This window comes from Cynocephalus volans, chromosome 1 (genome assembly GCF_027409185.1).
Source record: "Cynocephalus volans isolate mCynVol1 chromosome 1, mCynVol1.pri, whole genome shotgun sequence".
In the NCBI taxonomy this organism is placed as follows: domain Eukaryota; kingdom Metazoa; phylum Chordata; class Mammalia; order Dermoptera; family Cynocephalidae; genus Cynocephalus; species Cynocephalus volans.
In genome coordinates, this window is record NC_084460.1 from 238,901,507 (window position 1) to 239,189,864 (window position 288,358).

The window sequence follows — 288,358 nt, forward strand, 5'->3', positions numbered from 1 at the left end:
TGAAATGAAATGTAATAGACACCCAAAAGACAATACAAAAGATCAATGAAACAAAAAGTTTGTTTTTGAGAAGACAGACAAGCCATTAGTGAGGCTAAGTTAAGAAAGAAGGGAGAGGACCCAAATAACAAAAATCAGAGATGAAAAGGAGACATTACAGCCAATACTATAGAAATACAAAGAATCTTTAGATACTATTAAAAACAACTATGTACCAACAAATTTGAAAACCTGGAGAAAATGGATAAATTTCTGGACACATACAAACTACCAAGACTGAACCAAGAAGACATAGAAAACCTGAACAGACCTATAATAAGCAATGAGATTGAAGCAGTAATCAGCAGTCTTGCAACAAAGAAAAGCCCAGGACCAGATAGCTTTACTGCTGAATTCTACCAAACCTTTAAAGAGGAATTAATATGAAGTTTCTTCAAACTATTCCAAAAAATGGAAACAGAGGCCATTCTCCCAAACTCATTCTATGAGGCCAGAATCACCCTAATAACAAAACCAGTCAGATGCAACAAAAAAAGAAAACTACAGGCCAATATCTCTGATGAACAGAGACACAAAAATCTTCAACAAAGTATTGGTAACCAGAATACAGCAACACATCAAAAAAAATCATACACCATGATCAAATGGGATTCATTCCAGGGATGCAAGGATGGTTCAACATATACAAGTCAATAAATGTGATACAGTACATCAGCAGAATCAATGACAAAAACCACATGATTATCTCAATAGATGCAGAAAAAACATTTGACAAAATACAACATCCCTTCATGATAAAGACTCGCAGCAAATTAGGTATAGAAGGAAAATATCTCAACAACACAATAAAAGCCATAGATGACAAACCCACTGCCAATGTCATCCTGAATGGGGAAATGCTGAAAGATTTTCCCTTAAGAACAGGAACAAGACAAGGATTCCCACTCTCACCACTCCTATTTAACATAATATTGGAAGTACTAGCCAGAGCAATCAGGCAAGAGAAAGAAATAAAGGGCTTCCAGATTGGAAAAGACAAAGTCAAACTGTCCCTTTTTGCAGATGACATGATCCTATATATAGAAAAACCTAAAGACTTTACCAAAAAACTCTTAGAGCTGATAAATGATTTCAGTAAAGTTGCAGGATACAAAATCAACACCCAAAAATCAGTAGGGTTTTTATACTCCAATAACAAACTAACAGAAAAAGAAATCAAGAAAGCAAGCCCATTTACATTAGTCACCAAAAAAATAAAATACCTAGGAATCAATTTAACCAAGGAGGTGAAAGATCTCTACAATGAGAACTACAAATCACTGCTAAAAGAAATTAAAGAGAACACAAAAAGATGGGAAGACATTTCATGCTCTTGGATTAGAAGAATTAACATTGTGAAAATGTCTATAGTACCCAAAGTGATCTACAGATTCAATGCAATCCCCATCAAAATACCAATAACATTCTTCACAGAAAAAGAAAAAACAATTCTAACATTCATATGGAACAATGAAAGACCCCGAATAGCCAAAGCAATCTTGAGCAAAAAAATAAAGACAGAGGCATTACACTCCCTGACTTCAAATTATACTATAAAGCTATAATAATGAAAACAGCATGATACTGGCATAAAAACAGACACTCCAACCAAAGGAACAGAATAAAGAACCCAGAAATCAACCAACGTACTTACAACCAACTGATATTTGTCAAGGACAACAGGAGCATACATTGGAGAAATGATTGCCTCTTGAAAAGTGGTGGTGGAAAAACTGGACATCCATATGTAAGAGAATGAAACTAGACCTGTACCTCTCACCATATACCAAAATCAACTCAAAATGGATTAAAGACTAATATATAAGACTCAAAACTATAAAACTACTAAAAGAAAACATAGGGGAAATACTTCAGGAAGTAAGACTAGAGAAAGACTTTATGAATATGACCCCAAAAGCACAGGCAACAAAAGAGAAAATAAACAAATGGGATTATATCAAACTAAAAAGCTTCTACACAGCAAAAGAAACAGAGCAAAAAGACAACCTACAGAATGGGAGAAAATATTCACAAATTATGCATCTAACAAAGGATTAATATCCAGAATATACAAGGAACTCAAACAACTTAACAGTAAAAATCAAGTAATCCAATTAAAAAAATGGGCAAAGGAGCTGAATAGGCATTTCTCAAAAGAGGATGTACAAATGGCCAACAGACATGTGAAAAAATGCTCAACATCACTAATCATCAGAGAACTGCAAATCAAAACCACACTGAGATATCATCTCACGCCAGTTAGACTGGCCATTATCAAAAAGACAGAGAAAAACAACTGCTGGCAAGGATGTGGAGAAAGAGGAACCCTCCTACACTGTTGGTGGGACTGTAAATTATTGCAGCCACTATGGAAAACAGTATGGAGATTCCTCAGACAACTATAGATAGAACTGCCATGCAATCCAGCAATCCCACTACTGAGTACAGACCCAAAGAAATGGAAATCACTGAAGGAATACCTTCACTACCTTGTTTATCATAGCTCTATTCATAATCACCAAGAATTGGAACCAACCTAAATGTCCATCGACAGATGACTTGATAAAGAAAATGTAGTATATATACACAATGGAATACTACTCTGCTATAAAAAGGAATGAAATTCTGCCAGTTGCAGCAACATGGATGAACTTAGAGAAAATAACTTTAAATAAAATAAGCCAGGCATAGAAAGAGAAATATTGCATGTCCTCAATCATAAGTGGGAGTTGAAAAAAAAAATAAACAAAGAAAGAAGGAAAGAAAGATACAAAGATCACAATAATTCCTTGAACTTTCAAAAGGAGAGAATGGAACTGAGGCCACCAGAGGTGGGAAAGGGGACAGGATGGTTAGGGAGAAATTGGTAAAGGTCCACAAAAAATGTTTACATTGTGTAATGAATAATTATTATGCTTAAGGTTAAAGAAAAAACAATAAAAGGAAATGAAAACTGTCTCAACACAAGTACAGAAGTTTGTTTTGTTTTGTTTTTGCTTTTTGCCTAATGGCATATGTTGATGAAACAATACTAACAAAACAAATATGTAGACGTGCACAAGCCTTGACATACATCAACTATACTAACACAGGATGAGTGTGATGAGGCTTAGAGAAGTTCAGGGAAAACGAAAAATATAAGAAGGTTGGGAGAGTTCAGTGGATGAGCTTGCAATGTACTTGGCGGCCAGAGCACGTACTGAAATCTGTGGCCGGATGCATGGGAGGACATTGTCCAAAGAATGACAATAGTCTCATTGTTCTCCACCTGCCTTGAGCCACATCTGGACAGCCTTGTGCAATCCTGGGAACCACCTGGGAAGGGGCAGATGGTGAGCCAATATTGACAGAATTGAACAAAAAGCAACCAAATGGGAAGGTGTATAAGGAGCCATATGGGAATAGTTGAATAAAATAGGGATGTTTCATTTAAATATGACTTGAGGGAGGGTTGGGGATAATGACTGCTATTTGAAGAGAGCAGAACTGAAGCCAGCAGAAATAAGCTACAGGAAGGGAGCAGCAACTCAAAACAAGAAGAAACGCCTAACTTTTAGAATCACACTGGTAGCAGTCACTGAGTGCTTACTATGAGCCTCGTGCTTGACATGTGTGAACTCATTCAATCTTCACAGCAGTCTGTAAGGTAGGTACTATCATTATCCTCACTTTACAGATGAGGAGCTGACTGGCACCAAGTTTAAGTAACTTGTCCAAGGCCATAGTCTTGAGTATCAGGGTTGATTTAAATCCAGGAGATACAGCTCCAGAATCCACATTTTACCTGCCAGCCTACATTGCTATTCCATGGAATGGCATGCTCTGCTTCATTCCAAGGATTCAGTGGGTTGCTTTAGAGGGTTTTCTGCAATGGGTGGGAGGTCTAAGATCTCTGTGTGGTCTTTCCAAATGCTATGACAAACTAAATATGATTATTTTCCATGAAAATAATTGTTCACTTTAAAGGGTTCATTCATTCTTTCATTCAACAAATACACATTGTTCACTTATTATGGGCTAGGCCCTTTGCATAATGGTATTCACAGATGAAGTCATTCAAAAACCAACTTCTCTTGTGTATTTAAAATATGAGAAAACTTCGGATCCCTGTACAGGCCAACTGCCAAATAAATAAATTAATTTAATTAAATATGACAAAACTATTTTCTTTATCTCAAAAATAGATCTATGAAGGAAATAAAGCACATGTACCTTTCATCTTTACAATGCTGATTTGGCTTATTGTAAGTACCAGCTACATACTTCATCACAGTAGAGCTGCAGCAGTCTTTATAGAAACCAACCTCCGTGACCTATACCTGCACCAAAAATATGCTCCTGGATTTTCTTAGAAAAGCAGAAACTTATCAATCAATGCCCAGGGAAAATTTGCGCCATCTCTTTAGAAATCCCACGGTAGCCAAGTTTCCAAAGTGTCCTAGGAATAGAGCTGTTGTCTCTCCTGGGAGACTCAATACATATTTGTTACCTCTTCAAGATGTGGATCCAGAGAGTGTTATTTTCTGAAGAGTCAGAGAAGTCTTGAGTCACCTGAAGATCATTGCAGGAGGAATAAAAGACATCTTTATGTAACCAGCTTACATTTGTATCCAAAATAGGCACCAGGAATATTTAAGCATGACCAAAATGCTGCAATTATTTAATGACAAACCACATATAACAGGAAGCGTGGAGAGTTATTTTAGAGCTGACTGCAGTTTGAGGAAGTTGATTAGTGGAGTGAGACCTGCTCTTTTGTTTTAGAAAAATCATGTGATGGATGGGATTGGTTACGAACAACTAGGCTTCTTAGCAATTAACCTAGATAGGAAAGAGTTAGTTAAACAGAGTTCAATTGCTTTTCACAATAAAATCAAAGAAAATTTGAATTTTCCTCTTTTGTGTAGGAGAGCAAGGTTGTGGGAATACAGGAAAGAGTGATAGAGAAAGGTCTTAGTGGAGGAGTGACCTGGGTACAGTGACGTATTTGTTTGCTGGGACTGTCATAACAAAGTACCACAAAGGGAGTGGCTTAAACAACAGACATTTATTGTCTCACATTTCTAAAGGCTAGAAGTGCAGGATCAAGGTGTTGGCAAGATTGGATCCTCCAGAGAGCTGTGAGGGAAGGATCTATTCCAGGCTTCTCTCGTTGGCTTGTAGATGACTGTCTTCTCCCTGTGTGTCATCTTCTTATCTTCCCTCCTGTGCATGTCTGTCTCTGTGTCCAAATATCCCCTTCTTATAAGGACACCAGTCATACTGGATTAGGGCCCACCCTAATGACCTCATTTTAATTTGATTACCTCTAAAAAGATTTTATCTCCAAGGTGCCAAGAGTATATATTGAGGAAAGGACAGCTTCTTTTCAATAATTGGTGCTGGGAAAACTGGATATCCACATGCAGAAGATTGAAACTAGACCCCTATCTCTCAACATATACAAAAATCAACTCAACATAAATTAAATATCTAAATCTGAGACCCAAACTGTGAAACTACTAGAAGAAAACATAGGGAAATGCTACACGAAATGGGAGTGGGCAGTGATTTTTTTTAATGAGATCACAAAGGCACAGGCAACTAAAGCAAAAATACACAGATGGAACTACATCAAACTAATGTGTTTCTGCACAGCAAGGAACACTGTGAACAAAGTGAAGAGATAGATAACCTACAGAATCAGAGAAAGTGTCTTCAAACTACACAGACAAGGGTTTAATATCCAGAATATATAAGGAACTCAAAGAACTCAACCGCAAAAAACCAAATAACCCAATTTAAAAATGGGCAAACAACCTGAATAGACATTTTTCAAAAGAAGACATACAAATTGCCAACAAGAACATGAAGAAATGTTCAAAATCACTAATCATCAGGGAAATGAAAATTAAAACCACAATGAGAAAGCATCTCATTCCAGTTAGAATGGCTGATATCAACAAGACAATAAATAACAAATTCTGATGAGGATGCGGAGAAAAGAGAACTCTCCCACGTTGTCAGTAGAAATGTAAATTGGTAGAGCCATTGTGGAAAACAGTATGGATGTTCCTCCAAGAACTAAAAATAAATCTATCTTATAATCCAACTATTCCACTACTGGGTATATACCCAAAGGAAATGAAATCAATATATCAAGAAGACACCTGCACTCCCATGTTCATCACGATGCTCTTCACAACAGCCAAGAGATGCAATCAATCTAAATGCCCATCAATGGATAAATGGATTATAAATCTGTGGTATATATACACAATGGAATACTATTTAGCTATAAAAAGAAATGATATCCTATTATTGAAGCAAACTGGATGGAACTGGAAAGCATCATGTTAAGTGAAGTAAGTCAGGCACAGAAGAACAAATACTGCATGGTCTCACTTATATACGGAATCTAAAAAATAAAAATTGCTAGGGCCAGCCCATGGCTCACTTGTGAGAGCATGGTGCTGATAACACCAAGGTCACGGGTTCGGATCCTATATAGGGATGGCTGGTTAGCTCACTTGGGAGAGCATGGTGCTGACAACACCAAGTCAAGGGTTAAGATCCCCTTACCAGTCATTTTTTGAAAAAAAATAATAAATAAAATTGCTTCTCATAGAAGTAGAGAGCAGAATAATGGTTGCCAGTGGTTGGGAGGGGTGGGGAGGAGGGGGAAGAGAAGTGGTGAACTAACAGGCACAGAACTGTGCTGTCTACCCTAAGCAAATCATTGTGCAGTATATGCATGCACCGAAACAACACACTATACCCCACAAAAATAAATATAAATAAAATTGTGGGGGAGATCTTACCTCCAAATAAGTCACATTCTAAGGTACTAGGGGTTAGGACTCCAACATATCTTTTTTGGAGGGGTCTGGGACACAGGTTAACCCGGTAACAAATGGTGAAGAGAAAGATGGCTGAAGTAAATTCTCTGGGGAGGGATGGTAAGGACCTGTAAGAGTAGCAAGATTTAATTTTCAGTTTTAAAGTTCCGTTATTTTACTCCCCTTGACTACACCAAAGCTTCATTAACAAGTCTGCCACACGCGAACAACACTGAGGTTGGGTGCTTTGGAGAATGTGATCCTTTGTCTGAGGAAGCACTCTCAGCCTGCTTGTCCATCCTCAAAGCAAGCCTGGAAAGGGAATGCCTTTGAGGCACCCCCAGCCATTGCTGGGTGAGACAGTGGTGGGTAAATACCGCAGCTTCCTCACCCCCTGTTTACTGAGATAACTCTGAGATTCCTCACGATCTCCAGATTCCCAGAGGCAGCAAGCTCCAGCTGCCCACGGTGGCCACGACACACACTGACCTCAGCTCCCTCCCTCCTTTCCTCATTTCTCCACGCCCCGCTGATACTCCCCAGATCACCTCCAAGTAAACCACTTGTGACCAAACCCTAGACTGAGGGTTTGCTACTGGACAACCCTAAACTTGGACAAAGACCAAAAATCTGCACACTAAAACTGGAATCCAGGAGCTTTCTTAGCTTAGTATGGGAAAAAAAACCCTAACATACTTCATTAATGTCTGTTAATGTCTTTGATAACTCCTTGCCCAAGAGAGCAATACTGTAACAGAGTCTCCTGTTTCATTCACAAGCTTTCAGCATTAAATCTGAAAAGGTGGCGAACAACAAATAATTGTATTTTTGAGGTTCGATTTTACTTTGCCCTGCTGGCACCTTAAAACAGATGGTATCCATTCAGATGAAAATAAGATATAAAAGTGATTTTTATCAAGACTAAAATTCGATTTAGGTTTTGGTTTATTACGCATGCCTCAAATAACTGTGTGAGTTCCCTGTAAATAGGTTGTATATAAGACATAATTCATAGTTATTTGTGCTCTACCAATTACTTTGAAATTATAACTGGAGTCACCACAGAACCTCAATAATCATTGCTATGTAATTTGCAGTTTTCTGGATTGGGGAACTCTTTGGAAGCTGCAAGTAACTAACCAATTGTTCTTTGACAGTACAGTAATGACTGTTATTACTGGGGAGTTGAATGAAGCTCCTTTTTATGCCCTGAAGATTACTTGATAATTACCCTTGATGCCATCATTTAAAAAAAAAAGTTACCAACAGATAAACAGACAGCAAACTAAGTATATGAGTCTAACAGTCTGATAATGTGGGCCAATATTGTTGGCTGTGAAAATTAACACAATCTTCCACTGATTTTTATTTCTCTCATGGGAACACCTGCCTATAAAGTACACTTAATTAGATGGATTGCCTGGGCTCAGGAATGGTATCAGAACAAGTGAAATTAACAGGAAGATTTCTGAGATTTTATTTATTATATGAAAGTACAATAGGCTGCAAAGATGACTCAAATGAAGTCACTCTCTTCACCTTACTCAAAAGAAACCTGCTCACGGGCAACCAAAGGAAAAATAAACAAATGGGATTATATCAAACTAAAAAGCTTCTGCACAGCAAAAGAAACAATTAACAGAGTTAAAAGACAACCAACAGAGTGGGAGAAAATATTTGCAAAATATACATCTGACAAAGGATTAATATCCAGAATATATAAGGAACTCAAACAACTTTACAAGAAAAAAACAAGCAACCCAATTAAAAAATGAGCAAAAGAGCTAAGCAGGCATTTCTCTAAGGAAGATATACAAATGGCCAACAGACATATGAAAAAATGCTCAACATCACTCAGCATCCAGGAAATGCAAATCAAAACTACACTGAGATACCATCTAACCCCAGTTAGGATGGCTAAAATCCAAAAGACTCTGAACGATAAATGCTGGTGAGGTTGCGGAGAAAAAGGAACTCTCATCCATTGTTGGTGGGACTGCAAAATGGTGCAGCCTCTATGGAAAATGGTATGGAGGTTCCTCAAACAATTGCAGATAGATCTAACATATGACCCAGCTATCCCACTGTTGGGAATATACCCAGAGGAATGGAAATCATCAAGTCGAAGGTATACCTGTTCCCCAATGTTCATCGCAGCACTCTTTACAATAGCCAAGAGTTGGAACCAGCCCAAATGTCCATCATCAGATGAGTGGATACGGAATCTGTGGTATATCCACAAATACAATACTACTGTGCTATAAAAAGGAATGAAATACTACCATTTGCAACAACATGGGCGAACTTAGAGAAAATTATATTAAGTGAAACAAGTCAGACACAGAAAGAGAAATACCACATGTTCTCACTTATTGGTGGGAGCTAAAAATAAATAAATAAATTCACACGCACAAAAAAAAAAAAAATGGGGGGGGAAGAGGACACAACAACTACAATTCCTTGAAGTTGATACGACAAGCAAACAGAAAGGACATTGTTGGGTGGGAGGGAGGAGAGGGAGGAGGGAAGGAGGTTTCGGTGATGGGCTACAATAATCAACCACATTGTACATTGACAAAATAAAAATTTTTTTTTAATTTTAAAAAAAAACAAACCTGCTCTGTCCTCCCTTCAAAGCTCCTTGAATATGGAACCCAAGTCCACTTTCCACTTCCTGTCAATAACCTGACCCTGGATTAGAATTTATTACTACAGCTCACTTCTTAGAAAATCTTTATTTTCTAAAGATGAAGCCTATTGAAAGATTTCTTACATTTAAGTACTTAAAAGCAATTTCCTTTTTTTCCCTTTCAAACTATGCCAGAGTAGACATTTCTTCAGACATGATTTGTGCAGAGAAACATACTTCTTCAGAACTGACCCCAGGCTAAAGTGTTGGGCATTCCAAGTTTTCTTTCAGTCCCAGTAACCTCCTCAACCTGCCCTTTCTCTACTCACTTTCAGACATGCTGTGCACATCTGAGCACAGCCTGCTTTTACGATGGGATCTCATGGCAGTCCATGTGTTAACTTTTCCAGTGACAAGGGCTCTGTAAATTACCCCTGGGGAGTAATTTAAGATTAAATGACTTAAATTGGGGAGTAATTTAAGAATAAGATTTTCTCCCCATCTAAAAGCACCTCAGCCAGGGGGTGGGAGAAGGCATTTGGGGAGGACCAAGTAGCTTCTGAAATCTAATATGACAGGCCACACCTTGTCAAGTTACTTACCTTCCTGTAACTATGGGGGTAACCAGTGAAACTGCCCACCATCCCGACTTCCCTGCTAGAAGAATGAAGTCCCAGTTTGAAAACAGCCATAATTTTAGCATCAGAACTTAATCTTTGATGCCCTCATTTTCTGCAGCTGCTATTCCAAAATAAAAGCTTGTGCCTTTCACAGGTAAGTTGCCCTGGGAACCACATTAATACATTTGTTAAGATCTTTGTTCATGCTCTGTCTCACTGCTAGTATTAGGCTCCTATTTCTAATTTTATTTTATTTTACTTTTTATTTTTATTTTTTAATTATTTTGTAGGCGGCTAGCTGGTATGGAGAGCTGAACCCATGATCTTAGTGTTATAAGGCTGTGCTCTAACCGAGCTAACCAGCTAGCCCTACCTATTTCTAATTTTAATAAGACTTATACTAGCCAGCTCAATGAAACAAGCCCTTATGGTTTTATTCAACTGATTAACTCCAACTGTTTCAAGACTAAAGCATTTTATTTAACAGTCTCCAAAAGTACCCCATAAAATGCTTCATAAGTCCTTTCTTGGGGCCATTTTAATGAGCAAGACCTAGTACACTTTCAAAGTTCCCATGATCCAAGTCTCATTTACTCCTAGAAGACTCCAATTGATGGAAATACCACCTGTAGAAAATCCACTGCTTGGGTACCTTTTGCCTGTGTGGGGTGAAATGACAAACTGACCAGACTGATGGAAAGTCTGAAGCAGACATGTCCGGGTGCTCTCAGGAAACTTCCTTTCTCTCTCCCTTCCACAGAGGTGGGCCACTGGCAGCCGTGCTTATGTTACACATCACTGCTGCCCTGGCCACAGCCGACTGGACCTGAGGGGAGCAACTGACCAAAGTTGGGCCGATCTGATTTTCTGTCCCAGAAATTTGGAGTTGAGACTGAGAACTTAGTTTGTGTATGTTCTACAAGCTCAGGAGTAGGGAGCAGAGGTGAATGTCGCTGCCATATGGATAAGGGAAGCTAGAAAGCTAATGTGAAGAGAAAGAGAATGAAGTCAACAGGTGGCAAGGACCGGAGGTAAAAGGTAAAGTGTTCTGACTGCATCCCAGTCCCTGGGCCCAGCCCTCGCGGAGGCTCAGCTTCGTTTGTGCCTGCCCTCGAGTTCCATGAGCCCCCTGTGGCCTTATAACAAAGCCCTCAGTTCTGCCTAAACTGGCCTCTTCCCATGGCCTAGGTGATGCTTTAAACACGTATCCACAAATTCTTTGACATTCCTTCCTTCAAACGGTGAAAGCTAATTTCACTCCCCTTGAATGTGCGCCAGACTTAGTGACTTGCTTCTAACAATTAGAATGAGGTGGAATTGACAGTGTGTGACTTCCGAAGCCACATCATAAACGGTGTAGCCACTCCCTCTCGCTCTCTTGCACCTTACCCACTCTGGGGCAATCCAGTACCATGTGTTGAGGACACTCAAGCAGCCTGTAGAGAGGCCCGGGTTGAGAGGCACCAGGGCCCCTTGCCAGCCATGTCAGTGAGTCACCTTGGGAGTGGGTCCTCCAGACCCAGTCAAGCCTTCAGGTGACTGTAGCTCTGGCCAACACTTGACTAAAGCCTCATGAGACTCCAAGCCAGAACCATCCAGCTAAGATGCTCCCAAATTCCTGGCCCGCAAAAAATTTGAGTATAACAAATGTTTGTTGTTAAGCCACTAAATTTTGGGGTAATTCATTACATGGCAGCCATCAAGGCCCCCTTTCAGTCATCATTTCCAGCCCCTGCTCTCCTTAAACACTATGCTCAGACCACATTTTCCTCCTTATAGTCTTCACACAGGTATTCTCTCACCTGGAATCCTCTTCCCCCAAATAGCACCCCTTGTCTTTTAGGTCTCAGCTTAAATATCCATGTCTCAAAGAGAACTCACCCAACCACCCAATCTAAAACCTGCCTTCTTCTCCACCCACTGTTCTCTCATAGTATCCTTAGTGTTCCTATTCTTCATAGATTTTACTGTAACTTACAATTATATATTTATTTGGTTGGGGCTTTCCCATTTATACCTGTCTTTCCACTGTAAGTCCGGTGCCAAGCACATATTAGACTCTCAATAATATTTGTCAAATAAATATTGTAAATGAAATGGTTTCCATTAGTTATGACCTAAGAGTCGTAACTAATGGCCCAACACATAAACAAGGGGCCAGAAAACCCAGATTCTATTTCCTCATTTGCAGTAAACTGAATGCCCTTTTCAGAGTGTTTTTAGCTCATCATAGAAATTTGTAGGACAGGTAGATTGCTCACCTAATGAAGAGGACTCAAGTCCAGTGGTGAGGCTGTCAGAGACCAAACAGTTAAAGGACTGAGGTGAAATGGCCAGCCAGTGACAGAGAACCACAGGCACCAGCTCTCATGGGCCATTCCACCAGCTCTCTCTGTCGTCCCACAGGTTCAGAATACTTTGCTTTCTAGCCCTTTTCAGAACAGAAGGACTTACACTATGCATTAGTCCATTTCTGTTGCTTATTACAGAATACTTGAAATTGGCTAATTTATCGAGGAATGAAATTTATTTCTTACAAGTTTTGGAGGCTGGAAAGTCCATGGTCCAGGGGGCACATCTGATAAGGGCCTACTTCTGGGTGGTGACTCTCTACAGGGTCCCATGGCAATGCAGGGTATCACATGCTAAGAAAGTGGTGAGAGCTCTCTCATGCTCCTTGTAAAGCCACCAGCCCACACCCATGATAACGCATTACTCCATGAATGGGTTAATCCACTTACTAGAGCACAGTCCTCACAATCCAATCACCTCTCAAACACTCCACCTTTCAAATATCATGATCAGATTTCCCACCCTCTTAACACTGTTACAGTGGGGATCAGGTTTCCAACACATAAACTTTTGGGGGACACATTTGGCCCACAGCATCTCAGAAACCTAGAAAGATCTCATCGTCACTGCACCTGGTACAGCATTCCCAACTTCCTTTCTATGAGTGCTGGAAGCTCTTCAGTCTCCTGCTCTCCTCTTCTGTGACACTCAGGGAGCTCCCCACCCTCTCGTTCCAACCCCACCCTGCCCAGTTCAAACAGCTGCCCCCTTCCTGGAGGATGCAGTCTCTACCGTATTCTCAGACACTGTGTGGTACCCACAGCACTGCCCCCAACTCCCACCTCGAGTATGTAATGTACCTCTTAGGATATCTACAGCCTCGGTGACCCCCTTCCCAAGGGTCACCCAAAGTAAAGTGACTTTTCCTCACAACTCTCAGGACCTAAGCCTGGGGAGGACACAGACCAATGCTGGGAGTAGCTGTTACATGGGTGGAGCCCATGGCTTATGAGGCTGAGTAGATAGATACGCATGGCTCGCTCACACTCACCCTCTTTCCTTCTCCCTCTCTCTCCCCTTCCCAAGACCACTGGCCTCATCCTGTCTATGTCACTGTTTCTCTCTATGCAACTACCAGCTTGTTTGCTCACTTATATAAGGTCCACTCTGTGGTCCATTTCTATAGCACTATACACCTAAAAACGCACAGATCACTAGGATTTCTCTCTGTGTCCTCTATTTCTAATTCCCAAGACAGCTTCTAAGAAGTTCAGATCATCTTTTTAGGCCAAGCTATACCAATCAGAGGGCACTGGCTCACCTCTGCATGGAAGCCCCCAGGTCAGTGATCTGGGGCTATAACGGGCTGGGATTGGGGTCCACAGCAGACTGTAGCAGGAACTCTTCCAGAAGGCAGCAGGCTGGGCAAGCCTCCTGAAATGCCACTCTCCCACCAAGACCTGCTTCTAAGGAGGTTAAGTAGTCTGAGTGTCACACAACAACTTAAATATCTGCTCTAGCAAATCTTGGAGCTCAAGGAATTATCTCCAGAAAAATCTTGCTACTGGATAATATGTTACAATGCAGGCACACCACAGTGTGGTGGAGTGCAGTGTCCCTTACAGTGCCCTGTTCCTTCCATCCTCAGTGGTGGGCATATGATACAGGCTGAAGCAGTGATAGAACACTATCCCTCTGGCCTCAGTGATTGGTACAGAGAGAATGTATGTCTCTGCAGAACCTTTTAGTGTTTTCTGTGACAGGTGTGTCTTATTAAGCTAGCAAGCTGAGGCTATTGGGTCCCCATGGCATGAGAAAGGCTGCAGGCATCCTGAAGACAGGGAAGTCCTGCAGAACAGAGAGAGAGAGAGAGAGAGAGAGAGCAAGCGAGCAATGCTTAATAACATAGTTTGACCTACTAGATCCAACTATGCCCAAAGAAGCCAATAAATTCCTTTTTTTCTTAAACCATCTGAGTTTTCTGTCACATGCAACTAACAGAGTTCTAACTAATAATTCTATTTATTTTATAGATGAGGAGACTGGGAATCCAAGAGGTTAAGGCATTTGCCTAAGGCCACTCATCTAGTTAGTTATATGGCCAACTGGAAAGCAGGTTCTAAAAGAATATGATATGGACCATCTATTTTTGCTGGATCAGAGAAAAAGACCCTGTTGAAGGCTGTCTGGATGCTGATTCTGTCATTACCTCTCTCTTCCAGTTCTATGTTATCTGAAAATTTGATAAGCATCTCATAAATGTCCAAGGTGCTACTAGTATTCTTAGACAAAACAAAATTAAATCCCAAGCACAGAAATCTTCCTCTAGAATGACACTGACCCATTGACAATAGTCGTTTGAACAGCTGTTCAATTGCTTAATAACCTACCTCACTGTATGTAGTTGACCCCCTTCCTCCTCAGAGTAGCCTGTAGACCTGCAGTATTGGTAGCAGCTGGGAGCTTGTTAAACTGTACTCTCAGGCCCCACCCAAGACCTACAGAATAAGAACCTGCATTTTAACAAGATCACCAGGGGATTTACTGCACAATAAAGTTTGAGAAGCATTAGTTTCTCTCAACGTGTATATGTATGCCTTCTAAAATGTAATGAACTTATACACATATATATGTCCCTTATTGTTTTAGTCTATTTTGTGTTGCTATAACAGAAATACCTGAGACTGGATAATTTATAAGGAAAAGAGGTTTATTTGGCTTATGATTCTGGGACAGCTGCATCTGGCATGGGCCTCAGGCTGCTTCTACTCATGGCGGAAAGTGGCAGGCAGCCAGTGGGTACAAGCAGATCACATGGCAAGAGGAAGCAAGAGAGAGAGAGGGGAGGTGCCAAGGTCCTTTAAACAATCAGCTCTCATGGGAACTAATAGAGCAAGAACTCACTCACTACCCCTCCTCCCCCAGGGAGAGCATTAATCCATTCATGAGGGGTCCACCCCCATGATTCAATCAGTTTCCAACACTGCCACATTGGAGATCAAATTTTCACATGAGTTTTAGAGGGGACAACACATCCAAACTCCATCATTCTGCCCCTGGCACCCCAAAACTCATGTCACTCTCACATACAAAATACAATCATTCTATCCCAACAGTCCCAAAAGTCTGAGCTTGTTCCAGCACCAACTTAAAGGCCCAAAGTCCACAGTCTCCTCTGAGACCAAAAGCAAAAGTCCTTCCAGCTGTGAACCTGTAAAAGTCAGAACCAAATTTATCTAGTGCCAAGAAACAATGGTGGAACAGACATTGGGTACACGTTCCCATTCCAAAAGGGAGGAATAGGCCAAAAGAAAGGAGAAATAGGCCCTAAACAAGTCTGAAACCCAGCAGGGCAGACATTAAGTCTTAAAGATCCAAAATTACCTTTTTTGATTCCAAGTCCTGCATCCTGGGCACAATGGGGCATTTGTGCCCCCAAAGCATCAAGTAGCCTTTTTCCCACAGCCCTGCCAGGCACAGCCAAATGGGCCATGCTGGTGCCTGTGGCTTTTCCAGGCCTGTGTTGCACGTTACCAGTGGCCCCAAAGTTCTGGGGTCCTGGCAGCAGCCCTGCTGCATTGGCTATACTAGACATTTCCCTGGTGGTGGCTCTGACCCCACTTTCCTGCTCCGCATTGCTCTAGTAGATGTCCTCTGCAGTGGCTTCACCCCTGCGGCAGGTCTCTGCCTGGACCCCCAGGCTTTTCCGTACATCCTCTGGAATCTGGGTGGAGGCTGCCATGCCTCCACTGCTCTCACAGCCTGCCAGCCTGCAGACTTAACACAATGTGGACGCCACTGAGGTTTCAGGCCTCTACTCTCCAGGGCTACTGCACCAACCACACTTGGGGCCACTCCAGCTGGAGCAGCTGGGATGCAGGGAGCAGGATCCCAAGGGCAGCCACGACCCAGGTCTGTCCTCCAGGATAACTCAGTCCTTCTAGGCCTCAGAGCCTGTGATGGGTGGGGTACCCTTCCAGACTTCTGAAATGCCTGCAGGGCTTTCCTCTCATTTTCTCTGCTATTAGCATCTGGCTGCCTCACTGCCAAGATAATGTCTTTAGCAACCAGTTTATCTGGTTCACCCTTGCATTGTTCTCCAGCTTTCTGCTTCTTTCCTTCATGGCCAGGCTGCAAATTTTCCAAATCTTTACGCTCTGCTTCCCTTTTAAATTCTGGCTTTACATCATGATTTTGCTGCCATGAGTCAGAGTAAGCTCTTAAAAGCAACCATGCAGCTTCCTTAATGCTTTGCTGCTTAGAAATTTCTTTGGCCAAATGCTCTGGTTCACAACTCTTAAGTTCCAACTTCCACAAAGTCCAAGGGCATGGACACAATGCAGCCAGGTTCCTTGCTATGATGTAGCAAGGGTGATCTTTTGTCCAATTCTCAATAAGTTCCTCATTCCTATCGGAGACCTCATTATCCACATGGCCTTTACTGTCCACATTTCTATCAGCATTCTGCTCGCCACCACATAAGTCTCTAAGAAATTCCAAACTTTCCCTCATCTTCTTCTAAGTCCTCCAAATTCCTCCAACCTTTTCCCATTACCCAATACCAAAGCTGCATCCACATTTTCAGGTATCTGTTTAGCAACACCCCATTCCTTGGTACCAATTTTCTGTTTTAGTCTGTTTTGTGTTGCTATAACAGAAATACCTGAGACTGGGTAATTTATAAGGAAAAGAGGTTTATTTGGCTTATGATTCGGGGACAGCCTCATCTGGCACGGGCCTCAGGCTGCTTCTACTCATGGCGGAAAAGTGGCAGGCAGCTGGCGGGTACGAGCAGATCACAAGGCAAGAGGAAGCGAGAGAGAGAGAGAGGAGGTGCCAGGGTGCTTTAAATAATCAGCTCTCATGGGAACTAATAGAGCGAGAACTCACTCACTTCCCCTCCTCCCAGGGAGAGCATTAATCCATTCATAAGGGATCTGCCCCGTGACTCAATCAGTTTCCAACACTGTCACATTGGAGATCAAATTTCCACATGAGTTTTGGAAGGGACAACACATGCAAACTCCACCACTTATCTAAAAGTCAGACAACCCTGTTGAAACAGAGAATATGGCTCGTTTGTTTGATATGTCTTTTTCCTGCTGAATCTGTACAAATTCCTACTGATCACTGCTGATAAACCATAATTTTAATAAAAAGAAATATTGACTAGGCAAATTGCCAGAACTACAGATTAGGGAATCTTTTTATGACTTTCTGAAAACTGAGGGATTTTTTGCAATTATTTACCCATCTGAAGTCTTTTCAAAATCACCCCTAATATTCTTCCAACATGTTCTTCAGTTTCTTAAAGAGGATCAAAGGGGTTCAACACTGCCATTCACAAGTGTTCTCAGTACTCGAATTTATCCAGATCAGGTCACTGGAGCTAATTTAGAGCATCTAGGTCAGTGGATTTCAACCCTGGATGCACACTGGAATCTGGTGAGATGGCTTTAAAACTGGCAGGGCATGACTGCTCAACAGGTCAACTAAATCAGCATCTCTGGGGTGGAGCCCCAGCAAGGTATTGCTTTTTTAAGCACCTTAGATAATTCTAATGTTCCACCAAAGTTAAAAGCCACTGAACTGAGGGTTTGTGTGTGTGGTTTTTTAAATCTAATGCCCAGGACCTACATACTCAGAATCTGTTGCTGAGGCTCAAGTATCAATAGTTGTAAGTGCCCCTGACGGTGCTCAGGTGCAGCCGGGACAAGGAATCACTGAGCCAGAGCACTCGCACTCTTCTCCCCTACTGGAGCTCCAAGTTTTCTCATGCCAATACTTGTCTCATCTTTCATTTCCTGTCTGAAGGGAATTCTTAACAAAGAAATTCAACACAAAATACAAGTTCCTGATGCCTTTCAGAGAATCTAGTTTTACAGTTTTATTTTGGCATTTTTCTCTTTCTCAGTACAGTTTGAAATCTTCTTGATTTGACAAGCTTGTCCCTAGAAAAACACTGTCCAGTCCTCAAGAAACCTACCTTGTCTCTAGTGTTGGAGACCAGAACCCAAACACCATTCTTGGATATTTATATAGTCAGTGGAGTCGGCAATTTATAGTTGTTGGGCTGGGTCACAGACCCTTCAAACCTGTTCTGTGCAAACTGGGTTACAGACCCCTCATATGCAGGTCATGAGCTAGGTATTAGGGAAAAGATCCTGGGAGCCATTGGCAAGGGTGACATGCTTTACTCAGATGTGAGCTCAGTCCCCAGTGGATCAGAGCCCTTGTCTGTTATACTAGAGTCAGATAACCAAGGAACACATGGGCACACATGCACAATTAACATATTTAAAACAGACAGGCTGAGCCATGCTCAGCTGGATATGAGGTGAGGGAGCCTGACCAGTCTGTCTCCATTTTCCTCACAGTAGTCCACCACCTTAATGCAATATTCTTCCCAGATTTTTTTTTCCAAAAATCTGCAGAAGAGGTATGATTGACACCATTATGCAGATGAAGAAACTGAAACTCAGAAAAATTAAGTGACTTTCTCAAATCCATACAACCAGTAAGAGACAAAGCTAGGATTTGAATCTAGGTCCCTTTGGCTCTAAAATTCATACCCTTTCACTCAGTGCCTGAGTTTTTGGTTTTTTTTTTTTTTTTTAATTTGCTCCAGAAGACTTTTTTAAAATTAACATCCTAGGTGTATAAAGGATTATATTAGGTGTAGAGTAATTTGAATTCCCATCACAGACAGACAAGACTAGGCATAGGATATTTGTCCCTATGACCAAGGGCCCACAGACCTTTCAAACCCATTGTACAGACTGGGTCACAGACCCCTCACATGCCAGGCTGGGTCACCAGACCCCTCACGTGCCTGGCTAGGACACCAGACCACTCACATACAGGTCTATGAGCTAGGTAATTGGGAAAGATCCCAGGAGCCACTTCCAGATGACACAAGCTCAGTCCTCTGCTTCCTCAGCTTTCTTCAGCTTCCTTAGCAGCAGCAGTGGTGGCCTCCCTGTGGCCCCCCTCCTCCCCCTGTGGAATCTTGGGGGTGGGGGGCCGTGTGAATCACAGCCACTCATTCTTTATACTTAAGTCTGATAACCCAGGACACCTGGGTGTGAGTCAGACAACCCAGGACACCTGGGTGCACATGCACAATTACGTTAGACAATAACCAAGGAACACCTGGACGCATGTGCGTATTTATATCAAATGCTCAGCCAGACTCTGAACCCCCGAGGGACCCTGACTGTTTATCTTCACTTTCCCTACAGATGGCTAATTGTTCTCTGTTTCTAAGGATGACATGATATAAAATGGGTTTGAGTTATATTTCAGAAATTTTAATTAGATATAGGGAAGTCCTTTATAATGTTAAGTATGGGAAAAGGGCAGGTTGCCACTCCATCTGAGTCTTTACCAGTAAAGTCGGTACTTAAAGAAAAGCTGAAGGAAGAAGAATAACATTCTACTTCTTTAGGGATTTTATTTTATTTTATTTCACACTGGCAGTTCTGAGCAGTTAGAGATGCTTTAGATTGAGTTGGGGGAATCCTGGCCTAATACCAACTGTAAAGTAAGGAAAATCACAACTAAAGCCAAAATGTTTCATTATTTTACTTATAATAAATTTCCATTTGTATTGTCAGAGCTAGAGCTTAGACCCTTCTATGCCATTGTACAGACTAGGTCACCAGACCCCTCACACGCAGGTCCACACAAAGTAATTGCGAAAGATTCCAGGAACTGTTGGCAGACGACACGAGCTCAGTCCTCAGCTTCCTCAGCGGCAGCAGCTTACAGGTCCGGTAGCTTACAGGTCCTGTGGTGGCGGTGGCCTTGCAGAGCGTCCTGGGGGCACTAGCTGCAGCCTCCAGAAACAATAGTGACATCCAGGGGTGGGAGGCACCGTGGATCAGAGCCATTCATCCTTTATACTTAAGTCCATAACCCAGGACACCTGGGTGCACATGTGCACTTACACCTGGATGCACGTGCATATTTACATCAAATGCTCAGCAAGATTCTGAACATTGGAGGAGCCCTGACCATTTTCCTATATTTTCCCAAGGATTCTAAGATAATACCATTTATAATTACTTCAATACTATAACAAGGTGTCCACCAAGAAGGAGATATGAGGAAATATCTGCTTTTAATAGGTTAAAAAGCAAGAGAAATACATTCTGGATCATAGAAGGAAGCCATCTAAAGAAGGCGGATTGCCTCCCCGGCTAGCAAGGCTCTGCTACAACTTGTTTTAATGTCATTTCTGCTCTTCCTCCCTTCTGCCGCCTGGAATGGGTTGTGATGGTTGGAGCTCTCTCAGCTATCTTAGACCATGAGATGCCCTTGAGAATAGAAGCCACTTTGCTGAATATAGCAAATAGAAAATATAGCAGGCTAAGCTTCTGATGATGCAGAAAAGCTGCTATAACACCACACCTAGAGGGTCTACTTCCAGACAAGAAACTATTTTCAACTTAAGCCAGATATTATGCATTCTTCTTTTATATGTAGCCCAAACTAATCCAAACTAATACAATTAGGGTTCACCATTTAGGTAAGTTCCCCAGACATGTAACAACTTGAGTTCTCCTAGCCCAGGGTCCCCTGGAAAGCAAAGAGAAAAGATTAATTCAAGGAAAAAGTACAAAAGATCACTTCAGGAAAAAAAATTACAGCTGTCAAATCAGCTCAATAACTGAGGGTGTTATTGAGCTGAAAATATTCTTCCAACCAGCTCAAAGATGGGAAGATGACTCTGCCTGATCGGAAGAAGGTGATTTTAAATTTTATTGGGTTTAGGTCCAAGTCCCTGGAGGAAGCTTAAGGATGCTGGGAGTCATACTAAAGGTGAAAACTGGGTGGAGGGAAGGAGGGGAGGGAGGGCAGACTGTCTAAGGACTCATGTGCACACAGGCTAATTGTCTCTTATAGATGTAAAGACAGATCCCAAAACTGAACTAGTGAGGCTTTTCTCATGTCACCTCAAGAACTAACCTCATGGCAAGGACAGCACATATGAGTAAGAATCTCTAATTACTTTTTCCTTTTATTGATCTCAGCTGATCAATTAATTTGGTCCAACCTGCACTAAATGGAGACTGATCCAACTAGTCTCCTCCTCGCTGGGGGCTTGCTTAATGATACCTGGCATCTAGTTTATCAGCTTAGAGCCTTCCTTGTGAAAGATGTCATTGACACCCTGAAAAAGGGAGATCTTTATATAGCATAGAATTTTCTGGAGAGAATTTTACCTACCAAGTGGGAAAATACAGTTTCAGGCAGCCTGGCAGAACATTTTTCATGCTCTGAGAGTTTTCTTTCAGTTGCTCAGTAGGCTGTGGTCTAGGCCATTTTCAAGACCTACTGAGAGTCAGTGAATGGCTATGCCCACACAGCCCTCCTGGTAACATTTCTGTGCCTGGGCCCCCTTCGGTTCTTCAGAGTTACCACGTTGCTTTAGAAAGAATAATGAAGTTCTGAGCTGGGTTCAAATTCTGACTCTGGCCCAACTATGATGTGGCCTGGGATGATACTTTTGGGCAAGTCAGTCAACTTTACAGGGCTTCAGCCCACTTATTTGTAACATAGGGGTTCAGGTATCCTTAAGAAAGCTTTCAGCTTTAAAATACTATAATTCTGTGAGTTTTCTTACTTAAAATAGAAAAATGAAAACATCTATTTTTTATTGCCCATGACCAATTATTTTTTCCAGCTTTGTTAAGTCATAATTGACAAAACTGTATATATTTAAGGTTTACAACATGATGATTTGATTTACATATATATTGTGAAATAATTACCACATTTGAGATAGTTAACACACCCATCACCTTACACAGTTACTTCTGTGTGTGTGTGTGTGTGAGTGAGTGAGTGTGGTGAGAATATTTAAGATATATACTCTTAGCAAATTTCAAGTATACAATACAGTATATTAACAATGACAATTATTTTTAATTACTCAAGTAGCCCACCTACTTTTCCAAAAAATACAGAAAAGTATCAGCAGAAAGATTAAAATGTAAATCATCCATAATCTCACCACTATTAATGTTTTGTGTATATCCTATCAAAGCATAAACATGCTGGAAAACTTTTTACAAAAAAAAAAAAAATCACTCCCTATCAACTGTTTTATAGTCTTCTTTTTCACTGAACACAATATTCAAGACACTTTTGTGCCAAATATATACATATATACTGTGTTCATGTATGTGATGTATATATACATCATCATGTTTAATGATATATAGTATTCTATTATAAGAATGTACCACAAAATTTATTTAACCAAACCCCTGGTTTTTTTGATACTGTAAATATTGCTATACTAAACTTCCATGTATATACACCTTATCCGATTTCTTTGGTTTTCATGGGGAAATCCTAGAAGTAAAATTCCTAAATTTAACGGTATCCTCTTTTTAAGGATTTAATACATATTCCAAATTGTCCCCCAGTGAGTTGTATGAATTAACATTCTCCAAAGCAGTATGTAAGAGTACCCGCTGTGGGTTGATTGAATTGTGTCCCCCAAAGTTCATACATTAGAAGCTTAATTCCCACTGTAACTGTTAAGGGTGGGAAATCCTACCATGTTAATTGAAAGGTGGGGCATTGAAGAGGTGATTAGATTGTAGGACCATGCCATAGTGAATGTATTAATAATGGTGGTCAGGGGGGTGGTTCTGAGGGCTTTAACAGAAGAGCACGTGGGAGGTTAGCCTCTCTGTCTGCTCTGCCATTTTCTGCCATGTGAGACCCCTGCATTGCTGTAGAGCCACCACCAAAGAAGTCCCTCACCAGTCGTATTCCCTGTACTTTAGACTTGCCAGCCTCAGAAGCTGTAAGCAATAAATTTTGCTTTCTTATGGAATCACCTAGTTCCAGATATTTTGCAACAGGAATGGACTAATACAGTGCCTTTGGGATTTGTTCTTTTTATCAATTTTTTCTTGGAAATTTGTGTATTTTCCCTAGAAAACTGTCCATGTCCTATGTCCATTTTTCTGTTGGGACTGTCTCTGGGATCTCTAGTGTAGGGGTAGCTGCTGCCATCTTAAACATGACAGAGGAAACATGACAGGGGAAGGAGTGAAGAGGGAGGGAGTCCCCAAGAAGGCATCTAGTGGTACCTTGTGCAATCAGAACTCTGAAGCTGGCAGACAAGCCCATGTGCTCCCCACTTCTCCATCCTGCACCCCCTGTCCCTAGTAACCCACTCCAGAGGAAAGAGAGGAGAGGGACACAGAACCTTTGCCCCTAAAGATATGGGGGGAGATGACATAGCCCGCTACATGACTACCTACACCTTGGCTACCACAGTAAGGTCGGGCACGGGGAGATCCCAAGGAGCTGTCATTCTGAAAAAGTGAATAGTAGAAGACAGTGAGTAATGGCACAAGGTGAGGGCTGTCTCCAAAAATGTCCAGCTGCCCTACTGATATCCACTACACGTTTATGCTTTTAGTTATTTGATACATATTATTGAGTATTTACTATGAGCCAGAGACTGTGCTTGCCAAAATAAATAAATAAATACACTATAGTAAATTGTTACTTCTTAACTATTTGGTTTTTGTTTCTTCAAAAGGATTCCATTTTCAATGTTCAGTGTTCAAAAGACTAAGGGTATTTCATTTGAAATACTGCAGTTAAGCAGCATAGAGCTCTCAATGAAATAGGATCTGAATGAACAAAATGGAATAATTTTGCAAAGGATATGTTGTTTCTATAGAACCGTGAGATTAGACAGGACTTGGAGATGATACGGGTATTGCAATAAAGCCCTAAATGGCTTCTTTGGAGCCAAGGTAATTGATACAACCTTATTCCCAGCCAACTCACCACATGGGAATATGTTTTCACAAAAGGCAAATTCGCCATGAGTTTGTACTGAGTAGCAATGGTAGGAGTATTAGCACTGGTGGTGGAACATCTAACAGGGTGTACAGTGGTACATGCTATTACATTTTAATGCAAAAATCTCCAGACTATGGACATGAGAGAAATGGAAAGTTCTAAATATGACCCTGTGGCAGCTGCTCAGTAATTCACCACAGCTGACTTAGAGATTTCAAAATCAGTAGAGTTCAGCCCCTCTTCCTTGCCTGCTCCCAAATATCACTTTCTGGTGCCATCAAAAATCGATAGTTCAGTCATGTTCATTATCTCAAAGATTTGAGGTAGACAAGAAATAAGGCCCTCCTTCTTTATTACTTGCTCATTTTGTGGCTGGCTCTGTATTTGTGGGGCAGTGCTCACATTTCACCCCAGGCATACCGCTTGCCCAGCTGGTTTTTCCTTTCTGTGAGTTTTATTCCGTTGGGCCGGAGGCTAAATGCCACAGTTTGCTTTCAGACACGGAGGGGGGAAGGGGATTTCACAGTGTCTCTAGCAATCTTCCAAATAAATAATAGCCATTCAGGAACACAGACCTTTGTTTCGGCAGTTCAGGAGAATTCATTCTCAGTAGAGAAAACTCATTTGCTCAGGGCAGTGATTCAAGCTGCTAACTTCACAGAGACTATTGCCAGAGCCAAATTCTCCTCAGTTATGGAGGTCAGAGGTGAGGCACTGTGCTCACAGGGCAAAGTTCTTTTATTCATTCCCTTGACTTTCTGATTTCTTCTTTACAGCTGATTAACACTCAATGGCCATTTCTCTAAAAAAGAAAAATTCAATTTCTTGGTTTAATTAACTTCCCTAATGCAGTATTTACTACAGCCTGCCGGAATCCAGACAATGACTTGAGATTTCATAATACTTGATTCCAGTTCAAGATAATTCACTGCTGTAGCTCACTAAATTCAGATATTATCTCAGGGCTGTGTGGTCAGATTGAGGCCCAAATTAACCCTTGGATGGCACATGTGAAGATTCCTGAATGCTGAGTTAGTGTATCCATTGTAGGTGATTGCAGGGGTGCTGGAAAATTTCTGCCCTTAGTTTGACATTTTGTCTCCACAATTCATGGCCAAAGTCCTAAAGTCAGCCTTCCATCCCCTTCCAATCCCAGACTCACTGACAGCATTGGTTTTGTTATTGTTAATTTTAACAAACTGTGGGATACTTTTTTCTGCCTCATTCTTTGAACTGTCAGTAAACAAGTATTTATTGAGAATTCAGATAGCATGGTTGGTTTTATCCATTTACTAAGAATCTGTAGGTTTAGACAACTCTATGCATTTTTATTCTTTTATTATAGCTCTTCAGTGCTATATGGTAGAGGCAATACTGTATAACGGTTATGAGCATGAATGCTAAGCCAAATTGCCTGTGTTCAAATCTAGCTCTGACATTTAGCAGTTATGTAATCCTAGGCAAGTTCATTGATCACTCTGTGCCTCAGTCTCCTCATATGTAAAATAAAGATAATAACAGTATCTGCCTAAGTTAATTGTTAAGTAGTAAATAAGTTAACAAATGTAAAGCAGTTAGAACAGTACTTGGGCCCATAGTAAGCCCTCATAGTGAACATTTATTAGAGGATGTCACTACTGCAAGATATTTTTCATTGAGGGGTGAGGCTGCAAATTATCTACAACTAATTGTTGTCAACTATCATTCATCTGTTACCTGTTTTGTATGTAATGATGGGTGATAGAGCCACAAAGGAGAATCCTATATAAACTCTTCTCTCGAGTTGCTTGAGAATTTTGCACAGACATCACAATCACAGGATGAGTGCTGCATGAAGTCACCTCATAGCACCAGCCTGGCTGTGACTGAGTCGGGACCCCATATATCACAGGATAATACGAAGTGTCACAGTGCTCTGATATCCAACTGTTCATTTCCTTTAAGTCTTTCTAAGTTACTTCACTGCTGTCTGTGATCTCTGCTCCTGGAAAAAGCCCAGGACACAAGAAAGGAAATAATTCCCAATCTCCTTTACAGAGAACCCTGAAAAAGGTGTTACTGTATATCATGGACTGTAAGGTGCGTTTTTTTCACCTTTTTACTCCTTTGAAATTGGACGCAGTAAGAAAGCAGTGCCATTGCCTACGCATGTGCAAACGTGGTCAAAGCGGCTCCTCTGTCCCTGCAGTTATGTGCATCGTCCGGGGCACAGGATTTGACATTTTTCATCGTTAAAATGTCTTCAAAAAGATTACACTATGATTCAGGTTGAAATGAAAAGTTACTGTACACACAGAAAGGCACAGAAACCGAGCGATGCAATATATGATAAAAGAAAATATGTCTAGCCAGTCCAAAAGAGTTCCTTCATTAAACGTAAAACAAACGCACCGTGCCATAATGTAGTGGGCAGCATTTTTTTATTTCTTCATGGTACATAAAATAACGATTCATTTTACAATTAAAAGCTTTTTAGGTTTGATGAAATACGGCACATTTTAGAGAGCTAGCAACAATCAGGAGATCCTTAAATAGCTACCTTGAAATTTTTCCCAACATTCCAAATCTTCAGTTTGTGGCAGAGCCAAGTTCCACCTACACTCATACTTAATTAATTTTAAAACTCATCTCATTTTCTAAACCTAACTACATTTATTTTGAAGAAAGCAGTTATTCTTATAAAATGAAGGTCTTGATATGATAGTTGAATTATTTAAATATAAGTGAAAATGAATCCATTGCCATTAAAATGAAAAAACGTTCGATCGTTTACCACATACAATCGTCTCACCGTAGAATGCAGACATGCACAGGATCCCGTGGGAAATCCCACAGTTCAATGATGTTCTCCTCAGATCCAACACTTCCTCCCAGCCACTGAGGCAGATCCCAATCTGACATTTCCAGACTCTGTTTGCATTTGGTTTCAGGAAATTCCCACTGAAAAACTCTGCACAAACTGAACTCACGGAGTGCTGCTGCCAATTTAGTGTTCAACTCCTCCATACCCATAGTTCCCAAGTTTATTTTTGTTACTAAGTGATAGAAAGTTCAGTGTCCTATTCTGACTGTGATGACTGACTCTCTGGGGTTCCCAGACTTCAAGGGAACAGTCATGCCACAAATTCTTACCAACATTTTGACACAATAATTTTGGAACTTTGGAGGAAGGGTCTGATTTTAGCCTAGGGAAATCATTTTCAAGATGGATACTTGTCCTTCATTTCACTTTCAGTTTATAAACCCAGTCAGACATCTTCTTCGACTCAATCGAGTGTCACTTTGACATAGGGGCAGGATTCTTGTATCAACAAGAAGAGGAAATCCTATTTATCAGCTAGTGACACTTTCCCTATTTTGCACTTCTCACTAATTATGGCTGTTAAGTTTTCAGGGTCCTATCACAAACAGCAGCTCATTAACTTTAATTGTTTTTGAAATTCGTTTCTCCAATGCAGAGTGAAGCTGGCGGGTGCCAGAGGGTCATAGTTGCAGAAATTAATTAACAGATGAGTGGAAGCTCTTATTAGCTGATACTTTTTACGAGCTTTCTTTTTCCCATTTAACCAGTTCAGAATGGGTCTAAGTCCCTTCACACTGGAGGCAGGGGAAAGGTGAGAGTTTAGTGTCCGAGACACAACAAATCCAAGTCTCAGGCCCTGGCCAAGAGCAGAGTACTTGGCTGTGTTCTATCATTTTTCCAACTAAATCCCTATCAAATCCAGATTTAGAAAACCCACATATCAGTTGTTCCCAAATCACCTCCAGCAGTGTCTATGTTTAGTTCGTTCCAGATAGGAGTTGACATTTAAAAGCCTGACTAGCATCCTTCTGCATGGCAACCTATTAAAATTAGACTTCAATGGCTCATGGAAGCCCTCCATTCTGTGAAGATGCAGAACTTTGCTGGTCTTCTTTAAACACCAAACCAGATAGAATCTACTGCTGTAGATTCCACTATTACATCCATGTCTGTTCCAATTTCTCTTTTTAAAAATAACTTCCAAATGTGGAAAAGTAGTACTGTGCAACACTGCTAGAGGCAGCATAAATTGAGACAATCTTTCTTTTTTTCTTTTTGGTACAATCTTTCTTGAAAGCAAGATAGCCATAAGTATCAGACGTCGTAAAATCACCTACCATTTGACCAAGATTTCTACAACTATTTTGTCAAAGAAAATCATAAGAAATAGGGGCAAAGATTTATCAACAACAATATTCACCATAGCATTAGTTACAGTAGTGAAACGTTAAAAAAAAACCTAAACATCTCCAATTGGCAATTTGTTAAATAAAGTCTAGTATACCCACTTGAATGTTATACAGCCAGAAGAAATGATGTCATGGAATATTTGACATGGGAAAATATTTACCTTATATAGTGAAGTTAAGGAACCATATCACAAAACTATACACAGTTGTTCAATTTTCAATATGTCTATATATTTATAACAGTTATAAGTGGTAAAATTACATTAAATTTTTAATTTTATCCCTGTATATTTCTGTAGTTTTCAAATTTTCTGCACTGAACAACTACCACTCTTGTAATAAGAGAAATGTTAAATGTTTTAAAAAAGAAAGACAGAAAGCAAGCTCCTTGAGGCATATTACAATTGTAGAAACTCAAAGTTTATCAAAATCAAGCCCTTATTCTTCCTGAATAAGAAGGAAGAAGATTGATTTGTTAAAGGCTTGCCATGTGCTAAGCACTGGGCTGGGACCTTTTGATATGTTATTCTACTTAAACATCACAATTATTTATAAGGTAGATAGTGTTGTCCTTTTCCTTCTGCATGAAGATGCGAAGACTAAGAGAACTTAAGCAGCATCACTTATTTCAGTTCAAACAACTATTAAATGACAGAGTCAGAATTCAGGGTCAGATCACACGCATTTGTTCATTCATTGTTTCTTCATATATACGTACACACACACACACATAATTATGAGGATGATTAAGTAGTTCTGGCAAATGAAAAAACAGAGAATATAACAAACATAGAGAATCATATGAAAAATCTATATATTCAGCATCCAGCTTAAGAAATAAAATATTTCAGGTGTAGACGATGCTCCTGTGTACTTATACCAATTCCATTCTGTTCTCTTCCATCCAGAGGTAACCATTTTTTTGAATATGGGGTTTATTTTTCCTATGCAAGTTATTATTCCTTTGTACTCATAAACTATATTGAATCAGTCACTGTTCAGTCTGGAAAACAGAAATCACTCTATGTATTTCACACAAAAGGAAACAATACTGAGAATTGGTTACAAAGGTATAGAAAGGTCTGGAAAAGAAAATGGGATAATGGGGTTATATTCAATTTCATTCATTTGCCCTCCAGATCAATTCTCCAGCTTTCTTTGTGCTCAAAAAACTGAGCAGTACAGACCAGCTCAATGGACTCCCTTGACCTCTGGCTTCTGGTTAGTTTTGGCTGCTGGCAAGCATTGGCAAGAATGAGGAGAATGAGACAAGAGTATCTGTTCACTTGGCTTCTTCCCTGTTGAGCTGCTACAGTTGGCCCTGCCACTGCTGTAATAGCCACTCACACTACTGAAATGCTCACCTCAGTCACCTCCTATTGTTGCTGCTGCCACCATTGCTAGAAACACCACCAGGAACAGAAAGAAAAATGGCATCTTCCTTCGTTCTATTTTCTAATATCCTGCCAGTGCCTGGCATTGGCAAATCTAACCAGAAGTCAAGTGACAAGGGAGCCTATGGAATGTATGTAGTTCACAGGTTTCCAGCCCCTTGCAATACAGAAGAGTGTACAAAAAGCCTGGAGTGGGGTTGAGAGCCAGCAGCACATAACCAGCACGAGTGCCAACATGGTTTGCATTTGTAAAGCTTTCTATATACAGTACCATGCCATACATATCCTTGCTTTTTTATTTAACTTTACACTTTTGAGATCCGTCCATGTTGATACATGTGGCTCTCTTCTATCCATTTTAATTGCAATATTGTATTCAACAATGGTATTTCTGCAAGAGAACTAGTGAAGAGAGAAACATGGATGCTACCAGCATTGGAACAAAAGAGGTATAAAGATAATATATGGCAAACTACAAACAGTGGGTAAAATTGGATTAAGTGAAAATGTTTCTACCATGTCCTAAGCATTGTGCTTGACACAAAGGACAGAATATAGACTATGATCTACTCTCCAGTTGCTGATGCTTAGACGATTAGATATATGATTTTCATCACGGTGATAAGTTCTGTGCTGGAGGTATGACTAGGGTGCTGTGGAGGCACAGAACTTGTAAAAGACAGAGAAATTTCAGTTTTAGATATAGACCTAAAGTTTTCTAAACAAAATACTATGTTACAAATGAAATCCAGTGGTGTAGTGAAAAAATAACACTATGACCAAAAAAGGCTTATTTCAAGAAGGCAAAATGGTTCAACATTTTTTAAAAAATCTATGAACATAAGAAATTAAATGAGAAAAAATCATGGATTAAGTGGGAATATGTCAAAAATTTATTTGAAAAAATTCATCAGATTTTCCTAATGAAAACTTGAAGTAATGCAGGATTAGCAGGATACATGATAAAGACTAGTTAGCAAAAAACAAAAGCAAACATATTAAATAACGAATTATTAAATACAATTCCATTTAAATCAGGAGTAAGATACCACCAGTAATCATTTTGGTTTGGAAGTGTAGATAATACAGCAAGTTTTTTTTTAAAGGAAATAAAAAATAGGCATTGCAATAAGTATCAGAGTATGTACTATGATATTACTATTAAAATAAAAGAATGTCCATTATATATTATTAAATGAAAGGGGGGAAGCAAGTTGCAGAGTACAGTTTATAATGTGATCGTGTTTGGGGGAGGGAGAGGAGGAGAAGAAAACAAATGTATGCGTACATAGGTGTGTATTGGTCTGTATTTAGCTAGAGAAAGAAATGGAACTATACACAACACACTTTTAACATTAGTTATTTCAGAGGAATAGAATTAGATAATGAGGGTTGGTGGAAAATTTATCATTCTAATTATATATCTTTGTATTACTTACTGTTATTAAAAATGAGCATGTATCACTTTAAAACCTAAAAATCTAGTAAGGTATATAAAATTTTTAATCAGATGGAGGTAGTCACGGAAGGCTTCCTGGAGGTGGTGTTTGAATTCTATGTGAAAAATGAGCAGGAGTTCACTAAATAAAGAATCAGTAAGACAGGTATTTTCAGCAGGGGACAGTGAGAGCAAAGGCATAAGACTAGATGAAGCTTTCAGGAAATCAAAAAATCCTGAGGGCAGCTCAAGCAGAATGTGAGTTGTCTCCAGCATTGCTAAATTCTGGCACCTATGGGTTTATATGCAGGATGTCTGGTCCTAACAAAATAGTGATGAAATTCAGCACTGTGTTAGGGCTTTCGAGGCAGTAAATACACCCTTTCCATCCGCCTAGAGTTCAAAACCAAGTGAAGGATAGAACACAGAAGTTAGGCAGATGGAGACTTTTGTCATGCTGTTTCTATGCAATCGGAGGACATGGTTTAAATGTGCGGCCACAGTGGGATTCCTAATCCATCTTCATCCCAGAATTTAGCTTCTCCCCTCAGTCATGGGCAGAAAGCTGGACAGCTGCAGAGCTTGCCCAAGATGCTTACCACAGACTGGACACCAAACCTGAAAGCCTGGTCCCTGCAGGGTGGTTCGCCCAACAGGTAGAGCCCAGAAGGGCTTGAACTGTGTGTGCTCAGTTCCTTCGCTAGACTCACCAGTGAGATCAGTCACTCCCCTCCCTGGACAGAAGCTGAAAGTATCCTCCCTAACTTCTCTTTTCAGACAAGCATGTGGAAATTACGGAAACTTGAGGAGGATGAATGAGTGTTACTCCCAAAATTCTCCAGCTGTATGTTCTTACTCGATCCACTGGCTTGACATATAAGTGAATAGTCAGAACAGCCCATGGTTGTTCCAGTGGAGGCAGACATCCACAGTACTTTCAGATTTTAATTTATTTCCTCTGTCAACTTGGGAAGCATGAACCAGTGGATGCCAGGCCCACACCACTTACTGAGCACAGCAAAGGGAGGAGAGAGACCAGCTATTCATGAATTTCAATTTCTCCACATCCACGCTAATACTTTTTTTTATAATACCTAACATAGTCGGTGTGAGTGGTATTTTACTGTGGTTTTAATTAGCATTTCCCTAATGACTAATGATGTTGAGCATCTTTTCATGTACTTATTGGCCATTTGTATGTCTTCCTTGGTAAAACATCTATTCAAGTCTTTTATCCATTTTTTTATTGGGTTGTATGTCCTTTTGTTGTTGAGTTGTAGGAGTTGTTTATATATTCCGGATGTTAAAACCCTTATCAGATATATGATTTGAAAATATTTGCTCTAATAGGTTTCTTTTCACTTCCTTGATAAAGTCCTTTGATGCACAAAAGTTTTTAATTTTGGTAAATTCCGTTCTATTTTTTCCTTCGTTGCTGTACTTTTGGTGTCATTGCCAAATCCAAAGTCATGAAGGTTTCCCCCAAGTTTTTGTTTAAGAGTTTTATGGTTTGGGCTCTTATATTAAGGTTGTTAATCCAATTTGAGTTAATTTTCATGTATAGGGTGAGGTAGGGATCCAACTTCATTCTTTTGCATGTGGTTATCCAGTTGTCCCAGCACCATTTGTCGAAGAGACGATTCTTTTTCCCATTGAATGGACCTGGCATCCTTGTCAAAAATCATTTGGCCATAGATGTATGGGTTTATTTCTGGACTCCAAGTTCTATTTCATTGGTTTATATGTCTATCCTTATGTATCACATTGTTTTTAATACTGTAGCTTTCCAGTAAGTTTTTATCAGCACCACACTCTCCCGAGTGAGCACGGGCTGGCCCTAGTAAGTTTTTAAATGTGCTTTTCCATTTCTGCAAAAAGGGCTGTTGGAATTTTGATAGAGATTGTACTGAGCCTTTAGATTGCTTTGAGTAGCACTGCCAACAATAGTAGGTCTACCAATCTATGAGCATGGGATGTCTTTCACTGAATTAGGTCTCCTTTAATTTCTTTCATCAGCGTTTTGTAGTTTTCAGTATAGGTGTTTAAATTGCCTATTTAAATTGCCTTTTAAAAAATTCTGTGGAGATGCTTGACTTTTTTCAAATTTCTACTGAATATCTGATTTCATTTTCTATAGTATTTGTTGAATTCTTTGCCTCATCACCTTTAGAGATGGCCACCTTTTCCTTATTAATTTGATTTCACCATTCAAATCATTTGTTTTGTCATCTGTGGGTCTCATTTGTATTGAAGATATTTTCTCACATTCTGTGGCTTGCCGTTTCATTTTCATAACAATGGCTTTTCAAAGAGAAAAAGTTTTAAATTAGGTAAGTCCAAATTATTACACTTTTTGAGGACTATTTATAAATCTTTCTCAAACCCAAGGTGCTAAGATTTTCTCCTATGTTTTCTTCTTGCAGTTTTATAGATGTTGTTCTTACATTTGCGTAAGAAAAAGGTCTAGGACCCATTTAAAGTTAATTTTTTATATCACATGGGAAGAGTTAAGGTTTATAGCTCACATTTGGCTATCCAACTTTCCCAGCATAATTTGTAGGAAAAAAATTTTTTTCATCAAATTGCTTCAGCACTTTCATGGCATAGCTAGAAAGAAGGCACTAAGGTCACCCTGCCTAGTCTGACAACATTCCTGCAGATATTACCTTAAATGTTGAAAGGGAAGTCCCAGTTCCACTAAGATGGCACCAGTGTGCCCTACAGTGTCCTGATCAGCCTCGAGGAGGTAGGAGTCAAGATGATGGGGACACCGCCATTCTTTCCTACCAGCTAGCTCATTCTTTCCTTTCATCCATTCATCCTTTCATTCTTTTTCTTCCTTTCCTGTTCGCTCTATTCCCAACCTTGCCCTCATTTTCTCCCAGGTACTATGTGGCTGCACCATGAACATTTCCACATAGATGGTCAAGTTGTCCCTTTGCCCTACAATGATGTCATCAAGCAGGGCACCATGAAGAGATCTGTGGGGAGGAGCTTCCCCTCCCCAAGATATCCATCCAGTGGGGAGACCTCATTGTGGAGTTCAAAGTTCACTCCCAGACAAACAACAAACACAGAACAAAGCTGCTGTAAACATTTATGTATAGGTTTTTATATGGACATTTTGTATAGACATTTATTTTCTGTAAATATCTAGGAGTGAGTGAGATCACTGGATCACATAGGGGGCATTCAACTTCATAAGAAATGGCCAAACTGCTCTCCAATACGGGCTGCACCATTTTGCATTTCTTTTTTTATATTATTTATTTTGCTGGCCAGTACAGGGATCAAACCCTGGACCCCGGTGTTATATACCCACACTCTAACCTACTGAGCTAACTGGACAGCCCCACCATTTTGCATCTCTACCAGCAATGTTTGAGCATTCGAGGTGCTCTGCATTTTGCTAGTGCTTAATATCATCAGTTCTTTTTATTTGCCTACTCTAACAGGTGTGTAGTGGTATCTCATGGTAGTTTTAATTTTCATTTCCCTAGAGCTAATGATGTTAAGCATTTCCCCATGTCCTTATTATCTGTATATCTTTTTTATGTATCAAATGTCTGTTCAAGCCTTTTGTCAATATGCGAGTCCTTTATATACTGTCAATATATTTATTAGACATGTGTTTTGCAAATATTTCCTTCCAGTATGTGGCTCATCTTTTCATTTTGCTTTTAATAGCACCTCTTGTAGAGCCAAAATTTTAAACTCTGATGAAGCATTATATATCAATTTTTCTTTCACCATTTATGGGATTTTTGTGTGTGTGTGTGTGCATGTGCTACATAAAAATTTTTCCTATGTTTTCTTCTAGAAGTTTAAACACTTTAAGTTTTGCATTTAGGTACATTTTTCATTTTGAGTTAATTTTTGTATGTGATGTGAAGTACAGGTTGAGATTTCTTTCTTTTCTTTTTCATATGGATGCCCAACTTTCCAGCACCATTTGTTGAAAACACTATCCTTTCTTCATTGAATTGCCTGAGTACCTTTGTCAAAAATTGATTGACCTTATACATACATCTATCTATTCTGTTCCACTGATCTATGAGTCTGTTCTGCAGCCAATATCAATATGACTTGATTACTAAAGCTTTATAGTAAATGCCTTATGAGCCCCTCTTTATTTTTTTTTTTTAATTTTATTTTGTCGATATACATTGTAGCTGATTAATGCTCCCCATCACCAAAACCTCCCTCCCTTCTCCCTCCCCCCCTCCCCCCCAACAATGTCCTTTCTGTTTGTTTGTTGTATCAACTTCAAATAATTGTGGTTGTTATATCTTCTTCCCCCCCCCCCGGTTTGTGTGTGTGTGTGTGTATGTGTGTGTGTGAATTTATATATTAATTTTTAGCTCCCTCCAATAAGTGAGAACATGTGGTATTTCTCTTTCTGTGCCTGACTTGTTTCACTTAATATAATTCTCTCAAGGTCCATCCATGTTGTTGCAAATGGCAGTATTTCATTCGTTTTTATAGCTGAGTAGCATTCCATTGTGTAGATGTACCACATTTTCCGTATCCACTCATCCGATGATGGACATTTGGGCTGGTTCCAACTCTTGGCTATTGTAAAGAGTGCTGCGATGAACATTGGGGAACAGGTATACCTTCGACTTGATGATTTCCATTCCTCTGGGTATATTCCCAACAGTGGGATGGCTGGGTCGTATGGTAGATCTATTTGCAATTGTTTAAGGAACCTCCATACCATTTTCCATAGAGGCTGCACCATTTTGCAGTCCCACCAACAATGTATGAGAGTTCCTTTTTCTCCGCAGCCTCGCCAGCATTTATCGTTCATAGTCTTTTGGATTTTAGCCATCCTAACTGGGGTTAGATGGTATCTCAATGTGGTTTTGATTTGCATTTCCCGGATGCTGAGTGATGTTGAGCATTTTTTCATATGTCTGTTGGCCATTTGGATATCTTCCTTAGAGAAATGCCTACTTAGCTCTTTTGCCCATTTTTTAATTGGGTTGCTTGTTTTCTTCTTGTAAAGTTGTTTGAGTTCCTTATATATTCTGGATATTAATCCTTTGTCAGATGTATATTTTGCAAATATTTTCTCCCACTCTGTTGGTTGTCTTTTAACTCTTTTAATTGTTTCTTTTGCTGTGCAGAAGCTTTTTAGTTTGATATAATCCCATTTGTTTATTTTTCCTTTGGTTGCCCGTGCTTTTGGGGTCGTATTCATGAAGTCTGTGCCCAGTCCTATTTCCTGAAGTGTTTCCCCTATGTTTTCTTTAAGAAGTTTTATTGTCTCAGGGTGTATATTTAAATCCTTAATCCATTTTGAGTTGATTTTAGTATACGGTGAGAGGTATGGATCTAGTTTCATTCTCCTGCATATCGATATCCAGTTATCCCAGCACCACTTGCTGAAGAGGCAGTCCCTTCCCCAGTGAATAGGCTTGTTGCCTTTGTCAAAGATCAGATGGCAGTAAGTGTGTGGGTTGATTTCTGGATTCTCTATTCTATTCCATTGGTCAGTGTGTCTGTTTTTATGCCAGTACCATACTGTTTTGGTTATTATAGCTTTGTAGTATAGCTTAAAGTCAGGTAGTGTTATGCCTCCAGCTTTATTTTTTTTGCTGAGCATTGCTTTGGCTATTCGTGGTCTTTTATTGTTCCATATAAATGTCTGAATAGTTTTTTCCATTTCTGAGAAAAATGTCTTTGGAATTTTGATGGGGATTGCATTGAATTTGTATATCACTTTGGGTAGTATGGACATTTTCACTATGTTGATTCTTCCAATCCAAGAGCATGGAATATCTTTCCATCTTCTTGTATCCTCTCTAATTTCTCTCAGCAGTGGTTTGTAGTTCTCATTATAGAGATTTTTCACCTCCTTGGTTAACTCAATTCCTAAGTATTTTATTTTTTTGGTGGCTATTGTAAATGGGCAGGCTTTCTTGATTTCTCCTTCTGCATGTTCACTATTGGAGAAAAGAAATGCTACTGATTTTTGTGTGTTGATTTTGTATCCTGCTACTGTGCTGAAATCATTTATCAATTCCAACAGTTTTTTTGTAGAGGTTTTAGGCTGTTCGATAAATAGGATCATGTCATCTGCAAACAGGGACAGTTTGACTTCATCTTTTCCAATCTGGATGCCCTTTATTTCCTTCTCTTCTCTGATTGCTCTGGCTAGTACTTCCAACACTATGTTGAATAGGAGTGGTGAGAGTGGGCATCCTTGTCTAGTGCCTGTTCTTAAACGAAAAGCTTTCAGCTTTTCCCCATTCAGGATGATATTGGCTGTGGGTTTGTCATATATGGCTTTAATTATGTTGAGATACTTTCCCTCTATACCTAACTTATAGAGGGTCTTTGTCATGAATGAGTGCTGAACTTTATCAAATGCTTTTTCAGCATCTATAGAGATGATCATATGGTCCTTGTGTTTGAGTTTATTAATATGGTGTATCACATTTATTGATTTGCGTATGTTGAACCAACCTTGCATTCCTGGGATGAATCCCACTTGATCGTGATGAATAATTTTTCGTATGTGTTGCTGTATTCTGTTTGCTAGTATTTTAGTGAGGATTTTTGCATCTATATTCATCAAGGATATCGGCCTGTAGTTTTCTTTTTTGGTTATATCTTTACCTGGTTTTGGTATCAGGATGATGTTTGCTTCATAGAATGAGTTTGGGAGATTTGCGTCCGTTTCAATCTTTTGGAATAGTTTGTAAAGAATCGGTGTCAATTCCTCTTTGAATGTTTGGTAAAATTCTGCTGTGAATCCATCTGGTCCTGGGCTTTTCTTTGTTGGGAGCCTTCTGATAACAGCTTCAATCTCCTTTATTGTTATTGGTCTGTTCAAATTTTCTACGTCTTCAGGGTTCAGTTTTGGGAGCTTGTGTGTGTCCAGAAATTTATCCATTTCCTCCAGATTTTCAAATTTGTTGGCGTATAATTGTTTATGGTAGTCTCGAATGATTCCTTGTATTTCAGATGAATCAGTTGTAATATCGCCTTTTTCATTTCTAATTTTGGTTATTTGAGTCTTCTCTCTTCTTTTTTTTGTTAGCCATGCTAATGGTTTGTCAATTTTATTTATCTTTTCAAAAAACCAACTTTTTGATTCGTTGATCTTTTGAATTGTTTTTTGGTTTTCAATTTCATTCAGTTCTGCTCTGATCTTAATGATTTCTTTCCGTCTGCTAACTTTAGGATTGGATTGTTCTTGTTTTTCTAGTTCTTTAAGGTGAAGTGTTAGGTTGTTCAATGCCATCTTTCCATTCTTCTGAAGTGAGCATTTAATGCAATAAATTTTCCCCTCAATACTGCTTTTGCAGTATCCCACAGGTTTTGGTATGATGTATCATTGTTTTCATTAGTTTCAATAAACTTTTTGATTTCCTGCTTGATTTCTTCTTGGACCCATATGTCATTAAGTAGAATGCTGTTTAATTTCCATGTGTTTGTATAGTTTCCAGAGTTTTGTTTGTTATTAATTTCTAGTTTTAATCCATTGTGGTCTGAGAAGATACATGGGATAATTCCAATTTTTTTGAATTTATTGAGACTTGATTTGTGACCTAATATGTGACCTATCCTGGAGAATGATCCATGTGCTGCTGAGAAGAATGAATATTCTGAGGTTGTTGGGTGGAATGTTCTGTAGATATCTGCCAATTCCAATTGGTCTAGAGTCTTGTTTAGATCTTGTGTTTCTCTACTGATTCTTTGCCTAGATGATCTGTCTAATATTGACAGTGGAGTGTTCAGGTCCCCTGCTATTATGGTATTAGTGTCTATTTCCTTCTTTAGGTCTAATAGAGTTTGTTTTATAAATCTGGCTGCTCCAACATTGGGTGCGTACATATTTATGATTGTTATGTCTTCTTGATGGATCAGTCCTTTTATCATTAAGTAGTGTCCCTCATTGTCTCTTTTTATGGTTTTTAGTTTAAAGTCTATTTTGTCAGATATAAGAATAGCCACTCCAGCTCGTTTTTCTTTTCTGTTTGCATGGTAAATCTTTTTCCATCCTTTCACTCTTAGTCTGTGTGAATCTTTATGGGTGAGGTGGGTCTCTTGTAGGCAGCATATAGTTGGGTCCTGCTTTTTGATCCAGTCAGCCAGTCTGTGTCTTTTAATTGGGGAATTTAAGCCTTTAACATTAAGAGTTGTTATTGAAAGGTGTTGATTTATTCCTAGCATTTTATTGGTTGTTTGGTTGTCTTAGGTGTCTTTTGTTCCTTGCTTTCTGATTTACTGTTTGGTTTCTTTGTTTGTTGGTTCCTTAGGTTGTAGATAGTGTTTTTGTTAGCTTGTTTTCTCTTCATGAATGCCATTTTTATTGTACTAGCGGGTTTAGATTTTTCTTAGGTTTTTATGGCAGTGGTAGTTATTTTTCAGGAACCAAACCCAGTACTCCCTTGAGGATTTCTTGTAAGGGTGGTCTTGTGGTAGTGAACTCCCGCAGTTTTTGTTTGTCTGAGAAATATACTATTTGCCCCTCATTTCGGAAGGATAGCCTTGCAGGGTAGAGTATTCTTGGCTGGCAATCTTTGTCTTTTAGTATTTTGAAAATATCATCCCATTCCTTTCTAGCTTTTAGGGTTTGTGATGAAAAGTCTGATGTTAACCTGATTGGGGCTCCCTTATAGGTGATTTGACGCTTCTCTCTTGCAGCTATTAAGATTCTCTCTTTGTCTCTGAGTTTTGCCAATTTGACTATGACATGTCTTGGAGAACGCCTTTTTGGGTTGAATACGTTTGGAGATCGTTGAGCTTCCTGGATCTGAAGATCTGTGATTTTTCCTATACCTGGGAAGTTTTCTGCCACTATTTTGTTGAATATGTTTTCAATGGAATCTCCATTTTCCTCCCCTTCTGGAATACCCATGACTCGGATATTTGAGCGCTTGAGGTTGTCTGATATCTCTCTCAGATTTTCTTCCATGTCCTTGATTCTTTTTTCTTTCTTTTTGTCTGCTTGTGTTATTTCAAACAGCCCATCTTCAAGTTCAGAGGTTCTCTCTTCAACTTCGACAAGCCTGCTGGTTAAACTCTCCGTTGTGTTTTTTATTTCGCTGAATAACTTCTTCAGTTCAGCAAGTTCTGCTACATTTTTTTTCAGGACATTGATTTCCTTGTATATTTCCTCTTTCAGATCCTGTATACTTTTCCTCATTTCATCCTGATGTCTAGCTGAGTTTTCTTGTATCTCATTCAGTTTCCTTAGAATTATCACTCGAAATTCCTTGTCAGTTATTTCAAGGGCTTCTTGTTCTATAGGATCTAGAGTATGAGATTTATTAACTTTTGGTGGTGTACTTTCTTGATTTTTTGTATTTCCGGTGTCTTTTTTTTGGTGTTTATTCATTGTGGCAGGGGGTTTCACAGTCCACCGGTTTGAGACTAATGACTAACTAGGATGTTGCTGTGGTTGCCAATTTGGTATGGCTCCCTCCGTGACTGCTCAGTTGGCCTCTAGTGTCTTGTGTGTGTGGTTGCCTCGGGTCTTGGGCTTCTCCAGGGAGCCACCTTTCTGGTCAGCTTGTACTCTGCTGGGCTGGTGGATCACGTACCACAGGGTGTGTGATCTCTGTTGAGCTTTCACTTTCTGTACAGGACTTCTCCCCGTTCCGTGTGCTCTGGCCCAGGCTGTTAGATCGTGCAGTGGCGACCCCACCGGGTGTGTGGTTTCTGTCGAGTCTCCGCCTCCCTGGCCGCACGTCTCCCCACTCTGTGCACACTGTGCTGGGCTGGGGCGTGTCTTCTGCACCCCTCGTCTATCAGCTGGGCCTTCAAGACCCTGCTCAGCACCGCCTCGCCCAGGAAGTCTACCAGGTTTCTGCTAGGCACAGACGACCGGTCTCTCTGGGTGCCTTTGTAGCACTGTGTAGATCTTTCTCGGGTCTTGTTCACCTTTGTATCCCCCCGGTATAAACCGAGTCTAGTGCCCGCCTGCAGCCTGCTCTCCGGCAGGTTCAAGCGGACCTGGGAACTCTCCTACCACACTATTCCCAACCAGAAATTCGTTAGGCTTTTTTCCAAACTGGTGGTCGCAGAGATGGTATCTGCCTCCCAGTAACAGGAATTTTACCTGGGGCCGGAGTCCAGGGTGTGGTGGAGTGACAGTCGGCCCGCCCGTACTTCCTAGCCCTCCCAACACTGGTTGGGACGCCCCACACCCCCAGCCTCGCCAGAGAACCGCGGAGGGAGTGGGAGAGGAGGCCGGTCCGCAGGGTCCGGAAAGCCCCGTGCCAGGCCAAGCAAATGGGCTCAGTGATGGCCGAGCAGGGCGGAGCTGCCCGCACCTGGGAAAATGGAGGCAGCACCGGGGCAGTGAGTGGCCTGGTGGTGCAGGCGGGAGCCGCATGGGCATCCACCCCCCGAACAGAGCTGTGCCAGGGATCACTCACAGTGCTGTGCCAGGTCGGGCGCTCGCTCTGTCTCTGGTTTGTTGCCTTCCGTGTTCTCGGCGCTGCCGCCTCGGGCTGTTCAGTCGCGGCGCCGCTCGGGCGCTCCCAGGAATCTTCTTTAATGCCGGCCTGAAACCTCGAATCCTGAATAGGGCAGCTGGCCGCCTTCAGTGCGGCCCCAGCCTCCGGGATCCTGGCTGCATCCACAGCAGCCCTGGCGCCGTGTTCCCTGTTTCAAGACTCGCTTTTGCAGCTAAGAATCAGTTCTTTTCCTGCTCCACACTTCAAAGCTGTTGCCTGTAAATGAGGCAGCCTCTCCTGCCGGGGGGCAAAATGGCGTTGAGCCCCCACGACCGGCCAGCAGCAGCAGTCCTCCCTTAAGAGATGGCAAGAGGAAGGTCCACAAGTTTCCCGGCTGCCTGAGGCCCAGTGGCCACCTTTTCCACCTCAGCTACTCCGCGCCAGCCGCCGCCATCTTGAAACTCTGAGCCCCTCTTTAATCTCAGAGGTGAGAGTCAGTTAGTCTAACTCACCCCTGGTAATTTTATTCCCTTTGTCAGAGACTGGTTTAAGCATGAGCATATAATACAATCTTGACTAATAAAGCATAAGAAGTGCTCTGGATGGCTTTTAAGAAAGATTGCTTTGGTCTTAGAAAAAGACATAAAGCCAGAAACATACTCATTTTCCTTTTTCATATGTTGTTATATGACAATATAATGTTTGGAGCTACTGCAGCCGTCCTGTTTTCATGCATGAAAAGCTAACAGAAGCAGAGAGAAGCTCATCCACACTGTGCCCTGACATCACTGAGACTGTGAGTTACCAATTCTGAAATTTCTGTCTCTAAACTTCTTATTATGTGAAATAAAATTTCTTCAACTGACAAGTCACTTTTAGTTAGCTTATGTTGGTTGCAACTGAAAGCATTCCAATACAGCCCACATTGAAGGCAACACAAAGGACAACAGACTTTACTGAAAATACAAAAGAGACATGGAGGACAGGATTAAGAAAAGCCAGAAAAATGAAACAGAGATGAACAGAGATAAAGAGGATTAGAGAGAAAATTACAGATATAGAAAACAATCAAGGAATGTTAAACAGGCACACATTTAATGTCTCTAATGATGAGAACTAAAATAATGAATCTGAACATATATTTGAATATATAGGAGAAAAAATTTAAATACTACTGAGGAACACCAAATGAACATTAACCAAACGGAAAGTCATTTTCTGATCTAAGATAGAAAGACTCACATCATAAAGGTGTCAATTCTCCCTAATTAATTTATAAATTTGACAAGATCCCAATAAAAACATTAAGACTTCTTTAACTTTGGAAGGTTGATTTGTCTAGTTTGAGGGTCATCAGACTACAGCCTGGAGGCCAAGTCCAGCACATCCTATTTTCATAAAGTTTCACTGGTGCATAGCCACACCCACTCACTTACTTACTATTTCTTGCTGCTTCCACGATACAATGGCAGAGTGCAGTAACTGCACTTACGCACAGGCTGCAAAGCCTGAAGATATTTGCTATCTGGCCTTTTATAGGAAAAGTTTTCTGATCCGTTTCACATAGTAATGTAAGCACACAAGAACAGAAGGAAAATTCTGAAAAGGAAAAATAATAAAAAGTGACTACTGGTTCTACCAGCTATTGAAATATATTGTAAAACTATAGTAATTTATGAAATGTGACACTGGTTCATGAGTATACAATGCGACAAAATAGAAAGACCATATATGGAATTAAATATATATAGGAATTTAGTATTTGGTAAACATGATATTTCAAATCATATTTCTTCTGGGGAAAGTTAAATAATTCATTAAATAGTTTTACAACTACCAGGTAACCACTTGGAAAAAAATTAGTTTGAATCTATACTTACTCTTCATGTCAAAATAAATTACATCAAATGATTCTGACAAGATACACATTTGTTTCTTTAAGAGAGCAGGACTGAGTGGCTCAGCCACAGTGATGGGAGGGAAGCTTGTTTTTCACCGTTCACTCTTTTGTATCTGTTGGACCTTGTTCCAAATGTATAAATTACCTATCCAAAGATTAATAAATAAAATCTTCTCTTGAAAAATCAAATTTGGCAGTACTGGGCCCAAATTCTTGAACATTCTCATCAGGTGGAAATGAGCAATAATAGGTAGCCCATTTAGAAGGGGTTTGAGATCTCCAGTTCCTCATGGCCCCACTACTCCCACTTTCTTCATACTCAGCCCAATTCCTTCCCCCCATGGACATATGACTGTGTGACCCCGGTAACATTGGTAATATATTACCACTAATAATGCGTCAACATTTACAAATGGCATTTTATCCACACTAAAGCAAGTTCAAAGTTTTCCTGTAATAATATCACTCTGGTTAGAGCACAGCCTTATAACACCAAGGTCATGGCTTCAGATCCCCATACTGGCCAGCCACACACATGCAAAAATAATATCACTCTTACCCAGTTACATTTCAATACACTTTCTTAAGGAATGACTTGAGTCACAGTTGTCAAACTTGAATTTTGCATAATCCCTCACATACCTCCAGGTGTGTACCCTCCCAGTGAAAATCATTTGTCAACAGTGTCATGAAAGAAAAACAACATGCAACAGAGCTATCCCCATGGGGTATTTCCAGAAGTGAGTAATAACGTTATTTTCAAGTCCTTTGTAAGTCCCCAAAAGCCCCCTGACACATTGTGTCCTTTAGATAAGAGACCTTCGGCAACCACCTCTTAACATCACTGTACACATCATGCTTTAATGACATGACTGACGTCCTGTGATACAGATGTGTGGGTAAGGAGAAATACATTGCCTGAGTTGGCAAAATAGGCTCCTTTCTATCTCCCACAAACATATAGGAATTCCACCAACTTCTTCCATATTCTGAGGAAGTAATTAGGTACATCTCATGAGTTTCCATCTCTTCACAATATCAAGGGAAAATAGGAAGAGCCCATCAAACAAGTAAGGCGGGCATCAGAAGGTCACTGGTGTTCTTACTGCACTAATTACTGGCCCTACCAGTACCCTTTATCTTCAAAGGATCCACAGGTAATAATTAACCCAATCTCTCATTCCCTAAAATTAGGCACCTGCAAAGTTGCTAGAAGGACTCAGCTGCTAGGAGACAATTGAAAGAGGCAGACCTGAGAAGGCTGTGTTAAGCAGATTCTTTTATCTGCAAAAAACAGATAGGCAGACTACCTAGAGTAACAAAGGTGTTAGGTAAGTATATGTGGTTGTAGGGAAAATATAGGAAAATGGTCAGGGCCCCTCAGATGTTCAGAATCTTGCTGAGCATTTGATGTAAATATCCACGTATGCCCAGGTGTTCCTTCGTTATTATCTAATGTAACTGTATATGGGCACTCAGGTGTCCTGGGTTGTGGACCTAAGTATAAAGGACTAAACACTCTGACACACGATGTCCCTCAGAACGCTCTGGGAGACCACGAGGGCAGCTGCTCCTAGCTCTGAATAAAGCCTATTAATTTTTTACCCACGGCTCCCAGGATTTTTTCCTGTTACCTAGCTTGTGGACCGTCCTGTGAGGGGTTTGTGATCCAGTCTGTACAACGGGCTTGAAGGGTTTGTGAACCCTAAGCCCTAGCTTGACAGTGGTAATAAAGATGAAGGAAATGTCAAAGAAATGCAAGATTATCAGTACAATGTGGGCCTTGTTATTGAGTTTGTTTGATGGGAAGATCACACCCAGCTCTAGAGATTCTCTTTGACAAAGGTGCAAAGAGAATATAATGGAGAAAGGATAGTCTTTTCAACACATGGTGCCAGGACAATTGGATGTCCATATGTAAAATTAGGGCTTACAGACCCCTCGAGTCTGTTGCACAGATTGGGTTACAAAACCTCCACACGCAGGTCTGTGAGCTAGGTAAAAAATTTAAAAAAAAAAAAAAAAAAAAAAAAGGTTCTGGGAGCCGTAGGTATAGAAAAATGAATGGGTTTATTCGTTTATTCAGATCTAGAAGCAACTATCCTAGTGGCTTCTCTGAGGGTTCTGAGAAGCACCGTGGATCTGAGCTGTTAGTCTTTTATACTTCAGTCCACAACCCTGGACACCTGGCTGCCCATACGCAACTTACAGTAAGTAGTAATAAGGAACGACTGAGGATATTTACAGCAAATGCTCAGCAAGACTCTGAACATCCGAGGGGCCCTGACATTTTCCTATTTTTCCCAACACCATATGCAAAAGAATACAGATACCTCACACCTTATACAAAAATTAACAAAAAAATGGATCATAGACCTAATGGAAAATGTAAAACTATAAAACTTATAGGAGAAAATCTCCATGACCTTGGGTTTGGTGATAAGTTTTTAGATACAGTACCAAAAGCACAGTCCATAAAAAAAATTGATAATTGGGGGCTGAGCCCGTGGTGCACTCGGGAGAGTGCGGCGCTAGGAGTGCAGCGACGCTCCCGCTGCAGGTTCGGATCCTATACAGGAATGGCCGGTGCACTCACTGGCTGTGCCGGTCACGAAAAAGACAAAAAAAATTTTTTTTAAATAAAAAATTGATAATTGGACTTTATCAAAATTTTAAATTTTTGCTCTGTGATTGACATTGTTAAGAGAATGAAAAGACAAGGCAAATACAGGGAATAAATATTTTTAAGTCACATATATGGCAAGGATTCATATCCAGAACCCATAAAACAGTAAGACAGGGGAACAAGGTCATGAAAAAAGGTCTTGGCATGGTGCCACCATTTCTTCTGCCTTCAGTCTCTGCACCTGTCGCAGAGCTTCCATTGGCGCTATATTGGGACAGAGCATCCAGAGATTCACCAACCTCTGTGGTCCACTATGAAGAGTGCCCAAAGAAAAAATTTGCCATTTTCAGTGAAAACAAGTGACAGCTACTAATTATGACTTTGTACTTTGGATCTGGAGCTGCACCTTTTTTTTTTTTTTTAATAGGTAGACACCAACTGCTTAAGAAATAAGATAAGGATGGAGAGTTTGTTTTTGGCAGTTGGCTGGTCTGGGGATCAGAACCCTTGACCTTGGTGTTAAGAAATAAGGATGTTTTATTTAATCTATTTAACAGAAATGAGCATTTTAAGAGGTGCAATCTCTTTGAAAAATGGATGAAACTCTGGAACTCATATAGTATCATAGATTTGTTTGTAAATAAACTTATGACTTAAAAAAAAAAATCAATACAAAATAACCCAATTTTAAAATGGGCAATTCAGATCCCCATACTGGCCAACTGAAAAAAAAAAAAAGATAAAAGATAAAAATGCGGAAAGGATCTGAACAGACATTTCACCAAGGAAGATAATATGGCACATAAGCATATGAAAAGATGTTTAACAGCATTTATCATTAGGGCAATGCAAATTAAAACCACAATTAGATACCACTACACACATAACAAAATGGTTAAAATCTGAAACACTGTCAATACCAAATTCTGATGAGAGTAGGGAGTGAGAGGAACGCTCATTATTACTGGTGGGAATGCTAAACAGTACAGCCACTTTGGAAGATAGTTTGGCAGTTTCTTATAAAGTTAAACAGACTTAACCATACGACCCAGCAAATCTCCTCCTACATATTTACTCAAGTGAATTGAAAACTTACGTTCACACAAAATCCTACCCATTGTTTATAGCAGCTTTATCAATAATTGCCAAAAACTGGAAGCAACCATAATGTCCTTCAACAGGTGAATGGAAAAACAGACTATAGTACATCCATACAATGGAACATTATTCAGTAAGAAGAAGAAATGAACTATTGAGTCACATGACATGCATGAATCTTAAATGCATTTTGCTAAGTGAAAGAAATCAGACTGAAAAGGCCACATATTATGTAATTCTATACATGTGACATTCTGGAAAAGGCAAAACTATAAGGATGGAAGACAGTAGTGGTTGCTGGTGTTAAAGGAAAGGGAAGTGGTTTATTAGGGTATACACGGGAATTTATAGGGTGATAGAACTGTTCTTTATGGTGGGTGGGTTAGTGGACACATGCATTTGTAAAAACCCATAGAACTGTACATCACAAAGAGTGAATTTTAATGTGTACAAATTAAATCAACCAGATATCAGAGATCCCAGGATCACATGCAGACTGAGTTGAATCTAACTGTACTATACAGGTGAAGATGACCATAATATCTTCACTTTGCTCAAAGGGTTAGGGGATAAAAAAGGAGCTGACTTAAGTGACTTTAGAAGATGTTGTTTAGACTGGAAATGGGAAAGCTAAAGACAAAAGGAACTGTACATAAATACCATATTTGGTAAATCTGCTTCTCACTACATGTTAACAATTTTGAAAGATACATATATTAAGGTCATAGAAATAAATGGTAGATAATGGGAGCTAGTTTTTTCACTGCCAGAGAAAGAAGTTACAAATAAGCAAAGGGAAAAGGCTAGAATGAACCCTGTGGTACACAAGTAGAGTTGGAGAGAGTATGAACTCATGTTTAATTTGACATGTGTACTGATAGATACAGAGAAATTATAGATATGTGTGAATGTATGGATCAGTACATATATATATGTTTTCTAGCTCTGTCTCCTGAGAGGGCCTAGAAACAATGATGATCCGGCAGCAATGAGCACACCCAGTGCCCAGAACTTGGTTGCTAAATACCATTCTCCAATAAAAGAAATCAGGGCTTCTTGGAGAAATGTTCATTGTAGGGCTAGAACAGGAAAAATACAACACGAGCCTGGAGCATCTTGTAGTGCCAAAAAGTACAGAAGTCCTCAAAAAACTAAAGGATGATTATATAACAATATGAATATACTTAATACCAGTGAACTGTACACTTTAAAATTATTAAGATGGTAAATTTTATGATGTATATTGTATTAGTCCGTTTGCTGTCATTTATAATAGAATACCTGATGGTAAGTGAAAAGTAAAATAAGAAAAGTGAAATTTAAGAAAGTGAAAGAGAAATTTATTTCTTATAGTTTTGGAGTCTGGAAAGTCCAAGGTTGAGCACATCTGGTGAGAGCCTTCGTCTTGGTGGGAGCTCTCAGCAATTCCTAAGTCAGCACAAGTATCACATGGCAAGAGTGGCAAGAGTGCACTAAGTGCTTTTTTCCTCTTCTCTTAAAGCCACCAGTGTACTATTAATCCATTAACCCATTAATCCATGAGTGGATTAATTTATTTATGAGGGCATAGATCTCACAATCCAATCACCTCTGAAAGGCCCCAACTTTCAAATACCATAGTCAGATTCCCCGCCCCCCTTTTAATACTGTTACAATGGGGACCAGGTTTCAAGATGAGCTTTGAGAGAACATTCAAACTTCAGCGAGTATATTACCACGATTTACAGAATACAACCTGAAAAGTGCTCCCAGTGCACAAATCCAGCACAACTTAGGCAACAAAATATACCATTTTGCATTCCCACCAGCATTGAATAACACAGTATAAACCAAAGTACAAAATAAATACACATAAGCCCATACTGACATAAATAAATGAATTAATAAATAAATAAATGGGAGAGAAGGGGCAAAATTCCTTACAGAAGAATTCCAAATTATTTGTGTAGACAATTCCCCTCCAATAGGTGGAACTTAATTCTCTTCCCCACTAACACCCTCCCCAATCCCCCCGCCCCTTGAAGATGGCTAAACATAGTGACTTGTTTCCTTAGGGAAAGGGTAAAATAGTAACTTTACTATGAAGGCAGATGGTACCTTAAACAACTGATCAAGGTTAGCATCACTAGTAATAAGTCATGTTAATGGCACATACTCCTGATATAATGGGATGAGAAAAGCAACTCACTTCTATGGTATTCTTCCCCAAACGCATAACCCTAGTCTAATCATGAGAAAAACAGCAGACACGCCCAGATGGAGGTATATTCTCTAAAATACCTGAGCAGTGCTCTTTGAAACTGTCAGAGTCATGGAAAACAGGAAAGATCAAGACACCATCACAAACTACAGAAGACAATGGAGACATGACAACTAACTGTGATGCAGAATCCTGGATTGAATCCTGGAACAGAAAAAGAACATTAGTGGAAAAACCTGTGCTATTCGAATAAAGTTTAGAGTTTAGTTAATAGCATGTCAGTGTTGGTTTCTTGATTTTGACAAATGTACCATGATTTATGTAAGGTATTAACAATAGGAAAATCTGGTAAAGGCCATATGGAAACTCTCTGAACTATCTGCAACTTTTCTGTAAATCTAAAGTTATTCCAAAAGAAAAAGTTTGTTTGAAAGATAAATAAATGAAAAGTTTGACAATAAAGGTGATGGGAACATCAAATAATCACAAAAACGTCAGTATAATTTGGGCCCTGTGGACATGTTTATTGAGAGGGTCCCTTCAAACTCTAGAGATTCTCACAGATTATTTGCTCACAAAACAGCAGAGGTTTATGAAGCATTGACCCAGTGTGGTAATTCTCAAATTTTGTGTGTATCAGAACCATCTGAAAAGTTGTAAAGGGGATCCAGGCCCATTGCAGTAGACTAACATGTGGACTTCTGTAGTTTTACAATGTCCCCTGGTAATCCTAATACATACCCAAGCTTGAGAACCACTGCTCTAGTGCTTTCTATTAACACGACTACTAACATGATCATTCATTCATTCATTCAACAGTTATTTACTGAGTAATTATTCCATGCCAGCCCTTTGTGTACAGTAATAGACATACAGGCAAAGATCATGCCTCATGGAGTTGACATTCTAATACGCAAATAAATATACACTGACTGAGTCTCTCCTTATATTTCTCTGTTCCAATTCCCCAAAGACAACTGATTGGCCTAGCTAGTCACCACCATCCATTTCAGGGGGAAGAACTTTTCCTAAAAGGCCACCTCATAGATTATTCAGTGTGGGTGTTTGTTGCCTGCGGGTCATGGGTTCCTCTCCAGTCCAGTCAGCTGCAGCTATGGTTCCAGGGCAAATAACATGACTCCTCGTGTAGTTTGCTGCTTGAGCAAAACTAATTAAGTTAGGAAGGGGCCATAGATGTGGAAGGCCCCCCATCTAGTGTGGTTGTCATCCAAATACAGCAGGAACCAAACTTTTCCAGGGTAGTCTGGAGACAAAAAGATAAGACTAAACTAGCTGATATTGATTTAAAAATGACTCTTCCCTCCAGGATAGATCACATATTAGGTCACAAATCAAGTCTCAATAAATTCAAAAAAATTGGAATTATCCCATGTATCTTCTCAGACCACAATGGATTAAAACTAGAAATTAATAACAAACGAAACTCTGGAAACTATACAAACACATGGAAATTAAACAGCATTCTACTTAATGACATATGGGTCCAAGAAGAAATCAAGCAGGAAATCAAAAAATTTATTGAAACTAATGAAAACAATGATACATCATACCAAAACCTGTGGGATACTGCAAAAGCAGTATTGAAGGGGAAATTTATCACATTAAATGCTCACTTCAGAAGAATGGAAAGATGGCAAGTGAACAACCTAACACTTCACCTTAAAGAACTAGAAAAACAAGAACAATCCAAACCTAAAGTTAGCAGACAGAAAGAAATCATTAAGATCAGAGCAGAACTGAATGAAATTGAAAACCAAAAAACAATTCAAAAAATCAATGAATCAAAAAGTTGGTTTTTTGAAAAGATAAATAAAATTGACAAACCATTAGCATGGCTAACAAAAAAAAGAAGAGAGAAGACTCAAATAACAAAAATTAGAAATGAAAAAGGCGATATTACAACTGATTCATCTGAAATACAAGGAATCATTCGAGACTACTATAAACAACTATACGCCAACAAATTTGAAAATGTGAAGGAAATGGATAAATTTCTGGACACACACAAGCTCCCAAAACTGAACCGTGAAGACGTAGAAAATTTGAACAGACCAATAACAATAAAGGAGATTGAAGCTGTTATCAGAAGGCTCCCAACAAAGAAAAGCCCAGGACCAGATGGATTCACAGCAGAATTTTACCAAACATTCAAACAGGAATTGACACCGATTCTTTACAAACTATTCCAAAAGATTGAAACAGACGCAAATCTCCCAAACTCATTCTATGAAGCAAACATCATCCTGATACCAAAACCAGGTAAAGATATAACCAAAAAAGAAAACTACAGGCCGATATCCTTGATGAATATAGATGCAAAAATACTCACTAAAATACTAGCAAACAGAATACAGCAACACATATGAAAAATTATTCATCACGATCAAGTGGGATTCATCCCAGGGATGCAAGGTTGGTTCAACATACGCAAATCAATAAATGTGATACACCATATTAATAAACTCAAACACAAGGACCATATGATCATCTCTATAGATGCTGAAAAAGCATTTGATAAAGTTCAGCACTCATTCATGACAAAGACCCTCTATAAGTTAGGTATAGAGGGAAAGTATCTCAACATAATTAAAGCCATATATGACAAACCCACTGCCAATATCATCCTGAATGGGGAAAAGCTGAAAGCTTTTCGTTTAAGAACAGGAACTAGACAAGGATGCCCACTCTCATCACTCCTATTCAACATAGTGTTGGAAGTACTAGCCAGAGCAATCAGAGAAGAGAAGGAAATAAAGGGCATCCAGATTGGAAAAGATGAAGTCAAACTGTCCCTGTTTGCAGATGACATGATCCTATATATCGAACAGCCTAAAACCTCTACAAAAAAACTCTTGGAATTGATAAATGATTTCAGCACAGTTGCAGGATACAAAATCAACACACAAAAATCAGTAGCATTTCTTTCTCCAATAGTGAACATGCAGAACGAGAAATCAAAAAAGCCTGCCCATTTACAATAGCCACCAAAAAAATAAAATACTTAGGAATTGAGTTAACCAAGGAGGTGAAAAATCTCTATAATGAGAACTACAAACCACTGCTGAGAGAAATTAGAGAGGATACAAGAAGATGGAAAGATATCCCATGCTCTTGGATTGGAAGAATCAACATAGTGAAAATGTCCATACTACCCAAGTGATATACAAATTCAATGCAATCCCCATCAAAATTCCAAAGACATTTTTCTCAGAAATGGAAAAAACTATCCAGACATTTATATGGAACAATAAAAGACCACGCATAGCCAAAGCAATGCTGAGCAAAAAAAATAAAGCTGGAGCCATAACACTACCTGACTTTAAGCTATACTACAAAGTTATAATAACCAAAACAGTATGGTACTGGCATAAAAACAGACACACTGATCAATGGAATAGAATAGAGAATCCACAAATCAACCCACACACTTACTGCCATCTGATCTTTGACAAAGGCACCAAGCCTATTCACTGGGGAAGGGACTGCCTCTTCAGCAAATGGTGCTGGGATAACTGGATATCCATATGCAGGAGAATGAAACTAGATCCATACCTCTCACTGTATACTAAAATCAACTCAAAATGGATTAAGGATTTAAATATACACCCTGAAACAATAAAACTTCTTAAAGAAAACATAGGAGAAACACTTCAGGAAATAGGACTGGGCACAGACTTCATGAATACGACCCCAAAAGCACGGGCAACCAAAGGAAAAATAAACAAATGGGATTATATCAAACTAAAAAGCTTCTGCACAGCAAAAGAAACAATTAAAAGAGTTAAAAGACAACCAACAGAGTGGGAGAAAATATTTGCAAAATATACATCTGACAAAGGATTAATATCCAGAATATATAAGGAACTCAAACAACTTTACAAGAAGAAAACAAGCAACCCAATTAAAAAATGGGCAAAAGAGCTAAGTAGGCATTTCTCTAAGGAAGATATACAAATGGCCAACAGACATATGAAAAAATGCTCAACATCACTCAGCATCCGGGAAATGCAAATCAAAACCACACTGAGATACCATCTCACCCCAGTTAGGATGGCTAAAATCCAAAAGACTCTGAACGATAAATGCTGGCGAGGTTGTGGAGAAAAAGGAACTCTCATACATTGTTGGTGGGACTGCAAAATGGTGCAGCCTCTATGGAAAATGGTATGGAGGTTCCTCAAACAATTGCAGATAGATCTACCATACGACCCAGCTATCCCACTGTTGGGAATATACCCAGAGGAATAGAAATCATCAAGTCGAAGGTATACCTGTTCCCCAATGTTCATCACAGCACTCTTTACAATAGCCAAGAGTTGGAACCAGCCCAAATGTCCATCATCAGATGAGTGGATACAGAAAATGTGGTACATCTACACAATGGAATACTACTCAGCTATAAAAACGAATGAAATACTGCCATTTGCAACAACATGGATGGACCTCGAGAGAATTATATTAAGTGAAACAAGTCAGACACAGAAAGAGAAATACCACATGTTCTCACTTATTGGTGGGAGCTAAAAATTAATATATAAATTCACACACACGCACACACACACACACACACACACACACACACACACACACAAAACCGGGGGGGGGGGGGAAGAAGATATAACAACCACAATTACTTGAAGTTGATACGACAAGCAAACAGAAAGGACATTGTTGGGCGGGGGAGGGAGAAGGGAGGGAGGTTTTGGTGATGGGGAGCAATAATCAGCCACAATGTATATCGACAAAATAAAATTTTTTTTAAAAATTAATAAATAAATTAATAAATAAATAAATAAAAATAACCCTTCCATCATGAACCGCTTATGTACAAGAACTCAAAATTAATAAAACCCAGAATAGATGCACAAAATTGTCTTAGATGCTTCCTACAGATAAATAGATTGTTTCTGGTTTGATTTTTTTTTTTTTTTTTTAGCCTATAGATATTTGCTTTTGCTAGACTTTGTGTTTCTGCTGCCTGTGATGTTTCAAAATGTCAACTTGCCTGCAGCAGATTTCTACTCCAATAAAGACTGACTTGGACAATAATCTCCCATGTGTTCCCCTCATCATGTTGTATTTAGTTATACTAGCTTTGGCAACATTCTTGGGATTTTATTCTCTGCCCTGTGTTTGAGCATAGTCCCTAACTAAAAGAGATAGACAACTGGCTCCAGAAAAATGGGAGGAATGTTGATTAAATTTTTTTTCAGTTTCAAACCAGGTGAGCCCTGTATCTCACCCTCCATCAATTGCGCTAAAGAAATAACACAGGTTTTGATGAGGTAACTTATTAACCAATTTTGAAAAAGAAAAGGCTTTGAAGCTATTTGTTACACACACTCAATCCAAACCAACAAACATCACTACCATGTTTCCAACACTCAGCCAGGAACTGGAGATCTGAAGATGAAAACACACGGTCCTTACCCTGAACAAATGGACCCTAAATGGTGGAAGATAGGCCTGCAATGATGATGATGTTACCAGAAATGAAGGAACTAACTGCTCTAGGAACTCAGAGCAGGGAGAGAATTGGTCTGAAGTTAGGGATAAACAACATTTGAGATCCACTTCAACAGAAGGGATTTTTCTACATGGAAAATGTAGGGAAGGGCATTCCAGATGCAGGGATTAGCATGAAAATAGTCAAGAAGGTAAGAGAGTAAATGGCTTGTGTGGGAAATAGTAAATAGTCATTTGTGTGGCTGAAACATATAGTACAGCTCCAAGGAAGGGCTGGACTTGCTCACAGACCCCCAGAGATCCACAGCCTGGGTTCTGCAAGTGGTGGCTGGTGTCCAACGACTGGGAAACAACTGGTCCAAAAGTTTTGACCACTGAATATAGCAACAGCTTCCAAAACCATCATGAACAGGATTATAATTGCCAAGCAGAACATGAACATTATCATCAAATCTAGTTTTTATATTTATCTCCTTGCATTAAATACATTAATTTGTTGAATTAGCTGCCAGGCACTCCGGTAAATATTAGGAACACAAAGCTGACACTACTGTAGTTCCTGTCCTTGAGGAGCCTAATAACTAAAGATTTCATTTAGTATTATGTATTAGGCCTTTTAAAAACCTGATAGTGACTTATTGGAAGCAAAGAGAAATGATTTTTTTAATTTTGAAATTCAAATGATCTTTTATTATTACAAAAGCAGTCTGCAGAGAAAATATAGAAAAATAGTCAGGGCCCCTCAGATGTTCAGAATCTTTCCGAGCATTTGCTGTAAAAATCCACATGCGCCCAGGTGTTCCTTGGTTACTAGCTAACGTAATTGTGCATGGGCACCCAGGTGTCCTTTTCGGGATGCTCCAGGAGGCCACTACGGCGGCTGCTCCTAGCTCTGAATAAATCCTATTAATTTTTTACCCACAGCTCCCAGAATCTTTTCCTATTACCTAGCTTGTGGACCTGCGTGTGAAGGGTTTGTGGCCCAGTCTGTACAACGGCCTTGAGGGGGTTGTGAGCGCCAGCCATACACAGTCCACAAGCATTATAGAACATAGAACCAGCCAAAACAAAACATAAAACACCTGTCACCACCCAGTGGTTCATATCCTCCCAAGTCTTCATATGTACACATATGTATTAACATATTTAAGAAAATGTTTTCGTGTTGTCTACAGACACACCCTCTTTTGTAGCCAGTTTTTTTTTTTAGTCAATTTCCTCTTTTTCAAGTGAATAAATGATTTTCTTTTAATGGTCAGTACATGTTCAAATTTCTCCATTTGAGCCAAAAATGTCCTTTATGGCTAATTTCTCTAAATCAGGTCTCAATTCAAGATCTTGCATTCCATTTCCTGGTTATGTTCTTCATGTCTTTTAATCCAGCACAGTCCCTTTCATATAATGAGTTGATGTAGAGAACTGGCCAGCTGTCTTGAAGAATGGCCCATCTCCTGCATTTGCCTGGTAGCTTCCTCGTGGTGTTATTTTACTTGTTCCTCTATTTCCCGTAAACTGGAAGTCTGACTAAAGATGCGATAGAGGCAAGCTAAACACTTTGAGCTAGAATACTTGATGGGTGATAACATGTACTGTATATTGGATCACATCAGAATACACATAATATCTGGTTGACTCACAAAGGAGGTGGGATGGGCAACTGAGCAGCAGAAGGCCCTGAAACGCCAAAGAAATCCAATCGTGCTGCTCTGATTGTTACTGATCCTCTGATCCTGTTCTCACAATTAGGGAGGGAAAACAAAACAAAACAAAAAACAAACAAAAAAAAGAACGTGGTGGGTCCTTCGTGACTCTTTGGGACAGCTATTTTATAAAACTGAGCTGAGCAGACGCCGTATTCAGCCCTACTACCCTCAGCTGTACAGTCTGGGACAAGATCTATAAATCCAGAGTATGAGGAGCTCGGTGTGTTTTGCATTCGGTCCTATTCAACAGCAGCCCTTTCCCCCTCCTCTGGCCACCAGGGGGAGATGCAACCAAGCAACCGTTCTTTCGGGCGAACGGGAACGCGTCTAGATGAATCTTGTCCAACTCAGGGCCCTGTAGCAAGGCGCCGAGGCTAGAGGAACCGTATTTCCGCTCTCTCGCTAGCACGCCAGGCCCCTCCCCACCCTCCCCCGGTCCTCCCTCTCTGCCCCCGCGCGCTCAGGCCCCTCCCTGTAGCTCGCGGCAGGTGGCGCTGTTTGCGGCGTCGCCGCGGCCCCGGCTGCCTAGGCGACTTTCTCCCGGCGAGCAGTGCGGCCCGGCTCTCCGGCGGCAGCGAGTGCCACGTCCCAAGTGCTACGCGGACGAGCGGAGCGGAGTGGGTGGTGTGCTGGAGGCAGAGAGCAGCGCGGAGCCGGCTCGCCCACCCCGATCGCCCGCCGCCATGGGCTCCTCGCAGAGTGTGGAGATCCCAGGCGGGGGCACGGAGGGCTACCACGTCCTGCGAGTAAGGGTTCCGACGGCGGCCTGGGAGCGGCGGGTCGGAGGCGGGGCCCGGCCGCGGGCAGGCTGAGGCCCTGATGGGCCACTGCCCGGGGCAGCCAGGCCCGATCCCGCGAAGGGGCGCGACCGCGGGCGCTGCCCTGCCCGGGGCTGGCCCGGGAGGCCGTTCGCATCCCGCCTCCCCGGAGCGCCCTCGGCCCGGGGTCCGCGGCTCTGGGAGGACCGGGTGGAGCCAGAGGCGGCTGCTGGCGACTTGGCCGGGGGGCGGCCCGGGGTTGGGGGGGGGGGACTTGGCTCCTCTTCCTTCTCACGGCCTTTTCTGCCTACCTAATTCCTAGTTTCCAAAGTTAGGAAGGGCTGGGGACAGCGTCTTCAAAAGGTGAAAGTAGCTTTTGAGCTTTACTAGAAAAGGAATCGTGAACCGCCCGGCTTGGAGGCGAGGGATGAGAGGGCAGGTGTAATTCAACTCGGCGTTGTCTGGATGTCCGGAAAGGGCAACGAGGCGAAATGGCCTAGAAGTAGGTTCGACGGACTTAAATTTACTTGATTTGACAGGACTTTTTCCCTTGTGTCACTCCTGACCCTTCCAACTCTCCTCTTCAACTTTTCCTGGAGGGGGAACTTCCCCTCTATTCTTTCAAAGACTGCTGAGAGTGTGGTGGAGATTAAAGCTTAGATCCACAGTGGTAAAAGAGGTAATGGAGAGGAATGTTTTAAAAATAAGCCGGGTAAATAAAAGAAAGCAAAGTTAGTCACCAGGATGCAGAGAAACATAGTGCCTCCAAAGGCTAAGCCCCCACCTGTGAAAGGCCTGGGTTGTACAAAGCATGTGGTCCTTTCCTTGTGGAACCGGGAGACTTTAAAAGTAGCATTGATGGTTGTGTGCTGTGACACCTGTGTGAGTGACCCCTGTCTGTAGCACCGTTTTGGGGTATGATCGAGTGTCACCAGATATTAGCTCCTCACAGGCAAGAACGTTTTCACTGGAAGTGAGAGAATGCACTTCCTGGTGCCGCATTCGTTAGGTCCCATGTTTTAGGTGAGACAGCATTCTTAAATTGCCCAAATATCTGGGTGATGGAGCTGTGATAGATCACCTTTATGATCTTGTGGATTATCCTGTCTATTTGCCTCTCCGTTCCTCTAAAAATCCCTCTTGAAGCCACACTCTTGGTCGGAAAGGATGAAATAAAGAAAGAAAAGGGAGTCTATAAGCAAACCATATTAACCTTCCTGTTCCCTTCAGCTAACCAGACCCCCAAGTGCCACACCGATAGGGAAAATGGAAGGGAACTGTCAGATCCCAAATGTGAAGTGAGAGTTTGAGGCAAAGCTTTTCTCTTTATTATCTGCTCTGATTTTGAGTTCTCTACTCTAGGATATTAGCCAGTATTGCCAGTTAATTCTCACAGTGGCAGATTCTGGCCATGAATCCTTGGGGATCCATGATATTTTTATAATACATGTACTCAGAGGAAACTCAGTAAAACACATTAGTGTTAATGAGTTTAAAAAAAAAAAAGTCTGAAAGTAAGCCATACACATCAAAAGGATTCCAATTTAACGATTAATGTTAATGACTATCCCGGGATAAAACACATTGAAGTGTATTTTCTTTATATAGGTGCACCTCAGTAAGTTCATGTTCATACGTATTCAATAGTGCAGATGTGTTATTAATCTTTAAATCTGATTTTTAGAAACACTAGGGACAACCTTAATTACCAATCTGCATCTGGCGCATGAATGTTGCAAAAGATGAAATTCTTACTTAGAGAGTTTTATTAAAATAGTAGTGTTCATCTAGTTTAAGGGAATCCTGTTTTTGAGTGCATAACACCCACTGCTCAATTCTGTAATTGTTTTCCGTATCTTTGTTTTTAGAGGGAAAAGTACTAATATTAAATCTTAACATATGAAAATGTCTTTCTTTCATTTGTTATTGCCTAAATGTACAGTGGTATATTCCACTGCTAGATTACTGAGCTTGTAAACCAGAGTAAATATGGCAGGAAAGTCCTGGAATGAAACCGCTCATGTTCAGTGAATTGTAGAATGATTTAATTAGAAGTTAGCTCTCTTTAATAACCAATTCCCTGGCCATTTCCGTGTTAGTAATAAAAACTTGTATGACTGGGTTTTGAAATACCAGTTACAGTGATACTTATATCCACTGCTCTTTTATTGTTATTTCATGAGTCTGTAAATTCTATCTGATTGAACTTTCCGTTTCTTCTATTATTTTTCAATATCCATTGTTAGGTTCTGCTTTAAAAATGTTTAGGAGACAACCTTGAAATAAGTCCAGAAATTCTGCTATGAGCAGTGTGCTTTCCTTTTTATGTATTACGTATTTATGTACTAATGCATATTTTCAGTTGGTTGTGATCATACTGTATACCCAACTCTTTATTTCCACGCCAGAAATAACTGTTGTAGATAGTTTCTTATGTAGCCTTTCAAATGTATTTTATGCATATAAAAGAATCTTTCCCTCCACCCTTTTCTTCTCTCTCTGTTTCTTTTTTGTAACGGTTGGAATCATATGATAACACACTGTTAGACACCTTGGTTTTCTCGTTTGGTAACCTATCTTGGCAGTCTTTCCTTAGAAGCACATAGTGATCTGCCTCATGCTTTCAATTAGCTCCATAGTAGTCTGTTGTACCATTGCTTGGTAAAAAGCAGCATCCCCTGGTGTTGAACATTTAGTTTTCCAGACTTTTGTTGTTATAAGTATATATCTACAACCTTAAATCCTACTTTTTGTTTTCAGTTAAAATATATATTTTCCCAAATTATTGAATTTTAATGTTGTCTATTTATATAAATGTTACTCTTCATTTTAATAAATTACTACATTGTTTTCTATTGATTCGAGAACATTTGGATAAATTCAAGAAGTACAACAAAGAACCTAAATGACCTGTGATCCCACCATCTAAAAGTAAATACTGTTGAAGTATTTTTCTTAGTCTTTTTTTTCTGTGTCTCACTTTACCCCTTAGCCATGTTTCACAAAGATTTTGAATGCTATGACCTATATTTCTGTATTGTATGGTCACAAGTTATAATGTTAGCTTTACAGCCTAAATATCCAACAGCTGAGAAGTTGTTCAATAAATTAAGGCCTGACCACATGTTAGAATGCTATGCATTCAATGAAAATTGTGTTTCAGAACACTCTGTGTATGTGCTTATACATTCAAGTACCCAGGAAAATAGAACTGAGAGAAAATAAACAGGATATTTAAAAGATTATTGGTGGATGGTGACACATATTCCTTTTAAATTTTAATATGTTTTCTGGAATTTCTACGGTGATCATGAAATTCTATAGTCACAAAAAGTATAACCATAAAAAGTTATTCTAAAAAGGTGTACTCCTAATGAAAGATTTTTAAATTTGTTTAGCCTTCTTTTAAAAATAATGTATTTCAGATTCCCTTATACAGTGAGTCAGATTCCATGTGCACTATGAGTGCCACTTTTATTTCAGTTCTCCAATGGTAATGTGAAGCTGGAAGAGTGCTAATCGAGACTTCTCAGATTTGTTAGAGATTACTGTTAAGTTACTTCCTGCAAGTGAAGTATGTTGAATACAGAATTCTTCCCTAGATTTTCCATTAATTATCAAGTGAACCCAACAAGGCCATTTTTAAAACTACGGTTTTGGAGTGGCCTCATGGATGCCCATTATAGGACCTGTTTCTAAATTTAAATATTTAAATTGATTCTATTCTACACTTAACACTCTTTGAAATGGGGGCATTCTAGATCCAGTGTTCACACCAGTGTGGGGACATGGAAAATGGTATGTTTACTCTTCCTTATAATTTCCTCCAGGAAAGATTTTGAGGCAATGAATGTTTTGAAGAAAGGAAGTGTGTCTCCAGTGTAATAACAGGGCTTTATCTCCTGAACCATTTGCTGCAGACTGGGCAGCATTTCAGTGCTCTCTTCAGAGGAGAAAGTGACTGCAAGTAGAATTATTTCTATGGAAAACTGAATAGCTAGACTATACCTGCTATCATACAGAACTTCTCTTTTTTAATGGTCCCTCACTAATCTACATGAAATCCTGTTGCAATGGGATTTAAAAGAAAACAGTTGATTATTTGATATTATTTTCCAAATATAAAGTTATATTTGGAAAAGCTTTATAAACACCACCTGAAGATTCTGACCCTGCCCCCCAAATCAATCTCTCCTAACTGGTAAACATTCCTTGAAATGGTTCTCGAATGTAGGAATCAGAAAATTTCAGTTTATTAAAGCCAAAGAATGCAATGTATATGAAGCTTAGGACACTTTTAGGAATTGTATTATTGAACATAAACTTTTCCTAATATTAATAGGCCTTGGACAAAGTAGCTTCATGTTGTTTATATACACTTTTATATTTGTGTGGTGAAGTGTGTTTTAATGCATGAACATCATCCTCAGTATCCTCATTTGAGGAGACCTGCTGTTAGTGGTTACTTCCAGTTTCAGGAAGTAGTAGAGTGCACAGCACTGGTTCTACTGCCTTCTGGGTCAGATACTAACAGGGCTCTTTAATAACTCCTCTGAAATTTTCATAAGAATTGACTTGAGCATAACCACTAACATCAATATATTCATTGCGCTGGCTTTAATGTTCTACTGAAAGGATTATATTATTTTGATTGATTCACTAATAGATTATTAACAATCTAAACTAGGAAATATTTACTTGTAATGTTTGATATGGGCTTTGGAATCTGGCTGTAAATTGCCTTGGGAGGTATGATTATGAAGTAAGATGACTTCCGTTTTTTTAAACAACATACTCAGAACCAAAGTGGATACTTTGAGAGACTGTACACTTCCTTCTTAGCATTGCAAGTAAATTTACTGCAACATGAAGAAAATTATGCTGGGCTTTTATTCTCTCTCTTTTTTAAGCATTACTGAGAGATCATTCAAGCATATTATCAGAAACAAGGATCCTTATCATCTTGTGGACATTAATACATTTTGAGACTATCATAGTAGACCACCAAAGACCACCCTTGGGAACTGGATTCTAGGCCCTGCTCCATCACTTCATTGTGTTTCCTTGTGTGACCATTTGAATTTCTCTAAACTTCAATCTATCTGGAAAGCAGGGATAGTAGTAGTGCCTTTTCTACCTTTTTTACTAAAAACCACATTAGATATTGTATATGAAAATATTTTGAAAATAATTGAGCACTTTTAAATCTCTATTAAAACAACATTGTCTACCTCATTGGTTATCCTGTGGATTAAACGAGGTATTCCATGTAAAGCACTTAGCATAGTATCTGAAATATGATAAAGACTCAATAAATTTTAGCCTAGGCCTTTATCAATAAATGTTAGCTGATCCATTTGCATTATTATATCACCCATTGAGATCCACTGTTGCAGTGGATCCACTAGTTAAAATATACTAGTTGTAAACATTTTTAGTAGTACTTCTATATAGTCAATCAATCAGTAGCTACTTTTTGTTCATGTGGCTAACCCTATACTTTACTGCTGTTTAAAACCAAGTTTTTGATCAAATATGACCCGTTAATTTTAGTCATCTAAACACACGCAAATGTGCCTGTTAATTTTTAAAGATCCTCTTTTTTAAGGAAACTGTATTTTTACAATTTTTCAAAAGATAGGTGAGTATCAATATCCTTTTCATTCCTTTGCCTGTGTTACTACACACAAAATTAAAATGAGAAGAGTATGTGTAATTAAAATGATCTTGCTATATTTGATTTTATTCATTGTAGAATCTACAGATAGCTTAGCAACAGACTTCATAGTGAATCATTCAATCTTACAGACCATCTAATTAGCCTCCTCGCTTTACAGCTAAAGAAAAGAAGCACAGAGAGATTAATGTGATTTGCTCAAGGTCACACAGCAAGTTTTTTTCCATAAGAAACAAATACCTTCGTAGGTCGGTATATAAAGAGTATAAAATGCGGTGACAGGTTGTCAGTTTTTGGTTCTTTTGGAGCAGACTTCAATTTCTTTCAACGTTGTTTTCCCAACATACAGATCTTTTCTGCGAAGCTGCTATGTAATGACGGCTTTTTATTTCCTTTTAGTTGCCATTTGAATTTTATTTCAAATTGCTTTGTATGTTACATTGTACGTAATTACATTGTAATTACGTATGTTACATAATTACATCGTAGAGTCAGTGTCAGGAGAACATGCTCTTTGAGTATTTTGGATGTACATGTGAGGAGAATATTGTAGCATGTGAGGCTTGAACTCTTCTAGTCTACTGCAAAATTATTTACCTCACATTTGTGTCAAGACCCTAATAGGGAAACTTGCCCATTTGCAGACATAGAAGAGCTCCCCCCACCCCATGCCTTTTATAACTATGAATTGAAGGATTTAGGGTTTGTTTTTAATACATCACATTCCCAAATCTTTTTCTATCATTTTGATCACCGAAGCACACAAAATGTAGGATGGGTTTGTGTATATAGTTGAGTCATCATTTAGGTTATTACTCGGATTAGATTTATTTTCTAGTCTTAATTAGCATCTGTACTGTTTATAAAAGCAGTACAAAAGCAAGAATGTTAACATTAAATAGAGAGTTAGAGGAAATAATGGTATAGACAGTCATTCAAAGGGACTTAACCAATTTTATGGTAAAATCTCCATGTAGCTATGGGAAAACTTAATTCACACACCAGCCTGAAACCTGGCTTTGCATCTTTGTATATCACCTTGTAAAATGTATAGTCTGGTTATATCCTGTGATCTGAAAGTAGCCTTGTGGTTTCCTTTCTTTGTTACTTTTTAATATGGCAGGTTTCTATACCTCATCTGAAAGTGCATAAGTAAATAGACTCATGCAGTTAGGAGAATGCTCCCCCACTTTGCTTCCCACTTCATCCAAACTCTTCCTCCCTTCTCCTCTGCCATCCCTCCCTCCCCCAACTGAAGAATTAAAAAGAAAAAGGGGTTCATGCAAAATAACCCAAACCTAGTATAAATAGTATTATTCAAACTCTTAATCCTGGAAGAAGAGGTAGATGCTTCACTGGAAAGCAACCACTACAAAAAAAAATTTTTTTTTCAAGCTAAATCTGGTAAAACTTCAATGTTGTAGAATTAAAAGGTGAGAGAAAAGTCAAAAGTTGCTTTTAATTGCTTTTATTACCTGGAACTTTATTGGACAAAATAGTCAATGGTATCTTGTAGGGCAGTTTTTTCAAACTTTGTTTTTATTACAATTTAAAGTAAGAAGTATATTTTTCCATTGTAACCAAAGCGTACTACTACATTTAATGAAAAATACTGACCCTTAGGTCATGAATTTTTGATATTTTGTCTATTCAGATATTGTCTGTTTAGATAGTTATCTATTCTATCGTGACACACTAAACTGATTTCAGAGCGTACCGAAAACTACCTGTAATAGTTGAATGACAGTGCTTTAGGGATTACTTCTGTAAAGTCAGTGATTCAAAATCCAGCTTCTAATCATCGATGTTAATTTCTTTTTATGTAATAGAGATTCCCCTTTTCTGTGCAGTTTCATGATAAGCTCATTTTTGCTTGTTGAAGGATAAAAAATGTCTAGAAAATTTCGTCTCATTTATTGTAGCTGTTTTTTCTAGAGTGCTTATGAAAGAAACATTTATTTCATGCTGTTATTTTTATTTTGGTACAATAACCTCAAAGTGTAAAATTTGAACTCTTAAAAGTCCCTGTAACTGTATTCATAATTTTTTCTACCTGTCCATGTTTTGTTAGCATTTCTTTTTATAATTATTATTTTGTAAACATCATTGTTCTTTAGTATTTTCAGCTGTTTCTTAATTATTCAAAGTAAATCATGTGGCCTGAGAAGAATGGGAAAAAGTACAACTTCAATATGCTTGTCAGAGCTCTCTGGGAATCGATTTGTATATGCAGTAGTCACGTTTTTTCTTAAAACTGAGTGTTTACTGCTTTAAGCATCAAAACAGTGTTATATATGAAAATCTTTTTTTTTAATAGACTTTATTTTTCAGAGCAGTTTTAGATTCAGAGCAAAATTGAGAGGAAGGTACAGAGATTTCCCATATCCCCCCTGCTCTCACGCACGCTTAGCCTCCCCCATAATCAACATCACTCACCAGAGTGGTGCATTTGTTACAGTTGATGAACCTACCCTGACATATCATTGTTACCCAGAGCCCATCATTTACATTCTTTTTAACTTAGAGTTCACTCTTGATGTTGTACCTTCTATGGGTTTGGGCAAATTTATAAGGACATGTACCTGCCATTATAGGACATTATAAGGACATGTACCTACCATTACAGAGTAATTTCACTGCCCTGAAAATCCTTTCTGCTCCACATGTTTGTCCCTTCCTACCCCACTATCCCATGAAAACCACTGGTCTTTTTACTGTCTACATAATTTTGGCTTGTCCAGAAAGTCATATAGTTGGAATCATACAGTATGTAGCCTTTCAGACTGGCTTCTTGAAAGTCTATGTTTAAAATGTATTACGTGTTTGCCTGGCATCATAGACAGGTGCTAAATATAATTTAACCACTTTGTGTCTTAATTGTTATTATGATCATCAGTTAATGTGCTGTGCTGGAATTCAAATTTAGACTGGCCTCTAAACACATGTAGCTGTTTTAACTTAAATGTAATTAATTAAGATTAAATGAGATTAAAAATTCAGTTCGTTGGTCACACTGGCCACATTTCAGATGCTTTGTAATCACACATACAGAACATTTTCATCATGACAAAAAGTTCCATAAACTACTTACATTGGAGATTTTTTAATCTTTGTATTCCTTATAAGACACTATCAAAATTATGCCTTTTATATAAGCTCATAGTAAGTACTCACTAGGTAAAATTTGGTAAGTGGCTTGATATGTGCTTTTTTTTTCTTTTAGTTTTGTATTTTTGTAATTTTTATTCTCATTTTGTGTCAGCTATCTTTTTTTGGTATAATTAAGTGACAGTAGCATCTTTCTTCTTTCAGTTCTTTTGGCTATCACTCTGCCTGTTGGTAGCTTGGAAATCACATAACTAAATTATGCAAAAGAAATGTAAATAAAATCTGCAAGTGGTCCTATAGTGTTCTTGTGAAAAAGAGTGAGCATTAGAGCAGATTACTTTGTGGACTTTTTATTGACTGCTCAGAATCCTTTTTGACTTAGTTGCAGGATCTCAAACTGTGTTCCATATAGGTGAGGTGTGGTTGTGTTCTTAGATTGTAGTAATTTCACTTTTACTTTTTAGATAGAGGGAGCATGTTTTAAAACTTTTTATATTAAAAGAGTGCATGTAGTTGTACAACTTGGTGAATTTTCACAAACACCACAATCGTGTAACTGACATCCCATCCCTTTACAGACACATTCTGCAACCCATCCTGCCTACGCAGGGTGAATACTTCCCTGATTTCTAACAGCATAGATTAGTTTGGCCTGTTCTTACACTTTATCTAAATGGAAACGTGTGATATGTACTCATTTTGTCTGGCTTCTTTTACTCAAATATTGCTTATGAGATTTATCCATATTGTATATTGTTGTAGACCTTTCAGTTCATTAATGTATTTGATGCATTGAGAGAACATGCCAAAATTGATTAATCTATTTATCTGATGTTGATGGGCAGTTGTGTAGTTTTCAGTTTGGGGCTATTACAGATAGTACTGTTATGAACATTATACTGTATGTCTTCTGGAGACAAAAATATTGAAAATATGCCCACCTTGGGTCAAAAGGTAGGCAATTACCAGCAGTAATTGAGGTTTTTTAATGTTCCATATGCTCAGCACTTTATTTTCCATCTTTTTCATTTTGGCTAGTGTGTGTGTGTGTGTGTGTGTGTGTGTGTGTGTGTGTGTGTGTGTGTGTGTGTGTGTGTGTGTGTGTGTGTGTGTGTATTTTTTGGCAGCTGGCCAGTAACAGGACTTGAACTCTGGACCATGCTGTAGCGACTGAGCTAACAGGCCCGCCCTATGTTTTTGTTTGTTTGTTTGTTTGTTTTTTGGCTGGTTGGTACAGGGATCGAACCCTGGACCTTGGTGTTATCAGTCATTTTGGCTATTCTGATAGGTGTGTAGTGGTATGGCATTATGGTTTTTATTTGCATTTCCTTGGTGACCATTGAAGTTGAGCACATTTTCGTATTTATTGGTCATTTCAATGTCCTCTTCTGTTTAGTATCTCCTAAGATCTTTTCTCTATTTCTCTTTTGAATTGTCTATTTTTTTTAAGCAACTTTGTTGATATATAATTTATATACCATAAAATTCAATCTTTTAAAGTATGCAGTTTGGTGGTTATTTAGTATATTCGCAACCATCGTCTCTGTCTAATTCCAGAACCTTTTTATTACTCTGGAAAGAAACTCATACCCATTAGTAGTCACTCCCTATTCATCTACCCACAGCCCCTCGCAACCACTAATGTACCTTCTGTCTCTATGGATTTGCCTATTCTGGACATTTATATAAATGGAATTTACAACATATGGCCTTTTGTGACTGGCTTCTTTTGCTTAGCATAATGTTTTCAAGGTTCATCTGTGTCATAGCTTCAGGATTTCATTCCTTTTTATGGATATAGCATATTTTTTTTATCCATTCATCAGCTGAGAGACATTGGGGTTGTTTCTACATTTTGACTGTTAGGAATAATACTGCCATGAAATTTGTGTACATCTTTTTGCATGGACATGTATTTTCATTTCTCTTAGTTGTATACCTAGGAATGGAATTTCTGGTATATATGATAACTTTTGTTTAAAATTTTAAGGATCTACCAAACTATTTTCCACAGCAGCTACACCGTTTTGCATTCCCACCAGAAATGTACGAGGTTTCCAATTTCTCCACATCCTTGCCACAACTTGTTATTATCTTTTTTACCTTGGCTGTTCTAGTGGATGAGAAGTGGTAACTCATTGTGGTTTTATTGTCTGTCCTTCTTAATGATTTGCAGTATTTCAAGATTTGTTCTGGATACAGCTCCTTTTTTGGATACATATTGTGTCTTTTCACTCTGTGTTGTACTTCTTTGTAACCTTTTGATGAGAAGTTCTTAGTTTTATGATAGCTCATTTTATGAGTTTTTTGTGAGTCCAGTTTAGTAAGTCTTTGCATATTGAAGTTCTAAAAGATTTTCCCTTCTATTTTTCTCCATAAGCTTTATTGTTTTACTTTTAGGAGGCAACATTTTAAAAAATGATTTGTCTCCTATTCCTGGCTAACACTTTGTAAGTCTTTTACTTTCTTTTTTGTAAGGAGTATTTCTTTTTTGTAAGAGGTATTTAATACATGGTTGGAAAAATAATGTAGTGTCCAAGAATTGATTGGTTATAAAGATTTGCTCTTGGGTGATGATAGTGGTTGAGCTTAAGATTTGTAGGGCCCCTATCATAGGCTAGAGACTTAGCAAGGCATTTCTTAAACTTTAACTCATTAAATCTTTACAATATTTTGCTAAAGTAGATGACGTTATCCTGGCAAATGAGAAAACCAAGGCCCAGAGAGGTAAATAAACTTCCCCAAGCTCATACAGCTAGTAAGTTGGCAAAACCATAGCTTAAAATCAAGTTGGTCTAGCCCTAAAGCTCTTATCTTTTCACGTATATTTTTTAAAAATCTTAATTATTGAACTTTCAAATTTAAACTATTCATCTTAAATTGCTGTGGTATTTGGCCCAGTAATAAATGTTAAGTGGTCTATGGAGCCAAATATATAGAGACTTCTTAATTAAGATGGTTTGAAGGAAGCAGAAGATGCATTAACAATCAAGAGATCTCCTAGGGGACATAAAGTATTGAAGTGGTAAGCTGATGCTTGAGAGATTAGGCGCCTAAGAGATTCTTCTCAGTGGATAATACTGCAAGAGAAACTCACCTATGTAGATATTTAGTTTGCTGTGCTGTAGATCTTATTTTCCATGCTATGAAATATAGGAAATTTAAGCATATTAGGGCCAAAGAGAGCATTTTCTAGGGCTCCCTCTGCTGGCTTCCTAGGGGTAATTAAGCTACCCAGTTTCCATAATTGTGCTGGTAGTAATAAAATAAATAAATTTGGGAAAGAAATTAATTTCAAGGTCCATTAGAAACAGAGAGGAAATTAATGTTTGTAGCAAGTGAAATGTAAAAACAGAGTTAGGGAAAGGATTCATTTTTTGAAAAATACAAAGAGAGCGGATGTTGAGTGCTCTCACCACAAAAATAGCTGTATGAGGTAATGCATTTGTTAATTAGCTAGTGTTAACCAATCCACAATGTATACGTACTTCAAAACATCGTGTTCTGCATGATAAATACATACAATGTCTGTCAAATTTTTTTCAAAGTTTATTTTAGAATTGTAATTTAGCTGTTGAATCCTTTTTGAGTTGTAAAAGAAGAATACTTCTCATGATATTGGAAACTTTTCATTTCAAACAAATGGTTTAAACTTTATACTCGGAGGGTAGCATGATAAGAATCAGTATGTAGGGTCAACTTTCTAAGTTGGTGCTGACGTTACAAAAGTGCTGTCTTTAGCTTTTAACTAAAGGCAAACTTTTGGCAGCCTCAGTGGAGAAGTCTGAAATTGATCAATGAACTAGTTGGTTTCTGGATAAAATGCTATTAGTGATCATTTGGAAACATTCAAATTCAGAGAACTAGATGTGGACCCTATTAAATGAGAAATGCCACTCTGAGGGGGCTCCTAGGGATCTGTACTATTTATCCCCTTTTCACACCTGAGGCATTTCACATCTAATTGATAGCTACCTGATAATCATTTCACACCTAGTGGATATGACTCTTTTTCCCAGCTAGCTGTGACTTGACCTCACTTTTCTTAAAATAGCTCCAGGCAGACACCACTTACCTTTCAGAGTTGTCATTTGGGGAGAAATCTGCCTTTTTGGGTTCTAAACATTTTATTTGATAATATATAGAATATGAAATAACCTCCATTTAAGAAAACTGAGTACAAAGAAACTACACAAAATATGTACTGATTATTTTTATTAACGCTAATATCTTTCAATAATAAACACCTTTGATATATCTTATTTAGTTTACAAAATAATTTAGTCCCAAATTTGCAGGAAAACTTAAAGCACGGCCAAACTGTTTTAGTAAGTTAACCATCAAACCATCTTTATAATGGACGACTAACTATTCTTTACTGTGACAAAAGAAGAATATCCAGTTTTACTTCTTCGGAGACAATGATAGTATAATTTTTCTTAAAATAAATAAATAAAAGGTATCATTAATCCAAGAAATGATGGACAATTCTGATTGACATTGGCATTAGAGGGATGTATCCTGGGAACAATTTGGGTTTCATTTTCAAAGCATTAAAATGATCTGTTACTATGTAAATAGCGACAGCTTTATATATGGATGAATGTGTATATCTGTTATTTGCATAGCTCCAGAACTGACTGTAAACTATTTGGACTATTATAGAATATCAGCTTACAAATATAAATGCAAACTTTGTTTTTGTAGGATAGTTTTAGCAGTATTTAATAACATCAAACAGAATAAAAATTCCTTAGATAGGGCTGGCCATTGAGTTCAGTTATATAGAGTGCAGTCTTGTCATGAGTTTGGATCCCTGTACCTGACAGCAGGCAAAAAATCCAAAAAGAAACAAAAAATTTCCTTAGACCATTATGAAAACATTTTGGAAAAGGAAATGCAAAGTGGATTGTACTTGCTTTTTGCTTTTTTGTCATATTTCTGCTATTAGTAGCTACTAATATTTTATAACTGTAAATGAAGAAAATTTGATAGTGAATTTTAATCCATTTCAAATTTGGGATGCTAAACATTTGAGTTGTTGAGAAGCTATCTTAATCTTCCATTTAAAGTCCTATAAACCTAGCTGTACTTTTCTTTCCAGTCTTTTAACTGGACTGGTAGTTTCAAGATATACTTTTGAATTTTTCTTTACCCACTAGCCAGCTATGAGACTGTGGGCAAGTCATAGGATGGTTTCTTCACCTATAAAATGGAAGAACTGCACACAGTCAGTGGTTTTTAAACCTTCTTTGAGTCCTAGAAAAACCTTTTGAGAATCTGATGAAAGCCATGGGTCTTTACACCCTGAGAACTACTTATTCATATGAAATATTGCATTGAATTTCAGGAGCTGCAGTATTCCCTAAAGCCATCCACAACCTCAATTTAACATTCCCAGGATTAGAGGATTTCTGGGTCAATTCTAGCTTTTACAATCTATAGTTCTGTATTCCTATCCATGCTACTTCGTTTTCTATCTATAGATATTATGATCCTCATTTTTCAGACTCCTAATTCTGGGTTTTTACTCATATTATTTCATCCATTTTGAGATGTCCTTCTATATCCCTTATACATCTTCATCTTTGAAAGTTCTGCCCTCTTTTTAAAGCACAATTCAATATAACATTTTTCCTGTGAAGCTTCTTCAGTCAGAATTAATCTTCCTCCAATGTAGCCCTCAATCTTTTGGTCTTATTTTCATAGCAGTGATTCAAGGAGCTGTGTATCCATCTCTTGTTCCTCTTCTCGTCTCTTCCTCAACAAATTATAATGTCTTGAAGTCAGCTACTGGGTTCTTATATTAGCTTTGTAAATGAATGGCACCTTGCCAGTAATAGTTAAGGAATAAATGCTTGAATTTGTCACTCAGTTGTAATGATTAACTGTCTGCCATGTCGTGTGCTTATTGCTGGGAGGATTGGTGCCCCCTCCGCTAGCCCCAAAAGGAGAAAGTGGTATGGAAATAGAGACAGAGGGAAAACCTCATATGGTAGACGAACTTAAAGAATGGGTAGAATTTAGGGATCTGGGAGAAATGAGAGAAGTAGCATGTACCTGTATTACATTATCAATGAGATTAATTTACTTTTATTGAAAAGAGATAGCTGTCGAAATTTAGCTTACAATTTTTTATTAAGCTTTGCATTTTTCATTTTTGGTATCTTTGTTTTACAGGTGCAAGAAAATTCCCCAGGATATAGAGCTGGACTGGAGCCTTTCTTTGATTTTATTGTTTCTATTAATGGTTCAAGACTAGTAAGTTCAGTTTTTTGTAGTTTTGTTCATACTATTTAGTATCCTTTTGAAAATGGAATTTTTCAGATTAGGATGGATGTTTATTAATTAGTTAGAAACGTGATATACAGTATGATGCCAGTTTTATTATTAATTTTTTATTTTTTATTTTTTTGGCAGCTGGCCATTACAGGTATCAAACCCATGACATTGGTGTTATAAGGCTGCACTCTAACCAGCTGAGCTAACTGGCCAGTCCAGTGCCACTTTTTAGAAATAACCATTTGTTATCAATATTAAAACATGAAATCTAGAATATTATACATTACATTCCAGTAATTATCTTAGGGGAGACTTGCATTTTGTTGGTTAAATATTTAATTTTCACAAACAAAAAGAAATAATTAAGATGAAAAAGATCACTTATTAAAGATGTCGGATTTTTGTAGGTTGTTGACAGATGAATTAGTAAAGATTCATTCTCAAATAACTTGTCAGTTTTCTTGGAGCTAAGTTAAATGATATACAAATAATTTTATTAGAACCAGACAGAGATGTGCTCCGAAAGTATGGAATTAAAACCACTTTTTATAAATTGTTTTCAATGTACTTGTAATAAAGTTGTATAGTAAGGAAATCATATAATCTCCACAAAGAAAATTCTTATGACTTGGTTGGTTTATTTTTTTATAACAGTCTTAAATTTTTGTTCGTAACTTATCCACATCTCTAACATAATGACCTTTATCTATGTAATGAAGTATTAACGTTGTTTCTATTTTCTTTTCCTTTTTGCTATTCATAAATAATAAAGTATATATTTAGAAGTAGAGTCTAAAATTAAACTTTAACCCCAGCAAATGTTTTAGATTTTAAAATTAAAGTCATTGCAACTTTGTTAATAATGTGACTTCTTATGGCATATTTTGTCTTTAATCACTGAAGCCCTAAATCCCTCTAAATAATGTTGGGTTGCAAATTACATAATTCGTAGTCAGCTATTAGAAAAAAGTCAGTTCGAAGGTGTTGCTAAAATAAGGATTGGTCTTAATTTCTTGACATTCTTTTACATGGAAGAACGTTTGAATGTTAATGAAACCTTTGCCTGTTGAATGTTTTATTTATGTTGTTCATTATTATTACTCTCATAGAGCCATAGGATGCTTAAGCTATTAGTTAACATCAAATTTTTATTTACTAAGGAATGTGATTTCTGTGTGTTCACAGAATAAAGACAATGACACGCTTAAGGATCTACTGAAAGCAAATGTCGAAAAGCCTGTAAAAATGCTTATCTATAGCAGCAAAACACTGGAGCTGCGAGAAACCTCAGTCACACCGAGTAACATGTGGGGTGGCCAGGGCTTGTTGGGAGTGAGCATTCGTTTCTGCAACTTTGATGGGGCAAATGAAAACGTTTGGCATGTATTGGTAGGTATCAACTGTGAACTGTTACTTGCGGTTTAAGAAGCAATGTAGAAGGGTATTTCAACAGTGGCTGTCTCTAGCATGGTGAGATTGTAAGGGTATTGTTATTATTAGGCTGTTTTTAGTTTCTGAAAATCACTCATTGCTTTTTAAATATGGAATAGTTTTTAAAAGAAACTTGATAGAGGGAAGCAAATACAGAAGACTAAACTACTTCTAATGATTTATCCATTAGAAGAAGATATGTTAAAGCAGATAGCTATTGAAATATTTTAAATATTTATTAAATATTATGTAATTTTTATGCCTGAAAGCTTTAAATACATATATTCTATAGTTTGTGACATCTGACATTATTTCTAACAAGACAATTAGAAATATAAGGGTTTTAAAAATCATTATAATTTAGAATTGTGAATATAAGACTTTGAAGATTATTTTTTATATATATATATATTAATTTGGGGATATGTTTTTGTGTTATCCTAGGAAGTAGAATCAAATTCTCCTGCAGCACTGGCAGGTCTTAGACCTCACAGTGATTATATCATTGGAGCAGATACAGTCATGAATGAGGTAATTAGTGTGTTTATTAATAATGAAAATTATATAATATTTTCTCATGGATATATGAGTTAGGAGGATATTTGTATACAGTCGTCTCTCAGTATCCTTGGGGAATTGGTTCCAGGACCTCCCGCTGATACCCAAATCCATGGATGCTCAAGTCCCTGATATAAAATGGCGCAGTATTTGCATATGACCTATGCACATCCTCCTGTATACTTTAAATCATCTCTAGATTACTTATAATACCTAATACAGTGTAAATGCTATGTAGATAGTTGTTATACTGTATTGTTTAGGGAACAGTGACAAGGAAAAAAGTCTGCACATGCATAGATGCAGTTTTTTGTTTACTGAATATCTTTCATCCACAGTTGGGTGAATCCACAGATGCGGAACCCACAGATTCAGAGGACCAACTGTACTTTGCATTTAGAATTGAAATTTTGGTCTATGGTGGTCACATTAGCTCGTGCCTCAGAGTTTTAAATGGAACATCTGGGAGGGGTCTTATTAGTTATAGCTGTGAGGAAAAACATATTCCATGTGGCAATGGCACAGATTTTGCGTATAGTATACAGAAATCTCTTATGCACCTCAGGACTAAATCAAATCCTCATATTGGTCATTGATTTCATTTTCTCTTTCTCTTTTTGCTTTTTAAGCTCAGCTATACTAGATCTTTTTCCTTGTCCATTAGCTAGTGGAAATATACCTTGTTAAATCAAAATGGAGAAAAAAATAAGGTGCCCAGATATCCAGTTCTTAGAAAATAAAAGCAAAATATGTATATTTTGGATGTAGAAGAGTTTTACTAAGAATGCTGACTAGCTCTTAATGGATCTGGGCACAAGGCCTTGTACATAGGCCTTGCTTGAATTAATATATAGAATTATATATTGAATTAAACTACTTGCTTGGAGCATCAGTTTTAAGAGAAGATTTCAGGACCCAGAATTTGTAGTTTTAAGGGTTTCCCAGGTGATTCTGATAGTAGCCAGGTTTGAGACCCACTGTTCTAAAGTACCGTAACATAAAAATATTTTTCTCCTGTGATACTTTTGCAGTCTGAAGATCTATTCAGCCTTATTGAAACACATGAAGCAAAGCCACTGAAACTTTACGTGTACAACACAGACACTGATAACTGTCGAGAAGTGATTATTACACCAAATTCTGCATGGGGTGGAGAAGGCAGGTAAGGTCATTTTTTAGGCTAAGTTATGACTGCTTAAACTTACCAGTCAGATGTGTTGCAAACATTGATTATTTTCAAATGTTATTGTTTTATTATAAGACTCTTCTTGAAAAAAGGAAAGAGCTGAGCTAGAATATTGAAACCAGTAATTCATTTTTTTAAAAGTATATGTGTAGGGAACATTGGTATATATACTGTAGTCTTTTTCTTTACTGATCTAAGAGCTAACAATATTTTTTTCTTTGAGGAATTATGGAGCATAATCCATGATTATAGAAAAAGCTAGGGTTTGGAAACTTTCCAAATGTTTTGTAAAAGTTCTAGCCTTTGGGAAAAGGATTTCTCAGTTGCTGCAGGCAGGGAAAGCTTCCATTTGCTCACAATATCTTTACCTACACTACCTGAGATTCTTCAGCTGAATGTGTGTCACCACCAGAATTCTAACTTGTTGCAGTCTGAGAAAAATAAGATAGAGGTATCACCTAAGAATCTGTCCTGTCTGGGGCAGTACTTGATCTAGTTATCATTGTCCATTTTCCAGGTTTATAAACACCCAGAAATATGATCTTCTCAGGGCTTTCAAAATTTATTCATTTCAGAGGGACTACCTTATATAAACTGAATTTGTAAAGAAGCTTCTGTATATTCATTTGAATGGCAAATTTTCAGTTTACAATAGAAAAATACCCTCTCCCCAGTTAGAAGAATACTCAGGTCAGATTAGCATACAAGTGTGCTTGGTGAGCATGGAGTCAAAGTGCAAGGAAAGGATCTGTGGATGGTGAAGTTCAGCAGTGCAAGGACATTGCTGTTTATTTCATTTTAAATTATATTGTCTAGATACTGCCAGTTCTCATTCTTGGAGCCCTTCTTTGCTAGACTCATGGCAATTCCTTTTCTTTGGAGGGCAGTTTTCATTTTGGTCAGGCGCATACAAACCATTTTCCTGAGTCTGGCTCTGACCATGCATTTGGCATATCTGTGCCTCTGTTTCCATTTCTTCCTCAGAGGCTGACCACATTTCATTCATTACATCATATTTCTCTTCCTATCATTATTAGGCTGTCTTTAAGTTTGCAGAGGGTCTGGCTATTGCCTCAAGTGCCTTTTCTACCACCACTTAGTTATTTAGTTATGTTGATTAATAAGCACCTTATTTTAAAATGCAGCTACATCTAAAAGGCTATCATTAATTAGTATAAATTATTTAGTCTTACTTTCTTCATCTAAGTCTGAGATCTAGTCCAGTGAGAATTGCAGTTTTTATGGGGAAGGAAGAAGGAATGAGTAAGATGAAGCATCTTTGTGCAAATCAGATTTAGATAAGGAAGAGCTACAGATGGCCACTGCCACAGCTCTCCCAGCTTTTCGTGGTGGTGCTGGTACCCATGGAGATAATAGCTGCCTTGGGTAGCTGTGTATGCCCTCCTCGGAAAGTGTCAAGTAGTTTGGTAAATAAAAGAGATCATGATGGAAACATAGGTTGAAACCTGATTGTAGAAGTTCTTAAATACCATAGTCAGCCTGCCTGTCATGTGGGAGACCAGGGTTCAATTTCCTAATGGGGAACCATTAAAAAAAAACAACAACATAGTCAGGAATTCGGATACACCTTGAGCGGTGGGACTATGAGATTGTATCAGTAGAGGTTCATTGGTTCCTACAGTAGAAACCAGCTGTCACTGTCAAAGCAGAAATGAATTTATTGATATGGATTAGCTCATTTACTCAAAGAGACAGCTAATGAAACAGGCACGGAAAGGGCAGGACTCAGAACACCTTACCTTCATCAGCATTCTACTGAAGGGATAAAGCCATTTTTGGTTTCTCTTTGACTCCCAAGATTTGCAGCCCTGGGTGAGAGGTAGATTTGCCTGGTTTTGGTCATGGGCAGCTCCCTTGGTTTTGGCAGTGTAGGCATCCTGATTGACAGTACACAACATCATCCTGCCAGCACTGCACACAACAGCAGCGAAGTAATTCCCCAAAGGGAGGAAGGAGAAAGGGGTGTTGGGAGGCCAGCAGACTGTGGGAAGAAGCAGTGTGACCACATCTTATTAGAAAGATGTCTCTGGTGGCAGTGAGAGGATGAATTAGAAGGAATGTAGATTAAATATACACAACTGATTTGTGTCAGGTTCTGAACTAAAACTATGGGATGTATAAATGATATCATCATAAAAAAGAGCTTAGAGCTCTTCGGTGGAAAGGCTGTCTGTCATTCAGGCAGTAGACAAGTTCTGTGCCCCTAAGAACCTTAACATTTTTATTGGAGGGAGACAGAGACAATAAACAAATATCCATTGTGTTGGATGATGATAAATGTTTGAAGAAAAACAAAGGAGTAAGGTAGTGTCCATGGTGGTGGAAGGGTGGTAGTCAAGGGAGACCTCTGATTAGATGACATTATTTAAAAGAATGGAAATATGTTTGTTTTTATATTTCAAAACCTCAAAAAAAGCTATCAAGCTATGATTGATAACAATAACTTTAAGAAAAAATGTTTTTATAGCCTAGGATGTGGCATTGGATATGGTTACTTGCATCGAATACCTACACGCCCATTTGAAGAAGGAAAGAAAATTTCTCTTCCAGGACAAATGACTGGTACACCTATTACTCCTCTTAAAGATGGATTTACAGAGGTAAGATAACTTTACTACCTGATTATATCATAAACTTCCCACCGAAACAAGTGTGTCTGTGTATATAGTGATAGCACTAATTGAGATAGGGAAGATGATGAGTTAAGAATTGATCGTGTTGAATTTGAGATTCCTGTAAGATATCCAGATGGAGGTTAGATATGAGTTTGGATTTTAGGACAGAGGATAGGACTAGAGATGCAGATTTGGGAATCATCCACAAAGAGAGGATAATTTAACTCAATGGGTTTGAAAAAAAATTGTCAAGGGATTGGGCCTGGGTAGGCCAGAGAACTGAGATCAGAATCTATCATGTTATTAAGACTTCCAGCTGATTTCTTTCGTCAGTGATGAGAGTTCAAAAAAAAAAAAAAAAAAAAAAAACTGGCTGAGAATTTAGAGAAGAGGAAAGCTGTGGTGTTCTAAAGGTTGAGTAAAATGATTTCTGGGTGGTTAGAGAGAGTAGAACCTAATGAGGAAGTAGCTAGACCAGTGTGTGTAACTGGGGGTAGAAGCCCTATGTCCAGGGACTGGAAATGACAGGATAGAGAGATGTTTACAGTGTGTGGTCCCTGGATGTTTCAGAATTAGGAACGAGTGTCTGAAGGCAGAAGTACCAAATGAAACTATTGACAGCTGTGATCCAAATATATATCTGTAAGGCAGGTGAGAGGCAATATTTATATTTTCTTTTAAATTAACTTTTTTTTTTTTTTTCTTTTTCTGGAAGGTCCAGCTGTCCTCAGTTAATCCCCCATCTTTGTCACCACCAGGAACTACAGGAATTGAACAGGGTCTATCTGGACTTTCCATTAGCCCAACTCCACCAGCTGTCAGTAATGTTCTCACTACAGGTGTGCAGAAAAATATATTATGCTTTCAATCTACTTTGTTTTACATGCTGTTCTTGTGTAGAATTTAGAAATTAATGCCAGTGTGCCTTAAAAACTGTAAATGTGCTGTGCATGGACAGGTCCTGTGAAAGCTAGTACTAAATCACCACTTATGCACACAAAGGGCCAACACTAAAACCTCTGCTCTGCAAGTTTTAGACACTGGGCTTCTCTTAGATTACACAACTTGCAGAGTCAGGACTCTTCCTTTAAATTCTACTTAATTGCTTTATTTACTTAATAAATGTTTGCATAGTTCCTAGGTCATAGGCACTGGAGATGCAAAAGTGAACAGGATACTGTTCCTTTCTTAGGGACTCAGTCTTGCTCAGGGTCATGTGCCTGTCTCCTTCCTCTTCTGTTTTCTTGTTCAGCCTAATACAGTCCTTTTTATTTTTTGTAGTTTTTTAAACAGCTTTATTGATATATAATTCACATACTGTTCACCCATTTAAAGTGTACAGTTCAGTGGGTTTTTGTATATCTGCAGAATTGTGTAACCAACACCTCAGTCCATTTTAGAATACTTCATTACCCCAAAATAAATCCTGTACCCATTATTAGTCACTTTCTATTTTTCCTCAGCCCTCCAGGCCTAGGCAACTGTTAATCTACTTTCTGTCTATGGGTTTTCCTAACCTGGACATTTCATATAATACGTGTGCTCTTTTGTTCTTTTGTTCTTTTACTTAGCATAATGTTTTCAAGGCTTATCCATGTCGTAGCATATATTAATACTTCATTTCTTTTTATTGCTAAATAATGTTCCATCATATGGATATACAGTATTTTGTTTATCCATTCATCAGTTGAGGGACATTTAGGTTGTTTCCACTTTTGAGCGCTTACGAATAATGCTACTATGCACATTTGTATACCAATTTTTGTGTGGACATATGTTTTCATCTCTCTTGGGTATATATCTAAGAGTGGAATTACTGGGCCATGATACAGTCCTTAACTTGGTGTGTTGGTGTAATTTATTTTACCCTTTCCTTTTCCTAATCTGTTTTTGGTTTTTATTCTTCATAATACCTAGAGTATATTATTTATTCAATAAATGTTGGGTAAGTAAATGAAATACTGACATGGTTTAGTTATATTTCATTTTAATACCTTTTATTCTTGAGGTTTTTTAAATATTTGTATTCATAATTTGCTTATACCCACTTTGTTCTGGAATGAACTTAAAACAGCCCACCAAGATGTATTAGTAAGGTTAATAGTATGGTGTCTGGAATTGGTCCCCTAGGTTCAAATCCCAACTCTTTTCAAAGTCTTGGTTTCTTTCCCAAATATGTGGATTTTCTAGATGAAATTTAAAATTTCAAACATACACAAAAATGATGGTATAGTATAATGAGCCCTTATCACCCAGTTTCACAAGGTATCAATATGGTGACCTACTTTCCCACTCCCTCTTTGCTGGTGTTTTTTACAGCTTTATCGAGGTATAATTTGGCATACCATAAAATTAACTCACTGTAAATATACAACTCAGTGATTCTTAGTAAACTTATAGAGTTGTGCAGGCATAACCACAATCCAGTTTTAGAACATTTCCTGGATGAAATTAAATATTAATGTCATCAGTATCTAATCATAGACACCGTTGGAAGAGATCTTAGAGTTTATTACATTCAAGCAGTGTGTGAGTCCTTTTTATGATATTGTGATTTTTTTTCTTTTACACTATCAGATAGTCCTCCAGTTTATTCCTGAATGGACTTAGTAAAGATGGGTTGGGGTACTTCCCAAGGCAATAGTCCTTTCTGGGTCTGAATAACTCTTACCTGCTTTTGAGTTGAGTGTTCTGATACTATATCTCTTTCTGATTTTAGGAGACAGCTGACATCTACGAGTTCCACTTTCTTTGACATTTAAAATGTTTTCTTATTACATTATAGTTATACTTGTATTGCCTTATAAGCACATGCACTGAGATCCCTGGCTTAGCAGAGAAGTGGCCTCTTGAATATTAAAAACAGTAACAAAAATAAAGCAAAAATTATTGAAAAGAGACTGAAAGAAATTGGCATTTTCACTTTTAAGTAAATCAATTTAAAAAGGCTAAAATGTTCTAGCATCATGACATATGAGAAACAACTTTTCATTAGACATTTATTTTTCCATCTTCACTTTTAATTATATTGCTTACTAAGTAGCCCCAACAGTAACTGTAGAGATATAAAAGTATAAATTATTTTTCAAACTTCTTGTGGATTTGAAAATTTGGGGATTATGGAATTTTTTAGAAAAGGAATATATCATTTTGAAATGGCATTGGTCACCCCTCACACTCCCTATTCCCCTTCCTTGCTTGATTTTTCTGTAGAGAACGTATCATCATTTTCATGCTTTGTGTTTTAGTTGTTTGATACCTTTCTCCCTTCCTTTTCCTGTCCCTCATTAGAGTGTAAATTTCCTGTGGAGCCCTTGCCAGTGCTTCAGCTAGGGCCTTCTTTTTTTTTTTTTTTTTTTTTTAAACTTTTGCATGTCTTCGATCTCTGCAGAAAAGTAGATACATGAATAAATAAATAAAAGACTGAAAATGGTTGGTTCATACTTTTAGGCACAATTCTTTCCTGCTACCATTTTTAAGCAGATCTCCGTGAGACAAAATCTAGAATCCGTGTGCACTATTACAATTGTTTTGATATCAGCAAAACCTCCCCCTCAAGGAGGTGGTAAATGTTAATAGGTATGTCTTTACTAGGTGTTATCCCAAGGGTTGCTTGTATCTGAAGAATATAGCCTCTTTAAGTTAACATCAGGAAAAATTGGAATGTGTTAGACTTCAACAAAGTGTAACGGAACCTAAGGTCAAAAGGAAATGGAGTTTCATAAAGCCAAATCATTCATTCTGTCTCCAGAGATTCGTGTGCTCTTTTGTTTCTTTCAGGCCATCTGTGTCATTCAGCTACTTCACAGACCAGCATTCACTGTTTCACAGGGGACATGGCCCTCCAACAACGCCAGGTTTACATGGCGTCTTAGTTCAGGAGCCCAGTAGAGATTGACCAGAGTCCCTTTTTCAAATTTCTAAGACAGTTTTCTAATCCAGCTGTGCTTAGGTGAGGTATAAACCTCTTGCCCAGTGAGCTTAGCCAGGGTTGGGGTTGCACAGCCTCCCACCCCCTTTGGCCCAGCCTTTGTTAAGATCCATGGGCAGAGTAGGTGGGTTGGCTCTGAAGGTGGTGTAAAGTCAGTGATGCAGCCAGAGATCGGGACTGAATGGAGACCTGACCATGGTGGGGGCAGGGAGCTGAAGATTGTCCTAATATAGTCTCTCCTTTATTGACTGAACTTGTTAGAAATTTTTTTTTAATTGTGCTTTTATTTTAGGTGTACCAACAGTACCGTTATTGCCACCACAAATAACCCAGTCCCTCACTCCTGTGCCACCAATGAACCCAACTACTACATTACCAAGTAAGCAGCAGGAGACTAGAGATGATATTGGTAATGATAATAGCATTACCAGTATTTCCATCTCAAAAAACAGTGAAAAAGTCTTACGCCTATTTTGTGACTTTTTGTCTTCTCATCTCATTTTATCAGTGCAGTAACGTTGTGATAAATGAAAGTAAGTGGCAACTCTCCTTAGTAGACAAGGAAACAGATGTTAGTTACCAGCTAGTTAGCTGCCAAGCCTAGGGTTCCTTACCCCCAGCCAACTACCACCTGTTCCGAGTCCCACAGTGCAGTGTGAGCCCGGAATAGGAATTATAGAAGTCCATTCTTCCACACCTCCCTAGTTAGTACTTTCTGAGAGTTCACGTAAACAGGCACTATGTCCTGGAAGAGAACACTCCTTATTTGGGTCTTCAGTAGCTCTAACATTAAATTAAATTTCCGTGTATTTTTCTTAGTATTCCCAGTGAAGACCACATCCCTTTTTCCAGCTGCTAACAATTGAATATTAATTCAGTGATCAAACATACTTTCATTGTGAGGGCCTTTAATTATATGGCTAAAGATGTCATTATGCAGGTATATTAAGCCATGAACCAAATGTGTACACACACACACCCAGGACAGTGAAGCAAGTGTGGTAAAATATTAACGTGGAGAATTTGGGTGAAAGGTATATGAGGGGATTCTTTTTACTACTTTTGCAAATATAAGACTGAAATTACTTCAGGATTAAAAAGAAAGCCAGAGACTGTAAACCTCGACCAGCATAGAAAAATTCAGTTCCATTTACTGCCATATTTGCTGAAATAAATCAGCCTATTCTCCAAGGCACTTAGGCTATCGTCATTTTTGTTCCAGAGTTTTACTAGTATTAGTTATTTGTTTTAACCTTTACCCATTTTGCCATCTAATCTTTAGTTATAGAAGTATATTTCAGCTAAGTGAGATTTTGTTGTTAATATTATAATACAAAACTGCCATACATTAAGTGGCCTTCTGGTATTCTCACTTTGAAGTGGATAGTATTTCTTTCAATACACAAGGATTTATTTTTTGCCCAGGTGAAGTGATTTACCTTTCATTCTCTTCTGCCTTCTGTTTAGGTCTGATGCCTTTACCAGCAGGACTCCCCAACCTGCCCAACCTCCCCAACCTCAACCTCCCCACACCGCACATCATGCCAGGTGTGGGCTTACCAGAGCTCGTGAACACAGGTATGTTGCCAATCTTGCCCTCCTAGGACGCTCTCTAATAAAAACCTCTATTCAGGAAAGCCAATCTTCTATTTCAGCTTTTTCTAGAAAGGGCAAGTCAGTTTAACAAATTTCAGCTACTTTAATAATATTTTTTATTTAAAAAGCTTTAAAAAAATAAGAGGAAAGAATATCTTTGTGATCTTCCTCTGCCTGGCCGCCTCTCCTCCCTTTCTCTCCCTGAACCCTGACAGCTCAAGTACCAGAAAGGCCCATTGTAGAAATAAAGAGCAGTGGCGTGGCATTGCCGCACTGAATTTGATGAAGGGTGTGCAGCTCGCCCAGTGAAGGTGAATGCATTCCCCTTTATTCTCTTCGTATTTGGGGGCAGCTGCCGTGGGGGTGCATAATAGTGTCTGTTTAGCCCAGGCCAGAAATGTAGGCTGTACAACTCTCACACCTCAGTCGGCTGGGTTTGATATTTGATGAATATTCTCCATTATTAACAAATGTTTTTATAGTAAAAACTAAGAGATTTTAGCTGCAGGTAATTAAGATAGCAGATATTCCAAGTGTCAGCACTCAGATTTTATGCCCTGATGGAAATGAAGCAGAAGTGTCTCACACGTTTGCTTTCCAGTTAATGATTACCCAGCTTACCTTAAACTTTGGGATGGCTGACTTTTAGTTGAATACCTCAGTAGTTTGACCAATCAGTGATGCCAGTGAGTGATCTTACTACACCATGGTGCACATTGTCACTGTTGCATTTCTATCTAGATTATAACTGTCCCTCTCGTGACACTCACCATCTGTATATATTCATTAATCCACTTAGTTTTTAGCACAAGGGTTTAAAAAACAAGGTAGGGAATACTAGTAAACTCAAACTACCATTTACTGTCTTAGCGCTCCCTCCGTCTTTTTTGTGTGTGTGTGTGCCCTGTGTTCTTGATCCTCCTCTGTGCTTTCCCCAATTTTACAGGCTCTAAGAGCAACCAGCCCAGTGGTTGCCCAGAACCTGTGTATTTACACCCTGCCTTTCCTTTGTCTCTTGAAGTAATACTCCTTTCCATCATTCTGCATTCAAAAATCATCAGAATAAACCCACTAAGTATAATATAAATAGGTGTCAATCACCGGGCTTACCCAGAGGCTGGGCATCTACAGTGAGGTTAATGGAGGGGGCTAAAATCCAGGCCCTTCCCTTGCACAGCCTACACAGGAGGGTTGGCCCCTAAATTTCTTTTAACTGGTGTCCACCAAGAAGGCAGCTTCAACTCCTGTGTGACATCCAGTGCAGCTGCATTGCCTGCTGTGTGGCTCCTGTGTGTCTTGACAAGGAGGATCCTTCCCTGAGCTGGTTTCCCTCCATGCCAGCTCAAGTCACATGGCACCTAGACAGCTGGAACCTTTCCTCCTGGCCAGCTGCTATTGCAGGCAGTGTTTCACTCTGTCATGGCCTCCAGCTGGAGTGCAGATAAGCAAAAGTTGTGATTTGTGTTCTCTCCTCAGCTGTAATTTCCTAATGCAGTGCAAATAACAATAGTCATTTGACTATGCCTACTGCTCTTGTAGCGCGGGGAGGATATATGATCTATGCTATTTCTGTCCTAGGTTTTCCACCTCTTCCTTCCTTGCCTCCCCGAAACCTACCTGGCATCGCACCTCTCCCCATGCCATCCGAGTTCCTCTCGTCATTCCCTCTGGTTCCAGAGGGCTCTTCTGCAGCAAGCTCAGGGGAGTTGCTGTCTTCCCTCCCACCCACCAGCCACCCACCTTCTGACACTGTCGTGACTACTGCAAAGGCAGATGCTGCCTCCTCGCTCACTATGGATGTGACACCCCCCACTTCGAAGACCCCCACAACTGTTGAGGACAGAGTCAGCGACTCCGCCCCAGCCAGTGAGAAGCCAGTTTCTGAAGCTATGGATGCAAATGCTTCTGAGTCACCTTAACTTTGAACCGTTCCTTGGAATTGGCGTGGTGTATTTACTTAGCCAGGGGAGAGTGTCTGGAAATGCAAACTATCATTAATTTCATACTAGTTTGTACTGTATCTGTAGGTGTTCTGTAAATAATTCTAAGGGGAAAACTAAGCAAGAGGACGTGGGCTGCCAAGTTGGTGTGGGGCTCACGAGCCAGGGAGGGGAATGTCAGAAAGTGCTTGTATTTTGAACAACCAAAAATAATTGTAAGGGTGGCTTGTTGCCAGGCTTCCACTGCCATTGTTGGGGGTGTACATCTTTGGGAAATGTGGTGGCAGGGTTTCCACTTGGTTCCTTGTCCCCTTGCTGCTCCTTCTGTAAGAAAATGGAATATTTTATGCCTAGTCTTCACACACAACATTTCTTGTACTTTGTAAATTGTTTGCGAGAATGCAGACCACCTCACTAAACTGTAAGAGGAAAAGATATTTTACTTTTGGTCTCCATGAATCGCATCTCTAGTAAGGTTTACATGAAAATTCTAACTGAAAGTGTTTGTTAAAGTTACACAACGTGCACTATTAATTGAACATCTTTTTATTCAGTCTATACTCAGATCCTTGTTTTGAGCTCTCAAAATTACTCAGACAACATTTTGTAACTGCTGTTGTTGCTTTATACGTCTACCATAAAATGGCATTTAAAAAGAAATAAAGGAGGTGTTGCACAGTTTTAAACCAGTAGGTGGCACTCTGTGGCTACTTATAATATTATAGCTATCCTGGGAAAGCATAGATAGAGCAATAAATTACAATAGCTTTACTTTTCTTCTTGTGTTACATTTAAATTACAGTTCTTAATTGCCGTGTGTGCACTTGTTACTCTCCAGTATGTCACATATCTTTAAAGTCATGTTTCATGTCTTATGTTTGCTTTCTAAGTTTTCTAAAAGGTGGTAAGTTAACTGGAGTTGATATATTGAATGAAATTAAAAGCATAGTATATCCCTGTTTTTGACATGAGATGAAAAAGGTACATCTGTTATGTTATTGACCTGGTACTAGCATGAAGACATCCCCTGCAGTGATGGACATTGCTGAGGCGGCAATGTGGCTTACCTCTGCCTACTCAACTGGAAATTGGTCATCAGTGCCAACCTGGCGCCTATAAGAGCTTTTATGCTATATCCATTCCTGGAGCCAGGTTATGCTTAAAGCTGAATGATAAAAGAAGCCTCCAGCTCTAATCACAGCTGCTTCTGTTTGCACTGAAATATTTCTAGACTATTTCAGTTAACATTCATATTTTTTTTAAAGGAGCTTATAACAGGAAAAATACTCAAACGTTTAAATGTTATAAATTTTGACTTTCTAGGATAGGAAAATTTGAGAAAGTTATTACTTTCTAAAAGATGCTCAAATTGAAAAACAACAAATCTTAAGGAGATTCCCTAGTAGAAAGCAAATGAGTAATTTTTAAGCTTTACAAAATGATTTCTTTTAAATAGCAGTTCCTCCAATGCAGTGGTTCTTAATTCCTTTGCAGTTACAGTTCTCATTTGAGAGTGGTGACAGTCCTGGACTGTCTTCTCAAGAAAATGTCCATAAGCATGTATGAAACACTAAGCTCTGGGGAGAGAGAGGAGGATTCTTAATACCCACTTGGAAGATGAACACAGACTTGGCCGAGATTGGCTCATTGCATCTTCTCTGAGGTGGAAAACACTTCAGTGTGCTCTGCTTTCTTCAGGAAAACCAGTTTCAGTCTTTATAGGCAGTTGTAGGTCCTCTGCCAGTTTCTAGAAACGTAGATGTGAAAATCAGTGTCCCTGATAGGAGGCCATTCCCTGTGGCTTTGTAGGGGAAACAGACCAGGGTGTCAGTCCTTAGGGCACCCCAGGATAAGGAGATGGAGCTCCACAGCCAGCTTGTGAGATGAGCCCAGAGAGTCAGTGTCATTCAGTGTGCCCAGGTTCACACAAGAAAGGCACAAGGCAGTGATGGGGGAGGCAGTAGTTTGGACTAGGTTCAGTTATCACAAAAATTCTCACAGTAATAATGGCTTAAACAAAACTTTCTCATGTCCAGATGGAGTGGGTCTGAGGCAGGCCTGGCCTGCTGCAGTGTCAAAGGCCTCAGCTTTACCCAGTTCTACTGGGTGTGGTTTCCATTCTCAAGGTCATCACATGGTTTGAGATGGCAGCTAGAGCCCCAGCCATTCCAACCTCATTCAGCCAAAAGAAGAGAAGGGCATCCCCCCCCCCCCACCTTCCTTTGGGGACACTTCAGGGAAGTTCACACAGTGCTATGTTTACATCCTTCTGACCAGCGTGAAGTCCCATGGCCATGTCTAGCTGAAGGGGGCTGGAAAATGGAGTCTTAATTGCAGGTCGCCATGTGCTCAGCTAAATCCCTGGGGGTGTCTCAGCAGAGGAAGGAGAGTTGCCAGTGAGGGACAATGAGCAGCCACTCTGGAGCCCTTGGGTGGGCACACATGTGGCCCCACCGTTTACCTAAGATTTGAGAGAACCAGAAGAGGCACCTCAGGTGAGGGGTACTAGGCAGAGGGACAGAAGGTTTCTGAGACGTGACATTTGCCATGAAGAGTTATTCAGATAGAGACCATGCAAAGTTAGGAAGTCTTCAGTGTTAGCACACAGGGGCTGGACCCCGATGGGCCCTATGTGCTGGACCAGGAGTTTGAGCTTTGGCTTAAACACAGGAGTCATGAAGGATTCCCTGGGGAGAAGCCCAGCCTAGCAGTGTGAGCTGGAGGGAAGCAGCAGGAGGGACAAGCCCATTTTGGTAGCTGAGATTCTACTTTGAGTCTGTGATGATAACTTTACCTTTTCCTCTTTCATTTTTGTTCCTGATTTATGTTTAGTTCATTACTAAACACACTTACTTTGGGAACAGCTCATTTCCTAAAAATTCTGGAGACCTAGAAATGGCCTGTGGCCTCTACCTTATCTATAAGGCACCAATAAAGCTCAAAGGTGGCCCTGCCTTGGATGTCCGAGCATTGCTGTTTATCACTACAGTGGGGATGTGAGTCCACACACTGCTGGAGCTGCTGTGGTGACATGGAAGACCTGCTCCCACCTTTAAGGAACATAAGGTTTAGGTAGAAATAAAAAGGCAACATGCTGACAGTTGATGCAAACTGCAGCAAATGAAGATTCTCAGAATGGAGACAAGGGGTATAGAGGCTGGCGTAGGGAACATTCTCTGGCAGCTGAAGAAAGATTAGCAGGGCCTACATTTCAGCAGGTGGAAAAGACGTTAAAAATTCAAGGGATGGGTTCTAGTGGGAGCTCACAGTAGAAAAGCCCTAGATGTTATAGCCTCCAATGGTCTGTTGGCCACAGGTACATTTATTTTATTAGAAAATAAAGTGTATCTTAGTTCAACGATTTCTTTGTCAAAGGTCTTTTCTTGCAGAGAGTGGTCCCTTTATTTTTAATAGCAGTTATTTTTCAAGAAAGGCTAGGTCTCCCTGTCTAGCCTGAAGATGAAAGCCTTCACCTTTAATTATATGATCACCCAGCATGAGTTGCAACCCTGTCTTGCAGATTAGAGTCACCTCAATTAGAATACAGATTCCTGGGCTGTTGGAGTTTTTAAAAATTTCCCCAGGGAAGGGGATGAGAGCCACCACACTGAAAACTGACACTTCTTTCTCCTGGGAAGTCAAGTGGGTCCATAACCAGGAGAGGTGATAAGGCCACATAGGGAGGTCAATATGGACCTGGCAGGTTAGTTCAGTTGGTTAGAGTACAGCCTTGTAACACCAAGGTCATGGGTTCAGATCCCTGTACCAGCCAGCCACCAAAAAGAGGTTATTGTCCAGCAAGACACTGAGTGTTTACTTTGACCACTTAGTAAAGTGCACAGGGTAGAGGAGGAATCCTTTCACCACTGATATTTTTTGCATTAGATCTAGGAAGAATAATTTTCATCATGGCTAACTGATGTGTTCCTATATGGGTCTCTTGAATATAGAGCCAATTGATTCAATAGAAGAATGAAGAATTAATACCAAAGCCAGTTACTGGAGAAGTAGAACAACAGGTCAGTGGCACTTCCTGTCAAGATGGTGGAATAGATGGTCCCGAGCATTGCTCTCTCCCACAAATCAACCAATTTACAACTTGGGCGGCTAGAGCTCAGGGGAAGAGGAGGAGATACCTACGGATGCATGAAGGTGGGAGAAACCACGATGAGAAAGAAAGAACTGCTCTGACCATTTCGAGCTCCGGCCGCTTCCAGGCTGGAGCTGCTGAGCACTCAGAGCTGGAGCTGGCATAAGCCACAGCTGTGCCCTTCAGATGGAGTTGCCTGAAGGCAGCAGGGGAGAAGAGGGCCTTTGTGGCCCGCAGGCCAGCAAGACCACTAATAGGGTTCCCATGGACCCACATAGGAGCAAGGAGCCACAACAACTGAAAAAAAGGAGCCACTCAGAGGCCAGCAAGGGACCAGCACGTGGCCCGCCCCATGGGAAGTGTTTAGAGCATGGGCGATGGGGAGATGGGCCACCAGGGGAACACTGGGGCACAGGAAGCTGATCTGCCCCCCAATCAGTGCAGGTCCACTCAATGGAAACTGGTCAGGAATATAGAACTGCAGGGGGTGTAGTTCACAGAAAAGACTCAGGCCCAGACCAGAGTTTCTACACAACCCAGGTGTACCAGATCTCATGAGACCCGGAACTACCTATAGTCAGCCATTAAAACCTGAGCTGCACAAAAAGCCTTCCCCAGGGAATCTGCAGCAAAGCAACAATTTAGGTCAACCACAGAGCTCAAGTGCTGATCCCCACAGGAAGTACCCCCATTTTAGAAGTAAGCAAAGGACAACAAATTAGTTCCAGTGCAGCATTTAGGTGGTAGGAACAGCAAATAATCCAACACAGAACTGGCTGAAAAAACAAAATACCCATAGACTAAATACAAAGTTTGATATTAACTAGGAAAGGTCTCACATCACCAAAGAACACCTATAAAACCTAGAAGGACCACAATTCCCCTGGGCTACGAAGCCAGGGAGGAGGGAGGGCTGGGGGCCTTAGCCATGCCCCACAACACCCGCAACCAGCACAGCGATGACCACTGAACCACCACAGGAAGCACCCTCGGCTCTCCCGAGCCAGGAGGATGGGGGGGGCTGAGGGCCTCAGCCACACCCCTGACACGCAAAACCAGTGCAGAAAGCGCCCCAAGGTCTCCCAAGCTGGGGCAGTGGGGGGCCAAGGGCCTTGGACACGCCTTCCTAACACCCACAACCAGCCCAGAGACGACCACCGAGCTTCTGCAGGAAGAGCCCCGGGCTCCTGAACTGGGTTGGTGGGGGGCAAGGGCCTCAGACACAGCCCCCTGACATCTGCATTCAGCCCAGCAATGACCAAGACACCACTGGAAGCCCCCTGGTCTCCCCTGCAGGAATGAGGGGGGTGCCATTGGCCTTGCCCATGCCCCCCTCCTTCCTCCTGCTCTCACCCTGTTTCCTTCCCCCTACCCCTCTACCCCTCCCTGCCAACTGCTCCACAAAACATCACAGAATGTAAGAATATTAATAAACAAACTTAAACAAATAAAATTAAAAAATAAACAAATATTTTGTAAATAAAACATACACACACACAAAAAAAACAGGCCAGTGGAAGAGTAAGTGGGACCCAAAGCTGGGGGCTGGGAAGGGCGGGGGCTTGGTGAGAAAGTGCTGCGGGCAGGATGCAGCCAGTGGCGAGGTCGAAGCAGAGTTTCCACCTGCTGAAGGGTGGGGAGGAGTGCAGAACCTGCCGCCTCTCCAGAGAGTTACATGAACACAGGCACTCTCTGGTCACTCTTTGCCAGTTCAAACAAACAAAACATAAGCAAATTCCACACTCCACAGGGACTTTGGGTGTTAGAGTAGGTTGCGCCATATTTCCTGGAAATAGATACAAGCCCATGCTGCCTGAAGGCCGCTGGGGCTTGGGATAGTAACAGTTGGCAACATTTATTAAGTGTTCACTGTTCATGGCATGAATAATGAGGTGAGGAGAAGCTGAGCCAGCTCCCAGCAAGCTCTTTGCAGGTCAATCTACCCAGCAAACAAGAGGTAGCAGACTGGTTTCCCCCCAGACATGTTTCCTTCCAACTGCCTTGTATATATTAAAATGTGAATTAAGTGCCAACATTTTAAAACAGAAGGTTTCATGTAAATCCAGATCTGAATTCTCTTGAAAAGAAGCAAGGTCTGGCAACAGATCAGCCCCACAGGGAAACAAGTGCCCCCCGACCCTGCACCCTCTGGTTCCCTCAGCCCTTTCCAGCCTGGCTGGGCCCCTCACCCCCCACCCAGGCATCGGGGCCTGCAGTGTCCAGTATTACTTGATCCTCACACTACTGAGGCTGGGAAAAGGGGACGGATGGCTGGGAACCTGAGGCTTCCTTTCAGTTAGGGGATCCAGAGCCCACGGGAATCTAGGATCAGAAAATAAGGTTCTTCAGGAACATCATTCATTTGGATCTGATGAATCACAGTGCAATGGGCACTAAGGTTGACAAAATTTGAAGCAGTCCCTTAGACTATAAACCTGGGGGAGAAAACAGCTCCCTGGACAATGATTGGGACAGTGACAGGAATTTGAGTTTCCCCAGCCTCTTTTCTTGAAACTAGTTCTGGGTCCCCAACCCATTACTTACTTGCTTTAACAACTGACTGTATTGGAGTTTATCATCTGTTCTTTTTTTCAGGGATCCCTGAATCTTGTCTCCCCGTCTGGCTTTCTTGCCCTCCACTCTTTCCAGCCTCACTTCCTGATGAGAGGCCTGTGTTTGCCCAGCTCCGGCCAGCCTGGCTTGGCTTGAGACTGGCACTAAGAAGTCTGCCTGACTACTTAGTCGGGGCAAGCATCTTCGAGAAGCATTTGAATTACTGTGGCAGAGGGGCGCGGTGATGGGAGCTTCTCATCTTTTCTCTTATACATTCATGTGTTGCTAGAATTTTTGAAAACACATTTGAATTACTTTTCAATCAGCAGAAACAATAGGGTTATTTCCATGTCGGGGGCATAGGGAGACTTACAGAGCCAGGGAAAGCCTCATTCCACCTCTGACTTCTGAAGTTTTTGATTTCAGTCAGTCCAGGGCTGACATCCCGGAGGTGGTTGCCTGCCACCTCCCCCAACAGCATCTCAAAGTCCCATGTTATGACTGGTCATAGGCAGACGGATCTCCCTACTAAGAAATCTCTAATGCTGGCCCTAGAGTAGAATTATCAGTGAGGTTTCCCTTAATAGACTTGCATTGTGACTGATTTGCAATGTCGTGTTGGTAAATCGGTTTGGCTAGAAATGTCCTCGTGTGGTTCAGACAGCTATGCTGAGAGACGAACCCAGAGACATGATGGCAAGAGTCCACATTGCTTCTAGGCATTATTCTGGCCTTCGATCTCCAGAAATAATGTTAGCTGTCAGGTGCATGAAGCATATGCGGCCCTAACATTGGTTCATTTAAGATCAGTGGCTCAACGACCCGTGTGCTTCTTGACCGTGAGGAACAGAAACGTTTGAACAAACTCTGTCTTGTTAGGGAGCTGAATCCAAGCAAGAAGAAACAGGCTCCTGTTGTATGAGTCAAGGAGCTCAGAGCTCATTCTGATTTTAATAAATGAGGCATTTACCTGCCTTGGTCTCTGCCAAGGTTTTGTTTTTCTTTTCCTGGAATGGCCGGAAATAAAAAAGGCATGAAACTTCAGAGACAATGAAATTCATTTTTTAAGATTCAGATCTCTACTAGGCAAACAGCATAACTTGAGAAAAAACCCACAACCCCCTGGGGATCTTTAGCACTCTGATGCTGCGGTATTCCAGGAGAGAACAGGAGAGGGTTGACTGTGGCTGAGGCTGGGCAGGCTTCACACTGTCACCCACAGTGTGATACACTAAGGAAAACACTTTTGGGGGAGGGGGGGCGGCCGACTGGCCCATATGGGGATCCAGACCCTTGACCTTGCTCTAACCAACTGAGCTAAACAGCCAGCCCCATAAAACACTTTTGTTGTTGTTGTTGTTGTTGTTGTCTTTTTCGTGACCGGCACTCAGCCAGTGAGTGCACCGGCCATTCCTATATAGGATCCGAACCCACGGCGGGAGCGTCGCCCGCTCCCAGCGCCGCACTCTCCCAAGTGCACCACGGGCTCGGCCCCATAAAACACTTTTTTAAAAATGTAATGCCTATTTATTTACTGTAACATGTACAGTATTGAAAAAAATAGTTGCTTTGGATGACTAGTTTCCTTTACAAATAAACTTTAGTGGGAAAAAGGAATCAACTTGAAGAGTGTTGTGGTCATAGCAGGTGCCAGGCACCGTGCCGGGCGAGTTTTCCTGTTCATTCTCATGGGCACCCCAGTCAGCAGGTGCGTCCTAATATCTCGGAGGCATCCAGGAATTCGCATGGCGGCGAGTTTTGGGGTAGGAGCTGAATCCAGGTAGGTCTGTCCAGTCCCAAGCCTCAGTTCTGTCCCCAAGCGGCGGTGCACCTGCTCTCCGCAGTGAACAACATTCACTTTCGCCCCGAGACTCCTGTGCTGCCACTTACCCACGTGGAGGACATCAGGGCCCAGGAGGGCTCGCGAACGGGACCCGCAGTGCGCGCCGGAGACCACCAGGTGGCGCCGCGAGCTGGGGAAAGCCGCGCCCTGCCGGAGGCCGCGGGGTCTCCAGGCCGGCCTCCCAGGGCGCCTGGGCGGAGTCGGGGCGTCGCCGGAGCAGCCCCCACGGTGGGGGCATCGTTGTGGCTCTGGCCCGCCGCTTTCCTTCCAGTGCGGACGTTTAGCTGGGTGGGGGACTGCAAAAGAGCCTGGGAACGTTCACCAATAAATAAAATTTCAAAACAAGTATCTCAACCTGAAGATTGTTAAAATGAAGCTGAAAAGCCCTTCAGGTGGCTGTGAAACCCTCAAATACTTGAAGGACGCATCAGGGGACTGAGCGCCTGGGGGGAGGTGCGGGGGCTTGCTTCCCTCCACCCCGGCCCCGACTCCGCTCTCGCCCAGCTCCCCAGCGCCAGCTCCCCCCGAGGTTAGAGCCTGGCTGCAGCGTCACACCTGCCGGCGCCCAGCGACACTCGTGGGCACAGCCGGACGGGGGCCTGGCCCCGGGCTGCCTCCACTCGCCTCGGGCGCCCCCCACAGCCCCGCGGAGCACGGGTCCTGCGTCACAGGCCCGAGGGCACCGAACGGGGCAGCTGGGTTTGGATCCCGCTGCCTCTGGATCCAAAGGCACCCCATCTCACTAGCAATTCCGTCTCCACTGGGATGAGGATAAGGGGATACTCCGGGTGGGTAGAGGTTCTCTTAGGGGGTCGAAGCGGAAGGCAGCGCAAGCCGCGGGACCAGCACCTGCCAGGAGGTTCTGAAATCCAGGTCGCTCCGGTGGCTGGAATGTGAAGGGCGAGGTATGAAGTGGCAGCACTTGCAGCCGCCGGGGAGGCTGGGCCAGACCGTGAAGGGCCTCGAATGCCACGCGGAGGAGCTTAGACTGTACTGTCCTGGGGAGCTGATACGGGTGGTTTTTGTTTTGGGGAGCGGAGTACTCAGGAAGCTTGCCCTTTACAAAGAGCATTGGTTTGCAAAACCTCCCTTTTAGCAAGCTGAAGACTTTTGCAGATGAAATATTTTATAGTAGATCGGAAACCCAGACCAAGGTGGAGCTGCCGGCAGCTTCCCTCTGAGCAGAGGAAGGAGGCCATAGTCACCCAGGAGTTGGTGGGCATGGGAAAAAAACCTTAGGATCTGATTTTATCCCAAAGAAACTTAAGCGCAGAGAAGTGCTGTGATGCCGGCGTCTCCCGCCGCCCAACCCACACCTCACCCGGACCCCCAACACCCCCATGCACCAGGCGCAGCTGTAGACGCGGCTAGGGGCGCCGCTTAGATGTCCCCTGGTCCTTTAGAGGCCTGGGAAGAGCCCAAAGCTGGATGCGGTGAGGCCACGCCTTCTGCCGCGCCTCTCTAGCCAAGGGGACCCTTTCAACCCGGCTCAGAAAAGCAACCCGTGGGCCAGCCCCTCTCAGCCCTGGGTGCTGTTTAAAATGCTGATGCCTGCGGAGCAGAGGAAGCAGGCTGGGGGCCCTGGAGATCGTCTCCGTTCCTTCATCTTATAGATGAAAACAGTGAGATCCGGGGAGGTTAAATGACAATGTCAGACACACGGCGAGGGGATGGAAGGGCTGGACCGAGCACCCGGGTGGAGATGGCAACCATCCGTGTGTTCTTCCAGCACGTCCGGAGGCTGTGCCGGCGTGGGGCGCAGCGTGGCCCGGGGAGGCTGCGCAGACGCGCAGTTCAGTGCAAGGTCCCCAGAGGCTCCTGGGGCCGCTCGTAACTCCTACCCGGGCTACCAGCGTTCATCTTTACCAGAATTTAAAATGCCAGAGGTTTTTCTTTTCCTTTTTTTTTTTTTTTTCCTTTTTCTCCTTCTTTTTCAATAAGAAACTGTAGTCATCAGGACTCTTAATTGTGATAAGAACCAAACTTGCTCTAGCCCAGTCAAGTGGAGGCCATCTGAGGGCGAGGGCAGGCTTCTGAGGGCTTCTACCAGGGGCCGGCGGAGTGCGGGGACGTGCACCTGGGCTTCAGCTCTCCTTTGGGGCGCCCGCGTTTCTGCCTCTGCTGGCTGGCAGAGAAGCAGACGTAGAGTGGACGACTCAAAGTGCTGCAATGTGACCTTTGAGGAGCGGAGGCCGTTTTGGTGGCAGGGACTGTGTCTGGTTTACCGGCAGGCACTCAGCCGCGAGTGTAATTCCATGTGGTGGGTGCCAGTGACAGCACGAGGGGTAGCAGCGCCTGGTACATGGTGGTCTCCCTGGGGCTTTCGGCCCCCACCCTGGCCACATCCTTCTCCAGACCAGGGGCCCTTGACAGGGATTTGAGGGCGGAGGGGCACGCCTTCCTGGGAGGAAGATACAGAATGGGGCAGGGTCGGAGGGGAGAAAGAAGTTTCAAACCACACACCCCCACCTTCCCTAGGGGCATGGGCTAACTGGTGGAGGCGTGCTGTGCATGTGACTAAAAGGTAGGGTCTGCTCGGCCTCCGACACCCAGGTCAAAGGCTCGGGATTCTTTCATTCACCGTCTAACTGGAGGGATAAAAACAAGTTCTGTTTTTTGTTTTGTTTTGTTTTGTATTTGATCCTTAAAGAACAGAGCTATCCAATTTGCACCCTGACTACATTTTACAGACTTCACTTGGCACCAGAGAGCACTATTTGTATTTTTCCCCGAGTGTCAAGGATCAAAAATCTTCCAGGATTTTCCAATATAATAAGTTGCTTTTCTGTTAAGAAAATTACGTACCTCATTAAATAACCTCGTAAATCTCAAAAATTTGTGTCGAACATGATCTGTGGAAGTCAAATGTAATTTCTTCCTTGGACATTGCACCATAAATTGATTGAAAACGTTGTCATGCCATTACTTCGTTCAAAGGTTTCTGAATAATGTGTTGGGAATTTCAAAGCCTTTCAAACACAAGAAAATATAAGGAAACAATAAATTTGACATTTAAAAACTTGGACTCATTTTGTTGCTTCTATTTTAGAAATGATGCATTATAGAATTAACGATGTTTAATTCAATTAAGTTTTAGAGTCAGCCAGGCCCAAGTTAAATCCCAGCTCTGCCACTTCACTTTTTGAGCAACAATCTCTAAATGACTCCCCCCGCCCTTTTTTCCCACTTACAAAATGGGCACAATTGTAGGGTTGTTGGGGGGGGTTCAAGAAAATATATACCGTGCCTGGTCTACTGTAAGTTTTCAACAAACTGTCCTTGTTCTCATACTTTCCTTAGATATACACAAACCCCTGCTCAAGTGAAATGTTTTTATTTTTCTCTCTTTGTAACTCAAAGCCAAGGTCTGTGGTAGAGTTGTTAGAAAAAAGAATCTTAACTAGTTAACTGGGTCTAAAATGATAGTCTTGGTTTTTTTTCCTAGAATCTTTTTTACTTCAGAATTTCAATCTAAAACACTCTATTCTTCTTCCCTGTCTACCCATAAACGAAGCAGAGTGAAATACCCAGAAGAGAGCGTGGCATGGAGCTGGACCGAGACTAGTTTTGGTTTGCTCCTCCTCTCAGGCATAGTCTTCCAAAGGTTTCCATCTAGAACCTGGGGGTGGGAGTGGAGTGTGAAAGGGGTTCTCTTACTTCCTTGGTGCTGAAGAATTCCTCTAGACTAGTGGTTTTCAGCTGAACTCTTTAGGATCCTACTTCATCCAGCTTCCAAAATCTGGCAACAGTCGTGAGCCACAGACCAGATACATATTTGAGGCTGAGACCCCTTTTTAAAAGTACAAGCAGGTTACATGTAAAACTGGATTGTTTTGCAATGAAAATTCTTGAGGGTAATAGGGATATATATAGTACGTCTTGTGCAGTTGATTTGGGACATGACTCAATCCTAGCAAGGAATGACAATGGCTGTGAAGAACCAGGTTGCCTCCCCCTTACCACTCTTCCTCTTCTGTGGCTACAGGTTGATGCTAACAGAACCACAAGATGCAAGCAGCCCGGACACCCCAGTCACCACAGGGAGGAGAGCATCTTGGAGAGTTGCCCAGAATTACCAAGCATTGGATTTTACATGATTGAGAAACAAACCTTTCTTTTGGGGAGTTAATTTGTTGCCATACTTCATCCTATTTATTACGTAATTTCACACTTAGATAAGAAAAAAAAAATCACAAAGATTTCATACTTGGGAAAAAACAACAAAAGGCACCTGAGGAAGTTACACAGAGAACTTGGATGCTCCCATTTCTGGCTTTCTAGCCATTATTAAACAGAATCTGCTAAAATGTATTAAACAACCTGTATATGGCACAGTATCAGTCCATCAGAAAAAAGTAAAATAGACACAGGATAACAATTTTAATTTATATATGTATTTCTTGTAGAGACCAAGATCAGGCTTAAATTTTTAATTTTCTGGTAATGGCAAAATACTTCAGCTAATGTTTCCTTCATAATTTCATCCAATTCTGTGACCTAGTGAAGGAAATAGTCCTAGTGCTAATATGGCTGGTTTGTGAAACAGAGGTAAAAGAGCTTTCTGAAAGGTTTATATTACAAGTTCAAAACAAGTCATTTTGTTGCCACTTCCATCTTGCGGTGCCAGGCCACTAAATAAATGCAGGAATGCTACCCTTCTAACTAATGTAGCACTGAGATCTTTCCTAGGATGGTTCTTCATATTTTCCAGATTTTGTCTCTGAATATGGATTTTTCCAGAGATACAGGGAAGAGTTAAATTTACACAATGAATTTCCCTGTGGAACATGAAGCCTGGTTTAAGTGATTTCCAAGATCATTAGCAGAATGCACATCTTCCATACATGCCACGTGAAAGTCTATTATTACTTTTTCTGTCTTCTCTACAAATAAGTCAATTTACAATTAAAGGTTCCTATGTTACATATTTTACAATTTAAAAAACCCAGCAAAAGAAAAAAATACCTTAAATTGCACTTTAGCATAGTTCTATTCCTAAAGGTTATTTCATTCTCAAAGAAACTACAAAGCACATATACTTTTGGCCAAAGGGAAAGATGTTTGAATACTAAAATGCTATTGATACAAGTAATAATAATAATCCTGCCCATGTCATTTAAGCATGTCTAAAGTTTCTCATGTTATACTAACATGGTTACTATATGGCTAATTCTGCATCTAGAATAATGCATGACTTCATAATGCCCTGGTCATTCTTCCATGCTGAATTTCTTTTCAAGTTTCTTGTTTGTTTGTTTACTAAAAGCTATGTATGTATCTAGTCTATGCCTCTGGGAAGGAAGTTCCCAGAATTATTAACTTAAAAAATATTTCTACTGAAGTTAAAATTGTCAAAATTAAACATTAATGAATTTTGTTACATTAGTCCAGAAACTACCATTGTGTTATTTAATATTCATAGTGGCTTAAACATAATCTTGAGATCCAAATAGCACCCCTAGAGTGAAGAATGGGCAGGGCTGTGGAAACAGAGACTAGTTAGGTCTCCAAACCTCACTAGTCATGTGCCTCCTGGGTAGTCGTTCAAACTTCCACAATAACTGCCATGTACTGGACTGAGGAAGAGACATTTACAGAACCTGCCATATGTCATTGACAGGCAGGACTCATCTGAGAGGACTTCAAAAAGTTGGCAGAAAAATGGAATTAAAAAATAAAAGACATAAACTTATTTCTTAACATAAGCTCCACCAATTTCAAGACACTTTTGTAAGTGATAATACCAGCCATTTAGTCCATCCCTAGAGAACTGAGAGTCCTGGGAATTTAACCATGTCAATGCAGTTTGGGTTTTTTTTGTTGTTGCTTTACATTATTAACTGAAGTAAAATGGGCACGCTTTAAAGATTTTAAAGATTTTTTAAGACTAGAAAACAAAGTCAGAAGGAGCCAAATCAGGATGGTAAAATGGATGCAATGATTTCCCACTGAAACTATCACAAAATTGCCCTTGTTTGACAGGAATGAGCAAGAGTATTGTCTTGGTGGAGCAGGACTCTCTGGTGAAGTTTTCCAAGACATTTTTCTGCTAAACTTTGGCTGACTTTCTCCAAACACTCATTATAAGCAGATGTTATTGTTCTTTGGCCCTTCAGAAAGCCAACAAGCAAAATGCCTAAGCATCCCAAAAAGCTGTTGCTGTGACCTTTGCTCTTGACTGGTCTGCTTTTGCTTAGACTGGACCACTTCCACCTCTTGGTAGCCATTGCTTTGATTGTGCTTTGTCTTTAGGATTGTACTGGTAAAGCCATGTTTCATCTCCTGTTACAATTCTTTGAAAAAATGCTTCAGGATCTTGATCCCACTTGTTTAAAATTTCTACTGAAAGCTCTGCTCTTGTCTGCAGCTGATCTCGCCGCAAACTGTAAACTGTTTCTAAATAGCACCTGCCTCACAGGCACCCAGCACCAAGAGTTGGGTTCAGAAATTTTCCCAACTGATACAGCATGGGATCTGGTCAATCAGAACAAATGCTACAGTGCAGAAGGGAGGTTCAAGAGGCCCCAGTTTGGGCATCCATCAAGCAGAAAACTTGCTCAACTAATTTTTCAGTCAGAATTGTGTAAGCTGAACCAATTGAGATGTTTATGGTGTTGGCTATTGTTTCTGCTGTTAATCATAGGTCCTCTTAAATTCAGGCACAAAGATTTTTTTCTTTGAAATCGATGTGGATGTTCTGCCACCAAGGGCCTCGACCTCAACATCATCTTGTCCCTTCTTACAATAAGTCATCCACTTGTAAACTGATGATTCCTTTGGGGGCATTGTCCCCATAAACTTTCTGTAAAGCATCAATGATTTCACCATTCTTCCACTCAAGCTTCACCATAAATTTGACGTTTGTTCTTGCTTCAATTTTAGCAGAATTTATGTTGCTCTGATGGGCTCTTTTCAAACTCTTACCCTTCTTAGTGCCTCAAATTAGATCCTGTTCAGACATGTTATAATAAGTTAGGATGAGTTTATTTTGGTGCAAACATTTTTTGAAACCCATGCATAGCTTTTTCATAACATTTTCCATGAGCTTTTTGAAGACCCCTTGTACTGAGCAGTTATGCAAAGATATGGGTTAAAAGAAATACTTCCAAACCAGTTGGTTTTTCCTGAGCAATCCCTTCTTATGGTTCCCACCCCTTCCTCAGGACCCCCCCAATCACCCTGCAACAGGGGCCTCTTGAACCTCCCCTCAGCATCGTAATATTTGTTCCAGTTGACCAGAGCCCATGCTGTATCAGTTGGGAAAACGTCTGAACCCAATTCTTGGTGCTGGGTGCCTCCGAGGCAGGTGCTATTAGTAGAAACAGTTTACAGATGTGGAAAATAAGCCTTGGAGAAATTAATGACTCCCCTAAGGCCACACAACCATTAGAAACAAAACCAGGAGGCAAAGCCACATCTGATTTCCAAACCCATGCTTTCTCCACTTTTCATCCTTCTGAAAATCCCCTTAGAAGAAGTTGTGAATTTGGTCATTAGCAGACATCAAGAGATGTTCTAAGAGGCGATTTGTAATAATATCATTTGAAACACACAAAATATGACTAACATTAAGAACAAATTAACCAAATTCATTCTTTGGATCAGGCAATTTTAATATCTCAGTTTGATGTCTGTCATACTCTAGATATAAGACCTTATATTTTCCTGATTATGTAAATGGAATCTGACCCAAACATAACACATACTCAACTAAGAACAACAGGTGGCATGTTGGTCATGCACATCTACCATATGGCCAAGGGGTAGAGTTCTGGGAACACCCTAAGGTCCCTCGGCTGAGAATGGATCACATATTTAAAGAAAACTTAAAAATTATATATAGAATTTTTGTTTTCTTTTTTACATATACAGAATTTTAAAACCCAACCTAGAGTCACTTGCTGCAGTCAGGATATCAGGATCACTTACCTGTGATGCTGGTGGACCACCACACACAGGTAATTTCATCAGTTTTAGAAGACTCGGAGACAATGTTCAGGGGCCATATATTGACAACTAGTGAAGCTTCCCCAAAGTTCCAGGGCTTCCTTTAGAGAAAGTTATTGTCTTACTAGAGTCAGTTTTACAAATTTCTTATTAAAGACCAACTGTTACCACTACAGAGAAAGGAGCCAGAAAATAGCACCTGTGCCCAGGTCAGTGGGCCAAGAAAGAGGCAGGTGAACCATAGGGTGGGGTAAGTTAGGCAAAGTGAGACTGCCATTGATGAATCTGATCCAGAGATGAGAACAGGAAAAGTTGTGACCCATTCTTCACTGTACCTAGAATGAGTCTGGGACAGAAACCCCACACTGAAATAATGCACAGCCATCAAGACTTGGCTCAGGTTGCATTCCTAATCTAATACTGAAAAATTCTTTAGGATTTGGTTTTTTAAGGTGACAATCATGTTTGTAGCTCTTTGTTTTTGTGTCACCTTTAAAGAGCCATTAAGATTTAACTCATTAAACCACGTTTAAAATAAAATGTTACCATAACAAGAAGCTTGCTCTAAAAATACAAAACCCATGCTTTATTTTTTTGTGGCAGCTGGCCGGTCTGGGGATCCAAACCCTTGACCTTTGTGTTATAACATCAGGCTCTAACCAACTGAGCTAACTGGCCAGCCCCGTGCTTCAGTTCTCATCCCGCTACTTACTAGTTATGTCACTTTACCAAATTATGTCTCCTCTCCAAATGTTTCCTCCTTTGTAAAACATGGATAATACTGTCCATCCTATTTCAAATGGTTATTACGAGCAAGGAAAACTGGGAAGTATGGTAGAACTGCCTCTGATGAAACAGCATAAGTGGTCAGGGCATGATCCTTTTGGCCATTACAGTTCACACAGTTACTTTTTTTTTCTGTTTCAAATTTTACATTTTCTTACCTTCCATTTTCAGGTAATCTAATCATCCCTTGTTTGAAACTCAAGTCAACCACTGTAAAACTATTTCTTAAAAGAATTTAAATTATCACAGGGAGCAAAGCAGACTGCATTTTATACAGAGGGCAAAAGCAACAGAATATTAGAGCCTTCAAAAAGAATAACAGAAGCTTATTATACATGGTATTTACTATACGCTTGACATGGTTCTAAGTGCTTTAAATATGTAAACTAATTTATTCCTCACAACCACTCTGGTAAGATAAGTACTATTACTACAATCATTTTTAGGTAAGTAATCTGAAACAAAGGTAGTAATGGTAGTCAACATTTGAATCCAAAGGATCTGGTTTCAAAAATCTGAGTTCTTAACAACTGTATTTTATTGCCCATCTTAAAACAGTCATATGTATGTAGGTAATCCACATCTCAAGTATTTTAAGTGACAGGATTTCCAGGTGAAAGCCATGCATTTTGGTCCTAACTAGAAATACCTCTTCTACTAAGTTCTTCTCTGGCTTTACGCAAATATTTTCTTTTTCCTGGCAGCTGGCCAGTAAGGGGATCCAAACCCTTGACGTTGATGTTATAACACTACGCTCTAATCAACTGAGCTAACTGGCCAACCTATGCAAATAATTTTTCAAGTTGGTTTATACACATTTATTCAAATCTTCCCTATTCAAAAATTAAAGAATTCCTAGGAAAAAAAGTCCTCAAAAAAAGGAGGAAAAGGAAAGTAGGGGAAGGCAAATGGAAATGCTTATTTTAGAAAATAAAGCTAATTCAAACTGACAGTAACATAAATTCCAAAACTGTTCCAGAATGAACTGCAACCCAGGAGCTAGAATTCTAATAATTTGATTTTTAAAAAACTATCTGTTAAAAGCACTTTTTGAATTAGATTAAAACTCAGAAAATTAAAATTTAGCTTATGTGGAAGAAAGATGATCAGATAACATGTGAAAATTTAACATGGGATTAGAGAAAGACCTGCCAGTGTTTTTGTTTGTTTGTTTGTTTTGTTTGTTCGTTTTTAAAAGATGACCAGTAAGGGGATCTTAACCTTTGACTTGGTGTTGTCAGCACCACGCTCACCCAGTGAGCAAACCGGCCATCCCTACATGGGATACGAACCCGTGGCCTTGGTGTAATCAGCACCGCACTCTCCAGAGTGAGCCACAGGCCGGCCCCCCTGCCAGTGTTTTTAAAGGTATAAGTCAGGCTGCTGATTTCACAAAAAAGTCAAACAGCAATGTAATTAAATTGTAAGAGTAAACTAACAATCTAAATGGACTGTACAGTTTGCATTACCACTAAAACATAGTAACATCTGATGGTAATCAACATTATTGCATTTAATAAGTAATGACGAACAGCAAAACAACACATAATATACTCTTTAAATGTTTCACTGAAATGTTCCACCATTTCGGCTTCATGTAATGAGGTATTTGTAGAAATGTTGTTCACATTTTATATACCATTTACACTAAAGTTCTTTTTTAGGAGAAGGGTAGGGCAGTGAATAAGGAAAAAAAGATTGAGTCTTTATTTTTGAAAAACAACCAAGTAAGCATCTCCCCAACTCCCAACTTACAAACTATTAGGTTGGTTTCTACACTCTCCACATGCACACACTAAAGTTAACTCAAATCAAAGAAAGATTTTTAAATTGTATGTAAGATGTGATTTTACCTTGCATCAACGCTGACTCTTAAAGAGAGACCTTGGCTCTCATCTTACGGATATAAGACAGGCTCTAATTCTGAAGACAGACATCAGAAGACATCAGAAACAATTGAAGCCTCAAAAGATAGTACAGCCAAAGTCCGCCAGAGTGACTTTGAAATTATTTAGCAACAGGTACCAATTTCCCATGTGAAGGTAACAATAAATTGTTCATTTGGCTCAATTAGCCATCTCGGACCTGCTGGGTTATCCAAAATCCATAGCATTTGCTTGGAACAACTTTAGAAGGAAGACATGGGTCTGTAAATTGATTCATCTCCTATACATCTTTGATTCTAAAATGATTACCTAAACCCAGGTCAAGGAAAGTTCACTTTATGGCTTGTTTTCCTTTCTGCATTTTGACACTAAGCAGTCACTCTCATTCATTTGAAAATAAAATAGTGAGGCAGTGATCCAGGTCTATACTACTTACTCAACCTCATATTAGATTTACACATTCACATCACACCTCACCAAAAATTTTAAACAAAACTGGGTATTTTCCTTTAATTCGAGACTTTAAATAATAGTTACTTTATGAACATAGTACTTTATCTTTCAGAAAGATGAAAACTCAAAAATAACAAGACTGAAAACTTGTGGGCAGCACCTAAAGCACTCAACCAATGCTAACATTTCATTACCATGTGGTATTTTTTATAGGTCTTCTATCTTAATCTACAGAGGAACAGGTATAGCCTTTATGCCACTCCTGATAGTGCTAAGTGTTACCCAGTATTAGTCTTGATAATGGTTATTAGATTTAACATTAACAGCCTGCAACACTTTATACTTGTCTTGAAGTACACTTAAAGAATTTATACAGCTGATTCTTAAGTAGAAGAGTTAAATTAGTCAATATCCTAAATCTTGAAAGCTCCCTTCAAATGTAATTTTCATAGTCTTTACATTTTAACTATCATTGTTTATTACTCTTTTTGGCTACATTCTCTACAATTTCAGCAGCATCTTAAAGAGACAATGTGTCTATGTACAATGAAAAAACAAAATGGCTTGCAACATCAGAAGTAAGAGCCACAGTTTAACTGTACAATATTAAGGAGAATCTGTGGTAAGTATAGCCTCCTTTTTCTGCAACATGGACAACTTCCATGTAAGTATAAGCATTATGAGTGTGACAATAAAGAAAAAAATCCTTACAGGAGTGAAATACAGCATCCTGAAAAATATTGGTTTCTACCATACAAGGCAGTTAGAAAGTTCACATTTTAACAAATCTGTACAAACCACAAGAAACTTGTTTATGGGACCATCATCCCACCTTGCTGATAAGAACCTTCTGGAAATGGAGAATAACCATGAACAATTTATAAATCTAATATCTATGTGCTCCACAACCCTAGAATCCAAGAAACTGATTTAAAGAACTCAATATGACCAACATGGATCATTTTACATGCCTTGATTGTTAATGAATGCCTGCTTTTAACATCTCTCTATGGTGTACAGTCAACTTGCACCTTCAAGGAGGTCATTCGATTTTTTTTTTTTAGCAAAGAAGCAACATCACTTAGCAGCAATTAAAGCGCCTTTAAGAAGACTTAAGAAAAATACAATATCCAATTAGAAAAGCCATATTTTTAAACATTTGTACAAGAATAAGCTGCTGAAACTTAGTAATTGAAATATGACATCTGTACAACAATTTACAATAGAGCTAAGAAGGGAATTTATCATTATCCTGCATAGAACTGGTCTGCATTTGGTTACACACTGTCACTTGGTTTAATGAGCAAGGCCTGGTAACAAAAGAAAAATACCTGTTATCAATGCTAACATGTTGAAAACACTGGAGATATTACAATTTAGTGAATTCAACTGATTTCAAAACAAGCAGCTCATTTTGTCAAAGGTGTAAAGTATCTAGGAATAATAGTTCTCCCTTTAATATAACAAGTGAAAAAAACGGACATGTGATTTCGAGGTACAACTTGGTAAAAGCCAGAATTGGCAAATGACAAAGTCTAACTTTGTCAAAAGATTCTCTCACATTCGATTACTATAAAACACAACTGTCACTGTCATTCAGTTCTTACTTTGGTTTCAGCAGATTAACTGCCGAATGCTGAAGAATGTATCCAGGCACTGTAGTTCTTGTGTTAGAAATATGTCTCATATTTTTTCCATGTGTTTTTAAATAATGAAAAACTACCCTTCATATTAGAACTCTCTAGTAACAACCGAATGTATTTAAGTATTATAAACGTTATTTACAGTGTTCCCAAATAAACAAATATTTTTCTTCTATCTTAACACGGTATTCCTGGTTCCTGTGCAACAGGCAGTCATCCTTCACTGCTCAAGGATATAGCCAGAAGTTTGCATTTATTCATTGTCCATGATCCACTCTCATATAAATGACATTATGAAGAACTTCAGTTCACAAACAGTTCTTAACCATGTCCTGTGTTTAAAAAAAAAAAAAAAAAAAAAAAAAAAAACACTCAAATGCTCTCTAACTCAGGTGTGCATCTGGAAGCAATTCAAAGATATCATGCCAATCTTGGAGGAAAGTCAGTAAGTAATTATGCTTGAAGAAGGGGGTGTAGGGGATGCTGTTAGACCAGTCATGTGTAAGTTTCCTGAAGAATTCGATCTTCTCATGTGTGGGAGAAGGTACGGATCATTTGCCAGTTGGTGCACATCAAATCGATCTTCTTTTCGGTATGCCAAACAGCGTCTTATAAAGGCCTTACAAAAGAAAAGAAAAGAGAAAGAACTTAAAACCATCTTTTTCCTTCTAAATATCAATCAACTGAATCCTACAGAAGGATGGACACAAACAAATAGCTCTCATTTCATTGGATGCACAAACCTTAAAAACAATCTTTCCCTTCTAAATATCAAGCGACTGAAACCTACAGAAGGACGGACACATTTAGGACAATAAATAAATCTGATTTTACTGGACATAGAAACATTAAAAAATAAATAATTTGCTGTAGCAATAAAATTCTCCCTCCAAATTCAGCTCTACTCACACAGCCCCTGGTGTTTCACTTTACAGTCTAAATTATTGTTGCTACCATTTGAACTTATTGCTGGAAAGTTGCATTTCTGCTTACAAAATTCTAGACTTCTTTTTCTAGCATTTTTTTCTGCTAAACAATACTCCCACTTTCATTCCATTTTTCTATCAGTTCAGTTTGACCAAAGGGTAATATGCCATTTTTAGCCATATTTTTTTCCTATTGAGCATAAAGACTTTCTATAGATGAAAAGGACACTGAAGTGACACTTCCACTGGGGTTTTTATTTCTTAGGTTAACCCTATGTATCATACTTCTGAAAAAGCTAAATAATGAAATATAATCACTATCTTTTTTTCCTCAAACCAATTTCACATATTCTTTCCTTGAGTAGTTTCTCACAAAAAAACTTTATTGAAGTATGACATTTTTAGAAAAGCATACAAACTATAAATGTACAATACAAAGTGAATATATTTATGTAACTGACAACCAGATCAAGAAAAAGAACCTGCTAATCCTCCTCATGGTCCCTTCCAAGCACTGGCTCCGTCCCCAACCGCACCTCGGTAACTTCTATCCTGACTTCGAATACCATAGTTGATTTTTTGCTTGTTCTGTACTTTACATAAATGGAATCATAGATTATGTCTTCCTATGCCTGGCTTCTTTCACATAATAATGTACTTGTGAGATTCACCCACTTTTTTGCAAAAATATTCTAAAAGATAACTGATCACTGTTTCCCTCTCTTACTGCTGACACTAGAAATAACTAGCTTGTCTTGAAATTCCTTACTGCTACATAAATTCATGAATTAAAGCATTTGCAGGAATGCTTTAATTAAGATACATACCATTAAACAGAGGTTTAATCACATTAAAAAGTAACTATTTTGTACCTTCTTTGCTTGGAAAATTCATTAGAAGTAAATTTTCCTCTAAAAACATGTCCAGCTATTCTCATCATTTTACCATGATTAGCTTACTATTTATCAAGTCTATCAGATCCATTAGAGGTATTTTCTTTTTTGGTCTTTAACAAGTAAAAAAGTTTCAGAGACCACATTGAAAATTATTAAGATGTAGAAAAAAAATCAAGAGTGACTGATATGCTGAAGGCAGAGTTTGAGGGGATGAAAGGCTACCTACCGAAAGCATGTTTAAGGCAAAGAGGTCTGCAACAAGTAAGTGTACTTAACATGCCCACGCCAGGTCAGGGAAAGTACTTGGCAAAGGTATACTCATAGGAACAAGAATTTAAACAAACATGTGGAAACCCCCAACCCTTCCTGGATCCCAGACACCAAAAATGTGATTGTGACACCTATAAAGAACCTAAGGACAGAACCAGAGATGGCTCAATTCGTACTACCCTTTGGCACACTCCACTCATTCCTGGCCATTTTTGTCAGTATTAAAAAAAAAAAAAATAGGTGTTGCTTTGACTAAATTAATTTAATTTCTATTCTCACTGAGGCTATAGGAAGGAAGAGAAGACGACCAGTTTTAGATACCAGCATGGTCAAGATCTTTTTAAGTCACGTTTACTTCATGAAAATAATACATTATGTTTTAAGATAAGAACATTACACTTATCTTTTTAATTGCCAAAATTTTCTAACCATCATTCAAATAACTTCAAAAACCCAGTAAGATTTAAGGGATAAAATGGAATGCTGGACAGTTTCAATGTATATGCTTAGTGAGAATAATGATCCAAAACCAAGCACATTTCCAATTATGAAGGCTACTATGACCTCAAACAACTAGGAGTACTAATCTATACAAGAATAATAGAAATATAAAAACTATATAGTGCCTACTGATTAATTATTCTTACAGCCTGGACTATGCACACCAGAAAAAATAGGAACTTCATGGGTTTGTCTTATGAATTTCAAAAGGTTTAAAAAAGAGGAGGAAGGGCCTGGCTGGTTACCTCAGCTGGTTACAGTGTGGTGTTGAAAACACCAAGGTCCAGGGTTCAAAACCTGTACTGGTCAGCAGGAAAAAAAAAAAGAGAAAGAGAGGAGGGAAGGGGGGAGAGGGGGGGAGAGAGAGAGAGAAGGGAGTCACAGAGAAATGAGCTTCATGACAAGTATGGCAAAGGAGTAAAAACACAAACATAAAAGGCCAACAAGATGAATGTGAGAAGATATTAAGCACCAAAAAGTTTTGTAATTAGAAATAACTATTTCCTAATATTTTATTGCACAGACAAATATGGCTTAGAATTGGATTACTGGACATAAATGGATGATATTGCATTAACTTTCAAGAGCTAGTGCAGGGCAGCGCAGAGGACAAGGATGTGGAGTTTAGAGTCTGGCAGAGGTTACTTGTGAGCCACAGCTCTGCTACCTACCAGCTGGTGTGATTCTCAACAAGGTACTTTGGCTATGACATGCCTGGCTTCCTACTTTATAAAATGGGAATAACACCTTGAAGTTGTTAAGACAAGCGAACAGATATGAGGTTGACGGGAGGAAGAGGGGAGAAGAAAGGGTGAGGGAGGATTCAGTAAAGGGACACAAAAATCAACCACATTGTATATGGATAAAATTAAATTAAATTAAATTTTAAAAAACAAATAAAATAAAATGGGAATAACAGAAGTACCTATACCTTGTAAGGCTGTTAACGTATATAAAAACAGTAAATAAATGGTAGTTATTATTACTTTTATTATTTCTTAAATACTTAAGTATTTCAGTATTAACATAAGCTGATAAATGACACATAAAGGTAATAATGGGCCCAGATCTTGTGATTTTTCCCTAATTTTCAAAGCAAGCTGATATGCGCAAAGAATCAGGGACCTATGTGGGTTCTTAAAAGATGAAAAATATTGCAACCAGAGGCTGATGCAGCTCTTTTTTCTAGAGCAAATCACCAGCCCTTGCTGGACAGATCCCCTGAGGTGGTGATTCCTATCACTTTACTTACTAGTAATTACTTACCATGCTGTAAGTGCAACTGATTTAAGAAAAGTTACTTCATAAATCTTATTTACATAAATTTAATACCTTGGCTTCACTGCTTACAACTGGTTTCACAGGGAACTGGACTTCTGTGGCTTTTAATATTGTATTTTCTTGAAGAATATCTTGTTGAGATTGATTGTGGCCAAATGGCTAAAAAAAAATTGAGAAATTTATCTTAGAAAATATTTTAAAAGAGTTATCATCAGTGAATCACCAAAATACAAATAATTTGTGTTCTAAAATCTTGTCCTCAGTCATTTGAAAGCTGGGATCCATTCACACAGAAACAAGGTTACAACTGATTGAAGGCCAAGAATACCCATTTAACCAATCCTCAACACAGATGAAACACTTTAAGAGGCAGAAGAAAATAATGCTGTTGCAAAATAACTATTTAAGATAAAAATAAAGAAATTTAAAACTTTATTCTGAATATTTTAAAAATAAAGTTTGATTTCAGAACAGATAAAGAAGTAATGAAAATGTCTGAAAATTCCAAAGCATAAAATACTTTTGTGTATAATACACTAATTTAAATCAAATAGCTCTGGAGTTAGAATTAGGAGATATGGGTTTATTCTTAACATGCTGTGAATTCCCAGACAAGTCCCTTATCCTCTCTTACCATACTGATGAAGGGATGGGATGTGGACCAGATAATATCTATGGTAAAGAGAGGTTTGGGAAGAATTAAGACTAAGTTTGATAATATTTCTCTGAGGAGGCACATCAGGAGAGCTATACATAGGCCAAACTCGGGGTGGGAGTGGGGGGTAGTAGAGAGAATGGAGGATAATGATAATGAAAACGTTGGACTCCAGTATTCCTAATAGTAGAAAATGTAAGCACTGTTAACAGATAGTTAAAAAGAAAAGAAAAGCAAGCCAAGTAGACTGGTGTGACAATAAAATAGTTCTGATTCACAGAAATTTTAGAAAGAAATAGAGAAGAAGCCTAGCTCTCCTTGGAAAGATGTAAATTGACTTCAAGTTAGTGAAATTTTCCATTTAAAAGGGGAAAATTCAACTTAATTTATCTCTATATAGCTGAAGCTGATGTAACTTAACTTACCTTTCTACCATAAAGACACTGAAAGAAGATGACTCCAACTGACCACACATCAACCTTGTTGGAAATCTTTGGTGGCTCTTTTCCAACTACAAAACACTCAGGAGGTAAATACCTACAGTTTTTGGGGGGTGAAGGGGTGGAAAGGAGAGGATACTATTAACAATACGTAACTTAAAACTTTCTTAAATGTAAAATCTTACAGCATTAATTTTATCCATACATAAACCTCAGACTTTCATCAATGAAAACTTATCAATTAAACTTCTGAAGCACTTACATTCCTTTATCATGTGACTCTAGAGCCAAAATACAACCTTCTGATAAAGTATATTATATCTATATCAACTTATACATCTACAGAAACAAAAAAATTATGATTAGAGATTATAATGTTCTAGTTTGAGTAAGTATCTATTAATAGTAGAAGAAATCCTCACTCACTCCCCTTAGTCACTGTTCAAACTGTAGGCAATTCTCTTCCTATAATATACAAGGTAGACAGCACTTACTGCCAATAAGATAAGATTTCACATCTCTAGTTTGTAACCCGAGACCCAGCCTAATCTGGCAACAACATGAATTTCCATAATCTGTACTCTCTATTCTCCCCTAACCCGACCCCCCAAATTGGTTAGTCAAAACCAATTAATTTGTTTCCCTACATTGCTCTTTTTCTGCAGTGCTTTTGAATATGACAATCTCTAAATGCCTTCCCTAACCACTCCAACACTTGGTGAGCATCTTTTCTTCAAGACCCACCCAACCCCCATAAGCCTCCTCTGCTTCCCTTTGCTTCTTCCCATGTTACCATAATAGATGTAAGGTAAACTAAAATCACACTAGACTGCGAGCAGCTCAAGGAGCTCTTATGCACTATGAAGATTCAAACATGAGCAGTGTCAGAAATATACTGAGTATTCAAAAATGCTATTTTTTAAATTTATAAATGCTATTTATAAGTTTATAATTTTTGATAAAGGAAAGGTAAAAATAAATTTGTCATCTCAGGTCATAAATAAAAAGATCCATCAGTGATACAAACATCTCACACCTCAAAAATTCAGATACACTAAAAATACTGAAAAGGAATAATACAGCTGTGAGAATCTACTTTTTTAAAAAAATTCAGTTTTGTACACACTATACTAAAATCACTGAGATTTCAGCAGCATGTTAACAGGTCTCTTAAACACATAAAACTTCCTTCAAGTAGAACCATTAAAGATGACCTGTAACTCATTAGTAATGTAAATCCTTTACATAAAACAAGTAAAAGGCTAGATATATTTTATCAATGAAAGTATAACTTAAATAGGAATGGCTCTTAAACACTACTTCTATGCTGTCTCTCCAGGCAAAAGGGTGTTAGCAAGGAGAGCAATTACAAAAACAGACACTAAGACACTTTGCAAAAAATGTCCACTAAGAATTAGTGACAGATGGCATTTGAGGCGAGAGAGAGAGAGAGAGAGAGAGAGATTAGTGACAGATGGCATTTGAGGCGAGAGAGAGAGAGAGAGAGAGAGAGAGAGAGAGAGAGAGAGAGAGAGAGAGAGAGAGAGAGAGAGAGAGAGGGAGGGAGAGGGAGAGGGAGAGGGAGAGGGAAGGGAAACTAATTTTTTTCTAAGAGGTATTGACAAATATTTTAAATTTCTGGGGATAAAAGGAATTTATAAGAGCAATATGTATAGGGCCATCCTGGTTTACCAACTACAGAGCTATACAACTAACATGACTACACAAATAACCATTTTTTTGAACATTGTTTCTATGGGAAATACATTCCATATTTCCTACATGGAAATGCCATGACCGTGTCTCCTTCCTGCACATCCCCTAAAACATAAGCTTCCCTGACTCATGCCCACCTCTAAGAGGGAAATTTCCATGTGCTGCCCTACATTAGCAAAGCCAGAGTGAGAGGGAAACAACTAATGAGAATGTCCTGCAGAGGAAGAATGATTTATTATTTAGAACGTTTTCAAGCTGTCTTCCATGAATCCAGGGTTCTACCAAGAAGCCTTGTTTTTGTTGGCTTTATTTTATTAGGATTGTAAGATTTTGTTATGAAATAAAAATGAGCCTTGTTTTTAAAAGAGAAATGTGTATAAAAAACAACTAATTTAGAATATTAACTTTTAGGGGGTTACAATTTTGAATTTCTCTTTAAAAGAAAAAAAATCCATGACATTATTATCTTAGCCACATTCCTAGGAAATGCCACAAGCAGCATCTGAAACTTTAAAATGGCTTTGAAAGAATACACGAATATGACTAATCTCTGTTCACATAAAGTAAAATCTACACAGACCTGTGGCACCTTGTGGAACTAGTATTATGTGCCCAGGCTAACTGTGTAAAACTGTTGTGGGAACTCTGCAGTCACATTTTTATGTGCAGTCACAATCCTGTGCAATGAAGTTGAGTACAGTTATCTTGCTTCCCCTTAAGATTTAACTCCTTTTGCTAAATTAACTTATTCTGAGAACTAAGTTTGTTTTAAAATTTTGTAGTCTATGTTCTCCACTTCGGTGAACTGCACAATAAGTTTTAAAATTCACATTGAAGTTTGAAGTTTTGTCAACACTTAGGTACTCTGAAGGGATGACATTCATTTAGATTTATATCTATGTTTCTATGGTTCTATCTAGATTGACATCTGTATGGATGAAGTCATTAAAAGGGATTTTTGAGAGTCAAGTTCAAAGACCAAGAATATGTCAAATTTATCCCCCATCTCTGATCAACAAAATATCCATCTCCCACAAAAACTGCAACCCTAAAACCTCTACAGAGAGGGCTTGATGCTTTCAATTTTTGCTTGTAATAATTAATTAAGATATTATATAAAGGTACTTCAAAAAGTTCATGGAACGATTCATATTATCTTTTAATTCTATTTTTCCATGAACTTTTTGAAGTACTCTCATATTTATATTAGTATTTATATTCACAATAAACATCACCCAAGTACTGTAGAAGAAAATCCATGAATTCTCCATGTTAGGAGTTTCTGGCCAGTAGGTACAAAAGTCACTTGCTAATGCCAAGTCATTCTCTCTCCAGTTTGCTGGTATTTGCAGTTGAGAACAGATGAGGAAAAAAAGGACTGACCCTCTAGTAGTAGTCTCCCTCTCAACACAGAGGCTTAAAATCAGCATCTTCACCACAGTAGTCTCAAAGACTATATGAAAATAAAAACTAATTCTCATACAGACACTGGGTACTAATCTAGATACTTTTAATATTTTTAATAATATATTTACCAGTAAGTGCCTGCCCCTTGGGAAGTTAGATCCATTCCATCTACACCATAGCTATCATCATCCATAATCTTGGACAGACCAAAATCAGTGATTTTGATTTCTCCACATGCTGTTCCATCTACCAGAAGGATGTTTCCTAAATATAAAATACAAGATTCTTTTAAAGACACATACATAAAAAAACATTATCTTTACTACTTTAACTTTTGGGAAGTAAAAATACATTTAAAATAATAGTAAATTTGATTCTACCAGTATTCCAATGAAATTTTAAAAACTAAACCAAAAAGCATGTTTTCAGATAACTTGATGAATGACTTTTAAAAACTATACCCTTCAGAACTTAAAAAAATTATTAGACACATTTCATTAATTACCTGGCTTAAGATCATAATGTATAATAGGGGGTTTGATCTCATTGAGATATCTTAGTGCATTTACAATCTGCATTACAATAGACCTAGCTTCTTTCTCTGACATTAATTTGTGTTGCTTCAGATAGAAATCCAAGTCATTGCCTTCACAGTATTCTAACACTGTACAAAACCTACAACAGAGAAGAGAAAAAGAATTAGACATAAATATTACCCAATAGTTTCAGATTCACAAGGAGAAATGGAGAACATTTTATCATCATCACAGAATAGGGAAAGCAAAAGCAAACATATCTTTTCTTAAAAACTAAATCCTTATATTTATTCACTTACGTATCTGTATCCAAGGAGAAATAATCATAGAGTTTAACTATCCTGGGGTGATCCAGTTCTTTGTGTATTCTATACTCTCTGCAGGCATGTCTATGGGAAAAGAGCTGTATTAATTATCCATGACCATTCAGAAATTTTTCAACTTATAAAACCATAAAGTATTACTATTTACTTGTGGTAATTTTCTTTTTTCTCATCTCTCCAGCTTTTATTAAGCTGATGGATCTTCACAGCAGCATACCTTTGTTCATAAAGGTCAAAAGCCTAGGATTCAAAGCAAAAAAAACAGTTATGAACAAAGACTAACTGAATAGCTGAAGAGATTTTTTTTTTTGGTGATAATTTTTGCAATAATATGGAATTAGAATAAACACCACAATTTTTAGTCATCATCTCTCTAAGACTATATATAGTTCAGTGACATTATCAGAAACGAGATACAAATTACATAGTGTAAATTAGAGAAAACCTTAATGTAAATTTTCACATTCGATTTTTATAAATGCCAATATACTGAGTCAAGATAAAACAATAAAACTATTATTTGTTTTTAATATGGACCTGCTCCTCTATATTGGCAGTAGCAGTAAGCACCCAGGAAACCAAATGGCTGTATTGCTTTTTTTGTGGACTGAATAAAAACAAACCTTTTTTTATCTATTTTTCCCTTCTTTTTCACTTTTTTTGAAAAATAACAAGTTCCTGACAATTTAAAAAAAATTCTACACTGTTATTACAAAGCTGTTCAAAACCCATACCGGCCAGCCACCAAAAAAAAAAAAAAAAAAAAAAAAAAAGAAAGAAAGAAAGAAAGAAAAGAAACAGTTCAAATCTATACAAAGCTACATAGAGTAGTATAATAAACCCTTATGTACCCATCATCCAGTTTCAAGAATTATCAATATTTTGCCCATTCTTGTTTCAACTATTTCCTGCTCTCCATGCTTTTTTCCTGCTTCTCTTGGAGTATTTTTAAAACAAATCCCAGATAATACATCATTTCACCAGTAAATTCTTCAGTACTTATCTCTACAAGATAATAATGACTTCAAAAAAATACATATATCATTATCATACCTAACTACATCAATAATTTCCTAATCTCATCTAATACCCAACCTGTCTTCAATTTTCCCCAGTTGTCTCAAAAAAATAATTTATACTTAATTTGTTCAAATCACCAGCCTATTTCTTAAATTAAAAAACTCAGAATGATCAGTATTTTAATACTTCCCATAACTTATAAATGTTTTTTAAAAATACTGAATACCATTAAAGATAGATTTAATAATTTAGATTCTACTGTGATTTATAGACAAAGGTGACCCCTTTAAAAAAGACTCATAAGCTTACATATTTATTAGAAAGAAGATTCCCCAGTCCCCATTCCCCCCATCAATTTTAACTAAAAATAAGCAGAAGGGGAAAAACAGTACAGTTAACTGCCTGCTTTGTTACAAATTATAAAAGCATGAGATCAGTCAGAATGAACAATGTAGTAGTTAAGAATATTCTCTTTGGAGTCAGATGAACTTATTAGCTGAGTAACTTTATGCTAATACTCATCCTCTATGAGCCTCAGTCTTATCTATAAAGTTGGGGTTGAGAGGATTAAATAGGATATATAACATGAAATGTTTAATAAGGGATAAAAGTCAAAGGCAATCATAACAAAGGATATTCAAAGAAAAACTTTTAAGTATATTAGCAATAAAAAGTTAGAGTACATATTTATTACAACAAATTATAAATACATCTTTCTCCCAAGATTAGGTGAGAGGGGTTTCCATAAGGCTACTATAGAAATCACTCAGCAACTGATTCAAAATCTTTTACCTTGGTATAAGATAAAAGTCATTATTTCTTGACTTACAACCTGCTTTTTTTGTTTCCCAATGGATCTGCCAACCATGAAAGAGCTTTGAAGAGGGTGGAGAGAGCTGTTACTAGTATTTAGGTCAGCATAGAAAGTTCAAGTCACTGGGACCCAATCTGCATTTTCTAATTCCTGCGTGAGATTTTGTCTTATCTTGGCTTCCGGCCAAGAAGGCAGAATAGATGGTCCCCAGTGTCACACTCTCCCACAAATCAACCAATTTACAACTATAAAAAAGCAACAATAGCCAAGCTGGGGCAACTAGAGCTCAGGGGAAGAGGAGGAGAGACCTACAGAGTGCATGAAGGTGGGAGAAGCCACGATAAGAGAGTACATGAAAGTGGGAGAACCACTCCGACCATTTCGTGCCACAGCCGCTTTAAGGCTGGAGCTGCTGAGTGCACAGAGAAGCAGGAGCCGGCAAAAGCTGCAGCTGTGCCCTTTGGATGAAGTTGCTTGGAGGTGACAGAGGGGAAGAGGGCTTTGGTGACCTCCAGGCCAGCAAGACCACTAACAGGACTCCTGTGAACTCACATAGGAGCAAAGAGCCACAACAACTGAAAAAAAGGAGCCACTTAAGAGGCCAGTGAGTCATCACAAGGGAGCGGTGCATGGCCCATCCCATGCAAAGTGTTGGCAGCATGGGCAGGCGGTTGGGGGAGATGGGCCCACCTAGGGAACACTAGGGCACAGCAAGGACAGCTGACCAGCACCCAATCAGTGAAGGATCACTCAGAGGAGACTGGTCAGGAATACAGAATTGCATGGGGTGCAGTTTGATGAAAAGACTCAGGAACAGATCAGAGTTTCTACTCAACCCAGGTGCACTGGGTCTCGGAAAGCTGGAAGTACCTATAAAGTCAACCATTAAAACTTGAACTGCACAAAAAGCCTTCCCTAGGGAATCAGCAGCAAAGCACCAATTTAGCTAATCCACACAGCTCAAGTACTGGTCCCCACAGGAAGTTCCCCATTTTAGAAGTAAGTGAAGGACAAAAAATTAGTTCCAGCCCAGGCACATCACCAGTACCTCAGGGACTGCCCAGGGTCCTGAGGTATAGTTCCAGGAACCAGACCCCCTCCCCCACAATCAGGCAAACCACCAGTACCAAGGAGCATGCCAAAAGCATCACCTCTGTGTGGGTTGCCCACCACATGCCACCACAATAACCATGGCTGCTGCAAACGTGGCTAGCTGCCACCCACAACCACACGCAGATGGTCCACCAGCCATTGGAGTGTATTGATACAAGGAGAGGCACCAGCAGAGACCAAAGAAAAGAAGAGCATGTCTCTCGCCACAAAGCCCATTCCAGAGTGACAGAAGAAGCATCTGCTCTACAATAATACTAGGGCACCTGAACACACCTCTCAGCATTGGACAGATCATCTAGGCAACAAACCAACAGAGTTACCATTACTCCTTCAGAAGAACAGAAAAAATCTAGGGTTATCAGAGGTGGGATGGGGGAGAGAGAGGGCGATAGAGAGAGATCAGACTAGGGGCATAAAGAATAAGTATGATTTGTAACAATATATATGCCAGTAATATTGATTTGATAAACATATGTCAATGTTGAACCCCCCAAATATATATAATCAATTATGATTCAAAAAAAACCGTCCTATCTACAGAGCTAAATACAGTTGAAATATTATTGGGCAGTGGTAGAGGGCTGTCATGAAAGCTCATGACAGGCTCATAAGCTCAGCAACTTTTAGGCTGAGCTGGTGCTAACTGCACTTTTTGTGATTTTTATTTTATTATATTTTTCATTTAATTTTTTTTGGTGGCTGGCTGGCTTTTCATGATTTTTTAGATCCAAGTTAGCTATTTTTAGATCCAAGGAAAACTACTGTGACCTTCTTTTCTACCTTGTGGCCTGGGTAAGCCTACTTCAACCATTAAGTGCTTGAGGATGAAGTACCATTAGAATCAGAGAAATAGGAATCGGAAGACAGCTCAAACATTACTCTTGATGAGTGAAAAAGGTGATGCCGATGACGCTTATTGCTTGCCCCAAGTTAAAACAGTTTTTGGTTGAACAAAGTTCAGAAGTGAAATTCTCTGAATCCAAATTCTGTAATTTTTACCAGAGTCAGAACTAGAAACTAGGTTGTCTTCAGTAAACCAGAAAGGCATAGTTCTCATCTCACTGACTAGGGAGGATTTTCTAATAGTAAATATAAGCTAATAAGATTATTAAGTACCAATGTTATATGTGATTTACCTGTGATACCTGTTAATCATTACAACAACCCTATAATGTAGGCATTGTTATTACTCCCAGGAGAAATGAGGCACAGGTTTAAGTAATATCTTCAAGTTTACATACTTAGTAAACAGCAGTCAGGATTTAAACCCACTTGTCAGACTTCAGAATAAGAGCTCTTAATCCCTAGCTATACTAATACATAATGAAGCACAAAGTATCACAAGGCGTTTATAAAAGGCAGATCAAATATGATCTGAGGAGATGCAGAGGGTGAGGTCCTTCTAGAGAAACTGAAGTTTAAGGTGTGAGTATGACCTTTAACACGACTTCACTCCAACCAAGAGCAAATGGGAAGCTACTGGGACTTTCAAGCTGGGAAAATGATCAGATTGCCTCTTATAAAAAGGTCACTGTAGCTGCAAAATACAAAATGAACTGGAGAAAATGCCCAAAAGACAGCAGTCAGTTAGGAGACTCTCAGGAAGAAACCTTGAACTAAGAGACAGCAGGGTCATCACTGACTTAGAAGAGCTTGATGACACTAACAACAGCAAACACAAGGGACTTGTAATATGTACGGGGAGGGGGAACTATAGAAAAGGAGGAGCAAAGGATGGTTTTTGTTTTGACCTGAGGGACCAGGCAGATGAATGGCAATGCTACACACTGAAGCAGGGAGCAGTATTAGAAGCAGGGATTCTGAAGGAGAGGAAAATGATAACTTCTATTTCTGACATGAGTTTGCAGTGCCTATGAAGCATCCATATGATGTGAATAAACTAAATCATGTACACAAACAGGTGTGGAGCTCAGAAGGAAGGTGTGGGCTGGATATACAGTTGGTTGACTGTACTATGTGTATGTACTATGCCATTTTATATAAAGGACTTGAGCACACATAGGATTTGATATCTGCAGGGAGTCCTAGAACCATTCCCCCTCATATAGCGAGTGACAACTGTATGTACCTGCGGGTGGAATTAAATAGATGAACTCAGTGAATAATAGGGGATAAAAATCTTCTAAAGTGAGAATACAGAATGATAAAAGAGACCCTACAAACTCCAATTAAAGGTTGGGCTAAAAGATACAGTGAAAAGGTTTAAAAAAAAAAAGTATAAAATGGTGAACACTGTGAGTAAAACTGTCTACACTTACACACATGCATTTGAGAAACAATGGCCTTAAAATAGGTAGAAATTTGGGTAAATTCAGTATATATTAAGACTTCAGACACATGGTTAAATTAAAGGGTACAATCTTTCCATAAAGGTACTATGCTATCTGCCTATCTTGATTCAAACAGTTATTATTTTTATCAAACTGGCTAATGGTGACTAGGTACCAATTATCAGAGAGATTGGGCAGGTGCAAGGATAGTCTTTAGACTCTGGAGATAACCAACTCTTTTTTTTTTTGTAATAAGAGTCAGGACACAAAATGAGTCCTAATATCAATAAACAAACAACAAATACTTCTTAACCACATACTCCTGTATCTTTGCTATATTAGTGAGAAGAACAGAATAAAATTTACATTACCTTATACACTTCGCTAAAGCCACCTCTACCAAGGAGATGAAGTAATAAATATCTTTCATTTAACGTTGGGTGATCTTTGAACCTTAAGAGTGGGGGATAAAACACTCAGGCACATTAAAAGACACACAAAAAAGTTTCTTCTACAAATTATGCCTTATTATTTTACTCAAAATCAAATATAGACTTGATAATTTAAGCTTTTCTTGATGAACTTACAGAGATTTCTTCTTAGTTCTAAAGCATACTGTAAAACCGTAACAATTTATTTTCATTAATCTAAATCATATCCACAAAGTCTGAACATAATTTTCAGAAAAGTTAATTTTAAATTAGTTTTGTCCCATCCACTTTATTAGTTTTAATCTGAAAGAATTTAGGTTATTCTATAACTATATCATTTCAGAAATGATCTGTATATTGATAAAGTACACATACACAGACCATCATGAATAGGCCTTCTAAGCAAGATACTCATTATTTCACAACAGAAATTGGCCACTTCCAATTCTGATACTCATATTAAACGATGAAGCTTTAAACTACATGACTAGTCTTAAAATGTAAATAGACACCTCTCCTCTCTTTTACACTGATTAATTCCAAGTAGTGCCTTGCTTAATTTTTATTTCTATCACCTTCATGAAGCTCCCCCTAGCCCATGGATATTTTCTCTTTGAATTCCTTTAACATTTTCTATCTATGGTACTCATTGTGATAACCAGGAATTAAGAACAGAGACTCTAACTTTTACTTCTTTTTTCATTTTTTCCCAAATACTTGCATAATGCTGATACACTGCTTACTAAAATACCTTTAGGTGAAATAACTTCTCCTTCACTACTATAACATTAACTTTGGTATTCAGTCAATGAATATTTATTAAGTGCCTACCACATGAACACACTGATTTAGGCTCTGGGGATATTTCAAGAACAAAACTAAGTCTTTGCTCTCATGAAGCTTACATTCTAGTGGTAGGAGAGAGAGAATAAAAAACTGAAAATTAAATTTATAATTCCAGATAGTGATACATACTATGAAAAATACTATGAAAAAAATAAAGCAAGGTAAGGATCCTGAAAGAGGGAATAGGGTGAGGCAGGGACTGCTATTTTAGAGAGGGTGGCCTAAGGACAGCTCTCTAATGAGCATGTGGAATGAAATGAGTAAGCCACTCAGATATTTAGAGGAGGAACACTTCAGGCAAAGGAAATGGCAAGCACAAAGCCCTGATGGGAATGTGCTCGACAAGTCCGAGGAAGCCAACACATCTATGACATGTGAGGGGTGGATGAGAGAGATGTGATGGTGGAGATTACTGGGGACTAGATCATACAAGGCCTTCCAAGCACTGTGAAGTACTCTGGATCTTTTCTAAGTGTGGTGAGATGCCCCAACAAGGAAATATTGTGTTTATGCTCTCCATGGAGGTAGTAACTTTTTAACAAATAAAACTGTGAAATACAAACAATGACTTACTGTGAATTATCTTCATTGTTTATTCTTTTGAGCTCCCGTATGTGAAGATTTCTGACTCTTTCCAAACGTTCAAGTTCTGCCTGAATTTCTGCCTCTTCCTGAAAATGAAGAGAGGGGACTATAACAAGCTCAATTTATTTGCAATATAAAAAAGATATTTTTACCCATGCATCAATTTTTTACAGTGATAGGAAGAACAGTGCATTATAAAGTACCACTGAGTTAAAAGACCAAAGTGCTCTTTTCAATGCCTGAAAGATGGAAAGAGATAAGGCGAAAGCCTATTTCAAGAAACCTCCTCCACATAAAACTCTCTACCTAATGAGATGCTGGGCTTTATTCTACACAAGAAATCTATTTTTATAATGTCTATACTGAAAGTGACTGCAAGGTTGTCTGAAACTGATTTATAACACAAAATGAGCTAAAAACATTTTATTTCTGGTCCACCCAAATTTCAATTTAAGAGGGAATAATTTACTAGTACAAAAACAAATAAAATAAAGATATTTTACAAGTTATAGGAAGAAAGCAAGAAGACAGAACCACTGTCTAGACTTTATAACACTTAGAATACAAATACACACACACACACAATCTGACCACTCACTTTGGATAAATCCCACTGTAATCCTAAAAAAAGATATTAAAACCAAAAATTTATGGATTTCTATGATACATCCTCAGTTATCGGAGCAGAGACATAGGCAAATCCTAAAAAAATTTACTTTATCATTTAATATAAAAATTTTGGTATATTTTTAATGTCTTAAAATACATGATTTTTAGAACTTTTAAACTTGACACCAAAACAAACATACCATCCATGTCTCACACACACACCTCTTTGTCAATATAAACTTAAATATTACTTAAAGGATGGATAAGAATAAATATAAGCTAAATTTCAGTGGAAATTTCTAGAAGCACCCAATTTTTGAATATTTTTGAATAAATATATAAATATAGATTACCTTGGCCTAAAAGTGTACGCACTACAATTATAAATCTAGACCACATGGAACAGAGATTATTTCTGAATACTGCATTTAAATATTTCTGTATCTCCTTAGCTCCTCTGCTTTTTCTCAGTGATTTATTCTTGATTCTAAAAAAAAAAAAATCCTTGCCTCAAAAAATTTAATAATTCTGAAATTTACTTTGAAAATATAATCACTTTATTCAAAGATAATAGAAGTATAAAGTCTATTATACCTGTACCAAAGTTTTATATTTTCATATAATATTTATAAATATTAAAAGGAATATTTGAACTATTATGAAGAAAAAGTAAGTATTCCAAGATTAAAAAACTAAACCTAAATATGTTGTTTGCATTCCATTCCACTTGACCCTTAGGGAGGTTTTGTTTTATTGATTTATTTGTTTGGTGGCTGGCTGGTACAGGGATCCAAATCCTTTACCCTCAGAGTTATAATACTGCATTCTAAATAATCTAAAATTGTGAAAAGCTTATTAGGATACCAGCTGAAATATTTGTTTTAACTTTTACTTGAAATAGTGGCATGAGGATACTATTTCAACAATTAATTTATAGAAGTTACATTTTATTGAGTCATAACCATATAATTACAAGATTCAACTAGATTCTTGATGCACATAATTACATTTGTTTTATAATGTTCAAATGTCTATATAATGGTAGTAATAAATGTCAAAATAAATACTTATTAAAGAAATAAAATGTATGTCTGTGTCAGTAAATTAAAGCAAGCTTTTTTCCCCTCTATAAAACATGACAAACATGTGCCATAAAATCTTACAAAAGTACAAGGAGGCTTCATTCAGTTTGAATAGTTAAGTTTACTGGAAAAAACAAATGTCAGAAACACGAGAAAAAAAAGAAGCTGAACTCTAGGTATTTAAAGAGGAAATGTCAAGGGAAGGAACAATAACCGAGTCCTATACATGGACAGACAAAAATCCACCGCAGTCAGTGAAATATATTTACATCTTCCATCTTGTAACTTAGTATTTCACTACATTTTGGACCTTAAAGTGACACATTTCTGGGGGAAAGATAATTTTGTAACTCTAAGTTATTCTCTCAAATCCCACTGAGAAAAAAATACATACTGTTATAAACTAAATGTTTGTGTTCTCCTAAAATTCAGATATTGAAGCAACATGATGATATTTGGAGATGGAGCTTTTGGAGAGGTAATGAGGGTCAGATTAGGTTACGAGGGTAAGGCCCTTATGAAGCAATTAGTGGCTTTGTAAGAAGAGATCTCCCCACCCCCCAGGAAAACAGAGAAAAGGCCACATGAGGACAAAGCAAGAAGGTGACCATCTGCAAGCCAAGAAGAGAACCCTCAACAGAAAACAAACTCTGTCAGACCTGGATGCTGGACTTCTAGACTCCAGAACTATGAGAAAATTAATTTCTGTTCTTTAAGCCACCCAGTCTAGTATTTTGTTATGGCAGCTCAAGCAGACTAATATACATAATTTTAGGCAAGTGCTAAGGCAGTACTGTTTAGTATTCTCTCCTCATAGAAAGGGGGAAGGCCCAGTTTTGGTCTGGCCCCAGTTACAATAGTCTAGAAAGCTGTAATCTCAGTAACTAATTTATCTTTGGTACAGATCATTTTAAAGATCTATCCTGTAGACTACATTCTCCTTCCTTGAGACTGACATTACCCTATGGGCCATCCTCAGAATTAATCTTTTTCAGAGGGTTCAGGAGGACTCACAACTGATTTGAATTCATCACAGAACAGAATCCTAAAACTCATAGCAAAACTAGACCAGATTAGCAGAGTAAAAGAGAGACAACCAAACTAGCTAAATTGTGCTTAGTAAGAATACCAAGTTTCAATCCTGTATTCATCCACTAGATGAGCAGTTAATTAAAGCAGAGAAGATACATAAGAAACAAAGAGAAAACAGCATCTCTGGAAATGAAATGATCTCTGTAGGCAATTACAATGTAGAAGGGACATGAGTAAGAATAGATTGTTATTAAAAAGAGGGGTAGATTTGGTGATCAAATACACAATAAAAGGACATGGCTCTTTCTGTTCAAACAAAAAGATACAACAATGGACAATTTAACAGTACATACTACAGCTGTTTTAACAGCATTTTAAAATTAACTCTAATATTCTGAATTACTTATATAAAAGTATATTACTCATGCAAGTATACAACAACAGATCTCAATGTTGCCTCTTCATTTAAGTAAACTGCAAAAAACACCACCTTCCAACATTTTTAAATTTTAAAAAAGTTACATGGAAGATATATCCCACTGCAACTTAACCACGTCTTCAGCATAGAAATGCCTTATATTTGTAATCAAAATCTCTACTAGTAACTTAATACCCCCCTGCCTCAACTCTCTAAGCCAAAAGTAAGTTACAGCAATGTAGAATCTCTGTAAAATTCCAAGTTAAAAGTACTGGATTATTTTTGAGCACTTCCTATAATGGCAATTTTTCTTTTTTTCTTTTAAAAAACGATGACCAGTAATGCGGTCTTAACCTTTGGCTTGGTCTTGTCAGCACCACGCTCAGCCAGTGAGCGAACCAGCCATCCCTATATAGGATCTGAACCCGTGGCCTTGGTGTTGTCAGCACCGCACTCTCCCGAATGAGCCATGGGCCAGCCCCTATGGCAATTTTTCAAAAGACAATTGTTAAAAGAAAGGTGGAGAGTGAAGGCATTAAAGCTATAAAGCTTCAAGTGTTATAGAATGCATTTTCATGAGTCAAACCAATATATTTCCTGAAAAAAATCAAACATAGTAAAGTTATTTAGCAAATGCTGAATGTGTGTTACCTATTATCCCCACCAAAGAACTCAATTTCCAAGAACTGCCTTTATAAAGCCAAGATAACATAAGAAGTACTTTGACATATCATTCTCAGCTTGCCTATAATCTATGAGCAATGGTAAGAGAAAAGAATTTCTGTCTGGTAAATTATATAAATGGTGGAAACAGAGAAAAGCATATAGCTTGGAATAATTTATTCACCACCATCACCACCACATTTCTTGGCTTAAGAAAAGTAGTTCAGAGAAAGGTTTCAAAAAGTTTAAAACCAAATTCACTTTAATATGAACAATATTAACCCCCTAAAGGTTAACATCTTTAAGTCCTCAAAAAACTAAGCTTTAATTTCATAAGCTATTTATAATGTCATTTAAAAAGTTAATCACCAGGAAAGTGAAAGGTGAAATTAATAAAAAGCACTATTAAAAGCTAATGGAAAGAAAGGGCAGAGCAGGGGAAAAAAAGAATTAAGGAGAAAATTACCAATTTACTACAAACTTATTCTTATTATGTGTCACCAGATACTATTGCTTTCACATATCCTAAATGTGGATATGGGAGAGAAGAACCAATGGAAATATGAAGCAGCCAACAAGCAAAAAACCACCTAGACAAAGCAGGTTTGAATTTATATCAATTTTGAAACTACAGCCCAATAATCATATTTTCAACTGAGTATGACTGTGTAGATTGGGGAGAGGGGTAGGAAGAGGAGGAGAAAAGACACAAATTATGACATCTCTGGAAGTTTTCTTTCCTAACTGTATAAATGCTTCCTCCACTCCCATCCCAATCACTGAACTGGTTATTACTGATGGGAACATACTATATCTTCCTGAGGTGTGTTTATCTAGCTTAAATAATTATCTAAGAACCTTTACTACTTTATTCATGTTTTCTGGAAGTTTTCCTTTCTCCACATTTCACTTCCTTCTTTTTGGGGGGTAGGGAGGGAAGAGTGGTGGTTTACTCTCTCTTCAAATGTACAAGTACATACACTGAAACCCCTAACTGAGAATGCCTGTTAAAATAGGCAGGTTATGATTCTGTCAGTTCCTCCATTTTATTTAAACAAAACAAAACAAAAACCTATCTCCCCAAAAGCAAATAAATGTAAGAATTCAACTGATTGGCAACTTCTCAAAAAAAAAAAAAAAAAAAAATTTACAGCTGCTGTATTATGGGGGTGAAATTCTTCAATGTTAAACACTAACCAAGGTGCTAACACCAAGCCCTAGCACATATATATACAATAGCCCTTCATACTGCAGCCCTTCTCCCAGCTTTCTGCTTCCTTTCAGCCTTTTTCAGGATGTTGATGGATTCCACAGATTTTTAAAGTATGGAGAGACTTAACTTTCTATTCAATAATGGGAAGAGCCTAATCTCCTAAACTCTCATTATGTAAATGCATATGAATGGCATGGATTTATAATTCTGATTGGGAAGGGCCAGTGGCCAAGCAACTGTTTTCTCTTTTTTTGTGCAACAGTGATTTCTGGACTGAACTTACAAAAACTGAATAAATTAAACACTACTTGAACTGATGGCTTACATGACTTCTAAAGTTCTTTTCAGAATGTTTTTAATTCCATTACCTATACAACTGGATTAATATTAAACACTAAGGAAGCAAAGTACCTTTTATCTCCAAGTTTTCATTTTGGTACCTGAACATTATCTACTACCAGATTAAGGTGCATGATTATAAATAAGGGAAAAGAGAGCCAGGAATATTTGGAGGTCCATATGAGAGTAGAAGGTAGAACATAAACACTAAGAGTTTTCCCATCTACAGCTAGTTCCATGTTCTCTCAGCACGGTTATTTTTTGTAGAATACACTCACTTTTAAAAGGAAAGCAGTAGTAAGGACAAAGTGTCAAGTACAGAATTCCAACTCTTCTTAGCACCTTTCTTGCCCACTCTTCATGGGCTTCGTCATGGTTTTTTTTTTTTTCTAGTCACGTGCATTTCACCAGAATTCCACTGAAAACTACTGCCTACCTAAGTAGCATCTTGTGTTATGTTCTACAGAAACATAATGTACAATGTGGTTGACTTTAATTAAGAGAATTCTCAAAAGATTTCTTCTAGTAATGGCCATAAATGTAAAGGTGAACACACAGATTTAAAGATTAAGCCCTCTAGCATGATGTTGCTCATTATTTTCATCCAAACCTAAAGTGACAAGAGAAGTCACATATGCAAACTCATTCGTTGTGGTCATTCTGAAGGTTTGATAAATCGGATGACAAAATGGTACTTTAGAAAAAAAGATCAAAGGGTATATCAAACTTCAAGAATATCTGGGCTCAATTCACCTAAAACCAACGCCCTGTATTCTCCACTGTTCATAAGGCTTGTAGACAATCCATTGTCTTCCATTTCAACTAGTTGCATGGTCCACAGTGAAGGAGTGAGAAAAGAGCTGTGTACTTGTTCTTGACCTGTAAAGATTTCATCATGGAAGATTAATACTGATGCTGCTGCTGCCTGTTACTGGTTGTTTCTCTTTGCAGGTGCCAATATCGGTCAGAGAACAGGATTTCAGTGGCAGAGTTGTTGCTATACTGTTATCTCTTCAGAACGGAGGCACAAGGAGAGATGAATGCCACATCGCAAGGAGCAAAGGAGAGAGAGAGAAAGAAATGGTGTCAGGTGGCATGTTGGATGTGATTTTTGTTTTAGTAGAGATTGAGATGACTGTAAACTGCTTAGCTGATTTCTTCGGTCTGTAAAGATACATTTGTGTTGGTGCTGATGACTCTTGACTAATCCTGTTTCAATTACAAATTGTTATGTTTTTCCAATAAAACTTTTGGCACTTATATTCAGGGCTTATAAATCAAATAAACACATTCTCTCTTACACACACACACACGCACATGCACACACACACCAAAACACACACATTAGAGCCAATCCCTATTACACTATTTAATAATCCATACCAAGATGTCAAACTTTCTATATGCATTCTTTCCAACTAATCAAATATTTAAAGTCAAGAAGGTGATGAAATTTGAAGCCTAGAAAGTAAAAATCTACACATGTCCACATGCTGTTCATATCACAAACGTGACAGTAGTGTGAAAACAAGTAATTGGTCCTAATAACTTCCAAAATTCTTATTTCCTCATCAGTTTGGAGTATTATAATTGGAAACTTGTATGTTTTTTAAAATATAATGACTATGCAGAGAATCTATTACAAAGAAGTTGGTTTTCCAGGGTTTTTGGTTTTTTTTACTTACATGTGTTTAGTAACAATCTTTGAAAGCACATCGACACAGTTTCTTCAACTCCAAAATAATGATCTGACTATACAAAACAACCCAGCAGACCTCCTCAAATCACAAAGATAAAGTGTTTTCTCACAACCACAATTTATCAAAGACTGGTATCAAGTCAGGATCAACCATAAAAACAAACTGGTACAATGGTTTGTTAGTTTGTTTAAATATACTATTCCACATGGGGTGCAGGTATATAAAATAGGATCATTAGTTGCTTTGTCTCGAAAAGATGACTCTTTAAAGATAGGAAATTATTCACTTCGCAACTAAATGTTTCTAATAAGTGATAATTGGGGAATTTATACATAATTACTGGTAACGAAATTACTTTAAAATTTTGAAATAGTTTCAGGAATATTTTATATAGTCTTCATATATTTTATTATATAGTTCTATTCTGTTTCATTCTGTGAAATCCTTAAGATATAAAAAACATTATTTGAGAATATTTATACTTTTTGCAGAAAATGTGCTTTCTGTGTTGACCTTTAAAAATAAATTGAGTTAAAATCAGTACATTAGTTAAAATAAAGAAATATTCTAGCTGATACAACAGTCACTAACATAACTCCCAAGAAAGTATGTGAGAGAGAAGAATGTGTGTGAAAAACAACTTAAAACTTCTCTCCTTTTATATCTATAATGAAAATGAAACAGCTTGTTTCCAAGAAAACTTAAGGAAGAGCAAACATTCCCCCTACTCTCAGAGAGATGCAACAGAAGCTACAAGTGAATTTACTCTTCTGAATACAAAGAATCAACTTGCTCTTCACATACAACAAAAGAATTCTAGGTATAAAGCAGGATATAGCCATTGAAACGGGAGTGAGAAAAGATTCAAGTTCTGGCTTTGTCACCTACTATCTGTGACATTATGTCAGACAGAGCATACTCAGAAGATCCTGGGATTCAAAAGTTAAAGTTAATGTTCACTCAAGAATGGTTAAAACTTCAAAGTATAAAAAGTAGTGTGTAATTCTCTTGAAATGGGAATTTGAATCATGTCTGTATCAGGCATGGTATGAAAACAGATCACTTGGTGAATGAGTAAGCAATGATTGTATAAACTGATAACAACTAAAACAATAAATATTAAAGAATTCTTGATATAGTGAAAAAAAGTGATGCTGCACAGTGATTTTACTAATCTCAGAAGACAAAATTAATAAGCCCTTAAGTAAGAATAACATTTACTTTTTGGTGGTAACTAGAAACATCTATTTTAGCCATGTTCTTACTTCTGGAGTTTTCTGCCTGACTGTCTTCCTTACTCTATCACACTTTACCAGCTTTGGATTTATTATTTTTCTAACCCTACAGAGTAGCATGGAATGTGAACTAAACTTTATAATTTATTCAGTGGTAAATATACTTTCTCATACTTCAGTAACCTATTCAATTATTATCATGATTATCATTATGAAATATAATGCATGTTATAAATTATCTATTTCTAGAAAAAGTAAATAGCACTTCTAGCTATTCTCATATGTCCATATGGTATGGACTTCCTCAACAAAGGAAGTTACGGCCTTCAGTGCTAACATATTTAATCAAATAATTAATTCTACTTAACATTAAGACTTTATTAAAAGAAGATAGAATAAGAGAATCACCCTTGCATTGGTATGTCAGGCTCCAAATTTGAACCCTAAACTGATGAACCACAGGTTATTTTCTGTGCAGGTTATATGGACATCAAATATTCACAGATTGGATCAGATCCAGTAAACACTACACACTTAGAAGTTGAGGAACAGACTTCATGTTAGCTTAATAAACCCAGGAGCATAGGGAGCTGATAAGACAGAGGTGGTAACATCTTTTCTCGACTCAAGCCTATCCTCTGTGTATTAAAAGTCTGTCCAATCTATCTCTTTTTTAGAAAACAGAATGACCTATTTTAATGGTTTATTTTCCAACTGTGCTTTAGAAAGCCAAATAACTTATTTTTAATGCCTGAAACTTACTGTTATTATTTTTTCTTGTTTTTGTTTCCATGTGAGAACTTCATGGAACTGTTCATTATTTGTTAACTGTACAACTCAAAAAGTAATACTCAGTTGCAAGCAGGCAACTGCAATTTATTTGTGCTCTAAGGTGACACTACTTGCTCAATTTTGTCCTCAGTATGTGCTACTAGCAACTTTCTTTATAATGCATTCATTCTCCTCACCCAAAATTGTCGCTCAGAAGAAAATGTGAGTATTCAAAACATGAGAATATTATTAGTTGATCCAGTCTCCCAAAATATTCCATGATGAAGGTCAAAGAAAGGAAAATTATGTTGCAAATCGGTCAAGAAGAAGATAAAGTTAGAAATCTAAGATTGCTCAGTAAATTTGAAAAAAGCTGGAAAAAAAGCAGGAAAAAGATTATAGAGGGGACAATTATTAGAAAGAATGAATAAATAAGAAAAATGGAGAAGTCAAACACTGGGAAAGAGGATAATATGGAGGTTAGAAGAGAAGGTGTAGTAGTCCAGAACAGTTTACAAATGTTTATATAATACCTAGACACATAAGTATACCATACCTTAGAAAACAGAAGTGTTTTTCATAGAAACCATATATTTTCAAAGTATCAGGAAAGCTTAAAAACCATTTGACCCCCAACAACCAAAAACAAAAAGAAACTCTCCTTTGAAGACTTCAAAAGTGTATTTTTGTTATACAAAAAGCCAATTCTTAATTTAACTGCTTTACAATTTCAAACTGTATATAACTAATGTTCATAAAATAAGGCACATGTGTAAAATGTCATCATTAGAAAGAGTAATTTAAAATTTGCAATTCTATGTGAAAATAACCCTCCAGTCAAAGCTCTAAGCACATACTTAGCATGAGTATACCTAAGTATATACTTTATCACCAAAGTCTGGTTAGAAAATAATTGGTAAATCTTTACATGGGACATAAAGCATAGATCCCCATGAATTCATTATCAAAATAGCTTAGGTGGGCACACAAATACTTGTGACTCAGTCTGTACTAAAAGTCCCCTCTTTTCCTTCTACAGTTCTATTATATAGTTCTATTATTATTACAGTTCTGTAGCTCCATCTGCTATAGAGAATAGACTGAAGTTGTCTACAAAGAGCAGGAAAAATAGTTAATAACTACAAGAGAACAGAATAGGACTTAAAAAGACCAAAATAAATCATTTCAGAATTCACTGTTCAAGTAGTTTAGGTTGAAGCTTTCTGAGCAGTGGCATAGACATATATGGCATAGTAAAGAACACTAATGCAAATTATATATATAAAAAATACTTATAATTTTTTCTATTCCCTGTAATTAAATGGCAGCGGTTCTCAGAATATTCACAACATTCCAAAAATGAGTTAGTATATAGTGTGATAGAAGCTGCTACCAGAAAGTTTTTCTGCCCCATATCACCCTAGCCCAGGGAGATGACTTCATAGAAACTACCTTCAATTAGCTTACCAACTCAATTTTTGCTATAATTCAGCCTATTGAGAAAATTTAAATAACCTGACAAGCAGAAAGTAGAATAAAAAATTAGGTCAAAGAAAAAGATTTTTACATCTGTCAGTAACTTCATTTTGAGGGGAAAAATCTACTCTGTTATTACTACTACTTTGAAATGGTTTGAATTAAAGTTAAGACCTGTAAAAACAATGGACGGATTACAATTTCAGAGTTTACAAGCAAATACATTATATAAAAGCTGCTGCAATAACACATAGGAACAGTTTTTTCTAAATTATATCACTTTATACTATTACTGATGATTAGGCTGTTAAATTTTCCCATGTACATATTTTAACAGAAACATTTAATCGAACATTCAACAAATTAAAAGTTAAGCCAAAAAAAAAGTTTGCTATTTATTTATAATTCTTATTTCAATTTATTATAAAATGCACACAAATAATATGCAATAATAAATTTCATCTTTAAAATAAAGCACTTTTTACCAAAAGGATGTACTTAGAGAAATCTAAGAACCCTGGAGGTCTGGCCAGAATTCACTCCTCCTTTATTGGGATATGGTGTATCAGCATCTCAATTATTTTTAAGCTGCCACAAGGTAAAGGAATGTTATTTTAATACAGTCAACATGAAAATGCAACTTTATCGCACTTCTTTTTTTACCATTACTTTTTAATCTGGGATCTTTCTCTCTTAAATTTTGGCTTCTTAAATAAGAGACTTACAACACAACTTTCCACAAACCCTGGTAACAAATTAAACTAAAAATACAGCATATGTGCTTCACGTACCTTTTTGAGATGTCCTAGTCTAAGTTTGAAAATTTCTTCCTGTTCATGATATTCTGCCAAAGTCAACCTGTCAAAAGTGAAATTTTAATTCTGTATATTGAGATTAATACTTATTTCTTATTAGTAAGTAGCAAAATACAATGAATGAAATGGAAGTGCTAAAATTTGAAAACTTTTAGGCCAAAACTCTTCAAGATATTCTTCAAAATACATTTAATACTTGTAGATGGAACAATTAATTCAACAGCTATTTTAATGAGTACTATGTATCAAACAACGTTCTAGAATTTAGATCCTAAGGATACAGTGATAAACAAAATTTCTCCCTCCATTTTAGTTTAAGCTTATACTCTATTATGGGGGTAAAGAGGTAGAAACAATTTAATGAAGAAATAAAATAATTTTAAGTAATACTGTCATAAAAAACAAAAAAGGGTAGTATGATAATGACTAACTGTATCACACTAATTTGGATGGGGTTTTAGGGAAGTGACCTTGATCTAAACATTAAAAAGACACCCATGAGAGAATCTGGGGGAGTGCTTTCTAGAGGCAGGTTACAGCAAGTGAAAAGTCCCCACCCTAACGTAAGAGGTCTTAGTAATATAAGCAGCAGCAAAAAAAAATGTGAGCATCAGAATGAGGTGAAAAAGGCTGTGAGAAATAAGAGGCAAGCAGGGTGCCAGACCACATATGGACTTACAGGTCAAGCAAGAGAATTTCAATTTTACTCTAAGAGTAATGGGAAATCACTGCAAAGGGAGTCAGTCCAGTTTGGTGTCTGGTTTTAAAAGAAAAATAAATAAATAAATAAGACATTTTCCCCTACTCTGCTTTAGTGTGTTAGGAGGGAATAAGCAAGATAAAGAAACGTTAAAACGATAGTCAAAGTACCAAATTGTTATACTTCAAATTCTTTATAGAAATAAAAAGACATAAGACTTTAAATCTTGAAAGTGCTTTATAGTTATTTTATTATTAATTTCAAATATTCTTATATAGTTTTGAAAAATAATCAGTTTAATATATGTACAACCATAACAAGATTTATATACGCTTTATGACATTTCTTAAGAAAAAATGATTCTCTATTCTGATAAAGTAAAAGGGGGAAAAAAATCACTCCACAACAAAAAATCCTTCTATTTCACACACCAATTCTGAAAGAATTGTTATTACCTATCATTTTCAAATCCCTTGTTAGTTTACTTACGTGTTCTGAGGGTATTTGGTTAAGCTCCCAACTCAAGTTGATTTATGTTTGGTTCCACAACATTTAGTATAAACGCTATTTCCCTTTAGCTAGATGCTAATTAAATTTACTAATTCTAAAGAAAAAGTACTCAAGGAAAACAACCAAAAAAATCCCAAAGAAATTCAGTTCATTTTCCACTAGAAACATCTTAAGAGTTAAAAAAAATAAACATTTTAAATGTCTGAAGACATTCTATTTAAGCAGGAAACTAGCCTGAAGCCTCAAAGCTAAAGAATACAAGTTATGGTAAATATATTGTTTGAGGCACTTATGAAAAATAAAATAGCATAACCCATTTATTTATTATAACTTCGCTAACCTTTACTGAACATTTAACCATGAGCCATGCACTAAAAATCATATTTTTTAAATGGAGGGTAGGCAGGAGAGGAGACGAGACTAGTCTGCCTTTGAAGAACCAAAAACAACTAGGAATAGAAGGGAACTTTTCAACATTATAAAAGGCATTTATAAAAAGCAGACCACTAACATCATACTTAATGGTAAAAGACTGGAAGATTTCCCCCTAATATCAGGAACAAGACAAGAATGTTCATTTTTACCACTTGTAGGGGGCGTGCGTGCGTGCGTGTGTGTGTGTGTACACTCATATTTCTAATACAGAAAAAAAAAAAAAGAAAGAAAAAGGGATACAGGTTGGACAGGATAAAGAGAGAGCATAAAGACCAAATTTAAGACCCAATAAATAATTATATGAATTAAAATACTTCAATGAAAGAAAGATTTTTCACACCGGATTTTTAAAAATTAATTATACACTTGTCAAACTCCACAGAATGTACAAAACCAAGTGTGAACCCTAATGCAAACTACAAATATTGGGTGATGATGTGTCAATGTAAGTTCATCAGTTATAACATATGTACCACTCTGGTGCAAGAGGCTGACAGTAGGAAAGGTTGTGCCTGTGTGTGGACAGGGGGTATATAGTAACTCTCTATACTTTCTGCTCATTTCTGCTGTAACCATAAAAGTGCTCTAAAAAAAGTTTATTAATTTTTTTAAAAGGCGATTATATGCTATTTATAAGCGAAATAAGTAATCTACTAAATAACTTCAATAATATAAGGTAAAATATTATTACTTACTTTGCAACCATCCTGTGAAACATGACACAATCAAAACTTAATTTGAAGTATATTTTGCATGATGTCAAAATCTTGATAAAAATGTATTAATAATGGACAATCAATGCAAGGATCATTAGACTTTATCCAGACATAATATCAGCTATCCAACTATTTACTCTGAATAAAAAGTCTTTGTAACTAAAATTAGGAACTACTACCTAAAAAACTGACTGAATCTTGCTAGTAGTTAAAAATAAGAGCCAGGAACCATCTAAGCACTTCATGCGCACTACCTCATACACCTTCTCAACACTATGACTAGACACTTTCACTTGGAAATGGAGGCGCAAAGTAAAATAACTTACGAAAAATAACAATCTGAAAAAGTCAAGTTTGGAGTCCACATCTGTCTGACTACAGAATTACAGATCTAACCACTACACAGCAGTAACTTCATTTTTTATGTTAATTCCTTGATAGAAAAATAACTAAAGATTCATAATCTATATTCTAATTATATCAGACATTCTGCACACAAGCCAAAGCCTAGTTTCCCTTAAACAGTAATTCAAAGAAGTTTTTAGAAGATAGTTGTTGAGTATAGCTGCTAAAATTTGTGTCAAAAGCATTATTCAGGCCGACCCTGTGGCTCACTCGGGAGAGTGTGGCGCTGGGAGTGCAGTGACACTGGGAGCGCCGAGGCTGCGGGTTCGGATCCTATATAGGGATGGCCGGTGTGCTCACTGGCTGAGTGCGGTGCGGGCGACACCAAGCCAAGGGTTACGATTCCCTTACCGGTCACAAAAAAAAAAAAAAAAAAAAAGCATTATTCAAACTATAATACATATGAATCAAAGTGTTTCTGTGGCTTGTTTCCCTATTAAAATCTTCATTTGTATAAGGATGTAATCAAATCCCTATGTAGTATTTATCACTTCATTTGCCACTCCAAGAACACAGCCTTATCACTTCAGAGTTAGTTTTAAGTCAACATATGCAAGAAAATGGGATGGAAATGAGACAGGACTATGATTATTAAACTAGTCAGTGTTGTTAGCATCTTGAAAGACAAGCAGTAAGCAAAACACCTGTGACAAACCACAAAAATGGTCTATCAAGAAGGAGAAAATTAAATACAATCAATGCTATGTATTATAATTTAGTATTTACTGACCACTTTCCATATACCAGGAACTGAGCTAGATATTGGAACCATAGAGATGAAATAGTGAAACAAATGCTGCAATACAGACAGGCCATGGGCACCTAACTTGAGGGGAAATGGGGAGAAAATGCAAAGAAAAAAGTTTGAGAAGGCTTCCCATTGAAGTTAGTATTTGACCCAAGTCTTAAAGAATGAGTAGGAAATGAGACGGATTAAGACAGTGAAGGAACAAGATGAACAAAGGCACAGAAGCAAAAAAGCACAGTCTTAGAGAAATGAAAGAGTTTAACACGTAGGGCAAATGTTGGAGAATGAGGCTCAAGAGAAAAGTGAGAAGTTTTATAAAGGGTCTTCATGTGGGTGGATTTTATCTTGAAAGCCACTGAAGAAGGTTAAAAATGAAAGTGACATGAGACATAAAAGAAACAGTAATCTAGGTTTTAAAAAAATGAGGTCCTATTTTAAGAGAGTGGCCATGAAAATGGAGAGAATGGGACAGATATGAAAATGTTATGGAAATGGACACACAGAATGAGGGAAAGGGAAACATGTAGGAGGACTTGCAGGTTTCTACTATCATTAACTGAGTGGATGGTGATGCTATGACTGAAGAGATGAGGGCACTATGGTAATACCTCAAAGTGACAACTCCCATGCTTCAGGGATTAAGCAAAAGCCTTCAGGAGCAGGCAACATCTACTGTGGAACTTAGAAGATAAACAGAAATTAAGACAATGAATTGGAGTTTGAAAGCTGGTGGTGATCAGAGGGTGGTGAGAAGGAGCCAGATCAAAAGTACTTTATATGCCATATTAAGATGTTTGGACTCTATCATTCAAGTACTGGAGAGCTACGTTAGGTTTATAAGGAAGAAAATGAAAAGAATCATATACATATATTGGGGAAAATGACTGATTGCAGCATGAAAATTGATTGCAGGACTAGACCAAAAGTTGAAGGGGATGGGAGGTGGAATATAAACATAAACCCAAGTAAGAGACACTAGTAACCTGAGTTAGAATGGTCTCACTGGGGACTTACATAAAGGGTAAGCGGACAGATCTGAGATCTGGGATTGGGTATCTTTAGGGTTGGAATTAAAACTAATACATACTTTCTTTTAATACAACCACTCATCTACCCACAAATTCACCTGATTTTTTGTTTGTTTTTTCTAAAGCAATAAATTTACTAATTTACAAAAAAGTAAATCATTTGCTAAGTACAGTTCTTTTCTTTTTTAAACACAGACAAATGTTTTAACTGCAACTTACAACAGCTTTAGAAAAGTAGGAAAGGCTTGAAAAAGTAAGTCGATTTTGAGATGGACTTTGAAAGATAAGATTATTACCACCTACTCACTAACAGATTAAAAAAAAAATCAATGGAATCTATATCTAAAATGTTAAGGACGACAACCAGAATTCTGGCATTTGAGAGAAGAGTAGTATCATTCCCTATTAGAGAGAATGCAGTAAAGGGGCAAGGTATGCGTGTGCGTAGAGAGACTGAAATGGAAAAGATAACAGCAAATACAGGGTTTTGGTTTTGGGGGGTTTTTGTTTGTTTGTTTTTAGTAAATACAGTTTTGTACAGGCTCCTGTGAGGTTCCTGTGAGGCATTTAAGTACTGATATCAACTAGGCAGGGATATGACATTCAAGACTGATACAGAAGTACCTGATACGTAAGAAGGCTGGAGATGGTAGTTTGGATGTTAGCAGGATGTACATGATAACTGAAACCCTGAGAATGGATAGACTCAAGGAGAGTATGTAGACTGGGAAATAAAATGGCCTAAAACAGGCCCATAAAAAGCACCTACATTTTATAGATTGGTAAGTAAACAACATCCATAGAAGAGACTGAAAAGATGCAGCCACATAAATGAAAATTAGAACAGGGTATCTCAAAAACAAAGGTAAGAAAAAACTTTTTTTAGAAACAAGTCAACAATATTCAATGCTACCAAATGAGTTAAAGGCTCAAAGATTATGACATTCAGCATCAAAAAGATAGTTAATCTTTAAAAGAACAATTTCAGTTAAAAAAAAGGGAGAATAACAGGTGAGGCAGAAGAGTCTGTAAGCACAGGTAACTCTTTCAAGAAATCTAGTTATGAGGAAGACAGAGAACATAGAAATTACAGGGATTTTTAATTGAGAGAGTTTTTAAAAATTTTTGCTTACATATTTTTCTGAAAGGAAAGAACCAGTACAGAGCAACAGGTTGAAGATGTAAGACAAAGAAGGTATCAATAGAACAGTTCCCTCATGTAGTAGGGGGATGTGATTCAAGGCACAGATTAAATACTATCTTTCAACAGAGGAGAAAAGAATACGTCTACACACAACATCAGAGGGTATATATGTTTTCTAGTCACATTAATTTATATAAATTCTTCTCAAAAAGAAAAATTATGTAAGTTTGGATGTATCTGTACATTGAAATTTTAACAAATGTTCTCTGAGAAATGAAATCATGGTCTATATTATTTTATTATTCTCTTCCATATTTTCCAACTTTCCTACGATAAGCACATAAATTTTTTTAATGTCTTTGTCCCTTGAATTATAAAGAGTAATTCATTAACAGAAAATTTAGAAAACAAACAAAAAAAACAAAAAGGAAAAAACAATACCTATAACCCACCAATCAACTGCCTTCATAGGCTGAGAAAATGTATAAATGTCAGTTACATTACTTAAGTTAACATTCTCTGAGAAAACGGAACATTAAGGGCCAGCCCGTGGCCCACTTGGAAGAGTGTGGTGCTGACAACACCAAGTCAAGGGTGAAGATCACCTTACCAGTCATCTTTTTTTTAAAAAAAAGAAAATGGAACATTAATGGGAACACTGAATTGAAATAATCAAAACATACACTGACTCTTTAATTGATTCAGATATGGAAAAAAGAGTGGATTTCAGCCTCCTCTTAGCTAGCTAAGTCTCTGTTTTAAAAAAGAATTGCTAAGTCTCCACTTAAAAAGGTAGGGAAAAAAAAAGAAAAAGAAAAAGACACTAAAAAGAAAAGAATACAATCTTCCGTGTATACGAAAGAGAAAAAATCCTAAATTAAAAAAAGATAGAATTCAGATATTTGGGGCTTATTAATTTAGAGGTAAATTTTCAGTACTGACTTCCTTCCTGGCCATAACTATTTTTTGCTATTTAAGTATTTAATTATAAATAACATCCACTACTAATATTCATGCTCACTGGCAACAATTTTTTAAAAAGGGAAATTTTAAAACGGAGGCTTACAGTTGTGGTAAATTTGGTCTAACAAAGGGATCATTTTCTGCTCCATTGACTGCTTTGTTTTTTCTTTGTTTTGGTTCAGAATTGGTAGAGGGTGCCTGAGAATTATTAGCTGCGGGAGGTTTGCGTTTGGCTAGAAGTTTCCTTTGTCTCTCAATATCTTCTCTTTGCTGATTCACCCATTCTTGTTGCCTGTGTAAAAATAAACAAATAAAACAGTATTAACCTTCCATTACTTTTCACAGTTAAAGAATAAAAAAATACATTAAAAAACATGAAAAATCATATAAATTTGTAACCTTTTGGTCCCACTCTTGTGAACCAATTTGTACTCATCCTTCAGGTCTCATTTGAAACAATCATTTTTAAGTGATGTGTTCCCCAAACCCCTGGACTAGGGAAAAGTGTATTGTCATATAATCTCACGGTACCTTGTACCTCGCCACTTACTGGAATGTATCTGGTTGCCACTCATTGGAATTTATCTGATTAAACTACATCACCCCATAAGGACAGAGACCATATCTATTTTATAGCCTATCGCATCCCTAGTACTTAGCACGGTAATCAACACATAGCAGATGCTCAATAAATATCTACTGGATGACATAAATGAATAAACTAAAAAAAATCAAAAAGAACAGTTTATTATGAGGTGTTTTACATGCACCACATCACATCCATAGTATTTGCAGACAAGTTTACAAAAAGGCAAATAGGAATTTAATATGAAAAGTGTTATTTTCTAAATTTACCTCTGTTAAAAAGAAATTTGGGAAATGGGCAGTTGATAGTTTGAAATGAAATAAAAGTTGACCTTAATATAAAAAATTTAGGGTGAAAAAAGGACTTTAACAATTTAAGGAAAAGAAACAGAAAAAGCAAAAAAAATTATCATAGCTTCAAAAAATGGGCAATTAAGAAAATTATTAATGCTTCTAATTCAAGAACTTACAATTTTGCAAATAGCACACTAATTCTAAAAACTAATAGATATTATATCTATTACAAAAATATAAATTGGAGATTTAGCAGTCTGACTAGAGCATTAAGTAGGTAACAGTGACACCTTTTTAAACCCTTGCATCATATAATACCTTAAGCTTGTTTTAATAGTAGCCATGTTCCTTTTTAGGTTACCTCACCATGCCAAGAAACAATTTTAAAACCTTACATGGTTATGATATTTAGATTTTAAACCAAGCCAAACATTTCATTCCCACCCCCCTACTCCCACCATTGAAACCAGAACTACAGAGCTCCTACTCTGCTAATGCAGAATCGGCCTTACATGTGTTACTTCCCCTATGATAGGAGTAAAGAATCAAGGACCTAGGTAGAAGAGCAAAAGGACAGATAAAAATCTCAAGAAAACCAAACCACGAACAAAACTTTAGTTTTCATTTGAAAGTAGGAAAAAATAATTTCAATTATTAAGTAAACTTTAAAGCTAGTTTAGACTACAATCAAGACGCTATAAATGCAAATAAACAGCAATGACCCTAAAGATTAAAATCCTAATGGAAAGTAAAGAATTACTGGAATGATAGATAGCTAATACATGATTATTCAAAAAAAAAATACAGTGTAGAGATTATTAATATTAATTTTTATTTATTAATTTTCCATCTCATTCTCTAACCACTCTGGATTATATCACTGATTATAAACAGCTCAATATAAAATATGTATGTATAACAACACACAGTAGGTATTCAATAAATGCTTATTAGTCATAGTCAAGACATGCAAGTAAGTTTGTTTTCTGCAAGTTCAATGAGAAATTGTAACTACTGGCAGAATTTATATTTTAGACCATGTATATTAATTATTTAACCCTCTCTTTTATTCATTACAGGACAACTGCAGATCTGGGTTAAGTGGCAGGGGTTCTTGCTCATAAAACACTGAAAAATTATGGTCTCTGTCTCAAATCTATCTCCGGCTTCCTCCTCTCCACTTCTAATGTTAATATTTTAGCTCGAGCTTTAATCACCTTTCATCTGGGTATTTCTCCATCTTAACTGTCAACAATTTCTCCTCTTTGCAATATTATTTCCACACTACCATCAGCTATCATTCTACAACTCAATTCTGATCATACATACTACATATAAACCTGTAATAGCTCACATTATCCACAGAATTAAAACCCAAACTCTCTAGCATCAAAAGGACACTGTCCTTCACTGTGGTGTACCTGGCATAGCTGTGTTGAACAAAAGCTGAATAAATCTGCTGAGAGAGACAGCCATTCTGTGCCAAGACCCAGGAACCAGTGTTTGAAACAGCAATGTTGACGTAACACCATGTGAAATAAGGCTTTGCCTCCATTTCCTGAAACTGGATCGACTCTGGGAAAGCTAATGTAGATGCTAGCACTACTCTGGCTTTTCAGATTTTTACAAATTTTCCAGCCAAAAAAGGAGCAGCATAGCTCCTGACTCCTTACCACATAAATAGCCAACCTATCCTTACTTACTACCATCTGAACTCAAGAAAATATGGTAACAATGATATCTTTGTTTTACAGTTTAAAACACAAATGCTAAAGCCACATGTTCAATCAACTAACTTATAAGCTACTGTATGTGAGGCAAAGTAGAAAAGTTCTTTCCCTAGCAGGCAAGTGTTGAATATTAACACTTAAGAATTGAGGAATGGGAAAAAATAAGAAAAATTCCAGGAGACACACACACACACACACACAAATCTTCCAATGAAAATTAAGTTTTCAACAATTTTCCTTCCAAAATATCATCTATAAAGCTACAAAGTCAGTTTATTTTTTGGAAAGTCAGATTTAGAATAATTACACTCTATAGATGAATGCTAATTAATCAAGAAGGCGGCTAAAGCTAAAATTGTAATATTTCATGTTTAATGTTTCATATTCCTTTCAAATGCACTAAATTCTCTGATTTCAAAGAGTAGTAAGGAGATGAAGAACATAACTCCAAATTTAATCTTTTAAAGTAATGAGAACCCAAATACTAAATTTTTTTAAATGTAAAAATGACTAACTTCACAAGATTCTGAAATGCAAAACCATCCGTCCATTGCTCAGTAAATGAAGCGCCATGTCTAACTGTTGTAAAGTGCCCAAGGCGTAATCTATCTTGCATACTCTTCTCTCTGCTTGACAGTTTTTCTTGCGTACTCTGAAAAAAGGAGAAAAAAATCATCATCCAACTGGATTCACTTAAATTTTAAAAGCATGTAAGGCAAAGGGGCTAGTTAAAGAAAAGGGAAAATTTACTGAACTTTTAACTTACCTTTTCAATAAGAAGTTTCTTGCTCATTGATATGCACTTATTTAATCGTTCTTTGTATTTTTCAAGTAATTTTTGTTGTTCATCTATTTGCCGTCTGAGATCACAGTTAGCCTACAACATAAGCAGAAAATGCAAAAAGTCTAAAATTTGTGTTTATGAAGAGCTTAGGAGTATTTTAATGTTCCAAATAAATTATATATAGACAGGATTAATAACATTAGATATTTGAGTATGATACTTAAAAAACATACAAACAAAAAAACAAGCCTACTTTATGAGATAATACTGTTAAATGTTACTTAACTGTGTAGTGGAAAGTACGTGGAATTTGTATCCATACTCCACATGTTCAAATCCACAATCTAAGGTATATAACCTTAGAATTAAGTAAGTTATCTGAACATTAGTTCATTTCTCTTATTTCTAAATAGGGACAACACCATCTACTTCACTTAGTTTAACATAACTGAAATATGATATATAAAGTTTCTAACACTTAAAAATAAATGTTTTCTTCTATCTCATGTAACTAATAAAAAATTTTCTCCATTAAACTTGTGAATGACACTTAAGTTACCCATCCAATAATTGACAAAAAGATACCAATTCTATTCACTTTGCAGGCAGCCAAATGCTCAGGGAAGATGGCCTTTCCTTATCCTCAGGAGATGAGTCTGATTAGTCTAGTATAGTGGCAAGAGAATAACCTGGAGGGCTGGAGAAAACATAGATTGCTAGGACCCACCCTCCCGAGTTTCTGAGTCAGTAGGTCTAGGGAACAGCTGAAATTTTCCATTTCTAACAAGTCCTCCAGTAACACTGATGCTTCTGGTCTGGGGATCATACTTGGGGAGCCACAGGTCCAGACCAGTCATGGTGGAAGCCAAAAGACAATGGCTTAATATCTTGAAAGTGCTGGGAGGCAATAACTGCTAACCTAAATTTATAAACCCAATAAAATTGTTTTTCAAGGGAGAGGAAATGAAATTCAGCACCAACAGACCCTCATTATTAGGTTCAACTCAAACAAAACGCCAACAAAATGTGTGTGTATGTGTGTAACCTGAAAAACTAATTCTAAAATTTCTCCAAGACTGGAGCCAGGTAAAGCTGAACCCAGAAGCAACTAGGCAAGCTGCCACCACTGCCCCAGGCCCCATCAGGCTCCTGAGGCATGGAGCTGGGGGAAGCCAAACACAGCCACAACCAGCTAAAGAGCACACCAAAAACACCATTTGCACATGGGTAGCCCACCAAAGCCACTGCAATTGCCAAGGCTTCCACAAAAGGGGCTATAGTTTCCATAGCAGCAGTCACAGCCACCATGCAGATGGCACACCAGACTCTCAACTGCACTGACACAAGGAGAGGCACCACCGGAGACCAAAAAGAAAAGAGGAAGAAAAAAAAATGTCCTCTTTCTCCACAAAGCACACTCCAGAGTAACAGAAAAAGCATCTGATTTACAGTAATAGGGGAGAACTTGATCACACCTGTCTCAGTACAGGACAGATCATCTGGACAACAAATCAACAGAGGAACAGTTAATCTACCAGATGGAGAGAACAAATCTATGGTTATTACAGGGGGGAGGGGGGATGAGGGGGGTAAAAGGAGAAGGGAAGATGATGGAGGAAGGAGGAAGGGGAGAGATTGGATAAGGGGCATAAAGAATAAGTATGATTTGTAACAATGAATATGCTAAAAAAAAAAATTAAAAAATAAAATTTCTCTAAGAATACAAAGGTCCATTAATGGCCAAAATGAAGGAGGGAGTATTTATTTGTTCAACTATATATCAGGGTGTAATTATGATCAGCAAAAACCCCTTCTTCCTTAATAATGGAAATCCCGTGTTTTCAATTCTGGATTGATATATACCCAGCTAGAAGAACACATTTCCCAGCTTCCCTTGCAGCTAAGGATGGTCAATGAGAAGTAAGCAGAGGTTGTTCAATGGGATGTGTTCCAGAAGGCTGCACACAGAATTGTTGCACTTTTTGTTCTTCCCCTTCTCTTCCTGCTTTCTGCTGAGGACACAGATATCATAACTGTGACTCTAATACATATTTTGGACCATGATGCAACCTTCAAGATGAAAGCCATGCACTAAGGATGGGAAAGGAGTCAAAATGAGGGAGCCAATGTCCCATATGACACTGTGGAGCAACCATACTGGGCTGTCCATTTCTCATCTTCTCAAAAAATAAACTTCTTTCTCATTTAAAGTGGTGGTGTTTATTGGTCAGCCACCAAAAACCAAAACAAAACAAATATGAAGTACTATTGTTTATGCTCTCTGTAACTAACAGCCAAAGACAGCTGTTAAATGATAAAAGATGGTACAGAACCTACCAGTGTAGAAATACACAAATAGAACATAATACACAACATAGAAATAGATCCACTTGTATATGGAAACAAGACTTTATGATAGAGCTGGCAGTATAAGAATGGACTTTTAAGTTGGCCTGCTAGCTCAGTTGATTAGACGACAGCCTTGTAACACCAAGGTCAAGGGTTTGGTTCTCCATACCAGTCAGCCACCGAAGGAAATAAAAAATGGACTTTTAATTAAATGGGGCTGGAAAATTGGTTATCCACATAGAAAGAAGTTAAAATTAAACCCTACTTCATGCCACACCCAAAAACCAATTCCAAAGAGACTGACTTATATCGAAAGACCAGACTATAAAACTTTTAAAAGAACATAGAGAAAAGCATCTTTATAATCTTAGAGTTAAAAGAATTAGTTCTTTTGGTATATCTTTGATAATAATTTAGTAAAAGCAAAACATAAACTACAAACTAAAAGACATATTAAATTATATAGAAATTAAAAATAAATCTAATTATCAAAAGACAGCATAAAGAAATGAAAAAACAACTAGCAAACTGGAAGAAGATCAACACACATGACCAACAAAAACTGGCATCGATAAGAAAAAGACAAACAACCCAATAAGAAAAGTGGGCAAAAAACACAACCAGTTATTTCACAGAAGAAACACAAACGGTTAATGAATATTTTAAAAGACACTCAAAACCAATTAGTAAATAAGGAATGCATAATAAAGCCAGGACATCATGTTACATCTGTCAGATCAGCCAAAAAGAAACAATTTTTAAAAATATCTTCTTATACCAAGCCTTAGCAAGGATAATGAACAACAGGATTCTTTTTGGCCCACTGCAGCTGGGAGTACAAATTGATCCAACCACTTTAGGAAAAATGTGGTACCGTATTATAAAGTAAAGTGGAAGATGTGCATGCCCTGTACAATGGCCATGTCTTTCATAAGCATATACTATAGAGAAATTCTTGCATATGTGCTCTAGAAGACATGTACAAGAATGTTAGCAGAACCATTTACATTAGAAAAAGTGGAAACAAAATGTCAACTAAAAGCAGAAAAACACATAAATTATGGTATATTCATATACCACATAGCTGTGAAATGAACAAACTGCATTTATACCTATATGTGGATGACTCTCCCATATATAATGTTCAGTGAAAACAAGCAGATCAAAAGGGTCCATATAGGATAATTTCACTTAAAGTTCAAAAACAAACAAAATATTGTTAAGAATGTGTACACATATTTAACACAGCCATAAAGAAATACAGAGGCATGATAAATATAAAACTTAGAATAGTGGCTAACAGTAAAGGGATGAGTGTGTAAATGCATGGGATCAGGAAAGACATACTGAATGTTTCAAAGGTACTAGTAAAAGTATGATAACAGGTGTTGGTTTTATTGAGTTTCCATACCAAAAGGTCTCAATGCTGACTTAAATTAGAATAGTCCAGAGGAGCTTTTAAAACTACCAGTGCCCAAGCCCTACAACACATCAATTTGATTAGAACACTTCACAGTGGAGCTCAGGCAATAGTACTTCCAACTTTTCCATCCTGTGATTCCAATGAGCAGCAAGGGGTAAGAACTACTGCTTTATATCTCACTCACATTGTAAGTACACTTTTAGATGTATTTTTTAATAAAGTTATTATTAAAAATACCACAGGATTGTAGCAGTCACTTCACCCTGTTTAGTATGAGATGTCAGTTAGGCATATAACAAAATCAATTAACTTTAAACTAACATGAAATAGGTATCTCCCCTATGATAGATGTCATATAAAAATAAATTTTACACACATACACACAAAAAAAAAACTGGTGGGGGGGAAGAAGATATAACAACCACAATTACTTGAAGTTGATATGACAAGCAAATGGAAAGGACATTGTTGTGGGGGGGAGGAAGGAGAGGGAGGAGGGAGGGAGGTTTTGGTAAGGGGCAACTATAATCAACCACAATGTATATCGACAAAATAGAAGTTAAAAAAAAAAAAAAAAAAACTGGAAAAATAAATAAATAAATAAATAAATAAATAAATAAATAAATAAATAAATAAATAAATAAATAAAAAAAAATTTTATAAGCTTCTATTTCTCCAACTGTTTCTCAATTCACATTTGAAGAGCTAATAACATATTTTTATTCTAAAGTTGGTAATTTCAGTCATGTATTTACACTACCAGAAAAAGCTTAATTTTTTCCAGCTATAGAATTTTCTTTATAATGCTAAGTATTTTCTCAACAGTTTCACTGTTGCTAAATAATCGACTCAATTTTTTCCCCTCCGTGACTTACTACTTACCCTGAGCAAATCATCTATACGACCTTCCTTCTTTTCCAGGTCCTGGTTTTTATTAGTTTCTAATGCTGCTAATTTGAGCATTGTGAGATCAGTCTAAATGAAAGAAAGCTATTTTATTATCTCCATTATATATATTATTGCATGCAAATATAAAACTAGACTTTTACTGACTTCAAAAAAACATGGAAAAATACATGAATCTGTGTGTATGTAAAGAGTATCCCAAAAAGTCTTAGTGCACTTTTAAGCTTTATTAATTTCAGGAGTATAAATGCTACAAACTCACAAAGAAATATGTTAACAGATTAATTATTTAGAGTATTGATGTTCCTCATTAAAAATGAATATATCCACTGTTTTGTGCTATATATCACTTAGTTGATTTTAAGTCTGCAAAACCTTTTTTAAATTATTTTTTCAATTGACAAGTAAAAATTACACATATTTATGGTGTACAACATGATATTCTGATATACTGTGGAATGGCTAAATCAAGCTACTTCACACATACTTACCATTTTTTTTTTTTTGGTGTGCTGAGAACACTTAAAATCTACTCTCAGCAATTTTTATATGTATATATGATATATAGTTATTAACTGTATTCACCATGATGTACAATAGATCCTTTGAACTTATTCCTCCTAACTAAAATTTTGTGTCCTATGACAAACATCTCATACAGCAAAACCTTTCATAAACTGGTCATTCACTGAAAGGAATGTACTCATAATCCTAGCCTCAGGATCATCCAAAGAAAGAGGGTTTGATGCACAGTTTGAACACGGCCCCACAAATAAAGTCTAATAGAAATAAATAAAGGAGCGGAGGTGGTCAAGCAACAGGATCTACTCTCCAAATCCCCAGTCTGAGAAAGTGTTATCCAGAAACTGTCGCATGTAAAAAATTAAAATGAAAAAACCAAGTACTCAAAATTCATGAAATAAGTGTAAAAAGTACCCAAATAATTCAATTTTCAAACCGTTTTTTGAATTTGCTGCATATATGTATATACATAAATACAGACACACAAATGAACTACTTTAATGTCCACTTATAACAAGTATAGCAGCCTCACAAAGACATCAGTTATGTGCAAGCGGTCTTCAACATTATAAATGTTCTGATTATTTGATTTGCTAAACACATGTACATATTTGCCAGTGTGTAATAAAGGACAAGCTGATAGTATATTGAGTGTTTCAATTTCTTACCCCCTCTTCTACAAATTTTGGTTTTTGTTTTTTCAGTAAATTAGCTTTCTTGACATAAGGTGATCACTGGTTTCTTAGAAGTCATAGAAGAGAAATTAATTATTATTTACCTGAGTAATTTTAAAAGATAACTGCTTTGGTTGTACAACAGGGTGGTCCCCAAAAGCTAATGCAGTAGGAGAAGGGCTGTTCGGTCGAACCTAAAAATATATATATTAAAAATTTTGTCTTAGCAAGAAAAAAAAAAGTAGGTTTCTACTTAGCAATAACTACTTCACATTTCTGAAGAAATTTTTACTTTCTGAAAAAGTTTTTATCGGGGTAATATCTAAATTGAAACATAACTGACTTTTAAAAACTTTTAATCATTTATCCAACAAGCATTCATTAAGTACCCTCCTACATAAGACCCAGTGAGAGATACAACCATTCCCTGCCTTCAAGGAGCTTAATCTTAATGCTTTTGTATTGTTAAACAAAAAAAGGACAAATAAATTATTCTGAAACAAAAATATTAAAAACAGACTACAATGTTTCAAAAAGTAAAAATAAAAATATCTTAATACAGAATTCTTAGTACTTGGGACAATAATTCACGCCCATATGTAGTTTATTATCAATTCATTAACAAGTTTCATGGTTTAATGTGGTCACTAGTATAAATATACACTAACTGAAAACAGCAGGTGACAAGAATATATCAACTACAACTCTTTACTTATAGTTACTGTTGAGTCTTTGTACACAAGTACTTCATACATGGCAATGTGATGAGTCCCAAGGTATAAAATGAGCATGACATAATGAAGTATGATTACAGATAAGGACTAGAAGGGACACAGGACATAAAAACAGCATACTTGAATAAATAAGTGAAATTCTGATTTTTAAAAATCTTTAATTCATCTTTAATTCCTGAAAACCAATACTGTTTTTCTGGCTGGACACTAAACTTCCACAAAATCAAAGTAAATAAAAAATGAAATCCAATATGCAAAACAACGCATACAAAAGAACTATATCCTTGTGAGTTGAAGGAGGGTTAAAACAAAAAAAGAGGGCAGCAGGGAACTACATCTTAAAATGTTAGAAACAAACCAAAATGTTTTAAGATAAATGTTAGTTCCAAGATCCTCCTCCTATGCTGAACTGGACAGCCTGCCTTTTTCTTAAGAATTCCCAGAAAGAAATTATGCTATCATTTTAGTGGTTAAGAAATTTAATTAATAAGAAAGTTAGAAATTAGAAATTAATAACTGAATGTGGACTGGTACAAGAGTATTCATTTTAGTCCCACAGGCTCAACAGAATTCCTTTACAGAAACAATACTTCTTCGATATAATTAATTCAGAAAATCTTTAAGGAGTTCACTTTCAGAAATAAAGTTCTAACAGCATCAGATCATTAAAAAGGATTCAACTCACCTCACAAAAATTATTTTTTAAAATGATAAACACTAGTTCTCAATAAAAACAACAAATTATAAAAGTTTTCCAGCAACCTGTTACACAAAGACTATACATGAAAAACTTGAAAGATAAAAACTTACAGAGGAGGAAGGAGTGGAATGTGAATGTGAATTTTGAGGAGAACGGATTGCAGGAGGTATGCCTCTTACTGGACTTGAACCATTCCCACCTTGGTACTGAGAAAAAGAAAAAGGAAATATCACTATTTATTAAAGCAGGTTTACATAGCTGTTATTTTAGACATGGCATTAAGAATTAATTTAAATATATCTAACTTTAAATTAAACCAAGTAGTTACTTAAATGGGTCCAGAAAAAGCAAAACTAAGGTTACAGCCAAGTCCTAAAAGACTAACAAGAGACCACTCATCATAAGAACATGACAAGACTATGTCTTATAAAGATCCTTATTACTCTACATTCTGACTACAATTAATTATGGTCAACTCAAAGACAAATAAATTCCCTCAAAGCAATGGACACATTTTGTTTTCCCCCCAAATCTCAGCACAGTTCTCCTATAAATGTTTCTTGAACCGATATGGTCCCTAGTTCCAAGAAACTTAAAAATGTTTACATACAGATGTTAGTGAACATAATCAACCATCTTAAAATAGAACCATTATTCTCAAGATCTGTTAAATATCCAAATGTTCATGGCTTTCTATAGGAGAACTATATACAACAAGTCCCTTCTCTCTAACAGCACAAAATCTTCAAAAAATCAGTTCTCACAAAGCACATGACCCAGCTGCATATGAAGAGAAGCCAATTAATCTGTTCCATAGCTACCGTTTCTACTATCTCATGTTTCTGTACCAAGGATGGGAGAAGAAGAAAATTTGCTGCTACCTCTGGGGGTATAGTTTATTGTCCACTTCATCACTTTTTGTTTAATTACTCACTTAACTTTAACATGAACTGCTAAGATGGGGACTTCTTAGTGTATTCATTGAACAATTTCCCACAACCTAGGAATTCCATCTCATTTATTTTATCTATAAGTGCCTAGCATAACGCCTGGCACACAGTAGGCATTGAAGAGACATTTGTTTATTTGAACTAATCCTTCCTTTGGCAAAGGTTCTTAATGATATTAACAATGAGTGACTGATCTCAACTAAAAAACATTGGTATCTCCTGGTCAGCAACAGTTTTACTTTAGATTCTGTAAACCCAAGAAAGCAAGCTTGGAGGATTAAAAAAAATTTTTTTTAATTCAGCCCTTCCCCTAATCAGCCAATTCTGCTTTCACTCTCAAGTAAATATAAACGTTTTCAATGGAGTAGATTGTGTTTGTTGTTTAAATAACATTAGGACTGGCCAGTTAGCTCAGTTTGATTAGAGAGCAACTTCATAACACCAAGGTCAGAGATTTGGATCTCTGTACTGGCCAGCTGCCAAAAGAAATAAATGAATGAACAAACAAACAATCTAATGTTTTCTAAAGTAAAAGTGGTAGCCAAAAGTGGTTCTATGTAGAAACAAGGAAACGGCAGATTTGTTAAGAGCCCAAATTTACCACTCTTTATTGTTTTCAGGGACTCTTAAATTCACATCTCTATCAATTATTTAATCCCTATCCACAGGGCTCAACTGGTGCTGCAGTATGATTAAACCTATTCTATTAGCAGAGATGATTCTGAACTAGAGGGCTGGTAGACTTCAAGTTCTGCTCTTTGCTCTTGCATTTAGAATTTGCCTTTACATAGGCTACTTTACATCTCTGGTCCTCTGTTTCATTGTCTGTGAGACAGAAACACTAATGACTACTTGGCCTAACTACTTTGTTATAAGCAAATACGTGAGAAAGTACTTTGAAAATTATGATGTGCCATACCAATATAAAAGTAAATTTTAATGTTCTTAGGAAGAAAGATACCACAAAGTACTAAAGCTCTGCTCTAATCAAGTAGATAATCAAAAGTTAACCTTGTTCTTCAAAGTAATCATTTCAGCTCACAGCAGAATCATATTGAATTAGGAATTGCAGAATAAACCTCAATGAACTTACTTCAAAATAGTCGCTAATTTTGTGTCCACGACCCCCAATACTTTTTCCTAAAATATAAAAGTAAAAAATTTTATGGATTTAAAGTCAGTCATGACTATTTATCATATATTTACATCAAAAAGAGAATGTGATAAACTTAATTTCCCTAATGCACATAAAAATCATCTATTTAATAAAAAAGTATATGATATTTTAGTAGGGTAGTAATGGACATAAAAAGAATATTGAGTCTTCAGAAGATAACAATTTCAGAATTCCAAAAATCAAATGACATTTCAATAAAAATATAATTTTTTAAAGTCTCCAATTATTGAATAGAGAAATAGATTACATTAAGGGATCTCTTGTTTTAAAAGTACATTATTAATATCACTTAATGGCTGCTAATTTCAGAAAATCAAATCAATGAATAAAAAAGACAAGTGGCAATTGCATAACTAACAATCTAATTCACACTTGTGAATAACAAGAAAAAAGCTTTGGTTAATACAAACCATAACATAATCCCTGTCAAACTGACAAAAACATGCTTCAATATGAAACTTATTCTGTTAAACGTGTTTTGATTTTCTCAAAAGCATTTCCAAATTAACAGGATATGTTGTAATAAACTAGATTTTGAATGCTGTTCTTATGTTAATTGCCATATTGATACTGTGAAACCAGTCATTACAGCTCACATTTTTTTAAAATTTAATGTTTTGTTCTAAAATGGAGGCTTCATTAGCTTTATAAATATCGAATTAAGAACTTGCTAAGAAATACGCAGAGATGCGTTTTTGGGGGTGGAGGCATCCATCCTTGATTGCAACTATATAGAATACATGAGTTCTTCAAGTTACAATGAAAAAACTAATGATATCACAGTCAAAAGCTTTGCATAATATAAACATATATACATTTATCAATTCAATATGGACTTATATTCGTGCATTCATTTATTTATACAACAAATATTTCTTAAGTGGTTACTATGTGCCAGGCATTACTGAGATGAACAAACAATATACTTAAAAGTTTAATAACCTTAAATTCCTTCTTGGAACAAAAAGTAGGAGGATTTTTTTAAAACTAAACAAGGTTTTGGACTACAAATCCTACCTAGAAATTCTGAACAATAGTTTTGTATAGATTTATTTAGAGGTCAGAAAGGACTGTAAAGGTTTTATACCAAGGTAGCTTCCTTTCTGTCTAAAATAATTTCCCTTCTGTCTAAAATAATTCTGAAGAATGCTATTTTTTAATGAAGACAAAGATGTTTTTGATGTTTTGCCTACCTAGAATCTATTTCTCCAATTCTTTTTCCTTAATTGAACCCAAAGTTTGTTCTGTTAACACCCCTTCCCCTGTATAACACATGTAATTTCAGGGAAAGCTGACTTCTATACAGCCCCCATTCCCAGTTCCCCTTCTCCCTTTCCTATCAGAATTCCAATTCCATTCAGGTAACATCCCTTCTCCACACAGCCTATATTTTTCACAGGAACTTTACCCTGTGTTCAAGTTTCAGAGATGGGTCTGACTTTTGTAAGGGCAATAGTACCTCTGTTGGACATAAACTGGTTTTGGAATGGATATGACTTAATCTAGTCAGTAAGAGGACAGGAGAGTTTTGCTCTGGACTTGAAGAAGCTCACTCCAAAGGAGGAGGAATGGGAAAACACATGCACGCGCATGCATGCACACGCACACACAAAGCTAACCTCTCTCTCTAAAGCAAATATGAGTGAGGAAGATGAAACAAGTAAATTCAACTCAGGCAACCACCCTAAAATCAGGAGAAAATCAGATAATTCTGTGGCTGGCAGACCACAGACAGAAAAAAAATGGGTCCTTAAGACAGGTTGGATCAATTAACCCAGAAGTCACACTCTCTTTTGGGGCTTACCCTTTGAGGTTTTTTATCTGCAGTTGAAACCATACTTAATATATCTCTACAATAAATAAGACTCCAAGTCCACTAACCACAACTTGGAGAAACTACACTAAGACTAAAAAGAAGCCCAGTGCAAATTCAGATACACAACTAGAGAAAAGGCCCTTAAATGACTTAATTCCTTCCATCCGCAAAGACAGCTGCTGCAAATACATTCCTTGATTCTAGCGCCATACATAAACCAGTAAGCCATGGGTTCCCAGCTCTCAATCTTATGGCTAAAGACTGGCTCCAACACATGTAACGTTAGGTACAAAATCATCATTATACATGATTTAATAGCCCAATTTATTGTATTTAATTTTGAGTGCTCAAATTAATTGACAACACTATTTTGCTCTCCATTACAAGAGATTCTGTAGTCTAAGAAAAATAGTTTTCTTAGCTCACATCACAAAAGGTAGATACGCAAGAATAGGTATGAAAAAAAGATGGTGCTTTAATTACAGTCTCTCTTTATTTTTATACATACTTTTTCTTTTTTTAAATAAAAGGGAGGAGTAAGTTTGGGTTTGTTTTAAATTGAGATTTAAAGTTTTTATTTAAAAACGAGAACTCTTTAAATACCATAATTCATATGAAGAATGAAAAATGAGAGGTGATAAGTTAGTGCTAGCAAGAGTTGGACACATTTGTCTTTCTAGGACCCAAATAAAAAAACAAGCATCAAAAACTCTAAAAACAGTAACCATACATTAACTACGTGTAGTACAAAAAGACTGGAATTTCATATTTTTATTTCTAATGCAAAATACATTCCTAAACTATTATTCATGCATAAACTATAAAATTATAAACTATAGAATTCACAAGAACATGAATGAGAAGAAATAATAATAAGAAATTACTTTTCAATTAGAATATTGATTAAAAATCAGAACAACTAAATGTAAATGCCTACAGGGCTCTGAAGGAAGATGTTGCTTTGCTTACCCTGACTACTTTCATTCTGATTTTCTGCTTTTCGCTTTCTTCCCCTGGATGATTCCGATTGTTTCTTCTCTGGTGTCTACAGAAAGCAAGTTAAGAGAATTTTAAATTACAGTTTTAACATAGAAAATTATTATAGTCAGTATAAAAGTCATTTTTATTTTCAAGGCCAAATAAATAGTGTTCAGTGATCATGAGATGTAAATGTAGTTATTTACATACAATTTGTTTAAAAGATAAAATTTCCTATTGTTTAAATTTTTAAAATTCTAAGTACAGAAGACCTTTTGCATATTATCTAAAATTCACATTTATCAAATTCTTAACTGGATAGGGAAAACAATAAAAAAATCACCCCAAGTAGTTTTTCCTATTAGTTTTCTACTACTCTTACATACTTGGTCTATAAGAGAGAGCTCGGATGAGAAAAAAGTGGCAGAACACAAACCTTGATATACACAGTTCCTGCTAAAAAGGAGCATTCACCTAAATGCCTGGCAATTATTATCCAACAACTATAGCAAGTCCAGAGATTATGCCCTAGATCAGGGGTCAGCAAACTATGGCCCATGGGCCAAATCTGTTTGGTCACCTATTTTTTGTGCAGCCTGTGATCTAGGCATAACTTTTACATTTTTAAGTGGATGAAAATTTTAAAACTCAAAACAAAAAGAATATTTTGTAATATGAGAATTATAAAAAATTCAGATTTCAGTGTCCATAGCAAAGTTTTACTGGAACACAGCCATACTCATTCATTTATGTACTAAGACAACTACTTTCACATTATAATGGCAGAGTTAAGTAACTGTAACAGACATAGTAAAGCCCATAAAGTCTAGAATATCTGGCCCTTTACAAAAAAAGTTTGCAGACCCCTGCTCTAAATGGTGGCTGTGGTCCCAAATTACAGATTTGTTCCTTTGAAAGACAGCAAGTATTTTCATTAGGCTAATACAAGTAATTTTTGTGGAGTTTTGATAAACTGTTGTCATGCTTAGTCAAAAATTAAAACCAAGAGCAAGCAGCACAAGGAAATGGCACTGGGTCCTCAAATTCTAGAAGCTTGGTAAGTGCTTCAGGTACCAGAACAATTCCTGAACTTAACAGAAGCTCGACAAAAATTTGAATGAATGAATGAATCACATTAGGCAACTTAAATCTCCAAAGGGATTGTAGCCCCTGAACAAGGAAGGAATTTAATTCATATTTTCATGTCTCTGATTAGTCTTATGATTAAACAGGATGAATGACAGACAAATATATAACCTAATTCCTATTGAGCATATACTGTTCCTCTAAGTATCATCTCAGGCATTTTATGTTCTTTCTTCTCAATTCTACCAACAAGAGAACAGATTCAGAGAGGCTGAATGAATGCTACTAGTCTCTGATTTCTTTAAAGACTGGCATATCTTCTCCCTATCTCACCCTCCCACCATGCGCCTACCATATAGTTATTTCTCAACAAACACATGAATAAATATTAAATAACATACTCAAGGTAATACTTAAAATCAAATTCAATTCTGTATAATTCCAAGGCCCAAATGCTCTTTATTCTTTCTCTATGTGACATGCTAATTAATGCCCTACATCAAGAACTAAATGAATCAACTACACAAAAACATTTCAAAATTTTACTGTTAGTAAATAAAATTCAGCATATTCAATAAATTGCTTATACCAGCAATTCAGGAGAGATAAGTTCACTGGTTTTTTTTCATCATCAAAACTACCAAACTCAAACAATAACCAATCTTCTATCTTCCCAGGAATAAAAATATCACCAAAATTAAAAATAATAAGTTATCATTTTCACAAAGAACCATAAATCTATCTTAAAACAAAAGAAGATCCCCAAATAATTTATCCATATCCTTTCCCAACTTAATCCATGTTTAAAAATATAATTTAAGGGCTGGCCCCGTGGCTCACTCGGGAGAGTGCAGCGCTGGTAGCACCGAGGCCGCGGGTTTGGATCCTATATAGGGATGGCCGGTGCGGTCACTGGCTGAGCGTGGTGTGGACGACGCCATGCCAAGGGTTGCGATCCCCTTACTGGTCAGGAAAAAAAAATATATATATATATATATATATATAATTTAAAATTGAGACTATATGATTTTTCAAATAGTTTAATGTTCCACCAATTCTTAAGCATGGCAGGATCCCATTTGAATTCCATCTTACATCTTGACTAGCCACTTTTGAATAAACAAAAAAATCAAACAAAATATTACATTTCTGTAGCAGCTGTATTAGAAACAGCATTTTCTAGTTAGGAAACCACAGAATATGTAATGTTCTAAATGGTTCCATATAATTTTCTAAAGTATACTCCAACAAACACCAGTTCGATGATAAGTTGAGAAGACTACTTTCTAAATGGGATGTGGGGAAATTTCAACTGGAATAAAGTTAGATTTCTTTATTTTAAAGCTTCTCAGAACAATTAAAATGTTAACATACACGGGCTATGTCCAGAAGAGGGGTGGGGTCGGGAGATACAGTACATGTACAAACTGTCAAACTTACTTGGGATAATATTCGTTAAAAACTTCACTGGATATACACATTAGGATATGTAAGATTGTTTTTTAAAAAGATATATAGGGGAGCTGGCTGCTTAGCTCAATTGGTTAGAGTGTCATGCTGATAACATCAAGGTCCAGGGTTTGATCCCTGTACTGGCCAACCGTCCAAAAAAAAAAGACATAGATTACTTAGTAAAAACTTTCTCTGAGGCAAAATTTTCTAGTATGAGGAAATGGGACAGTCCTTTGGGGAAAATGTTATTTTATTTAATGCATTATCATTACAGTAAAGAAGAAAATGCAACAGGTTTACCTCCTTTAAACCAGAGAAGAATTTGAGAAAGGAGGAGAAAACGGGTGATAGGACTAAAATTAATTTTAAGCCTGTAATGTATGGGTAAGAAGTTAGAAACAGGTAATAAAAAACTGAAAAACTGAACACAGTAAAAGATGAAAATGGGAAACCTAGATATATTTAAATTGGCCTATAAAGTGAATGTCTCCATTATATGTACAACTCTTGTCCCTTCCCATGAATCTTAACGTTTCTCACCCATGTCCTAATATTACTACCTGGTGCTGTGACCTCTGACTTCATTCTCACCTCACAGACTGTCTGTGTGCACACACTTAGGGTTATTCTGTAAGTAGAAATGGACCATAATTTCCTAAAAAGAATGGATCTCTGAAGAAACAGACCAAGAGTCAAACTCTGGTCCATTATTTACCATATCCCTTGGCTTGTTATTTATTCCAAGAATCAATTTTCTCATCAGTTTAAAATGTGATAATATAGGCATAGGAGGACTGTGGGGACTAAATGAGAAACATGCCAGAAATATACTTAGCACAGCATATGCAATATAGTGGGTACTCAATAAATGTACTCAATAAGCACTCAGTCAATTCTCTTATCTGAATGGCAAATAAGACCAAATATAAGAAAACAAGAATCTTAATACTGTCACAGAATGAGTAACCCTAAGTGTGTACACACAGACAGTCTGTGAGGTGAGAATGAAGTCAGAGGTCACAGCACCAGGTAGTAATATTAGGACATGGGTGAGAAACGTTAAGATTCATGGGAAGGGACAAGAGTTGTACATATAATGGAGACATTCACTTTATAGGCTAATTTAAGTATATCTAGGTTTCCCATTTTCATCTTTTACTGTGTTCAGTTTTTCAGTTTTGTTACCTGTTTCTAACTTCTTACCCACAGGCTTAAAATTAATTTTAGTCCTATCACCCGTTTTCTCCTCCTTTCTCAAATTCTTCTCTGGTTTAAAGGAGGTAAACCTGCTGCATTTTCTATCACACCAAACATCCATGCACTCTTACGTTTCAAAACTTTAAACATGTGTCACCTTTTACATGATTAGCAGCTACTGCCTCAATACCTTACAAATAACCTGTAGGGCTTATAAAGCAGGTGACATTCCCTCTTTAAGGTTCCATTCAACTACATTCTAAACTACAAGCCATAGAACCTGTAGTAGAGGTCATCACCAACCCTCAGACAAATAAACGTGCATTGGTTTTGGGGTTTTAAATTTAAATAATCTGATCAACATCTACACTAAACAAAACAAGATAGCCCTCAAGGAAGCCCAGTGATGCCAATTCACCTGAGTCATTCATTTGTATATGAACCTATTTGGGAATTTAGAAGGTGGGGTATGCAGAAACTCACCAAATATTTAATCTCTAAAATGGATCATCACTGACAAAAAGTTCAGAATAATATCTGCGATTTTCAAACTGTATTCCAGAGATACCTTAGAGGGAGGGGGTTGTGCCTTAGAAGTTATTTAAGGGGAGGGAGAGGGCAGCTAAGTTAAGACTCTAGCCTACCAGAGACACATCCTACGCCACCTCCACCTCTGTCCCTGCAAACACAGCATCTCTTATTTTAATACTGAGATTCTACATGAGATTTCCTTTGAAGAAACAGTTCAGCAACTTAAAAAAGGTCTGACAAACTACTGATCATGGCCAATGATTTCCTGGAGGAAATCCAAAGGACATCAATGAGGCCACTATGTTATTTGCATAAGGCGTAAAATTTGTACAAAAACCTTTTATTTAGAACATTTTCAAGATTATTGCTCTTTCTAATAATGCTGTCTTTTCTTTCTTCTAAATTTTTTCTGAACTCTCCCACTATAATTGATCACAATAAGGAAACAGGATTTGGCTTTAAAGTGACAATGGAAAGAATACAGAATTATACAAGGCCTAAGAATTCCAACATACTGTGGAACAGTGGTTAGGAGAAAATGAAGAAAGAAGAGACCAGTGCTCTTTAAATCAATTTAACTCTGTAAATGCTAGGTTTGTAATCGTATCAAAACCTGAATGACTACTTTGGCATTTAAATGTTCCAAGATATCAGAGTGAATTTACACAGTATTTCTAGCTGTTGAAAGTTTTGTTCAAAAAAAAGAGAAAGAAATTTAAAGGAGTCAAGAGATGGAGGTAATAGTGATATAATTAAACTAATGCTCCAATTTCATTTAGAACTTAGGTCAGTGATTATTAAACAAGGTTTTTATATCTGATCATGAGGCTTCTCGATTCATCTTAAAATAAAAATAAATGTGGCTTTCTTCAATGCAAATAAGACCAAATATAAGAAAACAAGCATCTTAATATACTGTAATAGAATTAAGGACATAAACCAATATGGATTATTCCATGTAAACAGATAACCCACCTCCTCCAAGCCTCAAACTGGAGATATTTTAAATTACTAGCATAAATGCATTATATAAAATTGTAACAGTATGTGAAAAGATATTCTTGTAACATCAACAAAAAAGAAGAGTGTGGATATTATTTTTCACTCTATCTTAGCTAGAGTTCATCAGGCCTGACTAAATAGACAAGTCAGCTATCATCATCTCTAATAAAATTACTACAATTAATAGACACAGTTAAAAGAAGTCTTCAAAAAGATTCGTACTATCTTAAGTCTATTTTTCTACGAACTTTTTAAAGTGCCCTTGTATATTTAAATTCTTTCTGTTAAACAGGAAAATATATTTAAATAGAAAGAAAAATTACTCTAATATTAAATAATATGCTTAACAAAATATTCAATCCTCAAACTTGTCAGAATAAGTTTTGTCTGATAGATTCATTCAGCCAAAGACTGGTTTCAAAAATACAATTCATTGGCTATTGCAATGATTCATACTCAGATATCAAATTCAAGGTTACTATAATTTGAACAAATGGCATGACAACTCTTTTTACCTGCAGCTGATAAAAACAATGTTCAATTTTTATCTACATTACTAGGCAAAATGTGTTGAACTGGATGTGAGACAGGAAAACACTGGAGAAATACTTTTGTTACTTATTTATTTATTTAATTTTTATTGACTCAAAATTGATTATACAAATATTTGGGATTCAACATTGAGATATGTTGATCAAATCAATATTACTAGCATATATATTGTTACAAATTGTAATTATTCTTTATGCCCTTTGTCTAATCTCTCCCCATCCCCCTCCCCCCTACCTTTGTTACTTTAATAATACTTATCAAAACAGCACTAATCTAGAAAGAAAAATCTGGATCCTTACAAAAATAGTCAACGTAAAATAGATGTTCTTTTCAAGAAATCAAATGTACAAGATTTTCTGTTTTTTCCTAATCTTTTACTATAAAAATTAGGTTAGAATAGTGCACCATAAGAAAGCAAATTCTATTGTGAAAATTTCCTTGCTGTTTCAATATCCTATTTACATTTAGATAAAACCTATCATGAAATACGTGCATCCTAATTCAAGGATGATTTTAAGCTGGCATAATCTGAATGAAATTCACATAGTCTGTCTCTGCCCAAGAGTCAAAACTTTAATATTGAGAAATATTATCTGGAAATGTTTGCTTAAACCCTGGACCCTTAAAAGATCTAAGATCTCTGTCATATTGCTGATTTCAATATTTAGTATCAAAAGTTTATGTATGCAACATTTTGGAATCCTATCACCAAATATGAGCAGTTCCTTGCCTTCTAAGTAAATCCAAATCAGCATCAGTAATTTTGAGAGTAATCTATTTTCCATTGCATTGCCTTTATTATTTAATAATGTGTAATAGTAAAGATGGTAAAGTGCCAAGAAGAAGAAATTGGGTAACCACCCAACTGAAATGTGTGCTGTCTTACAGGTAAACTTAAAAGTTTGTGCCAACTCACAATTCTTATAAAAGCCTGAAGGATTTTCACTCTCTTTACACGTATACAACATCAACAAGCTATCAGTAACCCTAATGAAATATAATACTAATACTCTTACTTTCAATTTTTAACAACTACCTTACAGGTCATCTTCCCATTCTGACTTCTTAAGCGCCTATCACTTGAACCCATTTTAATTTGCATTCATATGTTTAAAATGAGCACACTAAGTTTTTAATATTAATGAAAAGTAATTTTGTTTGTCGTTTTTTTATTATTTACATAGCATAACCAATTCTTGGCATTTTCTCTTCTCTGGCTTTCCTTTTAAGGCTTTATTTGTTAAATAGTATATACCATATAATTAAAATAAAGTTGAACTTTCTCCCCTATTCAAATTATTTTGTCAGTAGTTTTCAAATAATGCAACCAGAATAAAACAGCCATATAAGAGCAACTACTGTTGGGGGCTGGGAGTGAAGCAATGTTTCATGATAGTTTATTCTGGAAATGTTGCTATTTTGAGAATATTTATAATAGCAAAATTTAGAACAGTGGTCTCACAACTTTTGTCTCATTGTGACACTCATGATGGAGTAACAAATTCCTGTATACATGCCTCTGCAGACATTCCCTTGAACATGAATCCCAAGGTCCTTATACAATTATTTCTTAGAGACAGAGACTTGTAAATGTAAATGCTATCACAGAATATGCATACTTAAAATTTTAAAGATAATGCCTAACTGCACTTTCAAAGGCAGTATCAACCTATATTTAACACTAACAGTGTATAAGAATGCTCACCAATCTTTTGAGAACCGTCTATGACGGGTAAAAGTATTAGTGTATAGAAATAAAACATTTATAACCAGAAAAAGTGATTTCTTTGTCTTATTTTTTTAAAGTTGTTCTATCATCTATCTATTAGCATTGATTCCCAATGTTGACTATACATCACAATAATTTACAAAGCTTTTATTTAAAGCTCATGCTGGAGTCCCCAGTCCAAATTTAACCATCTCTGGAGAAAAATCAAAGGAATTTTAATTTTTAAAAAACTCTAGAAGTGATTTTGATATGATCATCAGGATTAGAAACAGTCAATCTATCTGTCTATATATATATGTCATGTATTTCCTATAGATTCTACTTTACAGAATCTCTAAAATTAAGAATGTTATTCTTTATAATCTCCACTAAGATTAAAGACCCAAATTGTGACATACAGCAAAAAACTAACTAGGTTATAAGTCCAATGAGTTGTTATGGTTATTCAGTTATTTTAGAAAATGAGAATTAATCTTAAAGAAAATTAGTAGAACATTCACTGTGTTTGGCTAACATAAAACACATCTTTCTAATATATTATCTATTGAAACCAAATTTCTCAGTAATGTCAACTTGTGCTGAATGCCCTTAAAATCCAGTCTAAAAGAAACATTTATCAGATGATACATTTGTGAAGTGATGTTAGCCCCGATATTTCTTGGATTGACAAATATGATAATTCTATAACTCATCTTAAATCTAAATATTTCCCCCCCAAAATACCATTTTTTTGCAAGACTAACTAGGGCAATTTATGTAACTAATCAATTGTAAACTATCTTAGTTATATGGATAGCATGTAGCACAGTAGTTGAGAGCATCACTTTGAAATAAGACATACTTTGGAATTAGAATTTTGACTCTCTTAAAATCTGTGTGACTGTGGGCAAATTAATTACCGTCTCTGGGTTTCTGTTTCCATATTTAGAAATGTAAAACTTATGAAATTGTAATCCAGCCCCATGGGTAACAAGCTAATAGTTTGTTTTCTCTTCTCCATTATTGGAGTGGTTCTCAAGCAGGGGAGACTGGTCTCCCAATCCAACCCCAGGGTATATTTGACAATATCTGAAGACATTTTTTGGTTGACAGACTGGTGAAGAGGGAAAGAGAGCTGCAGACAGCTAATGTGTAGAAGTAGCACAAAATTATCCACCACAAAATATCAATAATGTTAACGATGAGAAATTGTGCTTTGATGAACATGTAAGAGTCACTACTAGCTGGCACATAAACAACAAGTAGAGTATGCTTTTTTACTTTCTTTCTTGAGTTTACAGTGAAAATTTCCAAAGGCTATATGACACATGATGACATCATTCTGATGATTTATGGATTGTGTAGTTGGTGTATTCTAGTGTTGTAAAATTTTTTCTTTTAAATTCTAAAATGGTAAATAACAAAAATAAACCCACAAAAATGAAAGCTCTTTGGGGTCCTTAATAATTTTAAGAGTTGTTAGAGGGGTCGCAAGACTTGAAAGTTTGAAAACCACTTTTGTAGAAAAACTCATCCTAATAGTGTGTGTAATGCTAGGAAACACTAGCAGGTAAGGTGGGTGTGGTACGCTGGAGAAAGAGTAGTAGCCTGTTAAGGAGGTAGATAGACAGTGATGTCAAATTTATTCACTAAGAAATATTTACTGAGCACCTACTATGGTCAAACACTATACAAATATGATCGGTCATTTTTCTCTTCCTATCTTGTTTTCACCTATTAGCTTAGAACTTTCTTGCTCTAAAAAGAACCAACCAACCATATCAAATGCACTTTTATAAAGAATAACATTTACCAGCTGTTGGTTTGCTTGCTAAACAAATGGCTTACAGAATCATTATTTCAAGATATCATGATCTAATCGAGAGATTATCTAGACAGAGTTTAACAGAATTTCCAAACAGGAAACCTGGGTACTTCTCTGAAAAAGCTTCCCAGATGATTATGACATGCATACTCTTTTACTTCTATGGAAAAAGATGCACAGAGCCATTATCAGACTCACATTTGGTTTCCAGTTCACTTTTCCTTCCAGGAGACTAAGCGTGTATATATTTAAGTAGGACAGACCCACTTCCTTTGCTGTGAACGCTGTCAATACAACATATTTTAGTGTCAGATGATCTTTCCATATGAATATAGTCCCAATAAGACTGTATCCTTTAGTGGATAGTGGTGAATTAAATATAGTTTTCTCTTTTGGAATAAAAGGAAGAGTTACAAAGTAATTTCAGGCATTTCACAGGAAATTTTAAGACCAATAATTCATGTTTGATCATTAGTCCTTTTAAGAGAGGAAAACAAACCTAACATTCCCCTACTGAGAAAATAATATGTATTTATTAATGTTACAAAACACATCGTTTCCCACTCAAAAAAGAATACTTGCCTTCAAACAACATTATTGTACACATTGTACAATATATATAGCAATATAGTTGCCTAATATGTCTTGGTAAAACAATTGCAATAAAAATACTTAGTAAGATTTTTGGTAAGAAGCAAAGTGAGAAAATACTATCAGCAAGAAGAGAAATAAAAAGAATACAGAGGAACCTATCAAGGAGACCACCACAAACATCAATTATAAGGTTAAAACATTTTAGAAAATAATTTAGGTGGCAGGATACAGAGAATATTTCTTAAAATTGATGAGGGCACTAAGCTAGGTGTCTAACATCTTAAGAAACTGAAGAGACTTACACAAAATAAAGTCAAAAGCAAGGCAATTTATTTGGGAGGGGGGAGGAGAATAGCCACTAAAATGTAGCTTTCAGTGATACTTAACCTATACGTCACTAAATTCATTTTTAAGTTCTCCTCTTTCCTACCATGTGCTCAGACTAAGGTATTAAACAGATTTGTCCAGGTTATAGCAAATATATATAGACAGAATGAAATTTAATGAAACTTAAGAAAATAAATCTAAAACCTGAAGCTTGAGGCCAGTATTACCTCTATTTTCAAACAGAATCATAACTTCCAATCAATCTAGGGTACCTAAGTGTTCATTGAGGAAACCATAGTATTAAGAGCGCAAAAAGGAAGTATCAGAAAGTAGAGGTGGGTATAAATATAAATAAAGGTAAAAACAGGAAATGCTCTAGATACAACTGTCCCAGCTTCTGTATATCCATAACTTAAAATACTAAATAACTAAAAAATCCCAAAACATCCTTAGTTTGAAAATAAATGAACTCAAGGCCAGTGGATAAAGGATTAAGATTTGATAATCACCCAGGAAGAAGGGGAAAAAACAACTTTGGTTCTAGAGATAGAATATATTTTAAGTTGTTCTACCCTGATTCAAGTCACATAGAAGTATTATAGAAGATGAACATTAAAAGATAAAATTGAAAGACCAGCCGGTTAGATCAGTTGGTTAGAACATGGTGCTAATAACACCAAAATCTAGGGTTCAATCCCTATACCAGCCAGCCAACCACCACCCATGACCCCAAGTTAAATTAAGGCAAAAATAAAATAACTTAACCTGAATGTCTGCTTTGCAAACATAAATATTATGAAGTATACTGCATTTAAGCACACATGTATTTGGGGGGGGGCTGAATGACTTCATTTATTTTTTTATTTTATTTTGTTGATATACAATGTGGTTGATTATTGTGGCCCATTACCGAAACCTCCCTCCCTCCTCCCTCCCAACAATGTCCTTTCTGTTTGCTTGTCGTATCAACTTCAAGGAATTGAAATTGTTATGTCTTCTCCCCCCCCCCCCGGTTTTTCTGTGTGTGTGTGTGAATTTATTTATTTATTTTTAGCTCCCACCAATAAGTAAGAACATGTGGTATTTCTCTTTCTGTGCCTGACTTGTTTCATTTAATATAATTCTCTCGAGGTCCATCTATGTCGTTGCAAATGGCAGTATTTCGTTCTTTTTTATAGCTGAGTAGTATTCCATTGTGTAGATGTACCACATTTTCCGTATCCACTCATCCGATGATGGACATTTGGCTGGTTCCAACTCTTGGCTATTGTAAAGAGTGCTGCAATGAACATTGGGGAACAGGTATACCTTCGACTTGATGATTTCCATTCCTCTGGGTATATTCCCAGCAGTGGGATAGCTGGGTCGTATGGTAGATCTATCTGCAATTGTTTGAGGAACCTCCATACCATTTTCCATAGAGGCTGCACCATTTTGCAGTCCCACCAACAGTGTATGAGAGTTCCTTTTTCTCCGCAACCTCGCCAGCATTTATCCTTCAGAGTCTTTTGGATTGTAGCCATCCTAACTGGGGTGAGATGGTATCTCAATGTAGTTTTGATTTGCATTTCCCGAATACTGAGTGATGTTGAGCATTTTTTCGAATGTCTGTTGGCCATTTGGATATCTTCCTTAGAGAAATGCCTACTTAGCTCTTTTGCCCATTTTTTAATTGGGTTGCTTGTTTTTTTCTTGTAAAGTTGTTTGAGTTCCTTATATATTCTGGATATTAATCCTTTGTCACATGTATATTTTGCAAATATTTTCTCTCACTCTGTTGGTTGTATTTTAACTCTGTTAATTATTTCTTTTGCTGTGCAGAAGCTCTTTAGTTTGATATAATCCCATTTGTTTATTTTTCCTTTGGTTGACCGTGCTTTTGGGGTCGTATTCATGAAGTCTGTGTCCAGTCCTACTTCCTGAAGTGTTTCTCCTATGTTTTCTTTAAGAAGTTTTGTTGTTTCAGGGTGTATATTTAATTCTTTAACCCATTTTGAGTTGACTTTAGTGTATGGTGAAAGGTATGGGTCTAGGAGTTGATAAATGATTTCAGCACAGTAGCAGGATACAAAATCAACACACAAAAATCAGTAGCATTTTTATTCTCCAACAGTGAACATGCAGAAAGAGAAATTAAGAAAGCTTGCCCATTTACAATAGCCACCAAAAAAAATAAAATACTTAGGAATTGAGTTAACCAAAGATGTGAAAAATCTCTATAATGAGAACTACAAACCACTGCTGAGAGAAATTAGAGAGGATACAAGAAGACGGAAAGATAACTCACGCTCTTGGATTGGAAGAATCAACATAGTGAAAATGTTCATACTACCCAAAGTGATATACAAATTCAATGCAATCCCCATCAAAATTCCAATGAAATTTTTCTCAGAAATGGAAAGAACTATCCAGACATTTATATGGAATAACAAAAGACCACACATAGCCAAAGCAACTCTGAGTAAAAAAAAATGAAGCTGGAGGCCTAACACTACCTGGCTTGAAACTATACTACAAAGCTATAATAACCAAAACAGTATGGTACTGGCATAAAAACAGACACACTGATCAATGGAATAGAATAGAGAATCCAGAAATCAACCCACACACCTACAGCCATCTGATCTTTGACAAAGGCACCAAGCCTGTACACTGGGGAAGAGACCGCCTCTTTAGCAAATGGTGCTGGGAGAACTGGATATCAATATGCAGGAGAATGAAATTAAGCACACATGTATAAATAGACATAACTGTGCTTCTTCTATATTAATTATTAAAGATTATATAATTCAATGATATTTAAATTGTCACAAATATCCCAACTTCAGTAAGAAATAAATAAAGCAGAGAAATATATCCTAGGACATCCAAAAAGGGAGGTAAAGAAGAGGAACAGTTGTGGTATTAATATCATTATAAATTCAAAAAAGCTAGAAGACACATAATTTAGCATCTTGGGCTAAGCTAGGGGTGAGGACAGCAACTGTACAGAATTTAAAGAAAGTAGAGAAAGAAGGTCTTTGTGTTTAGATGGGGAAGGGTCCTACAAAGAGAACTGCAAACTGGATCAAGGCAAGTTCTAAAACTTGGAAAACACTGGTTTTCCAAGAAACATGTGATCATTCTCTTATCCTCATAAAATAATGTGGGCTTTTAGCCAGAAGATAAGGCACACAAACATATTTTTAACTCCTTCAGATATTCTAAAACACTTATTCTTTTTCCCTTTTTAAAAAATTTTATCAATATACAATGTAGTTGATTTTCATGTCACTTTACCAATTCCTCTTTCCCCCCTCTCTCTCCCCTGCCCCATCAACATCATGTCTATTCACTTGTCTTAACAAGTTCAAGGAATTGTGATTAATAAGGGATGAGTGGCCCTGGTAAACTCCCGTCCCTGTCCTTCCCATAAAATTTTTTATCACTCCTCAAATCCACAACACATCATGCTGCTTTCCTTTTAACTGATAACTTATTTCCACAGTGAATTAAGAGAAAAGTTTATTAGATATGCAAGTCCATATATTTACCCCCAATTCAGAGAAAAAAAAAAAGATGTTTCTAGTCCTGTCTATGACTAACGCTGCCCACCCAGGGTCTAGATTTCACCCATTCATACCTCCTCCAGGAAAAGGTGTTTGGTTTTGTTTCTATCTTTTCCCCTCTTCAGCATTTCCTTGTCTCCATCATAGCTCTCTGACTCTTTCCTTAGCACAAATATGTCAAGCCTGTTTGACTCCATATACTGTCTCCTTTCCTTCACAGTCAAAATTCTGCCAAAAGCAGGCAATATTTGTCATCACTATTTCCTCACTTTCCAACAGCTCCTTAACTGACTAAAATTTGGCATCTTGTTCCCTTTAATCTACTAAAATTAAGCCTAAGTGACAAATTCTTTGTCACTTTTTACAGTCTTTATCTTAACTGACTTCTGTGACATTCCATTCTACTCATATTTCCCTCCTTCACTTCCTCCTGTTCTTCTTTCCACTGTGTACCCACCTCCTCAACAGCACACTCCTCTTTCTCCAACACACCCATCTCACCCATCTTACCTGCTACTGTTATACACTATCAGGATAAGTTTTCTAACAAAAGGGGTTTTCAAACTTTTGAGTCTCAGGAATCCTCTAACAACTCTTAAATTAAAATTGCTGAGGACCCAAGAAAGCTTTTATTTTTGTGGGTTACAACTACTGTTATTCACCATTTTAAGATTTAAGAGAAAAAATTTTATAACAGTAGAATATACAATCTATAAATCATCAGAGTGATGATGTCATCACAAGTCATATAGTCTCTGGAAATAATACTGTAAACTCACGAGAGAATGAAAGTAAAAAAGCCAAATAATACCTTAGCAGTGTTACGAAAAACCATTTTAACCCAGTGAACCCCCTGAAAGAGTCTCAGGGGGAAAGGATCTACAAATCACACTTTCAGATCCGCTTATCTACAACCAAGCCTTCAATTAACATCTATGCCAAAGACTCCCACGCCTTCATCTCTAGCCTGATCTCTTTCCTGAACTCCTGATAGTTTTTACTGCCTACAGTACCATCTCCACTTGTTTCCACAGGTATTCAAACTCAGTATTGTCCAGAATTCAACTCATTACCTTGTATGCCAAACCTATTCATCTTCCTTCTGTGTTGCCTATCTCAAAGGCACTAAAGCTAGATACCTTTAAATCTAGTTATACAATCATAGGCTCCTCCCTTTCCTTCTTTATGCTAATTCAAAGGCATCAAACCCTACTGATTCTACTTTTTAAATCTAGTGGAATGTGGGAACTTGTTTGAAATACAAACCCCTACCCCAGACCCACTGACATAAGAATAGAAGTGACTAACTGATTTGCGCATCAAAGCATGGGAAGCATGGCCCTGGATGGTGACAGTCTCAGTAACCAAAGTAAGAGAATCTGAAGAAGTCAAGCCCAAAGGCAGACCTGAGAACCTCTTTCACTTCAAGTTTTTCCTAACAGTAAACCTTGGAGGTTTAGAGTTTTGTTAAAAGAAGAAAGTATTCCTTAACTAAGTGAACTCATCTTTCACCTCCCTCCAATCCTATCCTCTACATTGCCACCTGTGGGAGCCTTTTACAACTCTACCTTGTCTTTTGTTTCCCCTGTTTGAAGGGCTCTCCATTACCTTCCACTTCCATGGTAAGTCCAAACTGCATACCATGAAATACAAGAGCCTTCAAAACCCTATCTTTCACCCTTCTTGTATATACTTCCTATACCAAAGTTAGCAAACCAGTGGAATCACCTAGGCAGCTTGGTATTTTTAAAAGCTTCTCAGTTGATCTAAAGTTCAGTGGGGGCTGAGACTCACTGCCCTATGTCTTGAACATTTTTATTCTACAATCCTACATTTAGAAATAAAAGTCAAATTCATATATAAAGTAATTCATATACAAACTGAAATTAAAATTTCAGTTGAAGTAGATTCTGTCAACCTAACAGTGACTATTAGAAGCTGTTCTGTTTTAACAATAAGAGGACAGAAGAAAAACAGAAAGATTCTGGATGTCTGAAAAGACAACTGGGTAGGAAGACACAAAGTAGGGAAAGGGGATATTAATGACCTAAAATCATCATAAATCCTAAAAGTATGTCAACAGATAATGCCCAATTGATGAAGCAAAATAGGATATGCATATTACTTATATTAAAATATGAAAATAAATACCAGGAAGAAAAGCTGAAAGATCTGAGGGTGGAGTAAGCGTGGGTGGGAGAAGACAGATATTTACTTTAAAATAAACCTTCTAGTCTATTTGCCCACAAAAACTATTTTTTTTTTAAATGTAATGAATCAAGGGATGGATTACCAAAAGAATAAATGACATCAGAAGACAATGGAATACTACATAAACTTTACTACTAGGTGTACCAGGAAAAACAGAAGTATTTCTATCCCGCAACGGTTTACTCCGCAAAACTTTACCTAATTATTATGAATACTTGTATTTTAATGTGTATAAAATTTCACCCCAAGGGAATTTATTAAGGTACCTACCTATATAAAGTCTGCAAATCATTTTCCAGATAAACAACTTCTTAAATGGAAAGATAAACCAAAAATAATCATAAAAAAGCTGCTTCTTTGAATCTTAAGGAAAATGCATAATCTGTAGTCATTTCCAAAATATTGTGCCACTAGACTTAATCATTAATTTTTTTAAAATCCCAGATATAGAACACAGAACAAAAGCTAAAAGATTTATCGAGGTTTTCTATTGCTGCCCCAAATGTCAAAACTTCTATACAAATAAGACTAAGTACATCCAATGGTTAACCAAACTGTGTTTCATTGCAACTGCCACTATGATCTTTAAAAAATTTTTTAAACCAAAAATATAGCCAACAGTGATCCTTGGAATTTTGTAGAGGGAAGTGGAATTTTCTTACAGACTGATTCCTCTGAAAGAATCCAAATACTACATCTATAACTTATATTGGGAATACAGGTACCTATAAAGAACATAGAAAGATATCACTGTTATAGGTGATCTAACTTTGACTGTGTTTTGCTATTTTTAAAAAACATCTATCAAAAACACCATATTTGGTGAATAGAATAGGGAAATATCTAAAATTATCTTATTGCCCTTCATAGCACAAAAGCCTATGAAAGAGACATGTGAAACTACTAAATATAACCAATTCTGTGAAAATATCAAGAAATGTTCCAAAGACAAGGAAATAAAAAGTGAAAACATTCTTGATATAGTTTTAAAACTGTACTTTGACTAGAGCTAAACCTAAAATTTTTAAGGATTTAGTGTTTAAGTGCGTTAATCTGAAAAAAAACTAAACTATAATAATCTGGCACTACAGGGGCTACTAACGCTTACCTCAAGGGAACCTACTGCAGATAAAGTCCCGTCACTTGCACAGTCCTTTCAGCTGCCTGCCAGTTGTCTCTGTGGAAGGGAAAGCCTGATGAGTGAGAGCCCTATGCCACACTCCTTTGGAGTGTCAGGGTGCCTGCCTAGAACTGCATAAAACTGTCTACTTAGAGATTCCTATATGCTTTCAATAACACAGGGCTAAAAAGATGCCACCTTTGAAGTTCCCTTTCCACTGAACAATGAAACCAAATGCCTAGGAGTTACTGACTGCTAATGACCTACTGATATTATCAAGGTGATATGTCTATACTAACCCAAGCAGGAAAAAGACTAAAATGGATCAAGCAGAAATAAGTTAACATCGACAGGGAAAGTACGCACACACATACACATAAATGTTAAAAAGTGACAGAACTGTATAATCTGAGGAGAGAAAAGGCTGTATCTGCAAAAAGTGAAGTTGTAGCATCAACAAATGAATGCTAGAACCCAAAGAATTTCCTGTCTACCCATTTTTAAAAGATACCATCAAGTATAGCATATTCAAAGTGAACTATACCATGAACCTGAATGGCTACTTATAGAACCCCATGTATTTTCTTGTCGGGGTCAATAAGTGGGTGGGTGGGGAGGGAATTCCTCAGATTTTTCTTAATATTAAAAGTGAAAACCAGCAGCATGATTCTACAAGAAATTCTATAAAGAGGAAAAAAAATGTATAATTGTATCTCAGAAAATACAAAACCCCTTACTCAGGATCAAACTAAGAGGGAAGTATAACAAGAAATAATAGAAAACTGTGAAACCCAATGTATCTGAAAAACCACCTTCATCTCACAGAATTACAAATGGCTAATAACTATCCTCCACTGAGATCATCTGCACATCACTAATACACAAGTTCAACTACGTAACAAAAGAAACTATATTTTCTTTCTAATGCCAAATACTCATACAGTTTCCAAACAAATGTTGTGCTTCATAAGGCAGAACAAAATACTCCTATAAGAAACTTTAAAAGTATTAACCTTTGGCACAAGAACTGATGAAGAAAAAAAGCACCTATTTAATTAAGAAGGTAATTCCAGCTTCTACTTTAATAGTATCATATTTAAAATGAAATTACTTTATAGACAATACAGTTGAAAAAAAATTTTTTAAATGTAATTACTTACCTCTGATTCTTTGTCACTTAAAGATCCTAAGCTTCCAAAACTGTGATTAGAGCTTTCATTATTTGTTGAGGCCTGTTAAAAGATTTTTAAGAAGGTAAAAATTAGAGGTAATTTTAAATAAACATATTATAAAGTATATAATCTATATTCACAAATAAAAATAAAGTATGATTTCTTGCAGCAAGAAAGTCAAATGAAGTAAAAATACGAAATACCAAGTTCTTAACACTATAAATATCTTGTAAAGTTTTAAATAATCAAAGTTCTGCTGTTTCAGGAGCTGACTTGTATTAGTTGATTTTTTAGAAAACCAGTTCAAGAGCAAAGAATTCAGCCATTGTTAGGGTAACAAGACCCCTAAAATTACTACCCAATGTATATAAACTAATGCTTCCATTAACCAAAATTATCACCTGTGCTCCTCAGGTTCCCTTCACAATTATCAAATTCCATTACATGTCACATACATACCCCTTTGCCTTTCTTCATATTAAAAGACCGTCCTCGTTTTTTTGTTTTGACTTAATCTTCAAAGAAAATCTTTTATCATCTCGACAAATTTAATTGCTTTGTTCAAGAATTTCTCTATTTCCTTGACAATATTTTTGAACTATGACAAACAGAAATGAGCTATCATTCTGTAGGATGACCTCTGCGTTGTTTCTAGTATGCTTCTATAATGGTTATTTTGTTGTGGACTTTGTTGTGCCATCAGTACATTAGACCAATGTCTTCCAGGAATGTTTACACCAGATGCTGACAGGGTATGGCATATAATATGCCAAAAATAATACATGAATTAACTTCGTGTATAGGTAGGCCAGTTGACATCCTCGTTTCCCTTCCATTTGTAAGAGTAGTTGCTAATGCTACTATCTTTGAGTTGAAAGTTGTTCTATAATTATCCTTAGATACATTTCCAAACTGATAATCTGAGTCACTGCATACACGTCCATCACTATGCTGCAGACCGGAAAGGCTGTTTCCAAGACTGGATAGCAACACAGAAAGTTATAATCTAATTATGGCAAGATTATCAAACTTGAAACAAATTACACCAACAACAGCACTAAGAAGTGATAAATTACAAAGATTCTGGGACAATGGAAGCAGTGGTAAAGTGTTTGGGCATATGTAAACCCCCACAAAAAAAGTACAAAACTAAACAGTAAACCAAAAACCCACAGACAACATTTACAACAAAACCAGGCAATAAGAATCTCCACAAAATCCCCCCAAAATAGCAGGTGGGGACAAATCACCAACAACCAAAAAACCTGCATGGTATCACTATCTGTATGGGAGGACACAGAAAGAAACAGGGTATCTTTGAGAACTGAGAACAAGAGACTCTCAAAACAGCAACAGGTATTCACCAAAACCAGCACATTGATTTGAGTGCAGAAGCTATAAATCAGAAAAATTTTGCCCTTTCAAATAGTAATGTAGTGCAAGGAGTAGCACAATGAGTATAAATTACTGGGTGTGGAATCAAAATCGAGCACAATAGGTACAACAACAATAAAAGAGAGATTATCCAGATAAAAGTGCAGAAGGGAAAAAAGCCTGGAAATCTCAGAAAGCAAATGCCAGTTTTGAAGAGTGCCCAAAAACAACAGCAGAGGGAGCTCTGTAAGAAAAGCCATCCTGAAGCACACCTTCTCCTTTGTGTCCAGGAAACCCAATTTCACATAAAAGTAAGCAACAGAAAATAATGTAGGTCAAGCGCTGGTAGGTTAGCTCAGCTGGTTAGAGCACGGTGTTGATAACACCAAGATCAAAGGTTTTGATCCCCACAATGGCCAGCCATCAAAAAGAAAATGATATAAAGTCAATCCCTTAAATTTACTTTAAGAAAAAGGAAAATAAGGTACAAACTAAGATCCTCATAATAAAAGTACACCAAGAACCAAGAACACACACACCCACAAAATAGGTGGAAACTGTAACTTACTATTTCAAAATGAGCTAAAAGACATTACAAAAATGATTCAAGACATGAAAGAAAAACATAAATCAGATTTCAAAAAATTCAGAAATAAGGTAACACAACTCAGAAAAGCATTAGAAATAAAATTAGTCTCAGAAATGAAAAGTAAACCTGAATGAACCAAAGAGCAACTATGTACAGCAGACAATGCTTGAAGAGAACTAAAAGGTAAAAAGGAGGAACATCTTTGAAAACAAAAGAAATAAGGAAACAGAAAGTATCTGAGAGAAAGCAACAACTAGTGAAGCAACAAAGATTCAACACACACGTTAACAGAAGTCCTGAAGAGTACTAAAACAAGAAAATAGTAACTGCAACTCAAGAAAACTTCTCTGAAAAAATTTTTAATTGAAACTGATTGATGCAACACACACCCAAGAATATCAACCCAGAAGGCCAGCATCAAATTTTTCAGACATAACACTTTATGCCAGAAAATGGAGAAACATATTTAAGATATTCAAAGAAAGAAATACGAGCAAAGTGTTTTATATTCAGTAAAATTAACTTTTAACACATTGAAGGCACAGATGACTGTTGTCAAAATGTAAACAATCAGGAAATACTGCTCCCATGAACCCTTTTTAAAGAATCTACTAGAGAACATGCTTCAGACAATCAAAATGAATAGTCTCATCAGTCTAAGAACTGAAGGCAAGCAATAATATTTACATGTTGATAAAGATGAAATGAGAACTACAAGGGAAAGAATATTAATATTTAATGGTTAAATGCATGCAAAGTTGTTAATTGTATAACATTTTTATAACTGGGGGATGAAATGTGTGGAAAGCGCACACACAAAAAATTTTTTTGGCTGTTTTCACTGGTCACTTTGGTCATTGTGATAGAATGAGTATTGTTATTTGGAGACTGCTGTGTGTGATACAGAATGAAGTAAATAAATAATTATGAGATATTCTATCATCTACTTTATGTCCTTGAGAACCACAATTCTTAGTAAAGAAAAAAGAAGATGCAGAGATTTAAAAAAAAAAAACTTACAGTCCTGAATTTGAATAAGTGTCCATATAAATTTATGATAATTTTATCTTTTAAAACAAACAATAAAAATATATAGATTCCATCACCAGCAAAACAGAATACCTCACATCAGACCAATATCTCCACAGACAACTATAAATTCTGGAAAAAATACAAAAAACAACTACCTGAACACACTTGAGCAATCAATAGTAGGCAGAATCTAGATAAAACACTTGAAAGAAGGAAATACTTCTGGGTGGATTTCTTGTTTTTATAACTTTTGCCAGAGGGAAGGCCCTGAGAGTCAGAGCTGCACAGAGCAGCTGAAACTTGAATCAAAACCTGCATCTTACTTGCCTGAAAAACCAGATTCAGGCTACCAAAGCAGCTGTAAATTAAGGAGGGACATGCTGGAAAATGAAGTATAACAAAGGGATATTCCCAAATTCTTCATATTAACTGTGCCTACATCTCTGGCTGCTCACTGATCTATGCAAGAGTGCTTCAGACTCTAAGCAGCCCAGATAAGACTAAAACAACTGAACAGAGATGTCAGTTGCTGCCCTCTGGGAACATACAGTTTACATTTTAGCTGAGCCAACTTAACTGCCTGCTAATACAAACAAAAACAAAAAAAAATCAACACTCTCCAGAAGAATATACCAAACCCCAGAGTCATTATAATGTGTCATTCACACAGTGTGCAGGATATAATACAAAATCTAAACATATGAAGAAATAAGAAAAGGTGACCCACACTCAAGAGAAAAGATAATTTAATAGAGACCAACCACAAGGTAACACAGCACTGGAATCAGCAGATAAAGATCTTAAAGCACCTATTATAAGTATGTTCAAAATAACAATGGAAAATATGCTTGAATAAATGAACAAACTGGAAATTTCAGCAGGGAAATGCAAACTGTAAAAAAGAGCTAGATATAAATTCTAGAATGGAAAATTTCACTCTGTAAAATAAAAAAACCACTGGATGGGTTTAACAGCAGAATGGAGAAAGACAATACTAAAGGAAGGTCAAAAGAAATTATTCAAACTAAAGAACAGAGAGAAAAACATTAAAATATAATATCAGTTGGACACAACTAAGCAGTCTAACATACATGTAACTGAAGTCACAGGAGGAGAGAAAAAGGAGCAGAAGAAATATTTTAAGAAATGAAAGCCAGAATATTAAAAATTTGGTGAAGACATAAATTTAGATTGAAGAGCTCAGTGATTCCCTCAAGGAGAATAGTACAAAGAAAACCACACCTATGAACATCATAGTCAAACTGCTGAATACGAAAGATAACAAAAATTCTTGAAAGCAGCCAGAAAAAGCACACATGAGAACAAAAAAGGATAAAAGTGACAGCTACTTTCTGGTCAAGATGGTGGAGTAGACGGTTCCTAGTGTTGCTCGCTCTCACAAAACAACCGACTAGCAACCACTGAAAAGCAACAAAAGGAGACGTGAGATCTGCACCAGAACAGGCAAGAGCAGCGTGCCATGGGACCCCAGTCCAGGCCAGTGTCTGCCGCCCAGGGAAGCCTGAGAGCCTCGGGGCCCACACACTACAAGACAGCCACACCGGAAAAGGCAGGCACTGCAGGACCTTCAGCCCAGGGTGGTCCCCACTGCTTACAGGGACTTACAAGCCTCAGGGCCCACATGCCCTGAGACAGCCATGCAGGAACAGACAGGCGTCATGGGACTCCCAGCCCAGGCTAGTTCCTGCTGCACAGAATTGACAAGTCCCTTCAGGATCCAAGCCAGACATCAGGGTGAAGTGAGTGGACTGTGATACCCCCTGCCACAATGACAAAACACCAAAGGGAAGATAACAGAAATATGAAAAATCAAGAAAGTACATCACCACCAAAGGAAAACAATAACTTTCAAGCTCAAGGTCCTATAGAACAGGAAGTGTTTGAAATGACTGACAAGGAATTTAAAGCAACAATTCTAAGGAAACTGAGATACAAGAAAACTCAGACAACACAATGAAATGAGAAAAAATATACAGGATCTGAAAGAAGAAAAGTACAAAGAAATCAATGCCTTGAAAAAGAATAGCAGAGCTAGTGGAGCTGAAGGATTCATTCAACAAAATAAAAAAACATAACGGAGAGTATAACCAGCAGGCTAGAAGAAGTGGAAGAGAGAATTTCTGACCTGAAGACAGGCTGTTTGAATTAACACAGGCAGACCAGAAAAAAGAAAAAGGAATTTAAAAACCTGAAGAAAATCTAACAGACAATCTTAAGCGCTCAAATATCTGAATCATGGGTATTACAGAAGGGGAGGAAAAAGGAAATGGCATTGAAAACATATTCAATGAAATAATAGCAGAAAACTTCCCAGGTATTGGGAAAGCCACAGATCTCCAGATTCAGGAGGGCCAAAGATTCCCTAACATATTCAATCCAAAAAGGTCCTCTCCAAGACATGTGATAGTCAAACTGGCAAAACTCAAAGACAAACAGAGAATCTTAAAAGCTGAAAGAGAGAAGAAGCAAGTCACCCATAAGGGAGACCCAATCAGAATAACATCAGACTTTTCATCAGAAACACTAAAAGCCAGAAAAGAATGGGATGATATATTCAAAACACTAAAAGACAAAAATTGCCAGCCAAGAATACTTTACCCAGCAAGGCTATCCTTCCAAAATGAAGGAAAAATAGTGTATTTCTTAGACAAAAAAAACCTGCGGGAGTTCACTACCACGTGACCAGCCTTACAAGAAATTCTCAAGGAAGTACTGGGTTTGACACCTCATAAACAACCTTCACTGCCATGAATACTCAAGAAAGAACAAAACCTACCAGCAAAAAAAAAAAATGCTAACACTAAAGAAAAAACACTGTTTATCTACCACCCCAAGAAACCAACAAATACAGAAGACAAACAGAAAATTAAGAAAGAAATGAAAAAAAAAGTACATAAGACATCTAAACAAAAATCAGTAAAATGCTAAGAGTAAATCAACACCTTTCAATAATAACTCTAAATGTGAAGTGATTAAATTCCCCACTCAAAAGACACAGACTGACTGACTGGATTAAAAAGATGGACCCAACCCTATGCTGTCTTCAAGAGACTCACCTGACCTGTAAAGACACACATAAATCAAGAGTGAAAGGATGGAAAAAGATATATCATGCAAATAGAAATGAAAAACAAGCTGGAGTAGCTATTCTCATATCAGATAAAATAGACATTAAAGCAAAAACCATAAAAAGAGATCAAGAAGGCCACATAATAATGAAAAAAGGATCTAACCATCAAGAAGATTTATAACAATCATAAATACATACACACTCAATGTAGTAGCAGCCAGATTTACAAAGCAAACACTATTACATCTAAAGAAGGAGATAGACACTAACACCATAATAGCAGGGGACCTGAACACCCCACTCTCAACATTGGACAGACTGTCTAGACAAAAAAATCAATAGAGAAACAGAAGATCTAAACAACACTTTAGACCATGTGGACTTGGCAGATATCTACAGAACATTCCACCCAACGACCTCAGGATATTCATTTTTCTCATCAGCACAAGGAACATTCTCCAGGACAGATCACATGTTAGGTCACAAAGCAAGTCTCAACAAATTCAAAAAATTTGGAATTATCCCATGTATTTTTTCCAATCACAATGGATTAAAATTAGAAATCAATAACAAAAGAAACTCTGTAAACTGTACAAACACATGGAAATTAAACAACAGTCTACTTAATGACATATGGGTCCAAGAAGAAATCAAACAGGAAATCAAAAAATTTCTTGACACTAATGAAAAGAATGACACATCATACCAAAACCTGTGGGATACTGCAAAAGCAGTACTGAGGAGGAAATTTATCGCATTAAATGCTTACTTCAGAAGAATGGAAAGATGGCAAATAAACAACCTAACGCTTCACCTTAAAGATCTGGAAAAACAAGAACAATCCAAACCAAGAGTTAGTAGATGGAAAGAAATAATTAAGATCAGAGCAGAACTAAATGAAATAGAAACAGAAAAACAATACAAAAAATCAATGAAACAAAAAGATGGTTTTGTGAAAAGATAAATAAAATTGACAAACCTTTAGCAAGGCTAAGAAAAAAAGAGAGAAGACCCAAATAACAAAAATTAGAAATAAAAAAGTGAAATTACAACTGACACCTCAGAAATACAAGAAATCATTAGAGACTACTATAAACAACTATATGCCAACAAATTTGAAAATCTGGAGGAAATGGATAAATTTCTGAACACATACAAACTACCAAAACTGAGCCAAGATGATACAGAAAATCTGAACAGACCGATAACAATAAAAGAGAATGAAGCTGTTATCAGAAGACTCCCAACAAAGAAAAGTCCAGGACCAGATGGATTCACTGCAGAGTTCTACCACACCTTCAAAGAGGAACTGATACCAATTCTCTACAAACTCTTCCAAAAGACTGAAACAGAGCCCATTCTCCCAAACTCATTCTATGAAGCAAACGTCACCCTGATACCAAAACCAAAGACACATCAAAAATAGAAAACTACAGGCCAATATCCTTGATGAATATAGTGCAAAAATCCTCAACAAAATACTAGCTAAAAGAATACAGCAACACATACACAAAATTATACAGCACGATCAAATGGGATTTATCCCAGGGATGCAAGGTTGGTTCAACATATGCAAATCAATAAATGTGATACACCACATCAATAAAAGCAAAGACAAAAACCATCTGATCATCTCTATAGACAAAAAGCATTTAACAAAATTCAACGTTCATTCATGATAAAGACTCTTTACAAGTTAGGTATAGATGGAAAGTATCTCAACACAATTAAAGCCACATATGATAAGCCCACTGCCAATATCATTCTGAACAGGAACTAGCCAATGATGCTCACTCTCACCACTACTATTCAACATAGTGTTGGAAGTACTAGCCAGAGCAATCAGAGAAGAAAAGAAAATAAACAGCATCCAGATTGGAAAACAGGAAGTCAAACTCCCCCTGTTTATGGATGATATGATCCTATATATTGAACAGCCTAAAGCCTCTACAAAAAAACCCCTAGAGTTGATAAATGATTTCAGTAAAGTTACAGGATACAAAATCAACACAAAAAAAATTAGAAGCATTTCTATACTCCAACAGTGAACATGCAGAACGAGAAATCAAGAAAGCTAGCCCATTTACAATAGCAACCAAAAAAATAAAATACTTAGGAATAAAGTTAATCAAAGATGTGAAAAATCACTGTTGAGAGAAATTAAAGAGGACACAAGAAGATGGAAAGATATCCCATGCTCTTGGATTGGAAGAATTAACATTGTGAAAATGTCCATATTACCCAAAGTGATCTACAGATTCAATGCAATCCCCATCAAAATTCCAAGGACATTTTTCTCAGAGATGGAAAAAGCTATCCAGACATTTATATGGAACAACAAAAGACCACGCATAGCCAAAGCAATCTTGAGCAAAAAAAATGAAGCTGGAGGCATAACACTACCTGACTTTAAACTATATTACAAAGTTATAATAACCAAAACAGCATGGTACTGGCATAAAATGAGACACACAGATCAATGGAATAGAACAGAGAACCCAGAAATCAACCCATACACCTACAACCATCTGATCTTTGATGAAAGCGGCAAGTCCACACACTGGGGAAGAGACTGCCTCTTCAATAAATGGTGTTGGGAAAACTGGATATTCATATGTAGGAGAATAAACTAGAACCATACCTCTCACCATATACCAAAAGCAACTCAAAATAGATTAAAGAATTAAATATACATCCTGAAACAATAAAACTCCTTAAAGAAAACATAGGAGAAACACTACAGGAAGTAGGAGTAGGTACAGCCATCATGAGTAGGACCCCCAAAGCACAGGCAACTAAAGGTAAAATAAACAAATGGGATTACATAAAACTAAAAGCTTCTGCACAGCAAAAGAAACAATCAACAGAGTGAAAAGACAACCAACAGTGGGAGAAAACATTTGCAAAATATACATCGAAGGATTAATTCCAGAATATACAAGAAACTCAAACAACTTTACAGCAAAAAAACAAATTACCCCAATAAAAAATGAGCAATGGAGCTAAACAGACATTTCTCAAAGGAAGATATACAAATGGCCAACAGACACAAGGAAAATGCTCAACATCACTCAGCATCCATGAAATGCAAATCATGACCACTTTCAGATATAATCTCACTCCAGTCAGGATGGCTAATATCCAAAAGACTGAGAAGGATAAGTGCTGGAGAGGTTGTGGAGAAAAAGGAACTCTTATACTCTGTTGGTGGAGCTGCAAAATGGTGCAGCCTTTATGGAAAATGGTATGGAGGTTCTTCAAACAATTACAGATAGATCTACCATATGACCCAGCTATTCCACTGCTGGGAATATACCCAGGGGAATGGAAATCATCATGCCCAAGGGATACCTGTACTCCAATGTTTATTGCAGCACTATTTACAATAGCCAAGAGTTGGAACCAGCCCAAATGTCTGTCAGATCAGTGGATAAGGAAACTGTGATATATCTACACAATGGAATACTATTCTGCCATAAAGAAAAATGAAATATTACCATTTGCAGCAATGTGAATGGATTTAGAAAAAATTATATTAAGTGAAATAAGTCAGGCACAGAAAGAGAAATACCACATGTTCTCACTTATTTGTGGGAGCTAAAAATAAATAAATAAACACACAAACAAACAAAGGGTGGGGAGGGGAAGAAGACACAACAATCACAACAATTCCCTAAACTTTTTAAGACATGGGGGTGGGGGAGTGAGGGAGGGGGGAAGAGGAACGTGTAAGGGGTCATGAAAATCGAATACAACATATATTGAGAAGTTAAAATTTTAAAAAAAAGTGACTGCTGACTTATCATCACAAATACTAGAGTTCAGATTTATTGTCCTGAAATGGTGAGCCCAGGAGAACTCTGGACTGAGGCAAAGTTCAGGAAATAGAAGGGATTAAGTCTACTTCTACACTAAATGAAGAGACTTCTATCCCTCTTTCCATGCTCAATTCTAGAAGGTCAGCAGCCAAACTTATGCTCCACAGGTAAGAGATTGTAAAAATTTCTCTCTGGGAAAACAGACCATCTCAAGAGACAAGATTTACAAGACACCAAGAGTTGTAATTCCCCCGGAGAAATGACTCAGCCAGATCATCCTACTGCTAAACTCGTTAGTTAAAAAGCCTTGCCTACTCACACAAAGCTTCCAAAAAGTGTTTAAATGCCTAATGCATAGGTATGAACAAAGTCCAACATCACTATATACCTGAAGAAATACAAAAAGTAAAAAGGAAATGGAAACAGTCTAGGCAGAAGGAAAAAAACTTCATACACAAATATAAAAGTTACTAATATCCTCATAACAGCAAGCTATAAAAATGAAATATTTAGAGAACACCCCCCCCACACACAAAAAGCTCCTGAAAATATAACTGAAATGGAAAGAAAAAAAAAAAGATGGACTGAAAGACAAAGTTCAAGAAATCTTCCCAAATTCTTTCCCCAAAAAGACTCAAAAAACTGGAAGAAAAAAGAAAACTAGAGGTCCTGGTCCAAATAATGAGAGTTCCAGAACAAAGAACAGGAAAATTGAGGAGCTGAAATTACCTAAAACATAATTCAAGAAACTGTTCCAGAACTGGAAAGAAAGAGTTTCCAAAATGGAAGGATATACTTTCTTGAACTAAACACATTGGTTCAAAGAAGACCACACCAAGGCACATCATAATAAAAAATTTTAAATGCTAGAGATAAAGATAAGATCCTCAAAGCTTACAGAGAAGAACAAATATGTCACTTACAAAGGATCAGGAATCAGAATGGCTCTGGAGTACTCATCAGTAATACTAGAAACTGGAAGGCAATGGAACAATGCTTTCAAAATTCAGAGAAAATGATTTCCAACCTAGAATTCTACTCAGATAAACTAACAACCAGTGGGAGGAGGAAAACATGCAAAGTCTGGAAAAATTCACTACCCATGTACCTGTACCTGTTCTCAGGAAGTGACTAGATAATCTGCTCCACTAAAAATAAATAAACCAACAAAAAGAAGATATAAGATACAGGAAACAGGAGCTCAAATAGGACATAAACAAAAGAAATTCCCATGCTTATCAAGAAGGGTAATTCTAAGATGACAGACATCCCGGAGAAACAGAGCTACTAGTCTAGGTAAGAGGAGAAGAATGAAGGATTGAAGGATAAGAAGAGAAGAATGAAGGGGGAGGGGAGGATGTCTTAAAAAAAAGAAAAGAGGGCATCCAGATTGGAAAAGATGAAGTCAAACTGTCCCTGTTTGCAGATGACATGATCCTATATATCGAACAGCCTAAAACCTCTACAAAAAAACTGTTGGAATTGATAAATGATTTCAGCACAGTAGCAGGATACAAAATCAACACACAAAAATCAGTAGCATTTCTTTTCTCCAATAGTGAACATGCAGAACGAGAAATCAAGAAAGCCTGCCCATTTACAATAGCCACCAAAAAAATAAAATACTTAGGAATTGAGTTAACCAAGGAGGTGAAAAATCTCTATAATGAGAACTACAAACCACTGCTGAGAGAAATTAGAGAGGATACAAGAAGATGGAAAGATATTCCATGCTCTTGGATTGGAAGAATCAACATAGTGAAAATGTCCATACTACCCAAAGTGATATACAAATTCAATGCAATCCCCATCAAAATTCCAAAGACATTTTTCTCAGAAATGGAAAAAACTATTCAGACATTTATATGGAACAATAAAAGACCACGAATAGCCAAAGCAATGCTCAGCAAAAAAAATAAAGCTGGAGGCATAACACTACCTGACTTTAAGCTATACTACAAAGCTATAATAACCAAAACAGTATGGTACTGGCATAAAAACAGACACACTGACCAATGGAATAGAATAGAGAATCCAGAAATCAACCCACACACTTACTGCCATCTGATCTTTGACAAAGGCACCAAGCCTATTCACTGGGGAAGGGACTGCCTCTTCAGCAAGTGGTGCTGGGATAACTGGATATCGATATGCAGGAGAATGAAACTAGATCCATACCTCTCACCGTATACTAAAATCAACTCAAAATGGATTAAGGATTTAAATATACACCCTGAGACAATAAAACTTCTTAAAGAAAACATAGGAGAAACACTTCAGGAAATAGGACTGGGCACAGACTTCATGAATACGACCCCAAAAGCACGGGCAACCAAAGGAAAAATAAACAAATGGGATTATATCAAACTAAAAAGCTTCTGCACAGCAAAAGAAACAATTAAAAGAGTTAAAAGACAACCAACAGAGTGGGAGAAAATATTTGCAAAATATACATCTGACAAAGGATTAATATCCAGAATATATAAGGAACTCAAACAACTTTACAAGAAGAAAACAAGCAACCCAATTAAAACATGGGCAAAAGAGCTAAGTAGGCATTTCTCTAAGGAAGATATCCAAATGGCCAACAGACATATGAAAAAATGCTCAACATCACTCAGCATCCGGGAAATGCAAATCAAAACCACATTGAGATACCATCTAACCCCAGTTAGGATGGCTAAAATCCAAAAGACTATGAATGATAAATGCTGGCGAGGCTGCGGAGAAAAAGGAACTCTCATACATTGTTGGTGGGACTGCAAAATGGTGCAGCCTCTATGGAAAATGGTATGGAGGTTCCTTAAACAATTGCAAATAGATCTACCATACGACCCAGCCATCCCACTGTTGGGAATATACCCAGAGGAATGGAAATCATCAAGTCGAAGGTATACCTGTTCCCCAATGTTCATCGCAGCACTCTTTACAATAGCCAAGAGTTGGAACCAGCCCAAATGCCCATCATCAGATGAGTGGATACGGAAAATGTGGTACATCTACACAATGGAATACTACTCAGCTATAAAAACGAATGAAATACTGTCATTTGCAACAACATGGATGGACCTTGAGAGAATCATATTAAGTGAAACAAGTCAGGCACAGAAAGAGAAATACCACATGTTCTCACTTATTGGAGGGAGCTAAAAATTAATATATAAATTCACACACACACATACACACACACACACACAAACCGGGGGGGGGGGGAAGAAGATATAACAACCACAATTATTTGAAGTTGATACAACAAGCAAACAGAAAGGACATTGTTGGGGGGGAGGGGGGAGGGAGGAGGGAGGGAGGTTTTGGTGATGGGGAGCAATAATCAGCCACAATGTATATCGACAAAATAAAATTTAAAAAAAAAAAAAAGAAAAAGAAAAGAAAGGGAGTAAGGGAATAGTGTGTGTGTGTGTGTGTGTGTGTGTGTGTTTTCTTTTGGCAGCTGGCCACTATGGGGATCCGAACCCTTGACCTAGGTGTTAGCAACACTGCACTCTAACCAACTGAGCTAACTGGCCAGCCCAGTAATGTATATTTTAAAATACTGAGAGATTCACACACCTCTGCTGGACAGAATATGGATGATTACACTGAACGCTAAAAAACTGAAGAAATAAGTCAACTATTAACTCTAGGGAAACAAACCATTATAGAAAAGAAGAAATGTAATAACAGAATCTTAAATGTCTCAGCCATGAATAAATTTACAGTCATAATATAAACAGTGAATTACTGATCCAACCAAAAATTGAAATATACCAAAATTAGTATGGGGGCAGGGAAGTATTTCTGTAGGGGTAGAAGGTTGGATCATTTAAGAGAGTTGACTCACCTTCTATGATAGAAAGTCAATTACTATCTAAAACTGAAAAAGAAAAAGAACTATAATAATCTTATTTTGAAATACAGACAAAACACATACAATAAAAAGCTACAAGGTAAAAGGGACTGTCTCTGGGAAGACAAAATCTACAATTGGAAGGATGGGACAAGATTCTACCAATTTTCATTATAGGCCTTACAGAAAAATTTAGCTTTTGAAACTATGAACATAGATTGTGTGACTTTAACCCTTCTTGATTTGTCAAAATTCTTTTCATATTCTGTTATGAATCTTCTATGATTTGCTTTTTTACTCTCTTACTGTGTCATCTGAATACAGTTAACATTTATCAAATGTTTTCCTTTAAACTTTTTGTCACCCATTTATGAAATATCTGTCAATCCAAAGTCATAAAAATAGTCTATTTATGCTTATTGAAGATTTATTGCTTTATCTTTCACACTTAGATCCACGATTCATCTGGAACTGATTTTTGTATCTTGTTAAGAGTTGAGGGTTGAGTTATTTACTTTCCCATATGAACATCCGATTGATCCAGCACATCTATTATAAAGATTATCCTTTCCCCATTACATCACAGTATCACCTCTGTCATAGATCAAGTTACTATAAATTAATGGGTCTGTTGATGGATTCTATTCTGTTTTCTTAGTCTGTTTTTCTATCCTGTGTCAGTATCACACTGACTTAATTACTCTATCACTCTAACTTTATCATATTTCTTGGTATCTAATAGTGTAATTCTCCCAGCTTTGTTATTATCCCTTAGGACTGTGTTGACCATTCTTGGCCTTTACATTTTTATATAAATTTTGGAATTAGCTTGTTAATTTCTATCCTCCCAAAAATCCTACTGGAATTTTAATTGGGATTGCACTGAATCTATAGATCAATTTAGAAAGTGTAACTTTATAATTTTGAGTCTTCCGATTCATGAATATTGCATCTCTCATTTATTTAGGACTTCTTTGATATCTCGGTGTTTTACAGTTGTCAGTTAAGACGTTTTGAGTATCTTTTGTCAGATTTATTTCAAGTATTTTCTATACTGCTAGACATGGTATCGCTCTAAAACTTAATTTTTCACTTTGTTGTTGGTATGTTGAAATATAACTGATTTTAGTATATGATTTATATTCACTGACTTTGATTAATTTACTTATTAGTTTTAATTATTTGTAGGTTCCTTATTTTTTTTTTTCCTGTGTCACAATCATGTTATGGGAATAATCTGTATCTCTTGATATGGGTGCTGGTTACATGACTGAAAACTCATTGAGCTTATGATATGTGTGCATTATGATCTTATGATATATGTATTATTATGAGCTGATATGTGCATTGATACATGCATTACTATGAGCTTATAACGTGTGCCATTATTCTATGTGTACTGAAGAGGACTATTTATAAGCTCCATTATTTATTTGAATTATTTTTCATTACCATTTTAGTGGAAAGTCATCAAAACCTTGAGATTTCCCTAGTTACTCCTTTTAGAAAATAATTTACATGAAAAGTTAATAGTCTCAGAATTAATTCTCTATCAATAAAAAGTATTTTTCCTAACCCCACTGTAACTCTACTTTATAAGGCTTACATTGGTAATCCTGTTAATAATCCAATAAAAAGTATTTAAACTAGCAGATATGTGTTTTTCCTAAAGACTGTTAAACTAAATTAAAAACTAATTTCCTCAGTTGCACTAGCCACATTTTAAGTCCTCAGAAGCCACATGTGGCTAGTGGCTACATAGTAGGCCATCCATATATAAAACATGGCCATCATTCCAGCAAATTCTATTGGATGGACTTGCTATAGACCTGGGGCCAGCAAATTATGGCCACCATCTGTTTTTATAAATAAAGTTTTATTGGAACAGAGGCCACACTCATTTGATTATATATGGTCCACTGCTCTAGTGCTAAACGGCAGAGTTGAGTTGAGCGGTTGCAACAGAGACAATATGACCTACAAATATTAACCAGATATTAACTACCCGTCATTGTATAGAAAAAGTTTGCCAACCTCTACTACAGCTCATACAAAAATCAGTGTGTGCGTGTGTGTGTGCATGCATGTGTGTGTGTGAGAGAGAGAGAGAGAGAACACTCAAGAGGAGATAAGAGTTAAAGAGTGCAATGCTATATTTCACCAAAAGATGCCCCCACCTAACCAGACATAATCTAATCCAAAAATTCCTTGCTTCCCTAAAAAAGCATTGTCCTAAAATTGGGGTTTGAAATTAAAGTCTTATGATACAAAACACAGCAAACATTTCCCACTTTAGGTCTTTAACATCCATTCCAATTTCACAACAGCACCCAGCACCATGGTTTCTTTTTGGAGAATTGCCCTGTCCTTATATTTTTGGTGGGACTATAAGTCAACCTGCCCACCTACTACAGAAATTCTAACGAGGGTTCTTCTTCCATATATACTCTCCACCCATGCTTATAGTCAAGAAAACAAAGGGATAGCACAAAACCAGCACTAAACTAATCAACACTCTCTTCTAGAATTTTGGATTTTGAGGGAGTGATGTAAGCATGGGATGCGGGCATCTTTTTTTTTTTTTTTTTTAATTCAGTGGAAACATAACAATCAGAAGGATGAGCAACTCCTGCTGCACAGATGCCCACAGTTGCCCTGGTTCCTGTCCAAGTCGGGTTTTCCAGGCCTCTGAACCATTCTGCAAATTGCTTGATATCTGGCCAGTAACTTCCCTTCTTTGCTTAAGGTACCTAGAGTTGGTTTTTTTTCTGCAAATAAAGTCCAATAATTGATATAAAATATAACAACTTTAACAATAGTTTAGTAGAAAATCTGGAGTGGACAAAAGTAGAAAACAAAGTCAAATGTCTTAAAGATAAAGACGACTTGTTCATCTGACATTTTTTTCAAAGGGACACATCAGATATTTTGACTAGGACCAGCTCTAGGCAAGACTGTAAAAGAGGCTAAGTTTTCGTTCATACCCACATTCTCAGTCAGCACCACCATTATTCTGTTCCTGCCTAACAAGTTATCAATTAATTCTAAATATTATTCAAGGTGTTTAGATTTCAGCTTACGCCTGTGAGTATAAAGGGAAAACCTGTTATATGCTTCCACTTCCCCAAGCATCTCTTTAGTTCACTGATATATCCCAAAATATCCATTCATTATGCCAGTGGATTTAGTGACAATGCTTTATATTTAAACAGAATTTTTTTAAATATGAGTTTAACTTACAAACTGCTAAGACCACCCTCCTACCCCCACGTACAAAGTAATGAATATGTGAAGACAAGGTATGTCCACCTGCAAGTTACCAAACTATGCTTGCTTTCTCGTGGCTGTACTGGAATAGACTATGAGATATCTAATGGCAGAGACTTTGTTCTCTGTCTGCAAACCAAGGATACTAAATGAAATCTTACACATAATGAGTACGTTAAAATACATGGTGAGGGAATAAAGCAACTAGATGGGTTTTTTGTTGGGGTTTTTTTCCCCCCTTCATGTGATATTATCAGCTTAGAAGTAAGGGAAATTAGTAAACTAACTAAACACTGGCCCTATTTTCAGTTCTAAAGAGCTTGCTGGTCCTGGCTAGTGCTAAGAACATACTATATAGAACATGTATTAGGTGAGTCAGAAGGACCACATGACTCCATGGGAGGAACTCCAAGCATAATTCCAATTTTTTCCTCTAGTACTCTATACAATATAGGCAAGTCTCAAAATTTGCCTTTTTTAATTGCCTCAGACTCCAAAGTTACCAAACCAGGGCTAGAATCAGGATATACCATTTTTATTTCTTACAGTAACATTATTTCACTTCAAAAAAAACCGAGTACATAGTAGACACAGAAGCCAAGTGCTGAGACTACTGAGATATGCCACAGTCCTTTGTCCTCAAGGACTTAGTATAGTGTGAAACAAATAATTAAAATGTGATGGGATAAATTCTGTTTGGGTACACACGGGTATCAATAAAAGGATATAGGAGGTCCACCAAATTTGGATTTGGGCAATCAGGTAGGAAGAAGTTATCAGAGAAACATTCTTAAAGTGATGCCTGATCTGATTCTGGACATTTAAATAGTGGTGAGTCTGATGAGAAAGGGCGATAAGGGCATTAGAAGCAAAGTAACTTGCATGTTCAAGGGAAAGAAGATGTGAAAAACCATGTTAGTTTAAGGAACCACAATAGTTTGCTATGACTGCAGCAAAGCATGAATATGAAGAAAAGATGCATGAAATTGGGCTACATAGGTAAGGCAAGAATCTGAAAAACCTTATAATGATAAATAATTTGACCCTGATCTTAAAAACTATGTGAAAACATTTAAAAATTTCTAACAAGGTTGTATGTAATCAGATGTACCTTTTAGAAAAATCAATCACACTGGGAAGATGGTAGCCAGAGCATGCATTTCAGGCTCACTTTCTCTCCCTCTGGAGAAAATTCAACAGTAAGATACACCAGCAGCTATGATATATATTTCTTTTCTTCTTTTGGGGAGGTATGGGGTAGAGGTAGAGTTGGAAAGATTAGTAAAGAATAACTAGACCGCAAAAGTGATTCCAGTCACAACTGGACAGCTTCTGAATGCCAATGTTAACAAGCCTTGGAGAACCAAAAACATAGAACAAGGAAAACAGGAGCAGGCCTGCCTTTCTGACCAAACCTATGGTGAAGAATGTTAATCCCAGGGCTGCTTGAGGGTCTGACAGCAGACCTGAGTTGCTCACTTCTACATAACGTGAAGACATCTGCCCTCACCGACCTGTACATGTTTCTTAGAAACCATCTGATTGCTACTAACACCATGAGCATGTAAAGAAACACCTTTGAACCTCACCACCAACCAATCTACCACTACTGAGAAGATCCACCAGCCTAACCAGAGTGGATACAGTGTGGAAACCCTCACCAACTGAACACAAGCTGGCAAGAAAATATTACAGGTAATTTAAGAAGCCTAATTAGTTTGCAAGAGAGAGCCCCAGCCAATCAGAATAGTTGGTTAGAACATGATGTCGTAACACCAAGGTCAAGGGTTCAGATCCCCAAACAAGCCAGTTACAAAAAAACCAAAAACCAAAAAACGAAAAAACCAAAAATAGACTAGGTGGCACAACTGAAGCAGAAATTGAGGTAACAGCAGAAACAGATCTTTTAAAAATATATTATGAGAATTTTTAAGTAGCTATAATTAGAGATAAAAGAGTTGATAGTGAAACACAACTGCAAAAATTTAAATTCCGTAAAAATGAGAAAAAACACTGCTAGAAACTAAATCAGTAATAAAGGAAATGAAGTAGAATTAGCCCATGACATCAAAAATATGAAGAAACTGAAATCATGAGTTTTAAAAAAGATATACAAGATATCTGGGGACCTACTATGAAAATAACTGGTATTTCAGGAGGGAAGAAACAAATTAAGAAAAAACAACAATCAAAGAAATATTAAGAGCCAAAGAAAAACTAAAAACTAGAAGACATCAAAAAGTGTCTTACAGACTACTGAGATACTATGAGAAAGCAAAAGAAAGGCATTTCCAAACAACCAAACTCAAAAAATATGGCAGTATGTATTCAGTATTCATGCTTAAAAGATGAATACTGTAAGGATTTAAAAAACCCTCAAACTAAATCTTTAATTTTGTCTAAAGTGGAAGAGAGAGCAGCAGATATGGGTTTATGTATGACTGCTATAAAGATTTGTTGCAATTCACTAATATGCAGAAATTGAACAACACACTCCTAAATAACCAAAGGATCAAAGAAAAAACATCAAGGGAAATTAGACAAAACTTTGAGATGAATGAAAACAAGAATACAGCATACCAAAACATATGTGATGCAGCTAACGCTTACAGGGAAATTTATAGCTGTGAATGCCTATATTAAAAAAGAGATCTCAAATCAATAATCTAACTGCCCATCCAACACACTACAGAAAAAAGAAGAGTAAACTAAAATGAAAGCAAGCAGAAGGAAGGAAATAATAAATATTAGAGCTGAAACAAACAAAATAGAGAACAGAGAAAAATCAACAGAACCAAAAATTGGATCTTTGGAAAGATCAAGAAAATTAACAAATTTTTAGCAAAACCTACCAAGAAAAGAAAGAAAAAAGACTCAAATTACTAAAATCAGGAATAAGAGAGTACGTTACTACTGACTTACAGAAATAAGAATTACAAAAGAATATAATAAAAAGTTTCATCACAATAAATAAGACAACCTAGATGACATGGACAAATTCCTAAAAAGACACAAGCTACTGAAACTGATTAAAGAAAAATAAGCATCCCCAATAAAACACTAGCAAACCAAAGTCAACAGCACGTTAAAAGGATTATACACCTTGATCAAGTGGGATTTATCCTTGAGATGCAAGGGTGTTTCAACACACACACTCAATAAATGTGACACACCACATTAACCAAGTGAAGAATAAAAATCATGATCATCTCAATAGATGCAGAAAAAGCATTTGACAAAATTTAACGTCCTCTCATCACAAAACTCTGAAGAAATTATAGAAGGAATATACTTCAACATATTAAAAGCCATACATGACAAGCCCACAGCTAATATTACGCTCAAGGGTGAAAAGCTGAAAGCTTTTCCTCTAAGATCAGGAACAAGACAAGCGTGCCCACTCTCACCATTTCTATTCAGTATGGTACTGGAAGTCCTATCCAAAGCAATTAGGCAAGAAAAAGAAATACAAAGCATCTAAATCAGAAAGGAGGAAGTAAAACTGTCTCCGTTTGCAGATGACATGATCTTATATATAGAAAACTAATAGTATATTCAGTAAAGTTGAGAGATACAAAATCAACATACAAAAATCAGTTGCATTTCTATACACTAACAAACTAGCCTCAAAGAAATTTTTTAAAAATCCCATTTAAAAAATCCCATTTACAATCAACCAAAAAACAAAAACAAAAACCACCTAAGAATAAACTTAGGCCAGCCCATGGCTCACGTGGGAGAGTGTGGTGCTGGTAACACCAAGGCCTCAGGTTCAGATCCCTATACAGGGATGGCTGGTTAGCTCACTTGGGAGAGCATGGTGCTGACAACACCAAGTCAAGGGTTAGGATCCCCTTACTGGTCATCTTTTAAAAATAAAAGAATAGGGGCCAAGCCCGTGGCGCACTCGGGAGAGTGCGGCGCTGGGAGCGCCGCAACGCTCCCGCCGCGGGTTCGGATCCTATATAGGAATGGCCGGTGCACTCACTGGCTGAGTGCCGGTCACGAAAAAAAGACAAAAAAAAATAATAATAATAAAAATAAAAAATAAAAATAAAATAAAAATAAAAATAAAAGAATAAACTTAACCAAGGAGGTACTACCCAAAGGCATCTACAGATTCGATGCAATCTCTATCAAAATTCCAATGTCATTCTCCACAGAAACAGAAAAAACAATCTTAAACTTTATGTGTAACCACAAAATACTCCAAAGAGCCAAAGCTAGATTCTCCAAATGTTCCCCGAAGAGAACAAAGCTGAAGGCATCACACTACCTGATTTCAAAAAATACTACAAATCTATAATAATCAAAACATATGCTACATCTAAAAACAGATACATAGACCAATGGAACAGAAGAGAGAGCCCAGAAATAAATACACATATTTAGGGTCAATTGATCTTTGGCAAAAGTGCCAAGAATGCACAATGGAGAAAGGACAGTCTCTTTAATAAATGGTGTTGGGAAACATGGATATCTAAATGCACAGGAATGGAATTGGACCCTTATCTCACATCACATACAAAAATCAACTCAAAACATATTAAAGACTTAAACAAAAAAACCTGAAACTGTAAAAATACTAGAAGAACACAAAGGGGAAAAAGCTTCTTAACATGTTGTGGGCAATGAATTTTTGGATATAACACAAATGCACAGGCAACAAAAGCAAAAACAGACAAATGAGATTGCATCAGACAGAAAAGCTTCTACACAGCAAAAGAAACCATCAACACAGTGAGGAGACAACTTATAAAATGGGAGAAAATACGTATAAGCCATATATCTGATAAAGAATTAATATATAAAACATATAAGGAACTCAAACAACTCAATAGCAAGAAAACAAAATAACCTGATTAAAAATGGGCAAAGAACCTGAATAGACCTTTCTCAAAAGGCAACAAATATTTGGCCAACAGGTATAGAGAAACAAAATTAAAAACACAATGAGATATCACCTCAAACCTATCAGCATGTCTATGTTGGCAAGGACATGGAGAAACTGAAACCTACATGCATTGCTGGTGGAAATGTAAAATGGTGCAGATATTTTGGAAAACAGTTTCGCAGTTCCTCAAAACGGTAAACACAAAGTTACCACAAAGAATCAGTAATTCCACTCCTACCTATACACCTAAGAGAACTGTGATTATTAGCTGTAGGTGTTAACTTGACCAGATTATGGAATACCTAGAAACCTGGTAAAGCATCATTTTGGAGTAAGTCTTTAAAGATATTTCCAGAGGATATTAGCATGTGAACCTGAGAAGGCTGGGTGGGAAAGATCTGTCCTCAATATGGGCAGGAACAATGCAACCTGTTGGGGACCCTGAAAGAACAAAAATATAGGAAAAAGAAATCGCTATCAGCTGCAGCTGGGATATACTCTTCTCTCCTGTCCCTATTTTCCTCTATAGATAAATCAAATCCTAATGATTATTCTGTACTCTTAGATGATTTATTTACCTTTCTCCCCTGTCCCTCTTCTCCCAGAGCACCATCACTATCAGAAATTTGATCCTTGGATTGCTTTTACTTCCACATCACAAACTCCTAATGTTACTATTATTAAAATTTGTCTACCCAATAATCTGCATTTCAAAGGCACATTCTCACAGTGAATTTAAATAAAATTATAGGAGTCAGTGCTCACCAATATCTTTCTGTAGTTTCACCTAGATTTATTTACTTTCTCTTTTGTAATTAATAACTAATCTATGGGAGAAAACATTAAGACTCTGTAAATATACTGTTCTCTAAAACACTTTTCTAAATGGTTATAACATCCATTGATGATCCTTGCTATAATCAGTAATTACACAGGGGATATTAAATGGTGATTTTTCTGATTCTACATTAGCTAGCATCCTTTTAAGAGACTACCACATGACAACAAGCATATCTAGCACCCAAACCTTGGTTCCTAAGCACCATTCTCCATTAAAATGAAGCAGGAATCCTTGATGAAATGTCTCCTCGCATTCATTGCAGAAAAAGTACAGGGTGAACCAGAAACATTTTGTTTTGTCCAAATATAAAGACTGATAAATGATCTCAAAAATGACAATTTGAAGGAGTTTCAATTGGCCAAATTTGGGACAATCTGAATATCAGAGAATAATGACACTAACGGATTACAGCAGTTGAATAAAAAAGGAGCCATGAGACCACAGCAAACTAAAGAGAGAAAGTAGGGATGTGTATGTGTGTGTGTGTGTGTATATAAGAATGCAAATTTTGGAAAAACTGTTTATATCTCTTAAATCTAGATAAAGAGTATGCAAGTATTCCTTGTATCATATTTTCAACTTTTAATTTTTTTCACAGTTAAAACTTATAAACATTTTTCACAGTAAAATGTTTAAATTTTTTTACAGTAAAAACTTACGAGCATTTTGTTAAAAAGAGAAAAACCCACAGGAATGCACGGTTTGAGAAAAGAGGAATAAATATGAGTATAGAATATCATCATTAAGACTAAAAATAGAATACGATACTTTAAATAGCAGGAAAAAATTTCAGTTGTCCAATGAAAATAGGCTATAGATGGCAGAAACAAGTTAGAATACAATTATAATAAATGTAATGAACAAAACTCACCATTTAAGAGACAAAACGCTCATATTCCATCACAAAACACATATGTTATCTACGAGAAACACACTTAAAACACAGTATTTAAAAAACATATACTAAGACAAATATGAACCAAAACAAAGCTGAAGGTAATAATAAACATTATATAATAATAAAAGGAAAAACAGACAGGAAGATAAATGTATATAAAAATATAGCCTAGTAAGATATCAAGCAAAAATTGATAAACAGCAAGCAGAAATACATAAACCAACAATCACAGTCAAAGATTTTAATACATCTCTCTCAGAAAAAGATCAAGTTGAAAATACAAGGCAATATTTAAGATACAAACAAGTACAATTAAGACCTATTAGATACAGAAATAGAGAGAAGAAACGATTACCATAGGCTGGGAAGGGTGGAGGTAAGGTGGGGGGTTGGGGAAAAGATGGATTACATTGTATAAAGTTACAAGTAGATAGGAGGGATAAGTTCTAGTGTTCTAGGCTGACTATAGCTAATAATATTGTATTGTATATTCTTAAATGGCTAAAAAAGAGGATTTTTTTCTGTAATCACCACAAAGAAAAGACTAATGTTCAGGTGATAGATATGTTATTTACCCCAAGTGAATCACTGAACAATATATGCATGTATTGAAACAACACACCATACCCCACAAATACGTGCAATTAAAAATAAATTTTTCAAAAAGAGCTATTAGATACAAAATGTTTATAAAATAGGGCACATTCAGGGATTGATGTCACATAAACTACATTTTCCAACTTTAACATAATAAATTAGAAAACCATAACAGAAGGATGGCTCAGAATATCCCACATTAATAACCCTTATTTAAAAAGAAAATAAAGGTAATTACGAAATACATAAATCTGAATAACAAAAATAACACCTACTAAAATTTGTGGAACACAGCAAAAGCAGTGCTTAGAGGGGCAGCATTAATCAGGAAACAAGAAAAGGATAAAATAAATGAGCCGATACTACTTCCCAACCACTAGAATGGCAAAAATTTTTAAAAATCACAAGACCAAATGTTGGAGAGGATGTGAAACAACTAAAATTCTTATACACTGCTGGCTGAAGTAGAAAATGGTAGAAACACTTCGTAAATCTGGCAGTTTCTAATCAAGTTAAAAACGCATCTATCCTACTTGTAAGTATTTTCCCAAAAGAAAACGTAAGTACACCAAATATTTGTAAAAAAATGTTTATAGCAACCTATTATAACAGACGAATAGGTTATAACCTATTATAACAGACAAAACCAAAAACATCCAAATATCACTCTACAATGGGTAACATATTACAGTATATCTATACAATGGAATACCATTAGCAACAAAAAGAATGAACTACTAAAACATCAACAACATGGATATCAAAAGTATTACGTCAAATGAAAGAAGCCAGATAAAAAAGAGTACACTGCATGATTCTATTTACAAGGAATCCAAACACTGGCAAAATTAATCTGTATTGATAGAAATCAGATACAGGTTGTGGGAAGGGGCTTGACAAGTGGGAAGTGACTGAAAAGGAGTAGTAAACTTTGTAAGGACAGAAATGCTCTATATTTTGTTTTGTGTGGTATTTACACCTTGTAAACAATTTTCAAATCTAAGAGAAGGGAACACAAATATTTATAGTAGCTTTATTCCTAATTATCAAAACACTGGAAACAACCCAAATGTTCCTCATCCAGGAAATGGATTAAAAAGAGGTATGGTGTATTCATACGATGGAATACTCTTTAGCAATGAAACAGATTGCTAAAGAAAACTACTGATAACAGCCAACAACAAGGATGAATTTCAAATAAATGCATCATGCTGAGTTAGAAGAAGCTAGACCCAAAAGATTACATATTACAATACGTATTCCATTTATTTGATATTCTTGCAAAGCTAAACTAGAAGAACAAAAAACAGATCAGTGGTTGCCAGGGCAAACTAGAAAGGATGACTACAAAGGGTCATGAGGGATTACTTTGGTGTAACAGAACCATTTTATATCTTAATTGTGGTGGTAGTTATACAACTGTATGTATTTGTCAAAACTTACAGCAGAACTATATAATGAATGGGTGGATTTTACTACGGAAATTATATCTTAATAAAAATTATGCAGGAAAAAAATCCTGTAACTGAACACATAAGAGCTAAACATTTTATTGTATGTTAATCATGCATCTATATAAATAAAATAACTAGAATTCAACTCAATAGCTGGAAGAAGAGCCACAGAAACAAATCCAAAACAAAAAGTAAATTACAAACACAGAAACCAATGGGAAAAAGAGAGGGGATAAAAAACAGTGAAACAGATTAAAACAAAAACTGTTTCTTTGAAATATTCATTAGCTCAAACAGAGCTCTAGCTAGAATGAACAGAAAAGGTAAATATGAAGAAAGAAATAACAAGGGAGGTTTCAAAAAGTATTATAACTATGTACTAACAAATTTGAAAAGCTGAAATGAAATAGACTAGTAAACTAAATAAATATTAAAGAAATTTAAATGGTAGTAAAAGACCTCCACTCTCAACAAACCCCAGGCTGAGATAGTGAATGTCTACTTATATTTCCACGAAAATTTCCTGTCATATATAGGATGTCTAAAAAAACTGAAAATAGTAAAAGCGGCCTAATTCATTTTATGGGACTAATGTGATAGTGATTTATAAAACAGATAAGGTAGGGTAATGAAAATGTTCTGTATATTGAGAAGGATTTAGAGTTCATGAGTGTATATATTTGTCAAAACTCACTAAACTACCCTTCTCCTAGTCTGTACATCTATTTCTCTTAAAAAATATATGAAAAAATCCTAAATAAAATAATCATGTATTAAACCAATATATTTTTAAAAGTAGTACATCATAATCAAATAGAGTTTATCAGAGAAATGCAAACAAGGTTTAACATTTTCTTAAAAAAATCTGTTTAATTACCACATTAATAATTCAGAGGAGAAAAATCTTAACCACCAACAAAAAGACTTTCAAAAATTAAAAACCATCTATGATTTTTAAAACAAACAAAACAGCTGATAACACCAAGGTCCAGGGTTAAGGCTCTGTACTGGCCAGCAGCCAAAAAAAACCCAAAAAACAAAAAAACCTTCTTAAATAACCAAGAATAGAAAGGCTCTTCTTTGACTTGGCCATAGTTCTATACCCAAAACCTACAGTAATCATAACACTTAACAGAGAAACTTACAGGACAAGAACAAGACATAGTACTGAAGGTTAAAACTAACATAAGGAAAATAATATAAACATATGAGTTATAAGAGAGAAAATAGTCATTTTTGGAAGAGAATTATTTCCCTTAGAGAAATGTACAGAATCAACAAACTATTACAACAAATAAAAAAGATCATCAGCAAGACTGCTAAAATACAAGCCAAACTATAAAAACCAGAAACATCCTAGGCCAGCAATATAGGAAACATAATAAAAAAATGTATTAATCACAAAAACTTTGAAGTATCTAAGAGCAAACCAAAAATTCAAAAGAACTCTACAGAGAGAGAACTGAATACATGAGACATTTCTGGTACTTAAATGGGGCAATCTAATCTTATAAAGATGCCAGTATTCCCCAAATTAATCTATAAATGCAATGCTTTCAGAATAAAAACTACATTTGAATCTTTTAAGGAAAAAGATACAAATAAGCTATTATAAAAGAAGAATTCCCCAATGCTAACAAGCACATGAAGAGATGTTCAAATTTTATATGAGGGAATAATCCATAAATAACTAAGTCGACCTTAAAAAAGAATAAAGAAGGGATTTGTCCTACCATATAAAAAGACATATCAAAACACAAGAGGTTTGTTTTTTTTTTTTTTTTAAATATGATACTGATACAAGAACAAAGCCCACTGGAACATAAGATAAATTTCAGAGACAGACTCATATATATAATGGCAATCATATACATGGGTACCTCAAAAAGGATTGTGAAAAAATAGAATTAAAATACAAATCTTTCCATGAGCTTTTTGAACACTCCGTGTATATTTATCATATATAAATCATATATAGATAAAGGTGGCATCACAAATCAGTGAAAAAACATGAATGATTTAAGAAGCACTGTGGAGAACACTGGTTCACTAGAGGAGAAAAAGAAAACTGGATCTCTACCAATACTACATAAAGAGGGACCTCAGATGGATTAAAGAGCAAATATGACAGTAAAACTATAAAATTAATAAAAGGAACAGAATATTTTTGTGGCCCGAGGGTGTGGAAGAAGTATTTAACTCATAGGATACTATCAGGGTTCACAGGACCCAATTTTAGTTTTTGAGCTTCTTTTTTGAGGCTGTTCTATTTGTAAAGATTAATATTTCAGGACTTCTTTCTTAGCAATCATCCAAAGAACAAAAATAAAATGTATTTTTTAATAGAGTAAGCCTTATTCTGTCTCACAATTACCAAATGTCAACTGGACCCTTTCATAAATCTAAAATACACTATGGGATCTTACTCATACTCTTTTTCCTGTATTTTGAAATATTCTGTTATTACATCATATCAGGTTTTACTTCATTATTTATCACTGTTCATCAATTATTCACAACTATGATAAAAAATAAAAGGAAAAAAGCCTAAAATAAGAAGAAAATGGAGGAATGATGGTATGTGATAGGCAGAATAATGGTCCCCCAATGATATCCACACCCTAATCCCTAGAACTTGTGAATATGTTGCCTTACATGGCAAAAGGGACTTTGTAGAAGTGAGTAAGGGCAAGGACTTTGAGATGGGGACAGTATCCCAGGTTATCCAGGTGAGCCTAATTTAATCACATGAGTATTTAAAAGTAGAGAACCAACCTTTCTAGACTGTTGCCAAAGACACATATGACTTTAGAAGAATGCCAGGAAGATGTGAAGTTGCTGTCTTTGAAAATGGAGGAGTATGGACACCAGCCAAAGAATGTAGCAGCTTCTAGAAGCTAGAAAAGGCAAGGAAATAGATTCTCCCCAACAGCCTCCAAAAAGGAACGCAGCCTTGCAGATTCCTTGGTTTTAGCCCAATGAGACCAGTGTCAGACTTCTGATCTACAAAACTACAAGATAATAAATTTGTGTTTTTTTTAAACATCTAAGTTTGCAGTAATTTGTTATGGTAGCAATAGAAAAACAATACGGATTTAATGAACTAAAAGGATGATGTAACAGTGAAATAAATCATCATCTTTCAGTTTTTTTCTTGCCTTACATCATCTTTCAAGTACTGCATCATCTTTCACCTTGCATTATCTTTCAAGACTGTATAGAAGACTAGAGATACCATCTTTGTAGTCTGATTTTAGCTTTTACTGACTCTACCTGAGAATTCAGAATTTTTCATTTTCTGCCCACAACGGCCAAGAAAATGAGAGGAAGACGCCTTAGACAAATCAGAAAACAGAGAGATACACAGCAGCATGTTTAGACTCTTACATTGATATCACAAAGAAATGATTAAGTTTTACAATGATGAGTAGGCTAATTACCCTGAATAGATCAACACACACTGTATACATGTATTGAAATATAACTCTGAACCCCATAAATATGTACAAGCGAAGTTTCAATACAAAATTTAAATGAATAAATAAAGGCAGTGACGGCAACTAACATTTAAAAAACAAAAACAAAAAACTGATGATAGTGACACTGACTGCATAAGTGAAATCTTAGAGTCATTATATGACATTATCCTGGATGAATTTTCTCAAACTCAAAAATCAATGAATTAAAAATGTATTTCTAAGGGAAAAAGGAAACATGGTATTCTCATCAGTCATTCAACTGAAGGACTTGATCATATAATATTCTGCAACAAGAACTGAACCTGAACCATCTCATTATGCTCAAAGGACATATCAAAGTATTCTTTCATCTTTTATGATGTTTGTGTACCAAAATTTACTTGATACAAAAAGGTACACTATGTAATTCTAATCAAAATTTCTAATAAAGTTGTTTTTCATAACTTTTATTCCTATTTCTATAAATTATTAGTAAAATAACTTACAAATATATAGCATCTATTTGACCCAGTGATGATTATTTTCCTTAGTATACCAAGAGGTAGTCAAAACTTCAGAAACACAGACCATAAGGCAAAAAATTGGTAAGTTTGATGACAAACTTACAATCCAAAGTACAGTGGACTCATACAACTTCTATACAATGATGGATACTAAGCAAAGTTAATATACATATGACAAAATGGGAGAAGTTACTTGTAATGTATAAAATCAACAAGGAATTAATATGTAGAATATACAAGAAACATGGGGAAATCATTCAAAAAGTAATCCTAATAGAAAAACAAAGAATTAGCATAATTTATAAGAGACTTCCAAAAAGCTAACAAGCATGTGAAGAAATGCTCAAAATAATTGATGGTACAAGCAAAACAGTGAGATATCATTGTATACTTATTAGACTGCTGAAAATGAAAAATGTGGAAGATGCCAAGTGCTTCTGGGACGTGGAGATACAGAAACACTTGTGCAGTCTACTGAAAGTACAGATTAGTACAGTCATTCCGAAAAGCACTCTTGCACTATTTATTCAATTTAAGTCTATACATATCCTACGGACCTAACAATTCTGTTCTTGGGAATATATCCCAAACAAGTGCTCACAAAGGTCCACAAGAGAACAAGTACAAGAATGCTCATTGCAGTCTGAGGTACTGGGGAGTTGAAGACAACCTTTATCTATCGCTGGAAGACCTAAAAGATTCACTATTAAGTTTTATGCTGTAGTCAGAAGTAACGGATTAGATGTACAGTCAGGAACATGGGTGATAAGAACCAGAAGGATAAAAAATTATGTAATGGGAGAAAGGCAGTACAATCCACCAAACTCCTTTTCCCGTGAAACATAGTATAACATAATGCCCTTGAAATACATTACGCCATTAGAAACCACTGATTTTTTTCTACATATCATAAAAGTTATAAGTAATAATTTTCTAAGCACATACAAAGAGATCCTTTATGAAATATATTTTAGACCATTTTATACAAGAAAGACTGTCAAAGATTAAAATTTTACTCACTTTAGCACCAACACTGCAACTGCCAGTGCTCCCAGTGCTCCCACTTGCAACTCCAGTAAATCTAGCTTCCAATAACTCTTGCCTTCTTGGATCCAGACTATGAAGCTCATCCATTGCACCTGTTAAGGAAAAAATTATATACATGTATTATATATGTATATAGTTAGTTGAGATGTCAATAAAAATTTATGAATGAATGCTACAAACATGAAATTAAGAGACTTTATTTTTATTATGTCCACACTCATTTATCAAAACATCCTATAATGGGTTTCCAATTCTTTTGACTGCAACCCTCAGTCAGAAATATATTTTCCGAGGTTTCAAGATGGCGGCGGCTGCGGCGGCTGGCGCGGAGTAGCTGAGGTGGAAAAGGTGGCCACTGGGCCTCAGGCAGCCGGGAAACTTGTGGACCTTCCTCTGGCCATCTCTTAAGGGAGGACTGCTGCTGCTGGCCGGTCGTGGGGGCTCAACGCCACTTTGCCCCCGGCAGGAGAGGCTGCCTCATTTACAGGCAACAGCTTTGAAGTGTGGAGCAGGAAAAGAACTGATTCTTAGCTGCAAAAGTGAGTCTTGAAACAGGGAACACGGTGCCAGGGCTGCTGTGGATGCAGCCAGGATCCCGGAGACCGGGGCCGCGCTGAAGAAGGCGGCCAGCTGCCCTATTCAGGATTCGAGGTTTCAGGCCGGCATTAAAGAAGATTCCTGGGAGCGCCCGAGCGGCGCCGCGACTGAACAGCCCGAGGCGGCAGCGCCGAGAACACGGAAGGCAACAAACCAGAGACAGAGCGAGCGCCCGACCTGGCACAGCACTGTGAGTGATCCCTGGCACAGCTCTGTTCGGGGGGGTGGATGCCCACGCGGCTTCCGCCTGCACCACCAGGCCACTCATTGCCCCGGTGCTGCCTCCATTTTCCCAGGTGCGGGCAGCTCCGCCCTGCTCGGCCATCACTGAGCCCATTTGCTTGGCCTGGCGCGGGGCTTTCCGGACCCTGCGGGCCGACCTCCTCTCCCACTCCCTCCGCGGTTCTCTGGCAGGGCTGTGGGTGTGGGGCGTCCCGACCAGTTTTGGGAGGGCTAGGAAGTACGGGCGGGCCGACTGTCACTCCACCACACCCTGGACTCCGCCCCGGTAAACTTCCTGTTACTGGGAGGCAGATACCATCTCTGCGACCACCAGTTTGGAAAAAAGCCTAACGAATTTCTGGTTGGGAATAGTGTGGTAGGAGAGTTCCCAGGTCCGCTTGAACCTGCCGGAGAGCAGGCTGAAGGCGGGCACTAGACTCGGTTTATACCGGGGGGATACAAAGGTGAACAAGACCCGAAAAAGATCTACACAGTGCTACAAAGGCACCCAGAGAGACCGGTCGTCTGTGCCTAGCAGAAACCTGGTAGACTTCCTGGGCGAGGCGGTGCTGAGCAGGGTCTTGAAGGCCCAGCTGATAGACGAGGGGTGCAGAACACACGCCCCAGCCCAGCACAGTGTGCACAGAGGGGGGAGACGTGCGGCCAGGGAGGCGGAGACTCGACAGGAACCACACACCCGGTGGGGTCGCCACTGCACGATCTAACAGCCTGGGCCAGAGCACACGGAACGGGGAGAAGTCCTGTACAGAAAGTGAAAGCTCAACAGAGATCACACACCCTGTGGTACGTGATCCACCAGCCCAGCAGAGTACAAGCTGACCAGAAAGGTGGCTCCCCGGAGAAGCCCAAGACCCGAGGCAACCACACACACAAGACACTAGAGGCAAACTGAGCAGTCACGGCGGGAGCCATACCAAATTGGCAACCACAGCAACATCCTAGTTAGTCATTAGTCTTAAACCGGTGGACTGTGAAACCCCCTGCCACAATGAATAAACACCAAAAAAAAGACACCAGAAATACAAAAAATCAAGAAAGTACACCACCAAAAGTTAATAAATCTCATACTCTAGATCCTATAGAACAAGAAGCCCTTGAAATAACTGACAAGGAATTTCGAGTGATAATTCTAAGGAAACTGAATGAGATACAAGAAAACTCAGCTAGACATCATGATGAAATGAGGAAAAGTATACAGGATCTGAAAGAGGAAATATACAAGGAAATCAATTTCCTGAAAAAAAATGTAGCAGAACTTGCTGAACTGAAGAAATTATTCAGCGAAATAAAAAACACAACGGAGAGTTTAACCAGCAGGCTTGTCGAAGTTGAAGAGAGAACCTCTGAACTTGAAGATGGGCTGTTTGAAATAACACAAGCAGACAAAAAGAAAGAGAAAAGAATCAAGGACATGGAAGAAAATCTGAGAGAGATATCAGACAACCTCAAGCGCTCAAATATCCGAGTCATGGGTATTCCAGAAGGGGAGGAAAATGGAGATTCCATTGAAAACATATTCAACAAAATAGTGGCAGAAAACTTCCCAGGTATAGGAAAAATCACTGATCTTCAGATCCAGGAAGCTCAACGATCTCCAAACGTATTCAACCCAAAAAGGCCTTCTCCAAGACATGTCATAGTCAAATTGGCAAAACTCAGAGACAAAGAGAGAATCTTAAAAGCTGCAAGAGAGAAGCGTCAAATCACCTATAAGGGAGCCCCAATCAGGTTAACATCAGACTTTTCATCACAAACCCTAAAAGCTAGAAAGGTATGGGATGATATTTTCAAAATACTAAAAGACAAAGATTGCCAGCCAAGAATACTCTACCCTGCAAGGCTATCCTTCCGAAATGAGGGGCAAATAGTATATTTCTCAGACAAACAAAAACTGCGGGAGTTCACTACCACAAGACCACCCTTACAAGAAATCCTGAAGGGAGTACTGGGTTTGGTTCCTGAAAAATAACTACCACTGCCATAAAAACCCAAGAAAAATCAAAACCCGCTAGTACAATAAAAATGGCATTCATGAAGAGAAAACAAGCTAACAAAAACACTATCTACAACCTAAGGAACCAACAAACAAAGAAACCAAACAGTAAATCAGAAAGCAAGGAACAAAAGACACCTAAGACAACCAAACAACCAATAAAATGCTAGGAATAAATCAACACCTTTCAATAACAACTCTTAATGTTAAAGGCTTAAATTCCCCAATTAAAAGACACAGACTGGCTGACTGGATCAAAAAGCAGGACCCAACTATATGCTGCCTACAAGAGACCCACCTCACCCATAAAGATTCACACAGACTAAGAGTGAAAGGATGGAAAAAGATTTACCATGCAAACAGAAAAGAAAAACGAGCTGGAGTGGCTATTCTTATATCTGACAAAATAGACTTTAAACTAAAAACCATAAAAAGAGACAATGAGGGACACTACTTAATGATAAAAGGACTGATCCATCAAGAAGACATAACAATCATAAATATGTACGCACCCAATGTTGGAGCAGCCAGATTTATAAAACAAACTCTATTAGACCTAAAGAAGGAAATAGACACTAATACCATAATAGCAGGGGACCTGAACACTCCACTGTCAATATTAGACAGATCATCTAGGCAAAGAATCAGTAGAGAAACACAAGATCTAAACAAGACTCTAGACCAATTGGAATTGGCAGATATCTACAGAACATTCCACCCAACAACCTCAGAATATTCATTCTTCTCATCAGCACATGGATCATTCTCCAGGATAGATCACATATTAGGTCACAAATCAAGTCTCAATAAATTCAAAAAAATTGCAATTATCCCATGTATCTTCTCAGACCACAATGGATTAAAACTAGAAATTAATAACAAACAAAACTCTGGAAACTATACAAACACATGGAAATTAAACAGCATTCTACTTAATGACATATGGGTCCAAGAAGAAATCAAGCAGGAAATCAAAAAGTTTATTGAAACTAATGAAAACAATGATACATCATACCAAAACCTGTGGGATACTGCAAAAGCAGTATTGAGGGGAAAATTTATTGCATTAAATGCTCACTTCAGAAGAATGGAAAGATGGCAAGTGAACAACCTAACACTTCACCTTAAAGAACTAGAAAAACAAGAACAATCCAATCCTAAAGTTAGCAGACGGAAAGAAATCATTAAGATCAGAGCAGAACTGAATGAAATTGAAAACCAAAAAACAATTCAAAAGATCAACGAATCAAAAAGTTGGTTTTTTGAAAAGATAAATAAAATTGACAAACCATTAGCTTGGCTAACAAAAAAAAGAAGAGAGAAGACTCAAATAACAAAAATTAGAAATGAAAAAGGCGATATTACAACTGATTCATCTGAAATACAAGGAATCATTCGAGACTACTATAAACAACTATACGCCAACAAATTTGAAAATCTGGAGGAAATGGATAAATTTCTGGACACACACAAGCTCCCAAAACTGAACCGTGAAGACGTAGAAAATTTGAACAGACCAATAACAATAAAGGAGATTGAAGCTGTTATCAGAAGGCTCCCAACAAAGAAAAGCCCAGGACCAGATGGATTCACAGCAGAATTTTACCAAACATTCAAAGAGGAATTGACACCGATTCTTTACAAACTAGTCCAAAAGATTGAAACGGACGCAAATCTCCCAAACTCATTCTATGAAGCAAACATCATCCTGATACCAAAACCAGGTAAAGATATAACCAAAAAAGAAAACTACAGGCCGATATCCTTGATGAATATAGATGCAAAAATCCTCACTAAAATACTAGCAAACAGAATACAGCAACACATACGAAAAATTATTCATCACGATCAAGTGGGATTCATCCCAGGGATGCAAGGTTGGTTCAACATACGCAAATCAATAAATGTGATACACCATATTAATAAACTCAAACACAAGGACCATATGATCATCTCTATAGACGCTGAAAAAGCATTTGATAAAGTTCAGCACTCATTCATGACAAAGACCCTCTATAAGTTAGGTATAGAGGGAAAGTATCTCAACATAATTAAAGCCATATATGCCAAACCCACTGCCAATATCATCCTGAATGGGGAAAAGCTGAAAGCTTTTCCTTTAAGAACAGGCACTAGACAAGGATGCCCACTCTCACCACTCCTATTCAACATAGTGTTGGAAGTACTAGCCAGAGCAATCAGAGAAGAGAAGGAAATAAAGGGCATCCAGATTGGAAAAGATGAAGTCAAACTGTCCCTGTTTGCAGATGACATGATCCTATATATCGAACAGCCTAAAACCTCTACAAAAAAACTGTTGGAATTGATAAATGATTACAGCACAGTAGCAGGATACAAAATCAACACACAAAAATCAGTAGCATTTCTTTTCTCCAATAGTGAACATGCAGAAGGAGAAATCAAGAAAGCCTGCCCATTTACAATAGCCACCAAAAAAATAAAATACTTAGGAATTGAGTTAACCAAGGAGGTGAAAAATCTCTATAATGAGAACTACAAACCACTGCTGAGAGAAATTAGAGAGGATACAAGAAGATGGAAAGATATTCCATGCTCTTGGATTGGAAGAATCAACATAGTGAAAATGTCCATACTACCCAAAGTGATATACAAATTCAATACAATCCCCATCAAAATTCCAAAGACATTTTTCTCAGAAATGGAAAAAACTATTCAGACATTTATATGGAACAATAAAAGACCACGAATAGCCAAAGCAATGCTCAGCAAAAAAAATAAAGCTGGAGGCATAACACTACCTGACTTTAAGCTATACTACAAAGCTATAATAACCAAAACAGTATGGTACTGGCATAAAAACAGACACACTGACCAATGGAATAGAATAGAGAATCCAGAAATCAACCCACACACTTACTGCCATCTGATCTTTGACAAAGGCACCAAGCCTATTCACTGGGGAAGGGACTGCCTCTTCAGCAAGTGGTGCTGGGAAAACTGGATATCAATATGCAGGAGAATGAAACTAGATCCATACCTCTCACCGTATACTAAAATCAACTCAAAATGGATTAAGGATTTAAATATACACCCTGAGACAATAAAACTTCTTAAAGAAAACATAGGGGAAACACTTCAGGAAATAGGACTGGGCACAGACTTCATGAATACGACCCCAAAAGCACGGGCAACCAAAGGAAAAATAAACAAATGGGATTATATCAAACTAAAAAGCTTCTGCACAGCAAAAGAAACAATTAAAAGAGTTAAAAGACAACCAACAGAGTGGGAGAAAATATTTGCAAAATATACATCTGACAAAGGATTAATATCCAGAATATATAAGGAACTCAAACAACTTTACAAGAAGAAAACAAGCAACCCAATTAAAAAATGGGCAAAAGAGCTAAGTAGGCATTTCTCTAAGGAAGATATCCAAATGGCCAACAGACATATGAAAAGATGCTCAACATCACTCAGCATCCGGGAAATGCAAATAAAAACCACATTGAGATACCATCTAACCCCAGTTAGGATGGCTAAAATCCAAAAGACTATGAACGATAAATGCTGGCGAGGCTGCGGAGAAAAAGGAACTCTCATACATTGTTGGTGGGACTGCAAAATGGTGCAGCCTCTATGGAAAATGGTATGGAGGTTCCTTAAACAATTGCAAATAGATCTACCATACGACCCAGCCATCCCACTGCTGGGAATATACCCAGAGGAATGGAAATCATCAAGTCGAAGGTATACCTGTTCCCCAATGTTCATCGCAGCACTCTTTACAATAGCCAAGAGTTGGAACCAGCCCAAATGCCCATCATCAGATGAGTGGATACGGAAAATGTGGTACATCTACACAATGGAATACTACTCAGCTATAAAAACGAATGAAATACTGCCATTTACAACAACATGGATGGACCTTGAGAGAATTATATTAAGTGAAACAAGTCAGGCACAGAAAGAGAAATACCACATGTTCTCACTTATTGGAGGGAGCTAAAAATTAATATAGAAATTCACACACACACACATACACACACACACACACAAACCGGGGGGGGGGGAAGAAGATATAACAACAACAATTATTTGAAGTTGATACAACAAGCAAACAGAAAGGACATTGTTGGGGGGGAGGGGGGAGGGAGAAGGGAGGGAGGTTTTGGTGATGGGGAGCATTAATCAGCTACAATGTATATCGACAAAATAAAATTTAAAAAAAAAAAAAAAAAAAAGAAATATATTTTCCATTAAATTCAGTACACAGATACATACGTACATACATATATTAAAAAGTGTCACAAAATACTTAACCTTACTGCACTGCAATGAGTCCTACACAATGTCTATTTTCTAGTATATTCTAGTCCATTTTTAAAAAGGAAAAAACCCCACTGGTTGTGAACCACTGAATTCATTTTATAAGTCATGAAGGGACCACAGGTCCATAGTTTGAAAAATATTGCTCTCCTAGTATAATGTCTATAATCAAGTTTATACAGATGACATTACCACTTAATTATTTTATGTATCTGACTAATTACATTTTAAACTGAGAAGGACTGTATTGTCACTGTCACATCACTAAAGATGTTTTTACTGCTGATAGTTTTAGTTTTAAATTTCCACTGGGTAGAGGAAACACACATATATATAGCAAACAAATCACTGAGGTAACATCAATTATTAAACAATCACCTGGAAAATTACAGGAAAAAATTTAGCACCTGCATTTAACTGTTACTAGCAGAAAAGCATGACAAATTCTAGCTAAAGTTTAAAGAAACTGTTAAAAAGTATTCTATGTCTGCTAATTCTTCACTAATGAGTTCCTAGAAATGACATAAATAAGCAGTTCTCAAAGAGAGCAGGGAGGGTATTATCAGAATCCAGAATGATTTGGGGAGCATTATCAAACTATACTAGCCCCTCTTCCATACACCCTTCCATTCTCTACTAAAGGTTAACAACTATTCGTATAGACCTTATTTTTAAAGTTCCTGTCTTACCTTTCACCCTCATCTGGATTGAGGATTGGATGGATAGTGGCCATCCTTCCAGGTTTATTTGCATCCCAGTACCTGAATATATCTTCCCCTGTCCACACTCCTCTTTCTTCCATCACAGAAAAGAAATAACTCCCTCTAAGAAGCTAAATCCAGCCAGTTACCTCAGTTGGTTAGAGCAGTGTAGTAACACCAACGTCAAGGGTTCAGATCCCCTTACCACCAGCCACCAAAAAGAAAAAATTAAATCCTTTAGCTCTTGCTTTTGATCCCATTCATTCTTTCTTTTCTTCTCTTTTTCTGAGTCTGCTTACGAGAGAATGATCCCACTCATTCTTGACATCCATAGGATCTTGCATTCACGTGTATGCCATCTCTCTAGCATCTTCGCCCTCCTGCCTCCTTCTGCCCACATTTATGTCTTTTTAAAAACCCTCCTTGCATTTCATGCTATTAATATTATCATTTAATTCTCTCCTCAAACTGGTTATTTATTACTACATAATCCTTAGTATCACCAATGCTTCCATTTTTTAATAATCCTGCCATTATACCAGAAACTGTATCTATTCCTTTGAGGGGAGGGCACAAAAACAAAACAAAAATACACAGTTCTAGTTTTCACAATTCAACCATACCTTTTCTGTTTCCCCCCATTCTCTCTCAGCTATTAATATTCCCCAAGGGTCAATCCATGACCTTCTGTTCTCCTGGCAGACTCCCTGTGGCTTCAAATTTATGATTCTTAAATCAAACACATATTATATGCCAAGTCTGCTAAGTCTTAAGTTTGGCACTGGCACTGGAGCTTATAATCTACTGAAGTTTTACTTCATTACAAAAAAAAAAAAAACTATCACTTCTTCCTTGCACAAGATTATTTTGAAAATATTACATCGCATTCTGAAAATAAGTACTGGCATAAAGACAGACACATAAATCAATGGGATAAAATACAGAGCCCAGAAAATAAACCCTCACTTGAAATGATTTTGACAAGAGCACCAAGACATTGCAATGGGGAAAGGACAGTCTTTTCAACAAATGGTGCTGGAAAAGCTGGATATCCACATGTAAAAAAAGAGTAAGTCAGAACCTCAGAATAGATCAAATAACTGAACGTAAGACCTAAAATTTTTTTAACTCATAGAAGAAAACACAGAGGGAAAGCTTCATGACATAAATTTGGCAAAAATTTCTTAGATATTACACCAAAAGCACAGGCAACAAAAGAAAAAATAGGTAAGTTGGACTTCATCAAAATTAGAAACTTTTTTAGCGGTTTCAAGATGGCGGTGGCTGTGGCGGTTGGCGCGGAGTAGCTGAGGTGGAAAAGGCGGCCACTGGGCCTCAGGCAGCCGGGAAACTTATGGACCTTCCTCTCACCATCTCTTAAGGGAGGACCACTGCTGGTAGCCAGTCGTGGGGGCTGACCGCCACTTTGCCCTCGGCAAGAGAGGCTGCCTCATTTACAGGCAACAGCTTTGAAGTATGGAGCAGGAAAAGAACTGTTTCTTAGCTGCGAAAGCGAGTCTCTAAACAGGGAACACGGCGCCAGGGCTGCTGTGGATGCAGACAGGATCCCGGAGCCTGGGGCCACGGTGAAGGCAGCCACCTGCTCTATTCATGATTCGAGGTTTCAGGCCGGCATAAAAGAAGATTCCTGGGAGCGCCCGAGCCGCGCCGCAGGACCGAGCAAGCAGCCCGAGGAGGCGGGAACCGAGAATGGGGAAGGCGACAAACCAGAGGCAGAGAGTGAGCGCCCGACCTGGCAAAGCCCTGTGACTGACCCCTGACCCAGCCCTGCTAAGGGGGCTGACGCCCACCCGGCTTCCGCCTGCATCACCGGGTCACTCACCGCCCCGGGGCTGCCTCCATTTTCCCAGGTGCTGGCAGCTCCGGCCCGGCTTGGCTCCTCACTGAGCCTTCCCACCTGCTTGCCCCGGCACGGGGCTTCTCGGGGCCTGCGGGCTGGCCTCCCCTCCCACTCCCTCCACGGTTCTCTGGTGGGGCTGGTGTCGTGGGGCGTCCCCGGCCAGTGTCGGGAGGGCAAGGAAGTACGGGTGGGGCCGACTGTCACTCCACCACACCCTGGACTCCGGCCCCCCGGTAAACTTCCTGTTACTGGGAGGCAGATACCATCTCTGCGGCCACCAGTTCGGAAAAACGCCTAACCAATTTCTGGTTGGGAATAGTGTGGTAGAAGAGTTCCCAAGTCTGCTTAAACCTGCCAGAGAGCTGTCTGCAGGCGGGCACGGGACTCGTCCGGGCCGGGGGGATACAAAGGTGAACCGTGTGCTGCGGGCTCCTCCCCAGAGGAGCTCACGCTCTGGTGTGAGAGATAAGACAACTACACAAATAACCACAATACCAGGAGGAAGGTGATAAGTCCCGAGAAAGATCTACACAGTGCTACAAAGGCACCAAGAGCGACCAGTCGTCTGTGCCTAGCAGAAATCTGGTAGACTTCCTGGGCGAGGCGGTGCTGAGCAGGGTCTTGAAGACCCAGCTGATAGACGAGGGTTGCAGAAGACACATCCCAGCCCAGCCCAGTGTGCACAGAGTGGGGTGATGTGCAGCCAGGGAGGCAGAGACTCGACAGAAACAATACACCCTGTGGGGTCGCCACTGCACGATCCAACAGCCCGGGCCAGAGCACACGGAACAGGGAGAAGTCCTGCACGGGAGGTGAAAGCTCAACAGAGATCACACACCCTGTGGTACGTGATCCACCAGCCCAGCAGAGTCCAAGCTGACCAGAAAGGTGGCTCCCGGGAGAGGCCCAAGACCCGAGGCAACCATACACATAAGGCACTAAAGGCCAACTGAGCAGTCACGGAGGGAGCCATACCAAATTGGCAACCACAGCAACATCTTAGTTAGTCAATAGTCTCAAACTGGTGGACTGTGAAACCCCCTGCCACAATGAATAAACATCAAAAAAAAGATACCAGAAATACAAAAAATCAAGAAAGTACACCACCAAAAGTTAATAAATCTCAAACTCTAGATCCTATAGAACAAGAAGCCCTTCAAATGACTGACAAGGAATTTTGAGTGATAATTCTAAGGAAACTGAATGAGATACAAGAAAACTCAGCTAGACATCATGATGAAATGAGGAAAAGTATACAGGACCTGAAAGAGGAAATGTACAAGAAAATCAATGTCCTGAAAAAAAATGTAGCAGAACTTGCTGAACTGAAGAAGTTATTCAGCGAAATAAAAACACAACGGAGAGTTTAACCAGCAGGCTTGTCGAAGTTGAAGAGAGAACCTCTGAACTTGAAGATGGGCTGTTTGAAATAACACAAGCAGACAAAAAGAAAGAAAAAAGAATCAAAGACATTGAAGAAAATCTAAGAGAGATATCAGACAACCTTAAGTGCTCAAATATCCGAGTCATGGGTATTCCAGAAGGGGAGGAAAATGGAGATTCCATTGAAAACATATTCAACAAAATAGTGGCAGAAAACTTCACAGGTATAGGAAAAATCACAGATCTTCAGATCCGGGAAGCTCAACGATCTCCAAACGTATTCAACTCAAAAAGGCGTTCTCCAAGACATGTTATAGTCAAATTGGCAAAACTCAGAGACAAAGAGAGAATCTTAAAAGCTGCAAGAGAGAAGTGTCAAATCACCTATAAGGGAGCCCCAATCAGGCTAACATCAGACTGTTCATCACAAACCCTAAAAGCCAGAAAGGAATGGGATGATATATTCAAAATACTAAAAGACAAAGATTGCCAGCCAAGAATACTCTACCCTGCAAGGCTATCCTTCCGAAATGAAGGGCAAATAGTATATTTCTCAGACAAACAAAAACTGCGGGAGTTCACTACCACACGACCACCCTTACAAGAAATCCTCAAGGGAGTACTGGGTTTGGTTCCTGAAAAATAACTACCACTGCCATAAAAACCCAAGAAAAATCAAAACCCACTAGTATAATAAAAATGGCATTCATGAAGAGAAAACAATCAAACAAAAAGGCTATCTACAACCTAAGGAACCAACAAACACAGAAACCAAACAGTAAATCAGAAAGCAAGGAACAAAAGACAGCTAAGACAACCAAACAACCAATAAAATGCTAGGAATAAATCAACACCTTTCAATAACAACTCTTAATGTAAAAGGCTTAAATTCCCCAATCAAAAGACACAGACTGGCTGACTGGTTCAAAAAGGAGGACCCAACTACATGCTGCCTACAAGAGACCCACCTCACCCATAAAGATTCACATAGACTAAGAGTGAAAGGATGGAAAAAGATTTACCATGCAAACAGAAAAGAAAAACGAGCTGGAGTAGCTATTCTTATATCTGACAAAAGAGACTTTAAACTAAAAACCATAAAAAGAGACAATGAGGGACACTACTTAATGATAAAAGGACTGATTCATCAAGACGACATAACAATCGTAAATATGTACACACCCAATGTTGGAGCAGCCAGATTTATAAAACAAACTCTATTAGACCTAAAGAAGGAAATAGACACTAATACCATAATAGCAGGGGACCTGAACACCCCACTGTCAATATTAGACAGATCATCTAGGCAAAGAATCAGTAGAGAAACACAAGATCTAAACAAGACTCTAGACCAATTGGAATTGGCAGATATCTACAGAACATTCCATACAACAACCTCAGAATATTCATTCTTCTCATCAGCACATGGATCATTCTCCCGGATAGATCACATATTAGGTCACAAATCAAGTCTCAATAAATTCAAAAAAATTGCAATTATCCCATGTATTTTCTCAGACCACAATGGATTAAAACTAGAAATTAATAACAAACAAAACTCTGGAAACTATACGAACACATGGAAATTAAACAGCATTCTATTTAATGACATATGGGTCCAAGAAGAAATCAAGCAGGAAATCAAAAAATTTATTGAAACTAATGAAAACAATGATACATCATACCAAAACCTGTGGGATACTGCAAAAGCAGTATTAAGGGGGAAATTTATTGCATTAAATGCTCACCTCAGAAGAATGGAAAGATGGCAAGTGAACAACCTAACACTTCACCTTAAAGAACTAGAAAAACAAGAACAATCCAAAACTAAAGTTAGCAGACGGAAAGAAATCATTAAGATCAGAACAGAACTGAATGAAATTGAAACCCAAAAAACAATACAAAAGATCAATGAATCAAAAAGTTGGTTTTTTGAAAAGATAAATAAAATTGACAAACCATTAGCATGGCTAACAAAAAAAAGAGAGAAGACTCAAATAACAAAAATTAGAAATGAAAAAGGCGATATTACAACAGATTCATCTGAAATACAAGGAATCACTCGATACTACTATAAAAAACTATACGCCAATATATTTGAAAATCTGGAGGAAATGGATAAATTTCTGGACAGACACAAGCTCCCAAAACTGAACCATGAAGACGTAGAAAATTTGAACAGACCAATAACAATAAAGGAGATTGAAGCTGTTAACAGAAGGCTCCCAACAAAGAAAAGCCCAGGACCAGATGGATTCACAGCAGAATTTTGCCAAACATTCAAAGAGGAATTGACACCGATTCTTTACAAACTAGTCCAAAAGATTGAAACAGACGCAAATCTCCCAAACTCATTCTATGAAGCAAACATCATCCTGATACCAAAACCAGGTAAAGATATAACCAAAAAAGAAAACTACAGGCCGATATCCTTGATGAATATAGATGCAAAAATCCTCACTAAAATACTAGCAAACAGAATACAGCAACACATACGTAAAATTATTCACCACGATCAAGTGGGATTCATCCCAGGGATGCAAGGTTGGTTCAACATACGCAAATCAATAATGGGATACACCATATTAATAAAGTCAAACACAAGGACCATATGATCATCTCTATAGATGCTGAAAAAGCATTTGATAAAGTTCAGCACTCATTCATGACAAAGACCCTCTATAAGTTAGGTATAGAGGGAAAGTATCTCAACATAATTAAAGCCATATATGCCAAACCCACTGCCAATATCATCCTGAATGGGGAAAAGCTGAAAGCATTTCCTTTAAGAACAGGAACTATACAAGGATGCCCACTCGCACCACTCCTATTCAACATAGTGTTGGAAGTATTAGCCAGAGCAATCAGAAAAGAGAAGGAAATAAAGGGCATCCAGATTGGAAAAGATGAAGTCAAAATGTCCCTGTTTGCAGATGACATGATCCTATATATCGAACAGCCTAAAACCTCTACAAAAAAACTGTTGGAATTGATAAATGATTTCAGCACAGTAGCAGGATACAAAATCAACACACAAAAATCAGTAGCATTTCTTTTCTCCAATAGTGAACATGCAGAACGAGAAATCAAGAAAGCCTGCCCATTTACAATAGCCACCAAAAAAATAAAATACTTAGGAATTGAGTTAACCAAGGAGGTGAAAAATCTCTATAATGAGAACTACAAACCACTGCTGAGAGAAATTAGAGAGGATACAAGAAGATGGAAAGATATTCCATGCTCTTGGATTGGAAGAATCAACATAGTGAAAATGTCCATACTACCCAAAGTGATATACAAATTCAATGCAATCCCCATCAAAATTCCAAAGACGTTTTTCTCGGAAATGGAAAAAACTATTCAGACATTTATATGGAACAATAAAAGACCACGAATAGCCAAAGCAATGCTCAGCAAAAAAAATAAAGCTGGAGGCATAACACTACCTGACTTTAAGCTATACTACAAAGCTATAATAACCAAAACAGTATGGTACTGGCATAAAAACAGACACACTGACCAATGGAATAGAATAGAGAATCCAGAAATCAACCCACACACTTACTGCCATCTGATCTTTGACAAAGGCACCAAGCCTATTCACTGGGGAAGGGACTGCCTCTTCAGCAAGTGGTGCTGGGATAACTGGATATCAATATGCAGGAGAATGAAACTAGATCCATACCTCTCACCGTATACTAAAATCAACTCAAAATGGATTAAGGATTTAAATATACACCCTGAGACAATAAAACTTCTTAAAGAAAACATAGGAGAAACACTTCAGGAAATAGGACTGGGCACAGACTTCATGAATACGACCCCAAAAGCACGGTCAACCAAAGGAAAAATAAACAAATGGGATTATATCAAACTAAAAAGCTTCTGCACAGCAAAAGAAACAATTAAAAGGGTTAAAAGACAGCCAACAGAGTGGGAGAAAACATTTGCAAAATATACATCTGACAAAGGATTAATATCCAGAATATATAAGGAACTCAAACAACTTTACAAGAAGAAAACAAGCAACCCAATTAAAACATGGGCAAAAGAGCTAAGTAGGCATTTCTCTAAGGAAGATATCCAAATGGCCAACAGACATATGAAAAAATGCTCAACATCACTCAGCATCCGGGAAATGCAAATCAAAACCACATTGAGATACCATCTAACCCCAGTTAGGATGGCTAAAATCCAAAAGACTATGAACGATAAATGCTGGCGAGGCTGCGGAGAAAAAGGAACTCTCATACATTGTTGGTGGGACTGCAAAATGGTGCAGCCTCTATGGAAAATGGTATGGAGGTTCCTTAAACAATTGCAAATAGATCTACCATACGACCCAGCCATCCCACTGTTGGGAATATACCCAGAGGAATGGAAATCATCAAGTCGAAGGTATACCTGTTCCCCAATGTTCATCGCAGCACTCTTTACAATAGCCAAGAGTTGGAACCAGCCCAAATTCCCATCATCAGATGAGTGGATACGGAAAATGTGGTACCTCTGCACAATGGAATACTACTCAGCTATAAAAACGAATGAAATACTGCCATTTGCAACAACATGGATGGACCTCGAGAGAATTATATTAAGTGAAACAAGTCAGGCACAGAAAGAGAAATACCACATGTTCTCACTTATTGGAGGGAGCTAAAAATTAATATATAAATTCACACACACACATACACACACACACACACAAACCGGGGGGGGGGGAGAAGATATAACAACCACAATTGTTTGAAGTTGATACAACAAGCAAACAGAAAGGGTATTGTTGGGGGGGTGGGGGGGAGGAAGAAGGGAGGGAGGTTTTGGTGATGGGGAGCAATAATCAGCTACAATGTATATCGACAAAATAAAATTTTTTTAAAAAATGAGAAAAAAAAATTTTTTTTTTAAATAATAATAAAAATAAATAAATAAAATAAAATAAAATAAAATAAAAAAAAGACTCTGAACGATAAATGCTGGCGACGTTGCGGAGAAAAAGGAACTCTCATACATTGTTGGTGGGACTGCAAAATGGTGCAGCCTCTATGGAAAATGGTATGGAGGTTCCTCAAACAATTGCAGATAGATCTACCATACGACCCAGCTATCCCACTGATGGGAATATACCCAGAAGAATGGAAATCATCAAGTTGAAGGTATACCTGTTCCCCAATGTTCATCGCAGCACTCTTTACAATAGCCAAGAGTTGGAACCAGCCCAAATGTCCATCATCGGATGAGTGGATACGGAAAATGTGGTACATCTACACAATGGAATACTACTCAGCTATACAAACGAATGTTATACTGCCATTTGCAACAACATGGATGGACCTAGAGAGAATTATATTAAGTGAAACAAGTCAGGCACAGAAAGAGAAATACCACATGTTCTCACTTATTGGTGGGAGCTAAAAATTAATATATAATTCACACACACACACAAAAAAAAACTGGGCGGGGGGAAGAAGATATAACAACCACAATTACTTGAAGTTGATACGACAAGCAAACAGAAAGGACATTGTTGGGGGGGAGGGGGGAGGGAGGAGGGAGGGAGGTTTTGGTGATGGGCAACAATAATCAGCCACTATGTATATCAACATAAGAAAATAAAACAAAAATAAAAAATAAAAATAAAATAAAATTAAATTAAAAATTAGAAACTTTTGTGCATCAAAGGACACAATCAACAGTGAAATGGCAACTCACAGAATGGAGAAAATATATGCAAATCATATAGCTGATAAGGGACTGATATCCGGAATATATAAAGAACTCCTACAACTCAACAACAAAAAACCAATTAAAAAATGCGCAAAGGACTTGAACAGAAACTTTTCCAAAGAAGATATACAAATGTCCAACAAGTACATGAAAAGATGCTCAACAGCATAAATCATTAGGAAAGTGTAAATCAAAACCATAATGATACCTCTTCACAACCATTAGGATGGCTGTTATCAAAAAAAAAAAAAGTGCTGGTGAGGATGAGAGAAATTGGAACCTTTGTGCATTCCTGGTGGAAATGTAAAATGGTGCAGATGCTGTGGAAAACAGTATGGTGGTTTTTCAAAAAATTAAATATAGAATTACCATGTGATCCAGCAATTCTACTTCTGATATACAACCAATAGACATGAAAGCAACAATTCAAACAGATATTTGTACATCCATGTTCATAGCACCATAATTCGCAATAGCCAAAAAGTGAAAGCAACCCAAGTGGCCATCAAAGTATGAATAAATGAACAAAATGTGGCATATACATATAATGGAAAATTATTCAGCCTTAAAAATGGAAGGAAATTTTGTGGCATGTTACAATATAGTAAAATAAGTATTGTAATATAAGCCAGTCACGAAAGGACAAATTTCTCACAGCAGTCAAATTCACAGAGACAAAAACTAGAATGGTGGTTGCTAAGGGGTGGGAGTGTGGTAGAATGACGAGTTAGTGTTTAATGGGTACAGAATTTCAGATGGGGAAGATGGAAAAGTTCTAGAGATGGACGGTGATGATGATGGCAGCACAACAATGTGAATGTACTTAATGCCACTGAACTGTATACTTAAAAATAGTTGAAATGGTAAATTTTATATTATATTTTACCACAATCGTTTAAAAATAATTTTTAAAAAATTTCAAATCAATAAATAGGACTTAATCAAAAATTTTAAATGTTGCTAATTCAAAACACACATTTACAAAATGGCAAACAAGAGACTAAGAAAATATTTATAAAGCATATATATGCTATGCCCACACTTTGGCTTGGTAACTGGTTGATGGCACACTGACATTCATCAGAAAGATGAGAACATCAAGCCCTACTTTAATATGGACCAGCTAATAATAATGTGGTATTTTGTTTCCCACTGTTTCACTCAGATGTATAGCTTCCTCTAGGACCTCAACCCTCTTCCATGAGGTACTTTGAGGAAACTATACACTCAAGAAGGAAAACAAAACAAAAACCATGACAACGAGTTTCTAACTGAAAACTCATACTAGGGGCCCCAACTTTGCCTTAATCCTTAATACCTTATACCAAGTTTTAAGACATTTTAAAGAGGCAATAGATCCAAGAGCCCCTGATATAATCCCTGGGACATAATGGATGCTTAATAAATTTTAGTTTCCTTGGATACTAGAGCCTCGCTACTCAAAATGCAGTCCATAGGCCAGCAGTAAGTGTATCACCTGGGATGCTTTAGTGAAAAATCTTGGATCCCTCCATAGACCTACCAAATCAGAATCTGAACTTTAACAAGACCCCTAGGCAACTGCCATATGTACTCATGTTTCAGAAGCACTGCTGTTGAACAGGGCTCTGCAAACTTTTTCTGCAAAGAGCTCAATCATAAGTATTTTAGTCTTTACAGGCCAACAGGCAAAATCATGTAGATATTTGTGAAATGAGAGAAAACATTCTCACAAACTTATTACTGACAAAATCCAAGATATAATAACAACTGAGTATGATATCTTATAATACAAGTCTGCTAATAAAATGAAATACTTTTTGAGAGGTTAACACCTCACTTGATTGGGATTTCCTATTATCAAAGTAAGTTGCAAATACTTATCTGTTAATGCTGATCTGTAATGAGAGTGTGTGTATCTTTGAAAATGTCTTTTCACAGAGATAAGTACTGCCAAATATTGATATCAGCCCAAAGGCATATGACTTTAATCGAGCATATTCATTACTTGGAAGGAAGTTAATAGAATTCTATTAGATTCTTCTGATATTTGCCTTTCAGTATGTCGTTACCTTGCATATGTCACTTCCAATTGAAGGTTCGGTAGAAGTTCCTCAATTGTACACTTAAATGGATTCTGAAATATGGAAACTTTCTTTGCACTTGCATCAATGTCTGAAAAATGCTGCTGGAACTATAGTCAGAGGTTGTAAGATATATCCATGTAAATTCATGTGGGAATGAAGATCTAACTGCTTTGACAGTATGAGTAGTATACAAAACAGCATGACATTACTTGTGGTTCAAACATCAGTTTCCATTGAAATGACTTTATAGCAGTCTATGTATCACATATAAGTGCTTTTTTGCCTTGTAATTTTAGGTCAAATTCATTCAAGAACACTATCAAATCTGCAGAAAAAGCTAATTTCCAAAGCTAATCAGTATTTGAAAAAACTGGTTGGGGTGGTCCTCTTTGTTCAGAAAAATTTCAGTCTTAGTCTTTAGCTCAAACAATTGCAAAAAAATAAGAAAAAAAAGAAAAAACCAACTTTACCACTGCTAAGCCAGTCAGGATATTCAGGCTCTATTTCTAACAAAAATTCATGCAACTGATGCTAGTTAAGTCCATAAGAATGAAGGACTTCACAGTTGACAGCACCAATTCAATGACACTTGATAGGGCCGGCCTGTGGCTCACTCGGGAGAGTGCGGTGCTGAAGACACCAAGGCCACGGGTTCGGATCCTATATAGGGATGGCCGGCTGGCTCACTAGCTGAGCGTGGTGTTGACAATGACACTTGATAGATTCAAATGTTTTCTGCAAAGTAGCTGCTGATGAATGAATAACCATAGGTTATGAACACCTTACATTTTTACAAGCTTTGTAAATTTGTTCAATTAAGCCTTTTTCTGCTCCACACATATTTTCTCATCATTCACAGCACATCTTAGCAGATTCCACTTCACATTGTACTTAGTATTTTCTCAACTTAGAAAATATTCAAGCCTGTAGTTCTACAGACTATTCACAGAGGCTAATTTTTCTGCCACTTCACACTTAGCACTGACTCCTTGAATAAACAATAACTCACCAGTATCAATAACATGTCAGCTCATCAAGAGCCAAGGAAAACCACTCTAAATCATTTGTCTTGTTTTTTAATTGACTATTGATGATGCTTCAAATGTCCTCAACTCTTAAATCAGCTATTCTGGCCAAAAAGCTAATAGTTTAAAACAAGCCTATTTTCTCTGGACATAATTTTTCAACTGCTACAATAAAACACAATTTAATTCACTCAACATCAGTAAATAGTTCTCCTTGTCTGGCAAACAAAAGAGCCATTTGGAAGCTTATTTTAATGGGAGCCTCATTTTCACTTTTATTTTTATTAAGGAATTATGCTGTTATGAGATATTACATCTTAAATTTTCTAATTTTTCTGATGTTGCTCTCCTGAGAGTTGGGCATACTCTGGTATATGCTTAGTCTAGTAATTTCAACATATATTGTATTCTTCTGTCACAGCTATAGTGTCACTGCCTAATAAGAACAATGTTTTGCTATCTAATAACAAAATAATCCATACTCCACTGTGCCTTAAAACCAAGCCACACACAGTCCATTTTTCTCTTCTTTTCTTGTTTTGACATGATGGATATGCACTGGTAATAAAACAAAAAAGTAATAAAAACAATATGAAAAAGAAACAAACTCGATATAATCAAAAAACATATTACATCACATCTAACAAATATAGCCTACAAAACATTTTTTGTTGCAGACAAGGAATATTTACACAAAAAGCCCCTATGTTTTACCATAAAGAAAAGTCCCAAATTTCAAAAAAGTAAAACCTTATAGATTTAATTCTTACTACAGTGGCATTAAATTACAATTCAGTAACAGAAAAAATCTAGAGAAACCCTACATGTTTAAAAATTAAGAAATATATTTCTAAATAACCCATTAATCAAAGAATAATGGAAATTAAATGTTTTGAACTGAATAAAACATTACCACACATACACACAACATACAAATACATACATATATGGATATACATACACATATCAAAACTTGGGGAAGAATGTCACTGAATTATACATTTTAAATTTAATGATGTATAAATATCATCCTGATTTTTTTTTTTTTTTTTTTTTTTTTTTGTCTTTTTCGTGACCGGTACTCAGCCAGTGAGCACACCGGCCATTCCTATATAGGATCCAAACCCACGGCGGGAGCGTCGCTGCGCTCCCAGCTCTGCATTCTCCCGAGTGCGCCACGGGGTCAGCCCAAATATCATCCTGATTTTTAAAAAAAAATAAGAGAGGACACTAAACCCATGCTTTGAGAACTTTCTAACCTCAAATACACATATATTGGGAGGGGGAGGCTGAAAATCCAAGTTTATGTAAAAATTACGTATTGTCTGTCCTCTCCAAAGCTCATGTTGAAATTTAATCCCCACTGTGACAGGACAAAGAGGGTGGGAAATACAACTATAGTATCTGAAAGGTAGGGCCTTTAAGGAGTGACTGGATCACAGGGCTACGCTCTCATCAATGGATTAATCCATTCAGAGATTAATGCATTAATGTTAATGAATTAATAGTTTACCAAGGGAGTGGACTGGTGCCTCTATATGGAGAGGAATAGAGACATGAGCACATGAATACATTCTTGCTCTCTCCCCATGTGATGCCCTGTGCTGCCTTGGAACTCTGCAATGGGTCCCACCAGGAAGAAGGCCCTCACCAGATGTGTGCCCTTAACCTTGGACTTCCCAGCCTCCAAAACTGTAAGAAACAAATTCCATTTCTTTATAAATTACCCAGTTTCAGGTATTCTGTTATAATATAAACAACAGAAAACTAAGACACCAAGAGCTAAACGTTTGTCACAAAAGTATAGAAAAAGAACAAATTAAATCCAAAGAATGATGAAGGAAAACAATAAAAATTAGAAAAAAATCAATTAAATTTTTAAAAATGTAGAAAGAATGAATAGAACTAAAAGTTAATTCCTCAAAGACTAGTAGTTTATTATTATTTTATTATGGTAAGACTGATAAGGAAAAAAAAAAAAAGACAAGACAGACACAGCAACTACCTGGAATGAAAAAAAGGACATCACTACAGAGCCTACAGACATTAGAAAGCTGACAAGAAACTATTATAATTTTATGCAGACACATTTGAAATTTCAGATAAAATGGAGAAATTCCTAGAAAAAAAACAATTTACCAAATCTGATATGAAAGTTGAAACTCTGAAGAGTCCTAAGACATTACAGAAATTAAAGAAATTGCTTAAAATTTCACTGAGAAAACTCCAGGCCTAAATGGCTTTGCCAGTGAATTTTACCAAAATTCAAGGAAGCGATAACACACCCTTCCTTACATAAATTCGTTGAGATAATGGTAAAAGAAAAAGCGCTTCCCAACCCATTTTTATAAAGCCAGTGTTACCCTGATAGAACACCTGACAAGGACATTATAAAAAAGGAAACTTACAAACCTATCTGATTCATGAACATAGGTACAAATATACAAAACAAAAAATCAGATGGTAGGGCCGAGCCCGTGGTGCACTTGGTAGAGTGCTGCGCTGGCAGCACGGCGACACTCCCGCCGCGGGTTCGGATCCTATATAGGACTGACCAGTGCCGGTCACGAAAAAACGACAAAAAAAAAAAAAAAAAATCAGATGGTATATGAGCTAAGAACAATCCTTCAAAAAATAATTTGGCAATATTTTTTGAAAGCCTTAAAATTGTTTTATACTCTTTGCTCTGATAATTTCATAACTGAGAATCTAGTCTTAAAAAAAAAAAAGAAAGCTTTTACTCAGATAGTCACTATATTATCTGTAAAAGCCATAAAATAAAAAAATAAAAACAAATAAATAGAAAAGAAATAACCTACTTCCTACAGTTAAGTTGTTTTTGTTCACCCATTATCCCTTCCTCAGGAAAACTACACTTTACCCAATCCATATGATATCAAGAGGACTGTCAATCACAGTTTTCTATGGGTTCCCCAACTCACCCTACCCACACACACAGCAGCTGCCCTTGCTGTACCACATCTCCCACGTCCCAAAGATTAGTTAAGGAATTGACAATTAGAATAGATCAGCACCAACCCAGAACTGGCATGGGACATCAGGAAACAGAAGTTGTCTTTCAAATCTGGTTGCTAAGCTAAAGGTATGTGTCTGGGGTCCAGAAGTAAGAGGCTAGAAAAACAGAAATGGAGACAGAAGTTCAATGATATCTGAGATCTTGGATCTAGTCCATTCTGTTCCACTCACAATCCCAGTTACATGAACCAAGAAATTCATTTTTTAACTTAACAAAACTGTGTTTTTATCACATGTATACAAAAGAATCATGACTAACATACTACCTAAAGAAGAATGGTTAACTAATTATAATACATCCATTCAATGGAATAACATTGACAGTCAGAATAGTATAACTATTAAGAGCATGCACTCAAGAGCCTAGTCTGAATCCTGATTCTGCTACATATTCTCTGTGTTCTTGGGGACATTACTTAACCTCTCTTCACCTCAATTTCCTCATCAATAAAACAGGGATAATAATATCATTTAGTTCATATGAGTAAATGAGTTACTATTTACAAAGTGTCCAAAACAGTGTCTAGCGTTAATAAATATCTGCATTTTCTTTTTGAAGATCTCATTTGGCTTTATTGAGATTCTAGAATCGGGTGACATGTTATTCCATAAAATAGAATAAGTCTTCCAATATAAGTATAAAAGTGGTATACAAAGTTGACTAAGCCAAAAGATTTAAAAAATCTGTGCACAGAAAAGGGAAAAACTGTATGTTTTAAGATGCAAATATACACTATCCAAAAAAAAAAAAAAAAAACCCAACAACACTAAACTAAAACATGCCTGTGGTCTCATGAGACAGGATGATTATGGTTAGATTAGCTTCACACAAACCCCTATGACCTTCCCCAGTGGCACTACATTCATCATCAGGTAGGAAGCACATACACAGTGTCAAGTGGGGAATCATGAAATCACACAATGTATCCCACTTAACAATACCATCACTTACCAAGTAAAGCTTAGGAATTTACACCCAAGAGTTGTTTGTCATTTTCTCCAGCTAATTAATTTCTAAGGAAAGGCACAAATTTATGAGTACAACGAATTCTTAATAACCCATACAGATGAAGAGGAACAAATATCACAAGTCATCCCTCCAAAACACTCATATTTGGCTTTCTAATGAATCTTTGTAGAATATAATCACTTTTATTTAAAAACAATATATAACTTGCCTTCTTGAAATTCTCAGTATTTCAGACCTCATAATGAAGCCACACTGGGAATATTTAATTCAAGTTTCACAATCTACCACATGGATCCACTGTGAGTATCTTTCCACTCCATGATTTGAATTCCTATCAACCCATTCAAATTCTCTCAGCCTCTCATTAGGTTTTCTATGTAAGGAATTTTCTTTTTGGGGAAACAACAGAACTAAAACTAAGGGTTTTAAAAAATACTACTTACAGAGATGAGCCAGATTGTGTTTCAAGCCTCTTTTTCCTGCCAATATTGAATACTAATAACAAAGATCTGTGATTAAGACATCACAATTTAGTTCAGAGCCTTTTCCTATCGGGTTATAAAGCCTGTTATGGTTCTAGTGGGCTTATAAGGGCAAATATTAAGATAAATGGAATTCCAAATTAGATTGCCAAACATGAAAATAAGATTTTTCATTGATGTATCTCTAACATTTTTCATGAAGGGACTAAACTTATCTTTAAAAAAAGAAAAGAAAAGAAAAGAAAGAAATGTAAGAGATTTGCACAGCTGGTATAGCTCTCTAAATTGGGTTGTTTGGTTTAGTTTTCTTTTTTTTTTAATCTTATCTTCACACATGTATTAAACTCATGCAAAAAAACTTAACAAAAGTTCAAAGGTAAATTAAATGAGCCTAAAAATTGATTAGTAAATTAAATTTGTTATAGAAAAACTAAAAAGTTACTCAAAACCAAATTTCCTTATCTTAGGCAATGTACCCTCGTGATTAAAATACACAGACTTGTTCAAGTCCCAGCCCTATCATTTATTTACTACTTTAGGTCACACTGGGCAAATGACTTCACTTCTCTGTGCTTCAATTTCCTCAGCTGTAACATGGGAATAATTGTATATATTTCACAGAGTTATGACATTAAATGGATTAACGTGCAAAATCAACAAATTTTAGCTATTATTGTTACTGTTATTCATATCAAGCTCTAAAATATAAGAATTTAAAGAATTACTAAAATAAGCATACCAAGAAATACATATATGATACATGTAACTGGGTCTGAAATATGTGCATACCAAGACATACATATATGATACATGTAACTGTCCTTCAACAAAACTTTTAGTTGGGTGCCAGCTCTGTAGAGGATGTCCTACTGTGATTGGGAATATGGGAATGAACAAAACATAGTATCTGAATTCAAGACCTTTCTGTATAGGACGCAATATAAACAAAACTATAATAAAAGGTAGCATGATAGAGGTGCTATGGAAATAGACAATCCTGTGGGACACCAAAGAACACAGGTACCTAACTAGGGGCAAACACAGGGGTCCAGGCTGAGATATATTCCAGAAATATTTTCTGAGGAGCAATCACCTAGTTATTTAATTTCAGGGCATCACATTGTTATTTATGTAATTTACATAGCTCTTAATATATTCATAACAGTATTTTAGTATGTAAATCACTTAAAAAAACAAGACCACCCAGCACACTACTTACCATGCTCATAAATAAACTTAAATACACTTTGGTAATAATGAAGATAAAACTATCTTTGGTAATAATGAAGATAAAACCAAAATATGACCTTGTTTCTTTGAGAAACATTTTTCACCAACAAATGAAAGCTACAAATTTTCCCCTAATAAACCATATTAGGACTAATATTACAAGAATGACAATATTTTTGAGCTGGAAGAGACCTTTGAGAGCCTCTAATCCAACCCCCTCATTTTACAGATGAAAAGAAACTACAAAGTATAATGGAAAAAGCACTAATCTAAGAGTCAGAAACTGAATTTTGGTCCCAATTTTTACAGTGAGAGTCTGGGCAAACTATCTAAGTTTCCTCATCTGTAAAACGAGAGGTTTGTACTAGACTGCTTCCAAGGTCCCTTTCAGCTTTGTAAATCTCATTTATGAAACTGAAGCAAAGAGATGAGCAAGCGCCCAAGGTCACACAACCAGTTAATGGCAAAGTTGGCACTACACTTGGACTCCAACTACAATCACTTTCTCATCTATATCATACTTCTTCTTCTCCTACTTCATAACATTATTCTAACTTATTCCAAGATTCTTAGAAATTATTAATAAACATGAAGGAGTTTATGAAACTAGACAACTTATTTTTATAGCTCTTCTGTACAACATAAACTTCAAATCCAAATGCAATGAGTACATGAAGTCTCAAGCTAGGTGTCACTTACACATTAAACTGACCTCAAGAATGTTGTAAGAATTTATGCTTAACTCCCCACCACCTAAAAATCCAAAACACAGAGAGATTATGTTCCATATAAAATTAAAATATGAATTATTACAATTAATAATAAATATTACATGTACAATTCTCTGTGTAAAACAAGAAAATTCTTCATTTTTATGTCCTGGTTATATTTAATATGCATTTTTAAATTCAAGAGAGATCAATTTAAACACGTTTCCTTTATGTTTCCCCTTTTCAGACTCTCTAGCTTTAGAAACATTAGAATAGTTTAACTATATTACTTCTGAAAGCATATAAACAATTACAGATAGACTATATAATGTTTATAGTTTCCCTTTCAAAATTGAAAACCAGACCCCTACAGTATTCTAAAATTCTGTGCTCAAGTATATTACAAATCTACTAAAGTGTATTATAAACAGCATTTGGTTCCCTAAAATGTCTTCAAAGCTTATTATATCTCAGAGGGAATTTAGCAAGATTTCAGGAAGACTAATTGTGTTAACTCCAAAAAATACAGGAAAATCCTCAGAGGAAAAGCACAATAAAAATGCAAAATAGTAATAAAGCCAACAATAGCTTCATACTACTGATTTGAGAGAATATTCAAACACGTTAATGGATACATAAGTACAGTTTAACTACATTTAGGAATTGCTAAAGCATCACAATGTTTACATTTTTAAATTGGATGGAACCTTAAGTCACTTAATCCAATAGCACCCAATATAAGAATCTACAGAATTTATCTCTACTTCCCCCAAAAAATGTTCCTGTAGGCAGTCTTAAATTCTTACAGCTAAATACTTCTTTCCATTGTTGGACAAGTCTAGTTGCTACACAGTTCTTACATTCTTGTCAAAAAATTATACTGAACTCTATCTAGGTCTTCCTAACTTTAACCTGCTGGCCTGCCTTCTAAAACAGGAGAATGTTCTCTCTCCTACTTATGTTTTTGAAAAAAGAGAGAATATTCTGTCTTCTACTTATGTTTTTGAAATATCTAAAGACAGCAATCACGTCTCCCACCCTTTACTCTCTTCTTTAGATTAAATGCATGGTCCACAGACTTCCTGTGCGTCCTGAAGACACTTGTGGAGTACAATGTACTTCCACATTGCAAATAACCTTTTTTAAAAAAACTGACACTTGTCGAATTTTGGTGTAATATCAAAGAATGCTCACTGAAAAGGCTATTAAATATTTATTCCTTTTTCAACTACTTATCTATGTGAAGCTGGATTCTCTTCACATAATCAAAACATATCACAATGGAGGGGAGATACAGAAGCATATCACAACAGACTGAAAACAGAAGCAAAATCCAGCTGACTTCTAGTAAGTCAGAAATTAAAGTGATTTACAAAAATACTAAAAAATGCCACTAGCTTCACCAAGTTTTTTGTTTTAGAACAAACAAAAACAATAAAACAATATATTTATTCTTCATAAAAACAAGTTTTTGTTAACATGTAATCGGATTACTGTTATTTTTAAATAAGTATTTTTGAAATTGTCACTTAATTTCTAATATAGCAAATATTAATAGACATGAGCCATATAAAAAAATGCCTTTGGGGTCCTCAATAAGTTTTAAGACAGTAAAGGGGCCCTGAAACCAAAAAAGACTATTTCTCATGAGCAGATTTCCAGATGTCTAACTACCCTGGTTTCTCTCTTTTCTCTCTCTCCTCTGATATGTAAATGTGCCTGTGTAAAGGAGGCACCTACCACATATCTATTCAAAAGCTAGAATCCTTAAACATACAACCTTGACCTCCTCTACCTAGTGGTTTTATGAAATTAAAGGCCTGTACAGCCATCTGGGTACATCTTCATTTTTAACTTCTCTCTATAAGTACTCAATCATTTGGAATCAAATATTTTAATTCTTCTATCTAGGGAACATAATCTTTAAATATGAAAAGAGAGCAACAGTTTACTGTACTGTGATATCATCTTTTTGATCCAACAGCTTTCACTATTTACAAAAAAGTAAAGCAAATTATTCATAACTGGCAGAATAGAACAGAAAAGAAAATGCTAGTATTTTGTATAACAAATCATTAGATTCTTAGCAATAACCCATTCAAAAGTACCCATGTACAGATATGCAAAAAAAAAAAAAAAAAAATCTGCTTATCTAGCCAATATGACACTAGGTTCCTAGACTTCAGCAAAGCAAAACTGACCTTTATTTGAAAACTTACTTAATTTCTTAACTCCCCGCCCCCTTACTCACAAGATTAGAGAAGACAAAATGGGACGGAGATTACAGGTTTAAAAGATCCAACAGAAAATCTAGAGCTACATTGCTAAGCACCACTAAGAGAACTTCAAGATTGATAAATGAAAAGCTTTAGTACCAAGAGAGGAAAGAAAGTAGTCTACACATTATTTATCATATAAATTTCTAAATTCTAATAGATTCTTAAATTATATTATTTAAAGCTGTATTTTATTTGTAATCAAATAAAACTATATAAATATGATTATGGGAATAGGATAAGAAAGGGAAGAAGAAAACCAAAATATAGAGCATTAAAAATAATCAGATTATAATCTTAGATTTTTGGTTTCAAATATATCAGAACTTCAAAATAAGCTGAAGTAACCGTACAGATATTTATGGCATATCTTTAAAAATAAGCCGTTTCAAAGCTAACTTTGTTTAAAAGTTCATCACATATATAATATTTATTTATGTACACATAATGTGTACTTCTCTGAAGTTTAAATTTTTCTATTACTATCAGTTAAATTAAGTTGGCTCAATTTTTCAAGAAACAAAGTTTGTTCTCTCCTTGAAACATACATTCAACACATTCAAGTTCCATTAATATTAATGGTTCTTACTAGCAGCCACTAGAAGTCAAAAGCTCTCTCAAACTTCAGTTTATTTACACAACATATTGACATGTATAGCTGTAAAAGGTGCTAAACACTTGTTAAAGAAATAAAAACTAGAATTCTACTCAATAGAAAACGTTTCTCTCTTGATAGCTGGGTGCTTCATAAATGCAATTCCTGTTAGTATTAGTAAAATCTCAGTATACAGCACCAAGCTTCAAAATGAATATAAAACCCTGGAGAAGATTAACATAGTTTTAACTTACACACTGGTTGGTCGAAAAGAAATATTTCACTGTGGCCATACAGGTGCTTGGTGTGAAGTATAACTTTCACAAAAGCATGTCCTATTATTTCAGGAGTTAACAGAGACACACTACTTTAGGTTACATACAAATATATTAAAATTTAAACTGCAGGGGGAAATTCTGATTAGGTGAAAGTTTAAGCTACATTATTCCAGTCCCTCAATATTTTCAAAAATCAGGAAAAATGGAGAATAGCACAGACGAGTTTTTTAACTGGGGTTGAAATAATCTCAGAAACTCACAATCTAGATTTTGCGGCTCACAAATTCCCAGTACTGACAATACATGTCAACGGATGAACAGTTATTCAACACTATGTCTTCAGTATCTAGTACAGGGCTGGCACATAGCAATAGCTCAATAAACATTTAAGAAATTAACGAATGAATCATAAAAAGGTAAATAGCCTTAAAAAATAAAAACGGTCTTTCTCAATTCAGAACACCGTCATTAAGCATCTTAAAATACAGACAATAGTAAAAGCAGGCTAAAAGCACCAACTGCTCTATTTACAAGGTACATTTTGTAACATTCGTTTACAAATTTTCAAGTGCAAAAAAGAAAGATCATCAGATGTACTAAATGAGTCATTCAGTAAATAAACTTTTACCTTCTAATAATGAAAACTCGGTATTGGGGTGATGAGATGAAAGCGGAAAATGTCTGTCAACGTATTCCGCATGTATAATGGTTGCCATAAATCAAACCTTTCCGTGAATTTTCTAGAGCATATTCATGCCAATCTTTGAGCCTATTGTCACTTTCACACATGCTCACAGGAACAAAATGACAAAGAATGCCATGCCTGAATCAAAGGATTTAGGGCACAAAACACTTGATTAACAATTGTCAAGGCTCTGAATACTAAATATCGACAGGTATTTTAAAAATAAATTAATCCCACCAGTTCCTACATAAATCAAAGCTCTTGATTCCTTTAAAACATTCACCAGACTGTTGGACTTCCAGACTTTTTCTGGTTTTTGTTTTTCTGAAAACAAGCCTACAATCTCCTTGTGTGAGACAACTGGGAGTGAAAAACCTATTTATCAATTGCTGATGAATACCCTAAGTGTTTTCCAGACAAAAGAGCGTTAAAAAGAGAATCCATGCACATTTATTCTTCCCCCATAAACGCCTGTTCTCCCAAATTTCATTTTATGTCGTATACGTAAAGTTAAACACCACCAAGTTGAAATTTTAGTCAAAAGCACTCCGGTGCTTTACTAGCTGTGTAACTGCTACATCTGGTGGCAGCACACTTGCAAGCAAGAAGCCCGAAAACTTAAGAAAACAATTGCAACCGATCTGGTGCGTGTCTACAGTAACCTTTACGCAGATATTTCCCACAAAACCCACGACTCTGTCAGAGAAGAACAGTAGCCTACTTGCAGTACAGGAGATAAGGCACAAACACGCAGGAGTCGATGGCGAAGGAGGGAAAGTTGCAACCATCTGGAGGGGTGGTTTAAGAAACCTGCCCACGAGTCAGTCTGTCGTTTAAACTGCTCTAGGGGACCAAGCAGGGGATCAAAGTCTGCCTAGATAATTTCAGCGTCTCTCCCCCAAAGCTCAGAGACCCGGCAAGCGAGGGGCATCCTCCAGATCCCGGGCAGCAAAGCTCGCAGAGTGGGGACCGCCTCTATGGGAGGAGTGCGCGGTGCAAGGGGAGGGGGCTCGAGGATGAATGCTTCAACGGAAGGGAAAACCCACCAGAGACCGGAGGCCAGGAGGTTAAGAGTACCGAGTTTACTAGCAAATGGAGCAGAAAGGGGCTCGCGTCGGGGGGAGGCTTCCCACCCTCGCAAGACTGCCTCCTAGGAACCCCAGGCGAGTCTGCGCGCCTCGCCCCGTCCCCACCAGCGCGCACCCCTTCGTTAGTCTCCTTCGCCACCCGCGAACCACCACCTACAGCCAGCGCACTACCTCCCCGGGGCCGGGCGGCCTCGCGTCCACCTCGCCACCATCCCCCACCCCGGGGTCGAACGGAGGAGACCCGGGGAACACGGGGGCCGCGGCGCAGGAGGGGAGGCCCGCGAGAGGGCGCGGGAGCAGCGGCGCTTACCTTCCCTGGGCCTCCCGGATGGCGGCGTGTGATTCAGCAGGGACCTGGCTGCCGCCGCCGAGCCCGGGGTTGGAGACGTGGAGAGCTGGGACCAAGATGGCGGCCCCTCCAAACTTCCACTGCTACTTTGGACACTCATCAAGCTACTTTCTGGGAACCCGACTCCCCCCCTGCGACGGCAGCGGCGGCAACGGCACCGGCACCCGCCTCCGTCATGGCGGGGGCCGCGCTGAGGGCGAGCGAGAGAGTGAGGGCAGGGAGGGGAGAGTCAAGGGGATGGGGGAGGAAACCGAGAAGAGGGGAGGTGGGGAGGGGAGAGGTGAGGGAAGCAGAGGGACGGGGAGGAAGGAAAGGGGGAGAAGCGAGGGAACGGGCGGGCGCGCAGGAGAAGAGGCGGAGGGAAGGAGCGCGGCGGCAGAGGCGTCGAGGGGGCGCCCGCTGGGACCGGGGTCTGAGCGCGGGCGGAGCACGGGCTGCGCCGGCCGACACTTCCGCGGGCGGAACCTGCCGACACCTCTGCAGTGCGTCGGCCCCCGGCGTCGCCCGGGTGGCGGCGGCGGCAGCGGCAGCGGGCTGTGGGTGGCGGCTGAGGCGGCGGGGTAACCTCTGCATCAGTTACAGGCAGCGGCGGCGTCACGCGCCGCCTGTGCAAACACTATCGCGAGGCTCCTGCGCCTCCGGTAGCGGCGGCAGCGGCGGCCGCGGGAGCGGGAGCAGGCATGGGGGAGGGACCTGCCAGGGGCGGGGGGTGGGGAAAGAGCGAGCGCGCGAGAGAGGAGAAGCGGGCGCCAGGGCTCCCCTGGCGCACCCGCGGATCGCGGCGCAGCGCGGGAGCCCGTGGTGGGCGGCCACGCGTGCGTGGGGGCGGCTTCCCCGAGCCGGCCGGAGGGAGGCGCGCCCCGCACGAGTCCCCGAGGTGCCGCTCGGCTCCCGCGCCGCTGCCACCTGACTCTCCTTTTCTCCCGCGGAAGCGCGCCTGACTCCCGACCGACACCCAGCCTGGGGAGCAATGCTGCTGCTCTCGCTCGGCTGTCGATTCTCAGGAGTTTGGTGTGATCGTTTCTCAAAATGGAACTGAAAAGTTGAGAGTTGCTTCTCTCTTGCTCCTCTGCACTATGGAAGAAAACCTGTGTGTGCCTTCTCGTCTGCACAATGGGAGTAATTACCGAATAAAAGAAAATAAGGGGGGGGCGGGGTGTTGAGAAAAATTTATATCTAATGTTTTCTAAAAAAGAAAGAATCTTAATAAAGGAATTGAAAATTACTAGCGGTTTTGTAGACTATATGTGCGGCATAGCAGTTCTTCGTTTTAAAACAGTAAGTGGAAAATCTAAATAGAAAAATTTGATTACAGAATTCACATATTTAGGAAAACTATACAGCGTTCATCTTGAAGAGGGTATGGTTTCCAAAAAGTTCCAACTTGTTTCTAGTGCCGCCGCTGAGTCCTGACTACAAAATCCCAAAACAAATTACAGCATTTGCTAAAAGTTATAGATACAGTGTAGCTTTTTACACACCCACACACGTACACACACAACAGGGCTATCTTGTACGTAAAAGAGCAGTCTAATAGTTCAGAAAAAGTATGACAAAGTTATTACTCTCTTTAAAAAACCAAATTGAATAGAACACTAATAAGATTATGATATAGAGCAACTGTACAGACATGAGGAAATGGCATGATTACCAACGGGACAAAAATGTCATTTCTATTTTTTATTTTTATGACTTTGCATTTCTCATAGTAATGTTTTGTTCAGATAAACTCATACTCGTATGGAACCTTGGTTGTCAGTTATCTCCAGAAGTAATTTTAGTTTTCTTCTGCTTCAGATTCTTCAGTGAGTTTTTAGTCATGTTCTGTTTTCCAAACTTAAGAAGGGAATATCACGAATTAAACAACTTTATTGAGGTGTTATTGACATATAATAAACTGCACATATTTAAAGTATACAACTTGAAAAGTTTTCAAGCATGTGCAGCCCTGAAACCACTTCTACAAACAAGGTGGCGAATATCGATGTAATATCCTCCAAAGTTTCCTCTACCCCTTTGTGGTTCCTCCTCCACTCCACTCCCCCTCCCAGGTAACCACAGATCTGCCTGCTGTCACTACAGACTATTTCCCATTTTCTAAAAATTTTAATAAATGGAAGCATACAATTTGTACCCTTTTGTCTGCCTTTTTTCACTGAATATAATTATTTTGAGATTCATGCACGTTGTTTATCAATAGCTGATTTCTTTTTATTGCTCAGTAGTATTCCATTATATGAATGTGCCACACTTAGTTTATCCATTCAACTGCTGAAGGACATTTGCACTGTTTCCACTTTGGATATTATGAATAATGCTGCTATGAACAGTCATGTACAAATCTGTGTGGGTATGTGCTTTCCGTTCTCTTAGATACATAACAAGGACCTTACCATTAGATTTTGACACCAAAGTACGTGCATTGTAAGGGGAAACAGAGTTTCTGTAATGACATGTAGATAAATGTATACTCTTCCTGTATTTTTAAGAGTAAACTTACTCAGCAGATTGTGGTGAAAACAGCATATGACAGGAAGGAAGCTAAGAGACCTGGGTATTAGTGTCAGCAGGTAACAACCGTTGATTCAATTTTCTCATCTATGAAAAAAGATGTTAGAATCACGGGGACATCTCTATAACTCCTACCAGTCCCAAGACTTTATACAGAGCTCAATTCCTCCCAAGAATGGTAAACAAAGCCCAACCAAAGAGGTTTGATGATGGTAGGTTATCTTCCAACCTTCTCCAGAGCTTCAGGTTACCTTTATAACAATTTTGTGCGGACTGGCTCTTTTTATTTTACATGGTAACTAAATACATACTAAAGTTACCTTAGAGATTTTTTGTGTGTGTGAGTGCTGCCTGAGAAGGACAATTAAATGTTCAATTCCTGCCTTCTTGTAGCTTATGATAAAGGTATCACCAACTGACTTATAAAGAGGCCTCTACCTGCAATAGGGAGCTAATTAAACAAACTATGGCTTAGCCTGAAAATGGAATGTCATGACATCACTTCAAATCATGTCTTCAAAGAATACCAAAGAAGATGATAACATTTTCACACTATAATAAGAGAAAAAGTGGGTATGATTCTAATTTGTTTGTAAGTGTGCATAAAAAATGACTACAAGTATACACCCCAAAAAGTTAATGACTAGCCTTGGGTTGTGAGGTTACATTATTATTTCTTCCTTTGTGCTTTTCCAAATTATGTACAATGAATCAAACATTTCTTTTCACATTGAGAAAAAGTTCAATAAATACTTTTTAAGTAATTTAAGTATAAAAAGGGCCTCTGGACACAAATTGTGCAAATATATAATTTTATAAAATAATTATGTCAAATAAATGAAAACTTTTCAATGGTAAGTAGAAGCTGCCCACACCTTGCACATTTGCTAGTACATAGGCATCCAAAAAATGTTTGATAGATAGTTGGAATGGCTAGAGTAATAGCACGATAGGAAAAGATACAGAAAAGTCAGGAGTCCAGATTCAGACAGAAAGGAACACCTGCTACTCTGTGAAAAAGGAGAAATCTCAAGAGCAAGAAAAGATCATTAGAAGGGATTTTTTGGCAATCTTCCTTGGGGAAATAGTCCCAGAGGGAGAGTCAGCTTGAAAACACAGGAGTGAACTGAACAAGTAAAAGGAGAAAGCGGTAAACCTGCCTAGAAAGAATCAGGAAGAGACTGGAGAGAATGTTCTGTGGATTGAGTGCTCCATGAGGACAGGGACTAAAGCCCCTAGTACAGTGCCTGGCACAGACCAAAGGCTCTGTGGATGTTTGCTGAATGAATGAATGAATGATGAAGATGGATGAGCTAGGATACAGGTGAAGGAGCAATGCAAGAGAGGTCTTCAGGGTTCTGATGGAATGTCACAGGCAAACGGGGGAGATCTGAGCCCCGATCTATTGGATGATAATAATTTACAACTGTGTTTATTAAACTCTCTTCTATTTATATACCATATCAAAAATATTTACAAAGCATCTAATATTATAGGTATAAATGCATTTTATACCTCTTAACATTTGATTCCTTCTAAATTTTAGGAAATGATGTCATCTAAGCCACCTAAGCCCCAAACTAACAAAAAATGAGCCCAGAGACTGGATGTGTCCTTTCTGAGCTGGTTCATACTGCCCTGACAACCGATCGTGAATATCACTTCCCAATTCAGTGTTCAGTGATATCATGATTGTAGCTTGAAATCAGTCATAGTGAGAGTATTTGCACCTCCAAAATTAGCAAAAGCTACAAATCAGAGCTTCCTCCCCCCATCAGAGCCTAGGGATGGCAAGGAACCCTGTCTGTCACGTTTACAGTTGTATTCCCGAAATCTAGCATCTGCCTGGCATACACTTTGAACTAAATATATATTTGTTGAGCCAATCAATAACCCACACAGCTGGTTAGGAAGCACTTGAGCCCCCTGAGCTAACCTGCTCTTAAACATCTGGGCGGGCCACCTAGCTGAGGAAGAAAGAGCCAAATCCTCCACTACCACCTCACGATCATCCTGTACTGGCTGATGTTTGTGGTTCACTAACCTTGTTAGGGTTGCCAGATAAAATATAAATTTTGCATGGGTCATACTTGTACTAAAAAACTGTTCGTTATTTATTTGAAATTCAAATTTAACTGAGCATCCAGTATTTTAATTTGCTAAAACTGGCAATTCTAGCCCTTTTGAACTAAGCAAAAATAGTTCATGAAGTAGTACCTAATAATGTTGAAGATACTATGACCTGGCAATTCCATTCCAAAGAATATATCCTAGAGGAATTGTTGTTCATGTGCACCAGGAGATAAGAACAAGAATGTCCACAGCACTATTGTTTATAGTAGCCCCAAACTGGAACACCCAAATATCCCTCAACGAGAGAATAGATTAATAATCTAGTTATGTATATTCACACAGTAGGATACTACACAACAACTCAAATGCTCACAAACATAATGCTGATTAAAAAGAGCAATTTACAAAAGGATAAAGTGAGTTTGATTCCATTTATAAAATATACAAATACATTAAAAATGAAATAATATATTTTTAGAAACATATGTGGTTAAAATAGAAAAAAAAAAAAATGGGGATGAGAAGCCAAAATCAGAGTAGTTAGCTCTCTCAGGGAAAAGGGCAGATATGACCATAGGGGACCCACAGGGGCTTCAAAGGCATTGCTAAAAGCACTACTTGTTGAGTGGGAGTACATACGTATGTTTCTCTTATTTTTTTCTTTAAACTACATGTATATATTAGATATACTTGTACATGTATGAAATATAACATTACAAATGTTAACAAAATGAGGAATGCTAGGCCTTCTACCTTCTTTGGATTAAACTGAGAGGCCAATATGGCCTCCTCCACCTGGACTCAGTCCCAGATTTTGATTTTCTTCTTTGTCCACAAGTATGCACACATGGAGCTGGCCAGTTAGCTCGGTTGGTTAGAGCACAGCCTTATCACACACGTATGCACACAGATCAGAGCTCTTATGATGCCTGCTACCATTTCAACATGCCACCTCAATAGTCTTTTTGATTAGATTCTTAGACAAATGACTTCATTACACTGGATTATGAAGAACTGTCATTTCATTGAGTTTGTTCTACCTGCACTGTACAATTCACAAAGCCACTACTTGATGGGTTTGGTTTCCAGATCCTTGAAGAGATAGTTCCAGTGTATTGTGAATAATAGGCTAGGTTACACTTCCTCTGCTTTCTCTAGTGATGGAAATGGTTCCCCTCAGGATTGTTAACCCATCTGGGAAGAAAAAAAAAAAAAAGCCTTGGTCCATACATAAAAACTGGAATTACTAGATCCTCAAAACAGATTCATTTCAAGTGAGGTTAAAAATGGTAACCAACTTCATAACAATAATATTCTCTCTCCCAAAGCGCACTAGAAGCTGTCCTCCAAGGACATGAGTATTATGAAATGTTTACAAAAACAAAGTACAACAAGCAAACAGTGCTCATATAGCAGATTTTAAATCAACAGTGTACCTCTTAACAAAGCAGGCTTCTTTTAAAAGTAATTTCTGAAACATTTAAAACCAATGTATTCTAGTGTCACACTTCACTTTTCCTAAATTTTACTGATTAAACCAAAATATAAATTCATCACATTAGAGGGAAAAACAAAAACCCCCAAAATCTTACCCTGAACTTTCTTTCTGCAGCATGATTTTTTTAATCAAAGAAATTGGTATTTCTTTTCATAAAAATAATATCAAACACTCTTGATTTTTGATGATATCTTTCTAACTCCACAGTTTAAAGACTTTGAATATTATTTAATGCTTTCCCAGCAAATAAAAAATAAATGCCAAAGTTTTCCTAATTAGACACATGGCAAAAATAAGAAGAGACATTTATAACCTCATACATATTTAGAAACTTTGAAACAATACAGGAGTGTCAAATTTTGATGAGAATTTCTTCCTCCACTTCCAAAAAGGAGTCAAAATGACACCATGAAGTGAGAGGGGAGCTTCTGAGCTGCAAGTGGTAGTTTGTTCCTTGATCCAGGTGCTAGTTAGAAGTGTGTGTTCAGTTTGTAAAAATTCATCAGACTGTACTTAAAGAGAAAAAATATTTTTCGAAAATATCACCTGGCATTGTTATTCCAAGTATTTCCACACACACCCTCTCTTAAGAGAAAATTAATTTGCTGTTATAGTTGTTTAATGAGAAAATGAAAAGGAGTAATAACAAAAAGAAAAATGTTTTTAATATGAAGGGAAGTGAATGGTAGTTTTTATGGGAAAGAGAAGAAAACAATGTCTTAAAATCAATAAACATACAATGAAATTCTTAAAACCTCCACCGTAAGTCCTCAAGTAAATATGTATCTATTAAACTATTGGGTATTTAGAAAATAGAATAGTTAATTATCGGAGTGTGGTGGAACCACCTGTATTGTGTACCCAGTTTTCCTCTCCTTCCCAGGCACATGGGAAAACTGTACTTCCCAGCCCCCTTTCAGTGCTACTAGTTATAGACAATGGAACATGAGCAGTAAAGAAAGCTGTTTGGGAATGGCTTATAACCTGTATATCCATCAGTTTTGAAAAGTCATGGACCAATAAACATTCGTTTCAAGAAATACTTGTTGAGCACCTACTCTGGCTAAAGCAATTTACCAGGTGCTGTAGAAGTGCAGCAGTAAGTCAGAAATGGAGCTTAGAGGTGATGAGGAAAGAATAGTAAGGCAAATGACTCTTAGAGGAAAAATAGACAAATGACCACTATCCAAAATCAAAAATTACCCATGTCAGAAGTGAACTATAGATAAATGAACGGGAGAATTTAGAAGGAGAAGAGATCATGTTTGAGTCTTCCTAAATGAGGAGCAATTTCAACTGGCCTTCAAGTACATCATAGTGATTTAAATTAATATAGTATTTACTTTTCTTTTTCTTTTTTTCATCTGAGATGATCACACTGAATACAATATTTCCTTTTCAAGATTCAACATTTCTCAACTTATCCTTCAGAGTCTGGACCTACTCCATACACCAACTTAAGACTCCATTTTTAATTATATTTTAAGTTTCATATATTCTTGATCTCCTAATTCATTCTTTGCTTTTATTTTCTCTTTTATTCCTTATTTAGCAGCCTCAACACACTTTCAAATCTCTTCTGGAACTGCATCTTTTAATTTACCATAGGCTACTCCTTTGTCTATGGACCAAAGATGGAATGGGTTGGGAGAGGGCAGGGACACCAGTAACAAAATGTAATTTTCCTTGGTGAAACTAAGTCACCCACTACTCAAAATACAGGAAAGAAATCTTCTAATTAAGTCAAAGGAAACATTAGTTGTATTGGCAATCAACAAAAAAACATATCAGGAAGATTCTCCCATGGATTTGACATCGTTTTATGAATCACAAAATCATAAATCACTGAATCATAAAAAGAACTCATGACTTGGAAAAAAGAGTTGGAAAAAGTTGGTGGAGATGTCTAAAACAGACTTCAACTATAGATATAAGTTAATATAAACTAATAATAGGAGATGACTTGATGCAGTTAAATCTAAAATGCTAATAAAACTAGTTAACAATATACATATATTGAGACTTTATTTATAATGATGGGATTTCTTTTGGAAGTAATTTAGCAATATGGATCGAGTTCTTTCTAAAAATGTATTCTTTTTGACCTACTAATTTCATTCTGGGAATCTATCTGAAGGAAACAATCTTAACTTAGAAAGCAAATGTGCTTTTTCTCTTTTTATACAAAGGTAATTCTATTCAATGCTATTTATGGTAACAAAAAACTGAAAATAACCTAAATGTACAGTAATAAGGATATGATAATAAATTATGGCTCATCTACCCTATAGAATATGATAAGGTCGTTAAAATATTTGTGAAGATTTTATCATAGCCAAAAGCAACTGGTTTCCTTACAACAGCATTTCCGTGAATAAAGCAGCATATAAAAACTGTATATACAATAGTCTCAATCATATAAAATCTGTATAATAAAAAGATTGAAAGGAAATATACCAAAATATAAAGAGTGGTGTCATAAAACAATGGCAGATTTTTGTTGCTGGCCTTTGTACTTCCCAGTTTTTCCAAATGTTTTAAAGGAATAGCAATTACTTTATGAAAAAAAAAGAAAAAGCTGTATTTTTTCAAATAACTGGGTTTACTACCCCAGGTTAAATTAATGAAGACCAACAAAAAGGAGGATTAATAGGGACTAGGAGAAGAAAAAATGTTCGGTGCTATCTTTCTGCTATGGTTTGAACGTCACCCCAAGCTTTTGTTGGAGTTTAATCCCCAATACAATATTTGAAAGGTGGGGTCTTTAAGAGGCTATGCCTTCATGAATGGATTAATTTATTCATGGATTAATGTGTTAATGGATAAAGGGGTTATCATGGGAGTGGCACTAGAAGCTTTATAAAAAGAGGAAGAATCACATTAGCTCACTCTTTGCTCAGCCCTTGCCATATGATACCCTGAATCACCTTGGGACTCTGTAGAGAGTCCCCCCCAAGAAGAAGGCCCTCTCAACCTTGGACTTCTCAGCTTCCAGAACTGTAAAAAGTAAATTATGTTTTTTTAAAAATTACCCAGTTCTAGTATTCTGTTATAAGCAGCAGCAACAGACTAATACACTTTCCTAAGAAAAACATCCAGAACATGGAGAAAAAACTGAATAAAAATGTTTATCACAGAGCTAAAGTCAACTATAATCGTATCATATGCTTTTAGTATAGTTTTACTCAGCCACAGTTATGACCGTTTTAAAAACTCTGGTGCAACATAACGAAGGCTTTTAGTATAATATAAGGTGTAAAAGGAAAAAGAAAATTGTATATACAGAATTATTTTAGCTAAGTAATATGTAAGTCAGAATAAAATGACAAATGACTAGAAAGGAAAACACATAGATGATACATATACAACTTTCCTGCCCAATCTCATCCACTCTTATGACTCCAAGAATCACATACATAATTCTTTGCCCCACATCCTTCTCCTGAGCTCAAGGATATCAAACTGGTCACTATGCATCTTCCCCTGGATGTTCTGTGGGTCCCCCAAATTTCTTCCTCTTATACCCATTATCTTGGGCAGAAACAAGGCCAGGAATAAGAACCAGAATAAGGACCCAATTACCCAAACCAGAGATCTGGGAGTCGTTCTTGTTTTTCCTGCTCCTTATTTCCCATACCCCCATCTCTTACCAATCCCTAAGTCCACACTGTCTCCTAAAGCCCTTTGAATTCATCTCCTCCCATTCACCCTGCTTCCATCTGTCCATCCATCCATTCACCCATCCTCCCATCCATCCATCTTCCTTCCTTCCTTCTTCTATTGCCTTAGTTCAAGCTTTCATTAATTTCCTCCAAGATTATTGCAAAAGCTTTTTAATGAGTCTTCCTGTCTTCATTTTCACATCCCTTCAGTTCAGCTGCCATGGTTATGTTTGTAATACCAAATCTAAGCATGCTTTTCCACTTTAAAATTCTTCCATGGCTATTCATAAATAACTGGATAAAGTCCAAACTCTCGGGCACTATGTGATTATTCTTTTTTTTTTTTTTTATCTTCTTATCACTTGCTTGTCTTTCCAGTTTTACATCTGGTTACTCCCTCACGGGGATCCAACACTCCAGTTGTACCAAAGTTATTACAGTGGCTAAACATGTTATACACTGTGTTTCACTTCCCTTGCCTTCTTCCAGTTTGGAGTTTCCTTCCTTCCCCCACTTTTTTCTGACCGTATTTGTCTGCCCCATCATTCAAGACTCAGTTCAAGCCTTTCCTTGACTGGGAAATCTTCAGGTTTCACATTTTACGTGATTGTAATCATGGAGTACACCAAATCTTCCATCTTGTTTCTACCACCAACAGTGAAATATGAGCAATTTTCCAGTTTGCCAAGGTGCTCTTCATAATGTCATTTAACATGCAATATTAAGTTCTTTATCTTCTCTGCTCCCACCATATGTTGACTATAACCTTAATCACTTATCTCTTTGTTTTATAATTTTTTTGTGTCTATCTCCCCCACTAGGCCCTGAGTTCCTTGAGGGCAGAGACTTTTGTCATATTCATTTCTATATCCCCAGCACAGAGCCTGCTGCAGAGTAAGAAGTCACCAAACGAAAGCCAATCAGTGACTAAATAATGGTGTTTGTGTTAGCGCAATAGAATTATGTGTAATATTTTTTTCCTTTTCTCAATTGCCCAAATTTTCTGTGGCTACTTATTCTTTAGATTCACCATCTCAAAAAAAGAAGGAGATTTAGAATGCAATTTTCAGTATTACCTTTAGCATTTGAAGTTATTTTTGATTTATGAAATGCCTTATGATTCCCAATATGCTTAATACACACACACACACACACACACACACACAATGAAGAAAGACTACAGGAGCATTTGTTGTCTCTCACCCTATTTGTAACACACGTCATCATGCCTAATTAACAGTTAACTCTCAGTCCTTGTCTAACTAGTCCTCCTAGCAGTGTTTGATTCAGATGATTACCCTTTCCTCCTTGAACTTCTGTCTTTATTTGACCTCTGGGACACTATCCTGGTTTTCTTCCTACCTTGATGACCACTTTTGATCAGTCCAGTTGCTGGGCCTGCCTCCTCCTCTCTGAGTCACTAAATATTAGAGCCCACCAAGACTTAGTCCTTGATTTTCTTCTTTTCTTTTCCTGCAATCAGTGACCTCATTCCCTTTGACCCTGGTTCTCAATCTTAACTGCACATTAGAATCATCTGAGAAGCTTTTAAAAGCAATACCAAATCCAAGCCCCTTTTGTATTAGGATCTCTGGGGGGCAGAATCAGGATATCAGAGGTTTTAAACCATCCTAGGTGAGTCTCATGTGGGACCAGGGTTGAGGATCACACTGGGTGGGTTTAAATATGGTCTCTATGCAGATGTACATCTCTATTCCTGAACTCTTTCTGGGCTTCAACCTCAAATATCCACCTGCTTCTCAAACAGCTTCTCTTGGGCCATCTAATAACTAATATATCCAAAACTGAACTCTTGATTTTTGCCCCCAGTCCTGCTCTTTCCACAGTTTTCCCATCTCTGTAAATGGCCCCATCATGTAGTAGCTGCTCAAACCAAAACCCTAGGAATTGTCTCTTTGTTTTTTTGGCATCTGGCTAGTACAGAAATTTTCTTTGATTCCACACATTCCTCACTTCCCACAGCCACATAATTAAGTCCTGATATGCTCTATGTTAAAAGTATATTCCAAATTTTAACATTCCTTCTCTTCTCCATGGCTACCCCCTTGTCTAGGCCACCATCACCTCTTATTGAGCTAAAGCAATAACCTCATAGTTGATCTCCCTATACCCTGCCCTCCATTTCCCATATATTAGCCAGAGAGATCTTCAACAAATATATATTTGATTGCATCATTCCCTTACTTAAAACCCTTCTGTAGCTTTCTTCATACTTGAAAGAAAAACCAAACTCAGGGTCCACAAAGACCCGGCCTCTGTCTAGATCTTCAGCCTCCCCTCTGTCCTCTCTCTGTCTTGTTCATTCTGCTTCACTACATTGGCCTTCTTAAAGTTATTCCTCAAACAGAGCAAGCATACTGCCACCTCAGGGCCTTTGCACTTACTTTTCCAGGGTGCTTACAAAGCTCTCCCACCAGACCTAAACATGACTTGTTCTCTCCCTTCATTCAGGTCTGTACACAAATGACCATCCTCAAAGAAGCCTCCCTTAACCACTTTCTGTATAGTACAATTCTCTCCCACCTTCCTCTATTTTTCAATAGAACTCTCATGACTACCTGAAATTATACTATGCATATGTATTCTTTTTTTGTTGTTATGTTCTGTATTTTTCACACTAGAAAGTAAGCTCCATGAGGCCAGACTTTTATTTGTTCACATCTGGTTTCCCAGCACTTAAAGCAATACCTATTTTCACCTATTAACATATCTGAAATCAAGATGCTTCTTACAATTAACGGCATGACATAGTTAAATTGGCAGTGTTTATTTCTTTGTGTAATATAAAATAAAGGCACATGTTATAATCAATGTATTTTAGATTCAGTGAAATGTGGTAGTAGGCACTCAGTAAATAACATAAAGGGCTGGGGCACTGAATAAACATATAAGTAAATCGAATAGATGTTAACACACTTGGGCCAAAAATATTACATCCTGGTTATCTTATGTGACAAGGAAATGCACCATTGAAAAAGGAGATTTTCACTGCTGCAGAAAGCCCCCAGTTGTTCCTCAAACACTGCTGTGGGAGCCCTTGACATACAGAACCCTAGGTGTGTGGGGGAGGGCTGGGGGTAGTCACTGGAAAAAGAAACCAAATTTGAAACAGAATTGGTCATCAAAGATACACTTTACCATTTTGTCCAGAACCTGCCTCTTCTCAACTAACAAAGTGATGCAAGTACAGCAATTTGTGGGGTCCAGGTCATTGCTAAATAAGGCCTGATAAGGGTATGGAACCATCTCGTACCAAGAGTATAGTGCATTTATTCAAACAGAAATTTTTATATTAATAGCACAAATGTTTTATTTGCTAGCCTTTTTTAAAGCTTACCATATGCCAGGTACCACATAGAGTATTCACATGCATTATCTAACTTCATCCCAATAATATACTCTATGAGATAGGTACTATTGTTAACCTCACTTTATAAGGGAGAAAACTGAGGCTTAGAGAGATTAGGGAGCTTGTCCAAGGTCACAGAGGTATTAAGGGAAAAAAACAGAACTGAATCTAGACCATGCTCTCAACTGCTCTGCATATGCCTTTTATTTATTTCAGTTTCCACACATAAGTTTCTGGATTTCTGGATGGAATGTCATGGAGCTTTCAAATACAACAGGAGCTGAAGGGAAGTGTGCTCTTTGGCTTCTCACCTTTTCTTCCTGACCATCTTTCCTCCTCATGACTCAGAATAAGACAAACAGGCTTGGGTGAAGACATACCCACTAACAGTAGTAACCTGGATTAGAGAGCAGCAAAAATAACAGTGGGGAGATCACTCCAAGCCTGATGATCAAAGTAGGCAAGACATATCAAGCAAAGCATTAGTTGAAAGGGATTGAGAATCAGTCAGCTTTATAAAAAAAACTACAGAGAAGCTTGAGATCTTACTTGCCTAAATAGAGTCAAACAAAGCAGCTGTAATGTATACTGCTTTTGTTCTTTTTGTTAAACATTTATAGGCTTATGAAACTAAAGAAATATAAGTATGAGTTTAGGCTTTGTACCACTTTCCCGGCTTGGGGTATCAATTTCACTTAACATTATCAAAACAGTCTTAATTTTCAAGTATTACGGCCTTTTACACTGATGATTATTAAATTTCATATATGCTTTTTATTGCATTGGATAATTCAGTGCATTTTCAGTGCTGTAATTTTGAATGACTCCTGGGTCCTGAGGTAGCTTGCTCATGCTCTAGTTACCACTTTTTATAGCTTCATCTAATGATAGGTTTAAAGACTATTCTAATATTTATTGTTATACCAGAATGGGTCTTACGTTCCATGCAAGAAGATATGGAACAGCAATTACCAACTGTATAGGGAAATTGGCAATGCTACTGTGATGACAAGCACAGTTGGAGTGGTATGACCGATTTATCTGTTTCCTTAATAACCTTCATAGTTGTAATGAGTCATCCCTGCCTTTTATTCTAAATTACAGTGCACCTTTTTATTCCCAAACCAAATGAATATATATGATGCCATTTCTTTTCTTTCTCATTTTTATTTCAAAGACCTAATTTTTCATAATCTAGCGGTTAAGAGAATCAGACAGATGTGAGTTGGAATCTTGGCTAAGAGGGAAAAAAGGTTAGAGAAGGTGTGGATTCTCCCACTGCCCCCTATTTGTCCTCGAGACGTCTTTCAGAGGCTTTGAAACATGGGTAGGCTCTTTATTGCTGTGAGTCTGGCGTTTACACAGCTAGCTCCTTCCATTTCTTTTATGAGAGAAGGAGAAGAGGAAAAGGAAGTAGTTTAGGGTTTGACAGTCAAGCAGGTAGTATTTGCTCTATACATCAATTTCATTATTCGCAAATAAGAAATATTTAAAGGAGCCACTAAAGAGCAAGAGAAGACATTTGCCTTCTAGTGTATCAGGTAGTGTTTGTCATAGAAATTAAGTCGCTGAGCTGATGGGAAAGAAAGCCATAGCCTATCATCGGTTGTTTTATCCCTATTGGTATTTTTTGCCTCAAGTATGAATAGTTGAAATCACAAATTAGCAACATGGGAGTGAGCAAACTAAGGAAACCAATTGTTTTCTCCTATGATTCCTGGAAACAGAGGAGGAACTGTCTGAAACAAGATTGCAAAAATGTTTTAACTACTTCAAGTATTAGGCTTTTTACACAAAAGATTATTACATTTTATATATTTTCATTGCATTGGATAATTCAGTACATTTTCAGTGCTTTACTTCTGAATGACTCTTTCCAGGATTCTGAGGTAGCTTGCACCTGCTCTATCTGAAGGTTTGTACTGAAGCTACCAAACTTTAGTACCACAGAAAGTTTTTCTGTGTTGGCTTAAAGATGACTGTTATTTAGACAAAGATCTGAGACTAAATTTTCAGTCATGTAAATTCTGCAAATGAGTCACTTGACATGTTAGAAGGACTATATGTGCATAGTAACAATGGTAGCAGGAAGTATTTTTTTCCTTTAACATAAAGTTCAAAGTTGAAGAAGATGATTCTCATGAGCTATAAAACTCTAGGCTTGATGGAAATGTTAAAAAGTTCAGGATTTGGGGCTTCCAAATATGAATAATTCTAATAATGATGGTTGAGGAGTTAATTTAGAGCAGATTCATTCTATAAGAAACCTTGAGCACAAGAAAGATTCTGTTTGGATTATGAACAAAAACAACAAAGATTTGCCATTTGTTCTAATCTTTCAACAGAATCTGGAAGGATTAATGTCTCATTGAAGGAAATAGCTGAAACAAAATATGGTGTTTCTTTTATGACCTTGAAACAAAACTTCAAAGTTGGTGGTTATAAAAGTCCTAACATCACCAAGATCCCAAAATTGTCAGACTCAAAAGTGAAGGCAGTGTTAATTTGTTTTTTGACTTCAATTCGTATGAATCATTCCATGTGCTTAAGCACTGAGGTATAAATCTAAAGATTCTTAAGCATTTGTGAGCATCTGAGAAATCCAAAGTAAACCGAGCCAGCACTTAAACCCAAGTGTGCTAATGTCTTTTCACTTCTCCAGAGCTGACCTTTCACAACATAAGCATCATCAAGGTTCTAGGTCCTCATCTCTCTCCATCTCCTAATTTGTCAGCCACCTTGGCTTTACTTCCTTCCTTAACCAGCAAGACCCCATAACCCATTCCTTCAACCACACTCTTGCCAAGACAATTAACTTCCTTACTCCTTTGAAAGGTCATTCTCTGAACCCACTCTGGATCAATCCAACCACTGGCTTATTACTCTCTTACCCGAACACCTTTAGAAAAACCCACCACACTATCAAAAATGAATGCTAGTAATGAATACCTCTGGAAATAGGGCTATAGGGAAATCATGCTGTCTGCACTAATAAATGTAGAAGGAATGATGAAATTAGAAAATCACTTTTTGGCAATTAGCATAATAAAAATCCAGAGGAAGCATTAATGGATGCTAATACAAGTGGATAAAAGTGGAAGTGGGAACAGAATTTTACATGGTCTCAATGTACTTTTCCCAAAATGCTTATTAATTACAAAGGAATGGAAGAGTAATTTTTTAGTCAAGAAATTTGGCAGATGTTATTTTAATCAACTGATCAAATTAATACCACTAGGAATGGGACAAAATGACATCATGGGCTACACTCATTGGAATGCAATAAGAAGAACTCAGCTTCACCTCTATAATGTTCTAGTATGATCCAGGGCTAGTCAAAAGGAAAGTTCAGACAAGACTAAATTGAGAGACATTCTATAAAATTATTATCTTTAGTCTTCAAGAATGTCAAGGTCATGGAAGTCAAGAAAAGACTGAAGAACTATTTCAGGGTGAAGGAGACTAGAGAGATGTGACAACTGGGCACAACACATAAATCTGGAATGGATCCTTTTGCTATAAAGAGTATTACCGGGACAATTGACAAAACTTGAAATATGGTCTCTGGACCAAGCCCATATGGAAGTTCTTTGTACAAGTCTTGCAACTTTTCTGTAAGTATGAACTTGTTTCAAATAAGTTGTTTTGAAATAAAAAGTCAAAAAACCTGCTTTTCTATTTTAAAAATTATGACACATTGGATACTTAAAATAGAGTAAGTGTAATGTGTATGTAAGTTAATGACATTTAAAAATGAAAGTGAGTATCTATGAAACTTACCACTCAGATTGAGAAGTAGAATACTTGTCAATAATGTTAAAGCTCCCAGTATGTCCCTCTCCACTCCACCTCTCAAAGGAACCATTATCCCAAATACATTTCATCATTCCCTTGCTTTTCTTGAAAGATTTACCTAATATGTAGAAACTCCTAAATAATATTTCCTGATAACTAAAGTTTAGCTTTCCCCCCCTCAGTGTTTATTGGTCACTTTCATTTCTTCTTTTCTAAATAATCTAGTTTATCCTTTGCCCATTTTTCTATCTGGTTGGGGTTTTTTTCCTAATTGAGTTGCAGATACTCTTTAAATGCTATGGATATTATTTTTGTCTGTTATATATGTTGTAAATATCTTCTCCTAGTCTGATGATTGTCTGTTTACTTTATAACTTTTTTGTGATGCCTTTCATTACACAGATGCCTTAAATAATTTAAATATTGGGCCAAGTCTGTCAATAGTTTTGTTTACAATAGTTTCATTTTTGACCACTGGATTTCTCATCCTGTCCAGGAATGTCTTCCTTATTTAAAGATATCCTCCTACATTTTTTTCCCTCATAATTTGATAGTCTTGTAGTTTTTATGTTTAGATCTTTAATCCATCAGTAGTCTATTCCTTGTTTGTGATGTGAGGTAGGGATCTAAATTAACGTTTTTCACCTATAGTAGGAAGAGTAATGACCCCGCAGAGATGTTCATGCCCTAAATCTCAGATCTGTGGATATACTATCTTACATGGCATAAGGAATTTTCTAGAAGTGGTTAAGGTTATAGAATTTGAGATGAAGAGATTATTCTGAATTATCTGGATGGGTCCAACCTAATCACACAAGTCCTTAAAAGTGGAGACACTGTCCTGGCTGTGGTCAGAGGGAGATGTGACTACAGAAAAATGGTTAGAGAAACAGAATGTTGCAGGCTTTGGAGATGGAAGAGGAGCCAAGAGCCCAGGGATTATGGTGGCTTCTAGTAGCTGGAAAAGGCAGGAAAATAGATTCTGATTTACAGAATCCAAAAAAGAATGAAGTCCTGCTAAGACCTTGATTTTAGCCCAGTGAGATCCATGTCAGATTTCTAGTCTACAGAACTATAAAATAATAAACTTATATTGTTTAAGCCACCAGGTTTTTGGTAATTCATTAATCAGAAAACTAATATCCCTTCTAACCAAAGCCTTTTATTAAATACTCCATCCATTTTCTACTAAATTAGAATGCCATCTTTACTCTATAACCCCCCCCCACGCATGCTGGTTTCTAAACTCTCTATTCTGATTCATTCATCAAAATGGATGTCTTTTCCTGATCCATAATCACATTTTAATTATTGTTAGTTTATAATGTTTTTTATAATGTCTTGAATCCTTCCTTTCCATTTAATCCTCATTCTACCTCTTTATTTAGGACCTCATCATTTCTCCCATCTTTGAACTTAACATTTTAACTTAACATTTTAACTTAACATTTTAACTCTTAACATTTTAACTCTGTCTCTGGTTTTACCCTCCTCCAGTTCATTTTCTACTTTTTTGATAGAAAGATTTAAAAATGCAAGTATCATCAGATTTAAACACTTCATGGCCATCCTTCGTCTTTAATACACAGTCCAAATTCCATGGTATAGCACATAAAAGTGGTATGACAAATGATGCTGCCTATCTCACCAGTGTCATCTCCTGACCCTGCCTAACAGATCCCATCTGCTCCAGACATCAAAGAACTTGAGGCTCACAGAGTGCACCACACTTCCAATCCTTTGTGTCTTTGGATATGTTGCTGCTTCTACCTAGAATATTTTCCATTCTTTCTCCAAGCTTATTAGCACTGTACATTCAAAATTCATATAAAGCATCAACTTCCCTAGCAAACTTTCCACAATCCTTGCTCTTAGATTGAGCTAGTGTCCGTCCTTTGTACTCCCATAGCAGCACAAATATACCTCCTTAGCATGCACTTACACATTTTTATTATGGTTATTGGTTTACTTGTCTATCTCCCTTACTAGTTAGTGAACTCCTTAAACTCCTTAAAGGCAGGAATTATTTTTCATTTCCGATCCACAGTACCTAACAGAGTGCTAACAATCTTGTGATAATAAGAATATGAAAAATAATGAACTAAGTGGTACCTCTTATTAAAACCTGCACGGAGGGCTTTTCATCATTCTATAACTAATAAGTGTCAGCTCATAATTTTGTGCTCTGTAAAACTGTTTTTAACTAAAAATAATGGTGCCCAGCCTGTTCACTTATCTTATTCACAAGGTTTGGCAACAAGTGACTTTGGGATGTTTCCAAAGGAAGAAAGTTTCCTCCGTTGAACAAATGCAAAAGAATATGACTCAGGCTCTAAAAGTAAACCTAGAAGTTTTAAAATATTTTGAGTAGGAATGGCATTGTTGGATTATTTTGATAGGAATAACCCTTATTTAAATGCCTGTGGGAACTACCAGTTTCAGTGAGGTACCTCTCCCTCTGTGTTTCCATAGCACTGAACACAAACAGCTAGCCTAGCACATCTTATGTCATGTAGAATTTATGTATTTAAGCATCTCTTTCCCATTACTAGTGGTTCTCAATCAGGGGGATAATACAGCCTCCTCTCTTCTATGGATGCCTCTGAAAATTTTTGATTGTCATAATGGTGAGGGGGAGGTGCCCCTGTCATTTAATGTCTAGGAGCCAGAGATGGTAAATACCCTAAAATGCATAAGATAGTCCTGTACAACAAAGAATTATCCTACCCAAAATGACCGTAATGATCCCATTAAGAAGATGACTTTATTTACCTTTGATTTCCCATTGGCTAAGAGAAGCCCAGCACTAAAAGTGACTCTGAACTGAAACAACAAAGAAATGTGGGCAGGAACACCTTGTCATCGTTTGTAGGTTGTATGGGCTCAAATACTCAGTCAATTACTTTGTAATCACCTTTCATAGTAACTTCCATATTACTCTTATATCATTGATAAAAGATGAATGATAAGAGAATGAAGTTGTTAAATGCAGCGTTTTTTGTTTTGTTTTGGTTTGTTTTTTTGATTGGTCCAGTTAAGGTTAATTCTAGTAGAAACAGCAAACAGAGTTCATCCTCAGAACTTTCTTCCATCAATCCATCTATCTCTAGGAGTCTCCTTCTTATTTGGCTTCTGTCCCCAGGAACTTCTTCAATTTGGCACCACCCTAGGAAATATGGAATATGTACACCTGATGTGCCTGCCATTCCTTCAGGGTCCAATGACTTAATTGTTTGATCTGACAATACAGGTGGCTCCCAGATAATATTCCTGGATTGTCTCTAAATTCCTTTCCAGTTTTAATGTTCTATGATTTAATACCACTTAAAGTCTACAATATTTTTTCAAGTCCATCCTGAACTTACTCATGACTTTAAGTTTTTAATGAGTATTCATAGCCTTTAAGAGAACAGTGTCAGGGCCATGAGTTGAAGTGCAAGAGAGAATTTTAAGGAGTAAGGGGGCACCAGACCATTTCAGTCAAGTGAGAGATATTTTTTGAGCTGCTGGCTTTTGAGTTCCTCTAATCATGATTTTTAGGAAACCAGTTCTCTGCCATTCTGTACATCCATTTGTAGTCTTAAAACCATGTTTTTTATTGTCTGTCTGTTTCATGAGAGCAAGCACCTTGTCACCCTTATTTGTATAGCCTCTCCAGCAACTGGAACTCTGTCTGTTATATAGATGCACTCATGAATTAGTTGTTGAATAGATGAATGAATAAGTAACTTACTATAAGGAGAGGTTTAATCATTTACCAATTAAAGATTGGAGTGGTAATTCTACATCAAAAAGAAAATTCATGTTGAGGGAAGGGAAATTACATGACATATTGTGAACTCTGGACTGAATTGCAAAGTCATGGGAGGGGCAAGGAGCAGGAGTCCATATGCATAACATGAAATATAAAAATAGATATCATGAATTATAAGGAGCACTTAAGCATAGTGTAAAAGTCAGGTGAAACTCATTCATCCCTTGTGTCTGATCTAAGTGAAGGATATCTGGTAAGTGTTCAGCAAAAATATGATCGGTTCTAAAGTATTACCCTGAAAATAGTCCAAAGTCCATTAGCTCAAGCAGTGATCTTATACACACTTAAAATCTTGTTTTACAGGATCCAAGCAAAAGTCCTCATAGGAGTGACATCTGATACTTTATCCATGGTATACAAAGATGTTATAACAATCTCATAATTTGTGCTTCATAGGAACCAATAATTACTTCCATTTTACAGAATGACAAACTAAAGAGATGAAATATAAGTCAACCATGAAAATCATCTTAAATCAATATAATATCCTAAGTGAAATTTCCATGCAACCAGACTATAGAGAGAAAACTTAAACAAAATTGAAAAATCAACTCAAACACTGATAGTATAATTATAAGACTTCAAATATTTCCTGATTTTAAAATGTCAATGAGAAGTATGAAAAAGACTTATGAAAACAATATGCATTATTCATTGTATAGGTCAACCAAATTTTAAAATGTTTGATGTCTCACAGAGGATAGCAAAGAAATTCTGTCCCCTGGATCCTTAATTCAAAGTCAACCATGGGAAGTGTTTCAATTTGTGATTGCATTCATTAGCAAATATCAGGAAACATGACACATTTTTTTCACATACCAAAAAGTCCGAAATAAGGCAGTGAAATCAGGCCAGGAGGCTTTTCTATCTTTCTGTGCCTCCATCTTAGCATATTGTTTTTGCCCTCATATTGTCATTTTGTGGTCACCAGATGGCTGCTCCACTTCCAGTATTGCACATGAATTGCAAGCAGGAAGAAAATGACAAAGGGCAAAAGGCATGTGCCAGTTAAAACTTGGAAAGAGATTTATCAGACACGTCCATTCAATGACTTTTCTCTAAGGTCTCATTGACCCGAACCCAAACTGCAAGGAAAGCCAAGAAATGTACTGTTTTGTGGGCACATTGCCAACCTCTGGGTTTCTGTAGGATATACGTACTGCAGATTGTTCCAGGTTAATGCAATGTATTAGTCAGGGTTCTCCAGAGAGACAGAACCAATAGAATGTGCATATAGATATATGAGAGGGGATTTATTAGGGGAATTGGCTCACACAATTACGAAGGCTGAGAAGTCCCACAACAGGCTGACTGCAAACTGGAAGCCAGTGGCGTGGCTCAGTCCAAGTCTGGAAGCCTCAGACCAGGGCATCCAATGGTATGATTCTCAGTCCAAGGCCCACGGCCTGAGAGCTGAAGGTGCTGCTGGTGTAAGTCTTGGAACCCAAAGACTGAAGTCTTGAGTTCTGATGTCCATGGACAGAAGAGTGTATCCCAGCTTCAGCTGATAGACAGAGCCCTTTGCCTTTTCCTCTGTTTTTGTTCTCTCAGAATCCCTAGCAGATTGGATGGTGCCTGCCCATACTGAAGGTGAATCTTTCCCACCCAGTCCACTCAGGCTCACAAGCTAACCTGTTCTGGAAACACTCTCACAGACACACCCCAAAATAATGCTTTACTAGGTTTCTAGGTATTCCTTAATCTAGTAAAGTTGACACCTAAAATTAACAATTACGTGCAGTATGAATAAAAATTAGAAATGAAAGCCATTGTAATTATTAAGAAATCCATTTAGTTATTTTATAATCCATACTAGAAAAGAAGAGGGAGGAATGATACACAAAGCTCCTGGCAACCACTACATGAGTCATTGCTCTGCTCCTTTTCTAACATGGCCCTTTCCTCAATCACTCAAAATGCAGAATGTCTGTGGCTGGCAAGTTGGAGTTAGCAGCAAAATTTCCCTGAGATGCATTTCCATATATTTGCTGTCAGTAGAGATTAAACTAGCGAAATTCTTCCAGTCCTCAACGTTAAGACACGAAACGCTCTTCACAACTAAAAACACCCTTTTCCCAACCAGAATGTCAAACACTAAGAAGAAAATAGTACTTGTATAAAACATAATCCACCATGAGTAAGATCTATATTTAAATATATATCATTTCCCAGTGGGTAATGAAATATATCCTTGTCTTTTGTTTCTGAAACCACATATATTGTTCCTGAATAATCAACACTATTCTTATTGTAAAATATTGTCTTCTTAGGTCTCTTTTTGGTTGAGCATATGGATAAACACCTAAAAATAATTGGCATTGTAAGATTTTTCTATTGAGATCCTAATAAGCTAAAAGGCATTGTAGCTGCTTTAAGAGGGATGTGGTGGTACTATTTAATTTTATTTAAGTGTAATGTGGATAATTGCCTCCTACTAATTAGAAACCATCAAACCCACAGGGATTTTTTTTTTTAATGCTTGCAAAAAATTGACATAGTTACTTGGCTTGCCATATATCTATGTGTTCTTTCTGTACCTATCCCCCGACCCTCACCCCACCCGCCTTCAGCAGCATGGACAGAGTTTGTAGAGAAGTCAAAAGAGGAGAATGGATTTCTTCACTGTAGGGTGAGCTAGGGCATCCCTTTAATTGGCTCTAAAAGACTAAACAGCTTGCAGTTGAAATACAGTAAAAGGTATAGCATCTGAAGGAGGCAGTCTGGAGGCCATTATCAGTCTGGTTACATGAGATACTTCACAATGAGTTAGAAAAGAAAGGTTAAGACTTCAGATAGGGGGCCTCTGCCTGATCAAACTTAAGCGTTAGTGAGAAAAGTACCAAATTATGCCTGTGTGAATATGGTTCTAAAAGCTTACTTGATGAGATTATTTTATGTTTTGGTTTATTAAAACTTATATTCAGGACCAGTCTGTGGCTCACTTGGGAGAGTGTGGTGCTGATAACACCAAGTCAAGGGTTAAGATCCCCTTACTAGTTATCTTTTAAAAAAAAACAAAAAACAAAACACAAAAAACCTTATTTTCACAGTCTCTTTCAAAGTAGTGGGCCTATGGCTAGAAGCTGCACCTCAAATAAATCATAATTTGGGCCTTTAGTTAGACTAGAAAAACTAAACATTCCTTTCCTCCTAGAAGCAGGAGACCCTAAGTCCAGAAAAAGTATGAAGAAGAGACACTCAGAGTAGTAAACTTTGAAATGTGAACTTTTTAAAAGTGATAACATTGTTGTAATAGTATTATAAGGTGTTTCATTTCATGGTTTAATGGTGGTGAAAGAACTAAGGAAAATGTATAATAAATTTCTAGGTTTTTAACAAAGAATTCATACTTTAAATTTTTGTATACTTAACTAGTAGTCTCTGAATATGAGGATTTCTTTTTTCAAAATGAGAGGAAAAAAGGATTTATGAAAAGGAAAACTGGTTAAATAACATTTTCCTTTAAATAGAGCTTTTTTAAAAAAAAAAAAGCCAAGAAAACTTCAGATAACAACACAGAACTACAGGCACAAACATAAAACATTCAATAGTATTTAATGTGGTGTTTTAAAAGTGCTATCAATGGACCGCCTGTATCAGAATCGCTTGGAGGACTTATGCAGATACTTGGACTCCACTAGAAACTTTTTAAATTAAAAAGTGGGACAGATGAAAGCTCCAGAATCCTCATTTTTAATTAGGACTTTCATATGACTCTTAAGAACACGAAGGTCTGAGAACCACTGCACCAGAAAAAGTGTCGTCTATGGATAGACATGACATGTCTCCATTTCTGTATCCTCAGTACCTCGCCTAATGTCTGGCCCAGAGTAGATGTTCAATAAATGTTTACATTAGCAACTCATACAGGGGCGATGGTCTTTCTGCTCTTAATCATAGCTTAAATCCAAGCATATACCTAAGGAAAGTATTCATCTATGTTCTATAGTTACTAGGGGAAAAGAAGTACAGAGAAAAAAGGAGAAAGGCAAAGGACGTGGGCTGGCCAGCTGGAAAGACATTATAAATGTATTTGACGTGCATATTTAATGTGTGATATAAATATGAAAGCTCAATTAATGTGCTATAAATGTGTCAGCTCAATTAATTAGAGCATAAAGCTTTTCTGCTCAGAGGCACCATTTAAGAAATAGCAACGAATCAACACAGCCCCAATGTCTCAATTGGAAAAATAATGAAAAATATTTGTATCTTATGGATGAGTAGAATAATTTTCAATACAAAAATTAGCACATTTAAAACTGCAATGGAAAAAATCCTAGAATGAATGTGCCAAAGTAGAGGATTGGAATAGGTTTGAATAGATGTATAAAAGGACCTCTATAACTATTCAATTAGCAGGTTGTGAGAGCAGCTGGGCTGGATAGAGCTGGTGGTTGGGTTGGCAGCGAGTGATGAGAATAGGAAGTTAGACCAGCATCCAAAGATGCCTTAGAAAATAGGTCTGATTGACTGAAGGATGGAAATGAGAAATGACTTTAAGCCCTGCATAATGAGAAAAACCTAACTCTAATAAATTTATTCTCCAATCTAGAGAAAGCAAATGTTTGCTTATTTTAGTTCTTTAACCAATAATTTAAGGCGTTGACTATCTATTTACCTATTGATCAATTTCAAAGTAAATTTGTAACACATTTCCCCATATAAGTCCTTTATTTAACAGATTAATATGAACAAAGCATGGCTCTGACATTACCAGAATCAAGTTTTTTAGTAACATGTAACATGAATTATTAAAAAATAAAAATCACATTCTGCCCATCCAGTAAGTTTCTCATGAAAAGCCCATGTACCCCAAATTCATTTTTCAAAATAATGAAAGGATTGTTTTCCAAAAGGACATCTGTAACTAAGTTGTTGGCTACTTTGAAGTAATTTTTCTTAGAATTAGTGTTATATTAGGTCATGCCAGGGTCACTCTCAACTCAAAAATCCCTAAATGCTGAGTTTTTCTGAGTCTTGAGTCCTAAAGCCCAGAATTATTCTGAAGTTCCAGGGATCCTTCAGCCAGTGCATCTCCCTGTATGTGTGTGGTGGGGGTGGGGAGCTGTCAAAGTGGTAGATCCAGTGGTCCCCTTTGCTAGGGAAGAAGTTTCCAATCTCAGAGAAAGGTCATCTTGCAAATTCAAAATAGAGTTGGAAGTTTCTGAGCCTATCAGGATGAAATTATGGAATATGAGGTTTGATGTTTTCATGTCTTCATTGTGCAGAATACCAATGAACAAATAAACTCAGATTTTGTTGATTTTTAAAAATTTTTTGCTTTGAAATTTTTTTCTTTTCTTTTAAACTATTTTTATTGTTTTATTTTCTTGTTGTTGATATTTTAAACAGAGCAAATCTAAGGGAAAAAAAGAAGCTATTCCACCATGGTTAATTAGTAACTGCTGAGGAGATCGTACACCTTTGACACAGCTTACAATAATGATCAATAACTTATGGATACTCTTTTCCTGAAAACATGGGAACTGCTAGTATAAACATGGGAGACTGGTAGGAGAGGCTAATGTAGCAAGAAGGTTCTTTTTCCCTTTATTAAATCAGAACCAATTCTATTTGAAAATAAAGCCCTATTTAAATACACAAATATATTTTTTGCTGCTTATAACAGAATACCTGAAACTCGGTAATTTACAAAGAAATGAAATTTATTTCTTACAGTTTGGGAGGCTGGGAAGTTCACAGTCCAGTGAGCACATCTGGTGGGGGCCTTCTTCTGGGTGGTGATTCTCTACAGTGACCCAGGGTATCACACGGTAAGGGCATGAGCAAGAGAGAGCTAACCTACTCACTTGTCCTCCTTATAAAGCCATCAGAACCATGCCTATTACTCCATGAATGGATCAACCCATTTAGGAGGGCACAGTCCTCACAATCTGATTACCTCTTAAAGACCCCACCTTTCAAATGCCATAATTGGATTTCCTACCCGCTTAGTATTATTACAATGGGGGTCAAGCGTCAATGGATTTTGGGGGGACATTCAATCTATAGCAAGCACATTGCTTCTTTGGAAAACATGGTAGAAAGAGAAATTAGGGGGTTTTCACTTTCCTTTCCCACCAAAGATGCTATTTGTCAGCATTCCACAGTTATATTACATTACTTAAAGTGTGCTTCAGTTCATCCTTCCAAGTGTTTCTTTTGCCACTCCCTGGACTGTGTTAAGTTTTAGTTGAGTGATTCCATTGTTCAAAGGAGTTTTAAATTTTGGTCTGTGCAACAATTGTTTGTAACCACCTCTATTATATGACTTGTCTGGAAGCCATGATTTCTTTCTCTGCACTATTAGTGTGACTTACATAGGCCACATTTTAGAATCTCGGTTCAATGTGTTGGGATCCATAAAGGTAGGCTTGAGTTTAGGAGTTTAAAATCCAGGCAAGCTAAATAAATCTAGGTCAAAATATAAGTTATTTGAGAGATTCATATCAGGTCCTTTTAAGTCCTTATTAGCATCCATAATATATGAAGATCAATCAGTTTTTAGTTGGTATTATTTTTTATTTATCTAAAGCATTTAAAAATTGATCCTGACAAGTCAAATTAGGCACTTGACTAAAACCCCATTTTTATATTATCTGTCTTCCTCACCCTAAATTCATCACAGAAGCTTGTACATTTGTAGAATATGTTCGTGATTACTTTAAAATTCACTTTACCAGGCTTGTTAATTATGATTGAAATGCCATCTCATTGTTTACAGATTTACACTTAATATTTCACCGTCAATCATTATCATTCTTTGAAATCACTGGCTGGAGAGCCACGATTTGGTAAGAGTCACAATATCAACACTAACCCTGCTTGACCTCCCTTCAGAACATTTGAGAGGACAGCTGGGCCATATATACACAACCACTCAATTAGGAAATCCCCTTTATGACATATTTAACAGGTGGCCATGCAGCTTAGAATGGCAAGAAACTCACTACTGCTTGGGTTTTAGCTTACTGGATCTATAGACTACTCCAACCACTGAAAATGTTCCTTACAGGTGTGCGGCAAGCTGCTTTTAAGAAACTTTTCCACCTTGGTTCTAATCTTATGCTCTGGCATAACTTTTAAGTAATCTCAGTAATTCTTTCACTTAAAGTCTTCTATTCTTTAAACAGAGCTGTTCCATCACCCTGAAGTCATGTCTTTTCATGCTCCAGTCACCCCAGGTCTTTACTCTAGCTTGTTCTGACCACAGGAGAAGGCAGTGAAACCCTCACCTCCCTTGGTTTGGACACCACTATTAGTCTAACCTAAGACCACTTTAGCTATCTATCATCTATCTGTCTAAGCAACTTGCCTAACACGAGGTGCTCATGTAGAAACTGGAGTTTGGGACTGTTACTGGGTTTTGTTAACATTCATTGAGTTTCTACTGTGTCTGAGGCACACAGTTGACAGATAAAAATACGGGATGCCCAGTTAAATTTGCATTCCAGATAAACAACGAATAATGTTTTAATATAAGTATTTCTCAAATATTGCATGAACATACTTACACTAAAGCATTATTTGTTGTTTATCTAAAATTTAAATTTAACTTATTGTCTTGTACTTTTATTTGCTAAATTTGGCAACCCTCTTAAGACATTATCTCATTTTATCTTCATAAGGCAGTGATAACATAGGTACAATTATATCCCCTTTTTATAGATGAATGATTTGATGCTAGCAGAGTTTCTCAGCTAGTGAGCATGGGAGTGGTGATTCAAACTTAAGTTGTCCAAAACCACAATGCTTAACCCTGGCTGTGTATTACAAATAACTGCTTCACTGAAGAAAAATGCAGGCCTACCACAGACCTCCTAAATTAAAACATTCAGTGGAGGAGTCTAGGCATTTGTGTGTTTGGAAAGAGCTGCAGATAATTCTGATGTGCAGCTAGAGTCAAGAAGCTCTCTCCTACTGTTTCCACATGAAGTGTTATTAAGCCAGTGTTGCATTTGGGAAATTAATTTTTGAACATAAGAGCAGAATATTATATTTATCTGTTAAATTGTTATATTCAGCCTATTTTGATTGCATTTTAAGTTATTTTCAAATCCTGATTCTAGCACCTGTAAATTTTATTCTTATATTTTTATTGGAATAAATATTGACTTAATTTCTAAAGTCACATTTGAAGATTTCCATTTCTGTAGAATAATGGTTTTTAGTTTCCTTTAGGGTCACATAGATTTGGGGGGATTTGATGTAAGCTATGGTTTCTCTCTCCAGGTGGTAAAAAGCACATATGAGCACCCAGTAATTTTGCACATAATCTCAGGGGTTCTGCAAACCATCAATACATCTAAAATTTCATGGGTCCCCAGATTAAGAACCCATTATTAGAAAAATTTTAACTCTCCATTGCAAAATTTACTAAAAGTGTTATTAATATATTGTTAAGTATTGTTAATTCTTCCAATTAACTTCTTTAAACTTTGAAAAATAAAGCTAAATGGGTTTTTTTTTCCATTGTAAAGGTAGTTTTAGGAGAAATAAGTATTCCCAGGCCCTTCTGGTGAGAGTGTAAATTTAAAAAAAAATTTTTTTAATTGTGTTAAAAAACATATAACATAAAATTTACCATCTTAACCAATTTTAAATTTTGTTTTTAATTGACACATAATAATTGTACATATTTATGTAGTACAGTGTGATGTTTCAATACATGTATACATTGTATAATAATCAAGTAACCATTTTTAATGGTATACTGCATGTAGTATTAAGTAAATTCATATTTTGGATAACCAATCTCCAGAACTCTTTTCATCTTGCAAAACTAAAACTTTATACCCATTAAACAAGTCTCCATTCCCCCCATCCCCAGCCCCTGGCAACCACCATTCTACTTTTTTTTTTTTTTTGTCGTTTTTTCGTGACCGGCACTCAGCCAGTGAGTGCACTGGTCAGTCCTATATAGGATCCGAACCCGCGGCGGGAGCGTTGCCGCGCTCCCAGCGCAGCACTCTACCAAGTGCGCCAGGGGCTCGGCCCCACCATTCTACTTTTTGTCTGTATGAATTTGACTAGGCTCCTCATAGAAATAGAATCATACAATATTTGTCTTTTTGTGACTGGCTTATTTCACTTACCATAATGTCTTCAAGGTTCATCTACGTTGTAGCATGTGTCAGAATCTCCTTCTTTTTTAAGGCTGAATAATATTCCATTATATGTATAAGCCACATTTTGTTTATCCATTCATCTGCTGATGGACACTTGGATTGCTTCCACCTTTTGGCTGCTGTGAATAATGCTGCTATGAGCATGAGTATGGAGAGTGTAAATTTATACAAAATTTCTGGGGGGCAATTTGGCAGTGCCAATAAATTTACTATGGGTTGGTGATTAATGAGATAAGGATTATAAAAGAGAGAATGATAAAATTATGATTAAATGAAGGGTTAAACATTTAAGTAGATATTTTGTATAGAAAACAAATTAAAAACTTGTGTACTAGATCGGAATTTAGAGGGATTTAGAGTTAGATTGGAATATTTCTCTGTTACATGTGGAGAAATCAACACGAACTTAATATTTTGAAGGGAAATACTTTTCCCAGCTCTGCCGTCAAACTGGCTTAGCAGTGCTATCATGCTGACTACACCAGAACTAAAATGGAACAATCTAATTTGGAACTCTGCTGTGTGCCCAGATTTTGGTATTTAATTCTAGTAGCCATTAAAGGTAGCTAATGCCATGTCCTAGGATGGGAAGAAAAATAAAAATGGGTTTAAAATATCTTAATATTTTCAGAAAGCAAGGATGTTTTAAAAATGTCAGAGTAATGTTGAGAGGACAAAGGATCTAGCTTAAAGGCAGGTCTGGTCAACTTGTGTCAGTTCACATTCTCCCCCCGCAAAAGATAATTATGGCTAATTGAAAGTAAAAATCCATGAGTCAGTAATGATACTCAAAAAAGGAAAAGTCTCTATATATTGTATGACAAGGAAATTGTGATGCTAAATAAGAGTGAATGCAACAGAATATGCTTAATTTTTTGAAATGTATTTTTTTTTTTAATTTTATTTTGTCGATATACATTTTGGCTGATTATTGCTCCCCATCACCAAAACCTCCCTCCCTTCTCCCTCCCCCCCTCCCCCCCAACAATGTCCTTTCTGTTTGCTTGTTGTATCAACTTCAAGTAATTGTGGTTGTTATATCTTCTCCCCCCCCCCCCGGTTTTGTGTGTGTGTGTGTGTGAATTTATATATTAATTTTTAGCTCCCACCAATAAGTGAGAACATGTGGTATTTCTCTTTCTGTGCCTGACTTGTTTCACTTAATATAATTCTCTCAAGGTCCATCCATGTTGTTGCAAATGGCAGTATTTCATTCGTTTTTATAGCTGAGTAGTATTCCATTGTGTAGATGTACCACATTTTCCGTATCCACTCATCCGATGATGGACATTTGGGCTGGTTCCAACTCTTGGCTATTGTAAAGAGTGCTGCAATGAACATTGGGGAACAGGTATACCTTCGACTTGATGATTTCCATTCCTCTGGGTATATTCCCAACAGTGGGATAGCTGGGTCGTATGGTAGATCTATCTGCAATTGTTTGAGGATCCTCCATACCGTTGAAATGTATTTTTAATAAATAGAAGAATGTTGACATATATGGGTGTTCCATGTATCTTCTATTAAATATATGACAGTTAATAAGTTATAGATACATACTTATTGATTCTAAGACAGCTTTTCCCCCTACATTTTAACATCTCTGAAATTGCGGTACTTCTACAGTGAATGGACTTTTAATTGATATTGGTAGAGATCTGCATGTTTATACTTGGGAACAGCTGTCCATAATCTCTTCACTTAAGCTGAATAATTTGCATTGTAGGTATTTTACAGGTTGAGATTAACCACCATTTGAAATGTCTTTAAAAAAAATTTCCTCTGTAATTTGGCATTGAAATGAGGTATCACATACACAGAACGGAGACAAAACAGCAGTGGAATGTGCATTTGCTATTAGTGAGGCAAATCTTTATCTTCATTCAGAGAAATGTCAACATATTTACCATATTTTCTTTCAATGAAATAAGTACTTTAAGAGATTTGAGAAAGAACGATAGTCACAAGTAAATGGAGCTGTTATATTTTGTTACTGAGATACCTGCAAAAGGATCTTATTACACAACAAGAAATACATCTGAAGGCAGGAAAAATGGCCAAGTCTCTCATGATAGACAAAAAATTTTTTTCAGAGCAATGAGAGGCAAGTTTAACTGATTCCTAAGTCATGCAAGACTACTGTTGAGACATTGTGCCATAGTTTAGTTTTTTTCTTTGTCAGAGATACATAAAATAATGAAGCAGCTGACTATCAATAGCATCTTATTTATTTATTTTTTTTTTTAATTTTTTATTTTGTCGATATACATTGTGGCTGATTATTGCTCCCCGTCACCAAAACCTCCCTCCCTTCTCCCTCCCCCCCACCCCCCCATCAATAGCATCTTATATTTGATAAAATATGGCATGCATTTTTCTCTGTTTGATTAAGGAGGGAAAGGGAAAGTCATGGAACTGTAGAATAGCCAAATTGTAATGAAACAGTAGGAACTTGACCACGGATAGGAAGGATGAAAGAAAGGGTGGAAAGGTGACGGATTAGCCTTATCTCCATGGAAATGAAAGCTTTAAAGGGCCTATTACTCTTCGAGCTTTGTAAGGCTTAAATATGTTCCAATAGTGCTAGAAAATGAGGTCAATATTTAATGGGGACATGATACTGGTTTATGTAATGCAGACCAAGCAAATTAAAAAGAATACAACATTTCAAGAAAACAGAGCAGCTTGCAAGAAACTGAAATCTATTGTAAAAGTGAGGACATGGAAAGTCTCCTTGACATGAGGAAAACTTACCTGTAAAGAGGGACCTACCTCACCAAAGAAGATATACAGATGGAAAGTAAGCATATGAAAAAATGTTCAACATCATATGGCATTAGGGAATTACAAATTAAAACAGCAATGAGATACCACTACACAAAATGAGATTACACTATTAGAATAGCCAAAATCCAAAACACTGACAACACCAAATGCTGGTAAGGATGTGGACCAACAAAACTCTCATTCATTGATGATGGGAATACAAAATGGTACGGCCACTTTGAAAGACAGTTTGGCAGTTTCTTACAAAATTAAATATATTCTTACAATATGATCACCAATCATGCTCTTTGGTATTTACTCAAATAAATTGAAAACTTATGTCCATACAAAGACCTGCACATGGATGTTTATAGCAACTTTAATTGTAATTGCCAAAATGTGGAAGCAACCAAGATGCCCCTCAGTAGGTGAGTGGATAAATAAACTGGGACATCCCACAATGGAATATTACTCAAAACCAAAAAGAAGTGAGCTATTAAGCCGTGAAGAGACATGAAGGAAACTTACATGAAAGAAACCACTGAAAAATCTACATACTGTGTGATTCCAGCTCTGTGACATTCTGGAAAAGGAAAAACTACAGAGATAGTAAAAAGGTCAGTCAGGGCATTAGGTGGGAAGGAGGACTAGGTGAGTACAGAGGATTTTTAGGTCAGTGAACAACTATTCTGAATGGTACTAGTAGTCAACATGGCATTATAAATGTGTCCAAATGCACAGGATGTACAATACCAAGAGTGAACCCTAGTGTAAACTTTGGACATTGGGCAGGTTCATTGACCGTAGGTTCATTGACTGTAACAAATGTACCACTGTAGTGGGGGATGTTGAGTGGGGGAGGTTGTGTGTATGTTGGGATGGGCGGTGTGAGGTGTGGGAACTCTGTGTATGTTCTGTTCAATTTTGCTAGGAACCTAAAACTGCTCTAAAAAATAAAGTATATTTTTAAAAAAGGAGAAAGGCCTAGTCTTATGATTGATGATTTACATTTGAATCACCTTCAAAGATACAAGTACAACTCAACTAAATTGACAACCCAGGCTCTCTAACAGTCTGAAGCAGTCTATTCTCTTACTTTTAACTATGATAAAATTACTGTAATTCTGAGAAAGTATAGAAATCAGTATTATTGCAACCTTAGTAAGGCATAAGAACAAGTATAGAGATTTTTTTTCAATGAATTGAACTCATGGTGTTGCTATTTTAAAATAGTAATTTTAAGTTTTATTATCATTGCTATTTAAGACATTTGAAATACTCTAAATAATCCTTTATATTAAATTTGTAATTAAATTTTAAATCATTGAAGGGATTTTAATCTAATTAAGTTTAGAATCAATGTTTAAATGCTTAAGGAAACTGATTTTTGAGTTTTGTTTATAAGCTATATAAACTTTGAACATTAATTGCATTGCAGGAATTGAGAGTGCTCCTCTCCATGCTTAAAAGCCCCTGAAACTTCAAGAATCCCCCAAATAGCACAGATCAAAAGCCCTAAAAATGCATGTATTCCTGGAATGACACAAATTTGAGAAATTTATTTTAAGAAAACAAAATATGAGCAAAGGGGTAGCTACAAGGATATTAATCTTAGTGTTGCTAAGTGTAGCAAACGTGGAAACAACTTAAATGTTCGAAAAATGAAACATTTCATATTGGTAAATATCCCAAAGTTTACAAATTATTCTAGTGGGGAAGCTATAAAGAATTGGTCACTGTTCACTACACGTGGAGCTGCAAAGTGATGCACCTCTACGGAGGGCAATTTGGCAGTGTCTATCAGAACTACAAATGCATTTTAACTCCACAATCCCACTCCTAAGAATTTATATTAGCAATGCACCTGTACTTGTAGAAAATGACATATGTATGAGTTTATTCTTTGCCCCTTTATTTGTAATAATAATAATAATGAAGATTAGAAACAACCTTATATAGAGGACACTGCTTAAATAAACTATGGTTCAGCCACCAATTGTATATTTTGTGGCAGTAGGAGAGAACGAGGAAGCTCTTACCATACTGATAATGGAGAAGCTCCAGAAATATGTTGAGTTTTAAAAAAAAAAGTAAGGGGCAGAGCAGTGTAAATAGTGCATTCCCTTTTGTGTAAGAAAGCAGGAGAAATAGAATATATATTTGCAGTTGCTTTTATTTGCTTAAGAAAACATTGGAAGGATACACAAAAAACTAATAAAAGGAGTTACTTATGAGGAACAGGGGTGGGATGGAAGTGAGACTTCTCAGTGTGTACCTTTTTTATACTGTTTTGATTTTGGACCTTATGAATGTTTTTCTTATTCAAAAAATTAAATTAAATATAGGAGAATTGTTAAATTATTTGTCTGTATGATAGAATACTACATAGTGATTAAAATTGTTGGTGTTTAGATACATAGAGAAATGTACAAAATATACGATTGGTAAGAAAAGACCCTCATGATCAATATCGCTCCCTTCACGTGTAACAGCCCCAGCTAGTGCTGCTCCCCACTTCTCCTCCTCTCCCCACCGCTAGGCCCCTCACTGCTCTGCTTCCCCAGCTTTAACATCAGTTCCCCCCGAGACCCCACCTGGGTAAGTATTTGGGAAAGGCAAGAATTTCAACCCAGAAATAATTTTTTTAAATCTCCACAATTAGCACACCCAATAGGCTGAGCACCACAGTAAACAAAAACAATTCCCCTGGGCAAAAACAAAGCCAGACAAAACAAATGAACACCTTGTCTTAAAGTTCAGAGATACTTTGGACTCTGAAGCTTTCCACATTGTATTGCAACATCCTTATAGGTGAACCATCTAGAGAATAAACTGGGATGATTTACAAGGGAGAATTTGTTGGCTAATTAAATTAGGGCAAGGTTAATTCACTGAGAACGCTACGAAATGTTCAGAGTAAATGATCGTTGTGGCAATGTCCTTTTGGCCCATGAAAACCTTACTTCTGGTTGATTTCACTACTTCCTGCCCCATGTTACATTCGTAGAAACTAGAATGCGCTCTGAAGACAGATGCTCAACAATTCAGAGAACTTCAGTCCTACAAGGTCATCAGTTTACATTGCCGAGAACCTTTCATGCCACAAAAATTTAAACAAGCATTGTTTTATTACTTTTACCAGCTCACTTTCTGCAACAGGTTTGGGTTGTAGGAAGCCTTTTGGTTTTCACCATGAATTATTTCAGTTTTTCATGGTAGGTTCACTTACCCTTCCTTTTCTTGCATAGTTAAACTCATCTAAGATGCCACAGTGTGGTTACCCCATATTTTAATATACCCGAAATAGAATATATAAATGTACTTCATTGATATGTACACCAAAGTTTAATTTTTCAATGCTATTGTCCACTGACCACCCTCAGTCCAGTATTCTGCATCATAAATATATCCAGCGAAATCTGAGTTAAATGTATGCTCCCGTCATCTTCCTTTCCTCTCAGGTAAAGGCTGTCTAACAAGCCTTGCCAGTTTGGAACTCTAGAAATCAGTTAGCATCTGCATAAGTGCAGCCTGGCCACTCCAGCAGTTGTGTTCTGTCATAGAAAAACATTCCAGCCTCCCTTCCCTCCAAGTTCCACTCCCTCTTACGCTGCCTTTTGTCACTTGAACCTGATGCCCCCAAACTCCACAGCATCTCTAGGGTTGATGTTATCTTTACATCTGGTAATAAGTTCCTGATGTTTGATTTCATTATTTATTGTTATCTTATCATATTCTTATATTTATTATACTCTTCCTTATCATATTATATCATATTTATTATTATTATCTTATTATCAGATTATCATATTAATTATTATCTTTCTTGCCTGGGTAAATAAACGTGTTCCCCACAAGCAAATAAGAAATATCCTATCAGACTTCCTTTATGTCAGTAAAGGGAAGAGGATTCTGAAGCAGGAGACAGGAGATTTCCATTCTGGCACCAGCTCCTTTGGTTGTGTGGCCTTGGAAAAGCAATTTGAGTCCTCCCTACCTCTAGCATGTAGTTTCTTAACTGTAAGAAATATTATAAATCCATTCTGTCCTCATTATTTTTATCATCAAAGAACATTTATCAAATGCCTACTTGGTGATGGCAGCTTGCAGGGCAAAGCAGGCAGCCAGAGCTCCTGTTAATCAGGGGTCTACAGCAGGACATTTGAGCCTCATATGATTGTTCACAAAGTTTTACTGCTCTGTGGGGAAATAGGAGGAAAGCACACAGCAAAAAGCTTTTTGTAAAAAAAATAAATAAATAAAGCTAAATTTATTTTATATAAAAAGTCTGTCCTTTATCCTAAGATAAAGTTATGTCTGATGTAATTCTTAGTGCAAAAAAAGGTCTTTTCATTTATGAAATTATGGCCGTAGTAGATGTTACTTTGTAAAATTGTCCTTCTTTCTAAAATAAAAAAGGTTTTGCCAGGTTTTTTTTTTTTTTTTACAAAAAGTTTTTTTAATCTCTAGAAGATTTTGGTGATTGGTGAATTCCAAGTCTGGGCTCCATTAGACTACAAAGCTCTGTACTGGGCCATGTTTCTCTTGATAAGTTGTTTGGATCCCACCTCTAGCAGCCACCAGTCTCTTCCAGACTCTATGGCAAGTAGTTTTTTTTTTTTTTAAATTTTAATTTCAGATAAAAATATATTTTTTAATATAAAGATGTTCAAAGTATTTCTTATTTATTTTTTTTTATTAAGTTTTATTTTGTCGATATACATTGTGGCTGATTATTGCTCCCCATCCCCAAAACCTCCCTCCCTTCTCCCTCCCCCCCTCCCTCCCAACAATGTCCATTCTGTTTGCTTGTCGTATCAACTTCAAGTAGTTGTGGTTGTTATATCTTCTTCCCCCCCCCCGGTTTGTGTGTGTGTGTGTGTGTGTGTGTGTGTGTGTGTGTGTGAATTTATATATTAATTTTTAGCTCCCACCAATAAGTGAGAACATGTGGTATTTCTCTCTCTGTGCCTGACTTGTTTCACTTAATATAATTCTCTCGAGGTCCATCCATGTTGTTGCAAATGGCAGTATTTCATTCATTTTTATAGCTGAGTAGTATTCCATTGTGTAGATGTACCACATTTTCCATATCCACTCATCCGATGATGGACATTTGGGCTGGTTCCAACTCTTGGCTATTGTAAAGAGTGCTGCGATGAACATTGGGGAACAGGTATACCTTCGACTTGATGATTTCCATTCCTCTGGGTATATTCCCAACAGTGGGATAGCTGGGTCGTATGGTAGATCTATCTGCAATTGTTTGAGGAACCTCCATACCATTTTCCATAGAGGCTGCACCATTTTGCAGTCCCACCAACAATGTATGAGAGTTCCTTTTTCTCCGCAACCTCGTATGGCAAGTAGTTTTAGACGATTCTGAGCCAGTGGTCTCTAGGCAAGGTGGGTCCTAGGTTCTGCTCTGCTACTTAGCGTCCATGTGGCATGGGTAAATCACTTAACCCCTCTTCACCTCAGCTGCTACATCTGTAAAATAGGGCCTAGATGAGGTCACTAGTTGTCCATCTTTTATCCTAATGAGACGCCTGAGAATGACATGTGCTCATGCACAGCTCTCTCCACCCCATTCCCTGGGCATTCCCTAGTTGTATACAACTTCACCCCTTTAATTTTCCCTTGGTAAAGCACACCTGAATGCCAGGTGAATTAAACTGATGCTATTTTAACTGTGGTTCTCGAACTGGAGCTAGCATCAGAATCCGTCAAGAGCTTGTTAATCACAGGTTGCAAGACTCAACCATACACTTTTTGATTCAGTAAGTCTGAAATGGGACTTGCAACTTTGCATTTCTGTTAAGTTCCCAGGTGCTGCTGAAGCTGCTGGTCCTGGAACCACATTTTGAGAACCATTGTACGATAAAAACTTTGAATCCTCTGGAGTTTAGTGATCAATCGATTAGTCAATCAGTCACAAACTGCACTCTTAACTATTTGTAGCAAATTACTTTCTATACTTTGGTTCAACTGCTGAATTAGTAACTCCTCAAGGGCCTTCCAGGTAAAAAAATGTTATGATGTTTAAGTGAGATGTGACAACGGGCCTTGACACAACAACTGAAGCTTGACTCCTTCCGCAAATCATATCCTCTCTCAACTCTTTTTCAGTACCCCCACCACCCCACCTTCCTCCCCACCTACCTGAGGACTCTGACACTGAGTTTCAGAGGAAACAGGATGGAATATTGCAATTAGTTTCCAGCATGAATATAGAATGGAGTGCTCTTCTCTAAGCCTTGTCAGAGGTGATGAAAATTTTCTATATTCCTCAGGGATCTCTCTAGGGGAAGAAAATCTACATTCTGGCTCTTCTGTGGCTGGAGGGAGGTCATTCCAGGCAGAGCACATTTGCTTTTAAGAATGTCTAAGGCAAGCATGGTGATGTATTGTTCTTATTCTGATAGAGCCTACAAGTCATTTTAAGTTGAAATCCAAAAGGAACCTAAGAAATTTTAAATTATATATATAGGCTTTCCTAATAGTGATGTATTTTCTGTGAAAACATTTAAATCAATTGTTCTTCTGGTTGTCCAGAAGAAAGAAGAAATATTTCTCTGAGGACTTTGGAAGTCCATTGGTTTTATAGCGTGTCAGAGGCCAAGAAAGGCAATTTAGCAGCATATACAGTAAGAACACTGGGCAGCTGCCTCCTTGCTCCAGGTCCAGTTTCTCTTAGAAGGAGGCTCTGATAGGTGCACAGTCATAAATACTCAGGGAAATGCTTTATCCCCTTAGGCTTTTTTTTTTAACAATATATACACCATCACCACCCCTTTCTACTTGATCTTAGCCAGAAGGCTGAGAAGCGATCACCACTCCTTTCTAATGTGAATTGATCACAAGAATAATCAATTATGGCTACCTGTTTTTAATAAAATTAGCTATCATGTATCAATATTCTCTACATGCCAGGCATTGTTCTAAGGACTTTCCTGGTATTAACTTATTTAATACTCACAGCAGTCCCATAAGTACTATTATTATCTCCACTTTATAGACAAGAAAATTGAGGCACAAGGAATTAACTTTCCCTAGGTTACAACAGTTAGTAAGAGGTAAAGATAGAATTCAAACCAACTCCGACTCCAGAGTTGCACACTAATCATGATGCAGCCCCCCCCACACTTTTTTTAAAACAAACCAACAGAAAACAGCTTCCTAGATTACTTAAATCCAGAATCTAAATGTGTTATTGACCTACTTGACAATTAGAACCTGTTATGGATTGAACTGTGTTCCCTCTCAAAAAGATATGTTGAAATCCTAATGCCCAGTATCTTAGAATGTGACCTTATGTAGAAATAGGGTCATTGCACATATAATTAGTTAAGAAGAGGTCATGCTGAGGCACTGTGGGCCCCTAACCCAATATGGTTGGTGTTCATCTAAGAGGGCCATGTGAAGACAAAGACACACAGGGAGAATGCCATGTGACTACAAAGGCAAAGACTGGAGTTATGCAGTTGCAAGGCAAGGGACACCAAAGATTGCCAGCAAACCCTTAGGAGCTGGACGAGACAAGGAAGAATTTCCCTGTAGGGTTCAGAGGGAACATGGCCCTGCTGACACCTTGATTTCAGACTTCCGGCCTCCAGAACTGTGAGGCAATACATTTCTGTTGTTTTAAACCACCCAGTGTATGGTACTTTGTTATGGTAGCCCTAGGAGACTAATACATACCTGATGAATTTAGTCTCATTTTCTCTCACTTTTCCCTTGTAATTTTCCAATGGCGGTGCTACAGAACAGCCTGCCCATGTGGTGGGGAAAGAAACAAAAACCTGAGTTCCTCATTCACTCAGAGACTGCTGTAATTGCTGGCACATAATAGATGCTAAATAAATTTGTGTTGATTGAATGAATTCTTCCAACATTTACTAAGGGACTACTCTTTGTCAGGATTATATGGAAATGGGACAACCAGACATGAACATCAAGAGTAGACAGTAAATAACATTCCACTTCTCAAATTCACATGATTTGATAAATATTGGCTACCAAAGATTCTTCCATCATGCCTAACATAAGTAAAAATGACTGTTTTAAGAATTGGTTTCTCACCCTCCTGTTGCATTGATCTCTCTGTCTATTTTTGAGTAATGTTTCACTTCTTTTCCATTTTCTCGCCCCCCTCTGTAGTGGTACAGAGGTACTAATGAATGGAGAAAGGTATGAAAAGCAGACAGCAGGAGGGAGAAGCATAACCCTAAACCTGATCATGAGGGCCTGGATCATTGAGAGGACACCACTGTAAAAATGTAGGAAAAGCTCTCTGAACACACTTTTGACATTAATATCTAATGAAGGCTTGTAAAGGTACTTCGGAAAAGGTTTGCCCAAAGAATGAAATGATTATTCTGAACGTAAATTCAACGAGAGTGCTGAGTGAAAAGAGTGAACATAGAAAAGTATGTGTAATATAGTCTCATTTTTATAAAACAGAGGCAAAAATTCTTGCATATATATGTGTGTGTTAAACTGTCTCTGTACATTTATGTATATTTAAGATCATATGAACATGGAGAAAGAGGTCGAAGGCTGCTGTATTCATTTCTTATGGCTGCTATAACAAATTGCCACAAACTCAGTCTATTAGAACAACAGAAAGTAGTTAAATACATAGACATAGAAAGTGGAATGGTAGTTTCCAGGGGCTGGAGACAGAGGGGAATGGAGAGTTGTTGTTTTATGGGTATAGAGTTTCAGTTTTGCAAGATGGAGAGTTCTGGCGACTGGTTGCACACTAATGTAAATGTACTTAACACTGCTGAACTGTACACTTAAGAAAGATGATACCTTAGTCTGTTTGTGCTACTATAACAAAATAACTGAGACTGGGTAATTTATAAACAACAGTTATAAATGACAGATATTTATTTCTCAGTTCCAGAGGCTGAAAAGACCAAGATCAAGGCACTAGCAGATTCAATGTCTGCTGAGGGCTGCTCTCTGTTTCCAAGATGGCCCCTTGTTGCTGCATCCTCTGGAGGGAAGGAATGCTGTGGTGGAAGGCAGAAGAGCAAGAGAGTGAAATGCAGCATGAAGTCTCTCTTTCTCTCTCTCTCTCTCTCTCTTTTTTTTTTTTTTTTGGCAGCTGGCCTGTAGGAGGATCCAAACTCTTGACCTTGGTGTTATTTGCACCGTGCTCTAACCACCTGAGCTAACGGGCCAGCCTATGAAGCCTCTTTTATAAAAGCCTTAATCCCTTTTATGAGGGAGGACCCCTTATGATCTAGTCATCTCCTAAAGGTCCCACCCCTTAGTACTGCTGGATTGGGAATTGAGTTTCAACATGAATTTTGGAGGGGATACAAACATTAAAACTACAGCAGATGGCAAATTTTATATGAGGATTACATGTATTTTACCAAAGAAATTTTTTTTTTTAATGCTTCACTACTTCACAATCCTTGAGATAGGTACTATTTTTAAGCCCCATTTTGGAAGAAAATGAGGCACAGAAATATGCCCAAGATCACAATGATAGTAAATGGCAGAGCTAGGATTCAAATTCAGGACAATCTGACTCTATAAGCCTTCCTCCTAATCATTCTGATACATCAAAAGTAAAATAGTCACCAATTATTAAGACAAAACAAAACAAGAATGCTGGTGAGGATGTGGAGAAAGGGGAACTCTTATACATTGTTGGTGGGAATGTAAATTAGTACAGCCACTATGAAAAACAGTGTGGAGGTTTCTCAAACAACTACGGACAGGACTACCACACAATCCAGCAATCCCACTACTGGGTTCTGTCCAAAGGAATGAAAATCAACAAGTAGAAGGGACATCTGCACTCCCATGTTTATTGCAGCTCTATTCACAATAGCCAAGAGTTGGAACCAACCTAAATGTCCTTCAACGGGTGATTGGATAAAGAAAATGTGGTACATATACACAATGGAATACTACTCAGCCATAAAAAAGAATGAAATTCTTCCATTTGCAGCAACATGGATTAGATTGGAGAAAATCACGTTAAGTGAAATAAACCAGGCACAGAGAGAAATACCACATGTTCTCACTCATATAGGGAAGCTAAAAAAATTGATCTCATACAAGTAGAGAGAAGAATAGTGATTACTAGAGAGTGATGGGGGGAAGGGGACAGTGGGATGGGGAGGTGTTGGTCAGTTTTTTAAAGGAAATTCCAGGTTCTGCTGGCTAAATCTGGGTTCTTGATGTCTCAAACAAAAAATTGGGCAAGACATGCCAGAGGTGAAAAGCAAAGAGCAATTTTATCTAGCAAAGCGAGAATACTCTCCAGAGAGGATGGAGCAGGCTCGAGAGAGAGAGTGGCTCAAGAGCCCCGACAGGTACATCCCCAGGGGTTTAAGTCCTCTTAGCTGGATTCATGTCATTTGGTCATTGGTTGAGCCCTGACTGTAGTCTCTGTTGACTGGTGCCCTACCTGGTGGGAGCTCATTGGTCCAACAAAATGGTGCCCAACGTGGGGGCAGAGCTCCCTGTCTGGAATTGTCTTTGTCTCCTGTGGCCACTTTTGCACATGTGCATGTGTATGTCCTCAGGGAACTTGTCCCATTTGCAAATAACCAGGTTTCCTCCTCCCATTCTTGTCTCTAGTGGATGCAGAATATTAGAGAGATAGGAAGAATGGGGTCTAGTGTTCTATAGTAATATAGGGAGACTACAGTTAACAACAAAGTACTATGTATCTTTGAATAGCTAGTCAAGATGATGTTGAATGTTCCTAATACAAGAAGTGACAAGTATTTGAGGTGATGGATATACTAAATGCCATGATGTGATCACTGCATATAGTATGAATGTACCCAAATAACATATTTTACTCCATAAATATATACAATTATCATGGGTCAATTAAGAAAAATAAATTAAAAAGAGACAAAAGAAATAGAGAGTAGAATAGTGGTTACCAGAGGCAGAGAAAGGGGAGAGGGGAGGGGAGGATGGGAAATGTTGGTAGACTGGTACAAAGTTACAAAGTTACAGTTAGATAGGAAGAATAAATTCTGGTGCTCTAAGGTGAGGATAGCTAATAATATTGTGTTGTATGTTTCAAGATAGCCAGAAAAGAGGATCTTGAATGTTGTAACCACAGAGAAATGATAAATGTTTAGGTGATAGATATGCTAACTATTCTATTAGATCATTATACAGTATATGATGCATGTATTGATACAACAAACTGTACCCCATAATCATGTACAATGAATTTAAAAAAAAGAACCCTAGAAAATTATTCTCTACAGTTCTGAGATCAAAAGTCTGAAATCAGCTTCACTGGGCCAAATTCAAGGTGTTGGCAGGGCTGCACTCACTCTGGCGTCTCCAGGGGAGTCCATTCTTTGTCACTTTCAAATTCTGGTGGCTGCTGGCATCCCTTGGCTTGTGGCTACATCACTTCAATCTCTGTCTCCAGGTCACATTGCCTTCTGTCCTGTGTGAATCAAATCTCCCTCTGCTTCTCTCTGACTTAGTTTGTTCAGGCTGCTATAACAAAATGCCACAGACATGTTGGCTTATAATTTGAAAAATTTGTTTCTCCCAGTTCTGGAGGCTGGAAGTCCAAGATCAGGGTACCAGCATAGCCAGATTCTGGTGAGGGCCCTCTTTCAACTTCTGGCTTCTGGTTGTACTTTCACATGGTGGAAAGAGGGAAGAGAGCTCTCTGGGGTCCATTTTATAAGGGCTCTAATCCCATGGAACTCTTATGACCTAATTACCACAAAAGGCCTAACCTCCCAACACCATCACTTTTGGGGGTTAGGATTTCAACATATGAATTTTGGGAGGACACAAACATTTTGTTCATTGCACTCTCTTATAAGGACACTCTGATTGCATTTAGGGCACATCAGGATAATTCAGGATAATTTTCCCATTTTAGTATCCTTAATTTAGTTACATCTGCAAAGACCCATTTGCCACATAAAAGGACATTTCCAGGTTCCAGAAATTTGGATCTGCTATCTTTGGGGGGCCATTCTTCCACCTATGAAGGTATGGCATGGTAGCCAGCCTTCAAGATGGCACTTATGGTTTACCCCTTGATATTCATGCCTTTTTGCATTCAACTCTTACACTGATTCAGGGCTGTCTGTGTGACCAACACAATATGGAAGAAGTGACAGTGTGCGATTTCCAGGCTAAATCATGAAGGGCATTGTAGTTTCTGCCTTGCTGTCTTAGATAGCTTGCTCTGAGGGAAATTAGCCGTCACATGAGGACACTCAGGCAACTCCATGGAGAGGCCCACATGGGGGGGAACCAAGGCCTCCCACCAACAACCAGCACTAACTTGGCAATCATGTGAGTGAGGCACCTTGGAAGTAGATCCTTGAGCCTCAGCCAAGCCTTCGATGACTGCAGACTAAAAACTGCCCAACAAGCCAGCCAAGCTTCCCCTGACCCATAAACTATGAAGATGTTTATTGCTGTTTTAAGTCATTAAGTTGGGAGGGTAATTTTTAACATAGATAGCGATGTGGGAGAAGGAGAAACCAAGCTCCCTCACCACCTGCCCCCCAAATATCCTGTACTGGAAAAACCAAACCAAAACAAAAACTCACCCTACCCATGCATTTAAGTAAAATTATATATTTTTTAAATTTCCACAGAGAATAATTGAGGTTTATGTAATAATAATCTTAGAATAAGAAATGGACTCGAGTGGCACACAATATTCCACATTTCTGAGAGCAGTGAGGAAAGAGCCTGTGGTTTTGTTGTAGTTACCCTGCATTTTCTTATACTGGGGAGTGTAGTTAATATCTGTTGTTATTGCTTACCCAGTATCTGTTCTCTTTTCTTCTAGTAACAATGGCCTACTTTTCTTCTAAGGAACTACTCTGAAAGGACAATATGAAGAACAATATAATGAAAAAGACCTAGATTACAGCCCTTATGGAAAACAGTATGGAGGGTCCTCATACAACTACAGATAGAACTGCCATGTGATCCAGCAATTCCACTGCTGGGTACATACCCAAAGGATGGAAATCATCATGTTGAAGGGATACTTGTACTCCCACATTTATCGCAGCTCTGTTTACAATAGCCAAGAGTTGAAACCAACCTAAATGTCCATTAATGGATGACTGGATAAGGAAAATGTGGTATATATTCACAGTGGAATACAACTCAGCCATAAAAAAGAATGAAATTCTGCCATTTGCAGAACACGGATGAACTTAGAGAAAAATATGTTAAGTGAAATAAGCCAGGCACAGAAAGAGAAATACTGCATGTCCTCACTCATAAATGGGAGCTAAAAAAATAAACAAATAAATAAAAAAAAGAAAGAGAGATACAACAATCACAATAATTTGCTGAACTTTCAAAAGGAGAGAACAGAACTGAGGCCGCTAGAGGTGGTAAAGGGGGAGGGGAAGGGAGTTAGCAAGAAATTCGTAAAGGGCTGAAAAAAATCATTACATTGTATACCGTTGAATGTACTAATTATCCTGATTTGAGCATCACATATTGCATACAGTTGTTGATAGTCAATGCTGTACCCTTCAGATATATACAATCGATTATGTTTCAATTAAAAAACAAAAACAAAAAAGAAAAGGAGCTAGATTGGGAGACAGAACTAGCTGGAAAAAACAAAAAAGCCCTAAGGGCTGGCCAGTTACCTCACTTGAGAGAGTGTGGTGCTGGTAACACCAAGGTCATGGGTTTGGATCCCTATACTGGCCAGCCACCACAAAAAAAAAAAAAAAAAAAAGAATGAATGAATGAACAAAGAAAGAAAGAAAAAAAAAAGAAATGGCAGGCCTGGCCAATTAGCTCAGTTGGTTAGAGTGAGGCCTTGTAACACCAAGATCAAGGGTTCAGTTCCCTGTACTGGCCAGCCACCAAAAAACCAAAAAAAAAGCAAAACAAAACCCTGATACCCTGCTTATGGCTTCAAAAATCTATGTGCATCATCAAGCATCAGGTCAGTACAGGGATCTGAACCATTGTCCGTGGTGTTATAAGGTTGCCCTCTAACCGACTGAGCAACTGGTCGGCCAGCCTCACTCCTCCAATGGCCAGCTGCCAAAATAAATACATTTTTAAAAAGCTCCTGGACGCTCTGTTTATGTTTTCAATGATCTATATGAATCAAACATTTAAAAGACGGAGTAGCTATGTGTTGTGACACCATCTAAACTTCATAAACTCCTTGGAGGAAAGATGATGCATTGCTGTATAAGCTGTTAAAAAATCCAAAGCTTTCCACCACCTAAGAACTAAGTATAGATTAATTTAAAACATTCTACAGTATATGGTCTAATGTATATTTCTAGTCTTCCCTGCCTCTTTGTGGCTGAGACATCATATGGAAGCTTGGACTTCCATAACAAGATACCACAGACTGGGTGACTTAAACACCAGTTATTTATTTTCTCACAGTTCTGGACACTGGAATTTCAAGATCAAGATGCCAGCCGGTTGGTTTCTGTTGAGGTTCCTCTCCCTGATTTGCAGATGGCCACCTTCTCGCTATATCCTTACATGGCCTTTTCTCTGTGCACATGCAAAGAGAGAGAGATTTCTGGTGTCTCTTTCTCTTTTTACAAGGACACTAGTCCTATCAGATTAGGGCCTGCTATAGTTTAGGTATGATTGGCACTCCAAACTCATGTTGAAATCTGATCCCCAATGTCGCAGTGTTTTGAGGTGGGATCTAGTGGAAGGAGTTTAGGTCATGGAGGCAGATCCCTCATGAATAGATTAATGCCCTCCCTGGGGTGTGTGTGTCAGTGGGTTCTCACTCTGTCAGTGCCCAAGAGAGCTGGTTGTTAAAAGGAGCTTGGCACCTCCCTCCCTCCTTCTCGTGCTTTCTCTTTGTCCATGTGATCTCCTTGTACATGCAGGCCTGAGGCCTGTGCCAGATGCAGCTGCCCCAGAATTGTGAGCCTAATAAACCTCTTTTCTTTATAAATTACCCAGTCTCAGATGTTCTGTTCTAGCAAAACAAAAACAGACTAATACCCACCCTGCCCTTATGATCTCATTTAACCTTAATTACCTCCTTAAAGACCTTATCTCCAAATGCAGTCACATTGGGAGTTAGGGCTTCAACATATGAATTTTGGAGGTACACAATTCAGTCCTTAATAGACATTTACTACTCACCAAATATCCATGTGCTCCCTGACATTTTCTCAGGCCCCTTACGTCAGGGTCATGTGACTAGTCCTGGCCAATAGGATCTTAGCAAAAGATACACGTGTCCCTTCTGAGGGAAGTTTTTCAAAGCTGGTGCATGACGCTTCAGGTTTTCCTTCTTTTCTCTTGGTGACCTAGAAGCCATGTATTCCAGAAGATTCAGCCATAAGCTGACATAGCGCCCATTAGCCTGGGTCTTTGAATGGCTATGTTGGAATACAAACCCCAGCACACTCACACTAGACACGTATCACAAATTGGACATAACCTTTGCAATGTTAAGCCTTTGGGATTTCAGGACAAATTTGTAATTAAGCAAAACGTACCATTTTCTGACTAATTCTTAAAGCTTATCCTTCAGCCATAATGAACTACTAAATAAATGAAAAAATATTGCATGTTCATGAATCTGAAGTGTTAATATTGTTAAGATGGCAATATTCCTCAAGTTGACCTACAGATTAAACAAAATCTCTATTGAAATCCCAAAAACCCAGCTTTTTTTTTTTTCTTTTTTGCAGAATTTGATAAGCTAATCCTAAAATTCACATGAAAATGCAAGGGACCCAGGAGAGCCAACACAATCTTGAACAAAGACCAAAATTGAAAGATTCAAATTCAATTTTGAAACTCACTACAAAGCTACAGTAATCAAGATAGTGTGGTACTAGCTTAAAGATAGACATATATATCAATGGGATAGAATTAAGAATCCAGAAATAAATCCTCATATTCACAGTCAATTGATTTTCTTTTATATGTGTGTGTGTATATACATATGCATATATATATTTATATTTATTTATTTATTTTTTTGTAGGTGGCCATAATCAATTGATTTTCAACTATGTTGAAATCATTAAATGTTGAAATGTTCCAAGGGCTCCAAGACAATGCCACAAAGAAAAAATAGTCTTTTCAACAAATCATTCTGGGACAAATAAATATCCACATGCAAAAGAATAAATTTGAACTCCTACTTCATACCATATACAAAAATTAACTCAAAAGGAATCAAAGAACTAAATGTAAGCACAAGCAACAGCAAAAAAAAGTAGATGGGACACCACCAAAATCAAAAATTTTTGTGCTTCAAAGGATACCATTAAGAAAATGAGAAGCAATCCATAGGTTGGGAGAAAATATTTACAAATCATATATCTAATAAGGGTCTTAAATGCAGAATATCTAAAGAACTCTTACAATTCAACAGTGAAAAGAAAAATAACCCAATTTAAAAATGGACAAAGGATCTGCACAGACATTTCTTCAAAGAAGATTTGTGAATGAATGGCCAATAAACATGCTACAGATACTTAACATCTTTAATCATTAGGGAAATGCAAATTAGAATGACAGTGAGATACCACTTCACAACCAATAGGGTGGCTATCAGAGAGAAAAATGGGAAAACAACAAGTCCTAGCAAGGATGTGGAGAAACTGGAACCCCTTACACTACTGATGGGAATGTAAAATAGTGCAGCTGCCTTGAAAAGCAGTCAGGCAGTTCCTTAAAAACTTAAATAGAGTTACTGTAATTCAGACTTTCCACCTCTGGACATATATCCAAGAAAATTGAAAACATACTATGAAAAACTTGTACACAGATGTACATTATTATTTATAATAGCCAAAAAGTAGAAATAATCCAAATATCCATCAATTGTTGAGGGGATATACATGTCCTTTTCAGTTCCTTAACACTTTTTTATTTTCTAGAACAATCTTTACCTGACCCAAACCTAGAAACAGCCATTTCCCTAAGTAGCCCTGGTTTCTTTCATCACTGGTGAATGAAATTAGAAACCAAGATCTGGGTACTAGGTGTGCTCATTGCTATTGGGCTGCAGTTGCTTCTAGGCACTATCAGTAGGCAGAGCTGGGTTTTCTGCATTCGTTTTTTTAAAAAAATAACATCCTAATTTATAAACTTACAAAAAAGTTTCCCAACACTTCCCTAATAGTCTGCTGTGACTATGTATGGATTTCCCTTGGTGGAGTCCCGTATACTAGAGCCCCAAGGCAATAAATTACATGGTAATCTATGGAAAATGGTGGAACACCTAGTGAGAATGAGAAATAAGCCTTTGTTATTATAAGCCATTGCCTTAAGGTCATTTGTTACAACCGCATAATGTAACCTATTCTGTTACAACACAAAGCACTGAGCTAGTTACAAATAGTCATTTGACTATAAGTAGCAAGAAGTTTTAGAAAATTAAAGTATTATTGGCTTTCATGTAAATCACTAAAGCATCAAAATAGCAGAAGACCTATCAGAAATTTCAAACCGGCCAATTTTTTTAAAGGCATCTGGTACTCGATTTTGACATAATAAGGGCCAGTCTCCATATAACAGAGGTTGAAAACCTCATGAAAAACAGGGTAACAAGGGCCATGTTTTCCATATAAAAATCACTTCACAAGAATATAAGTACTCCATGTCACTGTACAGATTTATGAAGAAAACAGAATTCTTAATAGAGCCTCAGGCATCTGCTCCTATCATGGAGGGAAAGCACTTCCAGAAGCAAGTAGACAACATTTGCCTAGAACCTGCTATTATTACACTCTGTGCATATGGTAGCTAAAAACTCATTAGTTTTATAATTCTGGCTGAAGTTGGCAAGCCACCTCCAGAAATATTTCATACAAGTAAAGTGACAGATGGCAATTTCCTTTGTTATAGGATGAGCTGGTTAGGGTAGTGGTCACTCATACAAAAATCATCAAGATAGAGTGAAACTAATCTCATGTAAAATAATTACTTTGCAGCTTCTGATAAGTTCATCTTCATGTAGTTGGCTTTATTTTTGTCATCCAAGAATACATTAATGGTCAGATTTACATAATTTCTTTCCAGTGAGATTAGAAAATAAATTTCAGTGGCCACCATGACGTAGAGACGTGATCATTTTATAGCAGCAAAAAACCAGAAGGTAGTAATTTTGTTGTACCTTTTCTCCCACAGCTGCAGTTTATTGTGTAGGGACTGTTTTGTTTGTTTGTTTGTTTGTATGTGTATTTCACCACCATACTATCCCCATCCTTTTTCTTTTGGTCCCAATCACATTTTGAGGCTTCCTACCCCACCTGCATGTCGTTCAGGTGGAACTGACCTCTAGTTTTTTTTGTTTTTGTTTTTTGCTGAAACTATTAAGAAAGATGTGCTCTCTTTCCATTGGATTTAAGCCTGGAATTCCCTTTGGAATCTTTGCTAC

General features: G+C 37.4%; 2 protein-coding genes across 3 annotated transcripts; one reads left to right on the forward strand and one right to left on the reverse strand.

The window, feature by feature from the left end:
• The first annotated feature begins 57,265 nt into the window (after window positions 1-57,265).
• On the forward strand, window positions 57,266-86,583 carry GORASP2 (golgi reassembly stacking protein 2). The gene is made up of 10 exons (XM_063114379.1): window positions 57,266-57,455; window positions 72,433-72,513; window positions 73,720-73,923; window positions 74,410-74,496; window positions 75,555-75,685; window positions 78,198-78,330; window positions 79,061-79,184; window positions 82,569-82,655; window positions 83,744-83,854; window positions 85,451-86,583. The coding sequence occupies exons 1-10, from the start codon at window positions 57,393-57,395 to the stop codon at window positions 85,789-85,791; spliced, it is 1,362 nt and encodes a 453-aa protein (XP_062970449.1). The 5' UTR covers window positions 57,266-57,392; the 3' UTR covers window positions 85,792-86,583.
• A 20,780-nt stretch (window positions 86,584-107,363) lies between these two features.
• On the reverse strand, window positions 107,364-237,577 carry TLK1 (tousled like kinase 1). Of its 2 annotated transcripts, XM_063089928.1 has the most exons (21): window positions 237,309-237,577; window positions 205,718-205,836; window positions 175,002-175,073; window positions 156,680-156,755; window positions 153,811-153,857; window positions 151,878-151,973; window positions 150,438-150,527; window positions 149,114-149,206; window positions 144,442-144,552; window positions 144,191-144,327; window positions 141,170-141,358; window positions 134,394-134,460; window positions 123,053-123,150; window positions 121,574-121,655; window positions 116,113-116,204; window positions 115,941-116,030; window positions 115,611-115,780; window positions 115,234-115,369; window positions 111,968-112,079; window positions 110,939-111,046; window positions 107,364-107,632 (listed from the first exon to the last, which is right to left on the reverse strand). In XM_063089928.1, exons 1-21 carry the CDS (start codon window positions 237,445-237,447, stop codon window positions 107,456-107,458), a joined length of 2,301 nt encoding a protein of 766 aa, XP_062945998.1. In that variant the 5' UTR covers window positions 237,448-237,577; the 3' UTR covers window positions 107,364-107,455. The 2 variants fall into 2 exon arrangements, with proteins under 2 accessions (XP_062945998.1, XP_062946003.1); XM_063089933.1 differs by lacking the exons at window positions 153,811-153,857; window positions 205,718-205,836; window positions 237,309-237,577 and adding an exon at window positions 173,830-173,898 and having other exon boundaries at window positions 175,002-175,071.
• Window positions 237,578-288,358: the final 50,781 nt, after the last annotated feature.

What these genes read in the sequence shown, in the direction of transcription:
- GORASP2 (XM_063114379.1), top strand. Translation starts at nt 57,393, where the DNA reads ATGGGCTCCTCGCAGAGTGTGGAGATCCCAGGCGGGGGCACGGAGGGC. An exon ending in AGGGCTACCACGTCCTGCGA is followed by an intron (nt 57,456 to 72,432) that starts GTAAGGGTTCCG and finishes TTTGTTTTACAG; the next exon opens with GTGCAAGAAAATTCCCCAGG. An exon ending in TTAAAGATGGATTTACAGAG is followed by an intron (nt 78,331 to 79,060) that starts GTAAGATAACTT and finishes TTTTTCTGGAAG; the next exon opens with GTCCAGCTGTCCTCAGTTAA.
- TLK1 (XM_063089928.1), bottom strand. Translation starts at nt 237,447, where the DNA reads ATGAGTGTCCAAAGTAGCAGTGGAAGTTTGGAGGGGCCGCCATCTTGG. An exon ending in GTTGCAGTGTTGGTGCTAAA is followed by an intron (nt 175,074 to 205,717) that starts GTGAGTAAAATT and finishes ATCTTTTAACAG; the next exon opens with GCCTCAACAAATAATGAAAG. An exon ending in ATTCCACTCCTTCCTCCTCT is followed by an intron (nt 150,528 to 151,877) that starts GTAAGTTTTTAT and finishes ATATATTTTTAG; the next exon opens with GTTCGACCGAACAGCCCTTC.